This window comes from Brugia malayi (genome assembly GCF_000002995.4).
Source record: "Brugia malayi strain FR3 genome assembly, contig: Bm_v4_Chr1_scaffold_001, whole genome shotgun sequence".
NCBI lineage: Eukaryota > Metazoa > Nematoda > Chromadorea > Rhabditida > Onchocercidae > Brugia > Brugia malayi.
Genome location: NW_025062475.1, coordinates 7,723,303 through 7,944,222, shown reverse-complemented (window position 1 = coordinate 7,944,222; position 220,920 = coordinate 7,723,303). Strand labels below are relative to the sequence as shown.

Genomic DNA, 220,920 nt, shown 5'->3' with positions numbered 1-220,920 from the left:
AAGAAATAAAAAATCAATCAAGAAGCATGTGAAATAGAAGTTATATCCATGTTTTCATGTTTCTCATGTAAAAAATGTTTTATATGTTAGCTTAATGCTGACGATTTAACCTTCCGGTAGCCTTATGCATATCTGAAATGTTATAAATAATGAATGTTTTTTTATATGTTTCGTACGATATAAATTGAAAGGACTAAACAATGAGTTGGCTTGGTGAATTACTGGAACAAAATAGTTCGGATCCACGTGAACGTCTGGAACTTGGACAGCAGCTACTGTCGCAGTTACAAATTTCAAGACTTTCCTCTGATTCCACACTTCTCAATGATTTCTGCGATTTAGTGGTGCAGTGGTTATCCGGCTCTAATTATAAGGTTAGACAAGTTTACAACAGTTATCCGGCTAATTGTAAGATTTCATAATACTGCGATCTTGTTATGAATAATTGAAAGTATATAGTTTTATTAATAGCAAAATCTCCTTCTATAAATTCAATATGAGGAATTTTGCTAAAAGACCTTTGTTGTTTCAGGTAGCCTTACTTGCAGTAGAAATTATTGATGTGGCAATTGAAGTGTCCGCAGATGTAATCTCGCCGTATTTATTGGATCGGGTTAGAGCTCTAGTAGAACGTCTGGGTGATTCAAAACAAAGTGTACGTGAAGCTATGGTTCAACTTCTTGCTGCGCTCGCAAACACACCACATTGCAGTCCTCAGGTAAAGCATAGGTTTGGTTAGGGGGCAGCAACAAAATTCATATTTCTGCTTTTCTTTATTAGCATTTTCACATACGCCTGTGACAGATCTTATATTCGTAAATCGCTTACAACTTCTAATTATTCATTTCCACTTGTTTATCCGGCTCTTCAGCATGTGCTTTTGGTTGGAAATGGATCGGGAATCTCGGGAATTAATGCTTGTATCTAGCATACCATTAGCTATTTAAAAAAAAAAAAAATGTGCTGCAGTAAATTTTTTTTTTGCTTTTACTGGACAATCCACTGATTCAACAGGCAACTCCTGATGCCTGCATGCAATTATTCAACTAGAAGCAGCTCATGATAATGCCTACATCGTTATTCTATTAAATCTTTTTATGCACCAAGTTGTGTCTCTTGACTTGCCGTTTTATAATTTCCACTGAAACCAAAGTGGTTGTTATTTAAATTGTACATTCTTACGTACAGGCAAAGTAATTACCTGATTTTATTTGATCTGCCCAATTGCCTCTAATTGAATATCGATGTACTCAGTGGAAAGCAATGGCCGCATTGATAAACAAAATAATTATGGTGTAAATCCCAAAATACCTGCCTGACTCAATTGAACACTTGCCTCAATTCTTTTCAGACTGTCCTCGAAAAAATATCATTCGGATTAAATCATCGTCAGTGGTTAGTGCGCATTGGTACCATGAATGTAATCAAAGTGGTACTTGAACATCAGTAAGTTTTATTAAACTTAAGTTGAAGCATTTCATAGTCAATTTCTGCAAAAGATTTGATTAAAAATATTATTTTGCGACCGTCTCATCCCAAAAATAGTGTCAAAATTTATGCACAGATTTGTATTTTTTCTTGGATCTTCGGCCTTTATTTTCAAAATATCTAACTTCTTGTTTGATAAACTGAACTACTAATTCCATTTTGAGTAATAGTAAAAGAAAAAAAAAAAAATGTAAGATCTTCGGTCACATTCTATCAACCTTGAATGTCTTTTATTCAAATCATTCCATTTGACATAATTTTGTAGATAGGTGGCCTTTTTTTCTTTATTCGCTCTCTTTGTCTCAAAAATTTCTGTTCCAATGAAATAAAAATTTACATATTCAAAGAGGAATTCAACAATCTATAAACGTAATATATTTATAAAAACAGCATTTATATGTAGATCTATGTAATAGACGCATTTTTATAGTGACGCGTCTTTAATCAAAATTGTAAGGTGAAATTTAGGTGAACGTTAGGTGAATTTAAAAATAGAATGTAAAATTTATTTAATTGTATGAGATATGAGTGTTATTTCAGTAACGCATTAGGGCGATTAATAGAAAAGACTTTGATTGTGTCGATATCAATTTCAGATGTAACAGGATTTGCGAAATAAAGAAATCTTTTTTCAGATTTTAAATTTCAGGAGGCGATTTGTGGAACCGCAGATACATCGAATGATCCCATCTCTGTGTCACCTGATGGTTGATCCGAATATTGATGTGAGAGAAATAGCGGCAAGTACGCTAATTGTTATATTCTGGCATTTGGGTGAAAACGTTTTGTCAAGTATCCGAAAGCGACAGCTTATACCAGAACCAAAGTAAGTGCTTATGCAGAAAATTAGACAGTGCATGTTATTTATAATGCTTCAATTGCAGGACTAGATTATCAGGATGCTAAAAATTGTTATGGAAATAAACTGAACTGATTCATCTACAATCATGTAAAATTGTTAGCTTAGATAATGGCGTTGGTGCAAACATTACCATCAAAATAAAGTTGCTGTAATTTCCGAAATATTAAGATTAATGTCATGTGAGTAATTGGTATCTAATACGTAATGTTTACGACAACATCGTACGGTTGAGATATTCCATTAATTCTTTTAATCCATGTTACATTTGTTGAATAAGAAAACAGTGAGTTTGGTCCAAGAAAATCTTTCTATAGTCTCTGAAGCATCTTTGAACGGCAGAATGACATTGGCAGGATCAGGTTTAGTACTAATGGTCATTATTCTTTATAGAAATGCTGTTTTATTCTTCTGTTTGCTGCTGGTTGTTTTTCCTCTCTATTTCCATTAAAAGTTAGAATTCACTATTCTTTTAGATATTGATTTGTAAAAGACGAATTGGAAAAGAAATTTGCAAGAGTAAATTTTTTTTTAAATTTTTTTAGAGTAAACTTTTCCTGATGGTAGTATTAGAGGAGAGAAAAAGATTTCGCTAATAACTGAGTCGGTCAAAGTTTTTCTTCCAAAGACAAGTTCATTAGCTATATTTCAATTAACTAGAGGAAGAAAGCGAGATAAAAAGTGGTACTCTTTCTCAAAGGAATAGTAAGTTTATTCGCTTCCGCGGTCTAAAGGAAGGAATCACTGTTGCGCATGACATAATAACATTCTTGAAACTTTATTTTGTATTCATGTGAGCAGTGCTTCGAACTAAATATGTAAACGACACTTATGAGTTCCTTTTCTCGTGTTTAGGAATTTGGGAAAACGTATACAATATTTAATGATTTTACTTACATTACTGTAAAGTCTCCTTTTTAAATTTGACTTTCTTTGTTAGATACCGCATAAATATGGATTTTATAACAGAATTGAGTAAAATGATGTACAGTTAGTAAAAGGCTTGTTGATACCTTATTGAAATGAGATGACACAAGTGAATTGTAGTTGTCGATCCTTTCGCTTCTTAATACCTGTCCTATCAGTAGTACCCGTCAGTTTCAACATACACTGATCGACATAGCAACAGACATAACACACATTCTATAACCTTCTCTCCTACAATTAACAAATGATGACTGTCAAGTTAGTGCAGCAATATACCTAATATCGTTGAGCCAATCATAATCTGTTTGTGCGTTTTGTACTAATTTCACGTTCTTTCTCTTTCATAAATGTTAAAAATTTGAAGTGCTGGAGTGATACTGAACTGAGAGCCTGAATTAACTAAAAAGTAAGCACATCCTGAACGATTGATTTTATATAGTTTTATTCTTCATATAGAATTTAATTTAAAATTGATCAAGGAAACTCCTTCCACTATATGTATGCATATGTATGTGGAAAGAATGCATACCTTGATCAGATTAATAGTGGTATTTATCAATTAATTAGTGCAAGAGGTGGTCATTACCAATGGTAGAGAGGTCATTGTACATAAAAGATGACTGATAGCACGATAGTACAGCTGATCAGTGGTACTTGCGAAGATATTTCATTTTCAATCATTTTCACCCAATATTATCACTTAAAAAGCAATGTGTCTTGCTTATCGTCCCTCCTCTCTGTCGAATGCGTCCATTCTGCGTTTCATTTTCAGTTCCTAACTTTTTGTTGCCATTTAAAGTATTATAAATTAGATTTATTAGGATGTCTATCTAAAAGATACCAATCCATGCATAATGAGGCTTGACGTCATTTTTGTATTTTAGATGTCCAAGCACTTTCAAGAAAGAGAAGAAGTTATAAATAGAATCGTCAAATTTTTTGGAAGCTTGTTTTAAAATTTATCGATTTTCCCACTTGTATTAATAAAAATTACATGGAATGCATCCCTTTCAGCTTATCCTTTTATAAGAGGCAATTGTTGTAAGAATCACTTCATATGCTTATAATCTGAATATCCGAAGTTTAGAAAAAGACTATTTTACCTATAATGATGAGGCACCTTGTGATGCTCCAAGGTATAATTCTGATAACGATAGAAAGGAAATTTCTAATGCGGTTGAAATATATTTGCTTAATACATGTATAGCGGGCATCTCACAATAGTATATTAGGAGTGTCACTAATCGCTTCTCAATAAATGATTCACCGATTCAATGAACGAAATCAATTGTTCTTTTTTTAATAGAAACGGAGGAAGTGGGGGAGAGGAAGATGGTAAGATACATTTACATTTGCGTGATTTCTGTTGCGACCTATCAATTATTAATTACCTTCTATAGATGTATAAGAAAAGTGCTTATTTTATACAAACAAAGTTAAAAGATTGTTTCCTTTCAGTTCTGTCTGCTTACTCATTTTTCTGCTTAATTAAATTCTTACTGTGGTGTGTAAGTCAAATTAGCAAGCTTAATTGAACATTGTAGGAAATGGTATGATGGAATGTACGATCCTGAGATTCATGATAATATTTATGAACTTTTCAACTTTACTGGATATCTTGAATGACTTTTTAAGCTGTTTATTAAGATTATTATATTTTAATGCATGTATTAATTTTGAGCATCTTTCTCTTCCATCACTCTTGGTAAACGAAAAGCTTTTCTTTAACAGAACATTAGTGGTCTTATGCACACAACTGGTTTTAATTCTCAAATCAATACTGATTGCTTATAATGCCGTAGTCAGATCAGTTTACAATGGCCCAAAGTATTGAATGTGCAAGAGAATGACGAACCTTCTGCCAAATCTTAGTACTAGCAAAGAAGATTTTACTTTAGGTTCCAAATGCTGATGACACGTTTTAACGAAGCGCAAATGAATGGTAACCATGTATCGAGCAATACACCGACTACGTCGCAACGTACCGGACGATCTTCACGACGATCACATTTGCCGCAAAAGCCTCTGTTAACTCCAAGATGTAAGTTAAGATTGTATATAATGAAGGAAATGGTTTTCCAGAGTCCATCTGAAGAAGTCTAAAAAGAAACACTGGAAGAGTGGATTAAAACATTATATTCGAATTTATCGTTTGCAGCGATTAATTTCGTCAATTTCAACAGCCACGTCAGATGATCTGTTATTTGCCTTCGATTTCATTTTGTCCTCATTTATCATACGTGGACCTATTCAAAGAAGAGAAGATTCTTTTAACAATACTTGTTAAGCACTCGTCCACGCAAACATATCATAGGTCTAAAAGGGCCTCACGTCACCCTCTCCTGTTTTCCACCTTCCCCCCACGACCACTCACGCATTCTAGTTGGGTTTTCCGTGCAGGACCTTTCTAATTTTAAATTTGCGCGCCCAATTTGTGTCATGAAGGCGGTAAAATTCAATTTGCTGCATGACATATGCGTTCGGTGGGAGGTTGGTGTCACCTTCGTCTGGTGATGGTAAATTAGCTACCATTTATGAGTCTAAGAATGAATTGAACGACTTAATTAGTTTCAAAGTCATTTCCATTTGTTTGATAATCTTAAGAAAGCATCGGTATCTTCCTCTTAAATTTTTTCAGTCTGAATTGTGTTGGTGTACGGTATGATATAATGATAGCAAGAAATAATTTTTTCAAGAAATAATGTCACACACAGATTGAGAAGATTAGAAATCTTTTCCAAGCAGAATGGTATCAATACTGAAGAATAATAGAGATGAAAGGTCAAGTGGTGCCTTTTTTGTCTTTCTGCAGCACGCGTATGGTGCAGTAGACCCTCTGATATCCTACCTATCGTTCTACAGCATCCTTCACTTCCTCTCCTCTTTATCTATTCAACCATAAGAATGATTATCTTCACTGTATGGTTGTGATAGTGCCGTAATACTGCCCTCCTAAAGATCATCAAGTTATTTGTCTATTTGTATGTCTTTTCAACCGACTCATATTTCGGATCCAAGTTGCTCGGTGGGCTGTCTTGTATTAGCTCCTACTAAGTTATGGAATTGCTGATATAATCTAATTTACTACAAGTCCGCTTTTGGGAAAGATGAGAAAGACAGATCTGACTACCATCTTGCAAGCCTGTCAAAGATGTCGTTCTGCTGTGGATATGTTGAGAATGAATTTTCTAAATAAAAATTTAAATCATAGATTGTTGTCACTATCAAGAAGAATACACGAAGTCCGTATTTTACAGCTCGGACTTTTATTCACTTGTTTTGAACTTATAAGAATATGTTTAGGAAACCTCCTTTAATGACGTCTGTTATTGGTAAGATATTTTTATACCATGTTGGTAGCTTTCAATAGTTGAGATGTTTTATATGTGTTATAGTCTTTCTCAGTTTTCTTTCGGTTACTGCAGTGAAAGGGGGTTGTTTAATGGTAAGAAAATTAATTAAATAGTTTGGGTGATTAAGGATTATTGCAGATTAAGAAATCCATATATGGATGTTTGAATGTATGACGCATATTACGTCATAATTTCATAGGAGTGTATGCTAGAGTTAATTTTTGCAAATTCCAAGTTCCGTAATAGACTTCATAAAATTGTTGGTAGTGAAGGATTCCAGTCTTGTTTTTAAAATTCAAGTTGTCTTGCTTTTCCTTTTAGGATTTGATTCTTTTGAAAATTTCTTGCAATATCTGTTCTTATATGATTGCCGAAAAACAATAGCTTGTATTCTACTGTAAATTGCTATTTCCTACATATTATCTTCTGTGCGGCATTGAAAGGGGCAAAATGTTTCGTTTTTATGCAAATTTTCGGAAAAGCATGAAACCAGTTGCTACTGAAGAGGTTTTTTAAGTATTTCAAAAAGGTAGTAAGATGATAGATACATTGATGTGTATACTACAGAGAGGATCTTGTTCTTTTTATGAACCTTTTTTGGTTCATTCTAATAGCTAACGGTATTAGACTTAATTGACTTACGCGATTGCCACTTTTTAGTGATGACCTCTCTGCCTGATATAGTGACTATTGGTGTAGATATAATGTGGAATGTCCTCCAAATTTTTATTTCCATCAGGCGGTATTATGCTGCACTAATTTTTTATGAAATGGTGTTCTCAATCGATCGGTCCTAGAGTTTTCATTCGTTAGATACTAACACATTATAAATATCTGTTCCGCAATAACAGTTCTCATCATTTATTACTTCTAATATCGTTTTAGATTATTACAATCGTTTCATTAGTAGTAAGATATTACTAATAAAGTGGATTTATTGAGTTTTGCTGAGGAGCGACAAATTCTAACAAGGAGATGGAAAATTTTCATCAGTGACGTTTCGGCATTGAAGTCTAGCAGAGGCGCAGCAATTTTGTCGTTCGTTTTTGTCATTAAGCTCTGTACTCCAATACAAATCAAAATGGTCGTGATAGTGAAAGATTTGGCACAGTTAATGTAGAATTTAGTAATTATAGACTTCTAAGAATTAATACAATTTATTGTTTCATCATCGCTTGGCCCTTAGAATGTATATTCATATATAACCTTCACGTACGTGGAGATAACGTTTGTCCGTGTGTTTCTTGGTGGTTTTAAGTGCCTGGACCAGTTCGGTTGTTGGATGCGGCGATGATGAGTGTTGCATACCCTCGTTCCTAGTGTCTGACAAGGATATGTGCCCGCGAAAGTGAACTGCTTCTCTTGCTGCTTTGTTTCGACTCTTTTTCTTATCCGTGCATACATTCTTTTATTTGTTGGAAGGAAGCAGTATCCTTGTAACTGCCGGGATGGGACTATAGGGGTATACTATTTTAGTATTTTATTGTACATTGTAAGTGTATTTCATTTTGGTGGAAGACATTAAATAAAAAACCTTTGGAAATTTTTGTGTCTTGAGGAGTTAAATAACCTTAGATTTTGATGTTGAAATTTTGGATGAAATGGGTGGCATATTATTACTTTTCTTAGCAAACCGGGGCATGGTTGGCTCGCGTAAAGGACAACTGCTTGAAGAACAAGAAAATTCCACTTCAGTACCATCATGGCAACGAGCGAGCAGTGTGCCAGCCCATAAAAGACCACTTATTGTTTCTGCGAAAGGATCTAGTAAGTTTACATTAATTTCGAATTCATCTATCACTCATATAGCAGCGTCAGACCTGCGAAAACTTACTTTAGATTTTGATGTCTATCTGTTTTGTTTGAAAACATCATCTATATAACATCGCGGAAGATAAAGGACATTAGTCATTCTTTCATGAATCATATCGCAACGAATAAAATTCTTTGTTTTGCTTTTCTTTAGGCAGTGCTGGTTCTGTAAGCGATGAAGCTTTCCAACGGGCGTTCACTGAGGTCCCGAAGTGCAACGTATGTGCAGTGATTTTTCTTTATTTAGTGTTACTTAGATACATTATAGACAAAATAGCCTATATATCCGAAATGAAAAACGGTCCTGATATATCGTCTTCTTGTCTTTTAGTATAAGGAAATGAATTTCATTTCTCTACAGTTTGAAGGTTTGACTTGTAATGCTTTTCCGAAATTTATTACTATGAATATTACCTGTAGTAGCAGGTTGTCGATTAAAGCCATAGAATGTATCACTTTGATGATATTAAAATAAAATTTCTGAAAATATAGGTATTTTCATCCAAGCAACTAAAGGATCAGATCAGCGAAGCATGCGCAGTTCTTGAGAACACAGATTTAGATTGGAGTCGTCGTATGATTGCGGTGTGTGATTTCCTGTTCTATACGAAAATTTTCAGTTTCCATCGAATGTTTTGAAAATTTGGTTGAGGAAATTCTCTGTGATATATTCTCACTACCTTAATGGGAGAACTTGCGTGATTTTGTTGGTGTATTTTTAAACATTCAAATTACAGTTAAAAACATTGCGTTCGGTGATTATTGGTGGAGGCTTGGACTACTCGGACTTTTCAGAAGAAGTACGTGAAATGCAGGCGGCTTTACTCACCTCTGTTAAGGATTTGCGGTCGCAGCTCTGTCGCGAAGCATGTGTTACCATTGCGTACGTTAATTTGCTGCATTTGCAGTTCACATGGAAATGGTAGTTAAACCGTGTTTTATAAAAACCTTGCTAAAATAGTTTTTTGAAGACTATTTTTATTATATTTTATATTTTTTATTTTTTATTATGCACTTGAGATTATCTGCTTTAATTATCCGGAATAAGTTAAATGATTTAGTCGGATTATGCCTATAAAATCTTGATTAACCTATTGGTTTAAATATACAGTATATTATGTGCTTGTTTCAGTTTCTTTTGCGAAAGGTTAGGGCTTGTAATGGTTCACGTAATAGATGCACTTATGCCAACGCTTATTTCATTAATGCAGAATAGTGCCAAGGTTGTTACTTTTTGTGCTATTTATCAAAATCACTCTTTTTCTTTAATATGTTCTCACCGTTATGTGCATTTTTCTCAAGGTAATGGCAACAAGTGCGCAGCTTGCTTTACAGTACGTTGTTAAATATGTATGTAGCGCCAGATTACTTCCTCATTTGCAAACTGCAATGTCTTCGAAGTCAAAGGAGATTAGAAGGTAAATCCAGTTTTTAAATCTGAGGGATCGAAATGCAATGTATTTTTATGAGAATTTAGTTAGCAACTGAAATTAATTCTTAAAAAGTTTCAGAAGTATTTCATATTCTTTCAGGAATACGGCATCATTGTTTTTAATGGCGTTAACTCTTTGGGAGAGCAGAACAGTAGAAAAAAATATGAACATTTTTTTGGAATGTATTAAGGTAAGAAAATATTTTACAAATCCATTTACTCTATTCAGGTAGAATAATGATTGGTAAGGAGTGAAAAGTATTTTTTTCAGGCAAGTATAAATGATGCTGATCCAGAAACACGCAGAACGGGTCGCGAGCTTTTCATGCAACTAGATCAGGAATACAAAAAGCAAGCTGATATGCTTTATAAAGTCAGGCTTAACGATGATTTTATCACAGTTCAAATCTTTAAAGTTTCTGCTAGTTATTTATCCGTCATTAAATTACTAAAGAAAGTCACTTATTAAATATGAACGATGGAACTCTTAATAAATTATATCACTAATTCAGAAATAATAACATAGGTCAAAAATTTTTATGTATGTTTTATAAAGTTTTCAGGCCTTGGACCCATCAAAGCAAAGAACACTCCCTGGATTCGTATCCCAATCATCATCATCCCAGTCAATTATTTCTGAACGAGACGCTTTACCTATTTCACAACGAAATGCTGCTTATGTACTTCACAAAGGTATTGCTTATTGTCTATTTCCTATTGATCTTTATATCACAAGTTTAAAATTATTGGCTTGATTGATGCTGTAGTTAGATATATTATTAATGAGTTGTTGAAATAAAAATTTCTATGCATTTTATTGCTTTCTAGTAGTTTCTGTTTTTAAGTTTTGCATTAAAACATTGGGAAGCTTGTATGTTAATTTTATCAAACTATTTACGCACACTACTGATTTATCACGATTGAGAATTGTAGCAAGTCCCTCATATTATTCTGGACGTTCGACGTCCGATATAGATCCTGGTGCAGTAAGGCGTGTCACAAATCGAACTGTACGAACAGCTTCGAAGTGGGGTGGACCACTTCAGCAAGTAAATGGCACCCCTTCAAGTATGTATTTCAATTTCAGGACTTGGCATGTCTTTCTTTCAAGTTCCAAAAAGTCCACCGAAGTTTATACATATTGAGTATTTTAACTAAAACGTTTGTTTAGGCCTTATAATGACTTTTTTTGTGTTTACAGCCACTCAAATGAGAACAAGTGCTGCACAGCGTTTGTCTTCAGCATCGCAGAAGTTCGTTTCATCGTTACGGCGCGTACCGCCTACACCAACGAATTATGTTAGGTCGCAGCGTATGTTGTTTTTTCCATTAGTAGCAAAATCGGATAATAAGCATGATAGGTTATGAGTTGTATGATTTTTGCATAAATTATGCATAAAATGTGTAATAAATTATCATTAAAATTTATAGCTGGTAGTCGGAGCTCATCACCAGCTTCTCGTTTCCCTGCACGCATTCCTCCTCGATCACAAATGAGCAGTCGAACGGTAATATATGTTTTAGTTGTTTTATTAACTGAATCATTACGTGCTGTTTATGGGATCAATAAACATTCTAATGGGATTAATCAAAAAATAATCTCGAAGTTTTCAGAAAATCCAGATAGACGAACCGGAAGATCACGCTTCTGTCAGCAGTGATTCGTTTAGGTGTGTTTATTGCAAGATTATTTCACGAATTTTGTTTTCTTTGAATGAGAATGGAAATAAATGTATTTTTCCAACATTTCAATCCAGAAAGGTTTAGGAATCTCAACCGAATTCCCATTTTTTCAGATGTCTTATCAGCTTTGTAGAGATTTTTTATTCAGTGACGTATTACAAAATTCAATAAAATTTCTGTAATAGGTTTGAGACGATGGAACTAGCAACTGCACTTTCATGCTGTGCCTCGTCGTCTACTACAGAGAAGAAGGAAGGCTTAAAAGCACTGTTTACTATTATTTCAAGTGATAAACAAGTTAATGAGATGGATTTGAAGAAAATCGTTGAACGTTTAACTCCGCTGATCGTAGAAGCTGCTCATAAGGTAGATGATTTTAAATCTCCTGAATTATTTTGTAGAAATCGGTCAAATTTCTTCTAATAGAGAATGTTATTAAAAATAATTCTTCTGATTGTCATTTAAGGTCAACTAGAGATTAACAGTGAGGATTGGAAATGACACTTTTTTCATTACTTCCTTACTTTGTAGAAATTTTTATTCTAGCTTTTGCAACCTCTCACGGATACATTGATAGCTTTGGTACGTCGTTACCATGAGGAACTAAACGATTGGTTGAATTTATTAATACCAAAGCTAGTAAACAAATGTTCTACGGAGGTTCTACCCAGTAATCTGGAAAAATATCGGATTTTGATGGAAGCTGTACGGACGAGTTTTGATCCAGAAAAGCAGTTGTACGCTATTTGTAAATTTATCCGTGACCCAGTGCGGAATAACGTTAGTGTCAAGGTAATATATGCTTAAGGCAGATACAAAAAAATAAAAAGATAATAAAATGCAATCACTTAAATGGAGTGTAAGGGAAGGATATTCAAATAATTAGGCTAATTGTTCAGTCTATATATATATGGTTTTTTCAGAGTTACAATTTTTTAATTTTAATTTGCGAACAAAGATTTGCAGACAAAGCATGGATTGTTGATGTACTTGCATGATTTAATGCGTGGTATGGATTCAGCTCCATCGATGAACCAAAGCGAAGTTCGACAAGCAGTTAGTAAAATATTCCAGTGGGTGGACGATCCAAAAAATATTTGTTTAATGGCGGTATTATTTCGAATTTGCAAATATTGTTTTGTTTAGATTTTGCTTGTATTATATTCTGTAGATTTCCCCCACTATTTAAATAGCTGAGGTGTTGCTAATATGCATCGGAACTGAAGTAATACTTCATTGGTTATTTTGCTCACTGTTATGTAACATTAGTTTAGAATATTCCAGATGCCAAATTTTGAAGTTTCTGCTGGGAAGGCATTCAGAAGGTAAGCCGTAGTCTGTCAATGTAGTTTCGGTTAAGTTCAAAGTTCTATTTTCTTATGATATATCGCTTGTTTTACTCAAATGTTTAGCTTTTTACTTTAATGTCTCAAATTCCTTTTAATTATATCAGATCAGTGAAAAGGTCGTATGTGACATGTTCCATTTAAATGCCAGTGACTTCACTTCAATGCTTGCTACTTTTCCAAATGATTTGAAAGATCGGCTGCAAACTATTGTTCGTAAAAATAGCTTTTGTTTATCAACCGGTAATGGAATCAAGTATGTTTCAATGATTTTTCATTTTGAAAGAAGAAATTTTCTAAAAATATTCAATATCTTGTTTTTAATTTAGCTTCGTGAAATGTCTTTGCGTATATTTTTTTATCATCGGTCTCGACATATCTTGATCTGTATATCACTATAGTATTTTAGTTATTTTAAATATTTACTTTCAAATCACTGCAGTACATCAAAAATGGAGTTTAATTTACATTTTTCCTTTTAATGCCTTCAAAAATTCAACCATTTCAGCACAAACGAAGCACGTGTGGGTATATTAGAAACAACAGCGCAGGTATGCATTTTTTTTTTTCCACAAATTCTTAGTATAAATTGAAGTCTTGAGATTGCGAGTTTATGAGTTACAAAAATACTGCTTTATTGCGACGTAAAATCCTTGCAATTCATTGTAGATTAATGATTTTGTGGATCGGCGGACAGGTTTACCTATATCATCTCCTCGTGTATCACCTCAGCTGATTAATGGTTTAGCTCGCAGCCCGTATGATAGCATTCCATTACGTCGCGCAAGTCGAGAGGATCAGAGTGGAGTTCGTTTACTAATTTATTTTTGTTAATTTAGATGCGTTGTAATTTTATTGCTTTATCAATTCACCTCAAGTTTTTGACAGTTCTTACATCGTTCAAACCGCTACACTATTGTTTATTGACATCTTTTTCGCATAAATTTTTAGAGCTTTTTTTTTTTTAATTATTGAGAGCTTTTCAGTCGTTGTCTGGTTATATCTTGGATCCGCAAGGTTTCGCAGATGATCCGGAACAGCAGGAAGAGTTGATAACCAAGATAGGGGAGGAACTTTCTCTTCATAACCAAAGGTTTAGGTTTTTTTCTCAGAAAGCTTAAGTATCAAGAAGCTGCATTTTCATAATTCTGAAGAAAAAGACCGATCAAAGACTGCTAATTTTTGATGTTAATCGTTTGGTTGGTAGTAAAATTCATGCTAATCTTATCCTTATTTGAAAGACGATCTCATTTATATTTGCGATCTACAGAAGTGAAGAACGGCAAAGGGCGATGTCAGTACTTTCACAGATCACACGTGATAATTTATTTTCCCTTTGGGATAAGCATTTCAAAATGATATTTTTATTGCTCATTGAAACACTCAAGGATAGTGATGAAAATATTCGTCGGATGGCATTAAAACTTTTAAAGGAAATTTGGTACGAATGTTTTTTCTTTATGTGTTAAGAGCAGCTTTGTAGTTTCTTCATTTCTTTTCATTTTTTTTTCTCGAAATTTTCAATTTCTGATTTTTGGACTTTGTATGAAATATAAATGTTTGACTTATCAGTATATACAAATGTTGACTACTTTTGCCAAGCCATTTCAAATTTTCTAGTTATGCGCAAGCTTCTCGTTTCAACGAATTTGCGGAAATGGCGCTCATGCGTGTGCTCGATGCTTGTACGGATGAATCGAAACTTGTAAGTATCAACTTCTTAGCATTAAAACTCCTTGATAACATGCATTATATGTTAGACATATATATACTATTAAGGTAATTTCAAGCTACTTGATGTAAGAAAGCAATGTAGATGTATGGTTTCATGCTCTGCACATTATTAAGTATTTAATAGGTTTGCTAGTAATGTTTTGCTTTTATCAAAATGTTGGGTGCAAAGTGTTGATTAACTTATTCAGTAACGATAAGAAATGATAATATCTAGACAGCTACATTTGAAATATTCTAATAGGCAGAATGTGATTTCTTTACGGTTCTTTCAAAATTTATTTGATGAAATTTTTATTTAAGGTAGTGACGGCAGCAGAAGAATGTGGTGGTGTATTAGCTACACATGTTTCATCAGCAACATGTCGGCGAGTGCTCCTTGCCATTATTAAATCGGATGTTGGCGAGCCAAAAATTCATATTGCTATTAAACTGCTGACAAAAGTAATTGAATCGCTTAGTGCCACTGAGTTGGAGTTGATCCTGGATGAAGTAGCACCACCAATCGTCGACGTTAGTTTTGCGAGCACTGGTTGTCTGATTTGTATTTTTATATGTCTGTTTATACGTATTTCTACACTTGCTTCTGATCCTTACTGAGAATTATTCTGCATTTTATTTCAGTATCCGTCGTTATGTTCATCGTCTGCACATATGTATCATTTAAAAAATAGTAATAACTTCTCGTATAATTTCGCGGTATTTGTTGATATTTTCTTTTCAGACCTATAATTATGTCAGTAGTTCAATTCGTAAAGAAAGTGTTGTATGTTTGGTAGCAATGATTATGCTTGTAGGTGAAGAACATATGGCTCCTTATTTGTCAGAACTCAATAAAGGAAAAGTAAGTTTTTTCTCCTTTAAATCTCAAAATCTGTGTGCTATCAAGTATTATTGACTGATGTAAAAGTTGTTGTGGCAGAGGAAGAAGAACATTGCTTTGTGTACAAATGTTAAGCAAACATTTTTTCAGCAGAAACTGATAGACGTTTACGTGAAGCGTATGAAAGGTATATTCGAATAACAGAACTTACGGTGCAACACTTTTGGAAGCTGTTATTGTGATTTATTGAAACGTAGTCCAAAACAATTACAGATTGATATCTTAATGTTTTAAATTGTGTATAGCCAGAAAATGTCTATGGAAACACAAGCAGTAAAGCTTTTAAAAAAATTCTAGATTTGTAAATTATTTGATGGTAGGAACAAAAAATTTAAGTGGTCTGGATTTCATAACTCTCAAAAAAAGAAAAAAAAAACAAGGTGTGTTTGGTGGATATTTGAAATTTTATTCAGTGTTTTTGTATTAAATTATTTATAACCGTAATTAATAGTGCCAACCTTTCACTTCATCACCTTTTATCGTTAATTTTTGCTAGAAGCTGTGAAATTTTAAGCATAGATTCATGTTTTATTCTTTCACTGTTGCATTTGATGCTATCAGTACTACTGTTGACGTGCTCTTATCAAATTTATTTTCGTATAAGTTTCAGAAGAAACTCTTTTCTAGTTATGATTATATACTGTATTCCTCGGTTGTCATCATGCATTGTTATTCATGAAGAAAAAGGGATTTGAGATTTTTATAGAATTTGGATATTCGGTTAATTCTATGAAGTGTTTTGTTTTGTGATTCTTTATTTTATAAAATTTTATAAATTTTTTTTGTATGTTTATATTTTTTTTTATATTTTATAAATTTCGTATGTTCCAAAACAATATATTCAAGAAACATTTGATTTGATGCGTTAGATTGCCGATCAGTTAAAGGGCATGGAGGGAGACGATTTATGTTTTATTTCTTCCTCTTTAAAATATTGCGTTGGAACTTTGCACAACTTGGTGTTGTATGCTCGTCGTACTTTTCTTGAGGTTTTAGTCTTTTGTGAGAAGCGTGGTGTTCTAGAAATCTGGGTTTATTTTCTAACATATAGGAAAGGGCATGTAAAAAATCTTGTTAATTACAAGTATTTGAAACTTCTCTGCATTTTCCGCGGAGTTCATTTAAATGCCGAGTAAATTTTGAAGGAGATGGGAATTGATTGAGTCTGTGTCTGGTGGGTCTTTGTTATATGAGTGAGGGATCTTTGTTCAAGCAGCTTGTTTCGTCTGGTAGTTTTACACAAATCTCTTGTAGCTCAACAATGCCAACATTATACCATCGTTCTGGTTGACCGTACTTTGATATGAATTCATATGGTATCGGTTGTTTGTAACGTTGATGACACTGAAGATTTAAGTAGTAATTCAAGGTGCAATGGGGAAAACACAAAAAGCTGCACTATATTAAGCCATTTAAATGACTAAACGAAAACTGATCTCTTCGGTCAAAAGGCTATTTCATGATTTGGGATTAGCAAAGTGGTACTTGAATTCCGCTGGACTGGCCAACATAGATGTGGAAAAACGGTTTAATAATATCCGCTGATATAATAGTTGCTTTCAGTTCGAACCATCCTGTTATGTTTGTTCTAGCAATGGCCAAAATTTGCTCATCCACTGAAAACATAATTGTGATTGAAGTAGTGGTAAGTTTCATTTTACGAAAATTTGCGACACAAAAGAATTATTCCGCTTTTATTTAAGAAGTGTAACTAAATGTAAGTAATGAAGTAAATTTGCAGCTAAATATCATTTCATTCCCAAATGCTATTTGAAGAAAAATCTTAATATATTGGAAACTAAACTTAATATATTTTCAAAAAAAAAAAAAAAAAAAAACGAAAATATGTTGAAAATAAAAAGTTAACAATTAGTAATTAAAGAAATGATTAGTGCAGAAGGATTAATACGAAATCGATGCAAGTTTCAATCGCTAAAAACAGTACTTAATTCCTAAAATTTGAATTGCGAGAAATTCACTCATGTGAAACAAACCGAATCTGATATCTATTCCTAAAGCGACTCTTGTGTTGACCACATTTTCTTCACCACATTTCAATTGTCCTCGGACTGCTACTGTTTGCATCATTTCGAGAATTCTACCGGATTCTAATAAGACATGGAGTACTGTAAATAGTAACACTGAGTACTGAAACATTATTTCCTGAAATTGATAGAATTAATGGGTGTAGCGCATGTTTGAAAAATTAAATTGCTAATTTAAATTCAAGAGACAAAATGCAGCGAATCGGCAAACTCTTTATAGAGATTTTGAAATGAGTAAGGTCTTTGCGTGCAGAGAAGTTATCATGAAAGTTTGTGAAATGCTTTATAAGTAACTGTGGACACTCTGGAAGTCATCAATGGTATCTCGAAGCATTTTTCTTTCATAAGAATTACCCACTCATATAACGCTATTTGTATACACATCATCTTATTGGTCATCATCAAACCATTGATTTTAATTTATTAAGTTGTCTTCCTAATTAGACTAAGATCAGATTTACTTTATCTTTTGAGTTATCTGCTTCCCTTCTTTGCTATTTAATTATTATAGTTGTCAATGGTATATATGCATAGTGACCAAATTCCATAAAATTTAGTACATCAAACCAAGCTGATTAAAAAGTGAGAAGAAAGCAACCTTCGCAAATTTTTCAATTTTATTAACTGATTGTGCGCATGTGTGTTCGTGTGTCTGTGTGTCTGTAGATGTGGTGTGTATTAGTAGTAGTAGTAGTGATCAGTGTCAGTAAATTCGTTCTATGAAAGCTGCTTGGTGGGTTTGCTTATGGCATCATCAGTCATTGTTATCTCTGTGCATATGAAATGTTTAGGGTCTGAAACACGCTAATGGAATGCGTGAAGTGATCACACTCGAACTCAGGCACATCTGTCCCGAATAACATCGGGGAATTGTTGATTTCAGGGAGAAAAATATCAAAAATTTATGATTAAGTAAAAATCAGTTAGGAACAACAAAGTAAGCCTTTCCCAAAAAGATGCCTATTTTTTATTCTTGAGAACTTTTAAATTGTTTTTCAATGTTTGCTTGATTAGCACAAAATTAATTCGTTTGCAACTTTGATCACAAATGCCTTTCAACATTAGTCTAAATTAATTTTCTTAATTTAGTTAATCAATTGCACATAGAAAGTGCATATTACAGTACATTATGTGATGATTTCATGTGCCGATGCCTTGATTTGGGTTTCTTCCGTTCACTGAAAAATAAGGAATGTTTATTTTTGTAGAATTCACCCGTTTATATAAAAACCATCTTAAATAGTTGGTTCATTAAAGACAACTACATAAGCATATAGCGCTTCTGGAGTGCATTGGGACAAAAGCAATTGGTTATTAATTAGCAGACATTAAAAAAACATTTCTCAATAGCACTAAATGACATACTTAATAATTTCAGCTGACTTTTTATGTATCCGTGACTTCTTCTGTCTTCTTTTCCGTCTATGATGCTTCCTTCGTTTCCTCTTAGTCTAGAAATTTACTTTTTGGAATTTTACGATACTAATTAAAAAATACCATTAAAACATTTTCATTATAGTATGTTTTTTTTAAAACAACTAACGCTGTTACGTTGCAGCCAATTGCCTATAAGAGGAAGACCAACTCCTGCTGTTTGCTAATAGGAGAATGAACAAAACAACAATGGACAGGAACCATCTAAGATAAGGGAAGAAAATTTTCTAAAACAATAAATAGCTAGAGCCAAAATACCTGAGAAATGAAACTCCGTGAAGGTTCATTCAGATCATCTGCGTCGTCTTTCGAACTAATCTTTTCTGCAGAATGTGTATCACTAATTAACCTTGAATGGGTCTCAGATTCTTCCGAATATGCATGTTCTATTATATCTTCAATTTGTTTTACTACCTGTAATTCATGTTCTGAACATTCAAAAAGATCAAATTAGACGATATGTGGAGTAATAATGGAAACATTTAGAATAGAAAAGTTTCAAAAATTACTGGGAAATGAAAAGTTTGTTAAAAATTCTAAAGTGAATCAATAATTGAAACCAGTTTTAAATAACAAATGTATTTCTGCTTGATTTAATACTTAAACAGATCTTTCATATTGTTTTGAGCGGGAAAAGTTATGAAGTTCGAGATCACCATAGGAAATCGCTATGCCTTCCAAAAAAAAGACATATTAAATTTATTGATCATTTGGGATGAAGAGATTAACCTCTGACATGGAGTATCGATTATCGGGATTTTGCTCCCAACATTTCCCCATTATTTGAAACATGACGTCGGGACATCCTTCCGGTTTTTTCAAACGTTCACCGCATGAAATCTGTGAAAGGAAAGATGTTTAAAACATTATGTTCTCCAGTATAATTTGATTGTTGTAGCTTATTTTTAGTTAAAATAAATTTTTCTCTACATAAAAAACGAACCATCCGTTTTACTTCAATGCTTGTCATTCCTTTGTACGGTTCTTCACCATCCGAAAAAATTTCCCATAGCAGAATGCTAAATGAGAAAACATCCGTTTTGGGTGTATACTGATATGTTACCATGCTTTCCGGTGCCGTCCATTTCAGTGGTACCTTCCTGTTCCCTCTTGACATCTCATAAAAATTGCCATGCCTTGACATTCCGAAATCACTAATTTTAGCTACTCGATTCTCTGTATACAACACATTACGAGCTGCAATATCCCGATGAATGATTCTTTGAGCATGAATATATTCAAGACCACGAGCCGACCCGAGTGACATATTTTCAATTTTTTCGTCCTCATCAATATTTCCTTTCCGAGATTCCAATACATCCGACAAACAACCACCGTTCACCTATAATAAGTAACCAGAATTCATCGCTTTCGATTTTCTGTTCTGACGGTTTATCATCACTTGATCGCTTTAGAATTTAGCTACAGAATTAATTAATTCTAAAATTTTAATTAAACCAATTCAATGATGATCATTAATGGTTCACGGCAAACAGCAACTCCATGGATCTTTACAACATTTTCATGATCAAAATATCGCATTAGTCTTGCTTCATGCATCATTTCTTTTATTTTTTCTTTAGCTTGTTGTATGTTCTTCTTGTCTTTAATTGTTTTTGCCTAAAAACATGTAGTAAAATTGAAGTGAGACCAGATAATTTGCATACCACAATCATTGTGCAAGAAGTTTGCAGAGAATCTCAAACAGTTACAATTTTGACAGCCACAGGTATTTTTTTGCCGTCAATTATTGCTTCACCTGCACGAACTTCACCGAACTGTCCTTCTCCAAGCATGTCTTTTAGTATAATATTTTCATGCAAAAATTCCCATGATTGTCGTGCTATTGGTCGAATTAATTGAGATGTTTTTATCTATAAGACTGAACAAGTGATTTTACTCAGTTTATCATTAAGTTTCGTATGAAACAAAAAAGAACTTTTTTTTATAAAAAGCATAAAGTAATTTCTAAACTTTCAAAAAAAAAATCTAAGCCAGAAAAAAAGATGTTTATGACACTTAATATATTTAAAAGAAGTAATCTAAAACCTTCGAAATTCAAAACTTCTTCAAAGTTCAGTCAACATTAAGTGCTATTCACAAAATTTCCAATTCTTCTAAATCAAACTGAAGAGCATACCTCAGGATTGATTGGTTTCTTGCTAGAGACATATGCATCAATAAGTTCTTTGAGTGAATTAAATCTATTTTCTTGATTTGTTAGCCATTCAATTTTGCCATCCTTTCCTTTCAGCCTATGTATTACTACATGTCTAATCTACAATTTATTTAAAAATTAAAACTTTGTTTTAATATTGGGATCACAAAAATGATCAATTTCAACTATCATTTGAAACTCTCATTACATGCAAATAAGCTGTGGTTTTCCATTCGAATTTTTGTAAAAAAAGATGACTATATTCAACGTACTGCAGATGGCGAGTTTTGATCAGAAACGCGCAATGACAAAATAAGTTCACATGGATCACGTGGTTTCAGTTGAGTAATTCGAATTATAAAATCTCCCACCTAAAGCGTAAAGATTAGTTTGTATAAGTGAATCCAACCGTTTTTATGGCTGTTGGCTTGGCCTTCCAAGTGAAATTAAACCCGAACCATAAAACTATTGGCAAATGTAAAAAGAAAAGAAGATTAATTAATGATATATTGTAGAAGCTGAAGATTAGAAAGCATTGAAAGGAAAAACTGAATAAGTGATTGACTTAATTAGTACTAATACTTCTTTTAAGTTCAGTTGTGTGCATTTCGATCAAACCAGCAGCAACAAAAAAAAAAAAAAAAAAAATTAAAACGAATAATAAACTGCTAATTGAAATAGCAACCTGCTCTAACAAACATGGGAGATCTTCACGAGGAAGGAATCCATGATAATATGATTCATCCAACACTTTTTTTGGCAAATCGTCAAGAATAGAACTTTTGCTTTCTTCTTCAGGCTGAGTATTCGTCATCCCGCCTGTTATTAAACTAAAATTAAAAATTCTACCAGGAACTCACAAAACAAAAAGAGAAAGAAATTGTGTCGTGACGTAAACTTCAATTAGTTTTATGCAAAGCACATAACCTACAATAGCCATACCACTTAATTAGAGAAAATATTGTTTTTCAAAAGAATAATTGGTGAGGGAGCACCTTACATCTAGATAGTATAAACAAAATGACATTTCACCCTTATTCTTCTCCTTTAATTACTTCTTCGTTATGAGTCATTTTTCTGTTATGCAAAAATTTCTGAGATAAGAATGATAATGTTAGCATGAACTCATTTGGGTTGAAGCATCATACTTAGAAAAGGTTTTTACAAGATACTGCAAATTGCTCACATAAAAAATTCATCTCAAGCAAATTTACCAGAACTGTATGAATAATTCATTTCAAAAGTTCACTATAAATTTTACTATAAAAAAATTCTACTATAAAAAGTTTGTTTTATTATAATTTGTATTGTAAGAAGAAGAAGTTTGTAGGTGTCTGTGTAATTTTTATGCAAACTGCCTTACATCATTTTGACTAATAATTTAGTTCAGATTTTTTAAATAAAAGTGTTGGCAATACTGTACAGTGGAAGTTGACTATTAGTTTTTTTGCACATTTAAGTTTAATTAGGTCTAAATATCAGCAATAACCTTGTAGTTCAAAGCATTAGCAAAGTAAATGTATAATTAGTTAAACATTTCAAGGGTTTGTGAGGTAGAAGAATAATTACAGTCAAGATTATATAATATGATGGTATCAATCACAACGATAATTTTTTACTTTTTAGTTTCATTTTTAGTTCTTCTCTTGCTTAAGTTAGCATATTAGCAATGCAGTTATATTTTTTCAATCAGTTAGTCATAGAAACTCTCATACTATTCACGTGTGAAAGTGTGAAATCTCACGTCTTATTATATCATGAACTGCTTCAGATTTTGAGATGAAGATTAGAATATAGTGTTTATCATGAAATATTTCTTATTTGTCGTTGCAATCTTAAAAAGTAAATATGAGTGAATTACTCGCGTAATTTTTCCTTGTTTTGAAGCAGCAAACAACAATTTACAAAGGGAAATTTAAATTCAAATAAAATATGGTTAAATCATACAAAAATTCAAAGAAAAATTAAAATCTGAATCTAGTAAGTTTTAGCGAATGGATTGGATGGATCGAGATAAAATAGTCAAATTATATTTCTTTCTGTAAACAGAATGCTTTTTGCTCTTTAATCGATTTCTCTTTATGAAGGAGATTTAAGCGCATTTATCGGAATTCAAATAAGAGTCTGAGTAATTTTGTTTGCTTCTTTATTAGTGCTGTTCTTTCGCTTGGTCCTTAGTTCGACCATCCGTTGATAGAAATGAAACCGGCTGCTGATTTTTTGCGAAGAGTGGTTGCAGTGATCCACCTTCGGGAACTTGTTGTAGATTTTCCTTAGAAACTGGTTGTGACTCTCTTTTGGATAGTGGTTTTAATTGATGGTCGAGAACTGGTTGTAGATGCTGTTCCACCACATTTGATGCCATTACACTTTCACTTTGTTTCTTCTTAGGAACTGCTTCTGATGCTCTTTTCTGTCTCTTAGATCGTGGTAAATAAGAACGATACGTGATAGCAAGGTATACTGATAACATTTGCACTGTCCATACTAGGATGCTTGCAAAACAAACTGATATCCATACTATCTGCACTGCAAATAATATATTTTCACTGAAACGATATTAAAAGACGATAGTATCTTTCAATTATTCGATATATAGAGCATTATCGATTGGGTAATTTATATCTGAATCAAATTTCTACTTAAACAACCTCAGTTTCGCATTTTCTGAACTGGCTAGTTATACGAACGAATAAATTACCAGCATAATGGACCTTGTGACCTGCTATATTGCTGACTTGAAAGTGCTAATAAATAAGTTTGTGGGAATATAGCAATCAAAACAGCAGTAACAGCGATTATGACACGATATTGAGAATATATAAACTGTAATTTAACAAATCTTGACATAACTTTCACTAGATTTAAAAATGTCATTGGCGAAGAATAACATTTCGGATTTGTTCCAAGTTGCTATAATTTTTTGAATTTATTCTTTACGAGAAAAACAAGATGTTTTATCTTAACTTCGACGGATTCTTGAAGGTTTCTAAATGAGCGAGAGCTTATATAACCTTTAAAATTAATGGCATTAAAATCCTTTTATAAACGAGATTTAAAAAGCGAATGACATTTTAATAATATATCATTATTAATAATTTTTATCGTTACTGATGAAACATGCCGAATATCTCTTTTATAAAACTTTTCAAATGATTTGTGTCATGCTCAATTATGACTGGAGGCTTTTCCTCTTAAAGAATTATTTGAATGTCTACTATTTACCGCAGAAACCATATAGACGCTCAACAAATCTCGTCGTTTGAGAATGGCAGCGAGAATAAGTGCTAATAAAATTGACAAAACTAGGACTATTTCCAAAATAGCAAGCACAGCTGTTGGTAAATGTTTAATAAATTTTTGTATAATAAATATATTTGTACTGATGACTATGACACATGCGAAACAAGCTGCTGTCAGTGTTTTATACTGAAATTTCAATTTTGACTGTTTTCAATTTGAGATTCAAATTAGGTTTACATTAGGTTTCAGGCAGTATCAACAGATAATTAATTAAAAAGAGGTCATAATCTTCACGTTAATATATAATAATATCAGCTCCAAATACTTTGATATTTGCCAAAAAATTAACACTCAGATTCATATCGAAATTTTGTAATAAATACTGAGACAGCATTTCTGGTCTTTTCAACTGGTAATAAGAACTTCTAGGAATCATTTATGCTGTTTTTATTGGTTGAAGAAATCTATTTTACGACTCTTTCCTGTTTCAAAGATAAATGTTGATTCGAAATTTCATATAAACCTTGATCAAGTAATGTATATCTTTCAAGTTTAAAGAATTTTTTTAACAGAATTATGAAGTGTTATTGTATACCATATGCCTACTTTCGTGATTCCATCTCTTCCAAAATTTGAATGAATAAGTCATCTTGGCGCAAGCATTAAATGAGTTGTTTACTGAAAATTTCATCCATTTAAAAATGTTTCTTTATCGAAATTTAATTTAAAAGGATATTCTATTAATTGGTGGCTTACAGGCACAATGCAGAATTTTTCTATAATACTGAAATTGGTAGAAAAACTTTTTTATTCTTAATTCATTTACCGAAATTTTAAATCATTTTTTATTATTCAGACATATTGCAAACTGTTTTCTTCCCAAAAATATTATTATCGACATGTTATTTCTTCTTTCCTGTATAAGTCATCAATTCTACGATGCAAAAATTAATTTTTGAACTTTATTTCATAGTTTCATTCTCTTAAATTTTCTTACTGACCAAGTAATTTCTAATGGGCTCAACGATATCACTTTTCAGTACAGCTAACCCAACAAATAAAGAGTCTCCTTCTAAGATATGAAAAATTACAATCACACTTCATGTGTTGCCTAAAATATGTTTGTAGCAGAAAATTTTCTGAGTGAGTAGAATAGTAATTTAAGTTAGAAATTGACTTTAAAATTGTCATAAATGGTAAAGTAAGCTTACTGTAAGTTAAATGGCGACTTTAATTAATTGAGGGACGTATTTAATTTGGATAAATTTATTATGTCTTTCGGAATTTTGTTAAGTTGAGAAATTAAGATGAACAAGGCTCTTCAAGCTGGCTTTCCTGAACTGTTCCACTTCTGGTATTCCCCAAGTCAAATTCTCACTCCACCAATTTATCATAGTTTATCAGCCAACTGATCTCCTGAGGAAACTCACATCAGTTAGCAACCACACTGTATCTTGCAGACTATTTTCAATGAAGGTACTATTGAGTTTGCTAAGATTTATAGCTTCCGTTTTCTTTTCAATTTCAACGAAGCAGTTCGCAAGACTGTCACCGAACTGGTCGTATAAATAAATCACTCACCTAATCCTCCCGGAATTCTCCAATTACGTCACCGGGAAGGTTTTTAAATACCGGAAAAAGTGTGCTATTCAATTAAATTTGCGATCTTGACAGGAAAACACGCAATTCGGTCAGTAGGTACGGTAGTGTGAGACTTCGTTGATTGTCGGTGCGGCGGGATAGGTGGGATAGTTTTTAGAGGTGGGGTGGGTGTGGTGGGTTTCCGATGGGACGTTGAGTATGTTTTGGTTATTGAGTAAGTAAATTTCCATTTTTTGTACTGGACAGAATATGCCGAACAAGCAGCAACAGATTGTGGTAATCTGAGTGATGTAATCACCTATGACCTTGTGATTCGTAATTCCAAATTTCCTTTTTTCTTTCGTTCGAACTGTCAAATGAATTGTCAACGGGTTTCTGTTGTTCATTGTTCTCATCAGTCTGTTATCCCAGGATCTTCAGTTTTCTTACCTCTCTCTCACTATCCCATCTGCCAACTTTGGGAAATGGTTCCAATAGCTGCTTAGGCGTTCCAATAGCTATATTATACATGCTGTTCCTCCATCTGTTTGTTGGCCGTAAGAGTTTAAAGAATGCAAAACATTACCTAGCCTAAAAATCTGGTAGAAGGAAGCGAATGAAGGAAAGGAGGAGAACAAAAGGAAAAGGAATAGAGTAGATCATGGAAGAAGTTTAATCAGATTGTACTTCTGAAATATTCTCTTGAAATACTCCAAACTTATTAAGTACCGCAAATAACGCGGTGGAATGCAATATTCTGGAAGTTTTGCTATTTTCGTTATGTAACAAAATATTATATTTGTTGATTGGTAAACAGTGTTGTAAAGATATGTCCATGATGAATGATTTATTTTATTCTCCTTTTCCTGCTTCATGTTGAACTATTCCCTGAGACATCGTTTTTAGTATCATCCCCATTTTCGTATGTAAATATGAATAAATCGTTTTCAGAAATTGTTTGTGAAGAATTGGCTTTATTTTCAACAGGAAGATTGACAGACGGTATATTTGAAGAAGTTTTGTCTCGATCAGTGACAGGGATTGGATTTTGAGACAAAGTTTGTTCACTTATCTGAAGTAATGCTTTTTCCTAGTGAATACTTGTCTCTAAGCATATTTCATTGTGTGATCACTGTGCAAAGGCAATCACTATTGTATGTGTGTGTGACCACTACTGCAGAACAGATCCTAGGTAGCCTTTTCGTGTAGGATAAGTGCAGTGTCATTGACATAGAAGAGACTTATTGTTTGCACATAAATATTCATCAAGGTAAGGAAATTTTGTCTTTATGGTTTTTATAATAATTAGCTATCGCTTTCCAGTAGATAGCAGCGGCTGGACTGTGAAAATAATTCGTTCAGAAAATAGTGACATATCAAAAAAACAAATGGAGCATTTTGCTAATCGATCAACTCAAGCGCAACAACATGTCTACACCACAACCCCCTATAATCTATACCCTAATCAACCACCCTACATTGCAGGTTCGTTTTAACTTCTATTTTTTTTTATGATGACAGTTTAATGGCGAAGTTATAAAAGATTAAATCTTTTTTGACTAGTTTTGCTTCATTCATATTTTATATCCATCTTTAACTTACCGTTTGAGATTTCTGGAATCCAAATGATTAAAGTAGGAAAATTAAAAGTATTTTCTATCAATCATTATCGTCATTTATTATTACTGATCTATGTTGGTGAAGTGGTTTTCTATAAAAAAAGGTTGGGAAAAACATGTCGGAAATTCCTATTGTAAACCAGATTGAGAAATGTATGTAGGTAGACTCGGCTTCACATTGTTTTATATCCAATAATTTTCAAGACCGTAGATTCCAAAAAGTAATGTACAGTATTTCTTGATAGCATATTAGCAAAGATAACGTAACTTTTGTATAAGAATCGAACTTATGCTTCAGAAGTATTAGAAGTCATTCAGTAGTTAAGTTCATTGAATTACTGATGTTTGAAACATATATGTTATATATTTCTCGTAACCTATTACTGAAAATTTACGTAATGGGTATGACGTTGTGAATAAGGATACATGTGTGTACATCTTCACAATTCCATGCATTGAGTAGCATTTGAAGATTTTAGATTTTTTGCTGTTTTTTTTTTTGCTGTTTATCACTAATAGTTAATTTGAAAAATTACTTCCTAAAAACTTAACATCTGTAATCGTTTGGTTCCTCCAACACAGAGTGCTTAAAAATAAGATTGCTCTTTACTCTTTTTCATCTTATAGGTAACTTAACGGACTTTTCATGGTTTATATGTTGTTCTTATATTTTGTCGACTATACATGTTCCATTATAATCAGTTTTTATGGGAAACTTTTTATCTTAGTGGAAGTTATACCACAGTACAATTTGAAGTTAGATTCTTCACCGCAAATAAGGCTTTTTTCATGCATTAGTTATTGGCTCTAGTTTTGAACTCATATTTCCAATAATTTTTTGGTGAAAATCCCAATTAATGATGACGTACTTGGAAGACCTTTTCTACTGAAACTTTTGAAATACTGAATAAACGATTTACCACTTAAAATTTGATATCTGTGAATTATATTCGAAAAAATCTAAATGATTAATAGAATTTTCTAGCAAAGTATTTACTGATTTAACAGTTTTCACACAGTTCCTTAGTCATCGTTCAATTTTAGTCCTCTCCGGTGAAAGTCGTTGGACCATTTACCTTTTTTTGCTTTGTGCTTTTTGTTTTTGGAAAGATATTAATTATTGTAACTTTTTGTTATCATTTTTCTCTTTATATGAGATTTTTCTTGAGATACGATAATTTTCGGATGTAGTCGTTGCTGCCATGTATTTCATGAATTTTTTTCGTTTGTGTGCTTCGCCATAGTTTTTTTTTTTTTTTTTTATGCATCTTTAAGCAATTTAACAATCAGTACTTTTCGAGATGGAATTTTTATTTCTTGGTTTTGCCAAGAACGCAAATTATGTTATGAGCAGTAGTAATGGAATCAACTGTGGTAGGATATATGGTAGTAAATAAGCACCATTTCATTGAAGACTGTTTAATTCAGTCTTTCATAATCAGTCCCAAGCGATTATCTAGCTGATTACCCATATAAATAGTAAGCAAGTCCCTTATTTACGTTAACATCAGTAGGGAGAGGTTAAAGAGGAATTTTCTTTTATTTACTTTGCCAGTCGAATTTTATTAATGTGAGAAAATTCGAATTTTAAATATTTTGATTTCCATGCTGTAAAAATATTAATTATGTGGAAGCCAGATAGATAGATCGAGAAGGAATCGATAAGGATCGAATAGTGTAATGTCTTAGCATAAATGAATTTTGTTTTTTCTCCAAAAGTACTAAACTTTCTTTTTCAGCAATTTCATTTTATCCATTTATAACTTGAATTTGCACAAATACTGCATAAATTTGAAAAATACAGTAGTATTCTATAATATATCATGATGCTAAATTGATTGCAACATGGTAATCGTGAGTGAGATGAGATATACTGCAGCTTTTTGGCGGTGAAAGTTAAGGAGTCAAAATAATGGACATGTATGGATGATTGAATCAAAAGATATCAGAAAGGCTAATGCACGCCATATGCTTTATTTTAACCAGACATATTGTTTTGTATTTTCCAAAGTTAGACAGTTAAATTTATTATTAAAGTTGCTGCCCGTAACATTATTTGTATAGTTCAAGATATCCATAATTGTGTGAAATTTTTTTGTTTTTTAGGTTATCAACCTGTTCCGCAGCATCATCCCGTAACATTTCAGCAAGGCCCAAGCCATTACTCTCGTCCGTCTATTGGTACTGGCCGTAAGTGTAGACAGTTTTCTGTTTTTTAAAATTTATTTAGAGTGCTTTTTCCTTATATAGTTCTATCTTTTAAAATAGATATATGCAGCAAAAAATCTATTCATCATAAAATATTTTTCAACATAGCAACTAGTATTTCTTTATTTCTTCGTGCTTTATTGTACTTCTTCAGGTTTAGGTTATCATTTACTACTTCGCACAGTGATTTATTTTATGCTGCGTCTCTTCATTCCTAATGGAAACTAGACTGGAATGTTTACAGAGATAACAAATAATGTACAGCAACGGCAAAGTAGTCATGAAGGTGGAAACGGTATAAATCGTGGTAGTGGTGTACACCAGGGCAGTATTCCATCGGGAAGTATCACGCATCAGAGTATGCATCAATCAGGAACTGTTTCTGCTAATGGATCGCATAGCATTGCTCAAGGCATTACACCACTAGCAGCTTCGCTTACCCCGCATCATTGTTTGCCTTCGTCTCAGGTTGCAGTTTCGATATCAAGTTCCAAATTGTTTAATAACTCTAATGGAGAATAGGTAATGATTACGAAAGGAGGAATATTTTCTGTCAGTGCCTATTTCAAATGGTGACCAGTAATAACTAGTACTGTAATTTAGAATTTGCGTTCGGCATAAGTTTTACTTCTATGTGTATTTGCTCTATGAAGCACCTGTGGCTTACTCATATCAACATACACATAATGCGGGCATGCACCCGTTGTTCATACCATCATTTTTATATCACTGTTGCTTACGTTTTTTAAGCAACACAGTCATTTGGCATATTTGAGGAGTAACTTATTATAGACGTAAATCTGGTATTTTACATTGCAATCAATGTAAATTGCTTTTCAAATACATAATGGGTTATCCAATTTTTTAGTTCCAAAGTTTTTAATTTCTAGGATATGCCATTGCGAATTGTTGTTGATGCAAGATATGTGGGAGCCATAATTGGTCAGGGTGGATCGAGCATTCGTGAAATAACTAAAGAATCCAAAGCACGCTGTGTTGTTGATGTGCAAAGAGCTTCTCGTGATCTTACTAAAAATGCCGAGAAGGTTTTATTGTGCTGTTATAAAATTTTTGTTTTTTTTTTTTTTCAAATGCTCGATTTTCAAAACTTCAATAATTCTGGAAGAATCAACATAATTCCAAATATATTTCAATTATTTTTTATTGTAGGTTATATCTATTTTGGGGCAACCGGAAGGCTGTTCGAAAGCATGTATCAAAATTTTGGAAGTTGTGAGGAAGGAAATGGAAAAAGACAACAGTATTTCGCAACAGTAAGATTTTTCTTGTCTAAAATATCACCTCATAGATTTTCTGAATTCTGCTTTTCGTTAGGCGTTGTTTAGATTTTTTCATCAGGTGATTGTCTCGTGCTTTTATGTATTTGATTGCTAAATACGCAGTTTGCAGTCCTGATATTGAACTCAAAATCCGCGCTCATAATCAGCTGGTTGGGCGTTTGATTGGTAGAGGTGGCGCAACAATCAAAAAAATTATGGAAGATACTGGTGCTCATATTTATGTATCAAAGTTGGTTTTCATTTTATTTATTCTTTTTGGTGCTGAAATACAACTTTGTCGATATTCCCAAACCATATCCAAAATTTCCAAAACAGTTCATGGTATGAAAAAATGGTATACTTGTGCTTTTTTATTGTTATAAACTTTATATTGTTTTTATTTTGCACTTATGTCTTTAAACGGTAAATTTTACTCATCAGCAACTGTGGATGTCTGTAGCATCTTAATTGTATTTGTAAAACTGGTGTTGAAACTGAATTTTTTATTTTTTATTTACTTTTTTTTTTATTAACCCGAGTGGGTCTTCCTTTTGCTAGTGGTGCTATCAACCTTAGTTGAGAATAAAAGAATTTCCTTCACAGTAATTTAAGTGAGCCAACCTTGGCACGTGATACTTATGCTTTGATGCCACCCTATGCTGCCTCATCAGTGTATGGATCCGATATGTCAGTACATCTGGAACGAACGGTTACTGTGAAAGCTTCCACGATGAATGTTGTTTCTGCAGCGGAGCAAAAAATAAGTCAAAAATTGCGTTTAAGTTTTGAAGCCGATGTGAACAGTCGGGTTAGTTTCAAATTTTAAATGAGTCTTGGTGTTGTTTTAGGACAAAAATTCTTTTTTCACGCTGTAGTTAAAAATTTTAAAACATTGTAAACAGTCATTTAAAAGATTCCGCAAAAATGATATATCCTAGTTTTCCAGTAATGCAGTTATCCAGACTGCTTCTTAACCTAGTCTAATTCTTAGAAAAAATGTTTGACAATTTTTAAGACGATGCTCTTATTTTAAGCACTTAAAAACTTTCCACTTTTCCTTACAATTTTTTTTTTTATTCCAGATAATGTTTTCAAGTACAGGTGCTGCCGGAACTATGCCTTTGATGACATCTATGGGCGAAACAGGTTATCTGGGTGCTGCTGCCGGTGTCCCAGCCGCTCAGTATGTTCGCAATACGGTTGGTACAGCGGTGGCTATTACAGGCCAGCAACAAGTTCGTACTGTTCACATGTGGGTACCTAATAACATGGTTGGTGCGCTTATTGGTGCAAAGGTTAGTTTTGAGAATTTTATGCAGGGAGATCAAAAACATGACATGTGAAAATTCTTGAGAAAAAAAAAAAAGAGAACCTTAAGATATTTAGTTAAATTGTGAGCATAAATCAGGAACACTGAAGCTATATTTTAATTGGCGATATTCAGTTCGCAGTAGTTTACCCAGTAGTAACATGTTGCAGTAGCAATTGAAAAGACATGTGATTTTTCAGATTTGTCTATTACTGATTGCCAGTTTTCTTTAATGATGTCTTCAGGGTGCTCACATTCGAAGTGCAATACGGCTGACAGGTGCGCAACTTCGCATTGAAGGCGGTGGAACGAATAAAGACAAGAAGGAAAGCAGAGGAGAAGGGAATAATGAAAAAAGTGATAAGGTTCAACAGTTTTATTTTGATTTCCAGAGAACTCATTGAATTCAAGTAATATTTTAAACAGATGTTCGAGATTTTGAATGGTGCGAAAAAGTAATCAGTGTTGTGCATAGGATAATGCTGTGACTGAATTAGTAAAGAAGGAACTGGTGGAAGCAGATGAAAGGGTTAATGAATTGGATAAGAATGAAAATAACAGCGATGAAAAACAAAATGGGAAGAAGGAAGAGAATGTAGAAAAGGTCACAATGCTTATAATATTTATTTTTCCATCAGTAGAACTGATCAATAAATATAATAATTTAATGGTGAAAATAGAAAAATAGACAAAGATCGCTAGTTAAATCATCCATAAATATACTGTCCTTAAATGTAGCAGAATTTAAAATCAGTTTGTTTATTGTTTTTTCTTGAGATATCTGCAGTTGACGAATATTCCGTTATAAATCAGTCCTAGTTTCAGGTGGCATCACCAAAACTGTCGAAAGATAAAGATAAGGATGTGCATGCTGAAGAACGTCTTGTAACGATTACTGGTAACGATCCTCAACAATATAAGGTAATTTTTTGACTTTGAATAATTCTCAAAAAACTTCAATAGATTTTCTGCAGAGAATTATGCAAAGATCTAAGTGCATTATAGATGTATTTTTTTTCTGGTGTTTGAAACTACATACAATATTTGTCGGATTATAAAGGAACTTTGCATGATGTATCAAACATTTAAGACTGATTTTTAAGCGCATCGATGGTTTCTTATTCAGTGCAGTGTTTTTTCAACTGAAAAGGAATAACGTAGCGGAGTGGATTAGAAAAAGGGAGGCAAAGGAGTCATCATGTATAATGTATAATATACTTAGCCTGTCAGTTGTTTTTTTTAGGACTACTTTTAAAATCTCAGCATATTAATTGGTAAGGTTATTGTCCATATTCATTTTTTAGTTTTAATATTAAAGCTGACTTAGGATGAAATTCTAGGCACAGTTTTGGATATATCAGCGCATTGCTGAACAAAGTTGCCACTACATGGATGAAGTACGATTATGTACTGAAATTGCTGTTCCGAGCAGACTTGTTGGAAGAATTATTGGGAAGGGTGGTCAGAATGTGAGTTTCCAATCTTACGAATGTAATACACACCAAACTGATGCTGAGAACTTAGTTATCGAAGTAATTTCATTTAAATTATTTTAGGTGCGCGAGCTGCAGCGTCTGACGGGTGCACAAGTAAAAATTCCGGATGATGCAGGTGATGATGAAAACCAAAAAGCAACGATTGTACGCGTACTCGGTAATTTCCAATCGTCACAGGCCGTACAAGTAAAACTTGGTCAGCTGATCACTGATTTTTCACAGCGGCTAAATATTGGGCCTGCCAATGGGCAAAGTACTTCTAACACTCAGGGTATGTACAGATGCTCAATATAGGTAATTTTTTAATATAGTTTTTCCAATCAAATTTCGTTTAGCCTGTATTCACCTTTATATTTCCTCAAAATTGTTGGTTTAAACTTCATTTTGTCTTATTTTGTAGACATTAAGCCTCATCACATATTATGGTTTTAAACTCAATTGAATTCATTTTTCATTCATCTTTCTGGAAAATAGACTTCTAGTCATTTTAAAATAAAAAGCAAAAATGGCGAGATAGGAAAGTTAAGTTTTCCAATGAGGAAAAATTCTCATTTAATCATGTATTTCAGCTACAGGTTCTTCACCGGGTCTTCAAGAATTGCAGTGGTAAAATACTACTGAAAACTGCAAATTAAAAAAGTGTGTACCTTTACCACTTTAAAAAGCAGAAGGATTGTTTCAGGTTATTTGTCGGTGAATTGTTTTAATTTATAATGCGAAAAATTGATTTGTTATGAAAATCTTTTAGATTCACATTGGAAAAATAGTCAGATGTGTGTGTATGTATGTATGTGTAAAATAATATATATACACCTTTTGACATATCTTGTATATTTTCGCTGTGTCAATATTACACTATTTCCAGGGCAGCAAAATAATATTTGGTGAAAATTTGAGTTAGGAAGTATTCTCAGCCTTTGTTATGGGTTGAATCTTTTTTTATCATCCTGTTGTTGATTCAGTTAGAAAATAAATGAATTTCGCTAGGCTGACATGCAGGGTATGTTAAGCGAACAGTGGTAAACCTCTGACTTTTTGATTTCACCGGTCTTTTGATCAGTTGTAGTAATCAGCAGTAATGTATTCGTTTTTCCTTTTTTCCCTTTTCCTGAATTCTCATATATTTTGCTGCCTTGCATTTTTAGCTGATATAAAATGGCTTTTGTAAAGAAATTTGTTCCTCCTTTGTTATTTGTGTTTATTTAGGAAAAAATGAACATTTTTAACTTCGTGGGTATCAAGTTGGCTGCCAATTTTTGCAAAGTTGAATCTCAAACGTTAGAATCAGAAAGTGATAGCTTGATTTTATCGGTCTCTTGTTATTGTCGTGCTCAAGCACAGTTATTAAAAATCATTTTGTGAGCCTTCAGTTGTCGCTGCTTTACGCGTTGGCTGTCTGTTGTTCCACTCATTCACTATTATTAAACTCCAAGTGTCCAGAATGGTATTGTTGTTGAAATAATTGCGTTTGTTGTTTTTTATTTAAAGATTATTTCGCTACTAAATAAGAAATTGGTAGAAGAGGAAATTAGCGACTTTGAAGTTTTAGTCTTTTTACGAGAGATTTTGGAAAACGTATTCGAAACTTTTTTTTTTTTTTTCAATAAGTAAAGTGGTTTATTAATTTCATTTGTTTTGTTTTTCTTTTTGTTGTAGGGTATATTGATCTGCACGTGTATGTTTATAATGATTTGTTTTTCTTTTCTTTATCTAAAGGAACAACGTTTTTGCCTTTAAGCTACCAGATCTGTTAATTGTTCCACATTGTACCCTACAGAATATGCGTAATTCCGGAAGGTATCATTTCTAGAAACTTCTTTATTCTTTGTTGCATTGGTTAAAATTCCAAAATCGACGTTGTTCTTATTATTGCCATACACATATGACTGTCCTATATGTAATCGTGTGCAGAGCTAATAATTGTAATTTCAATTCCCAGATTTCATTTCTAGTTGAAAACATTTGGATTGAATTTCAAGAAAAGTAGTAACAGCAAAAAGTGGTAACTAAATAGATGAATAGGCAATAATATTACTACTCATTTTTTTGCTGCTGTTATTGAACTCTTGAACATCGTTTTAAATGTTTTCCATTTTAACATCGCTTAATCACCCTGTCTAATTATTTTTTACTATAATTGCTGTTCTTGAAGCTTGTCTTCAACCTACGTACCAATTGGCATTTGATATATCTAAAAATTTTTTCTCTATACACGTATATTTGGGCAATTACTACAAGGAAACGGTTCTTTCGCTATAGCTTTTCGTCACCGTTGTTATTTCTTGTTGCTGATTCTATCACAACGAATATTTCGTTGTTGATTTCTTAATATGTCAATGGTCCATCATCACTCAGAAAAATTCAGCAAGCGAAATCAGCTGACGATTTACCATTTTTGCCTCGAGTTTGAAGTGGATATGGCATTATTCTGATTTTTAAGGGAGGAGTTTTCTTCTAGTTTTAAGTATTCTTTCCTGCTATCCTGGAGAAAGTGTATTCCTCCTTTACCAAGTAGCTCACCTGATACTGGAGTTATGTCATGTTCTTTCGCGTAATTTGTTACGCTGCTTGCATTGTTTTACTGTTACTCTAGCTTGAACGTATCATTTGACTTATGGAACAGTCAGGAATTTCTGAATTTATATATCAGTTTTGTGAAGGAATATTCGAGTAATCTACTTCTAAACCTCACAGCTATCAAATGTGAGTTATTCGCATTCTGTCTGCAATTTGCATTTCGAAAAATGGATCCACGACTAAACCTGTAATCCGTCTGTTTTATCTTTTGTTACTTTAGTACTTTTGTATCGCTTCTCCTTTTCGTAAAATATGGCATAAATTTTTGTAGTCTTCTGATGCTTTTTTTTTTTCTGCTTTTTATGTTTGAATTGTTAGCTTCTGCTGCCACGAATTAAATATATTCTTGAGTGTTTGGAAAGTATTTGCAAAGCTCAAGATGCTAGGTTTAGATTGAGATTGACTTTAAGATTCTCCGTCAAATACCAAGTATTTGAAAAATAAATGTATCATTTAGTAAATGGAATACCAGTGATCTGGCATCATATGTGAATTCAGATTTAGTAATTAATATCCTTCAAATAGCGGAAAATGTTTTGAATTGTGCATGTTTGTTATGTGCTGAAACGAGAGGTGACAATCCGAAAAAAAAATGTCAGACGCTTGCAGGGTTACCAATTTTCTGGAGTGTAAACAAATTTATCATATCACTGAAATCATTTACTTTCGTTCGGAGATTGAAAGTCAAACAGCAGGAGGTCGTACACATCACTTATGAACACCAGCGCTTGATAAGAAATCTACATGATTCGTGTAGTTTAGAGCTTTATTTGTTAGCCTAGTACTACTTGCGTTGTGGTTTTTCTCGGTTTCATTGACATTAGAATATAAGAACCCAGATTTTTGATCACACGGTAAACACTGAAAAACCAAATAGATGATGTTTTTTGCGTTGTTCAAGCTATGGTCTAAAACTGCTGCGTAGCAAACTCGAGAAATTTACAATTAGACGTTAACTTTATGGTAGTTTTCGTTGATCCTGTTTTGAAATTCATTTCTTACAGTGATGTTGTATTATTGGTTCTTATTCAACCTCTACATTATTCGCATCCCATTTGTTGAAAGTGTAACTGCTGTTTCCGATTCTCAACAGTTGGATAATAATGTAATAGAACTTAATGAAACACAGGTTGCTATTGATAACCATTTGTTACCAGTTAACAAAATTGACAAATGCAAGATATGTGTGGTTTTCCTGGAAGATTTAAAATTGGTTATCAACGGAACAGCATCTCCAGTTGTCAGCCAGGTACAGTCAAATCAGATTTCGAAACAGAGAAAGCACGTTTCCAAAATTGGGGAAAGTTTCAATGAAAGATTAGGAAATGGAGTCGGGAGGTCAGTTGATTTCCCTGTCGAGAATGTTTTAGAGAAAATGTGGGAGACTTCTATCCATCTGGATGGCGTTAAAGTGATGAATCGATAAAGTTGAAGACATTTGTGTTTGCAACTTGCGTACATCAGATGCATCCTTAACTAAAAATGTTCTTACCAAGCTTGGACCCAAATCCAAAGACTAAATATGCAAATAATTTCGACAATATTTTGTATGTATCGGAATACAGGAAGAACAGTAATATAACTTTTTTTGTGCCCAACATTCAAACCACAGTGATAAGTTGTCATGCCATGCATGGCTTCCATTAATTTTACAACCTATCAGAAATTAGCTAACAAAGGAATTTAAAGTTGAAATGAAATTCAGCAACTTCAAAAACTTTGTTTTGGCATTTATAACTGCATTAAAAAAAACACTATTGAACACAGATATTTAAAACCTCAATAAAAAATCAATTAATCACCAATACGAGGTTCCGCTTCCATATATATATATATATTCAAAAAGAATTTGTAAGTGGGCAACGTAGTTCTCCATTTAATTTAAAATACATTTACGTTCCTATGAAGGAGCAATAATTGATGAAAATAAACGCTTGTACAGAAATTTATCTACTATTCTGATCAATTCTACCATCCAGTAGTAGTAACAAGTGGCATCCATGAATCCATTTTTCGATTTCACATAACCACTGAATACCCACTATTTGGCAAAGTATAAAATGCTGCTTGAATTAATGACACATCTGCTAAATCAAGTACTTATTGAATTTAAAATATAAGTTGATTAAACAAGTAATTTGATTACTCGACTCTATCCACTATTCATTTAGATGATGATGGAACGTTGTGAAGATAAAGTTGGAAATAAAATCGTTTTCGAACCTGTCTGCGAGCTTGTTTTGCGTGAACTGGTTCGTGTTCTTCAATGGATCAGTAGCAAGATTCATCCCGATAACATATGCAGTAAACTCCACATTTGCGCCCAGTGAGAGCTACAGCTCTTCACTTTTCAAAATCTCTGATTTTGAAATGCATTCGGTTTTTCTTGTTGTTATTATATCTTGGATATTGTTGATAACAGTTCAAAATATATAGATAGAATTTATGCACTAAATAAATCGGCCGTTACTTAATGAGGAAGTAAACGAATGTTATACTAGAAACGCATATTAAAGAAATAAACACCTATCTACATTCCACTGATTGCTTTTTCAAAGGCTGTCAAGACAGTCGGAAATGCTTCTCCAAAACAAATCCAACCTAATAGATTTAGCTCACCACACTTTTATTTAAATTTTCGAGTTAAAATGATGGAACAATATAATTTGCATGCAAGCCCACAATATTTTTATATTATTAGCACTTTTGTTTTCAAAGTCCTCTCATATTCTTCATAACATCACTAACATTTTTAAAATTTCCTTGTCAAGTGTTCTTTGAATTTTATATTCTCTATGACATGTGGAATTCAAACATTTCTTATAAAAACAAAGAGCACAATTTGCAGGACTGAATCGAAAAACGTTGGTGAAGAATTTTCAAGTATGGCAAATAAACAAAATTTTCGAAGACAAATAGTTGAGTATGTAAAAAATTGCAACTTAAATAGATTGCTTTATTGTAATCATGATGCACAGATCGGAAATTGATCTTTAAAATTAATAACTCAAAGTGATTAATTATTCCTGTCAATTTTTCTCGAATGATTAGCTCAAGCAAACTAAACATAAGACGAATATTTACAACTGATAAGTGATAAGTTGAGAACGTTGATGTTGTTTGTTAATTCGAAATAAAGTGAGTAAAGGACAATGACACACTGTTCAAAAAAAAAAGTGTAACTGTAATTCTCATAAAACGAATGGAAGGATATCAGTGAATCGACTGGAGTAATGAATAAAAATCTGACCAATTGCTAGCTGAGGATGAGAACATTGAATTTCGACCACCATTCTCTTACATGAGCATTTTCCTCAACAACCGAGGAAGATGCCCATGTGAATGGGGTGTTGGTGAGTTTACCGGTAAATGAGATAGCATCTGAAAGAACATCAAAGATAATGATAGAGGAAGCTGAAAGAAATTTGGCGCATAACGTAAATGGCAAATATTTTTAGAAGGATTACTCTCTTGATAATAATTGGATTGAGTTGAAATTATTTTATGGAAGAAAATTCGACCTCGCGAGGAAATAGCAAATTAAGAAATAATACAGGAAAGAAATGACCAGATATTACCATTACTGAATTCATTAACAGCGAGAAGGGCAGATTCTGCGGAATATCTCCGGTCGGCAAAGTTGGCCACATCACTGCTAACGTTCTCTTCATTCCACTCTTCAACATCAGGTAGTTCGCTAGCTGGTAACTGGAAATAACAAATCTGTATTTCTTCTTAAATGATACCCAAACTACAGATTGAGATAGACTGTCAACTTATTTGTGCATCTCTAGGAACCGGTCCAAATAAGAAAGCTTCTTTCCTTTCTTCTTTCATATATATATATATAATTTCCTTTAATGGAGATAAACAGAAAAATAAAGCTGACGAATGCTGTACGTACATTAACTTGAACACCTTTGATCGACCTCTTCTCATCCCTAGTGACCGCTATACTCTTTTCAGTGCTCAACAAAGATTTCACGCTCTTTTCTTCACGAAAACTTGTCCGATCCACCGATTGAGCACTATGTACTCCTCTCACCCGCGCGCTGGAGCTTCCGGTAAAAATGAACTTTTTTGCAGCTTCCTAAAATCTGAATTCACGATTATCTGCAGTAATTTTACTAATATAACAAAAATGAAAAGTTATAGAAAATGTACTTATTTTGTCGTAATTTTGTCAACAATCGTCATTAAATAATTTACTCACAAATTTGGTGAAAGTTAGGCTATGTATATGGATATGATGCACTGCTACGTGTTGGAACATTTGCAGAACGAGTTCCACTTCATTTGCAAATAGCAAGATGACACACATTTCAGCTTAACATTTACTATGTAAGAAAGTAAAACATGACTCAATTTATGTACTGATTCAGAATCATAAAGTGGAAGCATTTACTAATTTGATATGAATTTGTCCCTAACACTTTCTGTGTTACTTTGTTTCTTCCTTTTCTGCGGATTAAAAAAAAAAAAAAAACGAACACCAACAAGTTCCGGAATGCTACTTCTTCGTGACCTCTTGGTCGATTTACATTTAATCAGCTCCTCCTCTTCATTATCCAATAATTCACCAAGTTGTTGCGGCTGATCTTGCTGAAGATTACTTGCTGCGTTCATTTGATTTAATTGTAACATCGAGTGCATACTGTGTTGCTCATTTAGAAAAGGTCGCAGATGTGCAATCAGCGAATTATCCTTCTGAAAGTGCTTACTAAACTTCATATTAATACTCCTCCTGTAAAATTGTATATTGGTCGGAAAATATGATACACTTACACTAGATGACTTTTATTATTTATTCAGCTCAAATGGAGACGGACGAGAGTTGACATTGAAAACTTGAAGTTATTAATAAACAAAATGAAAATAGAAAAAGGCACATTCTGCTGTGCTTTGATTCGCCGTAAAGAGCCTTCTAACCAAGAACGTATTGTCTGCTTTGCTACCTCCTCCTCAATGATATACTCTAATTCCTCCCGATGCAACAGTTCCTCAAGCTGTAAAGATTTTCGTATATCGACGCTGCGATACGACAGCATACTGAAAATGTTTTCTTTTTTCCCCATAAAAACTGAAACTACTGTAATGTTAACCAAAATTGATCAATAAAAAAAGAACAAGAAACAGGTAACGAATCTTTTAGAATTTTTCAATAGGATTTGTAAGAATTGTTGAAGTAACCAACTTTAAGACATCATGAAAGGAGATGTCGTCGCCATTGTGCAATCGAACCATTTCATGACACATGTACTTAAACAACAGTCGATCTCTGTTAGGGTCAACCTCCAGTCGACCTTTCAATAAGCGTAATAGAAATTTCACCCGACGAACTGGTATTGTACGCTATAAATGTTCAGTTACTAACGAGATATAAAATATAAGTGTTGTACGGTAATGTTGAAAGAAATAACTGCATTAAATGATAAGATAAAAAGGTGTTAGAAATTCCCCATCATCAAATAACTTGCCTTTTGTTCTACATCTACTATGTTCCAGACTTGCTGGAAGTTACGGATGTCTGCATAGCTTAGAAGAGCATCTTCTTCGCTTGAATAAAACAGTGAGAAATTCTCGATAATCACAGCTATAACAAAAATTATCCGAACTGTTCCATGTCACTTTTGAACAAAAGAATAGAAAGTTAAAGTTGATACAGAAAAGTGTTAAAACAAACCAACAAGAAGATTTAGAACAATATAAGTAATGATAAGATAGAAAGAACAGAAATAAATGATTGCACCAAAGTAATTGCCACAATCAGTTTGCCAGTAACTGACACCTTTCTTCCAATAGCAAAGTGGTGGACTGCGCTTAAAAAAACATCGGAATAAAACTTTGTCTCAATGTAGATATGTCCGGAATGGCAGGAATACACGACAACAGATGTGATATACGCACTACGTACGATTCCTTTTCTTGATCCTAAAGCTCCACTTCCGAAGCACAGCAATCTCAATAAAGATGCTTCATGTACAAAACCATTTCATATAATTTTTTGACAAAAGATAAATTAACAATGTACCATGCAGTCATGCATGATATCGTTCCAATCTTCACCAGTAACACTTCGGAATAATACCACCAAGGCTTCCTTAGCATTTCGAAAATTCACATGCCTGAAAAAAAATCGTTAGCTAATTTATGAAGCTATAAATCATCAGTGGATTAGATAGCTTTTGATGAAAAATACTTCAATTCGAAGGATTAAATGTCTCACTGAATTCAGTATATTTTCGTAGTGAAGTTAAATTAATAAAAAAATTAGTATTTGTAACAACAGTTTGGGATGCAGTAGAAATTGAATAACCAAAAAAGTGAATATATAGGAGTAAATTCAAAACTGAAAAAAATAAACAATGAGCAACGAACTTGGAAACAGCTTGTCCATACTTAACCATACCAAACAGTATAACACCAGTATAAGCGTAGAATAACACCAAAAGAAACATCGCTGTGATAATAAACATACTTCGCACCATACTCATTACTACTGTTAACATCAGCATTTTCAAAGTCGTTTTTCGACCTGAAATGACAAGCAGTTCTATATTGTGGATATTTTACTTTCATTCTCAATGAAAGTCTTTTTTTATTGTGATTAATACAAAAAAGTAATAGAAAATAGAATAGTCATTCTGACCGGCTATGGTGAAGAATCTCAAAATGACCACCAAGTATCCAAAAGTATATGTAAATTCCTTCAGCTCTGTAGGTCCGCCAACAGCGCTTGCAGGTAAAGCCATAATAAAGTGAGTGAAGATCCAAAAAAGCCCAAGTACTGTTATCAGTAGATCGATCCGATTCCGCCTGGACTGCCAGAAACCACGTACTGTGAATGCAATCATCTTTAACAGAATCTGAAAATGATCCATCCCAAAATGAGAAAATAACAATTCATTGAAATTAATGATGAAGAGAGTTAACAAATTTACTGAAGAAAAGAAGATCGAACCGTATTTCTCTTGAGCGCAATTACTTTTAATGCTCGGTTCGGCTTAAACTACACAAAAGAAATTCAAAATAGCTGTTGATCGAAGTTATTGAATAATATTAGAAAAATTAAGGAATAGATTTGGAGGGACGATGAAAGCGAACAGTATGAAGGAGCGATAATACCATTTTACCTATTTCCTTCAATTTATATACAGAGATTATTTAATTATTTGAGTATTTATATGCTTTCAGCAATTCCACTTCCTGATTCCCATCAATAACATGCAGTGTTATCTCAAAAAAGTTGGAAACTAATAGATCATTTGATCGGTTCCTTTCTTATAATTCAATCAAGTACTAAGCAAAATTTTGAGAAAATGCCAAGGGACTTAAAAGGCTGCAGAACTAAAACTAATTCAAATTTTAAAACAAGAAAGAGATGACAAAGTAATTCTGTTGAAGAATTTAAGAAAAAGAAATGAAAAATGGAAAACAACCTCAAAAGTGAAAAGGATATTGGCAATAGCCGATACACCTGTCATGAAGACAAGAGCCTTGTAGCTATTCTTCTCTTCTTCAACATTCCATGGAATAAATAAAGTCACCGAATTGATTACTACTAGCACTGCGAATACCTAGAAAATGTCAAGTGAACAAGAAATAATGTAGTGTGATCTTAAAAAGATTCGGGAAAATCAAATGCTCACATTTAAGAAAAAGAAACTTTCTGAAAAGGATTTAGAATTTTTTGAAGAAAGTCTCGGTTTCCGGCTCATTACCTATAAATTAATATAAGAAAGTACCTGTTTGAACCACCTGCTCAGTGTCATTTCATACAATCTAATGCGGAGTTTAGCTGACTCCGCTGGTTTCGGTGGAACATGTAAAGGCTGTGCCATTTTCAGACGTGCTTTCAGGTCATGCCAACGTCGCTGGTCTACTGTAAGCAATGCTGTACCCTAAACATTCTCGTTAATAAGATGGTGCTGAACATGAATACAGCAAATTTTTGTAATAGTTCGTACTGAGTGTAGGAAAACTAGTAATGAAGTAATGACGAAACAAAAATTCATATGCCCCAAAAGATTCAAAAGTAAGACAAAATTGCTTCTTGGTAAATAAAGCCAGGCTGTTTGACTTATAAAGCTTAATTAGAAAGAAGCACTCTAGCTTAGAATAATCTGAGATGAGGAAAAGTTATGTGCTAAAATCATAAAAGTTTTACTCTATTTTCAGTGTAGTTGGCAATGACGACACCAACAAAGAGTGTAAGTCCGATCATACACCCAGTAAATACATATATATGAATAAAGACCACTGCCCACTGAAACATGAAACAAAGTATGATAATGGAGCACTGCTCTATAGTCTTCAAATTTTATAATGCTGAGTAAAAGGTGGAAACTTTACAGGTCCTTGTCTCATCCACAATATATCACGGATAACATTCCATCCTTTGTACGATAGAGTCTCAAACAGTGCCAGCATAGCATTGCCGATATGGTCAAAATTAAAATTTCGTGGATTTGTCCTGCAACATCTTTAATTTTTAAATAGATTGGAGACAAGAAATAAATAAAACTAATTTAATATTACCAAACTCGAGGTACCCAAATTTTCGGGTGCAGCTCATTGTCATTCTTCCCATACACTTCCATTCGTGTAACAAAGACTTTTTGTTCAAATATACCGAAACATTTTTCCTGCAACCAGATTTCGCCAGGATTATTCCACAACGGGTAGGATATTCTTATTGCAATGTATTGAAACGAACTCTTTCAGTGATTGCTGGATCATTACATGCAGCTAATTTGCCACCAGCGATCTGTACACCGAAACTGGCGAATATAAACATGAGCAAAATAAGCAAAGTAGTAACCTAAAATTTCAATCATCTGCAAGTATTCCTTCTGACATGAATAAGCAGAATGTATTTAAGAGATTGTAGTAAGAAGTACCAAGAGAATCTCTTTAAATCCTTTGCATAGCTCTACCACAACTCGCCTGATATGCGGAACAAGAGTGTAAATGCGTAATGGTCGCATGGCTCGGAAGATCATCATCATCTGTGCCAGTGAGTTAATTTCCACATAACGCGGCATCCAAATCAAGTAAATTACACTCGTCTAAAATAGCTTTACAAATAGTGAGACTCATCATAGTGAGAAGAAATACCAATTATGAAAGTAGAGAAGAAATGAGTCTCTACTTTCATAATTGGTATGCGTATAAATCAAATTGTCCTGGATAAAGCATCATCTCTCAAGTTTCAAGATAATCATTTTTCCTTTTCTGTTGACATATTATTTACTCTGTTTACTATTCTACAAAATATTGCTGGAATATTTGCATGGTATCTCATTAGCTACTTTTGATCCAAATAGTTAGAAGGTGCATCATGGAGTATATAGCAAGAGAAATTCAGTTAGTTTTGAACCGATACGATAATTATCATCAAGAGATGATACGATAATTATCATCAAGAGATGATGCGATAATACAGGTAATGCTTTCTATAAAAGAAAAAAAGCAGCTCTATAATTTAGAACAAAAGAAAAAACAGAGGATAAAAAAGACATTTTGCTTCCAAAAATCGCAAAAAAAAAGAAAAAAAAAAAAACATCGGAGAAAATGTGAAACTCTTGTGTCGTTTATATTATAATTATTGAGAAATTAAAATTATCTGCAATTATGTGAGACGGGAGAAATCATCTTCACTCTCAACACTCAATTCAATTTTTGCCATCCTAGAATTACCAAAATTGTTAAGGTAATTTAAGGTAACGAATGGATATAAAAAAAAATTTTTTTTCTTCTATTAATCCTTATTTATAAAGATTAGTAGACAACTATATATGAACTACTTGTGTATGGAAGGGTCAGGTATTTGAATTAGCAAAAATTGTGAAAAGTACTACCATGATAAGAAATAAGCTTGATGGAAGGAACATACAATGTAAATGAAAAGAGTCATCACACCACCGACATCTCGTACTACAGCATTTGGCGTAAAAATAAACCCGTTTGCAAGTACCTTGACAGCAAGTTCAAAAGTCATTGATATAACGAACATATACTCACAGATCTGAAAAAGATGTTGCTAAACTACAAAACTTAGCAGCTTCAATTCCACTTCTTCAAATTACATAATTACAACAACTACCTGTAGATAAGGGTTGTTGAAGATCAGATTCTCGCCCGTAGTTGGCCATGGACTTTCGAATAGCATTGAATAACAGGAAAGCGCCGTAAAAAACACCATTGCCCAATCAAGATATGTCAACAAGCCGATCAGCTCACTACAAACTATTTTTTGGTGTACCATTAATAATCAATTCTACTAAATGAATGAATGGAATTATAAATTAATTGGAAAAATCTACTTCTATAATTTTTTCTCCATATATCAAATCAAAATTGAGTTGAATACGCTAGAAACAAAATATTTCCTTGAGAACTTTAAAAAAAGAAATGATATTGCCCAGTATTCCCATGCAAACAAAAAATATCTCCAAATTATCGGCAAAATCATTGGCATTACTACGATGAATTTCTGCTAGTTTATAAAATTTTCAATTATATACTAAAGACGACAGCACAAGATCTATCGATCTAAGTTAAAACAAATGAAGAAACTGACTGTAGTTGCTTGTAGCGTTGCTGTATTTGTTTTCCAGTAATTGAGTCAATTTTGTCAGGCATATATTTGGCATAAACTATTTCGTGACAGATATGCCTAAGACGTGAATCCCGATCAACGAGAAAAAGCGGGCGATCAAAAAAAGGATGATTCTCGCGAATTTCCTCTTCAATCCGATTCCTCAAATCAGCACTATTATCGTTTTCAATAATGATGAAGCAGAAGTAAACGAACTCTTTTCATAATATCAAGCAAACTTAGCAAAATGAACAAATTCGAATAAAAGAAGTAATTAGGTTAATAGAGTTGATAAAGGCGGAAGAATATATGCAAGAAGAGACAGAAACGTATATTTTTTAAAGCTTTAGGTATTATTGTCACAGATAACAATATTCCTGATAAGAGATGCAATACAACCTAGTTAATTCTGCATGCTGTCGCTTTTGCTGCAATGCTTTGATATCAATTTCACCGTGTTTTAAATCATTTTTTGGTGCCGAATCTGCCAACCGCACATCACCATTTTCCTTCAGATGTTCATAAACAACTTTCAATTTTACTGGTCGATTTATGCTTCTGTTATGATATCTGTAGTGATGATTCATAGCGTTTATTACAATTTATACAGTGCTTTATTTGTAGTTACACGGTGATACTTTTATAAATAATATGAAAGAGTAAAGCAATGAGTAACCTCGAATCTCCCCAAATTCGAGTGCCACCTTGGCCGAGTTGAGCAATGAACTGATTTGAATCCAGAAAAAGGGCACGATTCCGATTTGCTTCTCTGAAAATCAGAACAATCTACTTGAGAAGTTGAGTCAGTTCATTTTTAAATGAATAACCGCAAGCTCATACTCGATAAGAATGCTAATTGTCCATTTCGATGATAGCTGACCGATTTGTCGTACAGTAACGGAGCTACGGAAGAAAGATCTCCCGACACTACGTAACAGTTGCTTCCGCTGAAGATCCGATTCTAAAATGGTAAGCAGGAAAAGTGAGATAATTTGTATATATATATATATATCCCATATTTGGTGATGGCGTTTTTTCGTTGAATGATCCATCCATCTTTGCAAGTCAAAAAAATATATACTTTAAGTGTACAAATGATTTCTTAAATTGTGGGAAGCTATTTAAAAAAGTGTTAAATAGTTCTATTGTACATCTGAAAATAATGTTACCTTCAGAATGGAAACTGTACGTCAGTGTATTGTCCTCTGCAAATTGTTTTGTGAAACTCTGTCGCACTTTTGGCAGCGGAAATTCACCGGATACTTTTCGTAATTCTACCATTTGTGGTCGAGTAGGAAATTTTTCAAAAATTTTCAAACGCCACGGAAGTGTTGTACGCATGCACGTAGTCTGCAAAAAGTTTACTTTTTTTTTAATAAACTAATTCACCTTAATTTTTCTTAGACTGCTCTTTCTCAAGATTTTCAATCCATCCATGATTCTAGGAAACAATAATTTCATTCCTGTATTTCCTCATCAAAAACTGCATATTTCGATAATAATGCCTTCACTGCACATTATACCTCTTCTCTTGCTTTGAGTTGTTTCACTTTCTTCAACTCTTCGTCCATTTCCAAATTATCGAGTATAACAGCAACGAATAACGACAAAACAATCTGAAATAACAATGTTGCCATAGCTGTAAACGCATCATGAATAGAACAAATATTCTAATGTGATTTTAACAGAAAATGAAAGCCCAAGCCATATGTTGTATCTACAAGTCTATCAAAAATTTCCAGATTAAAAAATAAAAAAGAAAAATACCAAAGTAACAAATAAATGATATCCGACGAAATATATCGCAACGAATGGGACCATTGATTCGTTTGTGGTACGTAAAATCTCCACTACTACATCTGTCCACCCTTCTTGTGTTATTATTTGAAACATTGACATGAATGCCTGGAAAGCGTCCCACACATAACCCATAACTGTATTTAAATTAAATTAGGATTATGAAAAATAGAAAGATCTACTTGTGGGAATGTTCGAAATTTATCCAAATTTGGAACATAACAGAAGAGTTGAAGAGAAACAGCAGAAGTGATAACGAGTAGTACCATCGTAAATACTACCAGACCACCCAGTTTTTTTCCTGGTCCAAATATCTATAATCGGAAATATCTGCATCAAGAAGTAAGAGCTATCAAAATTATCATGTTCACTTCCCACTTATTGGGACAGTAGCATACAGAGCTATTCGTGCATCCCTCCAAGGAACAATTATATTACATACATGCTTATCTTCCTCATGATAACATTTCAATTCTCCATTTTAACTTATACGAAATACCTTTTATGGGAAGTGGAGAAGCAAAGTACTGATTAAACAATCACTCATTTATTACTTTCTATTTGTCTAATAAGTTGTAAGCTTCCAATTCAATTTGTGTAACAACTTCAGAGGCGATAAATTGAGAGTTTATGGCACTAGTGGAGTTTTCTCTAATTTTTTCCTTTTAAAGAAAAGCTAGCAAACTTATACACGAAATTAATACAGTAACCTTATACACGAAATCCTCGAGCATTGGAGAAGCGCGAATAAGTCGAACGATACGAAAAACTTGAAAATAAGTGAAAAGATTCATTGAATACAGTGGCTTCACGATATTTAATGTGCTTCCAATGCATAAAATAAGTTCAAACTTGTGCAGTCGTATATATCCATTCCATCCCAAAGCGACCATTTTCAAAAGACATTCCACGTTGAATATTATCGTAAAGCCTACCTATGCTGTGCGCATATTATTTTAACAGTTACCTTGCCAACTGTAAGGCAGAAATGGAAATAGACTAACTAGTAACGTTCTTTCAGTCTTTTACAGTTTTTTACACGTTATTCATTAGAATTGGTGGCCATAAAAATGTCACTGGTGAGAATAATGAATGTGGAACCTCAATATAGTAGTAAAAAAGCTTGCGTGGTTCATCACTTGCGTCATGTTTATAAACAAAAGATGCATTGATGACAGCGTTCAACACCACCATCACCATCATACAAGTTTGAAACACTGCTGAACGAACTAACTGAAAACATCGACTAATCACTATAACATGTAGCTGTGTTATTACTACAACTAAGTTGTTTATCAAAATAACTATGGATTCCTTCTCTAATAAAACATTTAATGCCACAACTAATCGTCGATTAATGCAATCGATTAAACATATCAGTTATTACCATAATTTTTCACTTCGTCAACAGTCAATGACAAATTGCAACTAACCCAATACAACGGTTTGGGAGCACTGTCAGGATTTATCTTTTCTGCATCCACTGCCATCAGTCGCCATCCATCTTCTGTTTTTTCCAGTTTCTTTAAAAAAAATTGCTGCATACTATTTTTTTTTTCTTTTGATATCAGCATCATCTTACCAATGACTCGTACAAGTTAGTTTACCTGAGCGAAACTATCCTCAATAGTGATTTCACGTGTCTGCCACATTTCACTGAACTGCACCCGTATTTCCGCAAATGTCTCCGTTATTACGGCGATAAACACATTCTAAATAAACTGTTTGCTATATTCTTTGTAAGTAAATGTAAATATCGGCCAATTAATCAGCTCTATGTATTCCGTAAAAAGAGATGAAGGCAAACCTTAACAAGCCAAGCGAGTAAAAATATCAATGTGATGAAGTAAAAAAAAGCGATATAGGAGGGAAATGTGTCTAAACAGTCGTATAGAACGTATACCCATCCTTCCTGTGATGCTGCCATGTATACGGTGAATAAGCTAGAACCTGAAATCTATCAAACAGATCAATGAACTCACTTTCTTTGAGAAAGAAAAGGCATCTGGAAATCTTGACTATAACTGTTTAGCTTAATTAGATTTTGATTTCAACAATACAACTTTCTAATCATGAAAACTCACCAAAGTCATTAAACATGCCATAGAAACCTTCAGCATGAGCGCTCATATCCAACTTCAAACATTCCATATTGGTTGGGCATTCGTAACCACCAGCCCCCTTTTGCGAACACATCGTATCTGGTATAGCCAAGTCGGCGATAGTCACATTAGAAATATTGGTACCCGGAAGGACACAATGATAGTCCATTCGACCGAATAACTGTACTCCCATGATTGCGTAGAATGTCATGAAGAACATGAAGAATATTGTTACATTCTGAATCTGCTGTGAAGAACGTCTGAAGTAGAAGTTGGGAATTCCAGTGGAATCTGATCAAGAAAGGGACCGTCAAATTATCACTCATTAGTTTTCTTCTGATTATTAAGCAATCTTTTCTGAACAGATATTTAAAAGAGTAAGACTATTAGATAATTACTTGATGATCTGTTGGATGCGATTCTTCGGGAGCTTAAAACGTACGATGGACCGTACGAAGCGTATCATAATAAATGGCCTTGGAGCCCTTATAACACCATACCATGGATGATAATGCCATTTCAAGTGTGGAAACCAGAGACAGATAAGTTCGTAAGCGTTCAACAATACTGATGTAATGTGCAAAGTGAGTAAAAAAAAGTCAAATTGACACCAGCGATCTCGAAGATAGCTCCCTTCATACTAAAGAATAAAATTAATGTATATTTCACTCACTCAGTAAACATTACATTTCTGCCATTCAACTTCCGTGGCGCTATAATCCTTTCTGACTAAATGACGAATTAATTCGAATAATTTGAATGAATTGCTTCTCTATTCTTTAATCTCAGATTTACATAAATTAGACATCACTGTACAAGATGGATTTGACATGGAATCAACTAACCGTGATAAGACCATTAGTGACAATTTTGACAATAGCTTCGATAAGAAATACGATAGTAACAATGGCATCCGCAAGAAACACAATGTAATAGAGCGGCGGAAAAAAAGAAAAAGTATGAGGAGTGTTCAAACATACTGACATCATTGATATTAAGCATGCAAGTTTGGGAATATCTTCAAAAATACTGCTGCGCAGAATGTCTGCAATGAATGAAAAGATCATTTAGTAGTGGGCATTTCTCAATGTTATATATCTGTCATCATTAATAGCCACTAGTACGAACTGAGTTCATGAAAGATAATTTGACCTTCATAAACGATACTTAATTCTCACAACGAGTCGAGTCTCATTATAATTATAATTCAGTGACCATTATTTACTTATCTTTTGGCCAATAGTTAATGATTAATAATGGATGACCATGAAAAAAATGTGTTAAAGAATGTGTTCAAGTTGATGAATTCACACAATTGGGATTCAATAACACTCTTCATAGATAAGTAGTGTGCTTAAACGAATAATGGGGAAGATACGAGTTAATAAACAGTTTGATACTTAAAGTAGGGTTAAATTTGAAATGTGAACTATTCGTTTTTCTCATTCCTTCAAAAGTTTTTCATGTCCCTGTGTCTTCATCAATAGATTTGGGATATGATGTCAACTTTTAACTGATGTATTTAATTTCATTTCCAATGAGAAATAGATCGGAACTGAGACATTCACTGAATATTACAAGTTAAAAAAATCGAAGGAAGAGATACAGGACGAGAAGCAATGTGGCTAACTCACAAATTCAGTTACTGTCATTTCCTTTAGCTAGCATAGATCAAACTAAGGCCTTTATTGTCTTCCTAATCTATTAATTCAGGTATAAAAATCATGCTTTCCATCGAACACAATCAATATCAAGATATTCTACTCTCTTTTCTTCATCAAAACAGAAATGACAGGTTATACAGCGAGATGAACACTTATCATGCTTGCAGATAACTAATAATTGTTTTGTTCATTTCTGTTTGCAATACTGCATACGAAGTGAGCTCAGTTTCTGAGAATAATGTCAATGTTAAACCATTTCCAGATGAAATTGGGAGTTTTAGGCCACGGATCCATCTTGCATTTATCCATGTTACTTTCACCAATCACATTCACTGTTCCATTGTATCATTAGAAAAAAAATCTTGGGATAACTTTTAATTGATCTCTGCAGATCTCTTTTAGATTTATCATGGTAGAAGAATTAATGTGGTAAACTGATTAACTTACATATTGATTAACTGAACACTTAAGTTCTATATCCAAACATTTCTTATACGGATGAAAAATATACTGTAACTAGGTAACAATGTGACCTAATATTTGGGACTACGTACCACTGGTATGTTGCTTGCTTGCGGAGGAATCCATGTTTAGCATTTCTGAGAGCACAGCAACTGAATCATTTGCACCTCGCTCAGTCCCTATTGATATTTGCTGCTGCTGCACTTGTTGTTGTTGTTGCAGTTGTTGTTGTTGTTGCTGTTGTTGTTGTTGAATAACTATTGATGATTTACGACAGGTCAACATGACACCCGTCATAGAATTACGTCGCAAGCTAAAACAATTCGTTGTAAAGGATAATTGTGAAGATCCAACATCACTCAGATCGGTTAGTCTTCCCTAGTTAATTCACAGAGTACATACCGTGCAAGCTAGTAATCACATTTTTCAAGCATGCTAAAATAACAATCTAAAGAGAGGACTCAATTATGAGATTGGTTAACATCAGTATAAAATGAACGGAGAATGATGATTTAGGACATTTAATTGATTTTAGCTGATGAGATAGACCAACGATGTAATAAATGGGAAGATGGAAATAGTTAATTTAGCATCTGTTCTGATTTCTCAAATTTTCTATTCATTTAAAGCTGTGCAGTAAATTGAGGTACCATTATCTTGTAGTGAATTTGCAAAGAGATAAAATAAATCAAATATTTTTGCACATTTCGATTAAATATAAGCTTTTAGATGTCCTATAATCTGCAACACTAAAACTTGTTTACTTCAGAATTATTATTCCACTACCGAATTAAACGATGTTTCACGGCACATCTTTGAATCTTGCCCCAGCTTCATTATACTGTTATTCTATTCCACTTATCATTATAAAATATGAGGAAAAAGATGGGAATGTTACTTGAAATAGTTGATCCAGGCCTGGTTGAAACAGCACAAAATACTGGAGGGAAATGAAAGAATTAGAGATATCTCTCATGAATTTTAGAGACTTCAATGTGTCTGTATGTGAGCAGTTCGAATGAATTTGTGGGAAGGCCAAGTGTGCCATCTTTGACAACATAGACTAACCCATCTGGTAATGATAACTAGGCAAGATAATGTAGTGGGATTCACAAAGAGGAAAAGAGAAGATAACATCCAAGGCGAAGTAAGACAGAGAGATACACGTCAAAGGTAGGTAAGCTTGTAGCACAGGATATAAGTGGATGAAATCGAATGATTTAACAGTAATCTGAAATAGATGGATTCCTATATTACTGGAGCGAAAATAGATGGAGGCAGTGCTACAGTGAGTACAACTGGAAAAGAGAATGCCTAAGTTTGAAATGCCAGGAAGAGTAGTAGTAGAATATTCAAATGAGTACCTGTTAGAAAGCCGTTGAGGGGACAAGAGGAATGTCAACGAAAGAACAACTTCCCATACCAACTATTTGCGAGCTTTGCGCTAGTCTTATCTAGAGCGGGAATGGAAATGGATGAATTAGATGGGAAATAGGGAAGAAGAGTTGGAAAAGATGAGCAGAAGAGTGCTGTGAAGACCTAATTGAACGGAAGAACCAGAAAATTTAGTGGGAATCCTTGGCTTGCGTACAGAGGGATCTGATCAAAATGAACTAAACGCACATCGTGACAAGCTAAGAAGGGGAAGGGGAAATATTTGAAGAAAGCTATGTCACTCTTACATTCGTCAGAGCGAAAGTCGATTCCAGGAAACAAAACATTTTGAATTGTTAATGTACCGCAAACATGCAACGCTGAAAATGAAATCACCACAGTGCAATTAAAGGAATCGATTTTAGAATTTGCAAAAGTTAAACATCTCTGCTAGAGAATGAAGAATGAGGATGTCTTAAGAGTAGATACGTTATTACATAGCTTCTGCATAACAAAATCTAAAAGTTTATTCAGCTCACTGCATCCATCTTTTACTTCTCAAGGCAGCTTTTTCTTTTGGCTTGACTGCATTGTGGCATATGTGCTCATTAAAATTCAAAACTATCACCTGGATGACTTTTTTGAAATAATGATAAACCATAATTATATCAGTAGCGATAATTAAGCAATTTGCATTATAATTTGATATCTTATGTGTAAAATAAACTGTCGAACTTTCAACTATCATTAAATGAAGTTCTATAGCGAACTGATATACCATTAAAAAATCCAACCAGTATCCGATTGAAAAAAGTACATAATACTTCCTTATTGATGCCTATTATGACCAAACGAAATGTTTTTTGTAAAAGAAACAGGCGTGCCGGATCATTATCTGATTAATAACTCCCCATCCCAGAACAATTTATATATTTGAAAATTGTTGAAAATGAATTGAATATATAAGAGACTCTCCATATTCTTTTAAACAACTTTTGAACCTTATTTTCAATTCATTTTACTAATCATTTCAGTTACTGCTGCTTCGCTCCTTCCCAGTTCTCATCCAGCTTCTTCGGTACTTCATGAAACATCTCTTTCTCAGTTTGTTTCAAAAAAATTAAATAGGTCTGTTTCAAATTCAAAAAATCTATTTCGGAAAATCCAAAAACTGGCACACTTAACAAAAGCAAAAACATCAATAATGATAACTAATAAAATAAGCCGACAAGTTCACAAAGATAACATTATCTGGGAGAATATAATGCATCCTTTCCTAGCAATGAAGCCTAGGAACGATAAATGCTTCTTTTGGCAAAGAAGCCTGAATGGAAACATTGTTATTTTATTAGATGTATTACAATGGTTGGTAAATTGAATACAAGTCTCTTCTAGCAGGAAGACTTATAATTCTGAGTGAAATAAAAGAAAAGAGACTTTCAGGAAGGAAGATGAAGGAGGAAAGTAGTGGTTTTAAAGTATTTAATTAATTAGTGTATGACAGTAGGTGATTAGGACTGCTGATTAACAAACAGATGGGTCTTTATAGAGTTGTTATGCGACATATTTAATGAAATTCACACTTTACTGATACTTCCTTTGAAAATGAAGAGAAGAAAAAGAGAAAGAAGTAAAAGAATAAAGATTTCGGGGACACTACCTCTTCTAAATTAATTGCAGTTTTAAGCATGCTTTAAAATACGCATTCAAAAAACACTGTCTTTCAAAGTGTGCTTAAAAATACATTTAATTTAATAACTCTGTAAAACAATGCAAAATTTTAATTTGCACTCAAAATGGTGCTTGCATGTGCATTTGGTTGTGTTAAAGAAGTTTTTGTTTGAAGAGAGATAGAGTGAAATGAATAGATTGACGCGAGTTGAAGATCAGTGAAGCGAAATTTGACGGATATCAATTCTATGACAAGTTGACATGTTATCTTAACATGAAGTCAAATAATGGTACTATTGAGAACCTTCAGAAACTAATCAAATTGTTAAAAAAAAAAAAAAAAAAGGAAAAAAACTTTCTTTTTTATTCCTCTCGTTTGATCAAAAGTAAAAAAAAAAAAAAAAAAAAAAAAAACAGGTGGAAAATTGCAGAGAATATAAAGTTGATGAGAAACGAGTACAACTGCTATTTCCATTGGTAATGAAGAAATTAAAATTATTATCATCATTTTTGTTGATAGAAAATCAAATTGAAGTGTGTATTAACCAAATAAATGTATCATAGCAGCTCAAGAAATCAATCTGGATTTGGGACTACTTATTGAGCTTTTTAATTATTAGTGTATACTATCCAAGTACACTAAAACTCTCCAAACATTATGAACATTCCATTCTACAGCTCTACTCTGCTCTGCAAAATTTCAATTTTCCGAAATAATGACTATAATTTGAAAATAAAAAGAAAACACATGCTAACTCATTTCTTCTTCCTACTGTGAGAAAACAAAAAAACAAGCATTTGGCTAACTTGTTACGTAGTTTCATCGGACATTAGAGTTGTTTAGAATACACAAATCATCCTTATTAACAGTCTTGTAGCCTAGAGCTATCATTCCTCTATTACTCAGTGGTAGTTTTTCCTAAAAGTAAAAAGTAAAGTAAAAAGGTCTAAGTATGGTTCAGTATCGAAATGACGAATAGATCTAGTTATTTTTTCCCATAATCTAGTGTCTGCAATGTCATATAGAATAGTTTGTAAAATAAGTCATTTCAAGCACTACTTAAAGCAGGAGAGAAAAAGGGTAATGAGTGCTTTTAATATAAATCTGAATATTCAATAGCTGTATGATTTATGTCAGTACTAAAATGTTTGTATTTGATGCATCAAGTGACAAAAATATCGTTTCCACGAAATTTGCTATCGCTGAATCAGACGACGTTCAATCTCAAATTCAACAACAAAATTTTTGTGTTTAAATTTCTTCCGATATTTAAATCCTCGAAAGCAATACATGAAACCAATCAATTATAATATGCTGATATCATTCTTATGACAAGAACAGTTATTATTGTATGAGAGTATAATTCTTATGAATAGTCGCAGGATAATATCTGCAAGGACCTCATGGTTAACCTGACGACGATTAAGTACAACGAAAAGGCTTTGATGACAACTGTCATATTTCGTAAACAGGCAAAAGTTCTTCACATCATATCAGGTTGGTTTAATCTTTCATTTTCTAACTCCACCCAACTGATATAATTCTCTTTATATTGTGTTACTTGCTGAATGATTTGCTGGATTTCTTCGAGCTGCAGAAGAAACTTCTACTGCAGCTTTTAAGCACGTGTCTTCTATTGTAATATTTAATAAGCATTAAATAAACTTCTTAATGATATAAACGCTTCACTTGTTGTCATGGGCGCATGTCTATCTAGGGATGGAAAGATAAAAGGTCATTTAAAAAAAAAAGTTTACCAAGTAGGTATTGTAATATTTTGATGAAGTGAGGTGATATGCAAATTAGATGAGATATTATCATTTTGTTTTGTTAAGTTTAATTCCAGATATAAAACGAAAAATGATTGTTTGGATAGTAAGATGCAGCTACTATCTAAGATATCCATCCGAAAATATCATCTATTCATAATGTTTGATAACAGAAGATGACTTAGTGCAGTATCGTAGTACGACTGTTTCTTCACGGTGCTCTATTATAGTTGTTCTGGACTGTAATGATGAAGAGTCTGCTAAGTATTCCTAGCAATTTGGAACAATTAGTTCAACTGTCTATGTTTTTCTACTTACTTTTCTTTGCTCAAGTATGAGGAATACCTGCAATTATTTCCACAGATATTAAAATTTTCTTCATTTGTTTAAACAAAACGGTTTTTGACATTATCAGTTAAGCTAATAATCTTGAACCAAAAACACCACTAAAAGAATTTTTTTATTAAAGATAAAGTCGAGTTCATGTTAGTTAACTTTTATTAAAATTATTCTAGATCGATATCCATCCTAGTCTTTAATCTTCAAGCAAAAATACTTCGCTCCCAGAGCGCTTTCCTTCGACAGTTAGTTTTAATCCTCAAAGAATGATCAACTCTGCATTCGTTTTAATATTACTCAATAATATCAGTACAACTGATGGCGTCAATATAATGATACAGGAGCTGATATAAAAAAATATAACATAATGATAAAAGCTGTGTCAGTAGTGCATTTCTATAACTATATAATTACCAGATAACATTCAATATAGGTACTCGTGATATTCAATTCTGGCTTATAATTTGCCTTGCCGGTATTCTGAGGTATATATATATATACATCGGTTAGCAAAAGCATCATTACTGAAGATTTGTCGTTCAATATATCTATTCTTGAAAAGAAATTCTCGAAAAAATTTCCGACACGAACTAAGATGATAGATCTTATGATGTGAATGAACTAACTGCCACCATGGAAAAGGGGAAAATGTCAAAATCAGAAATACTGTTCTCAGGAATCACGAAGGACTACTACCATACCAGTTTTCCGTATATCTTATCAGATACTGCTAGTTGCATACTTGGATCTACCTGGCCAATTTGCAGCCTTTACCATCACTGTTTACATTGTTTTCATGAACATCTTGGGAAATGAAGCACTGAACCGTCTATATTATCTGCTTCTATGCATTATTTTATAACTGAAAAGCTTGCGACGAATACACTACTGACTATGACTCCAACGACGTTCATACTTCCCAAGTCAAATAGACTGAAGAATAACCGGCTTGGCTCTAATCATTCTTAGGCCTCATTTCCCTAGTTAAATGTGATCACAATGGCAGGTTGGTATTTTACGGCTGTAAGAAAGGTAGTTGACATGACAGTTTTAGGCAGTAAGGCTATGGGATGTCTGGGTGGAGATTGGTGGCATTGAGGTTGTTTCGGTAGTATTTTTTTATCATTTACAGTTCTGACAGATTTCACATAAATGTTTATATAGATTTCAGGAAGCGAAATGTTTTCGGGGTTAATTCAGCGACTATATTATTTCCGATTCTTGAGAATTAATACTACCCGATACCAGAATTTAGCAACAGGAGAAACAAGGATCGTGCCTGTTTCCATGCTTCCTGATGATTATACTTTTGCAAATGCTAGTGATGCCAATGTATCTCGATATCGTAATAAAGTCATAAGTCGTGCATTGGAAGTTTATCTTAATGATGTTAGAAAGCAGAATAAAATCATGGCCCGAGAAAAGGCAGAATTCGAGCTTGGGAAACGATATTTGGCCAATATGTTGGGACTGGAACCGAATAACATTACTCAGGATGATATTGACAAGTAAACCTAAATGGCTGTTTATTTGCACTGATAGAGTATATTGAAACATCTGATTAAATTTAAAGAGCACTTTATATAGAGACTGTATTATTTAGGGCGCTGGAGTATCTTTTTCCATCTGGTCTAACAAACAAATTAGCTTTACCGGTAATGAAACCACCCGAAGAAATTTTACCAATGTTGCATCAAATTGCATTTGATGACGAAGGCCGCCCAAAAGATTTACTATTTTTCACACTTGCGCCGAAATTTTATCGACTTCTCTCGGTAGGTTTGTTTTCGTCCTCGAAAACACTGTGATGCGAGGAGTCGTACAGCGAATATCCTCTATTTTAGGTTGTTGGTGCGAAGACAGAAGCATTGTTAGGCTATCAGCAGAAACAAGAAGATGATTCGAAAACGCATAAAATGTGTATATTGCATTTAATTTTAGTGTCAAGCTGTGCGTCCTATATTCTTACATATCATTCTTATTCATTCATAACGTTTGTTCTACTTCCAGGGAATTGTTGGGCACGGAATGGATCAGTCAACAAATGCTTTGTAGTAAAATGAAAGAGAAAATTACGGATGAAATGGTCATTTTTTTTTAAATTTTAAAATTGTAGGATTAGATGCATATAATTTATTATTGCTTACAAATTGTTTTAAAAGCAAGGCTAATAATTGATAATTGAGGAAGAAGCTTTAATGATGTTTGAGGAATTTTCGTGTCCATAGTTGTGTGCATTTTAGTATGCACATCTGATTATTTCATTGGATTACATGGTTTCGCTTCCTGGTGCTCATAAGGAATGGGACTTCATTTTCGAATACAGAAAGTCTGTGGCTGTTGGAGCTAAAGACGTTATTTTTGGTGCAAAAGTAGGTTCAAAATATAGGTTTAGTAGAGGAGAATGAGCTTATAGACAGTGTGGATTACGAATGTCAGAACAATAACCCAGCTAGATTGAAGACTGATTCACTGAGTAAAATTGTTTAATTCTCAAGAAGAGACAGCATATGGTTTGAAATTTATGATTTGAAAAAAATTCAGATAACAGCTGTTTAATAAGAAAAAATAAGTTTTCTTATTTAGGTACCACCAATTCAGTTAGTAGAAGGTACTAATCAACGAATGGCGAAAGTAGAAGTTCGTTTGAAAGCATCGTTTGCTGAAGTTGAAGTACGAGATAAAGGAAGTGGAGAATATACCGTAGACGGATATAGCCTTGATGTATTTCGTTCTTTACAAGCTAGGTAATATATTTATTCATAATCTTCACTTGCTGCAGAGCATGGAAGAAGGAAATCTCCTGAAGTTCGTCTTGTTATTTCCTCAAAAAGCACTTAGGTGGCTAAAAGAGCTTTTTACCAAACAACATGAAATTAGTTTCTGTTTTTAGGGAAATATTCCTAGCACCGCTGATAGTGACGGATTTACTGGGAAAGCTGGACATCACAGGTAAAATTACGGATGGTCCAGGTGGTACCTCTGTCATACCGAGGATCATACGATATGGCACTTCCTTATGTATTGCTGCTCTATTTCCCGAGCATTTCGACAAGCTTCGTCTTGGTATCTTTTTTCATCATCAATGGTTGGTAAATAATCTCCATACCACTGAATGGAGAGTCTTTAATGTTGTTTTGCTCATTAAGTAATGCAAGTATACTTGCGAATTGATTCAGTAAATTGAAAGTCTAGCTTATAGCTGGTCTACTGACATCTGATCCAAGAAGACGTGAACGGTACAAGATCAATCAAAAAGGCGCTCGAGCGAAATGGATTTGGTATCTTTCTATTTTTGTAGCTTTATCATCACATTCTCTTTGCATATGTTTGTACTTATCCGCCAAAACGGACATGGCTTTCAATGCATAACTTCCAACTTCCAAGAGTCTACTTTGTCCTTTGATGTTCATCCGTACCTTGATGATGTAGCTATAGCATCCCAGCACATCACACTCGTCGTAATGGGGGATAATGATCTGTAAGCCTTGCTCTTCTAATTCTTTAAAGTTGTTTTTATACATATTGATTAAAACTCTTCCGCAGTTTTTATCGATAACATATTTTAATCGATAGTGTAAGCCCTAAAGTATTTTGTTAATTTTCGGTAGGTAGAGTAATTGCTGGATTTTTGGGCTTGCTTGTGGGACTATTTGACAGCTCCAAGCTTATTGCTTTTGAATGAAGTGTCATTAGACTTGATGTTCTCAAAAATATGTGTAAGGAGTGGCAAAATTCCTACTTTAGTATAATATTTAATAAGAGCATTGCTCGTGCATTAATTTTGTGATTTATTTTTATCACGTCATTTATTTAAGTTAATAATGTTTATCGGAATGAATAAGTTCTGTCTCATATTCATTTGGCTGTTGTGCTGTTACCGAATTCATCAAAATTAATAATTTTCCTTGAATGATCTATTGCGTGGAACAAGTCAAGATCATTTTTCCTAAAATTGATATTTCGGTAGAAAAAACTTGACATTTTAACGAAATTTCCGTTTACCTACGAATGAGATGGAAATTGTCTAACCACTTCTTCTAATCAATATAAAAATGCACAATCTCTATAAATTTTTTTGTAACTGATGCAAGTCGGTTGTTTCATGTTTCTGTGCGAAGACTGCATTCATATTCAAATAAAAATTTGCTGAATTCAACTGCTAATTCATTTATCATGTCAGCAGTTATTGGTTCATGCTAATTGCTAATTGTTTCAGGAAAAAGCGGTAGCCAAATGGTCACGTTCTCGAATATGTGGTCGCAAGTAAGGATAGTTGGAACAATCTCTGCTAAAACTCTCCAGAGTTCTCCTTGCAGAAAACTGTGATTAAAGAGCAGATAAATGAGAGGCTATGAGAGAGATTACTTCTGATTAGGTGGGTTAAAAAAAGTGGGGACAGATGATAACCAAATAAAAATTTGTAAAATGAGAACAAAGGCTAGGATGTCCGTAATATTAATAGTAAGTAGCATATGGTTGGAACATTCTGAATAGTTCTCTGCTCTGGCCGACTAAAGAAACAAAAGGAAGACAGCTGACTAGCAGCCACTCTTCCTTTTCTATTTGGACGTGTATGTATGTGTATGTGTGTATATATATATATATGTATGTATGTGTACTGTAGTGGGTGATGGCTTGTGGACGATGCCCTGTGGTGACATCTCGTGCAAGGCACCAACCGCTCGAGGAGTAGTCTAACACTGATTTTTCGTCTCTCGCTATTCCAAGGCACCACTGAACTGTTGCTGTAGCTGCACGCCTTCTTGAGCGAATACAGCTGCATTTAAGTTGGACGACGACGAATCGAACCGATCAGCGCACGTCTCCCCTTGAAATTGAGTGCATATCCCTTTTCCTAATCATCTCCACCTCTTCCATCTAGCCTTTTTGTTGCAGTAACTGGAAACGAATGGTACCTCCTGGTACCAATGCATTATGTAGTTGGTATGTATCTCTATTCCCGTCATTATGTATGTGCCTGTGAATTTCTTTGTTGTGACGTATAAATGTGGGTGTACGTTGTTTAATGCATCCATGCGCTAACTCTTCAATGCTGCGTTCAGTATTTCCATAGAAGCTGTGGAAAATGGGAATTGTTATTGTTTTTTTTTTTTGCAGTACATTTGTAGACTGGTTGGTCTTTTGATAAATTGTGGACAGAGGGATGGGCGAGGAGATGGGTCATGTTAGGTGCTTTATCCCCTCAGTTCGTATGATTTGTTTTTTGACTTCTCGTCTATCCATTCATTTTCGGATCCTTTGCTGTTTTATTTCTCGTACAGGTCTGTGATTTGACTCGAAGTTAGGTGGCATACTTTTGGATTAGGCTTCTCTTGTAAATCATGAATGTGTTTATTGTTTGCGTTACTGTCAGGTGTCCTTCAGACATGTGCATATCGAAACAACCATGAGGGAGTATGTTGTACAGGAGATATTTACAGCGGGTTGTTTAACCTCATCCCTCTTCAGCTTATCACCGCTGTTCTAAATAGTTTACCAATAACACCTTGCTGCTGGATCTTTCCATATATATTTTGTTTGGTGTGATTATTCACGTGCTTTTCTTCTGTAATGATAAAATGATCAGATGCAACCAACTGTAATTTGATTACATTTCGTGGAACAGTTATTGTGAATCTTGAGAGTAGTCGTGAAAGACAAACTTACAAAATAGAACAAATTTTGTGTGGTATGTGAAATGTATAGTTTTATACGATCCATCACAATGTACAGGATCATGCAGTGGTCAAGTTTCGCTACGTTGTGAGCTGAGCAAGGTATTGGTAGTTTTAACATTTCCTCCAATCGATTTCATCATCACGTAACTTGGATTACATCACTGTAATATAATATTCAAGCTGACTCTCATGCTTATTTCTTTGTTGCCAGTGGAATGACCTTCTCACTGATAACAAATTATTGGACAGGCAAGATTCTGTGATATTATGCATTCATTTATATCTGTTAAGTTGGAATAAATAAAGATCGGTGAACCCGGTAAAGATATCAATTAACATTCCAATTGGTAAATAGTTTCATGTGGATTACTGTTTCTTTTTTCTCGCAGTATAGAATGCTCAGTGGATACTCCATAAAGTTTAAACGCAAGACTATAGGTCATCAATACTTACCTTCCCTAATTTCTTTTGATGTTTTGGAGGTTAACTATTATCTATTTCTTCATGAAGCTTTAGATGCTGATAGCCTTGAAATTGCATGAATTGAATATAGAATGCAGAGTGTTTTGTTTTGTTGAAGGTCATGGTTCAGCACAATGTACATCGTGCTGTCTTTCCTGCAACAATCATCCGATCAAAAGGGACACTTCAAGCACGGCGGTGTCCAATACTGTGTGTCAACAGCGATGCATGTCCCTACCGGCTGTATTTCCTTGCTTCTCTCATATATTACATGTTTTTTCGGAAGTGATATGCTTCCAACAAATGATATTAATTTGCTAGCAAAAATGAGACTGAAGAAAACTGGAAAAGAAATGAATGACAATATTTCGGCACTTTTTGGGCTCTGAAGATGATGATTGGTTAACAACAAGCAATTTTGTGATAGTTTATTTAATTAAGTTAAATATGTTCACTCAAAATTGTGAGTTTCTCATACACGTCGTCTTCGAGTCAGTTAGGTTATTGTCATGATCTTAATACGAACTTTCGTATTTTCGAAAGTAATGAAAAGTATTTGAAATTGATTTTATACAAAAATTGTCTCAGTTACATGCAGATAGATCAGCATTCGGTGTATTGGATGGGAAACATATTTCTGGTTCATTTCTCCATCATTTCCTCAACGATGTTATGACGTTCAACTTTTCTTGTTTTTTTTTTTTTTTTTTTTTTACCTATCAGTCTGCATTGCTATCGTTGAACAAAACTTTCGCTTTCTTTCCGTCTCTTAGAATTATTGAAAAGTGTTTCGGCATGAAGTGGTCATCTGTCAAATGGTCAACATACGTCGAATGTAAAAGTCACTAAATTACTACTTAACTATGATACTATTCTGCTGGATCATTTAATTTTAGTAGTATGGTATATTCTATCCTTAATTCTATTCTTGATGTTCGTAAACCTCACTCTCCCACTAATTTACTTTCCTGAGTTCGACTTACATAAAAATTAATAAACAATCTCGAGCTTGCTTTTAACAAAGCTGATATTCACCAATTATAGTTGTTGTTAGTAGCAAATGATGAAAGCATTTTTTGGCCGTAAAAAATATTTCATTATATATCATTGACTTTATTTACACAACATTTTTGTCGTAGACTGCAGAAGTATTTGAACTGTCGATAAGTGAAATTGCACTAGACTTTTATCATTTCTTGTTATCCTTAACTTCTTTTATGGCTTCTGCAAAAAAAGCAAGTGAAATTTTATATACAATCATGCCCAAAATGCAGCAGCAAATATAGCCATTTAATTATTATAAATATAGCTTTTTTACTGCAAAATGTGCTTTTACCGATGAAAGCTTGACCCAAACTTGAGGATATTCAGCGCTTCATATTTGTTGTTTCCAATCTGATTGTTAGTATTTGTGCTCCATCTTATGCTTTATTTGATCTTCGAGCATATCCCAATTGATTCATTGCTTAAAAGTAAGTGATAAGGTATGCATAAATCATCGTGAAGCTTCGATCATGTATCTACAACTATTAGATTGATAGTAGGGAAATAGTCTAGCTTGGTCTATTGCGATTGATGCCTGCATAGAGAGAAAAGTAAATAGCTATTCTCAAACTCTAAACAAGGAGATTAGAAACTTTTTTGCGATCTTCTGAAAAGGTTTTACAAAGAGATATTCAGCTACCACTTTTATTCCTTAAGTCTTTCTGAAATATCTCAGATCTGGTTCATGCTGCAGTCAATGTTGTAAACTAGACGTTATCGAGTGGATAATCCTCTGTTTCTAGAATAATAACTGTTTCTACTGCACCTGATATTGCTTATCTAGAATATGCTTCAAATTATTGGCTTCGTAAGTAGACCAAGGTCATATGTCTAATGATTGTTCTTTAAAGTGAAGTAATAAGATTAGAAGGTTAAAATTGAAATGGAATGTTTTTGTTTTTTTAATTGCTCTCAACTTCCTTTCAGATGAATTCGAAGATCCCTTTTTTTTTTTTTTTTTATACTCTTCGATTTTATCATCTCTTCAGTAAGAAAATATACTACTCGAACTGGATATCGATTACCATTTTTTAATTTTATAAAGGGCAATTTTGGGCTGCCATTGATCTTCACATTTATGGTTATATCTGTTTTATCAATTTATCAGTGAAAATTTGAAATAATTGATAAATGCTTACTATATATTTTTACTATTCATGTCACCGATCGGTTAAACAGTTAACAAGCAGTATATGCTAAGAAGCGTAGGAAACCCCATAGCACTATTTATGTCATTATTGTCTCAGAAACAACAGCTGTTTTCATCTCCGAGCAGTGACAATTTTACTGAAGTTTTTGGATGGTTTTTTTTATAGGGGATTAGCAATCACTGACTAAAGAGAGGATACTCTGCTCGCATTTCTGGCTGATAATCATAGTACAAGATGTAATAATAATAATAGTAACGAAAGTGGTAATAAGGAGTTATTTTGTCTTGGGGAGAGGGAATTTATGTAAGAAAAAAGGATAAGTGACCGTAATGACCGATATTGTGCCAGCCAGGGACGGACATGGGTCATGCCCCTCTCTGTACTACCCTGTACCATAACATACCATATTCCTATCACACCATAATACCGCTCGTAGCAGCAGAATCAACAAGACAGGAAATTGTTGCTATCGTCTCACAGCTCATTATGTGCGACGAGCATAAAGAAACACGACGATCCAACAATCCACTTCCTCTTCCTGCACACCTTAGGACCTGTGCTGAGCTCAAAGCTCAAAAGGTCCTTGGGCGGTTCATTCGTATGCTTTGTTGGCCTTCGTTAGCACATTTGTAATACGTTATTTTCACCACAAGCCATTTAGAAATCTCGAAAAGAGAAAAGGGAACTCAGTGTTGCCTGGAAAGGAGTATCATCTAAGGCACATCAGTTCAGCAGTTATTCGTGAAGACGAGTGTCATGGCCGTGGGTTGCTTCAATCAACCGTCGATGCTTCCTGGAGAGGACAAGATCTCTCTTTGGAGTACTGGCAGTTCACCCTCATCACCGAATAGCTCAAGTTTATTCCATTCCTGCTGGTCACCCATTCCCAATGCACCCGAATCTTTGCCGTCACCCTGGCATTCTGTTTACAATTGGATCAGTGGCACAGGACAGGCAAGTCTTACTCGTATATATTTTCCCAGTGGTAACTGAAAAAATTCCTAAGCTGTATTATATGCCGTGAATCCACGGGATTAATCTCGAATATTTTTCCCTAACTAAAAAAAGTTGACTTTTCAAGAAATAGGATATCGAATATTGTTAAGAACATTACTTATGCGAACTCTATCTGATCCTTGTCCAATTTCCTATACTGTTAATATAAAAATTGCTGGAAAGAGATGACAACGGTTGGGTTAATGACGACATCGTTGGTAGACTGTCCAAGTAACCGCCAATATTGCTAAGTTCATTCATTTGTGGACGAAATTTTCTTTTTGATTGCCACCATAGTTACAGATGTTATTTGCGCAAGTGTAGATATCATCACATTTTTACGATCAAAAATAATTTCAGACATCGTACTTTGAAGAAATATGACCCATCAGATTAGGTTAATTGCAGGTCGAAGTGTAAATGACCAAATATGCTACTTCGCACCGTTTGTTATAAGTATCATTTAAGTTCCACTGCGTAATCAGATGTTCTTTTTTTTTTTTTTAACTTTTCTATAGCATACATAAAGTCGTAATAACCCAAGAATATTAACCTACATATAATATATACATTTATTTAAAAATAAACATGAAATTACCTGAAGAATAAAGGGAATTATTTTCCATCTTTTTTTCCATTTTGATTTTCTTCTGTTTTTACAAATTCAATATCAATATCTGTAAATACTTTCATTTAAGTTTCAGAGAAGTGGAGTTATTTCGGAATTAAAATCGAAAAAATTACTCCTTAAGTAGATTTCGCAAGTTTATTTGAAAGGAGGCTCTAAAAAAGTTACCTGTTAGAGTTAACTTTGATTGGTTTCTTATTTTATATATGAAAGAGATACTGATTAAGACTTTTTTAAGTTGGTTAGGCAAAATAAGAGACCTTTCACTGGAGTTCCCTGTAATAATCCATGTGACTTTCAGGATGGTGCCAGCAGTGATCGTACAGAGAGTTTGCATTCAGAATCGTATCTCCAGACTTCCCCAATGCAGTCACAAAAATCATCCACACGCTTCTATTATGGAAATATCTGGAGGAAATCGACGGAAGAACCAAGTCGGACGACCGAAACAATTCCCACATTTTCGTGTCGTCCTCAGCCAACTTCATCATCATCATTTCTGTTAGAACAGAGCGTACCTCAAACAGTATCATGTACTCCACCACCACCTCAACCGTATCCTACCGGTGGTATGGTACCTTCATCAGCACAAACTGCTGCTTTTTTTAGTGGTGAGAAGGAATACGATCTTGTTCAGGTACTACTTAGCATTTCGATCGTTCTTTGCGAAATGATTTTACCTTCTTATTTTTCAAATCTTCGTAATCTGCACAAACTCTTATTTATTGTGTTTCAGGCGCTCTTGAAACTGAATATAGAGAGTTGTATTGGGTCAAGATCCGGAATCGGAACATTAAATCAGAATCCACCAAATATTACAGCATTACATACAAGGTCACAAAATGTAAAACCGGAAAAGGAATCACTTCCAGTGAGAGCTCCTGCAAAGTTCCCCGCTATATGTGATATAGGAACCAATCAGCGTGCACAAAATACACTACCACTCGAACTGCAGTCAAGCCAGTTACATTCCCTTCACCAGCAGCAATTGGATCTATTAAATTGTTGGTCATCGACGACACCCATCCAGAAAGTGTCTGCCGGTAAGCATTCCAAGTATATCATACAAAGCTGATCATAAATTTATATCTACTCTACTGGCGGCAATTCTTCGGAAAATGAAATCTTTCCACTTGATGAAGTGTGTCACTATATTCTTCTTCTATGCAAGTTATATAGGAGAAGAGCGAGAGAGAGAAAAAAAAAGGCTATTTTAGAGAGAGTTGAACTGCATGTCATCTTTCGTTTAAGATAAGTTTAATTTCAGTAATGCCTCGTCCCGTAGTAGGCCAGAATGCAGTAATGAAAACGGGATCATCGGTAATAGATGATGGAGAGCTGAGTCCTGTTGTGGTGGAACTGTTACGACAACAGGTACTGTACGAACAGTTATGTGGTGTTTACTTATGCGGACAATTACCGCTGCCACCAGTATTTAAGTTCTACACTCCACCGGTAAGTGACACTTCATATTCCACTTTATTTCTTTGAATGCTCCAGTGAGAAATGTATAATGCTGTTTATAGCTGAGGCCATACCATTGCGGTTCAACATCTGCACTGGAGTTGCATCTTCGTTTGGAGGAGTGTACGGAACAGTATCGTCAGCTGGAAAAAGAACGTAAGAAGACAGAAGCGGAGTTGGCCCGACATAACCTGGGTAAAAGGATATCCTCAACCAACAACATGCCCATTCCTCGTCTCGTCCAGGTGCCCTCCAGAATCGATCGTCTCATTGTCGATTTCTTCAGGTTTCTTTATCTTAGTTTGAGAATTCGAAACGGTAAGAGCCTTCGGCTTATCGTTATGTTCTTTTATGACTCCAACAATATTTTTTATTTTTTGTAGAGAACATGCCCGCGTTGTAACGTTATTGACAAAAATGGAACAGCTTCGGGAAGCGCCACTACCACATGCAGTTCACCTTGTATTACGCGAACTACACGATGCGATTAAAGTTCTGCAGCAATGTCGAATTAATGAAAGGCAGACCATATTGCAGCATCTTCGGGGTGAAATGATTCGATTTAATGAAGATCTGGGTAGGTGTTCATTAATTAATAGTTGACACCAATTTGATTTATATGTTTGTTCTTGAAATTGGTTGCAGAGACGAGTACGTTGACGGCAGCCCTGACAAACATATGCAGAGCAGTGGTGAGGGCTCGAGCAGCAAACTGGTGTTCTTTGATGTGGACTATTGGTGTGGATGCTGACAGTGAGCAGCATATCGGTCGGATCCTCAGTGCTGATTTCCAGATAGCTCCTCCGGAAATCAAGCATCGTCCTGTTTAGACCTCGGAAGGGTTGTGTAGACTTGCCTTATCAGGTATTACTATCAGGCTTGATCCAACAGAACAGTACTATCCCATCTTCCATTTGCATAGAAAATACTGTACTTAAGCATTCTAGCACTCACTCGTTTTAGTTATTTTTGGCTGGCTCCATTGCTTCTTCTCTTCTTTCTGTTTATATCTTGTATGATTCATGCTTGTATTCAGACATGTATTCGGATGATGGTCTATTACAGTTAATTATTCTTCCTAGTTTTGATATTGTTCTATAGCGATTAGCTCCCTTAGCACCATTCCTTTTTATCCTGGTAACAGAGTTGATGTTGTGCTACACTTTCTAAGTGTCTTTTCATGAACTTTATCTTCTCAGGTATCTGTATTTTGCTTCAAAATTAGTTCGTTGTGGAATTCATATGTACACAATGTTTACACAACATCAAACCCGATTAGTCATTATCAAAAGGATTTACTCAAATGATTCACCTTGAATAGACAGAGTACCGCATGCACTTTCATCACTCAGTAAAGCAGTATTGTCTATAGTTGCACATTTCGTTATGGTAACTAATAACATCGTAATCATATGATAGGAGACATTTTGTGCTCTTTAGATTTTAATCATTTAGAATAATACTAATGCTTTTTTCCCACGAGCGATAACACTCAAAAACTAATAGGAATAATGTCACCTTATCAAATGAAATGCTCATCTTTAATGAGAATTTGAAGTGGAAATAGTCTGGACTCAAGCAGCTCGGGGACTTCTGACTTGTAAGGGAAACTGTCAAAATAAAGCAGCACTTCGTATTCGCTCGCTGGGATAAATGTTAAATTAGCTGGCATAGTTCCATTTACTTTCTCAACTACATTTGTTGTACATCTTTAAAATAATTTTGGAAAGCTTGCTTCTTTGGTACCAACCTCATCTAGAATAATGCAGTTCTTCCATCTGTTCTTTTATGTAGCTGTTGTGTATTTCTGTTTCCACTTTTTCGCTGTAACAATCATAACCCGTTTGGCACATTTATGAACATAATGATGGGTCAGTTGTATTCTTCCTGATGTTTCTATACAGCTATCTTCGTCAACTAATTCCTTGATATCTCCCTGAATTATAATTCAAGAGCGCGCCAATTCAATTACCTGAAATTACTGAACCAACAAACTGGAGCATTTATATCTTACCTCCTTCATAGCTGGTGGCAGTACATTTTAGCTGTAAAAAGATGTTTCGAGAGACTGCTGTGAAAAATTATGACTATTTCAAAAAATAGTAGTAGCTGACTTCACAAGCAACTTTGCACTTCTTCGATACATTCCTCCAGAAGCATACTACATTTTAACGCTCACTTATATCGGACTACAAGATACGATCTAATCGTCGTATGATCCGCTTCCTTGTGACCGCCTCCCCCTACTTTATAATTGTGCTACTGTAAAACCCCAGTTCACCTGATATTTATTTAACCGAATTATTGGACTAACATATTATTTGAATGTAGAGAGGCCGAAACTTCAAAATCGCTATATAATTATTGTCCATATATGAAGGCTTTGTCGGCTCAATTTCTTGTTTTAAATCATGACTCCCCTTGAAAGCAAAATCAATTATGCCACATGTTAAGAATCCAAAAGTTAAAATTTTTTAATACATTCCTTAATTTTGAAAACCATGGACAGACATAATTCAGGTCACATCAGGACGGCAATTATACAATCAATTATAATTGAACAAAAAACATTCCGTGGATGGACTACGCCGATGGATCCTCCTTGACTTTCGTTTTCTTCTCTTTCTCACGTTTGTCTGGGCTATCATCACTTCGGTGACGCCTAGAAAAGATATTTTTATACTACGTCAAACAAATACATTCAAAAAATGAATAAATAGCAACAATTTGTTTTGGGAAGAGCAGGGTCCAAAGATTATACAAAAATTGGGACCAAACTAAGAGACTAAGCAAGGCATATGATACATTATTTTCTTCCTTGTAATAGAGAACAAAGAAATAGTGCCTTCTTTATGCTTCAATGTCATTGTCAATTAATGCTTGATGAAGCGTAGCAATGAAATAAATAAAATCTCCCATACTTAGTCAACTCTATATTCTAAATCCTCGAAAAATTAAGAAACACAAAATAAACCTTCTTTTCCTATCCCTATCCTTGCCTTTATCTTTGTCCCGATCACTCCTCTCCGAATCATCTTTTTTCCTTTCACTTCCTTCTCTTTTATCGTCATCTTTTTCTTCTGTAAGTTCTTCCTTTGCCCGAATTCCCGACTCATCTTTCTTATTTCTTCGTTTCTCTTTATCTTTATCGCGATCTTCTTTTCTCCGTGAATTGCGTGAACCTAATGTAAAACCGAATCAATGATATTTCAAATAAATATACTTCGGAGTGAATAACAAAGGATAAGTAGAGAGCTTCATAAATCACAAGTCTCAAAAAGACATATTGTTTGTCATCGTTACTCTAAGTGTGCGGCAAATGATATGAAAACATCAATTTAAGCGAATACTCCAAAACATTCCAAACAACGCCACAGCAGATAAGCAAAGGCAGGCAAATGTACTCTGCGAAGCTCAAAGTTAGGTAAAATTCTTTCGAATGTACATCCCCAGTAACTCACAAAGGATTAAGAGTTATATAAAACTAACTTTCATAAGGCGAACTGCTTCGTGAACGATGTCGTCTGGAGCGCGATTCTCTGTCACGATCTTTATCTCGATATCTTTCTGAGTCCCGATCCCTATCTCGGTCATCGCGATGTCGTCTTGAAGCCCTGTCAATAATCAAGTTGTCATTTTGTGTAATTGGCAATCATTTGAAAAATTATTGAAAAGTTATAAATTCTTTCTTACCTGCAGCTTATGGAAAATTAGAATATCAATGAAAAGAATATAGCGACAAACCATACCGTGGGGAGTACGACCTGGATCGCCTTCGATACCTTCGTCGACTGCTATTGTAATCATCTTCTCCACTATAAAAAAATAAGTAATTTCAGTAATAATTTTCAACAAGCTTTCAGCAAGATAACTTTCTCAGAAAATTGGGTAATAATTTGGAAGTGACAAAGAAAAATTATCTGACAATGTCTACCGCACGGAAGTCCATGAGTATGAAACTTGTTAATATATAACTAGACAAACGCAAGATATTACAGACTTAGTTCAACAAATCTATTCAAAATTGAACTTAAAAACACTAAGGGAAAGCATACCTGTCACCTGAATCACGATCTCTTTCACGTTCACGACAACGATCACGATCGGATCGATCTTTGTCATCATCTTTGAGTTCTCGACGATCCAGACCAGGAGGTGGGAAAGTTGGTCTAGACATTAGTGGAAGAGGTCGCGAAAGTGGAGTTGTTGGAGCGCCAGAAATGCATTACATTTAATTCTAATTGTGCCACTTTCAAAATTTAAACTTAAACTAAAGATATTACAACATAAAGTTACCGAATCGTGGCGGTGGAAAGTTGAGTGATGGTTGTGAAAAGTTAGGTGGAGGTACGCTGAAACCTGGTGGAGGTACGTTTGTATTTGGTAATCCAAGTCTTACGGGTGGTGGTGCGCCAATTCCCGGTGGTGGCAACATTGGATTAAATCTAAATTGATAACGTGTAGATATTGCTCTCAGTAAAAGAGCTCTGAATTTTGATAACAGTAAAAAACCAAATAAGAACAACTCTAAAAGAATAATATAAAGCGAATACCCAGGCGGTGGTACGGAAGTGTCAACCGTTGGAATATGTCGTGCATTCATATCACTGAAACTTGGCGGTGGCGTAGAGGAACCAGGTGGCGCTGGTTCATCCACTCCTGGTGGACCATCATTAGCCGGGACCGATATCTTGGAAAGAGCTGAGACTGTTGGTATCGGCACGTTACTGAAAATAAAGCATATTAGGAATAAAATGCGAGATGGAAATAAACTAAAAGCATCATAATAGAAGAGTTAGGAATTAACCTTTTATTAGCAGTATTTGTGATATCAATAACCGGTGGTGGTTTAGAGAAATCCGGTGGAGCTTTAGTAAAGTCGGGAGTTCCAGATGTGGTAACATTTGTTAAGGATGAAACCGAATTATCTGGAGCCAGGGGTACTACAACTCCATCGCTAGTGCCATCCAGAACACTAACTGTCTATAAGAAATGGAATAAATAAAAACAAATAATGAATATGTTTCATCGAAACAATGGATATTGTTTCGATGAAATTATGGAGACTAATCGTAGGAATTTATCTATGAAACAATTAATAATGGAAAGGGAAGTATCTATAAAACAATTAATAAGGAAATAAATGGGGACCACCCCATTTATTTGCAGAACAGATAGAGCAAGTGCTCTTAATCTGTCAGATTGACAACAAAATTAAAAACCAAAGCATTATTTACATTATTTCTGCTTACCAGTTAATTATATAGAAAATTTATTCTTTTTGAATATTTATAAAAAAACTTACAGAAACAGACAAAGATGTTCCGGAAGTTCCACCAGAACCAACTGTTCTAGGTGCTGTACCAGTTAATATAGTGCGCATTATGGGCTGCTGATTCTAAATATACGAGATTTAAATATACTCTGACATATTTCGTTTTATAATTTGGTTTATTCCAAAAAGATCTTTAAACTCACTGCTTCCAATTTGAAACCGCTGAGATCCATTGATGATTTTTCCTGTCCCAGAATCGGAATTGTTTGCAACTGCCGACCACCTAAACAAAAACAATTATATTATACCAAAAAAAAGTTATGTTTCTGTAAATCTCCTTTATATACCAAAAAAAGTTAATTAATTAATTAGTACTCGTCCTAATTAATGGGCAAAAAGATAAGCAATATCATCAAAAGGCGCTTTCAAAACCTGTTAAAGTAGTATTTTGTGAAATTGGAGGAACAAGAGTGATGCTCGAGAAAAGGGCCTTGTTAACAGCTGCTTGTGTACCATATTCAGATCTTAATTTCCTTTGTCTCTCGCAATACATATTCCACGTCTCTGCAAACTGCATTCACTGCTTTTTTATAAAAATGTACTTTACATCTGACTGAAAAATATTTCCAAAGCTCAACCTTCACAGAATCCGTAATTGAAGTAATCCGTAATGTCAGCACCAGGTTTTCGCCAAGGTCTCTCCTCCATCTGTGCCAAGTCTAAGTCATATATTGGTTCTCCATTGATTGTTGGAGTTCCATCGATATCAAGTTTACCAACACTACTTCCGGCTGCTTTCTGAATTTACTACCCTATGTTCCAACATAGTTCATACAGAGAGCAGTTGTATTATAATACTAATTAAAGTGTTCGTTCATTTTTCTTCCAACGCTAATCTTTTACTTCAATTCCACTCTTCATTAAAAAATGTTTAACGATTTACCGCAGTAGGAAATGGAACGTTTTGCTTAATTTGTCCAATAGTGACAACCACTTCTTCGTCATCACTGTCGTCATCATCACCCAATAATTCTGCCTCTTCCACAATCTTAATCCCTTCATTTAATCAATAAATACAAAACCAATGTTCTAAAAAACTTATTAAAAAACATCTTAAGCTTGCTTGAAAGCGAAACCTAAAAAAGCATTGTAGAAACTGTAAGGAAAAGGACCTGCGTGGTTGTCACATCAGATTTAACGTTGTGCTCACTATCACCATTCACAGGCACGCTTATATCGCTGCTTCCTATCTGACTATCTTCTTCATCGTGTGGAGGCAAGGGCTCTTCGTAATGTTCGTCCAAATCGAGAAGAGGTTCCCCAGACATAATTTACCTAAACAAACTCTTAAAATGGAACGACTCCAGCTGAAATACAAAAGCACTGATGCTCAAATTTTAACTAACATCCAATTACTGGAGCAGATCATAAAGAAAAATGCGGGCTAGTTAACTACTACTCGATCTGAAAACTTGAGTATAAAATTCATTTTTGTTACAGCAACGTACTGTCTCTGGCTAATTTCTAATAATTTAGAAACATCAATGCAAAAGAAATCAGAAATTAAAACGATTCAAATCTATGCCGTATTATTTCCTACATAACGAATAAATGAAATCCATTTTTTCCATCCTTCAGGAAATCCTGATGAAATACAACAAAAAACATTTATAAAAAGCAATGTAGAAAAAGGTAAGAGCAAAGAATGAAACCCAGTCTTTCAGAGTTCTGAATATTTTCAAAAATTCATTACTATTAATTTACTATTAAAAGTAAAGAAAAACATAGTGTATCTATTATGTCTGAAGTCAAAACATATGCTCAGAAAATTTTCCAAAAGCATAAAGTGTATAGGGATAAAGTAGATAAAAAGTTATGTAGATAAAAATCCATCAAAACAAATTACATTATTCTATTACGTTGAACAAACTATTTTAAAAAATTAAGAATAATAACAAGCAATATACTGTGGCGTTAAGATAAGAATAAATCAATTACAAAGTTTGGAACAACTAGTGGGCTAGAGAGTGACAGTACAGCAAACAATGCTTGTTCAGAATAATTTCAATTCATAAAAGCGTTTCTGATAACGGATAAAAACCGGAAGAGTATGGAAATCATTAATGTTTGCGTAATATTGGAACAGTTGAGATCTAGAGAATAGTATGAAAATGATATAAACTATAAACCGGAAGCTTTTGCTTTAATTAAAGATTAGAAAAAAAAAATGGAACACAATCTGTCAACAGGAAGTCATGAAACGATTTGGATAAAACGTAAGACCTTCGATTGTATCATCACGACAAAGCTTCGCCTGAGCCTCCGCCGCAAGTAATCTTAAAAATATTCTGATGAGTTTACAAATGGCTAAGCAAAAACTTTCGCACAAGTTTTTAGTGAAATAAATATTTGTGCATAATTCCTTGAAATCACTTTACATGCAAAATTTTCTGCACACGCGACATTAATTATATGTGTCGGAAATCAGCAGATATTTACAGCAACACTTCTGATTCTGCTGATTATCAATTATAAGCTCATGAAAAGAAAGATTTGTCTGAACAACCAAACCTTTAGGTCTATAACATCTCAAACACAGCAAAAAATATCTTACCTCTCCTTTGCAAGGATGACTGTAATACTAAGACATTTAGCGAGCTTAGTAGCATTACAAGTACCCATAGTCGCTACTAACTCCGCAGTGCTTTCAATCGTGGTTTCTACACTCATCTCTTTCAGCTGTACAACCATGACACCACTTTCAAAACGATTCAAACTGAATAAAAATTTTTAACCTTTTGAACTATCTTTCCCTCTAAATGAACTTAAGAATTTCTATCCACTGTATAACAGATTTTATATTACTAATATCCATATTTGCAGAAATGAAGTACCAGAGTACTTTAATAACTTAGAACAAAAACATAGGCTCCAGCATTTTTCTTCAGTTTTGTTTCGGAATCAACTACGATTGTTTTTATCGGAACTTAATCAAAAACTGTTGCAGATGAATAAATAGATGAAACTGTAATAACTTACGATATGGGTAAATTTATTTGCTCCAACATCTGACATGCATTCAAAATGTCTTCTGGTGACAAGAGTTCTAAACCACGAGCTCTGTTAATACGACAATATACGTCTGATAAAGTCATCATACCACCGCATTCCTGGACACGTATACACCATATCATAATGTAATAAGAGTATTTTAAACACCAAAAACTTTAATGATTTACCTTAAGCGGGGTACATAACACCACAGCCAACTCTTCCGCAAGTTTTTTGTAATACTCAGCGCTGCTACCAAATGCTGACTTCGTTACTGGGTCACTAACGCCCAAACTAAGCAAGTAGGTTTTGAAGCGTACAGTCTGCAATTGAAGATATCATTTACATACATTGACTGGAAGAAAAAACAGATGGCTCACTCACTTCATCGTCAGTTATCTCTCCTTTCTTTGCTCGCAATTTATCGGTAATGGCTTTCGAAAGGGATACCATTTCTCGTGCATATTCCATTAATCGATTCATATCTTCAAAAGCCTAAAAATCCAATTTGAAGTGATAAACTTATCATAACTAATTCGTACCGCTTTCATAATATAATAAATAAAAAATAACACCTGGCTTATACTTTCATGGGTACGGTGATGGTTTTCAGCAAATCTTTTTTCGATGCCTGAAATACCTACTGCTCGAGGTACCACAGTACTACAGTTCCGTAACTGAAATAAAATATTAGCTATAATTTCTTAATTCTTTCAAAACCCAGATGAGAATTCTTCCTTAATTAAATACTATTGAGTTTTCAACTCAAATTTTTGGGCTCATATTCTACTTTGTTATAGATTAATTTTATGAATTCCACAAACATTAACACATACAGTGACAGAGCTTGATGTTGCGCAGCCAGAAAGAGATCGTTCCCATGTATTCATTCCTATCGCTTCCTTGTATTTCTCAAAGAACTGTAAATGAAAATGACCACATAAAATTAAAAAGAAAAATACCAGCAAATACGTTTAAGCATAATATCATAGGGCAACTTTTAGTTTAAAGGAAGTCTGGAACGAAATTTTAGACCCTAATGACACGAGGAGTTATAAAAAATGACAACTGCTCTCCATCAAATCTATTACTCCTATGAAAGGACAAGGCACACTGGACGCTGTTCCCGAAAGTGACTTATTTGCTAGCCGTGCGTAGGGAACCCTTCTAAATACAAACCAGATAGATATTCACCTCGTCTTCTCCCCCATTTCGAAAAACAAGGCGAATATAATTAAAAGAAGAAGAAGTGAAAGGGCCTCGTTGTTGTCCGAGTGGTTTAGGATGCAGAGAAAGGATGATTTTGCCACCTCGACGGAACATCGATTTATGGTGCTTCTCAATACCTGCTACCAATGAATGATGTAAAATCAGTCGATGATCCTGTAAAAAAAAATTAAAAGAAAAAAAAAAACCTGAATGGAATTTGCAAATTATTGCCTAATAAGAGTAAATCTGTGAATGAAAAGTATAGTATTCACAACACAGAAACCCCAAAAAATAATTCTGACTATGACGACCTTACAATTTCCTTAAGCATATGCTTTCGCACAAAATATCACAGTCAAAGGAGATTACTATGTACAACTATTGGTTGGTTTAACAAAATGATGCAGAAAGAACAGAAAAAGAATATAAAATTGCTCACCGGATCATTGGAATCAGCCCAGATAATACGATGCAACGTTAGAGAAGCAGTCCCCTGTTCATATGCTGTCTGAAACTGTTCACGATTTTATAACTCCTTATTTTTCAGAGAAAACTAGAAAATATTGCAGGTTGATTTGGTAATACCTGTTTCACATCTCCATCATATATGCCCACGTGACCGCTCTGGATGATTATATCTTCCATATATTCTCCAGGTTGGTACCACGTCAGCCTGTCCATTATGTCTGTGACGGACAAACAACGAAAAAAAGCACATACCAAGCAACAACTTGCACTACACGCACAGATAACTTATATAACGTGGCCCCTAAATGAAAAAGTCGTGATACAATTGCGTTCTTTTGTTAAATTTACATGTGAGACTGAAACTGTAATGGGGATGTAGTTTGTCGAGGTGCTTCTCATATGTTTGTTTAGTAAGAAGTGAAGTAAGAATTGGAACTTATTTGAAACTGCCACATGGCAGGAACGAAAGCATATTGAATTACGTGGCATATCACATCACATCTTTAGTGCTTTCTGGGATTAGTACTTATACTTAGATAAGACTTCTATACTACGTCACGCATTTGTAGATATTTGAGGTTTGATTGTGATCAGTCCTCACCATGATGGTATGCGGGAAGCTAAAATTAGTCATCCTTCTTCCTCTTTCCCCGAAAAGACAATTCCTGAAGTCTCATGGCGATTGGAACCTGAACTTTCGCAAATCACTGAGAAGTCGAGATTTATAGTTCCCGAAAAGTTACACGAACTAGAAATTGGCAGATAAAGTTGATCGTCATCCCTATTGTTCTTCCCGTTAATTGAATAGCAAACCTGTCTAATTCCATTTCCAGATGGAAAGAGGTCACGATTTTAATTTTATTTCAAGAAAAAGTTTTTCCCTTACATCTTTAGTGTGTATCGAAACATGGCTAGTAGCATACCTTGAACTACTTTGTGACTTAATAACTTCGAAAACGGGAAAACGCAGTTTATTTCTGCTTAACTACCCTTCTCGAATTTTTGAAAAATTCCTATCCCCATTTCTTAAAAACAACGCGCGTTTGCGTGCTGATCCTTCTAAACAGTGTCAAACAATTTTCGGAATGACGCCAGCTCAAAAGTTAAACGACGAGTCATATTTCTCTATATCTCCAATACTAGTGACCAAATATTTCCATCTCCAGTTACTTCATTTATGTCATCATCGCTCCTTACCTTTCCATAGCCATTCACGTTGTTTTCTTGTGCATACCAAACATGCATCTTTTGTTCAAAAACAAAACAATAGGAAGTTTTTTAAAAAAGACAAACATTTGCAACACGTAAGTTTATACGTGCATCTTTCAGTGATTTTATCTGGATAATTTATTCTCAACATAACACTCGCAGTGCACTATGTACACTAGGTGTATATAAATACTTCACAAGTTATTTGCATGAAATTAAATCAAAGAGAGAAATTCAATCACATAACGCTCCTCTTTATGACATCTGGAATCTTCCCTTTATGATCTTCAAGTAGTGGTCTAGCCTCATATGTTGTAATGCATATCTGAAAGAACCACTATACGCTTCTATATTTCACATCAACATAAACATAATAATTGCTGAGTGTTAGCCGATGAACCTTCTTCAGCAAGTGAATTTGGTGTTCATGAAGAAAAATCAAGATGACTTGTTCAAGACAAAATGAAAATCAATGTTCCATTGCCTACCTGTTGCCTTATGTCCGTAATATACTCGCCACGCAAACCAATATAGTAAATCCGAGTTTTGCTTTCGCCAAAATTAGTTGGGAAATGTAAGCTGAGATGCGTTATATTTGAGAATTTTGAGGCTTTTATGGGATAATCTATTTGTGCATTCATGTCCTGCTTCAGTGGAAATTCTTGATCAGACTCTAAAGTCGTTGCTTCAAATGACATCTAAAAATTATGATATGATCAAAAATGATGTATTCAATCCTAACAAATAACAATCGAACATCAACTCAAACCAAACAAACCCTTTCTCTCTAATCGTACTCAAAATAAGCTTACTGATGGTCGATCTTTGTAAAGACGTATGTATGATGGATGAGTACCATCCAAGTCGCCAGACAGCACAAGACCAGTTATTTTCACATGTCCTTTGAATGGTACATTAAACAACAGCTCTTCATCAAGGTCGCTTGCTACATAAATGGTCCTAAAAGTTCTTTAAAAAAACATCAGTTGTTTCTTTATCAATAGTTTTATTACAATGTATATACTAATACCTACATTCACTACAGTAAACGTACGACTCCATGACTTCTAAAAACAATATGCCAGAAGCCTACCTGTCCAATCGATCCTCCCATTTCTTGAAAATCTTTGCGCCAGAACCTTCAACTGCTTCATTCAGTACTATTACCTGCAACATATCTTTTAATATTACTTAAAACAAGACAAAGCAATGAAATAAACGGTTTTATCTAAAAGGAAATGTTAAAATAACAATCGAATATAACGAAACATAAATACTCTTTACCACAACCTTTTGGAGATCAATGTGAGAGTTGATTGTATAACGCATCCCCTCGTTTTTTCGCTCAAAATTAACTGCTTCATTTTCACAATGAAAGTTAGAACCCATAATGCTATAAAAATCTACCTCATAAACTCTATTCTTCAGAACTGACCAAATGATGACTAAAATATTAAAAAAAAATAAAACTGTAGATAATGTTCAGTATGAAATACATACACAGAATACAAACAAAGCAAAAAAATTTTGATTCCACAGTTCCACATATATAGATAGTTTTGAGAATCAACCGCCACAATTAGAAAACCAATGAGATTCTATAAGAAATAGTCAACAACATGTGCACTAGTCACTTAATGAATTTTGGCCTATTACATATGAAAAAACAAAATGAGGAATACATACAGAGACAATAATAATGAGCTAAATACATATTAATAAATAGCACATAATAAAAATTGTGCAATATGTCCCAACAGAGATAGGAAGTTGCTTGTATACCAACAATTATTATCAGCTTAACCTTACACGAAATCAAACAAAATAATTCTTAGAAGAATACAGAAACGAAGCCATGGAATGTTTGCTTCTTGGAAGAACAGTTAAAAGAAATAAAAAGATCCGTTACGTACATTCTGATATGTGAAGCACCGAAATGTTCCTTACAATTATCAAATGTTTTGGAAAAAACAACCGTACCTGTAAAAGAACTTAGCAGATATGGTCTCTTCTGCCATAAATCTTCTAAAGAATTTCCACTTAAAACTATATTCTAAAGTTCTTTGTAAAATATCCTACATACAAAAAGGATAAGTTAGATATCAAGATATGACGACTGGAGTGTGGTATTCCTTGATTAACAACTTCTCAGCCGAAAAACTTTTCCGATGTGTGATTCTTAAATCAGGTTGCAGTTTGTCCTCGTAGATTCGACTGAGTGCCTATAAAATCGGTAAACAATAGTCCATAATTGAGAAACAATTTGAATACATTTTCTAAAATGTTTCTGGCTCAATTGGCTCATTCAATTAAAAGCCATTATTCATCACGATGTCCGATCCGCTAGCACAGCGTGTTTTCCGATATAATTCAATAGAATTGCTATTATTTAATATGTACCAAAATACTGTTCCTAAAGACTGATAAAAGCACGTTGCGGATAGTGAAGCAAATTTAAACCTCTAACTTCCTCGCCCGTTCTTTATATAATGGTTGCAGTGGTAATTGCAGATCGTTAGCCATGGCCAGTGTCCTTAATTCGTAATAATACTTTGCATAAACAGAACTTGGGACATTAATATTGAACTCTAAGCATTCCAAAAACTGCCTCTCCAGTTCGTTCCTGCAAGAATATCTCAGTTCTAGGTATATATATATAATTGTTCTAAAGATTACTTATAGTAAGAAAACTTACATATCATCAACATTAGTGTCTTTCAAAATCTGACAATAATCAACATTCCAAACAGCCTGATCATCCCACACTTTTGATGCAAGCATAATAGCTCCTAATACTACTCGTCGCCAATTTGATGGGCATAAATCCATTTCAGCGTAATTCAGCAATCGTTCCACATATACCTGGAAATAAATTAGATGAAACAAATTCAGTTCAATAACTGTTTATGCTTAAACAAAGGAAGTGGAATTACGAACAAAGCACATACCAAAGTGATTATTGCGCATTCTGCCGTTAACTGGGCAGCATGGAAAAGAGTCCTGATAAAACGATATATCTGCCGATGATCTGGATCTCTCGACATCATTTCGATTGGAATCGGATCTCTCTAAAATTACTTTGCCTTAAGAAGACCCAAAGCAGAGGGTACTGACCACTTGAGAAAATGTGTCCCTGCGTACTTTAGTTTTTTTCATGCTTGTAATAGGGACATCAGAGTGTACTGTTAGTTTGGATGAAGTCCTTCAGCTGAAACATAGCGAAGCTTTTTTTTTTTTTTTTTTTTTTTCACAGCAAAAGCAAAAAGATACCTAAGACGATTTGATGAGATTAAAATAATCTCTCAACCTACTGAGATATGAAGCAACGCCAAACCAAACTTTTACATCATATTTTCAACTAGTTCACATATTTTTAGAATTGAGGACAAGCTTATGTAATCTCACAGAAAATAAGAACGAATGCTTAACTGTGATTGGATGAAGCCGCTCTTCAAAAATTTCCATTAGCCTCTCATGAGCACGATTTTTTCGATTTACAATATGATAATAAATAGCCAACGAAATGCATTTGATCGTATTTTTCAAATTTGGCTGTGAAATGGTAGAATCGTCAAGAAATATCGTCGAACAACTATTCGACTTTTGTAACGGTGACATAATAGTAGTCAAGCTCTGTGTATCCAGAACATAGAACGAACGACGGTTATCCTTCACTAAATTCTTCAGATTACAATGAAACATAATTTCAGAACCGAAAGACTTCCACTCACCAGCAAATTCCAGCCAGTTTTTGAAATGTTCATTATAATGCTCCAGCTGCCAAATGATAATTATTTAAATTTCTAAATCATACTAGTATGTTTCATATGAAACAGATTATATGAAGTTTTATTTTTGTATTCGATGAATAGGAAAACCAGCTAAGAAAACAACTATGAATAGAAAGTAGAATCAGATAAGTCATTCAACGGTAATTAATGCCAGTTACATAAAATATATTGGCATTAAAACCAACTCAATAAAAACGAAAAAACACTCAAAGCTCCAAGAATTAAAACTACTTGAAGAAATTGGCACAGAACTTAATAAGTAACAAATATAACAATATTATGAACTAACACTTCATTTCACTTCTGCTTCGTTCCATAAATATTGGTTTAACCATCGGTTGCGTTGACGGGTCCTCACCAATCTCTTAAAATGCGCTTTATTACTACAGTACTTTTTTCATAAAAAAACTGAGAGTGCGACTTGTTCAGAAGTTAATTTTAAAGAGAATTTCACTTACCATCAGGCAGCTCCCTTTCACTAATATGAGGAAGAAAATTAGTTGAAGTGTCCTCGATCGGAAATGTTTGATTCACATACTAAATGACTATTTTTATTACCCACATTCATAAGCAAATTTGACGACTGTCGTTATAAGATTCTCAATTTCAAACACAAAATCTGAATCACAACATCATCGAGAGATTTGATACAGAAAATACAGAACATAGTTTTGGGACTTGAACATAACTTGTGTTAAGAGAATTCTTACAGAAATAAGCGATCGAAGTACGTAACATTTACATTTAGTCACATCGCAAATACATTACGATATTTTTGACAAATTGAAGAAATTAACCTCGTGATTAGCCTGATGCCTTACATCGTACATCACCTCTTTGCTTCTTGCAGCAGACGAAGAGTCTTGCAAGCAGCATAACGCGTTCCCCATCAGACTCGCGATTTACTGGAATTGAACGGGCCGATTCATTTTTCCCGTCATATCTCTCTTACCACTTTTAAGAAATGTTAGCTATATTCTTCTCTACAAATGATATTCACGTAAAAGTATGAAATGGGAGATTCCTTCTCCCAAACTACGAACACGCTAAAGATTTCTTGTGTCCGTCAATTAAATAGTTAACGATGTTACGTAAATTTTATCTGAAAGGTATAATTTAGTGGCAAAATACGATGATGCAATCTTTTACATGAAAACAGCAGTATCGCTACTCAAACCCAAATATTAGCAGCTCAAACTACAAACTTATTGCTATTATATGATACGATACTGAACAAAACGAAAGCAAGTTTTCATTGTTACCCCCTGTTTCAATAAATTACGGTGACGCAATTTAGAATGAGATTAAAAAGCAGCATGTGAAAATAAGTTTGTATGTGGCACGATGACGTCGTCTGCTGGACGTTAATTCTACATGGGTTATAAGGCAGAGATGCTTGTTAATGAATGGTAACTTTGGGAATATACCGTGTCAAACCAATGCTCGATCATAATCGCGGAATTTAAGATTGCTGAGCATTGATTGGTTGGCTTATTATTAAGTGAAATAGTAATAACGCTCCACTCTCGTGAAATGACTGCTTGTCAATAAGAGGTTCAAGTTATTCCACCTATAAAAATCGAACTGCTAGTGGGTGGGTCGTTTTACCATCGTCACATGCTCCTTAACAGGATGTCTTCTTTGCTTTTTTCCTTATTGACAGATCGTTCGTTGTTCTAGTATCCCTGTTCTCTTCCTTTTTCACATTGATTGGAGAACACTATTAATGCACTGTAATATGGTTTGAGAAAAAGTAGATTTATCAAATGCATCTTTATAATATGCAATGTATTGCAAATATATCGTTATATACGACGTGATTTTAATAATTTTTATTTGTGGTGAAGTTTTTGAGGTTTACTACTCGTTAATTTTCTTAGACCCAAAATGATGAGTGATGGGAAGGACGTACCTAAAGATGGCCGAAACCATCGCACAGTTGAAGAGGGTATGATGGTTGTAGAAGCAGAAGGCGAGATGCATGATGACCACTGGGTATTAGATGATCGCATGAAGAGAATGATTATGGACTTACAAAGACACTGGTTGACAGATTATCAGCAATCCAGAGAGAAATTATTGGTTGAAATGACTGAACGGGTCTGTTTTAACTTCATTTCTTGTAATAGAGTGTGTTCTGCTGTAGACTATAGACTATAAGAGGATGCTACTTCGAAGAGGAAGAATTCAATTCTTTTCATTTGTTATCTCACTAAGGGTGTTTAGAAGTGGTTGCGTTTGCAATACGATAAGGGATTATTCTGCCAGGTAACTTGTAAGCAAAATGTTATGTTTGCTAGAACTTAATGTGCATCTGATGGGACTTGTCATTTACTTTATACTAATTGAGCATTTTTTTTTTGCTTGGAAACTTAACAGATTATTTTATCTTCATATAAAAGATTGACAAATGACAGACTAGGAACAAACAGTTGGTGAAGAATACCTGTTAAATGTGCGTTTTTCAGCTTCATCAGGAATTTCTTTCTGATCAACAAAAGATTAGGACTGAACTCCTTACGCAATTCAAGGATGAGCTAGATACTACGAGGTTAATGATTATCTGAACTTGAATCTTTCGTTATTCTCACTAAATTTGTTCGGCATTTTCTGTGGTAACTAATTTTTCGCTGCAGAGCTGAATTAGAGGAGAAGTATCGCGAATCTTTGAAAGTTGAATTGGGGAAAATGGCTGAAAAACATAGGAAAGAAATATCAAGTGTCAAGAAAAAACAGTGGTAACTTTTTTCTGGCCGTATTTTATTGATAAGTCGGACTGTCAAAATGATTTACTAATATTCTTTTCACTCACAGATTGAATGATAGAAATAGAAATTCAGACATGTCGTGCTACGATATATTCAGCTATAATAAAACTTCGTCAAACCAGGAGAAACTGAAACCTTTATACTATTTAGTTTTTTGGATAGGATTACTTGATAGAATATCATTGTTGAAATTGAAGGTGTTGGCAGTGCGAAGCTGAAGCAATTTATCATTGCTGTTGGAACACAGCTTATTGCAGTGTGGAATGTCAGCAGAGCCACTGGGCGACTCATCGGAAGTTTTGTCGACGTAAGAAGCAGAATGCCAATACTCACCAGCAGCAGCAACAGCAGCAGCAGAAGAGTAGCAACTAATTAGTCTGAAGTAGCATTTTGAAGACAGGATTCTATTTCTTTGTTTATGCCTAAGTGGTTTGAGGATCTCAAGGAAATGCTTGACTTGTAGATGTTGTTTTTTCTTGTCAACATTTAGTGTTTAAACTCTGCTCTGTTTTTTTTTTTTTTTTTTTCTATTAAATGTCTCGGAAATAGGAATGAGATTTTGCTACTTGCTTGATTTATTTGGGTGCTAATTCAAGGTTTAATTTTCGCTGCATTATGACTTGTCTCTTAAGAGTCAGTCTAAAGGATAGAGGTTAATAAGAAGAACGATCCGGTATTTTTTTACAATTCGTAGTTAGTTTCCTGTGGGCCAATTATAAGCGTTATGCATTGTACAGGTTACTAATTATCTGTTGTACAGTAAGCTTTATGTTGTATTTTGAGTAACTCTTATTAGGCTTCTCTAATTATTAAAACTTATGTGAGAATCACTATGAAAACTTTCATTTTAGTTATATTCTGCTTATTAATTGCAGTACTGAGAACAAAGTTATTCGTTAATGTATTTCTGTGGTTATCTATCTAAGTCTTGATAACCTACCCTTATATTCATAATAAAGTTGAAGATCATTATTGTGGTCTCGCTACCACTCGGTATTATTCAAGTGGTACTACCACTACCATCAAATTCACTAATGGGTTTGTGACTATGTATAAATTTGTAAGCGTGTATGAGAAATAGGGAAAAAGTTTGTTTTTGTGAAGCTTCTCCATTCTACTGGAGAGACTTGTGGATACTACTTTTTTCTTGCTGTTAATACTTAAACTCTCCTCCGTTTTGTAAAAAACTATCAACCTTATTGACGATTAAATTTTTAATGAACCTGACCTAATGGACTTTTGGGTTGCATTCGTGATGTGGAAAGAAGTTGTCGGTGTTATTTTCTGTTTGTAGTATTTTCAGGAAATATTGCATGAGACAAATTGCTCACGGAGACAAGACTACAGTTAATGATCCTAGGTGTATTGGTACTTCGAATCCAAAAAATGAAGCACTAAAGCCATGGAAAGTGACTGTGCCACTGCGACCACTTAATCAAGGTGTGGTGGATTTGGATTTAACCAAACTCTTTGGGTTAATATGTTTCGGCTGCATGTTTATTGGGTCATAAATGATAATATCTTACAATAAAGATATCTTACAAATTAGAATGTGCTTAGTAGAGTACCAATTTCGTGGAAAACTGTTACAGTCCTATCACATTGTCCCATATATCTGATGATATGTGCTTGTTAAGTCTTTGTTTTTTACTGGTTTATGCATTTTCGATATTACAGAAATATGTTGGGATTCAATTCATGCAAAGTTTTTGAAAAGTTCTGGTCAGCATTCGACTGTATCTGAAAAAGAGAACAGCATAGATACACAGGTATTTTCTACTGATACAGAGTTGTGTGCAACTGTGAAATTTGGGGTTCACTAGAAACCTCTGATGCTTCGTTTCCTCGCTGACGCTATTGTAGATATAAATGGACGCAAGAGAAAGTTCATTTCGTTGCATCCTAGCTGTAATTAGAAGATTATTTTTTCGTGATTTGTTTTTTTGTTTACAACTTACTTTTATTTAAGAATGTAACGCGAACATTACATAAGAAAATGAAGCATAGTACAACTGTTAGCAATGATTTGTCATGTTATGGATTTACGCGTGATAATGACTTGAAAAAAACTTTGTCTTATATGGAGGAGAAATTTACCAGTACGTCCGAAGAACTTCAAGCAGCAGAAGAAGAGTTAGCAGAGCTAAGAGTTGCTTTGAGCAATGCTAATCGAACGATCAAGATTTTACGTATGAAAAATGCGGTATTTTTAGTTGTTTGCTAATACCAAGGAATGATTTTTTTTTATTTTTTTATTTTTTTTTTTATAGAATTTATAGAATTCTATTTTTATAGAATCTAAGATTTTCTATCCTAGGACAGACATTTTTTATATCATTGTTTTTGTTCAAAGATTAACTTTGATTCAATCATTGTAGGAACAGGCGGATAAAATCAAATTTTTGACTGCGGAGAAGCAAAAAAATAACTCATCACTGAAAAAGCATAATGTAAGTCCGATTTCTTGAATTTTTATCTGCCCATAATCTGATCAAGATTTATTAAATAACTTCATTATTGAAATTCTTGAAGAAAAGAGGTTTTAAAAAAAATAAATAAATGAAGATGCAGTTATGAATCACCCTTATTCCTTATTCTTCTTGCTAGATTAATTGTCAATTCAAATTTGAAAAGCATCTCATCACCGTTTGTGAAACATAGAGTGATATGTTTGACAAGAAAAATGGTCGATATTACTATTGCATTTAGATTTATGAGGTCATCTAGAGCTGCTTTGCGCTCTCTATTACTCGATACAAACCTTTGACTCGGAAGAGTAGAATCACTGAAAAATTACAAGCATTTAGAGGATATGAAAAATATTTATGAAGTGATTTATGATAGCAGAAGATAACATGCATTTTAGAACGAAGTATTCTTTGTGAAACATGGTCCAAACAGAGATCTTCAAAAACTGGTTAATGAACTTAAGGAGGAGAAAATGGCATTGAATTTGGCTTTAGAAAATAGTAAAGCAGAAGGATCAAAATTTGTACTGGAAAATAATCGCTTAAAAATTATTATTGAGGTAAATTATTACTGTTGTAATTGTAATTTTATGCACCGTATCTATTGGGTATTTCTTGTAGATCGATTATAGGAAGAACGTAAAGAATGGGACCAAATGCAGAAGGATCTGCTGGTTGCCGTAAAAGTAGCAAATGATTTTAAAATGGATGCACAGAAGGAGATGTTCAAGTTATCAGAAAAGATAACAGAACTACAAAGAAGACGACAAAGTGCAGCATTTACTGCTCAGCAAAGATCGTCAGCGGTCATATACGAAAAGAATTTTCAAAGCTGGGAAGATAAAGCTTGGCAGAGATTGATGCTTGGTTGTGAGCGTGGTTTGTGTTTCTCTTCATTCATTGCGTTTCTTTTTATTGTTACTTTCTAGAAAATTGTTTCCACATGTTTTCAGGGTCACGACGTAATACTCTTCTTCGGTGGTGTCAAGAAGCAGTTGCTAAATTTCCACATGTTGAGATCACCAACTTTAGCAGCAGTTGGGCGGATGGCAGAGCTCTGTGTTGCTTGTTGGCTTCTTTTTATCCTAACAAACTGAGCATCGATGTTAGTTTTCCTTTATGATTTCTTATAAATTAACTTATATATATATATATATATATATATATATATATATATATATATATATATATATATATAGACTTTTCAGTAGAAATTATGTAAAACGTCTTATATAATTAACCAAGATTAATTCAACTCATCAAGTACCTGATGTATAGGTGTGTTTTGTTTTAGGAAATTTTTACCCTGGGAGCGGAGGAATGCTTAACACTGGCTCTTAATGTTGGTGCTGGTATAGGTGTAGAAGTGAAGATAAAAGTGGCTGATTTTAGAAAAGAGGATCGTCCAGAGTGGTCTCTTATTATGAAGTATATTCTCAATTTATACTATGTTATTTCGGATGGATCTCATTGTTGAACTTTTTTTCTGTCATTTCTTTTCTTGTTTAGTAGTCACCCATAATTCCCATTACTATATTTTGCTCTGTCTTTTTCATACTGTGATTCTATTAAGTACTTCTGTATAAAGAGTACCAGAGATTACCTTAGTCATTCAGTACTAACTTTAAGCAAAATATATCGTATTCAGTGCTTCCAAATCGGGAAAATATTTGAATCGAAGCTTGAGAATGCTTGTTTTATTCTTTTATGAGACATATTGAACACATCATTTCGGCTTGCGCGGGTCGAAGTATGGAACATTTTTTTCTAACCTGCTCACAATTTACAATATGGACTTATGGTATTTTATACTTGTTTCCTGTTGTGAGCATGACAGGACATAATATAGTCAGAGTTTTTCGAAAAATATATGCTTTCTTTATGAAATAAAGATTTTCAACTAGGTCGGAATTATTTTTTTTTTTTATGATGCTCTTATGTCCGTTCTTTCACATAAGTATCTGTAATTATAATTCCGTTTACTTGATAAAAATTATTCACTCTTGTGACTCAAACAAATTTAGAACAAAATCGCAAAAAATTAGTGTATTGGCGGCAACTAAAATTCTGTCCAGTAAAAAGGTCAAGGAAAATATGAGCTTTGTTGAGGAAAAATTGCTTTCGTTGCGAAATTAATCACTTTGACTGTAAAAGTTCTTTGTTTCTACAACTAAAGGAAAACTAATCGGTTTCGATTTCTTTGACCGATGGATGGATTATTATTGACCCTGCCGATTCTTGATAAAATTGAAATTATTAGGTAGAGAGACAACTGCCCTCTTTTTACTACTATGTACTAGAAAAACTTAAGAGATATTTTACCGCGGTTAGTTTCTCCAGTGACATTGTATAGATTGCTGAGTGCTCATAACTCTGTCTTCTCCATATATGTCTTTAATCTATCTCGACTGAAGAATGCTTGGATTTGCCTTATTGCCCGGAGAAATAGTGCTTCGAGGACGGTCACTAATTTACACATATTTTTTGGAAATTTTTGATTGATCAAAATGTGGCAGTTGAGAGATATGTAATATACATATATGTATATATACGTGATGTGTTGAAAAATGGGTGACATTCCCGGTTTACTATTTATAATTTCAGACAGAATGGCGCTTCCTGGGTTGAGAAGCAATTTAGCTGTTTTACATGCTGCAACAAAGCACGATTTGAACAAAATCTTTAAAAAAACTTTCAAACTTGATTTCCCAGAGAACTCAAAAAGAAATCGCATGAAAGAAAAGAGCGAACAGAGAACTCACATTTATCTGATCACTTCTTTACTATGGCTCCCTATCACATTGCTGTTTGCACTGAATAATTCTGAATTGTATAGGAACGATCCATCAAACAACAATAGCTCTGCTGGTGGGATGATGACCCAAATCTGGATTCCGTCTTTTCTCTCTCCCTTTATTTCGATTTATATTTTCCCACAATTACTCCCTCCCCCTTCGCATGACCTATGTTGGTATATATTATATCTTGTCGTAAATAGTTATAAAGCGACAGGCGTTCTTAAGTATCTCCTAGTTTTTCAAAATAATATCCCACGAAGAATATTATTTCAAAAGTTTTTGAGTTCATTCCATATTTATGTAATTTAAACCTTACGATGAAATCCTATTATTCTTGATGGGGATGCTATTCCCTCAATACAGTAAGAGAAAACTCCCACTCTTCCTAACAATCATCTTCAATACGTATAGTTCTAATTAAGTATTAATTTGCGAACTGTAATCTTAAATGAGTGGATAATTACAATGAATAAATAATTCCTTATTTCCACTTCCCAAGTCACACTTTTCTCGGGTTAAATGATACCCTAATTGTTTTGCTTCAATCATGCAACAAAAAGAATAAAAACAAGAAGTTGAACAATAAATTAAAAGAAACTTCCCTCCAGATTTGTCTTTCCAATATTTTTCGGAGACTCGAACATGAACAAGTTACACGGACAGAAGACAAATCTCGTTAAATTATTCATTTCACCATTTTAACAACTTATGCTCATAGTTATATCATCATTGCAGAATGTTTGCATTGAATAATTTTGAACTGTACAGGGACAACTTATCTGGTCTTCACACCGACTACAAATACCGGTAATTCCTTTTACTACTTTGTATATCTAAAACTGCTGTCTAACCACTGTGCTTTTGCAAACGTTTGCAAAGTTTTCTCTAAACATTATTTTGTTACGTCACTTTCAAGTGTCCTGCCTGGTATGTCTCTAATTCTGCCCTTACTTTTCAGCTTTACCTAAAAGACAAAGCAGTAAGAGAAAACTTGTAAACAATCATAGAGGATGTAACTCTGCTCCTCTTTACTTACAGATATGCATTGCCATTCGAAAAGGTGCTTGATCCAGTTGAGAAAACGATATACTTCCAAAAAAATTGGAGTCAAACGATCACTGTTTCCATAGGTTATTTCTTCGTAGTCAAGCTGATCCAATATTTCATGAAATATCGGTCTGCCTTTAATCTACGCTGGCCTTTATTCACTTGGAATCTTTCACTGGCTCTCTTCAACATTCTCGGTTTCATTCGATTTGCTGAAGCAAGTTGTTATTTGTTTTCCACTCAACTATTTCTTCATCCTTTGTACCTTTGCACCTTTCCACACCTGATCATATTACCTACTGTCGTTGCCTGCTGGTGCTGGTCACAAATCGCTTATTCATCTGACAGTCTATACTATCACTTCTCTCATTCCACTTTCAGGATATGATCCACACACTACTATACCAGGGAATCTATCCATCCTTGTGCTATTCGGTAAATCCCACTGATGTCGCGGCTTACTGGTCTTATTTATTTTTCTTGTCAAAAATCGTGGAGCTCGGTGATACTCTATTTATTGTCCTCAGAAAGAAACGTCTCATTTTTTTGCACTATTACCATCATACTTCAGTACTTATTTATTCCGCCCATTCAGGTAGGTTATCATGCCACATTGTTATCCTCCTGCAAGTTTTTCATAATTTAAGGATTGATTTAATACCAGAATAAGTTACGAATATGGAAGAGAGCTTCCCTTACAGTTTTTGCATTGTAGGTGCCGAAAATACGGGCTCCGGAAAAGCATTTATAATGATGAATTTTCTGGCGCATTCCGCCATGTATACATACTTTGCAGTTGCATCGTATGGAATACGACTGCCCAAGTAAGAATTTACCAGATCTGAGCAGTGTTTCTGTTGGAGTGCTTGATAGGCCCTTTTTTTCATTGGATCCTCATTTTGCGTTATTTCTCTTATCAGTCTATATTCTAATAACTTGAACTTTATTTGCTATCTCCTAATAAGTTGAGCTTTATGATTTCACACACTTCATAACGATCATTTTAGAACAGTATCTATGATACTAACTACAATCCAGACAGTCCAGATGTTCGCAGGAATCAGCGTCCTGGCTTATGTTTATAAAATCAAAACTGGAACTAATTTGCCGTAAGTCCCCACCACGTATGTCTACACCACCTTGGATTGGAATTTCTCCTTCCCATAGTATTTCCCGCACCTCTTTCCTTGCATTTCAGCTTCGGTTGTATAAGTTGCTGCTCCGCGAATAATAATATTCATGGGATATATAACCAAAGCAAATATCCATTGACTAAGTTAACTGAAGGTACTGATCAATATTAACTCAAGAGGACGTTATTGAAAATGGAATTTGTTTCAGGTGCCAACAATCAATGCAAAATCTTCTTTTCGGTACTCTGCTTTATGTCACTTTTGCGGTACTTTTTATCCAGTATTTCATCTCCAGTTATTTCCGCAAATCGGATAAAAAGATGAAGTAATCTTCAGCTTCTTTTCAGACACTTTTTATATTACAAAATGAAACCACTACAAAACCACTGCACTCCAGAGAAATGTTTAAATAAAAATTGCTGTTTGGTTTAATAATTTTTACAGTTTTACAACATAAAACACCACGATGGTAATTTTCCTTATTTTGAACTTTTAAAAATCAAGCAGTAGAATAAAGAGATATGTATGAATTTCATTAGTAAATCAATGATAAGTAAGAGAAAGAATCCCACAGTACGAGCATTTTATGGAATTCATGATCAATGATTTCCTTTTTTCTCTTTAAAAAGCACTCCAGTTGCTAACGTGAACAACATGTGATATGGTAAAACAGTATAACAGTTCAACTGCAGTCTGTTCCGCAAATAAGAAAAGAAATCTAACAATATCCACATAATAACTTTTAAAAGCAGGATGGTGACGACACAAGTTAAAAAGCGCTAGCCAGTGGTACGATAACAATACAGCTTTCATTAACAGATAACTTAAGCACAATTAATTACAGTCTGAAGTGTATAAATGACAGCTGTAATAGCTGAAGAAGAACTGACACAAAAAGTGTATAAATGACAGCTGTAATAGCTGAAGAAGAACTTCTCAAAAAATCCAGTTTCAACAAGACAAAGAGGAATGTCGCATTTAAACTCCATAAGACATTGTTAATTGCATGCAATCCAAGAACTATGAATTCTGAGCTCAAACAACCAAAAACAATTGCTCCGCATCGATGACTTGCTTTATTCTATATAAATGCTCTCAGTTCATTGTAAAGAATTATGGAGAGAGAAAAAATCAAACATGAAAATGTAAGAATATAACATAAAGCCAATACGTTAGGTAAAGATTCCTCCTCTTAATAACATCGAGATTCAGAAGAAACCATATAAACTAAGAAAATAATTTATAATAAAGGTTTTATCGAAACATCCTGAAAGATTTATAGTAACATCCCTTCAGCTAACTTCGAACTTTCCAGCCTAAACTGGCAGCGTGACGATCCACTGCTTTCCGAACATTCATTGCTGTAAGTCGACACACTGGCGACTCCGTCCAGCACTCTTGCATTATTTGTAATACACCTCTCATCACCTGTACTTTCGAAATTGTGATAATATCGTAAAGTCCCCACCACAAATAATACCTTTTGAACTTCATAAAACGCAATGTTTGAGTCATTTAGCATTAAAAAAGTACTTATTTAATGTGAAAACTCATCAACCTCAGCTGTAATACCCAAAGAAATATATATTATAAAAAAGCCTCATCCGGAAATTATAGAAAAGGGAAAACAGAAAATTACAAACCTTATCATCTATCCAATGCTCTTGAACAGTAGGTCGTCGCTTCTGTATACAAACACACAATTTCATCTCCTCCATTGTTGGATCTCGACCTACACAGTCAAAGTACGGTAGTTCAAACGATCTTGATTCTTCTGCAAAATTAATGATTTTAAATGGAATAGTCCAACTTTTTCTGTAAAACCATTGACTTTAGATGAATAAATAAGACATATACGATTCCACACAAGGGACTTTATGAATACATAGCCTTACCCTGGCTTCCGCATCTCCACATGATTTCCCAAATCATAAGACCCATCGCATACATATCAGCAGTTTTATAGGTTTCAAAATGATTTATAGAGAAATTGTCTTCTAGTATCTCTGGTGCCAGATAACGCTACAACGATAGTAACAAATTAATGACAAATAAAAAATACCTCTCCAATAACATTAAAAATAATTAGTATGTAGATTTTTTTTCGTGTGTGTATTCTTTATGATGACGAGTTTTTAGAAACAATTAAAATAATGATTTAATATAATTCTGAAGCAGTAAACATGACTTTTTTGTCCTATTTGCCATATGTTGTATTATTCTTCTATAATATTTTACAAAAGACGCAAAACACTCATGCAGAAAAATAATATTACAGTAAAAAAACAAGAAATATTTCTGTTAGAACTGCTGAATGTTGCAATTGTCATTTTTAAAGAACCTGAGAAAAAGTTGATCAACAGTGAGAATGAAATTAATTGGTTAAAACACACTCAAGATAGCACACCAAGATGAAGATTTCGGAAATGAAATTCAGGCTACACTTAAACTGTAAAAAATATGAACTTGTTTTTGCAAGGTATATTTGATTATTTACAGGATGAAACTTACGACAGTGCCACACTTGCTATTATCAGGAACATTTATCTCACCATTCATGTATCTCACTGCCAAACCAAGGTCAGCAATCACACAAGTTAAATCTGACTTTACCAAGATGTTTTTCGACTTCAAATCACGATGAGCAATTGCTGGCTTCCCTGTAATCATCAAGAAATATTTTTGTTAAAATTCTGTTAGATGTTATATGCGTATTACAGATATTACTTTAAGAAAAAAAGAAACTTCCCGCGTGGACCAGGAATTTCGTTGTGCAAAAAAGACAAGCCAACTGCAATACTGCGAATCATTTGCAGCATCACTGATTCACTGACAGGATTCGCAGACAGATAGTCATAAAGAGAACCATGTTCGTGATATTCAGTTATCAACCACAGCTGGGTACTCGTTCCAGTATCTGTAAATTATATATCATTCAGATATCAATGGAAAAAAATCAAACATTTTTCGCAAAATTTTTAATGATGGTGTAAATACATGCCAGAATCATAAAAATCTTCAAGGAACTTCAAAAAAAAAAAAAAACATTTTGTTTAAACAAGTATTGATTTTTATCGTAACACTCAGAAAATAGCAAGCCAGCAGATATCCAACTCGTATGACATATTGTATTTCTCTAGAGATATTTTGCATATTATATTGTCATAATTATTAGAAAAAATAGTCCTTATAGATTCTTCAGAAGTCACATATTTGCTAAACAAAATATCTCTAGAGAAATACAAAATATCTTTCGAGTTTTTTAAACCAGTCTGAAGCCTATTAAAAATAATTCAGAAGAGGCAAAAATATGTCTTTTGCAGAATCTGATAATTATAATGCAGATTCCGCATCAGTTAAGCGTACTGAATGTTGGAATGATATTTCATAATTAACTTGAAATATATAAATTATGCAATAAGTAAAGAAAGAAACCAATACTACAAAGATTCAGTACCTTTATTGTCAGATGCGATAAAGCGAAGCAAATTCGGGTGTCGAAGAAGATTTGTTTGGAAAATTTCGACTTCTCGATTCCATGACCTTTCGTCACGTGAACTAAATATCTTCACAGCAACCTCGTCACCTTTCCAATAACCCAACCAGACCTATAAGGATGGGATCACTAAAATGTATTAACGTATAGCGTATTAAATCAAAAAAAAAAGAAAAAAAGTATGGTATCTTCTTTAAGATATCTTTTGTTCAAAATGACAGAAAAATCACTTCTCCAAAGCGTCCTTGTCCAATTTCTTTCTGTAATTCAATCTGACGAGCGATAGTACGTTGAGCAAGTAATGGAAATCCTGGAAATTTGTAAATGGAATAATAATTTTAATAGTATTATTACAGTTTTTTAAACCAATTAAGTTATTAGGTTATTTTGCCCTATCTTTTTTTTTTTTTTTTTTGCTCGTAATAAATTACGTAATAAATTTGCTTTACTCTTTTCTTCATAAATTTTTTCAGTTTCATTCGCAGCATCTCATTCGAAGATAGACTTAATCAACTAATTAGTAACAAAAAAAAAGTGTACCTGAACCAGAACCCGTAGTGGCAGAATCATCTAAATTATACAGTAAATCGCTCAAGTGTCCTAAAGCATCCGTTGAGTTCATTAGTAGTTTTTCTTCACCAGTACTTGAAACAATACTATTATCGGACGAAGTGAAAATAATAAAACAGTTTCCTTTCCGCAATCGATGCTGTGCTATACTAATTTCATTGATGCATTGGAAAGAAGTGATTAGTAACTAGTGTTATGATTTCCTTTAATTGAAGAAGACAAGAAAATGAGAAGAACCAGTGTTTCCCTTGATTAATAAGCTTGAATTTGAAAACATATAACCAAAGATGATTGCTTACACTTCAGAGTGCTCCTCGCCAGACCTATGATGTGTCCAGTAAAATAACCACCGCTTTAATGGCTTGTTGATCCAAGCAAAAACTAAGAATATAGAAAACACAAAAACGGCAATTCCTATTAAAAAGATAACCACAGAGTGAATGAATGATATATTGTTGTCCTGAAACTGCAGAAATAAAAAAGATAAAGGAGGAAAAACATAACAGTGCTAACAAATATGGTAGTCTACTCGTTTCCAAAGAAACGTTTTCTATCCTTACAACTTGCCACGAGTACTCTTGTAAAAACAATGCATGCATATTTTCATGTCTTTTATAAATGTATAAACAGTTAACAATATAATTTAGAATTGCTTTACACCGTGTTACTGCCCTATTAATCAGAATGATAAGTGGGTCTTACTGTCCTATTAATCAGAATGATAAGTGGGTCTTACTGTCTTAGTAATCGAAATGATAAGAAAATAATGTTAATAAAAAAATGTAACTTTTGTATCTTACCAAAATGTAGTCATTCACTGGATTCAAATTCAAAGCTCCATTGCAGAACGAGTAGTTCTGGCAACACTGCATTATACTTCCATCGTTCATCGGTTGTTTAGCTCGGCAGTGCAAATCAGGACTAGCATCTTTGCTTAGACAACTGAAACTGTCCTTTATTTGACTATAATAGTTCACTTTTTTTTGTTGGTAACTCCCAAGAACACGAAATCATGTTCACGATTTGCATAGAACAACATTTTTTCCATTCATTTTTCAGTGAATTGCTATAGAAATCATTAGTCGCAAAAAAGAAGCTTACTTTCATTAATATAAAAAAGCACATCAGTACCAACCTTAAGATAACCGATCGATCGGGTAGTAAACGCTTGTGGCATATTCCACTAGTGGACCGACAAAGTCCTGTGTAATTATTTCCCAAGAAACGAGTAATTTCTTCACCGCAACCAGAATATGAGCAATTGCAAATCAATTCCTCAGATAAATTTATCGGTTCCTTCAGATCTAAAATCTACATAAGAATCAAAAAAACACGAATTACAGATTTGCCGCAATGTGATGGTTGTGATGAACATTATCTTGAACACACCTCTTTACTAGTCGACAAAAAAATTCTTATTCGTAAAGTTCTTGACCAAAAAGCAATGCCATTTGCAGCATAGTTCAAAACTGAAAGTTAGGAATGACAGCACTAACTTGCTTGAAATCGTTCCATAAACTTCAGGATAACATATCCAGGATCACTGTTATCCTTAATAGCTCTTGTAACAATTACAAAAAGAAAGAAAACGAAGGATGATAATGTCTGCATTGTTTCCTTTTGAATTACTACTGCTCAATCAACCATATCGAGGAATCGTTTGCAAAATTAATTCACACTGCATTCATGAAACAATATCAATATCAGTTTGGAAGTATATTTTTTGATCACTCTGAGTATGCCGAAGAGAACAGGCTGGAATAAGTAAATGAAGAAAGTGACTGATTAACCTTTAGTTGTTTGTACTAACGCTGATATTTAGATTTAATCAACACTGTCAAATACCTAATGAAATTTAAAATTATTAATTGGCAGCTAACGTCCTTAATGGTTACTTTGGATAATATGCAACAACTCTGCCGAAAGTTTTAACAACGTAATTAATAAGTCAGGAATTATACTCTTTTTTTTTTCTCTCTGATACACATCTCAAATGATACCACAATCTCAATAAATACGAAGATGAAAGAATGACAATTAAACGTTCAAAACTGAGGAGAACGTTCAAATTAATTAGTCCAACTTCAGAGATGTTTCGACAACTTCCCTGCCACAGTTCACACCAATCCCATCCTTTCTTTTTATCATCTCATAACCACTAGCAGAGATAACCTGTCCATTCATCCTTTACTTTTCCTCATATGTCTATGTCTGACAGATTGAAAGCTTACAGAAATTTTGCTCGTTAATTCCCATTTAGTGATAGCTTCTTTGATAATGACTCAAAAACTTATACTGAGGATAAGTGAAAATTAAAGAGTAGCATTACACTATAACACAATAAAACACAAACAGATGACTGGCGCACATACACACGGACGTGGTTTACAACGTAAAGGTTTGTATTCACATTGCAAATGGATGTCGAGAGGATGTCACAGTAAGCAGTGGACTAATGATATATTTAGTCTTTGAATTAGTTTAGTATTAAGGGTCATCACAGTCAATGATTTGTAGGCCGCCATAGCTGCGTGAGGAATCATTAGATGGTCAATGTCGTCGATAGCTACTGATGAAGATATCGTAGATAGATGGATTGAAATTGACGATTCAATCAGTGTTCCCGAGCAAACCCTCGATGAGATTCTTGCCGATGTAAGCATTAAACAATGTAATCTTTATTTTCTCTTTCCTCTACAAATTGATTTGGACTGACTGATATATCGCATATTATTTTTATAGAAAATCTTGGATTTGGATGAGGAGATACTGTGTGGACTGGATGATGAGGAGTCACTATTCACATCGCCGCGACAGTCGAGCCCGACATCATCTATTCCTTCCTATACGTTGGACTCGCCCCTTCATATCAGAGAATTAGGTGGCCCTTCGTTATTATATTAAAGGATGACATTGCGCCGGAGAAAAAAGTGAAAAACGATAGTTTAACAGAAAAGGCATAAGCATGAGTTACCAATCTGTTTCTTGTGACTCGTAAGTCAGTATCACTGCACCGACGATCACTTATTCAATAATGACAGATTTTTACTTTCTATCAAAACTACTTGATCAGGCTGAACTTTAACCTTAATAGCTTAACTACAATGCGGCATTTATGTCTCCAAAAGTACCATCATGTTTGGATATGCCCTAATCCTTCTATATGTGCTGACAGATTGTATCAAACATAGAAGAGCTTAATTTTAGATCACTGTAATCTACTCCTTTAATTAGGTAGCAGCATTGATTTCTCACACATTCTCTTTAATGTTGACGTTGTTGTCAGTAAGTGTTACAGAATCCATGACATATCAGTTGAAGACACGGAGCGATAGTTTTGGAGGTCGTGCTAGAGCCTTGGCCGTTTCTAATGCTAACGTTGCAGTCGGAACGAGTCGTGGATTAGTACTGATCTTTGACTGTGAAAATCAAAGGTTACTACAACGTTTTCTTTTCGTTTCTTCATTTTTGATACAGATATTCACAGAGACATGCTATTTTTGATTTACAGACTAGTTCAATCAATGACAACAGACGGTTGCCCAGTATCGTGTCTTGACTTCAACAAAGCTAGTACACTTTTGGCCATTGGTTATGGTTCCGGTCTAATACGTATATTTAATGTTACTATGGGTAAAGTAATAGACAACGTCAGTGACGTAGTGCAACCTGGTCAAGGCGTACTGCAAATTCTTTTTTGTGAAAGGTGTAGTTTTTATTTATTCATAGTATTTTGTTGTTCTTTCCTTTTTTAAATACACTTTTACTTATTGGTTGGGATCAGAACGGTTTTATAAGTCTCAGCTATAATAAAGACTTGAAAGAGGAATTTTATTACGTTTATGGTTACAGATTGCTTTATGGGTTATTAATATCTTATAAATAAACAGGTAGTAGATATAGATGTTTTTATTTGAAACAACCATTAATTTTGTTCATGATTATTATTTTTTTCTGCTCTTATCTTTACTGCTTCAGTGACAAAAGACTTGCTTGTCTTGATAGTGGAGGTTCGGTTTATGAACTAACATTACCAACAACAGTTCGATCACGGAAAACTCGCTGTGTTTTCTCCGGTTCTCATGGAGAGGTCACTATTTGAAAAAAATTTAATCAGTTACATTCTCTGATTACGAAAATGTGATTTTCAAAATGTGATTCTAGGTCGTATATTTGAAATTGTTGGACAGCGATGTCTTAGCTCTCTTATCACTCAAGAAATTGTTTCTAGTAAGCTTGAAGAAGATGTGTTTGATATATGCTATTTCATTCATTGGACCAGCCAATCGCCCACCTTTAATTGATTGTCAGACAGTAAATGTCAAGGTAGGCTTATTGCATGTGTCATTTACATTGGTTGCTACGCTGGTCTACGCTCGTTTCAAATATTCATTATTATGCTTATTTAATGTGGCATATCCAAGTTATGGGGTTGGAACGTACAGCAGAAGTCCGAAAAAAAGTTGAAACATGCTGTATTTCCGAATTTCTAAGCGTGCCTTACTTTAACCTTGCAGAAAACATCAGAAAGTAAGAACACTGCTTTCTGTCTGGCACGTGGTTCGAGAGTTGATTTCTATTACTTAAATTATGAATTTTCAAGTTTGCGAGTTCTGCATTATGGGTAAGTTCCTGCACTCTTTCTTGAGTTATTGCGTAAACTCCGCAAAGAATTTACAAAGTCCTCCGAAAAACTTGTGTTTTTGTTCGTATTTTTTGTTTCATCTTTGTACGTCTGATTTTCAAGATCAACTTTTGCTTTTGAGAAAGTATATTGAATATTGTATCGAGCTGCAATATGGCTGATATCTTTAATTGAATATATCTGTTTATTTGAATTTCAGATTTTCTAAGTTCTACTTTGGGTAGGGAAGGTTTTTATTCTTTTATGATTTTGTTCCACTTTTATCAACAGATTTATTTCTGTCCATCGCCGCTTTCCGTTTTTGGCCATTATTTTCTAGAGAATTATCGTTGGATTTTGACATGATAAATCTAAAGTGGATAGAGTCATGTTACTTGATCGCCGTGGATGATGTTGAAAGGGTTCATATGATCGAGACTATGCAAGGAGATATTGCAATGGAAAATATTCGCGATATACAACTAGCATATGCTACTGCTGATTTCAAGGTACGATGTATGAATAAAATAGGGCAGAAGGTTAGACGAAGAATAACACTAAAGAATTCTTTTGCAGGGCTTATCTACTGGAGGTAATGTAAGTGCTGCCTTGGATTATTTGGCTGATTGCGTGTGTTACCAATCTATTTGTCGCGTTGAAAAAATGATATTTCTTCTCGGCCAGTCTTCTATTTATATGATCTCCATAAGAGACCGAATAATGCAATTGGAAAACTTAGTTAACCGGTTATTTTTATTGTGAAATTATTGTAGTATTAAAATTTTATAAATATGAACTTATTGAGTCACATTATTTTCAATATTTCAAAAGATAAAGAAAGCAGAATTTTAGAGGACAAATGGTGTCAGCGATTCTTTTTGCTCTTGATATTGTTATGGGCAGAGTCGTTAATAAAAGGGAAGGACTAAATTTGAGACATGTCGTTTCTTCGCGAATTCCTAGTCTTATTCAGTCGTTGCTAGCTTTGACCATATCTGGTCCAGCCAATGGAAAAGTGACACAACTTGTTGATCACTATAAAGTGAGTAAAGTTGCTGTTATAAGTATAGAAGCGGAAGTAAGTATTCAGTAAGAGTTTTACCACAATTTGGTTTGTTAAAATAGCTTTATTAAAATTTATGTAGAAAGATATATACAGTGTATGTGATCCACAGCGATCAAGATCGTAATCTTATAATTTTTATCCTTCCTCATAAACGAGAAAAACCTTATCTTATTTCGGTAACTTACAGAAACATATCCAGCTCCTCATACGGGCATGTGTTGCTACCAGTCAATTTGATTTACTCTATAATACAGTGTACAGTTGCTTAGAAAGAGACACCCTTTCCAAGGCAATATTTTTCGACCTCATCGATGAAGTTGTATTGGATGGGCGATTGGAAAACCCACCTCCTGCATTAGTTCGTCTTTCATTCTATTTATTAGTTTACCGTCGTATAAAGTTTACCTTCTCTTTGTTATTTTTTGACTGGCAGTATAGCTTAGATTTACTGTGATTTATTGCAAGTTTCCTGGAACCACATCTGTCTTTAGTAGCGGAAGTATTAGAAAACGTGTTTTACTGATGACTGAAAATAATTCCGATGATGAAAGTGCTTATTTTAGGTTTCGGATTATTTTCATCATTTGATATCAGAAGGAAATTTAAACCAATTTGAAGCAGCGGTAGTGCGTATTCCAGTTGAGAAACAGGATATTCATTTTGTGATGACTACTTGCAGAAAAAATAGACTTTATGACGGCGTCATATATGTTTACAATAAGGCAATGTCAGATTATATAGGGCCACTTGAGGTAAGCATGCTTGTTTTAATAATTACTCATTTATGTTCCAAAATTTTTTGTCAATTTAAATCCTGGTGTAAAAATTTTCAGTTTCCTAAACGAAAGTCTAAATGCTACATGAATAAAATCTTTATCAGTGAATATTACAGGAGATATTTGATAATTTAGCAGAGCTTACCGATTGTGAAATGCTATCAGACTGCGAAATAGCGCTAGGAAATAAGTTATTATTGTATATTCAGTGTTGCCTGTCGGCCAGAGCTTACCCAATTGGATCTTTGCCGGAAAAAGTTGCTGCAACTCTTCCCTTGCAAGTGTATCGCTGCCTGATTTCCTACAAAGGCAAGAATGGCACATCAGGTAATTTCTTATCTCACTTATCATTGCCGTTCATTCGCTAAGTAATTTGCAGATCTGTTTTTTTCAACAGTATATTTTTCAGCTTCAATTACATATCCATATTTACAACTGCTTATTAAGTTTGACGCTGTTCAGTTCTTTAATGTTATATTTACATGTTCAGACAGTGATATTTTTAATTCAGAGTAAGTTTATTTCTACTTAACGCCCAAAAACGAGTGATAAATGACTCAGAAGAATATTCAGTCTATTGTAACTCTTTTGATTCTGGTCTTTGGTCTCTTATCCACTACTATAGTACACTTTCTCGCTAGTTTATCAGCTTCCTTTTAAAAAACCTTTGTTTTGTGGACTGCCGTACCTTATTGATCAGCATAGAATAAAGTTTTTTTTTTCTAAGTATATTGCAAAAAATGCGCACAATTATGCTGTGGAACTGTTATGTGGAACTACCCGCTATTACTAATCTCAGCTGGAGTGAGATATTCCAATTAAATTTCATGAAAACCGAACATTTTAGATGCCCACCAATTTACTGCATCTCATTTCTCATCAATTTGAATTAAAATTCCATAGTTTTAGAGACGGGAGATTACAGAGAATTACAGAAGTGGTGTATCAAATAATTAAGTCGATGGATCAAAGTGCAGTACTCTTTATCAATTATTTCACTCTTGTTGCTTATCTGTTGCAGAAAAAAGCAATTTTTCCAGCGCTTGGCACCATCAATGAGGTAAAGCTTGGCTGAGAGTTTTTTCGTTACAGCTACGACTGATACAGACTCGAAAATTTATTTCTAAACGTTGTACCTTCCAAATGCATTTGTATTACAGTTGATTGAGATGGTATTATCATTTGGTGAGTCTGTTGAGCGGGTAGCAGACGCTGAGAGATGTGTTGTGGAGGTAATGAAAATTGTGAATGGTCTTGATGAGATGAAGATATTGCGACAAGCCAGAAAACTACCTCAGTATGTCCATTTTAGTTTTGAACCAGTTGTCTTCATTTTCTTAGGAACATTTTACATCTTATATATTATCGGAATGAAACTTTATAATTGAAATTTGTTGACTTATCAACCAAAGGAATCGAATGTAGTTTCACTCTGATGGAAATAATGCCAACTGCAAAAATTCCTTTTCAATATCGGCTATTACATTCATCATTGTGAATCGGAGCAATACACCTGCAAATCGACGAATGTAATTGGACCGCAATACAGAACCTCGCTTAAACTTTGAGGTGGATAGAAATATCGTAAACGATTCGTAATTTGGTTTTTATTTGTTAGTATTGGAGGCAAATAGTATGTAACGCTAACCTGATTCATATTTAAGATTACTTCTTCAATGATATTGGATTATATTTGTTCTTGAACTTCAAAAAAACTTCAATGAACGTAAGAGAATTCGTCCGGGTGTCATTGTCTATAAATAAGGAAGAAAGAAAAACGTGAGAATCTCTGATAAATGACTGATCAATAGATGAAAGAAGCTATTGCGACTTGTAATATATCCCTCAGAGCAATTTCATGTCTTCACAGATGCATCAAGTTGGCGTATTATAAGGGCATATACACACATAGCTATGACTTTCAAGGAATTAAAATGTGATGCTTGCTAAATGTCGAATCGCAGCAATTATACTCCGATTAGAGTTATTAACAACACTTTAAAAAAAAAAATAAGTGTGCACTAGTCCAGAACCGTTTCGATTACAACCAAACTTAAGTAGAAGGAATAAAAAAGGCGAAATTCTGTTTCGTTGAATTCTAAGTAAGTATAATCTTGTTGATATTACAACAGTGAAACTCTCTCTCTCTCTCTCTGACAAAACTTGAGAATTACGAAATATGGTGGGAAGACCACCATGGATGGAACAGAACCAACTGGCCACAATGGGAATATGACTTCGATGGAAGCTTTGCAAATGATGAAAAAAATGCAGTTCTTGTCGTAAAGGTCAAAAAGCAAATCGTAAAAAGAAGTTTCAAACTTATAGATGCTAGTCACAACTTTTTCTTCTTTGGTTTCATTTGAGTATTTTTAGCTTGCAGGTCTGCTCATATATTTATGTAAACAGACGGGAATTCGTCAGTTTAATGGAGTGTTATCTAAATAGCTCAACGAATGCAGTATGTTTTTTTTTTTCTTTCAATTACTGTTTCCTACTGAAACTTCAATGAATGCATCTTCATGAATTTGAAGTAACTTAATTATACATATTTCCATGCCCTCGTATTTCCTCTGGTCAGAACATTATTGTTAGAACTACAAGGCGATGAATTATCAAATTTTTATTCGTTTGTATGGAATTCCTTAAAGGTATTTTAACTTCAGTTTCTGCAAGTTTTATGTGTGAGGTATTGGTGTTGGGATGATAAATCTCTAAAGAGATTTGGTTTACTACTTGCTGTAATTTCTTACGCTAGGCGAGTATTTATTTTCTTTCATTTCATCGCTCACTTTTCATAAGTTTAAAATTGTCGGTATCTTGTTTTTTTTGTTTTGTTAATGGTTCATTTCCATTCATTTTTTTTTTCTGGATTTTTTTCTATTTATAGAGATTCGCAAAAATCGATTACAATCAGACAGCCGAAATTATTCTTGATCACTTTATGGATTGGCTATCCAAGGAAACATTGGAAGACAGTGATGCATTAATACTTTATTATTGCTTCTTAGCAAGGTTTATTTTGTTCTTGTTGAATGTGTCTAAAATGTTTTTTAATTGGAATAATTTTGTCTTTTAAAAGCTTCCTTGTTGTGATCTATAAAAACAGTTGTAGTTGATGAGGTCTTCTGAGTAATCTGTTTTAGGCGTGATCGTGGATATCGGACTTTAACTGATTCTGAGGAACGTGATGAACAGCTTTTGATTCTTGCTGTAAAGGAAGCTGTAGTACATAATTTATTTGAAAATCTAGACACGGTAATCAAAATTCTTTCTACACTTCAGCACCATAAATTTTGTCTGTCTCAGTAATCAATATCGAATCAAATATGTCTGGTTTCAGCAATTAAGTGAGTTTCTGCGGTATTGGCTAACGATAGCATCGAGAACAGATCGATGCTTGAATTATACAGTGAAAAATGGATTTATTTTGTCAAGTGTGTTACTTTTGGAAGCTAGGAAACTTCTGGAAGGAGCTTTTGAACTGCTTGAATATGAACTTGAAAAAAGATGGATGAAAGATGCAATGCTTTCATGTAAATTTTCAGTCTTATATAAAAATCCTTGAGTTGTAAAATTGAAAAAGAAGATAAACAAAACTGATTTCTCTTCAGCGAAATATATTTACGAAGCAATTCGTTTGGCTAATATTTATCATGAAGAGGCTCGACAAGGAAGCTGGTTGTTCAAAATACTGAGTAGAATCCTTTCGCTTCCAGAATCAGAACTTCAGGAGGAGCCAGGTGGGATATAATATATTTTGTTCCAAAATAAGCTCATTTTGAATAATCTATATGCCAAATCATAACTGCACTATTCGTAGTACCGTTGGATTATCCTGTTTATGGTATTTACAAATCATTTAAAGATTCCACTGCAAATATCATTTTGAAGTTGTGATGTCATTAATACTTGTGTCATGTTTTCTCAAGATAATATATGCAACACATAATTTATTGCTCTATATCACATAGAGTTTATAGTGCTCAGTAAATCGACTTCAACATTGATTATAAGTAACTTTGTAGCCGATTCATGTTTTCTTACCAGATTATGAATGATATGGTAGAAGTTTTTGAAATAAAACAATGTAATATTAGGTCTTAAAGGTGTGATGGTGATATTAAACAACGTAATCACTGCAATTATGGAAAGTGGAAGCAGTGATGCAGAACGTTTGGTTGATGCTTTATTTACCCACCCAGTATTTCGGTACCATCTATTTTTTTTTTTTTTTTCTTACACAAAAGATTTCACATCTCCTTGACTGATTCTGTAGGCGGTAATATTTTTGTCTCAAAGGCTAAGCTATGCATGTCTAAATTCAAATAAACTTGTAACGTGAAACCACGATCAGCTCATTATAACAAAGAAAATATTGTTGAAATTCTTCGAAGAACGAGGTCTCATTATTTTAATGAGAGAAAATTGCAGATGTTCAACATATGCAAATTTTCGTTCACTAATAACGTTCATGTTCTCATCATGTCGCTACGAGGATGTATTCTTGAAAGAAACCATACGATGTATCGAGGGAGAAACTATACAAATGTATATCTGTTTACCTTTATTTCGCATAATGTTTAAACTATTGTGAAAGTCGACTATATTTGATATTAACAGTTATCAAGTATGGTTAATAGAGTAGTTAGTTGATATAAATTTGAACTGTCAGGATTTCATTTCAATTTCAACACATCATGATGTTTTCATAGATTTCGGATACGAATAGAGATAAGTTTCATCACTCAGTTAGATTCTGATAAACAGATTCGTAGGTTAAACGATTTAATAAAGCAAGCGACACGTCGTACTGCTGGCTTAATCAAATCGACTATGTGCATTAGTTGTGGGTGCTCACCAAGAAAATCATCATATCTATATAGGCATGTTTTTTAATGTCTTTTTTAGCACTATATGTCTCTGTGCTTTTCTGGCTTTTGTACTAATTTCAGATCAAAATTTATTTCCCATTTTAGTTGTGGCCACATGGTTCATATGGATTGTGATTCCGAGAACAGTTCGCATTATTGTTTGTGTCAGATAAATGCCTTCAATTGTTGTAATATTACAAACAATTTGATTTGCGGATCCAGTCAAGTGACTCGAAAACCAGCGAGAGTTGATATCTTTTCAGAAGAGTCTCTGAAACTACTACTGGGACCACACAGACTGGAATCTTAGGTTTTGCATTTTATATATTTTTTTATGATTTTAAAAGTATTGTGTTTTAATACTGACGGAAGTAGTTTTCACTTAAATCAGCACATATATATTTGCTTACGTAATAGCACATTTGTGAATACATCTGAATTATTCGTTCTCAATGAACTTCCTCACAAAATATTTTAAAAGTGTTTCAGAGACTAAAACAAGCCTAGAAATCATGTGTACGTATGGCCTTCTGACTTCTATATCTTTGGGTCTAGTTTAACCTAGCAATTTTTATATTTATTAATAGGATGTTGCTGAAGGAAAAAACCAAAAAGTCTATTTTATCCCTCTGAATAATATAGGATCTGTAATTGGGAATTGATATTCATGCAAATTTATAAGTCAGTGCTGGCCAATTTATTTTCCTGGTTCAAACCTTGACCATATAGTATAAAGTAGTGCATTTTATTTTTATTGTTTAAGCAATTTACGAATGTCTAAATCACAAAAAGGCAGTTGCATTACAGCAAATTTATAATATATAGCTACAACTAAAGCTACAAGAATTTTCGAAAGTCAGAAAAACCAAAAAGTGCCTTGAAATATACTTTTGATCGGAAAATAATTTGAAAACTTCATCCTTTTTGTTTCTTATTGTCGTGAAGTGAATAATGTCATGAAAATCTTATTCGCTAGTAACCGCAATAAAATCAATACCACGAATGTGTTTATAAGTTCATAGTATTTGCCTATGAATACAAATAGAATCAACGAAAATTAAAGAAAAGGAGGGTTCGCTATGGCGATTGCTCATCGACGGTCGTATTTGGTTCTTATTGAAACTATGCACATAAGTGATCTTGAACATTCTATGTTTCTTAGTGGAATTTATTCCACTAAGAAACATAGAATGAATTTCATCTAAGAAAAATTGAATGAATGAAAGGCTTGGAAACGTCGGAACAATGTTAGTATCTATTTATTGTTTTCGCACTTTTACTGTGGAATCTCATAACGAAGAACACTAGATTGAATGAATCGAAATAATATTTCCATTCCACTTAGTTGGAAAATTATAAATGTAATATGATGTAGTGATGGCGTGAGGACTTCAGATGTTCCACTTCCCGTATGGTTTTGCATTAAATACATTTTACCGCACTTCTCCAGTCTTCTTTTGTTATAGCGTTTTCCAAATGATCATTGAGATGTTTTTTACTTCTGCTATACTCATTTGTCGATTCAAGTTTATGCATATGAATTCTTTAAGAAATAAATTTCAATAAAATAAAGTAACGTTATCAACGAATGCAAATGGTACATTTGGTTGTCATTATTGTTATTACCTCACTATTTTGGTTTCTGTTTAAGTAACTACATTACTGAACATATGTAAATATTGGAAGTGAAAGCGAATTTAAGTTGGTTTTTTTAAATTAAATTTTTATGCTTCAAATGAGTTCTTTGCTTGTAAGTCTCAGCAAGAAAATGATTCAAATAAATTTATGACAATAAAGATTGATCTACAACATCCTTAACAATGAAAAGCACATTAACTTAACCATTTCTGTAAGCATTTTTGTGTTTAACTATCACCTCAGACATTAATAACATCATCTTTCTCAATACGTGCACGTTTCTTAGCCGATCTTTTCTGATCATTTCGTACTCGTTCCTCGTTCTCAGCCTCCTCGCCCAGTTCCTCTACTCGCTGTCGTAATTTTTCGGCATCTATACGGAAATCTCGAACACCAATCGAATTGTTCCTAACCTGTACATCTAGTCGATGATCGTGCAAGGCTGAGCACAGCAACAAGAGATTAGCCTTAAACAGATGATTGCAGTGACTTTCGAAGGATTAGATCAACAAATTAGTTCTTCCTGCTTTCAGCAATCCACTTTATATTAGTCGTCTCCATACTATCTTCAATCACAATTTTTGTGTCTGAACAAGGATTCTAAGTAGAATTGATTTAGCAGTATATGGTGATAACACTCAGTGCCAAATCTGCATGCATCACTGCTAATAACCTTCGCAATGAATACAGCTGCTATGAAAACGATTTTTTTCACTATCTTTAACAGTACATATAGTAAAATGCATGTCAAAGATATTCAGCTGGTCCGTGCAAAGTTTACTGTCAGATTTTTTTTTGATAGGTATCAGATTAACAAACCTGATAAAGTTCTCTTGATCGTACATAAGCAACATAAAGCGTTTCATCCTTGTGCGACTTCGATACTTTTCGGTTATGAGTAAGAGACGGTTCCTTTAATAAAATTCAAAGGTGCAAATCCGCTCGAATTTAAGCTATAGTTTATATCGTCAGAGAAAGAAAACGAAATCATGATAATAACATACATCAAGCGGATTCAGTGTTCCTACATTTTCGTCAGCGTTCTCCATAATTCGCAGGATACTGCCATGAGCAAGCGATGCTAATTTGGCTACAGCCATCCACTCAGAAATGTCACTATATTTGTGTGTCTTCAGCATCTTCAATATTCCTTATTTGTTTAACTTTACTTTTCTTCGTGAAAACACTAAAAGAGACCTTTCGAAAACGAAGACTTCCTTCGCTAGCATTATTACTTCCAAAGATTTTTAAAAATAACTTTTGAAAGTATCACCACTTTTAATCAGCTTTCAAATATCATTTTTAAAAAATTTCTTTTTTGAATAAAAAAAAAAAAGAAATTTTTTCTATTGCTATGGAAAAAAGGTTCTTCGCACACGACCATTATATAGGGTATGATGTAATGAGAGAAGAAATATCATTCAAACTGTTAGTGCTTTAGAAAATTGAAACCAACCAATTTAACAACTACATTGAGCACTTCGTATTGCGCAGTTAACAATGCACAAATCGGCTCTTTGGCCACTGCATAATCAATGTGTACTGAGAGCAATAGAAGAACTACATCAGCTAATTTACTGCACAAATCGATTACTTTGACGAGACCAACATCCACTAAAAAACGAAGCTATGAAAAAGATATAATGAAACATCTTGGAAAGTTTCTAAATAACCATTTAGCTGAAATTTAATGAAAAATGCTAACTTGAGGATATGGAAATCTGAGACATCATTTCGGCAGTCAAACGTGCATCTGATAGAGAGGCTGAGCAGGCTGCAGCCAGCATTTCTGCACTTGTTTCCACTGTTAAATCGTTTATAGATGCCAATAAATGAATGCTTTCCTACCAAAATGTATAAAAAATTTTTAATAAGGTAAGAGAAATTATTATAAACCTGAATAATTGCTGTTTCTTAATCAATGAAAACCATAATTTATTAAAAACTCAGAACATACTTTTTCCTTATTGCTCAGGACAGTTATTATTTGAGTGGCGGCACTTCGCAAAAAATTCATATAATTATTATTACAGCTACCAGCTCGTTCGATATACACATAAAGATACCAAATCTCTTTTAGTATGGTTTTATCACCTGAAGCAAAATATCACAAACTTCAAAATATTTGACTGCAATGTTTTAACGAAATTTGACTTTGACCCCAAAATTAAATTTTGCCAAAACTTCACCAATACATGAATTAAAGAAAACTGTTTGAAAAGTATTAGTTAAAGTACTTTAAGAATGCCTGAATTTCCAATATCTTGTGCTTTTGGGCATTTAATTGCTAGTGAATCCAAAAAAATGGATGATGGATTATTCTCAAAACACCTGTACATACTGAGTGAGGTATCCATAAAGGCTTACCTATTTCATTTTTCTCCAATATATTGCGAATAAGCTTTGCACATTTCAGTTGCGCCTTTTCATTTGATACTTGCTTGAACAATGTACGGCAGACTGCAATTAGTGCAAATGCTTGGTGTGTAAAATCTGACACCATCTTCCGTTCCTCGAAGTCCTTATAAGTCTCAAGTAATCGCGGCATCAGATGTAACAAGATGAATCGAATCATCAAAGATGCAGCATTTTCGTGTTCTTTTTGCTCTTCATCTGATTTCTCTAAGATATGCCCTGAACAATATGTAAAAATAAGCACTGTTCAGTGACGCATCTGAATGACGTTTCAGTTGAAAATTGACTGTTAGCTACCTTAGTTATTATTCGATGATTACCGGTTAGATAGATTTATAATCAGTCAATTTGCTGGAAAACAACTTAGTAATTCGAAATTTTAATCATCTCGAAAAATGAAACATAATTCCTGAACAAGCGAAAGTCAACTTCGTTCCACTTATCATAATTATGAAAATGATGGTAGTATAAAATTTATTGAATAACTACTACTTACACATTTCTACAAGGAAACCATCACAACGAAAACCGTATTTTGAGATCATCAAAGAAATTACATTGGAGAATGACACAACGGCTTTTGTACATTTGTTATTCCATAATTCAAACGAAGCTGATTCATGAACAAAACTTCCACCTACGTATACAAGAAGCATAGTCCTGTAAATATGGTAATATGAACCAATCAATTCCATACTTTTGAAAACAGTTCAAAAAAAAAAAAAGTTATAGACAAATAAACCTTGAAAAAGAAGAAAGTGCGATAAAAGGCACGCGAATATTACTCTTGTATATGTCAATGGAAATGCGCTGCGCCCAATCTAACGCCCATACAAACATATTTTCACGAAGAAGTTGCAAGCATTCTTCGTTTATATCGATATCTTCTTCATTAATCTTTCTAAATAAATTTGTTCAAGGAACGGAATCTTACAAGTGAACAAATTTATTTAACTATTTTTCTTGAATGATAAATCTCAATTTATCTCACAACACATGAAAAAAACACAAAAATACAACTTTTATGTCATATGTTGCTACATAAGAATGTCATCAGTCATATCAGCATCACATATTGCTATGGACAAATATGAAGCAGCTCGAAGATCCACTAATATCACCTGTCAAATATTTCAGCGCATTTCGTAGCACTGACTTACAACACCATTTATGAGTACTTGCATCAATTCAAAAAAAGCTTACGACGTTGACCATCTAATTTATCACTTGAATAAGCTTTTAGTTATTGATTGTATGGTATTCATAGACTAACATGCACTGGCATCTTAATGTGCTTCAGACTGACAAATATTGCCTTCTCTCATAACTTATTATCATGTTTAATCTTTGAGAAGGATAAAACTAGAAAAAACTGATAAGATCATAAACTCACTTTAGAAATTATGCTATCAATTATTGTTAGCAAATTACGAAAAATAGAAACTTGAAGCTAACTGAATAAATCGTGAAATTATGCTTGTTATGGACTGCAAATAGGGTGTAGTAGACGAATAAGAAACAGTGATTTTCTCTCCCTTGCTCTCTTTCTTTTTTGCCGATTTTTCTTTCAGAATTTCGTTTATCTCCTCACGTCTGCGCAACAATGCCAGCACTTTTTCCGCTTCTTCCCTCCTATAAAAAAACAATAAATGAAGTAAATGCTTTTACTTGCATTCTACAACTGATAATTAAGCATCTATACCTGGTAAGCACAGAGCTTATATTCCACATATGTTCGATAAGAGCATCGTAGAGGGAAACCATCAGTGAGGCGAAGCTTAGATTCGTTCGACCAGCAACAGAAAATGAAAAATCCGATAGCTTATCCAACTACAAAGAAAAAGCTTCTGCGCTATTTAAGATAGAAACCACAGACTTCATTCTTGTTCACAATAATCGAGAGTAATAATAAAAGTTTAAATTTCAAAATTAAAAACTACGGCATAATAATATCAACCTGTAGATCGTGCACATCCTGCTCTATAGCAAATTCAGTAAGTTTATCCAATTCGGATATGGCTTGGCATACTTTTGCATCTTTGCCGCATACAACTTGAGTCGATGTGTTTCGTAAACCATATATCGATATACGCGTCAGTAAGCTTACAGCCTGTAATTATACAAAATACCAAAACATTATCTATATAACTAAAGAAGAATTAAAACCGCATGAGTTATATAATTATGAATATGCATAATGACCTGGACTAAATCAGACAAAGGTTCCAGTAAGATAGTAGAAGATTTCGAAGATTCAATGTAGGTAGAACGAGATATTTGCTTTAGAGTTGCAAGATGTGTTACCAGAAGATCCAAAGTCGGATACACCAAATTCTGATTAGCAGATGCTGCTTCAACAATACCTCTGAAAATATAAATATGGTTTCAGGAAAGACAGAGAAAGCTTGTGACACTGTATGCTCACATAACTTTACTGGAATAAACTGGTCAATTGAAGTAACATATCACATTGCATATTAAGCGCACTTCAGATCTAACTAAGTCTAACAGATCTAATATATATATATATCAATGAAGTTGCGCTAATAACACAAAAACATGCCTGTATAACATGCTTTTAATGTTTGCAGGCTGCGAAAAGGTTCGCTTCAAGATTCCAATAATTTCTAATGAAAGCTCAGTATTCGTGTTTTTCGTTTCAACACCCATGCTTTGTAGAGCCTAAAATAAAATTTCCAACACAAGCAAAAAAAATTGCAATTTATATTATGTGCGAGCTTTCCTAGAACATACCTGAGTGGAAAAAGTAGCGAAAGATTGACTGTAATAATCACTTTTTACAGCCGAACGCATTGTCGATGATCGTAGGAGAAGAAGCAGTATTGGTAAGACTGTAGCAACCGTTGAATCACATAATACATGTTTTTTCATCCGATTGAGTATAATGGCAATTAACTGCGGTCGTAATATAATAACTGGTAGTAAAGCGCGAACCAGTGAAATAGCAATAGTCTAAAAATAAAATGAAAAAATAAATTTGTTACTACTGTTAATTCTTTTCATATCTCTAGAAATAAAATAAAGCTTTAAAAAAATAAGTAATGCCTTTTCTAGAAGATGAACTTTGAAAAAACACTGGCAAAAAAATCACCTCTTTCAAATCGCATATACTGTCCATCCAGGATCGCAATGATTTCCAGGAATTCAATACATGCACTGTCTGTTTCGATACAATATCAACAATCGTATCTGAAACTGTGATAACCGCAAATGATAGTAATATTTGACTATATAAAAGATTATGGATCTCGAAACAAATGGCACTACACAACGCACAACGATTACTTCCATCTAGATCAAATAATAGTAATACTGAAGGGTCATTTAAATTACTCACACAAAGACAATTACTATCCTACAAAAATTAGAAAAAAACTGAAATACCAATCAAAATAAGTGCAGAGTTTTGTTTAACGCATGTGAACAATATTGTAAGGATTCTTTCTAGTAACTGGCCAATGGATGTTACATTTATACTTGCTAATGAGATCAGTATTGACTTCCCCAGTGATATAGTTCCTGCATTTTCCACAATTCTAAAGCAAGCAATAAACAGCTTTGGTAAAAGAGACGCACAATGGCTAGGATAAATTGAAACTAACAGAACACTTCCGCATCTCATCCATTTTTCAAAAAAAAAAAACTGTTAAAGCCTAAATGTTAACTGGAAATATAAATTCCCAAAAAAGAAGCATGAAAAGACACTTCTTACCGTAAGACGGGAAAACAACATATGAATTGGAACTATCATTCAGTAAAACGATCTCTTTTCTCTTTATCAATTCATTCGCAAGAGAGCAATCATCATGGTTGAACAATGAATTCTTTCACTTGCATGTCTATTATCAAGCGTTTCAATGTAAAACTTTTTATTGCTCTCCTGCTTCATATTTCTGAGGAAAAAAGACTTGCAGAAACGTACAACAAAGTCCGATATCAGTAAATGAAGCAAAAAACGAAAATGAGCTCTCAGAACTATACTTAAAATAAGTTGAACTTGCACATCTATTAAAACATTCTTTACCTGCCATCAGAAAATTTAATTTCAGTATTGCATTTATCTAGCAGCAGCATGAGAGCAACTTGTTCAAGTGTATTGCCGATAACAGAATACCACTTGGTATCACTAACTGCAGCTTCTACAATTGCATCTAAATTGCCTTTCAAAATTCCCACATCACAGTCACCCATAACGTCACGAATCCAAGCACTTCTTTTCAACCGATCACAATATTTCTGTAGTTTGACGACATTCTGCTTCAGCTCTGCCATACTTACCAAACGATATCGTGTTATACTGCATAGCGAAAGTAAGCATATGAGCGCGAATTTACTGCATGACACAAGCTGCCGATTACGCTAAAATCTCATATATAATTTTAAAAGAAAAATATGCATGTAAAAGATAGCTTTTTTCATTTTTCACTGAGTCACCCATGCACTGTTAATAGTATTAAGGCACCGAAAGCTAGATTTATAAAGGAATTTGAATGTTTCCAAAATATTTAACCTTTAATCGAGCAAGGAATAATTTTGAAATGGTGACGCTAGAGTTGAACAGTTCGTGAAGTTGAACCGATAACATGTACAAATCCTCGAATGGAAAATCTGCTTTCGCCAAAAGATGATCACATATCTCAATATTTACAAAGTCTATACAAAGTGCATTGCTTTGTATATTACCAGTTTTTATAATTACTAAATTATGATTGGAATACGAGATGACTCAAAATTGTGTAACATTTCTTTTTCATTTTCAAACAAAATCAAAACGTAGAAAAAACTCGTTACAAAAAAATTACTTGTTCTCCTTTCCAGTTAATCACCTCGGGAAGCACGACAATCAATTTCAAACAGATTTCTGGTGTTGTTTCAATATGCATCATTTCTTCCACAAATAAAATGAGGATGTCATACAAGGAACATTTTCTGCAACATCATATTAAATATGTAATAACATGCATTCTAAAATTAACACCGTTAGAGAATAAACATAAATAAACTAGGTCCATCAAATATGCAATAACATGTATTTTACCTTAACACAACGACGAGCTCTTTAAATGAATTGCAGCTTACAATATCAATTAGTAGTTTCAGCAAAAAGCATACACGATACTCCACACAACCAACAGTATTCTCCTCCCATTCAATAAACTTGTTCTCCGACTTCACTACACACTGAAGAAATATGCTTGTGGCACTTAACCAACTGAAACATCAGTACTCCACTTGAATATTTTATTTCCATTTTTCATGAGTTTTGTCTCGTTTAACAGTTTCTAATGTTATAGTGTGTTTAGAGTTGCGAGAAATATGAAAAAGAACCTTTTTTTCAACATGAATCCGCTCATGAAATTCTCCACAATGTATGCACCAAAAACTTTTATATCATTTCCACTCATTTTATATATCTGAAAAAACTGTTGTAATGATAATATCATTAACGCTCTCCGTTTAATAAATATCATTTAAATATCAGAAAAAAAAACTAAAATTTTTTTCATTGTATCTATTAATTACAAAGTTGTAACCCTTAGCATAGCTTAGAATAACATCAGATATTATGGTCAAATGACCACGGGACCTATAAAAACTATGTAATTTTTTTCTCGTTTCTAAATTTTATTCCTCACTACTCAGCCCGTGTTGGATATCTGTCTTCCATTATTTGATAATACATAAACCTGTTCTTCAAGCACATTGTGTAGTATTATAATGGATTCATATCCAAGATTATCAACTTTCACTACTTCCATAATTAGTAATAGCATTGGTAAAACGTGATCTGTTTCGGCGCTCACATGACTTATGGCAGCATACCAGCTTTTAACAAAATTCGAAAATAGCATTCCTCCATCCTTTCCGCACTGCTGCTTCACAAAATTCGTGAAATTGTGCTGAAAAAAAAATTTTTTTTAAATCCAATCAACAGGCTCCAGGATATCGCCGCCTTTCTCATCGTCTTCTCTCTATTCTTCTCCCTACTTCTCCCAAATAAAAATAAAACGGTTCTAGATAATCTTCCACAATTACTGTCGGAAAACCGAAAAGTTTTTATTACACACTAAGTGTTTAGAATAATGCTAATGATTCATTACTATAAACCAATTCGTTATTCCTTTGCTATATTTCATTTTTTGAAACAGTGAATCCTTTGTCTAAATCTCAAATAGTAAATGTACATCTGTCTTCGTTGTAAATGTTAATCTCTAAGCCAGCTCACTTCTTACATCCATAAAAATCTTCTCTAATGAGTTAATGAAAGAGAAAGCATCGGTGGCAGTCTTCTCTTCCTTCTCTTCAATAGTACTATTTATTCCTTTGCTGTTTCAATTACTCGACTATATATTTGTTGTATCGAATCACATTTATAAATAAAATAAACCATATATAGGTCGGTCTCGCTTGCAGATAAGAAACAAAAGTTCTACAAACTTAAAGTAAGTCAAGTGAAATTAACTAACCTAAATTATCTACTCTTCTGACTAAAAAGTTAATTCAAATTCACGACAATTACCATCAGCTAAAAAAAAGATATTCTAAAACAAATCACCTACCCAACGATGCTCCTCTGACAATTGTGATAGAATCTTGATTATCTGTTGAGCATACTTTTCATTATTTTGAGGGCATCCACTCGCAACATATTTGTCAACCTGAGCACAGAATTGTGTGCAGAAATTTTCATGAGTTCGAATGCATAGGGAACTCTGTGTAGAACTCGTCACATTCGTAGTATCCATGATCCGAAATTAAAAAAAATCAATGAAGGATGAAGATGTGCTCTTTCGGTCCGTACAGAACAGCAAATAACCAAAAACTGTATAGAAACAAGAAAAAAATTATCAACTCGTAACAGTCATTTTAATAATATTATTAAATACTTTAATTTTATCACTATTAAAACACTGATAACTGCTTAATTCAACTAGGCACCAACTAACTTTTCATGTGAAACAGTGACTATTTGATTCACTATTTTACAGGTACGGGAGGAATAATAGCAGATGACACTCGTAGATAATCCCTTCAACCTGTTCATTCAAACAAAAGCTCATATTTCATTTATCGGTATTCTACTGATTGCACGACTTCAACCCCTTCGAGTCCTGATTAAAACACTACACTGAACAATCCTCAGCACTATCCCTTACCGTTCTCACATCTTAACAGATCGAGACAGAAAAGCCCACCCTGTATGCACGAGCCACTCCACCACAATTAACTGCAATGCAAAATGCACTTTTCAAACCTTCCCGCAATTTCCCGTTCGAATTTTCGAGAAGAGCAATGGTAGGATTATGCGCTGCCACGAAAGAATACACACGTAGGCATGACAAGACGAGATAGTGTGCTAGAAGCGGAGACTGCAACACACGTGGTTGGCTATTAGCATTCTGACGACTAGGCCTCCTTGCGAACTGGCCCTTCCTCCAGGGTATTCCCGAGACTTGCTGGGAGTTGTTTTCGCAGCGTCCTTAGAGGGATTACTCGTGACTTCTAGTAGTCTGTGGGTATTCCGGGATGTGAGTAAGAATGATATGCAGTGTCGGAGATGCTCGTCGTTCCTTATTATAGCGTAATCTGATCAGTCCTATCAATTATTTTATTTTTCATGCATTTGCAGACTTGTATGGGTCATCAACAGTTCGATACTACTTCGAAGAGCAAATCACCAGGAACTGAAACTGATATTGCTGTCCAGGTTGAAAGAATGAATTTGAATGGCTTGCGACGAGTAACGCAGGTAGAAAGGTTATCTTGTCATTGATAAATCTTTTCGATCCATTAATACCTCGTTAGCAATCAATTAAGGCTTTTTTCGGACTGTTTTTTGAGTTACTTTTACACTGTTTAATTACCAACAGCTTTAGCCGTTATGATTTCAAAGTGATGTTTTTCCTGGAAAGCACCACGTATCTTTTTCAGGAGCATCAACAATTATTGGAACAAACAAGACGTCATCTACGTGACCACATATCATCACGTATGGGTGAATTACTCCTTTTAGGTCATACTATGCTCAATGAATACTGCGAGTTATGTGCGGTGAGTTTGATACATAGGCAAATAGTAGGAAGTGCTTCTTTCGTTTATGGAATACAGTCATAAAATAAATTGCAGTTGATGCATCCTGGGGTTCTGTTAAGTTTTCACTCTCAAGTTCTATTTTTAGGCTTATATTTTCGGTTGGCAAGCGTTATTGATAAATAGACGTGAAACAATATGCTTCTATGCAGTTTTCATTGCCGTACATGATTTACGTTTTAAAAGAGATCCTAAATATTAATGTTACTGTTATGTGTTTAGCAGAATTCCAGAGTTTGTAGGGTATTTTAATGGAGGATCGCCAAGGAGTTCGCTGTTGTGTTGCTTGTGATTTAGTGAATACAGAGCTTGCAGGAGGACAGAACAACAGAACTACAGTTTCAAATAACGGTACATTCCACATACTTCTTTTTTTCTAAGATCCTTCTCATTAACTAGAAGGAAGTAAATGCGTGAGATATTTTCGGAGTTCTAAACAGTAAATCCTTGGGTCGATTTCAGATGACCAAAATGATATTGCAACCGAGCGCAGCAATATGAGTCAAAGTAGTAGTAATGAAGTTTTTCAACCACCCGCGCAGTTTCCTTCAACGGATTCTCCCGCAGAATCTTTTGTAAGCTAATAATTTGATTTTGTTTTTCTACAAAAAATCTAACAGATGCTCCGATTTTCGATGTAGTTCCTTCATCATTGGTTGTCCTATATGATTTGGATGTTCTACGTCCACTTGTATCTGTTCTCTTTCCCTAAACAGTCGTTTTTTTTAGCACTCGCCAGTTGAAAGAAGTTTCTCGATGCGAACTGTTCGCAGTGAACGACTCACTGTAGATGTTGGCACATCACCAGTATGTTTTCTTTACTAGATCATTTACTACAGTTTGTTGACTATTATAAAAAAATGTGTACATGGAACTCTTTGTCTATTCCAGCATGCTGATTTGCTGGGATCTGGAAATGTTCAGGTTGCGATACAGGCAGTCGACGATAAACTAAAATGGTGTGCAGAACGATTGAAAAGCTGCGAAAATGTGGAGGAAGTAATGAAACTATATGAAGCTATTGATTGTGGCATTGAAATACTAAAACATTTCATGGGCGCTTCGCATTGACTCCGTACAGATTTTTCCCTATTTAAAAGTAAGAATGACGCTAAGGTGTTCACCCGGTTGATATGCAATTTCGCTTAGGTTGTATTTATATATTTATATTGCATCCATCCAAATTTTCATGCCTTTCCTCTAAATAATATATGGAAATAGTGCATGTTTTATATAAATTTGAAGTTCAGTAAAAACGTTCTTATGCAACCTGAAATTATTCTTATTAATTTGTTGGAATCATTGAATTGTAGTTGGGACCGTCCGCATATTAATCATTGTATTATTCACTACAAGGATAGTATGGTTCTTAGTTTGGTGAGTTAGCAGCGTGGCGCAGTGGAAGCGTGCTGGGCCCATAACCCAGAGGTCGGTGGATCGAAACCACTCGCTGCTAGTTCTCCGACTTTTGCTTGTTATAGTTCTTGCTCTTGTTATGTGATAGAGTTTCGGGAATGTTCATAGTAACATGTGTCACTTACTTTAAGATAATCGAAAATCGTAGCAAAACACTGCACATTTTTAAAACATAGCGTGTTTATAGGATGCTCAGTAAGCAGAAAATGAGTGTGTTTCTATTGGGTTTGTATTGAAGTTGTTGTGTTCATTCCGACTTTAAATTTCAGTGCTATTGTATTTTTGGGTCGTACTCATTTGCGTTCCTGCAGTTCCAAAATCCGAACATTTTTCCTCGTTTATTTTTTTCTGACGTTGTTTAGCCTCCTGAACGCCATGTTAACAGTTAATGAGAACTGATAAGTTGATAAAATGATAAGGAAAGTGAGAAGCGAAAAGGGATTTGGTTAAGTATGTTCAGTAATTTTAGAAAGTTCACAGCATTACATGATTCATTCTAAAAAGATTTCAGAAAGAATCTTTCCAAATAGAATGATAATGTTGCGATAGATGAGAAAACAGTAACAAGATAAACAATACATTTACTAAATTATACTACGCATCCGAATTACGCATTTCTAACATTAAAAGGTGTAACTTACTTCCAGATACCGTTTCTCAGCTAATTTATACTCGTACTCTCGCTTAGCACGGTTTTCCGACAGAATAATAAGAATAGCAACCATTGGTGTAAGGATAAGTCCAACGATAGACGGATATGTCCACCAATAATTTCTCTGTAGATGTCAGTTCATTTTATATTCAAACTTTAGCGGAAGTTTCCTATATTCAAACTATGGTTTATGAAATTAACATTCTAATCTGTACTGTTCATCGATAATAGTAAACAGAAACGTAGTTTTACACTAGGAACTATCAGAAAGGAGAAGCATACGCGAATGAAGCCCGCAATATCAGTTCTCTTGAGTGAATCGCAGTTGACGCCTTCGTAACCATCAACGCAATCGCACCGGAAACCACGCACAAAATTACTGTCTGGTGTACAAGTACCCATCATACAAATTTGTAAACCTTCAATACTATAAGCTTAGAATTATGTATCAAAAGTAAAGATGACTAAGAAAACATGAAGTATTTCCCTCAAAACTCATCAATGTTCTTAACAATAATAGACTCCAAAACAACGATGAACTCCTAACTTTCAGTACTTTTTTCTAGTAAAGTGGCAATCAGAAGTTAATTACCACAACTTGTAGGCTTCTCCTGGTTCATTATCTCACCTTGCATTATGCACGGAGATAACTTTTGTTCGCAAAATGTACCACTGAAACCAAGACGGCAGCGGCATCTGAAACACCCACTAAAAATTATTCCTTTAGTTTGGTTTTGACGTGACATTAATAGAAGCAACGTTTGCCATATAAAATTCGTTCATCATTTAAGAATACAGTAAAAATAACCTCCTTACATATAATTAAATTCGTTTTCTGGATCGACAGTGCATTCTGCTCCGTTCTGACATTTGTTTCGATCACATGCATCTGCTTCTTTCTCACAAAATGGGGATAGTAGACCGTGTGGGCATAGACACCTGTTTTGGTCGAACAGAATTATACGAATGTACTTATAGTAGGAAAGCAAGTCTGAGGAGTTTCAAAGGTACAGTGGAGACTAAAAATAAAATTATAAAAAAAATGTGGAAATGTGGACCTGAATCCTCGACGTTTCTCTTCGTCGGAACAAAGCTGTAAATTATTCAGATCAGACGTCTCGCAGGAGTAGCAAAGACCATCGTTCTTGCATACGTGATTGGTACATATACCAAAATCGGTTTTTATGCACTTGACCGCTGAAATTAAATACAGCCAATGGTTGTTTTCTTCGGTTTTTTTTTTTTTATTTAGAATTACATGAAGGAAAAAGGAAGGGAAAGCTACACTAAAATAATTTCAGAAAGATGGTAGAAGTAATATTTTACTGCATTGTTTCGAACAAATCATGCAGATGTAACAAGAACTGTTATTTCGGTAATACAACTTGCAAATATACTGTTGTTGGATCCAGTGAAGTCGGGATCCTGGTTTATCGCACATAGGCAAGTATATCCCAGAGAATACTTTTCACGCTGTTCGATCGGTACCGAAACACATAAACTACCAGGTGAACAGGCATTGTTGTAGCATGGTTCTTCAATATCACATTTTTCTCCGGTCCAACCACCATAACAGCTTCAATTTATATGGCGCTTTATGCGTCTTTGCAGAGCTGGGATGAACCAACTCATAGAATCATTTCAGATGGCAATAAGACTCCGGTGAAATGCTGTGCTAAGAATCATTAAGTTTAAAAAAATGAGAAGAAACATGGAAATCGTACTCACATACGTAGTCGTGCATTGTCTTACCGACACAGGTACCGTGCTCGCCACACTTTTCTTCTGCAAAATATTTGTGTAATGCTACAAAAAAACTTCTAAACTTTTAGTTCTAATCTTACCGGGCGTACGTGGATCATATGTAGTTGCATCGCATGGTGAGTTTACATGTCTTTCACAAAGAATCCCTTCATCTAAACCAACGCATTGACAAACCGGAATTATATAAGATGTTCTGTTATCGTCGTCTGAAACATATTTGTATATGAGAAGATATTGACTGTTAGTTTCTCGAGATGAAAGTGAAGGATAATAAATATCGAAAAAAGGCATTAAGTAGAAAATGCACTTTTTTAGCGTATCAAATAAGAATCTCATAGTTCACAGATCAATTATTCCAACCTTCCTGGAAAGATGGAATAATTGAGAAAATTATTTTCTCCTCTCTTTTTTTGAACAAATTTATTACCAAGACGTCCTTCGGCATTGCACAGACCTCCATTGAGACAAAATCGTGCTGCGGATTCGCATGGCTTGCCGCAAGCTTTAAGAATCTGAATGAATTAGTAGATCAATACTGTTATAGTGTGTATAAATAGTACATACATGTATCTAACTCATATAAGTCACACAAGAATGTGTTTACATGTCTTTCAAGAAATCCTTTATCTTGACGGACCGAAATTACCTATCATATTGTAATATACACTTGCCATACCTCTTCCATATATCCCAACGTCGTATTCTGAGTATATTTGTCCAAGCAATCAATTGCATAATTCTTCGCGTTCTTTCGGCATGGGAAACATTCATCATGGATCCTTTCATTATCGACAACCGTTAATCGTTCGCACTGTTCACCTGAAGTGATCATAGGTACAGTTAACGACGTGTTCATCTCACAAATACCTGACGCATTACACTAATAAAATATAAAGGTTGATGCATCTGTAGGTAAAGTATATGTGTATATTCATTACCTTCAAAATTGATAGCAACTCCATAAATATTACGTGGCGGACAATTACACCTGGCCTTATAGGTCAATTCTCCATCAGTATTGTTCATAACAGGTTCATTCATACAGACACCACCGTTGAAACAGCTATAGTCTTTACATGGTAACACGATTTCACACTGCAATTAAAGGCTGTTTGATTGTGGTGTAAACAGACACTGCATTTGACAAGGAATAATCTCGACAGATAAATTGTTAATTCGGAAATTTCTGGGTTTAGAATCCTTGAAGAAATAATACCATCAAGAATCATTTGATGAAATGAAGAAAAGAAAGATTGAAAAGATGGCTTGCTGGAAGTGTTACATACTCTTTTTCCAGTATGATGTTCTTGGCACTGGCAATCACATTCTGCGGTACCATCCGTAGAATTCATCAATTTGCCTACTCCTTTATGTAAACAATAATCTTGCTCACATTCGCGCAACTCTTCCGAATATTCGCACAATGAACCCGTGAAACCCTGCCGACACCAACACCTAAGTATTGAAAGATTTATTCGAGGTGATTCATGGAATTCATTCAGGAGAAAACAACACGATTCCCGAGGTCGAAAATACATATAATAAACGTACTCATATCGAACCCATTGTATCACTTTTGTATCAGTAAAATTTTGCATATCTTCGTTCTTTTCCATAGTAGTCACAATCTGACGCTTTTGTTGGATACTGTAAGCATACTGAGCATGCTGTTAAAAACAATCTTTCGTTCACTTTCAAAGTATTGGCATCCTTTTATCTTGCTCACAAGGGAGGACGAATAAAGTTATCACTAGAAAGACAGATTTTATCAGCTAATATCTAATTAGGTTTTCCAGCAGTATGACTATTACCTGTAGCACGTCGCATCGTTTTGACACAAATTTTCCTTGCAACTTGTTTGGTTCGCCAAAAATTCGCAGGTTTTTCCATAATAAGTTGGAAGGCACTGACAGTAGTAGCTAAACTGATATAATTTAAGTAACATAACCATAAACTATTCCTCTCAGAAATCCATTACATGTCACGTGAGCTTATCATAAGCTAATAATGCAGATAAGTCAAAAAATACACTAAGCCTAAACTTTATATGAATAATTTGCAGGTAATTTGCACTTATAAATAATGCAACTCAACTAAAACATGTGTAAGATGCAACAGTATTCAACAGGATTACATCAGAATATATAAACGACGGTTTCAGATTTTGTCTCTCCTATTTTGTGGAAATTTGATAATTTGAACTAGAGAAATAGAAGTTTGCCATGAAAGTTGACTGTTAAGCCATCACCGGACTAGCTATTCATTTTCAGTTTAATTTCTCATAATGCTGTATCGCTGCTAATCAAATTTCAAAATTCCGAATTTAAAATCAACCATATAGCTTTATTATGTCATCTTTGTCTTTTCGATAGTAGAATATTAATGAAATTCATCGACGTCTTTTGTACTTAATTTGCTATGAAGAGTAAACACTTTAAGCAACGAAAATCTCTAAATCTTTGGTATTTTGTGAGAATACAATAAATCCAGTCAGCTCTAAAATCTATTTCATATATGAACTCTATACTTTAGTTTAGGCTTTATAATGAACTACAGATATTCATGAATGTAAGAAAAGACAAAATCGATGGATTTTGGAAAAAAAAATCTTACGCTCCTTTTTTTGATACGCATGTACCACCATTTTGACAAAGCTGTGTGATTTTGCATGGATCAAAATTTGTCTCTAAATCGCCTGTTTGTTGCCGTCGATATTTTGCATCCGGTATATAAGGTATTTTCGGGAGAGTGTGAAATCGTCTCATCAGTGACACGCTACGATCTAACTCTGTAACCAATTTTGGATTTGTTAATGTGTTTAAAAATTCATTTCCAAATATAATCATCTAATTTTTAAAATAGCTGGCTATTATCAGAAATTTACGTACTTCCTTCAGATGGCTTTTTTCTTCGTTTTGCTTGAAATTCGAATCTAGTAGATATGAAATGAATTACAATACCTAAAAAAATTTTTTGGGAGCTGATTCTTGAGGGCGTTTTGATATCTTCTTGTAATGATCATCCATATTTATCATTCGGTCCCAAAAAGTATAAATGACGAAAAAATAATGATGTACTGAGATGATCCAACACTTACAAGAGAGAGGAAAAATAAGTCAAAAAAATGAGTTCAAAACTGAATCGTTTTGTGCTTTCTGCGTAAGCATATTAGCTAACATTAATATTTGGATGAAAAAAAAGAAAAGTTGCATAACGAACAATGAAAGGCTGCACTTTTTCGAAATTACCGAAACATAGAGACAAAAGGAAACGGAAAAATTAAATTACATAGCAGAAGAAGTCGGAACAGACTGATCTCGGTCATCCTTCGTTCCGTAACTGGAAAATTCCGGAAATTTTTGTCAGAAATATGGATCTGGAAAAATATGGAAATATGGATTCAAAATATTATTCTTCTAATTTTCCACAACTTGCTGAACAATTTAACGACTATATTCAATTAACATCCAGTAATTACCACAGTTATTATATATCTTCACGGACAATCAATTATGCGAATAATGGACAAATCAGAAAGTTCTTTTGACTTTCCGATAAATCTCACTGTATGCTTAAACCGATCACTGAAGCTAATCGAACAAGTCTTCAATTTATGAATTGTAATAAAGCGAGCACAGATCTCAACATAGCTTTGATTGTTCAATTCTTTTTTAATACTACTACTGGATCATCTATGATATATTTTGTAATTATATAATTATTCATCCACCCATTAAGACAATTCAATTTCTTTCCTCTCTATTTCCACAGATTTATGACTGTTGCATTGTGGGGCCGACATTCTTGGACGTCATCTGATTTTATGCTGTGAGTTGAGTTTGAGTGCATGTTGGGGTGGCTAGCTGTGCTGGAAGGTGATTTGTGGTTAACTGTGTTCAACTGAGCATTTCAGACGAAAGTCGCCTAGAGCATGCCATTCAACGAAAAGATGCATCCCAGAAATCCATACAAGGATAAGCCACCGGATTTTAGTTTGCTTGCTGATAAATTCGTTGAGTTTCGATCACACTGCTATATTGGTTCGAATGGAAAGGTAAGATTTATCATAATAGCATAACATTATTTTATTAGCATATATAGCATTATCATTAGCGTACTTTTGAAGTCACTGGAAATCTTATATTATTGATATTATTGCGGTTTGTAAGTGCATTTCATCCATAGCTTTTTTCATTGATCATTCCTGGTTACTGCATAATTTTTTGTAAGCATTTGGTCCTTGTTATGAACTGCGAAGACTATCACTTTCAGCTCAAAATGAATTTCCGCGACACGAATGCTGTACGGATTTTAGCTCGAACTCTGCTACTTAGTGATTTTGGACTAGATGTTGATATACCTACTGATTGTCTCGCACCACGTATACCACAACGCCTTAATTATATTCTTGTCATTGATGATTTATTGAAAACAAATGGCATTGCCGAGGATGTTGTCGGCATTGATATTGGTAAATATTTTTTAAACAGTCCGAAAAGAGTTTAATGTTCTAACTATGACGTTTTGTATTGATTGTTTTTGATAAACATGAGGTTAGACTATGAAAATTAGTGCATGACTTTGAGGAGGCATCTGAAAGACTTCTGGCTGACTTTTCGAAGCACCAGTTATTCCCTATCATATATTCTAGAGAACTATTTTCTATCTTCCCAGAATTTTTCACTGTATTATTCTATCTTAGCTTTTCAATCAAAAAATTGTAGGCAGTATATAAATAGGAGCAGTTGTGGGTTTTCCGATATTCCTTATCATCAAGTCATGCTTGTCACTTTATTTCCATCCTATTGTAATTGATTTCAGCAGTGTCATTCCAAAACAAAGTTAATCATGTTTATTTACAGCTTTTGCAAAAGAAATTTGTGATAGTTTATTGTTTACTAAATTCGATTGAATCTTGTCATTTATTTTGTTAAAAATTTAGGGACGGGTGCATCGTGTGTATATGCATTATTGGGTGCGAAACAGTTTGGCTGGAGATTTCTGGCAACCGATGCAGATCCTTTCGCGGTTGAGGTATGCAATATCATAAAAGCAGTTTGCAAATTCAGGTACATTGATTTGATGATGGATTTTTTATTCTTCTTAGATTGCAAATCGAAATGTGCAGAAAAATGGCATGAGCGAGCGAATTGAAGTTGTGCGAGTACCAGCGGGCTGTATGATTAAGGTAGTAGTTTTATTTAGTTTAATATTTTGTATCGAAATTGCGCATGACTTGAAAGTTGGACTTTTCAGGATGTTATTCGTTCTCATCCAGAAGTCGAATTCACATTCTGCATGTGCAATCCTCCGTTTTATGAATATGATGAGTTTGAAGAGGCATGTGCTTTTTGCTTACATTAAGTTCTTAGCGAATTTTGGTGAATGAATAAGACTTTTTTTTTGCAGAAGTTCAGATACTTGGGAAATAATGTGTTGATAAATGTCGGTAGTGAATCGAATTGCACCGATCGTCCTGCACCTCACTCAGCTACTGTTGCTCGAAGTAACGAATTAGCCGTTACGGTATAGGTTTGCATGCTATTTAGAAAAATTTCGTTTAATTATGTGAAGAGCTTGGTTCAGTTGTGCTTAGCAAAATTATATTGAAATTGATTCACTACCATTATATCTTTAATCTTCAGCGCAATGCTTTCACTTCTTGCAGAAAACTGGAAACTCAAACTGAGGGTTGAAGACTGAAAAATCATAATAAACGATTATTTTAATTTTTAATACTGTGGTTAAAAAGCATCACTGTTGAAATAGATTGTGTTTCAGGGTGGCGAAGTTGCATTTGTTTCTCGTCTAATTGAAGATAGCTTCGTTTTGCAAAACACCGTGAAGTAAGTTATCATCACTGTATCTTCCAATGTATTTTTTTTTTGCTAGCGTTTTCAAACAGTGCTTTTTTTATAGGTTGTATACATCAATGGTTGGTAAGAAATCAAGTCTTGTTGAGCTACGAAAGAAATTAGGACGTTGTTTGAATGTTCGTTCAACAGTGACTACATTATATCAAGGGAAAACGCATCGCTGGGTGCTTGCTTGGACTTTCGAAGCCCGAATAAAACTGGATAAAGTTAGATTTGCTCAGATCCTTCTTGATTATATAGTAGTGCATTTTCAGGCTTGTAATATTCTATGAATTTTTAGTTAGCGAAATGTTCACCACCATTGGAGCTTTATTTGCCACAAGTTTTAGAAGGCAAAGAAAGTTCATTTGCTTGGATAAGAAAAATACTTGGTTTGCTGGAGGTATGTTCTCTTATTTTGAGTTCATATTTGGCTTCCTTTATTTAGGAATCGTTGCACTAAGGGGATGAAATCGTAGAGTTATTATAGATAAATAGAATCAAGTTATGACATCATTTGTTATTGACTGGAATATTGAAAAGAAATAAGATGATTCCAGTGTTTTTGTAGGTATCTTGTGAAAAACAAGATAGCAATAGCTTTTTATGTGAAGCTGTCAAGAATACTTGGTCACAGCAACGGCAAAAACGCCGTGCAGAAAAAATGTCGGGTGTTTGTCCATCTTTGAATAAACGATATTGTCCCGGTCGAATTGATGTTGGTTGCACAGTTAATTTGGGTAACGGTGATGGCAGAGACAGTTATTGCAATGCTGGAAATTTCATAGATTGCATAGTATTTAACGGATGTGGAAAAAATAAAAATACACGTGATGTATCCATACAAGTTAGTTTCAAGCCTTTCACATCGATTGTTTATTTTTGCAATGTTTATTCTTAACAAATATAAGTTTTTAATTTTCAGACTTACATGCCACTGGATAATAAATTTCAACCATTAATTCGTTTTCGCTTAGTGATATATCCTTCCGAACATTGCTTGAAATTATACTGGTTGGAGGGATCGCGTCACTGTTTGCATCAAATATGGCAATTTTGCAGAAATCAGCTTGCCAAACTAGAAAATTCAATCCAGCCTTCTTCGTCCTAAATTTCCGCCTTAGACTTTCATGTTTGGTCGTTGAAAAAAATACTGACTGTGCAACATATTTCTGATTATCTCACTTGACCATATTTTTGTGGTCACAATCAAAAAGCTGAAATCGGAAAAATAATTTTCTCCTCTGCCTTGAATGTTGCCTAAACACTCTTTTTTCATAAAGCTAAACATGTGTACACTGTCTTTCATAAATTTGTTATATAAATTTTGCTAGTTTGGTATGTTTTGTTGACTTTGTATTATCTATGGACTGTTATTTGGTATTCATGGGAGCAATTGGATGCCATTTTGCTTTTTCTAATTATTATGTATGACTTTAAAATCTTGATTTAAACATTTAACGATTTACTGTTTATTTGGTTCATTTAGAATGTTGATTATTTCTGAACTATCTAATGATAAGGAAGAAGAAGTGCAAAGATATCATCGTTTGTTGTAAAGCTGTTGTTTTGCTTATGATTATATACTCCTATTAATGAGGTGGAAATATTTTGCGTATTGTACGGGTTTTGTTTTTATATGGTGCCATTTTTCTAGAAAAAAATTGTTCAACCATTGTTTACTTTATCGATTCGGGTAAATAATTTTTCATTTTTTTGTAATATTGCTGTGGTTCTCGAGTAGTTTTAAAGTTGTCGACCAAGTACTTATGTGTGTTTGGTGAATGTTTCCTCATTTCCTGAAGAAGTCCCTCACAGAGATTAATGGCTCTGCTAATTAAATTATTCAAGTTTGAAGTTCCTCTGTACTTTCTAATGCGCTGTATTATTAGCTCAACGAAACAATGCGATGGAAAGTATATGAAATTGAAATTTGACTACTTTGATATCACGCAGGCAGTGAACAGTAGATCTTTCTGTACTTGCATGCTAGTCATTAGCATTAAGTTATAATATTACCGAAAAAGAAAGATTCACTTGTGATATGGAAAACGTAAGCATAACTTAACTATGGTTGCTAATGACTTGTGGTTTTTTGCTATAGTTTTCTGGCAGCCAAAAGATTACAACGATAGGTATTTCTTGTCCAAGAAAGTTGTCGTTGTTTGTAACATATTGTATCATCTCCAATTACAATAAATGCAGTCGATATCGGTATAGCTCTACTGCCAATACAGAGTTGCAGTGACGTTTGAAATAATCGAGTTGGAGAATAAACATTTCTAATGATAGATGTTGTTTGTCTTAGATGTAGTAAAGTATTTGATAGACTTGCGAGCACGGAGTATTCCACTGCACTCTTTCTGACACATCATATGTTAACTTTGATATGAACCAATGAAACGCTTGCTAGCATAGATTGCTGCTATACATGCACTGCTGTGGCACTCTCATCTCATTCTCTTTTGCATTATATGTTGTCTCTTTTTTCAACCACTATATTTCTAAAACTGTGCTGTACTTCCTTCCATCTCGCTTTGACAGTTGATGGGCTTTAATGTTACTAAATGATGATCAAAAAGGTGAAACAGTTGTTTCACGTAAATGGTGTAAATGATTCGTTTTATATTTCTTTTTCATTCCATGTTCTAACCTTTAACAAGATTATTAATGTTTGAGTTTTTCAAGAATTTCCTATTATTCAATTTTCCGTTCATTATACAGTGCTTCAAAAATGGATTTGGTTGAAAAATTACGAAATTGCCAAATAAATTTGGATGTATGGTTTGGAAAAGCTTATATGGTGTATTATTGTTAACTCCATTATATCTTTACAGGAGAGCTGGAGATGAGCAAAAATAGAACGAGACCGTATCCAATTCGATTATATTTGCTCATTCGAACATTTATCGTGAAAATCTGCTGAACAATGGAAGATCTCGGTGAGCTGATCATTCTAATTTTTTGGAAGCTTTGTGCTCAAAATTTCGTCTGGTGATTTAAAAAAAAAATGTCTTCTAGAGCAAAGTCCGTAAACTGTTTCCGTTTTGCACAGTTTCTTAATTTTAAATTCCTTCGAAATCATGTTTGCGCATTATGAGTCGTTTGTTATATAATTCAGTTTCACAGTTCCTTAATACCTTAGTATAGTCAACTATTTCTTATATATACTCGATTGCTTTTTTAAATTGTTCCATTATTATCGATTAGATGCCAGTGCAAACTTTTATGCATTACTTCACATATATTTCATATATTATCTTCATGAATGGACTCAATCTCTGCTTCGCGTAAATGAATTATATAGCTTTTGTCCCTCCGTTTTTCGCGCTTACAATCCGTAGATAGGATTATTAGCGGGAAAACTTTGCTTATGATTTTTAGAACTCAATTAGCTGTGTTGACTTATCCTCGACAGTGATGAAATAATTTGTAGTGCCAAAATCCATAGTGCGTACACATTTAGTAGTTTTTCATTATCGATTTCAAGACATTTCATAAATATGTCATTTCTACTATTAATGATTTCCTTCATATTCATTACTGAATAAATTTACCTTGACATTTATTTTCAACTCTTCAAAATTTGCCACAAATATTTTCAACATTTTTAAACATTATCTAAAGATCTAGCGTATTTTGTATATTGCATTTTAAAAACCAAGGAGTGGATCCTTTTCCTACTTTTAATGGTCGATAGAAATATATCATCTGTTTTGTCCTGAATTAAGTAAACTTTCCTCATTATTCTTTCATTAACTTCTGTTAATATGCATCGTCTTATCTATTTGCTTCACTTCTTAATTCAAAAATTAATGATCCATTTCTCTTCTAGTGAATGTTGCATTAAACAGTCATTATTAAAAGATTATTAAGGATATGTTATCTAGAAATTTTACAATTCTGTTTCCAATCTCATTTCATTATACGGTGTCTTGTGTACCAACCATTCTGTTGAAGCTATTGCTGTAGGACATTATTTCATGGAATATAGTAAACCTACCACTACTTTTGATTAACATTTAACGTCCATCTATCCCACTTCCCCACTAACATAAAAAACCAAAAGACATTTTTTTCGAGTTAGTGATCAATAAACCTTTGTATTATCTTTCTCCTATCTCTTTTCCATTTCCTTACAGCTGTAATAATTCATCCTGTTAGTACTAGTGCAACCTTTTCTACAGCATTCATTCCTTACATCTTTACGGAACTAAGTGTTCCCGTTCCACCTCTAATAGAACTTCGTCTGCATCAATAGAATGTAAACAGTTCCTTATATTCTGAAGAAATATCCAGATAAATATAACTTTATATTACCAGCAAGTTCTGTTTCAAGTGTTATTACTGATGTCGACGTCAGCAAGCAATAATGGCCGTCATTCTGTTACTTGGGCAGACGTTGCCAATTATGCAAACGGTTCTTTTTGTTATCAGTTATTTAAGTGATACAATTCTTTCAAACAAAAATATTACATTTACACTACGTAGTAGCATTTACGAGAGAGTAGGAAATTAAGGTAGTAAAGATATGTCAACTGTTATGTTTACATATGAGAGGATGTCATGAAATATGAAGAAAAAGAACAATGGAAAGGTTAAAGTAACCTTTCCTAAGAAAGTGACGATTGTTCTTATTTGTGATTTCTTTCGTAATTACACGCATACACAAAGTTTGCAGCAGTTGTTGGTTTTTAAAAGTTTCATCAATTCGTTATATGTCGCGAAGATAATGTGAGTTTTGATAGTACAATGAATGAAACGAAGTGGGGGGTAGTTTTAGTTCTATGGACATCCCATTTGTCATTGGTTTTATTGCTTGTCAAAATCTATTGCTTTTATTCTCTTTGATCATTTCTCATAAAACTTTTATTTTGCATGTAATATAGAGACCTGAAGAAGTGGTTCCGAGCTATTAATTTTTTCTCTATTATAGAACATAGGGTTATAACCAATTATTGTGAAATAAGATTCTGTTCTTAATGCATAAGTGAGGATCTTAATGAGCTTTCTAAAACCTTCTTTTGATTGAGGTATCACTTTTGGAACTGTTATTAATTATTCACTGTCGCTGTCATATTTTTTTCCATAAGTATACAATATGAGACTCATACAAATGTGCTAATTTTGCAGTTAAAATTATATATTGTATTCGTATTTCTCTTTCACTTAATTTGTTGTAACTCTCTGTTTTCATTTGTTCATTCAATGTTAATAGATCTACATGAGTTAAATTTTTTGCATGCCTAGAAACGTAACGTAATTTTGTCCAGTTTTTACTATATCTCTTCAATTGATAAGGCTTATTTGTTTATCTCTATATTTCCTGGGATTCCTTACATTTCTTCATTTTTGAAAGTGACATGAATTGCTTACCTTTAGAACAAACTAGTGATTATTTAGAATCATTGATTGGTATTTGCATATATATTTAGCAGTATTACCTTTATTTGATCTTTAAATTTCTATAAAACATCATACACACAAGATATATTTTTACCATGACGTCCTAATCCAGAAGTAGTTTGCCTTTGTTTAATTGTAGAGTTTAGGTACACCAGCACATTGCGTTATTACAGTCGTGTACACCTGAAGTAACAGTTGAAAGGCATTGTCAGCAGAAAATAATTTTTTTTTTTTTTCAGAAAAAAAAAATAATTAGAAGAAAATAATTTTATAAATATATTCAAATTCTACTTTCAGTTCGTGTGTCCTAAAGCTTGTCTCTTATCTCCTGTGCTGCCATTTTACAATTTTCGTGTTTTGGAACATTTGATTTCCTTCCTTTATCAGAAATGTCTATCTTAATAAATTCGAAAATTTTTCTAAAAAGTAGGAAGTTGAATTTGAAAAAAAAAATTTGCATACACTGTGCATTATATTTAGAGCCCATCTACTTTGTCTCCGATTTATCTTGTACTATAAAAAGTGTTTTTTTTTTTTTTTTCTTTAATGTTTTATCTTTTTTTTACTAAATCATTTGATTTTGCGTGTAATTTTTTCACATATATTTCAGAAGCTTTGCTTTCTGATCTGCAGCACACAACGGAAGTGTTGAAGCGAGCTAAATTAAACGATCGTTGCATATCCAGTGCATCGGATTTAGAACCCATCTATCAGGAACAAACTAGAAGGTATGCTATAAAGTATGATTCGGTGATTCAACCAATTTCTCAATCCTGTTAAATATTGAAATAGTAAACAGCAGTAGGTGGACGTTTATTTCTATTGAAATTGATTTTACTTTCAATTTGTTCGTTGAATTGTTGATTTATCTATAAAATCATTCGATGTAACAATTTAAATTTAGTTATGGCAGTTCTTTTCATGGCCTAGACAGTATCGAACAAATGCTGGATGATTATTCACAAAAAAGGAAAAGTCCTGAAGGTACTCTTCTCACAATCTTTTACAATAATTAAAAAATCTGGTCATTCAGTTTATCACCTGCTGGGAGAATAGTACCCGACCGATATAGTTTAAATAAATCTTGCATTCCAAGTTTGGTTGTTTCGCATCATACATGTTTGTAGAATAATTAGTAATATTAATACTTGTTTCGTAGAGGCGTTGTGAGAATAAGAAACTGTATAGTTCAGAGCAGAAGATTTGATGCTTCTTCCTATATGTGACCATGTGCAGTTTTATTAAGACTTTCTAGTGATTTAAGCACTTCTTTTATTTTTACAGACGAATGGTATGCAAATTCTTTAACAAGCCAAGCGGAAAGGCCTACAGTGCAGAGTTTGTTTAGGGAGCTTGAGCATGACAGGTAAGCGAGCTAATTCATATAATTCATTTCCAGAATTAAGCAGAAGATAATTGAGTGAAAAAAGATTGATTTATGTGCAGTTCTGTTTCTGAAATTCTCTTGTCTAAAAAACCCATAATTACTTGCATTGATGAATAGCTATAAATTAAAACTATTTCATTTTGTATGTGGTACTTCCGACATATTTATAAAGTTGGTAACTACTTCGGTGAAAAATCCCATTGGTTGTTAGACAGAGAACTCTTATTATTATTTTGATTGATAAAAAGTAGCAAAGTTGGAGTTCATATGATGCAACGTTTAAAAAATTTTTCAAATTTGTTTCAGTTGCAACAGAAGTGTCGGTGGTCTTTTATCACAGTCATCTGGTATTGTTCAGGTATATGCTATTCTTTCAATGTCGTTGGATTTCTTTTTTGTGATCTACCACTTCATTTAGATTTAAATGAAGAAATAGGTTATCAGAAATGCATTTTCTTTGTAGTGTATTCAACAGGAAAAAGGTTGATGATTATTTTTCTGTCATACTGTACTTTCCTACCGTATGTTCATTGAAAAAAACACGAGTGGAAGCTTACATCATATAATTCAGAATAATCTCTCAAGTTTTCTCTTTCACAATAAATCTCGAAAAAGGTTGAATTGATATAGTGAGCGCTTGCAGAACTTCTTCGCTCATATATAAACTAGCTTGCTCTCTAAATGCTTTATACAAGAAGTGTTCTGATTGTTTACTTCATCCTCTCCACTAGCAGTTCACACTTTCTAATTTATGATTCACCTTTCCCTTTTGATAAAGACCTCGTGCATAACGTTATTGGGACTATCATATTCCATCGTTCAGGTGTATTGCTCTTCATTTAACATAACTTTATTGGACTATGAAACCCTTCCGACTAAGCAAGTACATTGCTTTGTCATTTTTCTTTGATCTTCTAAAAAATAAATTATTATTCGCTGTTCTTTGTCCTCATACCCTTCTTAATAAAATGCAGTTTGATATATTTTTGAAGAATTAACTTTTGGTTAATTAAACTCATGAATGTGATTACTGTTGTCATTTGCAGCAAAACTCGTTCACGAGCGATCCTTTGCAATTGGATTCGATGTTGGGAACACTGCAAAAAGATATGTCAAAGCATGGCATCAACACGATTCCTAAAGGCGATTGCGCTTCGTGTGGCAAAGCGATCGTTGGACAGGTTTTTTTTGTTTTTCACATTTTTTAAAATATATTGTCTTCTTAAGCATATTGTACTTGAAGGTGCAATTTTATTTTTAATTTCAATACTTTTTTATTTTTAATTTCCATGCATTCTTGTCGATTTTTAGAGTACTCACTGTTACTTTTAATTAAAATCTTTATGATTAAATCAGATTAGGATATGAAATTAAAATTATTATATCTATATATTTAGCAAGAATTTGAGCATAACGATGACAGTTATTTGGAAATGCTGTAAATTCTCGTTTCATAAACTCTTTGATGGAATTATCTGATATTTTTAATATTCTTTTCTAATCGAGATATGTGCTTCTGTCCGATAAAGTGTTCAGTACTAACTACAGTTAAAGTACCAAAACTTCCCATGTTGTTTTGATTATATTTTGCTGTTGTAAGAAATGAAGTTAAATTTAATTCAGACTAATTTCAGAATTCTTCAAAATATGAGCAAAAGATCCATTTTCATTATAAATTAAAAGAAGATTGTCAAATCTCACTTTAAATTTATGAAGTTTTGAACTTTTGCTTGTTATTATTAGAACATCTAATAATGGAACGTGAATATTTAATCACAGGTAGTCATAGCACTGGGCAAAATGTGGCATCCTGGACACTACGTCTGCTGCCAATGTGGTGAAGAACTTGGGCATCGGAATTTCTTCGAGCGAGGCGGTAAAGCATATTGTGAGAATGATTATCACGATATGTTCTCTCCTCGATGTGCGTATTGCAATGGGCCAATCAAAGATGTTGGTTGTCAAATCTTTTAACTCTGATATCAAATGATAACTACCTGCAACTAAGTCAACTAATCCTCTTTTTTGTAGCGATGCGTGACAGCACTTGGTAAAACATTTCACGCAGAACATTTTGTATGTGCAGAATGTGGCCGGCAGTTTGGTGAAGAAGGATTCCACGAAAAAGTAAGAATTTTTAGTGAAAAAAACTGCTTGCTCTTCACATCTATATCTAGTATCGATATTTAAAGTTTTGGATTGAATATATGCAATTAGAAAGATTTTACTAACCATTATCTTTCTTAATTTATAATCATATATCAAATACTTTACTGTGTTTTGGTTTACCACATTATTCTTTAATTTGTCGTTGGTTATCTTGGTGTATATTAACGGCGATTTTGTTTTCATTTGCGAATAATGTGTATTGTGTTTCAAATTCTCAAGTTATGTTACTCTTGTTTCAGTCTTTCTTCAGAGATTTAAAAAGATTTTAAGTGTTCTGCAATGATTTTCACAAAAAAGATCTGCAAAATCGTACCCAATACCGAGACACTTTGTAGAACGGACAACCTTATTGCAAGACGGATTTCTTTCGAATGTTTGCGCCGAAATGCAATGGTTGTAAGAATCCGATCAAAATGCATTTTATAACAGCACTGGGTACACACTGGCATCCTGAATGCTTTATTTGTCAGGTAATCTTTGTAGAAACTTAAAATTAACAAGCTTTGGAGTGTGAAGGCTTTTGGAATTTTGCTTCTTTTATTTTTGTTGTTTCTTAGCATTTGTGAATAATAAAGCTTTTGATTCAACAAAAATCATAGTGCGGTGTTATTTTTAAACATTTTCCTTCACTGAAATATGGTAGCTTTATCATCTTTTGATTAGGAAACAAAGATACTTACTGAGTATCAGTTAATTTTTTGTGGGTCTTGGTGCGTCCACTGCGATTATGCATATGTGGGCAGTAGTAGATTCAAGTCCTTCATAGTAGAATTGTCATTCTAGGGGATTGAAATGTCATCCATCTTTGATTTCTTTTTCCTTTTTTGTCCCTTAATGCTGCTATCGTTAGAACTCTAGTTAATGAATTCACGAAAATAGTGGAATATCAGAATTTCGAGTTGCAGTACCAGAAGAAGGAGCAGTAATCGAAAATACAGTATCACTGGGAATGTATTTAGAGAGTTTGTGAGCCTGAATCGTTCACGTTGAATTTCTAACTCAAATGAAGGGAAAGTAATCTATCTATTCCGTAGTAGTAGGAATATTGATGAGTGATTTTAGGAGTGTGGAAAGGCTTTCGAAACAGGATCATTTTATGAGCACGGTAATGTGCCACTGTGCGAAATGCACTATCACGAGAAGCGCGGTAGTTTGTGCGCTACCTGCCAAAAGCCTATTAATGGCCGATGTGTCTCCGCTGTAGGGCAGAAATTTCATCCAGAACATTTCTGCTGTTCCTACTGCCGTAAGCAGCTAAACAAGGGAACATTCAAGGAAGTGGATCGAAAGCCATTCTGCCACAAATGCTATCAAACTACCCATCCTTAATTTTTTTTGCACAGATATTCGGGATATTTTCCACGTCTTAGTTTTTGTGCGATTATGTCGCCATGCACACTTTACAGCTTGTTTGAAGCTGTCTACCATATTTATACTTCCAGGCCAGCGATCATGTGAAATGGCATTCATGCTCTCCACATTTCTCACGATTCCTTATCTGGTGGTATCATCTCATCCCCTAAAATTCCTTGAAATAGTGTACCGAATAATATAGTTTTATCTATAGCATCCCCTTCCCCTATTACTGATTTTTTTAATGATTAATGATCTTTTGCAGTTAATGACTTTTTTTGTGCTGTTTTCATATCACCGCTTGAATATGCATAACCTTTAATTTCTATGCATTCAGATTATTTTCATGCCTCTTGTTGAATACTTATGCAACACTGCTTGACTCTTCCCAACTTTTAATATTATTCATTTCCGTCCAGAATGACATGTTTGAATTTCATAGCATCAAGTTTTTTTAATACTTCTAAAGCTGGAGATAATGAAAGAAATCGCCAAAAAAAACTTTACGCGCTTCAGTCTGCGTAAAGTTTTTTTATTGTTTTAACGTTATAAAATATAATGGAAAATGAGGAGAGGCACAAAGAATTACTGGACTTGATGGGAGTGAATGTTGCAGTGATTCATGATAGTGGTTCCTGTTGTGTCTTAATAATCAGGTTTAATTTTTTTTATTCTCTTATTATTTAACTCAATGTCTTCAGCATGCCTGCATTGTTATTTAACTACATAATGATAAGAGTGCAGTCTGCATATTGTTTGTTCTGTCCATTTCAGTTGTAAAATTGCGTAGTTCTCAAAACATTTGTTGATTTTCAAATAACTCAACTATTTGCTAGTGAGAAGTAATGTTAGCCTGAAATGAAATGAGAAAACTTAATGTGAGTTTTTCGCCTTCTAGGGGAATGAATACTTTATAAGACGATGTCCGATGCACGTCATATATTCCGAGGAGGAAGAGAAATGATTCAGGTCTCGAATCACGCTACATCATGCATCCTTATGGATATCAGTTAGTTCAAAAATAGATATATAAATTGCTCGCATATGATACTGATTGGGGTTCCTTGCTGATCTTTTTGACATTTTTTTTCTTCATATATATATATATATATATATATATTCTTTAACTTCAATAAAACATTCAAAAGTAGAGTTAAAACTAGCCCGCAACATATGATGCAGTTAAAATGTACCAATTTTCCAATTTAATAAAATACTAGGGTATAAAGAATTTGCTTCCTTAGTTTGCCTAATCGCCTAATAATTGAGAAAGAGCTATACATATTGATACTAGTCTAATAATTGAGAAAAGGTTAATCTTAGGAAGGCTTATGTTGACGTTTAACACCGAGATTAGTGAACTAGTTATGAGGAGGTTTCAACTCAATATATTATTTGACTATCTTTTATGTATTTTAAATTGTACGGTTCCCGTATAAATAGTAAAGGAACAATTACATGTGTTGAGGGATACTTTATTAAAATATGCTTTACCTGAGCAGAAATTAACGTGGGACCCGTTCAGTAACAGCAGAGAAAAAAGAACCATGTGAGGAGAACTTTCAAGTGACAATCAGTTAAACAAAGAATTTCTCCTTGAAGTTAACCAATTTATATCATCAGCTCTTCAACTGAAATAGTGTCCGATGAGGATCATTTGGTCAATTTTTGTGATGACGAACATAAATGGATGATTGGCAATGAATTTGATGTGTCCACCTTGCCACAGAACAGTTAACTCGTCGCTTATTATTTCATGAGTGCTGTTTATCGGGTACGAACCTTTCTCATTAATCTGCAGTAAGAGGAATAAATAGTTGCGTAAACATAAGATTTGCATCCAATCATTCATGCGATGAATGTAATTTAATGAAATTAACACCTCAAATTGTGTCTTTTGAATGAGCGTCGAGACATGCATTTTCTGAAGTGAAATAGCCGGAAAATCAGCTCGACTGGTAAATGCTTCCACTATTCCAAGATTTGCCAATGGCAAATTCAATTCAAAATGATTTTCTATCGAAAATCGAGGTATTTCAACCTTAAATAGTATTAACATAAGTTCCGGACGTTTTATCCGAAAAGAACACATTAATAATAATTTCAAAGCCATTTCAAGGTACAGTTTCTCTATGCTTACATTAATTACTTGGATAATATTCTGATTCCAAAAGTCGATAATGCGATATAAATGTGCTTGGCTTTCCCTTTATGGACACAGATTTTTCCTATTATCTATCTTGTAGACCATCTCCTGAGCAAATTATGTTCAATTATCCGAAATAGTTTTTCACTTCTTGAAAATCCATTTGGGCCATAGCTATATTGTGGAAAGTCCAAATCGAACTTTGCATAAATGCTATAAATATATTAGAGCAAATGCCCAATATCAATTTTAATTTGTAAAACTTAATTAAATGTCTACCTCAATATCCACTATTTTACATCTTGCAATCAAAAACAGGAGACGACGCCCAGTCAATTCGCGCACAACACTTCTTAACGCAAATTTCTCTCGTGGTAAAAATATGTAAAGGAAAAGGTTTGAATCTACTTGATAAGGAAGACCGAGAACCTGTACATCAGCATCTTCGGTGTATTTAAATTTATCAAATGCCCACATGGACATCATTTCCACCTGCAACAGTACATGAGTAAAATCTTAGACCAAGAGTAATGCTTTATTTTTGACCTTTACTTTTTGACTTTCAGTTATATTCATCTTTACAAGTCTTTTACGTCGGAGTGGAAGCTATAAATTTATTGATACTTTCAAAAAAGATCGACGCAATTCATCTTTAACTTTACCTTTTATCTCGAGTTGTTACTAAAAACAATGAGTGAATGGTCGGTAGGGAAATAAGTACCTACCTGAGTGACAGTGTGTTCATTTACATAGAAATCCTTCGCAGTTGTCCTTCTCTCATCAAATGGATAATGCCAAGCAGCATTCAAATAAAAGCTATCGACGAGCATGAAATGCCAATCTGCATTATAAACATTTCTTGTAAAGATTTTAAACTCTGATTTCGTTTGGTTTGCAATCCACTGATTGATAAACTGAAAAGAGCTGATAAATCAGTTGAGCTATCTAGATGTTAAGGTCACCTAAAATAGTCAAGGGATAATTAATTGTAAAAAACACGTAACTTCCACAATTATTACCTTGGTACTATCTGATAAACTCATCTGCTATACAGCTTTATATTCTAAACATCTCGTCGTCCATTTCACAAAGAGAAAATTTTCTTTTTCACAATTAGACTTACAAAAACCAACTGTGGCAGTGGCCGATCTGTTTTTGCAATCAAATTGCAGTACATCAGCCATATAATCCCGTGCGATGTCTATCATAGCATTGCTTAAAGTACCACGACCACATAGATGTAGAACTACCAAGAGACCAGGTGCAACTATCGTACCATTATTTCCTGGTAGTAATCTGTTGGCTAGTAATGAATAATACTTCTGTACCGTATTATAACTGAAACCTGAAAAACAGCATAAATAAGGGCCTAAAAAAAATCAATTCTACAGTTTACCAATTTCCCTTTTCAATTCCCTTTCAGATAATTCCCTGTTCAAACACTTGATTGCATTTTGACTATAGTGAGGAAATGAAGAATACCTTTCGCGAAAACATCGTTTATCTGCAACTTAGTAATACCACTTGCAGCAGCACTGGTGAGTGATAACGTTATCGCCAGTGATAGTGGTGACAGCACTGCATTAAGTTCTTCATCAGCGGCATTTGATAAAAGTCGAAGTGAGAAATTTGCATGTATCGACTGTATCGTATCCCTTGCATACCTGTATATATAATATATATATTGTACACTTCATTTAATTAAGAAGATTAAAGATCGTTTACGGATGATTCTTGCTTATAATTATAACTATGCTAAATGGCTAGGAAGCTTACTTGTCCAAATAGTAATTTAATTCATAAGCTGTTGTCGTAGGCCAAAACAAAGTGCACAGTGCGATAGAAGCGAACAAGATAAAAGAAAGCAGTTGACGTGATAACACACTCTGATAACAATGACTGCGCATAACAAAAGCTAAGGATGATGTCAGTTGCGCTTGTAAAGACTATATTCTAAGAGGTGGAAAGTGTTGTGAACAGCGATATCAGTGGAATGAATGAATGCCAATGTGAATATTGCACTTGTACACTCGTAAACAAGTCTCTTCTTCAGATGTGTTTCTCACTTCCAACCAAAAATAAAAAATGGCAGCGTTAGGTTATAGGATTGTGCATTCCACTCCATCGGTGCTAATCTCTTCCTATCCCTGCACTCTAACTTCTCGGCTAATGTTTACAAGACGCTCAATTCTGGTCAAATATTATTATCAAATATTGACCTCAACTGTCCTCTTCACTCCGCTCTCATCGCTTCACAATTAGCTTCGCACTGATTTATAAATTAATAAAATGTCCAGACACTTCGAAATTCTCTCTCTCAGAGCTGCTCTTTCCTCTTTCTTCTCTTGCGGCATTCCTCCTCGACATCCTTGTTCTTCGTATATTCCTCTCACAATTAAAACTGCTTACGTACAGTATATGTCGACGTTGTCATTTTGCTAGTTCTTCAGCTCTCTACCTCAATTTGTTTGTAAAAATCTACATGAAACCATTAAGGTTAAAAGTACACATTTCAAATTTACAATTTTAGAATGTCTGACGTAAGACAAAAAATACTTTCTTCGAAATAATTAATATTAATATTAATAATAATAATAATAACAACGGTAATAATAATAATAATAATAATAACGGTAATAATAACAATAATAATAAACATGTTAACTTTACTCAAGTACTTTAGTTGGCCTTATCATTTCTATGAATCCAAATTTCTTGCATTCCTATATTTCAGATTTAAATGACAGACTGATTGATTATAAATACTGCATATACCATCTGAGATTGATTCATCATTCAGCATAATCCATAATTCGTCAAGCATCAATTTTCTTTGAGCAGAAATATCTTTCAAGCTTTCACGTCTCACAGCAATTTCATTAGGTCGTTCCAAATGATAGAATGCAAGTGCACCACCAATGGCATACAACAATGACAAAATAATGAGACCGATGTGAGGCAAAATTATTCGCGCATATTTTTTCCAACCAACCATCTGAATTTGAATTTAATCCAATCTCTTACAGTGATATTAGCTTTCTGAATATTTCGCAAAGTTCGGAAATAAGAATGAACTGATAAAGTGTCCAACATAGCTTGTTATTTATAGTGACACATGTTTTTGATGTTACTAAGCTTAATAGAAGGTTTACTCTTAATAGAAGGTTTACTCTGGAGTATTTGTTGCCAGTACCTGTACTCCAGACGATGAACCATTTGGTAGACTCTTTTACAACCACATTTGATTGCATTTTCACACATCTAAGGTCCAAAAGTAGCAAAATATTGCATCGCAAGTATTCCTAGCGAGCATAGGTTAATTAATTTATGCAAGAAAAAAATTACTTTTCAAAGACCGCTTGTAATAAGAGATAAAAATATGAAAACAATCTACAGATAAAGCTTTTTCTATGTGGGAAAAGAATGCGATATCAGTAGTGAATATCAGTAAAGAAGACAAGATTCGATTTTCTTTCTAGACTGCTCCATTGGTTCAATTTTGAAAATATTTCTCTTCAATATTTATTTTCATCTATGACTGCAAGCATTTTATTATAAAATATCAACTATTTTACATTTGGAAGAGCAAAACAGACTAATAAAAGCCTTAGGAAATATCCTTATATGACACAATGCTGCTGCCATAATATGATGTGATGGTGTTTGAAGTTTTGAGAAGTATCAAGTGGCAAATTTTGATAATTATCTCAGCATAGTGCAAGTAAAGGGAAGAAGAATAAGAATCGTTGTTAGGAGAGTAAAAAAGGAAGAGAGTGAGTGTATGTTGTGGAGCATCAAGGGATGATCTATTTACTAGAAATGGTAGTAGGTATCTTGTTATGTGAAAGGAACAGTGAAACCATTGATTGAGGCCTATCTCGCATGCATTCCTGAAGTCACCAGCCGAATACTACTCCCTTTTCACTCACAGGGCCAGGGCGGCTTTTTCAGCAGCGCTATGAATCTATCTCATCAATGATTAACAAGTGCGCCTCGCATTACATTCTCCACAATTTTAATTCGTCCCTATTATTGATCAGGATGAAGTAATTTATGAAAATAATCGCACAAAACGTCTTGAATAGTTCACAAGAAGGTTAAGTTTTAACATTGAGGGTGACGACAGTATGACCAATGCTATACAATTTACGATCATGGAAGTTTATGGAAGATAAGACTTTTAATGAAATCTTTTAGCTGATTTATCAGACATAGATATCTAATAATCTCATTTGTCAAAAGGTATTTTTGGAAAAATAAAGGAAAAATAAATTAGAAGAAAGTTGAAGCGCAGGAATATTATAAGATGAAAAAACTAAAGTTAAATTAATAGGCAATGAAGAGAAGAAAAAGGAGGATATATCTATTAATATAGTCCAGCTGGAAAGCTTTCACTTGAGCTTTACGAAAATAGCAATGAATAATGAATAAGTTTATACAAACATCAGCCATCACTTGAGGAAAACCGTATTGCAAATGAAATTACCGAGATGAACCAAAATTTCCGGCAATATTCGAAAACACATTTATTTCAAAAACTTTTTTCGCTTTTATAGAAATCTATCCGGAAAGGTGAATTAAAACAGGCCAGATAAAACAAACAAATATGAAATATGCCATAATCAATTAAAAATACTCAATAATGCCAGAAGGGTTCCAACTCTTTTTCATATGTCAAATCTATTAATGGAATGTTTTACCAACAAAAACTTCGTCAATTAGAAAATCAGAATCAGAAGAAGAAGAAAAAAAAAGAAGAAAGAAGACGGCTAACAAACTGATACATTATTTGAGAAAAATGCAATGATCTTCGGGGATAAGTTTGGGGAATTTCATGTGTTTTCTGAATGTTTCTTGACAACAAATTCAGAATCACTTTGCTTCTAATTGCCTGTCCACAGATAAGAAATCATTTCGTTTCGATCTACACAAAAGGGATGATAATCTGATGAAACAAACAAATCAAACAAATAAATCCATGTAAATAAACCTTTGCTTATCAAGAGAATCCTTACAAACCTTATTGATGCCAACTAAATGATTAATTTCCCATTGATCGCTTTTTTCGCTACTGTCATCATCATCATCATCATGTAGATTTGGTAATTCCTGTAGCAGTAATGTTGTTGTGACGGATTTCTTTTTCACTTCCATCTGTCCCTGCAAACTTACTTACTTATTGATTATTCACACAGACAACTTATTGTATTAGTCTGCGTGTCATCGACGAACAAGGAATTCATTTTACAAATATCATCACTGGTTTGCCTGATTTCATCTCTTTAGCTTTATCCCTCCTAGTTTATGCTAATCAATCAACCATGTTGTAACCAATGGAATGTCAATTACACTGACACATTACCAAAAGTTCGTCTCAACGATGCAAGCATATCTAAAAGGCTTCTAGATCTTTGTCATCACTTATAAGGGATCCACATAGAGTGGTAGGATGTGTCGAAGAGGGCTAAGAATGTTGAAACTACAGCACTTGCAATTATCTAGTCTGCAAAGCAATCATGGTGCTTATTAAATGCTGAGAGGAAAATTTTTAGTTACGGACTTGCCATATTTTGAAATAATTAATCGTTAACGTTTAATGTGCCGAATGCATAGTTTCATAAATTAATAAAAAACAAATATGAGAAAAAAAAAAAAATCTTATATTTGAGAAGTTGATAGCATTTTCGCAGGTTTTGAGAGAATAAAATAGGAAGACTAAGTTAGAGAGTAGAGTAGAATAATGAGAGCAATATGCAGCATAATGCTTCTTAATACAAACTAACCACTGCAGATGGCGGATTTTCAATTTTCTTCAAATTTCTCTTCTCAATTTTACTTATCACACAGACAATTCAATTTCTTCCAAAGAGCTATTTTTAATTTATTTTGGCTTTGGTCTCATCTGTGCTACTTTTCTGCTATTTTTATATTCTATTCTTGTTTCTCCGTTTCAGCTTCTTCAAAATTGTAATCAACAATTTTCAATCAAATATTCTAGTAATTTATCATTGCTTCTACATATTAAATATTAAAATGACAATAGGAGAAATCGTAACTGCAATGAATAGATTTGAGCGGTTGTTTCTAGCGCTCCTGTTATTGCCCAATATTGTAAAAGGTGACGCTGATTGAATTTATATTTTAAAAGCGCTTATCGAGAAGAGATAATCATCATCTGAGTTTGATAAATTCATTTAGAAGCACTGATTAGAAGGCTGAGACAACACAACGCAACGTATGAATTTCGTTTCTTTTCACTCAATAATACTCATTGAACGAGTTGCGTAAGAAACGATGGATTGTTTTGGGAAACTGACTGGAAGAATGACTCTAACACAAGTGTTTTGAAGAAAAGTTAAATAGTTGCAACAATCAAATTGGATTAATCAGAAACGCAAAGATTACTTCAATTCAATTTTAGGAGACATTTCGATAGTGTTTTCTATCTTTCATTCAGCTTATATTTAATTAAATTACATGACAGGCCGCTTAAACTTATTTAATGATAGCTTCAGTGTTACATTCTGGTTCAACCACAACGATAATATCTGCGACAACAAAATCAATGCATATATCATTATCTGAGGATGAAACTCAAAATACGAACCGAAACAGAGGTGCAATTTAATGATAAATTCAATTCTTGTTATTTTATATTTGAGTTGAAGAAGTGATACTTCGTTCTGGTTGCTAACTTAATGATATAATTAATGTAAATAGAAAAGTTATTTAAAATTTTACAATAATTTTTAAACTGTTCTAATAATTACAAAAAAAGTTATTATTTTGGAAATTGCAAAGCAATTGATAATGGATTCAGGAAGTAGGAAGAGGCACATCCACTTTCAACATTCCTTCTAAACCATCCAAACAGGTTCTCTCTGTTTCCGTGAACTAAATCGTATTTAGGTATGTATATCCGCTGTGCATCATCTTTTGAGCATTCCATATCCCACTATCATATCTTTATACACATCCTCTTTCTCAAAATTTATCAAAAATTTCAATGCTTTTTATAATTATAATAAACATAATGAAATAAAAAATCCTACATAATATCCTAGATTGAGTTTAAACAATGAGCAGCACATCAACACCAATTTTTACCCTTATCAAAAGAAAGTAACATAAAATGCTCAAGACCAGTTTTCTCTTTCGTTTTTTTTTGCACGTAATTAGATTTTTATATCCAATTGTTTTTATGTTGTTTCGATCGTTTACAATATCGATATCAAACAATAATCCTAACTTCGGTTTTAAAGGTTATTAAAGACAGTAACAGTTGATAATGCGATATTAATTGTCCACATAAGGATCGCTTTTTTTATTTCTCTTGTCCCTGAAGAAGACTGTAAATGAAGGAAATTTATTGAGATAAATCAACTTTAGCGTTGTTTAACAAATGATTTTCGTTGGATGAAAAAAAAATTTTTTTTTTTCAAGCCAAAATGACGTTATTACTTCTAATCAGTGATGCAAATCAGTTAAATCAAACCTGTTTCAGCTTAGTTATTAGTGTTATCTTGCTTGAGTAAAATCTCATTTCAAATAATCTACTCCAATGCTTTTTTTTCTTATAATTCGTTAATCTTTTCTACTTCAAAAATGGCCAAGCTGCAGGTGCCTTTTATGTTCATAACCCTATATTGCTAGAAACATTCCATTATTTATTTGCAGCAACACAGCTTTGGTTCTTGCTAACATCGTTGATAGCATCGTTATACGTAACTGCCGTTCTTTTATTTACTTGTTGTTGTAGTCGAATTGCTACTACACGATTGTTTGCATTATATTGTCTAGCAAACATTATCATACAACAATGTTTAAATCATTATTGATATGGCAAGTGAAATATATGTACATTGTAAAAATTGAATTGGATTCAAATAAATAATAAATATTTCAACGAAAAAAAAATTTCAATTTCTAGAATCATCGATAGCTATGCATGTAGAAGATATTATTGATGAGTTAAAAGATAGAAAAAAGCTAAGAATTAAGAGGAAGATAGCAGTTTTTATACATTTCTATCAAATTAATTGGCATTCTATAATGTTCGTGAGATTACCATTAATACTGATAATTAATTAGCTTCTGCTCAGAGCCACTACATATCCAAATGTGGAAAGGAATACTAGAGAAGCTTTTTGGAATCTTTTTCTTAACAATTTGTGTCTACTGATAGCAGATTGTAGTAAATTAATATTTTCAGGATCCTGTGTGTTTCATCAGTCAGTATAACAGTAGCAAGCGAATCAGTTAGATTTGCTTCAAAATTTCTTCAGCAAGGTTGAATTTTTCACTCAACATAATATCGTTACAGTAAACAAATACTAAAATAATGACTAAATTGCAACTTCTTACATCTATTTGCCTGTTTAATGTATTAATATTAGCTAATGCAGTGATATTTCGGGAGTTCCATTATCTGGATGCGCTCAACATTTCTCACAGTTGTGTGAGTGTGAGAAGACATCAATATAGAGGATTAATGGAAAATAATAAGTAAAATCAATATTCGAATATAGGTGATCCGGAACCTTCATCAGATTATATCACTCGGATTTATTCGATGCGATTTTGTCCATATTGTGACAGAGCTATCATCGCTGCATACAAAAAAGGCATCCAGTTAGTCTCTTGAAATTTAAAAATATGAAATGAATTTATTAATATTATTTGCAAACTAAAATTCACAACCCATTATTAAAATTTGTTTCAGATTTGAAGTTCTGAATATTAATCTTCAAAATAAACCCGACTGGTTCCTTTCAAAGCATCCTGAAGGGACTGTACCGCTTCTAGAACATGATGGCAAGGTTCCTTATGTAATTGAATATTTATATTTATTAAAAATAATACTAAAAACCTACTCACTTCATTTCTAGATTATTCCACCTTTTGACTAACAAATAATGTTATTAATGTATTTGTAGAGTATAATTCATTATTTTTTTTAGCCATATTCTTGGAAGCTATGCGAAAAGCATATTGTGATCAGAGTTAAATGGGACTTATCGGCTACTTTTTATAAAAGTTATAACTATGAAATTGCAGCTAGTACCCGACTCCCGAGTGATTATAGAATATTTGGATGATGCATTTCCGGAAACAAGCATTTTGCCTAGAGAACCATATCTTCGAGCAAAGCAACGATATGATGCAAATAAACTAGACTCGGTACATTAACTAATTTTTACAACCACGCACCCACGATACTCTTTATGATAGATAATATTTATTACAGGTTTGCAGTACAATACAAAAAGTGTCATATTTGACACAGCTATCTGGCAATATCACAACTCTTGCAACGGAACTTGCCGTGGCTGAGAAATTGCTAGAAACTTCTTTCTATTCAGGTTCCGTTCTTCCCTGGTTCCTTACTTTTTTCATCCATTTACTTTTGTCCTTTTCTTATGAGCCTTCTTAAATATTTTGGTTTAAAATTTCACTTCATCTCTCCTTCGTTCACTTATTTATGATTTAAATTGACTTTTAATGTAGGCACAACACCTGGCTTACCAGACATTGTCTTGTATCCGTTCATTCACCGATTGCATGTCATCCGACAATTCGTTAGAGACAGTTTCCTTGATGATTATTTCCCGAATCACTTTCCAAAACTTGTAAAATGGTTCATTAGGATGCGAACTATGCCAGAGGTAACCGTTAATTAAAACTATAGGATGAACTAACAATTTAAAAGAACTGAAAATTTTGGAGTAATAGGATGCACAGGATAATAAAGTATCTTGCAAGCTTTAGCTTGTTAACATCACAATTTTTTTGAACATTTCAAAAATGGAATTTGGTAAAGACGCAATTATTATCTTTCATTGCAGACCCAAGTAGTTCGAGAACCAGAACACCACTTGAAGGCATTCCTGATCAGCAAAGCAAAACAAAATGCTACTGATTTCGATATCCATCTCTCTGGTTCTAACATACCAATTAATCGGAAATTTCTCAACGATTCAACCGTTCAATGGCACAACAATTAAATCTAAACATTAAATGCAGAAAACCAAAACAAAGAGTAACTAATGTAAAGAGTATCATTGCGGACGGAGAAGCTAATTATTTCTATCTCCATCTTCTCTTTTTCATTTTTTTAATATGCGAAATATTTGGTGCATCCATTGAACACTTATTTATATCAGGAACTGAAATCATAAATAATAAAGGTATGACAACAAGATTGCCATCAAAACCTTTAATGTATGATCAGTAGCTAAAATCGAATTCCATATTTGTATATATTTTGCCTTTGTCCACAAAGAAGCGTACTTGATACGAGATTTTAATCAGCGCTGGAGTTGGTGAAGTGCCAAACTTGGAAGCAAAACAAGTATTGGAAAAAATATTCTACTCCTTACTTTCTCAGGAATGAAGATTAAAACAAATAGCTAAAGAAGTACCATGATCGTATAATCCAAAAGATTGAAAACTTTCATTGTAAATACAAGCAAGTAATGAATATATTAAAATCGATTATGAAGGAAGGGAAGAATACAAAAAGTGCACTCAACCTCCCCATTCCTGTAAAAGATGTTTTTCAATTTAGCAGCAAATAAAATCATTTTACAAAACAACTTTTTTCTTTCTTGAAGAGATGGTCATCATTATCACTATCATCGTTATCCTAACTGTTCGAATGAGATGAATATTTACTCTTCGAATTCCTCAGAATTTCTCTTATTTTTGAATTATAGCCAGTCTCATCATCGACTATTTTTTGATCTGAAAATAAATGACATTTACTATTCATGAACTTGGAAAACGTACTTAATAAACGTTACTCAAGACTAGATCTTTTATCAAGAAATTCAGTAGCCTACCTTCCAAACTCATCCTATCCAAAAATTTTCGTTTTCAATCGCTTTAAAAACGTCTCATTGTTATACCTCTCTTCTTCTCCGTTTTGACTTCTCTTTCCTTCATCATTATCATCCACTATTGTCGCCCCATTTTCACCTTTTTTTCTTTCATTGTCTAAAAGAAGAGAAGTCAAAACGGAGAGGTAATTTTTCATTACTTAAAAAATACGGCTTCGCCATCCATAATCAATTAAGCAGGGAAGGAATAATCATTTGGTGGCTTGTCACAGCAGATTTAAAAAATCGAATAATTAAACACAGTTATAAGAAATTAAATGACACAGAGTTACCTCATTAAAAAAAATGGTAGGGAGAGCTTACCTTCAATAGTACTGCTTACTCCTTGTATCGTACCTGGAGTGTCAGTTTCCAGCTCAGCCCAAGCTTGTATCAGTGCTTTTTGTTTGTCTGTTAAAAGCCTGAAAAAAAAATTTTATTAAGTGAAATCTCAATAAATAATCCATCGATTTCTTATAAATCACTGCGAAGCTCACCTGCAAAAGCTCAATACAAATCTCGTCAGATATTTAAGCAACTCACTACCAACTGTTTTCAATCATTTCATTTATAACTACCTTAAAAATAAACAGTGATTTCAAGATATTGCTAATGTTTTGTAAAACTAAAAATCACTTACTTTGGTACTTTCACCTTGATATTTATATACTGGTCTCCATATCCTGCATAATTCAACTTTTTTATTCCTTTACCCGTTAAACGCATTTTTGTATGTGATGCAGTTCCCGATGGTATTTGTATATATGTGTCTTCCTTTATCCCAGGTACCTATACAATTTAACCATGATAAAATACAGTACGTATATATATACCAAAAGTAGTTAAACAAAACTCGGTGGCAATCGAAAATGGCTGAATCTGAATATCTCAATCCAGCCCCAGTACGAATGCAGGATTCAACAAGTAAAAGCACACTAAGGAAAGCGTCGAAATTAAACTTGTTCTCTAAAATTAACTCATGGTCTTGGAATAAAATGGGATTCTCCTTTTCTTTTTTCATGTACCCAATTCTAACCATTCACAATATTATTTTGTTATTGAACCACAGCAGTTGGCATGTTTTTCTATTTCCTCAAGATCATGAAAAATATAATCACTCACTCTCAACTTGTTCCAAAACTAGGGCCTACTACATAATTCATGAAATCAACCAAATGCAATGGGAATTTTTTGCCACTCTTTGAATCATGTCATACTACATTACTTATTTTTTATGTTTCACAACTCCGTTTCTCTTTTTTCTTTCTCTTAACTTCTCTCAAATAATAGCCTTCAGTATATTTTGCAAAAAGGAAAAAATGAAGTACTTTGACGGTGCCTCCAAGAATCGCTTGTGCAACAGATATTTCAACATCACAATGAATGTCATACTTATCACGACGGAAACGTGATGACGGAGCCACTTTGAACGTAATAAAAACAGTTGACTGAAAAAAAAAAAATCATGAATATAAGTAATGACATAATGCACGAGTTTATTCATAAGATGTTTTTCGACAAAAATCTTCAAAACGGACCTTCCCTACAGGCATCCGAACAGTTTCACCATCATTTATTCCAGCTGGTACATTAACAGTTACAGCACGCCGTTGAACTGTTCGACCATGTCCTTCGCATTGTAAACATGGATTTTTATTGTAAGAACCCGTCCCCCGACAACGCCCACAAGTGGACTGCATATAAAATCCACCCATCTGTTGCGTGACGTAACCTGTCCCATTACAATATGGACAAGAAACCTGTAAATAAGGGACGTGTATTTTGCACTAAGTGATCAGTCCGTAGTTCTAAAAAAATTACAACTACCGTTTACATGAATGTTTACTAGAATGAACCACATTGATTTCCCACCTCAAATCACACCAATTTCGTCAAGGAATGGTCGTCAATACCAAAAGTAAACTTAACTTGAAAAAAAGAATATAAATGGTAACAAATAAGGCAAAACCTTTTTATAACCCGGTTGAACTCCTTTTCCAAAACATGCTGGACAATCGTCCACAGCATTTATATTCAAAGATTTCTGAGCTCCGCGAGCTGCATCTTCGAATGATATGTTCAAAACATGCTGCTCTGATGATTCAAAGCCATCTGCCGAATCAGCAAAATCGCTGAAACTACTTGTGAAATTGGAAAATGGACTTCGCCCCCCTGAAAATGCAATCACATAGCCTCAATTAATTATTAGTAACCAACAACAATTAATAGGAAAGAAGATTACGCAATCAAGCTTCTAGATTCCACCAAAATCAGAATGACTTAATGTCTGATTGAGATATCCTGCATAAATGGCGCCCATACTTTACAAATCCTTACCGAACATTTTCTTAAATAATTCTTCTGGATCGATTGTTGATTGGTATTGCCAGCCACCTGCATCGTAACTTGCTGCCCCAGCAGTCTGACGCTGTTGGAATGGATCTGCGCCAAACTGATCGTACTGAGCACGTTTCTGATCATCACTAAGCACCTCAAAAGACTTCAGATCCAAACTGGACCGAAATAAAATCTATTCAACAATCTCAAATATAACTTTTGACTTCCTTAGCCTAGACACGATTTGTAACTACTGGAGCATGCAAAATGATTCTTTACACTAACCTCATAAGCTTCAGACACCTCTTGAAATCGAGCATTAGCATCTTTGCTTTTATTTACATCCGGATGGTACTGTTTGGCTAGCTGAAAAAATGCAACAATTCCCTTTCTCAAAAACACTTCTATTTGATAACATACTGCAGTACTGCCAAGAATACACAAATCTGAAACATTAGTAAACATCGTAAACCTTGTAGTATGCTTTTTTGATATCCTTTGTCGAGGCTCCCTTCTTCAAGCCCAAAATCTCATAATAGTCCCTTTTGTACCTAATACTACTCGTGTGAATTCCAACTGTTTGCTTCCTCAAAATATTCCATTGCCCATCTGAAAATCAATAATTAAACAAATATTCTAATCTATATCCAAATTAGTAGTATGTATGTTAAAATTTATAAATCATTCACTTGTGACCATCGCTGCACAATGAACAGGTGCATGATGATGGATTAAGCAATGAGTGACTAGTCGGCACAGACTTCGACCTGCAGGAAGCATCGAGCTGTCAGGTCCTGCACACCTATGATACCTGCAAATGTAATGAAGAATTGAAAACAGAATCCGGATTTGCACATACTATAGTATTTCACTGCCAACATTTCCAGACTTTCTATAAGATGACAATTTGCACAATGCGGGTTTGTCATCTCAATCACAAAAGATTTGGAGATAAGAGTACACAATCTTTTAGATCTTTATATTAGTCGTTATTCTTCATCAATTTCAACCTCTAGATTCATCACTTCGTTACCCAGACCCATGTAACTACTAGCGCAAGTGGAGTAACGAAAAGAAGAAGAGTTCCCTAAGCACTCGGCCGAAATGTTTCTATTAGCTTAAGCGCCGGAAAGTACCGAGATCTAAAAGCCACTGCGGGACCTTATTTGTCTCCTGCAGTTGAACTGCACACCTTACAACTTCCTTCTCGTTTTAAAGACATCAAAATAGTAAGGGAGGAAGAGAAGAGAGTTCCCAGTCCCTTCTAACACCTTTTCTCGCAATTTCTAACTCTTCCGTCTCACCAAATAGAACTCTTTCATCTGCTATCACGATTGCTAGCCAAAACTGTTAGCAACCTGTTTTCTTCATTACAACTTCAGTACTATCTCTTCAAATCTCTCTCTCCCTCTCTTCCTCCCTAAGTTAATTTGCTATTATTGTTACAAGAAATACAGGACAATAGTTCCGGTATGGTTCAGAGAATTCTGAAAAGACAACGGACAATATTATAACGTGCCAAGATTATTCTTTAAGTGAATCTTTCGGATTTGAAATATGATACGAACACGATTTATTTGCTCTCCCATAATGGATACTTTTTTAAATAGTCGAATACAAATATTATTTTAGGAAGGTGATAGATTGAATCTTGCAACTGGCGTGACTTGAAATTGCGTACGGCAATATTATGCTCAGATTTCCTGTATTTTGTAAAATAATGATATTTGCTGCCAAACTTTTACAGGAATGGGGAGGTTGAGTGCACTTTTTGTATTCTTCCCTTCCTTCATAATCGATTTTAATATATTCATTACTTGCTTGTATTTACAATGAAAGTTTTCAATCTTTTGGATTATACGATCATGGTACTTCTTTAGCTATTTGTTTTAATCTTCATTCCTGAGAAAGTAAGGAGTAGAATATTTTTTCCAATACTTGTTTTGCTTCCAAGTTTGGCACTTCACCAACTCCAGCGCTGATTAAAATCTCGTATCAAGTACGCTTCTTTGTGGACAAAGGCAAAATATATACAAATATGGAATTCGATTTTAGCTACTGATCATACATTAAAGGTTTTGATGGCAATCTTGTTGTCATACCTTTATTATTTATGATTTCAGTTCCTGATATAAATAAGTGTTCAATGGATGCACCAAATATTTCGCATATTAAAAAAATGAAAAAGAGAAGATGGAGATAGAAATAATTAGCTTCTCCGTCCGCAATGATACTCTTTACATTAGTTACTCTTTGTTTTGGTTTTCTGCATTTAATGTTTAGATTTAATTGTTGTGCCATTGAACGGTTGAATCGTTGAGAAATTTCCGATTAATTGGTATGTTAGAACCAGAGAGATGGATATCGAAATCAGTAGCATTTTGTTTTGCTTTGCTGATCAGGAATGCCTTCAAGTGGTGTTCTGGTTCTCGAACTACTTGGGTCTGCAATGAAAGATAATAATTGCGTCTTTACCAAATTCCATTTTTGAAATGTTCAAAAAAATTGTGATGTTAACAAGCTAAAGCTTGCAAGATACTTTATTATCCTGTGCATCCTATTACTCCAAAATTTTCAGTTCTTTTAAATTGTTAGTTCATCCTATAGTTTTAATTAACGGTTACCTCTGGCATAGTTCGCATCCTAATGAACCATTTTACAAGTTTTGGAAAGTGATTCGGGAAATAATCATCAAGGAAACTGTCTCTAACGAATTGTCGGATGACATGCAATCGGTGAATGAACGGATACAAGACAATGTCTGGTAAGCCAGGTGTTGTGCCTACATTAAAAGTCAATTTAAATCATAAATAAGTGAACGAAGGAGAGATGAAGTGAAATTTTAAACCAAAATATTTAAGAAGGCTCATAAGAAAAGGACAAAAGTAAATGGATGAAAAAAGTAAGGAACCAGGGAAGAACGGAACCTGAATAGAAAGAAGTTTCTAGCAATTTCTCAGCCACGGCAAGTTCCGTTGCAAGAGTTGTGATATTGCCAGATAGCTGTGTCAAATATGACACTTTTTGTATTGTACTGCAAACCTGTAATAAATATTATCTATCATAAAGAGTATCGTGGGTGCGTGGTTGTAAAAATTAGTTAATGTACCGAGTCTAGTTTATTTGCATCATATCGTTGCTTTGCTCGAAGATATGGTTCTCTAGGCAAAATGCTTGTTTCCGGAAATGCATCATCCAAATATTCTATAATCACTCGGGAGTCGGGTACTAGCTGCAATTTCATAGTTATAACTTTTATAAAAAGTAGCCGATAAGTCCCATTTAACTCTGATCACAATATGCTTTTCGCATAGCTTCCAAGAATATGGCTAAAAAAAATAATGAATTATACTCTACAAATACATTAATAACATTATTTGTTAGTCAAAAGGTGGAATAATCTAGAAATGAAGTGAGTAGGTTTTTAGTATTATTTTTAATAAATATAAATATTCAATTACATAAGGAACCTTGCCATCATGTTCTAGAAGCGGTACAGTCCCTTCAGGATGCTTTGAAAGGAACCAGTCGGGTTTATTTTGAAGATTAATATTCAGAACTTCAAATCTGAAACAAATTTTAATAATGGGTTGTGAATTTTAGTTTGCAAATAATATTAATAAATTCATTTCATATTTTTAAATTTCAAGAGACTAACTGGATGCCTTTTTTGTATGCAGCGATGATAGCTCTGTCACAATATGGACAAAATCGCATCGAATAAATCCGAGTGATATAATCTGATGAAGGTTCCGGATCACCTATATTCGAATATTGATTTTACTTATTATTTTCCATTAATCCTCTATATTGATGTCTTCTCACACTCACACAACTGTGAGAAATGTTGAGCGCATCCAGATAATGGAACTCCCGAAATATCACTGCATTAGCTAATATTAATACATTAAACAGGCAAATAGATGTAAGAAGTTGCAATTTAGTCATTATTTTAGTATTTGTTTACTGTAACGATATTATGTTGAGTGAAAAATTCAACCTTGCTGAAGAAATTTTGAAGCAAATCTAACTGATTCGCTTGCTACTGTTATACTGACTGATGAAACACACAGGATCCTGAAAATATTAATTTACTACAATCTGCTATCAGTAGACACAAATTGTTAAGAAAAAGATTCCAAAAAGCTTCTCTAGTATTCCTTTCCACATTTGGATATGTAGTGGCTCTGAGCAGAAGCTAATTAATTATCAGTATTAATGGTAATCTCACGAACATTATAGAATGCCAATTAATTTGATAGAAATGTATAAAAACTGCTATCTTCCTCTTAATTCTTAGCTTTTTTCTATCTTTTAACTCATCAATAATATCTTCTACATGCATAGCTATCGATGATTCTAGAAATTGAAATTTTTTTTTCGTTGAAATATTTATTATTTATTTGAATCCAATTCAATTTTTACAATGTACATATATTTCACTTGCCATATCAATAATGATTTAAACATTGTTGTATGATAATGTTTGCTAGACAATATAATGCAAACAATCGTGTAGTAGCAATTCGACTACAACAACAAGTAAATAAAAGAACGGCAGTTACGTATAACGATGCTATCAACGATGTTAGCAAGAACCAAAGCTGTGTTGCTGCAAATAAATAATGGAATGTTTCTAGCAATATAGGGTTATGAACATAAAAGGCACCTGCAGCTTGGCCATTTTTGAAGTAGAAAAGATTAACGAATTATAAGAAAAAAAAGCATTGGAGTAGATTATTTGAAATGAGATTTTACTCAAGCAAGATAACACTAATAACTAAGCTGAAACAGGTTTGATTTAACTGATTTGCATCACTGATTAGAAGTAATAACGTCATTTTGGCTTGAAAAAAAAAAATTTTTTTTTCATCCAACGAAAATCATTTGTTAAACAACGCTAAAGTTGATTTATCTCAATAAATTTCCTTCATTTACAGTCTTCTTCAGGGACAAGAGAAATAAAAAAAGCGATCCTTATGTGGACAATTAATATCGCATTATCAACTGTTACTGTCTTTAATAACCTTTAAAACCGAAGTTAGGATTATTGTTTGATATCGATATTGTAAACGATCGAAACAACATAAAAACAATTGGATATAAAAATCTAATTACGTGCAAAAAAAAACGAAAGAGAAAACTGGTCTTGAGCATTTTATGTTACTTTCTTTTGATAAGGGTAAAAATTGGTGTTGATGTGCTGCTCATTGTTTAAACTCAATCTAGGATATTATGTAGGATTTTTTATTTCATTATGTTTATTATAATTATAAAAAGCATTGAAATTTTTGATAAATTTTGAGAAAGAGGATGTGTATAAAGATATGATAGTGGGATATGGAATGCTCAAAAGATGATGCACAGCGGATATACATACCTAAATACGATTTAGTTCACGGAAACAGAGAGAACCTGTTTGGATGGTTTAGAAGGAATGTTGAAAGTGGATGTGCCTCTTCCTACTTCCTGAATCCATTATCAATTGCTTTGCAATTTCCAAAATAATAACTTTTTTTGTAATTATTAGAACAGTTTAAAAATTATTGTAAAATTTTAAATAACTTTTCTATTTACATTAATTATATCATTAAGTTAGCAACCAGAACGAAGTATCACTTCTTCAACTCAAATATAAAATAACAAGAATTGAATTTATCATTAAATTGCACCTCTGTTTCGGTTCGTATTTTGAGTTTCATCCTCAGATAATGATATATGCATTGATTTTGTTGTCGCAGATATTATCGTTGTGGTTGAACCAGAATGTAACACTGAAGCTATCATTAAATAAGTTTAAGCGGCCTGTCATGTAATTTAATTAAATATAAGCTGAATGAAAGATAGAAAACACTATCGAAATGTCTCCTAAAATTGAATTGAAGTAATCTTTGCGTTTCTGATTAATCCAATTTGATTGTTGCAACTATTTAACTTTTCTTCAAAACACTTGTGTTAGAGTCATTCTTCCAGTCAGTTTCCCAAAACAATCCATCGTTTCTTACGCAACTCGTTCAATGAGTATTATTGAGTGAAAAGAAACGAAATTCATACGTTGCGTTGTGTTGTCTCAGCCTTCTAATCAGTGCTTCTAAATGAATTTATCAAACTCAGATGATGATTATCTCTTCTCGATAAGCGCTTTTAAAATATAAATTCAATCAGCGTCACCTTTTACAATATTGGGCAATAACAGGAGCGCTAGAAACAACCGCTCAAATCTATTCATTGCAGTTACGATTTCTCCTATTGTCATTTTAATATTTAATATGTAGAAGCAATGATAAATTACTAGAATATTTGATTGAAAATTGTTGATTACAATTTTGAAGAAGCTGAAACGGAGAAACAAGAATAGAATATAAAAATAGCAGAAAAGTAGCACAGATGAGACCAAAGCCAAAATAAATTAAAAATAGCTCTTTGGAAGAAATTGAATTGTCTGTGTGATAAGTAAAATTGAGAAGAGAAATTTGAAGAAAATTGAAAATCCGCCATCTGCAGTGGTTAGTTTGTATTAAGAAGCATTATGCTGCATATTGCTCTCATTATTCTACTCTACTCTCTAACTTAGTCTTCCTATTTTATTCTCTCAAAACCTGCGAAAATGCTATCAACTTCTCAAATATAAGATTTTTTTTTTTTTCTCATATTTGTTTTTTATTAATTTATGAAACTATGCATTCGGCACATTAAACGTTAACGATTAATTATTTCAAAATATGGCAAGTCCGTAACTAAAAATTTTCCTCTCAGCATTTAATAAGCACCATGATTGCTTTGCAGACTAGATAATTGCAAGTGCTGTAGTTTCAACATTCTTAGCCCTCTTCGACACATCCTACCACTCTATGTGGATCCCTTATAAGTGATGACAAAGATCTAGAAGCCTTTTAGATATGCTTGCATCGTTGAGACGAACTTTTGGTAATGTGTCAGTGTAATTGACATTCCATTGGTTACAACATGGTTGATTGATTAGCATAAACTAGGAGGGATAAAGCTAAAGAGATGAAATCAGGCAAACCAGTGATGATATTTGTAAAATGAATTCCTTGTTCGTCGATGACACGCAGACTAATACAATAAGTTGTCTGTGTGAATAATCAATAAGTAAGTAAGTTTGCAGGGACAGATGGAAGTGAAAAAGAAATCCGTCACAACAACATTACTGCTACAGGAATTACCAAATCTACATGATGATGATGATGATGACAGTAGCGAAAAAAGCGATCAATGGGAAATTAATCATTTAGTTGGCATCAATAAGGTTTGTAAGGATTCTCTTGATAAGCAAAGGTTTATTTACATGGATTTATTTGTTTGATTTGTTTGTTTCATCAGATTATCATCCCTTTTGTGTAGATCGAAACGAAATGATTTCTTATCTGTGGACAGGCAATTAGAAGCAAAGTGATTCTGAATTTGTTGTCAAGAAACATTCAGAAAACACATGAAATTCCCCAAACTTATCCCCGAAGATCATTGCATTTTTCTCAAATAATGTATCAGTTTGTTAGCCGTCTTCTTTCTTCTTTTTTTTTCTTCTTCTTCTGATTCTGATTTTCTAATTGACGAAGTTTTTGTTGGTAAAACATTCCATTAATAGATTTGACATATGAAAAAGAGTTGGAACCCTTCTGGCATTATTGAGTATTTTTAATTGATTATGGCATATTTCATATTTGTTTGTTTTATCTGGCCTGTTTTAATTCACCTTTCCGGATAGATTTCTATAAAAGCGAAAAAAGTTTTTGAAATAAATGTGTTTTCGAATATTGCCGGAAATTTTGGTTCATCTCGGTAATTTCATTTGCAATACGGTTTTCCTCAAGTGATGGCTGATGTTTGTATAAACTTATTCATTATTCATTGCTATTTTCGTAAAGCTCAAGTGAAAGCTTTCCAGCTGGACTATATTAATAGATATATCCTCCTTTTTCTTCTCTTCATTGCCTATTAATTTAACTTTAGTTTTTTCATCTTATAATATTCCTGCGCTTCAACTTTCTTCTAATTTATTTTTCCTTTATTTTTCCAAAAATACCTTTTGACAAATGAGATTATTAGATATCTATGTCTGATAAATCAGCTAAAAGATTTCATTAAAAGTCTTATCTTCCATAAACTTCCATGATCGTAAATTGTATAGCATTGGTCATACTGTCGTCACCCTCAATGTTAAAACTTAACCTTCTTGTGAACTATTCAAGACGTTTTGTGCGATTATTTTCATAAATTACTTCATCCTGATCAATAATAGGGACGAATTAAAATTGTGGAGAATGTAATGCGAGGCGCACTTGTTAATCATTGATGAGATAGATTCATAGCGCTGCTGAAAAAGCCGCCCTGGCCCTGTGAGTGAAAAGGGAGTAGTATTCGGCTGGTGACTTCAGGAATGCATGCGAGATAGGCCTCAATCAATGGTTTCACTGTTCCTTTCACATAACAAGATACCTACTACCATTTCTAGTAAATAGATCATCCCTTGATGCTCCACAACATACACTCACTCTCTTCCTTTTTTACTCTCCTAACAACGATTCTTATTCTTCTTCCCTTTACTTGCACTATGCTGAGATAATTATCAAAATTTGCCACTTGATACTTCTCAAAACTTCAAACACCATCACATCATATTATGGCAGCAGCATTGTGTCATATAAGGATATTTCCTAAGGCTTTTATTAGTCTGTTTTGCTCTTCCAAATGTAAAATAGTTGATATTTTATAATAAAATGCTTGCAGTCATAGATGAAAATAAATATTGAAGAGAAATATTTTCAAAATTGAACCAATGGAGCAGTCTAGAAAGAAAATCGAATCTTGTCTTCTTTACTGATATTCACTACTGATATCGCATTCTTTTCCCACATAGAAAAAGCTTTATCTGTAGATTGTTTTCATATTTTTATCTCTTATTACAAGCGGTCTTTGAAAAGTAATTTTTTTCTTGCATAAATTAATTAACCTATGCTCGCTAGGAATACTTGCGATGCAATATTTTGCTACTTTTGGACCTTAGATGTGTGAAAATGCAATCAAATGTGGTTGTAAAAGAGTCTACCAAATGGTTCATCGTCTGGAGTACAGGTACTGGCAACAAATACTCCAGAGTAAACCTTCTATTAAGAGTAAACCTTCTATTAAGCTTAGTAACATCAAAAACATGTGTCACTATAAATAACAAGCTATGTTGGACACTTTATCAGTTCATTCTTATTTCCGAACTTTGCGAAATATTCAGAAAGCTAATATCACTGTAAGAGATTGGATTAAATTCAAATTCAGATGGTTGGTTGGAAAAAATATGCGCGAATAATTTTGCCTCACATCGGTCTCATTATTTTGTCATTGTTGTATGCCATTGGTGGTGCACTTGCATTCTATCATTTGGAACGACCTAATGAAATTGCTGTGAGACGTGAAAGCTTGAAAGATATTTCTGCTCAAAGAAAATTGATGCTTGACGAATTATGGATTATGCTGAATGATGAATCAATCTCAGATGGTATATGCAGTATTTATAATCAATCAGTCTGTCATTTAAATCTGAAATATAGGAATGCAAGAAATTTGGATTCATAGAAATGATAAGGCCAACTAAAGTACTTGAGTAAAGTTAATATCTCTCACTCGTATCCATTGGTCAATTATTTATATTCAATATTAACTTGGTATTATTCAATAATTATACAATATATGAGTGTTATCTATTTTCCAACTGTATTATAACTGATTAATTCTTTACAGAGGAAATTGAGCGTATAGCTATCCATCACGTGGACAATGTGACACGAGTTTTGTTTGAAGCTTTTGACACGCATTACATCACTGCCTCGCATCTACGAAGTAGCACTGCGACAACTTTAACTGATGATTTTGTGGAAGAAGAGGAATATAACTGGACCTTCACAACAGCTCTCTTCTTCACAGCTACTCTTTTGACAACAATTGGTAAGATTTCATAGATATTGGTTTTCTAAACTTGAATTAATTAATTTAGCTAAGCTCATTAAATGTCGCATTTACTTCAGGATACGGCAATTTGGTACCGGTAACATTCCAAGGACGCATGTTTTGCATTGTTTATGCTCTATTCGGTGTACCGCTTATACTCATCACTGTTGCTGATATCGGCAAATTCCTCAGTGAAAATATTATATGGCTGTATGCAAAGTATGTACGCACGCTGAAATGACCTAAAGGGCGGGGTGGATCTCTTCAATTCCGAAGGAGTGGACAGTGACTTGTAGAGAGGTAAATCCCGAAGATGGCTCCCTCCTTTATATCCTAATATATAGTGTAGGTATGAATATATGCAGATATGCAGAAGCGAAAAAAAGATGCAAAGAGAAGAAAACTGTATGTATCACATCAGTGGTCGGTGAAATAAGTGGTACTGTGAAGGATCAGCTACTACAGGTGGGTTTTACCGTTTAGTAAAAAACATAATTGAATCGGGTTTCATTTTGCAACAGTTGTAGTTCGGACTGGAACAATATGTCTCGATACCGATCTTGCTAATTGTTGGAACGCTACTTGGTTACATAACAATTGGTGCTGTCTTGCTTGCTTTGTGGGAACATTGGGATTTCTTTTCTGGTTTCTACTTTTCATTTATTACTATGACTACGGTTAGTTTATTACTTTGATTGCTGAATTGCTACTTAATTTTGTACCTTCCTATATTGCATCAAACTTTTTAATTTTTTTTTCAAGCGGAAGAATTAAAAGATAAAAACAGTAAGGTGACATGTTTTTGAAATTTTAAGAAATACTTTGATTTCGGAAAATCGGTCATTTCAATTATGAGAATTCCATTCAATTCCGACATTTCTTAATCATATAAATTCTGCGTCGTTTCTCCTCTACTCCTATTCAGTCATTTGTTTAAGTCTTGTTAAGTCAAATTTGCTTTCAGGTTGGGTTTGGCGATATCGTACCAGTTAAGCAAGAATACTTTTTATTCGATCTTTTCTACATTGTTGTTGGGCTAGCCATAACGTTTGTTTGTCTAGTTATTTTCATTTCCATTTCTAACGAATATTTGATAGCTCTTTGATTCAAAATGAACTTCTATAGGACGATGTGCGTTGATCTGGTTGGAATTCAGTATATTCGCAAGATTCATTATTTTGGACGAGCCATTAAAGATGCTCGTTATGCTCTAGTGAATGTTGGTGGAAGAATGGTACATGTTCCGGATTTAATGCGATATGCATCTGTTTTACATCAGGTATATATTTCTGAATCGAAGGAAGCATTATTCTCAGTCATTCGTATTAGATAGTCAGGCTTTTGTACAGTGCTAATGCTTCCTGAATCTTGGTGGGCATCACTGTATTTGATGTGATGCGATGACATACTAAATTAGTCAAGCACAGCTCTCAAATGAATTGACTTGACCTATCTAATTCTTCTCTCCTCACACTCGACAAAACCGATATTTAATGCAAAGCAGGATATTTGAGTGATAGTAATAGTTGCTGTTAAGTTGTTTTATGTCGTATGGACTGATTTTTCTTATTTTCAGAAATATGGTCAGAAAAGACAGGGACACCAGATACGGCTAAAAGGGGCTTATACTCCAGAAGATTTACCTCTCATTCGATACATCGACTATGGTTCATTAGCTAGTGAAGACAGTCGAATGCACTTTTTCACTAACATATTTAATAAACCTAATGAACTTAGTACGGTTTGATAGAGAATAGATAGGCTGCTATCCATCCACATCAAAATTCCAATTTTATTTCTGGAAATATCAGAGAAAAAATTCAAAACTTTGCTAAACTGTAGAGAACGAATGTTACATTTTACTTGTCGAGTTAAAAAAAGAAGAAATATATTCTTACTAGACAATCGTCAGAATGCTAGATGAACACTCGATTGAATAAGCATGTTTCCTCAAAGATTCAAACACGATACCAAAGTGTTGTGCATCTGTTAAGTCTATCAAGTGCAATCGGTTCTGGCCATGATTTATGGATTTATCTGGCCAAGATAATAGACTAGGTTGGTACAAAGGTAATCACAGTTTTCGTTCCACTAAATTTGTTGTTCCTAATTGTAATATATTTAATAAATTTGGCTATATCGTTGTTCTAATGCAATTCTTGTTTCATAGTCTTTGCTAATCGCTCGTATGTGATTTGAATTAGGAGAATGATACTATATAAAAGGAATAGAAGAGTTCAAAATGAACCATAAAGCAGTGGAAGCAAAGTAATTAGTGATATTATCAGCTCATTTGATCTGCCAAACATTGTATAATGTAGTGTTTCATGAAGTGTTTGGAAGAAACACTCAAAAAAAGAGATAAACAAGCAGTGGAACTCCAGGAGTAATTGAGAGCAATTAGCAAAAGTGATTGTTTTGCTAATTGCAGGTGCATCTTAAAAGCTTAACATCAGACATCTCACAATAGTTTGACTTTTAAAAGAAATTAGAAAGATCAAAAAGCTAAAGTCAATATCTGATTATTAAATGGAACTTTCCGTTACCGAACATAATAAAGATGGAGTTATGATATAAAGTGCAATGGATTTATATCGCCATTTATACTGACTTATGCGATTTATACCGCGAAAGCCATGACGGCTGATTCTAGTAGTGCTTGAACGCTTTGATGACACTACAACTTTCTGAATCTTTGTGAAGTATTGTCAAAAAATTGATGGGATATATGAGAAATAACAATATCTTCAGCCACAGATAGGATCCAGTTCTAACAACTAGCGTTATAGAAATCAAACAAATTGGCCTAGGCTATCAGTTATATCATGCCAATAGAAAACTACCATTTATTGAATCATCTCGACAAAGTTTTGCTAGGAAAATTTCTTCGCCTTCAGCGGTGACTTTCTACGCCATAGAGAAAATTATTTTTTTGATAACAATTTCTTGGTTACTATATTATCAGTTGTTGTTTGATTAATGATATATTTGGACCTGCTTATAATTTAAAACTTATAATGCTGCAATCATTTGTTATAGGAATTTTAACTTAACAGAAGCAAAGTATTACTATTTTGTCAGTCGTAATTGTGGAGAATATTTATTACTTATGTTTTCTAAGAGAACTTAATAAATATGAATAATAATTTGCAACATTACTTTTTCGTTCATTTCTCTAAATTGAGTGCTTTTCAAAGGACTCGTTCGGTTCATCTTTTCCTGCATTTCTCCAACAGATTATTTTTTCAATAATTTAATTTGGTGAAATTTACAAAGCATCACGACTATTCCGCTAGTTTATTGGTTCACAATCACAAATTTCAATCTAACTCAATTACACATTCAAACTGTACACATTTCACTGTAAAGCGAAGTTAACTCTTGATATCACGTGAAAGATAATTGCAATTTAATTAACTTCCAGGGAACGAATAAATTTCTTACTTAAAAGATGACTATGGAATGTCTATTATTTTAAAATCTTCATTCCAATACACAACAAGTCCTTCATCTACTTCGTGAGTTTTTTTATGCAATCGCAAAAACAGAGATGAAGTTAGACGAGCTGATATTACACCATAGTGAAAACAGCCGCTCCATCTGGATTCATCTCACTGTGTACAGCGAAATCAAGCAGCACCACTCGGCAAGACACTCCTGCTTTTTTTTCTCTTGCACTATTTTCTAATTTCCTAATTATATTTTCTCCCTTATCAGTAAATATCGCACTACTAACAAACTTGACAATACACTGATCATGCAAGTCCCTTGGTCAGTGTCAAATCAAACTTATCTTTTTCAATAAAAGTGGTAATTATAACTTCCTAATTTATTGTCCCTCAAAATCATAAATCAAGGCAATAAATAATTCTGATTACAGCATTTTTACATATGTAACACTATGTCTAAAATTTCTACCCAGTTACTTCTTTCTCCTGAATAAAATAACTTTCAGTCGTCAACACCGGTTGCTAAGCTTATTGCCATTTAAATAATTATCAGGGAACAATTCGACTTGTTTATCGTTTGAACTGCTACGTTTTGCTGAAAATGATGAAAACTGAAAAAATGAAATGCACTTCATACGGAATATCTAAAAAGGAATAAGAAATGATGTATAACAAAGCAAAAGATTCTCTAAGATAGGCTAACTGTAATCTAGGAAATATCATGTTCCAACAGACTTCAAAATATGCTTCCCTATTCAACTATTATATCATGATAATTGAGTGGGAAAGCACACCAATTAAATAAATTGATGGAAAAAAGACCAAATGGAGAATTGTTTTCAGAAGACGGAATTCAAAAGTACTTTGAGGTATGGTACCTCCAACATCAAAGAAAGTCAATGAACCAGGTCTCTTGGTTTTTCCTTCTCAACAATCCCCACTCTACTACATATTTTACTTTGCTGATAGTGACTCCTTATTAGAAGTAAAACTGGAAGTGAAACAGTAAAAGATAGGTTTTTTAAATCACGGAAACATTAAGCTTAAAAAAAAAACTAATCGTAAGTAATAGAAAAAATTTTTAAAAATGACAGTGTTAAAAATCTTTATCTAACTTAATGTCTCCGCTACTTAGATTTGCTTTCACACGGACAAAATATTACATTTTTTCAGTCATGACAGAGTAGGTCAACATAAACTTGTTTAAATTCCATAATATTTCAAGAATTTGTCATTGTACACTTCTCTCGACTACGATGATATTACAGACAAGGAAAAAAAAAAAAGGGAAATAGAGCTTGAAAGAGAAATAACACAACTAAAATTACGAATACGGGAGCGTGACCGAACAATATTTGATCTGGAAGAACAGATCCGAGGCAAAGATGCAATTATCGTTGACAGGTGTCAGCTGATCGAACGTCTTGAGCAGTTCCATTTTGAACGATCCTCACCTGATCAGGTAAGGACTATCTTAAATTCATTTCTAAAGACAAACTAAAATGTGATTTCTAAATTAATGAGTAATTCTAACTGCTTCCTCGACACTAATTTATCGATACAAGTGCTTTATTTTATGTCAGAAATTTAATGGCTAAAAATGTATAACATTGATGAATAATTGTAGGATTCTTTGGAGGAAAAATCAGAAAGTACCGTTAAGTATGTGAATGTGAATGAAAATGATGCTTTGAAAACGGAACAGGAAGCACAGTTACTGGAGGAATTAGAAGAAGAACGAAAATTCAAAGTGAAGCTTATGGAGCAAAATGCACTTTTATTACAGCAATGGGATGAAGCATTAGCGTACGTTGAGCAGGTATATGTCTGAAACAATTACAGTTAATTAGTGGTAGTGCCGAGTACAAAACTATTCTTTCAATCCTTGTATCATCAAATTTGAACTATCAAAAATCTTTTTGTAACAGTAATCCGTTACTGATCCTTATATACAACTTCCATCAGGTACAAAAGATGCTCCAAGCCGAGCTGAAGCGGACCAGCACACTTATTGACGAAAATGCGACCATGAGGAAGCGTATCAATGAAACATTAGTTATTTCTAAAAATGGTATACAATTCGTAGCACTCCTACTTGTACTATCCAGTCTTTATCTATATTCATGGAGTTAATTCAGTAACAAAAAAGTTACTCTTAATAGATATTTTCCCACTTTTCTCCGTTAAAAACAGGCAAAAGCGTCAGTGTCCTGGCCTTGTCACACCATTCCACATATTTCGATGAATGGATTTCACTGTTTACAGCAACTTCTGTCGGGAAGTTTGAGCTATAGCAGACGCTAATACTCTAAGCACTGAAATCAGAAATTACTCTTTTATATAATCTCTATTACTGCATATGCACTCGTTATTCAAATATAATAAAGTGACTTCCTCTACATTCTTATATATATACATATATATCCATTGCAAAATTTTGAACAGTTTTGTATTCTTAAGGTGGAAATGTAGCAGCAATTCTACCACTCAGTGAAAACGAACTTAACAATTGAGTAGTGCCATATCCTTTTGACTTTGGTGATAACGTTATCATGTAATGGAACTTGAATAATTATGCTGCTCATGCCTTTGTCAGACATGCTGCTCTTATCTAGTCAATATTCTTCTTCTGTTTACTTTGCACAATTGTGTTTATATTTGCGTCATTCTGCAAACATTCTTCAAAATACTCTCATTCTCTTCTATAAATCCCCTATGTACGTACTACAAAGGTCCTTCAATTCTTTTTTATACTTAATGAACCATGACCTGATCCACCAATTAAAACTACTGTCATTCATATAGCTCTGTCAAGAACAATGACGATGTCATCTGACAGTCTCAATCTTTGTAACTACTACAATGATGGTTGGAAATTAGCCGTTTCAAGTGAATAGAATATGTGACTGATAAAGCGTTTATAACATACCGCATAAGAATAATCTATATACACCGGTGAGGCCTTTGCGAATCAATGACGAGGGATGCTACGATAGATGCTATAGCAGTTTCCCACCTACCTAATAACTAATCTACCATTAAATTTCTGGCAAACAATCAGGATGGGAAACTTTTTGCATACAAAAATGTCAGGAATATCCCCAAGAAACCGTCTAACCGAAAGCAAACACCATCGACAAAAGTCTGAACCAAATTGTACTGCTGATGGCAGGAAAAAAATTGGATTAAAAAGTGTTAGAGCAATATATCATTATTTAATGACGTATAGATTATGACAATGTTGAAAACAAAAATCAACCCAAAATTTATTCTTGTTTTTATGAATATAGAATAATTTTCGAAGTATAGTCATAAAAAAAGTGTATGTTTCTAGAATTGATAAGTGAGCAATCTATTGCAGAGAACAACAAAGTAAGCTCACTCTAAAATAACTCTGATAAGCACTGAGTCACCCGAATATAAAATATAGATTGCATTCAAGTGACGTCATTAATAGTTTACAATAGTTTATGGGATAACTGGATCTACTGAACAGAAAGCATAATCTGAAGTTAAATAACAATATTGATTATATCGATTACTTTCAGTAAGCAAATTAATCGTTGATTTAATTTGAACAAAGTATTAAAAACTTTCTTCCCAAAACTTAAAAATCTCTAGTGAATAAAACTTCAGATTATTTCGAACTTCTCGGTGATCAAGTGACTCTCCGTTGAATACTGTATAATCTCGTCTACATCCATCTTTTGTACTGAATCTACCTAAATTAACAAAAAATAAGCAAAACAAGACTAATGCTTACTAATATCATCGCAAAATATGAAGTGTTATTCAAATTCTGATAACCTACAGCAATACCATGTACTCAAAGACTGCTTCCAATTTCCTTTAGACACCATAAAAAACATTTACAAACAAAATAAATCTTACCAACAAACACAACTTTGGCATCAGGATTAACGCTTAAGGAAAGAAGAAAAAATCAGAAACTCACAGCCATATCACAAAATAAATCTGTGCTTGTGAAGCGTACAGTTACTGGAAAGAAATGATCAGCCTGACCATTTGGAGTGCTAAATTCCAAAGAACCAGTTTTATTCGATTCATCAACAACAGGCAAGCTCCATACAAGTTGCGATCTTGATCTTACATATTCGTAAGTACCTTCACATTCCGATATTACCGGAACAGCTGCCGGTCTGAAAAATGCATGCAAAAGTTTCTAGTATACTTCTAATTATCATAAATTTTAATACAGAACAAAAAACATTTTTGAAAAAACACACGGTAAAGGAATGACGATAACGACGCTATTCAGTGTCATATTTTCAGCCTGAAGTGTATATTCGATGTTCACTACACAGCCATCAAGATTTTCATTTGGCCAACAGTTGACTGGAATTCAGAATTTCCTTTAGAAAAAGCTTTTTGATCTAAAAAATTCCAATTTGTTTTGAATATATAAAGATTAAATTTTTGGCAAGCATAACATAGCGTATGAAATCAGAATATTCATTTTTTACTAAACAACAGTTGATATTGTTTGCAGGACGCAGCAATAAAAAAATTTATGGACTGTAAAACAGTGATAACGACAGTACACTGTGTGAACTCATTGTAGAAATTTAAACAAACTTGAAATGGGGAGCAGTTCTTCGCTATTCAGAAGCAATCGCCACTTTAGTACACCAATATCCATATTTACTGGAAAAGGCTTCTGCACTGATTTTAATTTTAACAATGACTTTTGCAACCATTCCTTTTTATCGAGATTCGGATGTACCTCAACATATAGTCTGCATTATTACTGAAAAATAAAATATTATACGTGTATTCATATTCCATTCTTACCTGTAACTGCGCGCCGTGTTTGTCATTGTTACTCATTTGAACACAAATAGTAGCAAACTGCGGACCGTTTATTAAAAGTGAAGCACTACCCAATACCTTCAAAAAAAGAAATATAATCATGAATGATGCGAATAAAAAATGACTTTGTATAGTTACACTACACGAAACAATTGAGAATTTTAATTCAGCTAGCAGTGTTGTCATATTCCTAATCAGTTATCGATACGCTCATTTAAACTTGAAGAAATTCAAGTAATCGATAAAACCTTGTACCAATGAAACAGATCACACAACAGAAATATAAAATATAAGATCCATGTTTCATGTTTTTCGACTAAAATTCAGTGTCCTTCCCAAAAATTTTCTAAATACAAAAATGGTATACCTCTCCACTCTCAAGACCACCATCTCGTGATACTGAGGCCGACAGTTTTTCTTCAATTTTAATATGAACAGGAGCGTGTGAAGCAATAGATGGATCGATTTCCGATGCATTTCGATCACTTGCATCAGTAATGTCTGATACACGCAAAGGAGTATCGACTATTTGCCCTTGAATAAAATATGCAGTAAATGGTAAAGTGTAATGACTTAACCCTTTATTGCATTGCAATGTTTGATTATGGATGAAAAGTCTTCTAATATACTAATTTAATTCTTAACAAAAATTGAAACAGGAACATTCAGTTGTGAGCAAGGAAAGCACGCAACTATGACAGATTAGTTAAATGAAAAGTACATGATAATCTTAAAAAATTACTTCATCGCAACCGTCAAATGTCGAACTTTTTATATGGAGTCCTATATATGACTGGACTTATGTCTTTCAATATTCCAAAATTATTGAAGTTCATTAATGGTACTTCTGCAAATCTATATATATGACCGACCTTCTCTCCTCAGCTGTTTTAAAAATTGGTCATCATCAGCATTTTTGGAGCCAAGCTTCAATGCTTTGCCACTGCCACGTATAGTTGCTAGTGCCTTTGGTTTTACAGCGAGCCGAACAGGCGTATCATCGATAACTGCTGTTAAAGGTACCGATGAAGAGCTGATAGCTGTTGCGGTGCTTCCCATACCTAAATCATCCACAGATTAAGAATAAGCCATGCAAGTATTTTTAAATAAAACAATGCATCATTAGAATAAAATACTTCTTCCTGATTTTCGCTGTTCTGCCTTCAATTTCTTCAATTCCATGGCTTTCTGCGTCATCAATTCGTTAGCAGCTCTCTCCTGAGCCTAAAAAAGAATGAAACATAGAATGACAAATTACACTTACCATCTAATCTTATTAACATGAACCTATGTCACTCAAAAAAACTTACAATCTTTATCTGGTTGAACACTCGTTCTTCATGAGAATCCATTTCCGTAAACGTGCGTATTTGTGCCAGGTTGACATTTTCACGATATCCAAGGGCGACAATTTCATCAAAAGCAAATATTAGGTCGAATAAATTTATCTGTATTTCTTTTTCGTCATTCGAACGACAATATTCCGGAATCTGAAATGTAATTTGAAAAACTAAAGTCATGAAATACGAGAAACAAATAGATGTAGTAATATGTTACAGGTATATTTCTAATGAACTTAAGTTCTTAAAAAATAAAAGATTAACTAGAGTTCCAATCCTCTGGTTTTATTAAGTAACCCCTTGACAAATAAGAAGTCACAGGCAGTAAATTACTATTTTTTGTCACGTATTATTTTTAATAGGTTTGTGAAGGTAATTTTGTGAAGATAATTTTGAAAAAAAACACGTGATTATTTATAAATGTATTTATTTTTAAAAATAATTGAAGTAATTCTCATCACTGTTTATTCACTTTCCGAAATTACCTTCACAAACTTACTAATTAATAAGAATAGCCTCGTCATCATTAAAAAAACGACAACTAACCACTCTTGAAAAAAGTCGAAGAGTTTCTAAATCCTCTAAAATATTCGAAGCTTTAGTGGTGATCAGAACAACGTGTACGCTGTCCAGTGGATGGAAAACATAACGAACACTGTCCGTTTCAATGAAAGTGTGTTGACGTTGTGCTAAAATAAATAATTCTTTACAATTCGTTTTAAACACAGTTTAAAGTTTCAAGCTTAATTATTACATATAATTATTAGAAATGAAAACAGCTACTCTTTGATTAAGTGGACTTACATCTGTCCGAAGCAATTAACTTAGGAAAAGCATCCAACAATCCTTCTAACCGAGCTTTTGTCATGTCCGAAATGAAAACTCTTGCCAAAAGCGCTAAAAAAGTAGCATATCTAACAAGCGAAAAACAAAATCAAATTGAATGTACTGCCGAAAGCTCATCTATATCTTAGATTAATGAACATTCACTTACTGATCAAATCAGTAAGACTTTATTACACGGGTCTAATTCACTGAAAACATTCGAAACATTCTACACAAATATTTTGATAGAAATGGAAGCATACGTTTCCCCGTCTTTGTTATAATTGCTGCTCCAATGAGAACCATCTTCGTATCTGAAATACTTATGAATTATCATCTCTTCTATTGTTCTCTCATCTTATTATGCTTAAGCTTGATACATATAAGAAATTATTGAAATCATTCAGAAAAGATCTTTTCTTTCTAAGATAATTTAGGTTTAGCGTTTAGTGCAATCCGCAAAACTTTGCAGCTCAATGAATTAAGACCCAACTCCATGATCGAATAGGTTGAAGTTATTCCTCTAGAAAGGAAGTAGAATATCTCAGTGAATCGGGACGTGTAAGGATGGCATACATTCAGATCACTTTTTTTAGCTCACACCATGATTAGCCGAATGTTTTCTAGACACGAAAACTTCAGATTCCAAATAAAAATGAATCAGTATTACTCGCCAACTTTAAATATTCCTCGTGATGTTACCGATTTATGCAATCTGTTTTTTATTTTCCTTGACTTCTATTAATATTTCAATACTGTAGTGTACAGTTCCCACCAACATTCCCTTTCATAATTTTTTTCTTTCAATTGAAGGATAATAATTATTATAACAGAAAAGAACATCACTCGTCCCCGTGCATTCAACCAGACTTCTACCCACTCACCACGCGCCACAACCCATGCCCTCTTCATGTGTAAGTGAAATGAATGACGGAAACGTCGTTCCAATTAGTGCACCCACAGTGCAAATCACGTTTCATTAAAAAGTATCACTTTTATACAGGTAAAGAACTGCAACTCCACGACACAGCTCAATCTCCTGCAATGCGTAATTCAAATACTTAAGATAAGGACTTACAGACACCAGTACAACACTCGAATCCAACTAACTTTAGGCTTGAAAACATCCTAGACCAGATATAGTACGCTAAAAATCACAGTTGTAAATACCATGTTCTGATAAGTGATAGAAGTGCAGAAGAGATCACCTACAGAGAATAGAATTTTACTCCTAACGAAAACTGCATCCATTATTTGGATCCGAACATATACATTTTCTCCTGTCTTCATTACATTTCATAGAATTATTTTGAAGCTCAGATTTTGAATAATGGCATTATTCAAGTGTAATTCAAAATACGTGCACGTCATCGTTTATTGAATAAATGAATGAATGAGATTACTAATTCATATAAATCTGAATTTCTCTCCGGAAAACCCGTCACGAACACTACTTAAGAATTACAATTGATTGAGGCAAGCAACCACCGCCTCACAAATAATTCAGTGTTCTTCCAAGTATTTTCACAACTCAAAGCAATACAACAAATAGAAACTCGATTAAAACATCGAGAAATAACGTGAAAGAACCGACATATTTAACCATTAGCAAAATTGATCAATCGTCTTATGACAGTTCGATAAGCGGCTAGTTCTTCTTCATAAAGCTGTTCCAGTTTGGCGATTTTCTGCTCCATACTCATCTGACTGGCCACAACCGCTGAATATTCATATTCATCCAAAACACTTGATAGCTTCCTCCAGTCACGCTCGCTTCGCTGCAAATGAAATGGATCTGAGATTTAAAAAATAAAAACTTCGCATGCTAGGACTAGAAAAAATTGGAACTTTTCAGATGAACAAAAAAGAAGAGTTTTGGACGAGCAGTAAAAAAATTCTTTATATTGTCTACAGCTCATATGTCTTTCCCATCTTAGATCAAATAGAAAATCGAAATGACAACACTCGAAATGAGGAAAAATACAGTTAAAAGAAGGAAAGCTCGTTTTATACAGATGCGTCTACCTATTGGTTGTTAGATACAGGTATATTTCAAATGAAATAAAAACTAGCTTTAAAAGGTTTTTCAAGTCTTTTCTTTACATCCAACCGGTATTCTTCCATAGCTTCTTCATCTCGGACACCGATATGATGCAGACGTAGTATTTCATACACGCGTCGTGCCTGTTTCTGGAATAGTTAAAGTTCAGCGAATAGTGATATTTTGATTCCCGACTTTTACAGAACTTATTTTATGAAAAAAAGCTACACAGTTCCTCTTTCTGTGCACATAATGACTTTATACATAAGTGGAACTTGATCATAAAAAAGTACCGATAAGAGAAATCTTACTGGATTTATTCAATTATAGAAAATCTTACTGGATTTATTTTAAACCGTAATAAGGCAGCGTTTCTCATCTCTTCGGTGAAGCCCTTTTTAAGATTATCTGCATGGAATTCCTTCAAAGTTGAGCAGTTAGAGCAGTTTACATAATCTCGAGTTGTTATAAAAGATTCTGCAGGAACTTCCGCTGAAAAACAGTTTTGAGATGAAAAATTTAAAAACTGCCGGAAGTATTTAATTGGGGCGTCCATCAACAATAAGTGGTAAAAAACAAACTAAATGTTCTGTAACACTTACTATTAAGTAATCTGTCCAATTACATCTTGCATAAATGGTGTCTCTCTCCCATTTCAATATGATGAAAAAGCACTACTATAGACATACAAAATTCCCAGCTCCGAAAATAGCGAATATACTAAAACGAGAGCGACTCAAATCAATTCAATATTACATAATTAGTAGAACTTTTAACCCCAGAAAAATGTCAAATGCTAAAACTAATACTAACCTGTAATGTCTGTAACCTTCGGATCTTGGATTAAGTCATTATATATTGCTTTCAAAAATCTAGCACCAATACCAGCGCCGTGATAATGTGGCAACAGTAAAATCTGCGCAATCCTAGGTCGAATTTTATCTGGATAATTATAAAACCTAACAAGTGATGCATAGCCTGCAAGTGCAACACGGGAAGTACCGTCATCTCTTTTAAATGATTCATACCTGGAACAAAAAGATTAGCATCTGAAACAGGAACTTGAAAAAAACATGTTGGTAAAAACATCAGCATTTGGTATTAGCAGAGGTTAAGCAACATATACATCATTCTGTATTTACGATTACAAAGATCATCAGCCCATCGTATTCAAAGTCAAGATGGTATTGACATCCCTTAAGAACTGGAAATACATGCAATAATCTAGTAAATGTCGAAAAGTATGATAAAGTGATATAAAACTAACAAGAAATAATGCTGCCATCGTGGATCACTATTATCTGTGTATTGTGCAGCTTCAATGTACCATAAGGCAAGAGTCTGAACCCGAGCTAAATATGCATCGAATTCAGGTGAACTTTCGTTTATCATCCAGACCTGCAGCTCTCGACTACCTGAACTGGCGGAATTTATATGAATAAGCAGTTGCTTTTCAGCATAAAATTATACCGAAATCAATTACTGTCATACTTCACACCAGAGGAAACTTCAAAATTAAGGGAAAACCATAATTTTCGACCACTACTTATTTCCGAAATATTGCAAAATCCTAGACAGTAAATTAAAATCACCCAGACATAAAGTGTTACAAAAAACAAGATCTCCAAAAGCTTAATTTTCAAAAAAGAACTCAGGAACATAAATCTGAACGTATACCGCCTAATACATCTAATATATTATTATGTATCAACAGTCTTGCAAATGGAGATAACTTACTAACGATAAATTTGGAAAGAAGCTGTCCATAAGGTAAAAATTTTCTCTGATCATCCAAACGAGATTTGAAAATGGCACTTGTCTGGCATAACATTTCCATCTGTTCAGCTGGTAGCTGTTCGCTTAATTTTTGAATTATATTATCAGCCTAAAAAGAAAAAGAAGTCCCATAACATATAAATCTGGGATATTTAAATGAGTCAGAAAACAGACGAACTTTGAACTCCGCAGTGAACGATGTTATGTCGGCTGTATAACTAATCTCTGGGTAGATATACATAGATGCGTCGGTATAATGTATAACAACGTTTAGATCTTTGTAACCAAATATTGTTTCGCTAAAACATATTTCATAGGTTATACTTACAGGCTGTTAGCTTCACATGAAAATATAAACAAGCACTGTCAGATAGGAAAATTGCTACTTGCAAGTGTCATCGAGATTATGTTGAGATAATGACTGCATGAATATTAAAAATCAGAGCAAAATATGCAACGAATTACTTCTCTCCAAAGTGCTGGTAGACGTATTCGGGATGATGCCTTTGCGCTAAAGCCACTTCGCTCATATCGGATACTGCAAGGTGACCATCGGTAATGACAGCAATGAAAAATATGAAAAATATAGAAGTGAGGTGCGATGCTCACCAAAGGTTAGCGACACTGCCTGGGCGCCATCCACCAGAAAGTCAGCATATTTCTCCTTTATGTTTGACATAGTTATCTTGAGATTTACTGCATAGCTTACTCCTGCAACTCATAGTCACTGAAAGCAACGTTGGAATAACAACAAGGAAGCATACCAACTTCACCGAGGTGTCCCCGAGATTCCACCAAACCACTGGTTGCCCTACCGAGAGACTGCCGCATTCCTGGCCAAATAATTCAAGGCTAAAAAAATTACTGGAATACGGTAGTTATCGCTGTAAGACTCGCAGTGCACAGATTCAAAAGTGAGAGGGGCGAGGTGCGTGCCGCCCAACGTGTGTGCGAGCGGTGTGCGCACGATGCGAGGCGTCCTCTTCCTCTCTCCTCTATATGTTCGTTCATCATGCTCATTATTTCTCAATCCTTTCGCAACACCCTCCCTCTCTATCACACTCTTTGTATTCTATTCTCTTTCATAAGTGCAGATGTGTACACATACAGGGTCGCGTCGCGTCGTCATTAGCATCAATGAGAGGTTCGGAGTGGCGGTGCGGCAGGGTTAGGTGGGTGGTTCGTCTCTTCCGCACGAGAGGTTTCTACCTATATCACTGTTCCTGATCCAGAGTGATTCTCCGGAACTCTTTTTCCAGTAGTTTTCAATCCTGGTTCATCTTACGTGAATTTCGCGTTTACATATCATCCCTTTATATCACTTATATTAATTATATGCTTTTAATGAATCTGTCAGTTGCGCATATCTGTATGGTTTCTCATGACGGTGCACGTACTTCAATGGGACTTCTCTGTAGTCACTAATGAATATCATTTGTGCATCAGATTTGTATGAATAGCGATAGACATCGTTGCATAGTTGCTCTATTCGCTACATTTAGCCATACTGCTTGGAAGCTTCTTCAATTCATGCATATATTTCCTAAGCATATTTGACGAGTATTGGCTTTGTGATTTATTGTTGTGGTAAACTACGGCAAACTTTTGGACCGTAATGTGAAATTCATGGGAGTTAATATGGGAATAATGAAGGAATCTATATTTAGTTCGGTAAATATGGGTACGAAAGTTCTAGCCAATGTATTTTGTTTCAGAAATCTGAAAATAAGATTTTTTAGAACTTGAGTCTGTGGAAAACCTGTCCTAATTTTTGATTGGCGCTGAAGGATGTTTACTAGATAATGAAATAAAATTAGGACATAGTGGAAATTAAATAAATTACAAAAGATTTCTCTGATATCGAGGATATGAGTGTAGCTCAATTTTGTTATGTTCACGTTCAGTTCCCACTGACTAGAAAAATTTTCGATGAATTAAAAGCAGTTTTGTGCGCTAAGCTGTTCTTACAAACATGATCGTCCAATTTGCTAAATTTCTTAGAATTGTTCTGACATTTCAGGACATACGAATTTAGTTTGGAGGCCGTCAGGATAAGCGGAAGAATTTGTGTTATGTCGAGGCGGTGGTGGGTGCAAGGAGAATTCAATGGGACTCGGAACTGTGATTGATTTATCAGCAACGCCGGTCAATAGTGAACAGTTCATTGTAATCTTTTTGGTTCTTTTTATATTGTGACCAAGATTAGTGTTGTAACTTGATTGGGCAGATATGTATTTTATTATTTTGTTTTCTAGGAGATCGAAATTCTTTTTCATAAAGATAAGTTCGGTAAAATTAAGGAAAGCACAGCGTGTTTAAATGGAATATATAGGTATTTTGCCCTATTGGAAGCTAGGAGGAATTTCTATAGTAACTCAAAATGAAGTTTTAGATGCGTAGTATCAAAAATGATTGTAATGATGAGGCTGCTGGTATGAGTAGTGATCAAATCACAACAACTTTGCGACGTCCTTTGCTGCTTCTGGATCATAGTATGTCACCACCAGAAGTAAAAGATGCTCTTTCTTCTGAACACTCAAACTTGAGGCATGGAATGCAGTTGTCTGAAACTCACGAAGATGTGCCTTCCGATCCATTTGTATTTTCAGCTCATCAGTTAAAGAAAATTGAGGTCAGTTCATATTTATTTCGAATTATTTCAGTAATACAAAAAGATTTTTTTGAACTTGATCAAGTAACCGAAGTATAAGGTCGTCATAATTCAGAAAATCGTTCCTTGTCTTGTTTCTCTCTATATTTCAACACTTATAAAAAAAAAAAAAAAAAACTATGAAACAGTAACAATGTTATAAAAATTGCAAATCTCATGCATTTAAATCAACCGAAGAATATTGTGGAAAGTGAATCCCTCAATGTTCTGTAATATTTGGTTTAGAAACGAACAGAACTGACGTGTTATAATTTTCTAGGTTTCTTCAACAGTTGTTACGAACACAGTATTGACCACAAAACAGCCGTTGGAGAGTCGTTGCTTTGACTCCAGCAATTGTCCTCATGATCCTGAACCGTCTACCTCAAAAGATCTGTCACCAAAAGATACTGGTAGTGAACAAAAGAATGAAGCATTGAGCTTAGTAAATGGAAAATGTAATCTGCAAACATCAGTTGGTATGGGAAATTCGAGTCAGATTTCTGCTAATAATTTAAAAGAACCTGACAAGGTATGTTGCCAATAGCTTTCTCACATAAAAGGAAATATTTCTATGATGTCCTTAGTATATGGTAGTTTTATATAAAAGAAATAACTGTTGCACTGTTTCTCACTTATCATTTTCAAAGGTTTGTAGTAATGTGAAATAAGTTCTGAGTACTGTCAAGTTCAGCAGAAAATTTATCTTGGAGTAATAATCTGAAAGAAGATGTAGACTGAGAGAATAAGTGGCCTGAACTACTGTTGGTTTGGTTGATTAGGGTGATTAGTCAATAAAAAAATTAGTGCTGCAAATAAAAACTAGTACTGCACCGTTCTGCTTTCTTTAAAATGCAATGATTGAATAAACACTCCGAAGTTTTTCACATTTTATCGAATAAATAAGGTAAAAGCTTTATTATTTTATCAAGAATTGGTAAACATGTTTACAAGAACTGGAGAACAGTAAAAGCTCGATTACCTTAAGTGCGTAGTTTGTTTATGCTTTTTTTCAGGATATCCCAATGCAATATTCTACTTGTACACCCTATGGGAACAGAAATCAACATGTCGAAAGCACGGATGTGCCTCGAAAGATCTCATCCAATGTTCATAAACAACAGCTATTTTCTGAGGTTGATGTTCATCAAGGAATATCTCGACGGTCGCTAATAAACACAGCTCCTTTATCACCAAATCATTACGGTTCTATTTTGGCTCAAACATCACTGACATTTCGAATTAATAGACGTTCAGAGCTCTACAATTCACGCAAAACTTCGATGCTTACCAATGCCACTGAGATACTGGCGCGTCCAGAGCGGGAAATTTCCAGGAACGTAGAGAACATGCAACAAAAGAAGCAAAAAATTCAGGTATTTGCTAAAGTGGTTAGTAAATGTAAAAATATAGAGACAAAATTGCAAACTGGACTTTTTTTCATGCAAACATTGAAGAAATCTTTTGATTTTTTGCTTTAATAATAAAATCTTGATGGCCTTACTTAGGAAGAACGAATAACGACTGCACATTTTGCGTCGTCTTCATCATTACCAGCTGTGAGTGCAGGCGAAGATCATTTGCAAATTCCTAATGAGCAAATTTTGAATAAAGCTCTTGATTTATTACGAAAACCGGTGCAGGACGATGTAAATGAATCGAGAACTGCAACAAAACGAAGTTATCCCAAAAAAATCAGCTCTAGGTAAATTATTTCCATAAGAACATATGAGCTGTTCCTTTTTAGGTATTTTTTGTCAATTTTGCAGTGTGCAAAAAGGTTTTCTAGCGATTCACCATGCCACAAAACATAAAATAGGACTTAATATTTCTTACTTGAAGCAGTGTAGTCGCGGAGGATTCAATTTTCTTTAGTTTTTGATATATCCTGCTTTCTACTTCATTTTTCTGTTTCATAGTTTTTAATAACTTGATAATTATTACTGTTAGGGGAAGCAATATGACTGGAATGTAAAATAATATAAGTATAAATCAAATTTAATAATTGACTTCATTTTGTAGGATTCGGATAAGATAAAGTTTTAAGTTTACTCTTACGATTTGTCTTTGAAAGTTACTCTGGTATATATTGTTAAATGTATTTGATTACATCTTTGTGTTCTTTCTACATTTTATAGTTTTTCAAATTTTTAGTACTGTTATGGACTATAAAGATGGTTTAAATAGAAAAGTATTGCAAGAGAAAATTGGAAAATTACGTGACAAAAACGGACTTGCGTTAAGCGTACCACATGTACGTTTTTTACTTTTTTTTTTTTTTTGTTTTTGTTTTGTTTTGTTTTAACTTGTTGGATTCAGTGTCTTTACAAAGAATTTTTCTAAATAGTTTTGAAATGCTCATTATACATTAGTAGTAATTAGTCCAAGAATTTTCACATTGGTTTTTTTTTTTTCAGCTTGAGCGTGCTCATCTCAGTCAGTTGGTTAATTTACTACAGCGTTTCAAGAATCACTTTGCGATTAATGATTTTCTGGCAAAAGAAGTTTCGGATCATGTTTTCGGTGATAGTTCGGCTATTATTACTCAAAAACTAGCTAAGGATGCTCATAATTCGTACATTTTTTTTTCTTTTTTTGTATGTTAAGGTATTTTGTTTCTTTCCCCATTGAAAGCCTATTTTCCTGCAAAAAAAATACTTCATTAGGGAGAGGTGGCCTTTATCTTTTATATTCATGCAAGAACAGTGATGTTTTCCATGTGGCAAGGCATTAGTTTAAAGTCCATTAACAAAAACTATGTAATGTTAGAAAGGTAGAGGATTCCATAACTGGTAGTTTCGTTTATCTTGAATATTTGTTTGCTTTGTATTTTAGCCTATCTGGGGAATCAGACAGACGGCTGATGAAATATGTTATGGATATTGATGCAACAGATTCTGAAGATAGTAATGGCGAAAACGAGGAACAAATGCCATCAACATCTAGTGCTTATCCACCATGCGGGTACTTACTTATTATATTTGTTTGATATACTTTTTTTTTTTTTTTATTTTTATTTCAATGGAGATGACCTGTTCAGGAGCTTATCGTCTCCTGCATATTTTGATGAGCGAGTTCGTTTGGGTGCGCTGGATGCAAAAGCTCTTTGTATGGAAGAGGACTGTGAAGAAAAACTAAGTGTTGTTTATCGCCAGGTTCATTTTCATTTTATTACATCGTGTGTACATGTCGCGGTATTGCGTATTTGCAGTTTCTAAGATAACTGAAGTTAATCCATGATTTTTAGTGCTGTTTGGTAATAGCATATGGTATATTTATGTGGTAAGTACGCTTTGTAAGAGATAGTTAACAGATTTGTCTTGTTTGGTTGAAGCACAAACACATAACCCGATGTAATAAATGGAGATCTTTTATCTTGGTTTATCCTGAAACATTTGAAATAAAAATTTTGACTATGATATGAGCTATAATATCATTTGTGATAGAGATTTCTAGGTAACCTTGCAAAAATTCTCCATTTTATAGTCCATAAATGATTTGGTTAGCCTTTGAAGTTTGGTTATCTGTTATGTCATCGTAATTCGAGGTTTGTAAAACTGTACTTCATTCCAGCTGAATAATATTCGAAGACGAAAGAAGAAAGTATATTCATGGAATGATGAAGCTTTGACTGAATGTTGTGCAAGATGCTTACCATTTGATGGTAAAAGACGACGTTTTCTAAAAAGGAAGAAGTTCGTCTTCAGTTCTTGCACTGAAATATATTCATTGAAAAAAAAAAGAAAAAAAAGTCACGTCTGGATGCATTATGCTGTTGTGCGTAACCTTTATGTATAATATCTTTAGGATGGACAGGATAGGGAAAAACGGTCTCATTGAACATGAAATTCCTATATTATTGGATATTGGCGAACGCGTAAGGTCATACGCTGCTGTGGATAATCGAGTTTTTCCTCCACTTCCTTTGCTTGCAGGTCTTTCTAATGATTGTCATTAAAACTCGCAGTATTGGAAACAGGAAATTTGAAAGATATATACAACAGATATAACTCTTTCAAAATTGAAACATATGTGATGTTAAGTATTATTTGACCAGTGATGTATGTAAATATAGCTCTCTTTTGTAATTTGCTTTTTATTATCACATTATATTATAAGAAGAATCTTAATCCATTGATCATGTATTCCTCAACATAGCAAAGAAACATTGTGGATCGTAAAGAATTTTAAATAATTTGTTAGTTAATATTTGAAATACGAATTTTATTTTTACAGCGATACCCATAGAACGAGGTGCTGAAGTCTACTGCCATCGAAGATCGACTCGACCGTTAATACATTTGCGTAAAAGGTATGAGTTTTTATATTTGTGTACATATGTGTTATAGTATTTTTTATAACTGTAAAAATTTTCAGATTTGATCGCTCTACATGGACTACATTTTTGGAGGAACGAAAGATGGTGGTAAAGGAAGCAGTTATAGTGGATGATAGACAGACACGAAGGAAACGAGAGAGAAGTGAGAGTGAAGAAAGTTATGATGATGACGAGGAGTACCAACCGCCTACAAATTATTCCCATCGAAGTTCATATGTAATTGTTGAATTATTTTTATCTTTCGTTCTTAAAATTCACTCACACATATTTGTATGAATGTATATTATAATAGTTTATGTAATAGAAATTAGCTATGCGTGAAAAGTACAAAACTCGCCGAAGTATCTTTGAAGTTTCGAGTTATTGACTCTCCTTGAGTTTTAATGAGCATTATGCGAGATTAAGTGGCTGTTTGTCCATAGCACGAACTAAATAAACACTCTAGGTTCTTGACTTTGGGCATTACTTCCTTTCTATTTTTATTTTTCAAGTTAGCCTTATTTAATCTAAATGCTTGGTTAATTAATACCAATGTTTCTAGTCCAAACGACCGTCAACGTTGAAACGTACTGGTCAAAACCTTGTGGGAAGATCGTTTGATCGAAAGAGGAATGGAGACTTCCGGAACCGTAAATTTACTAACCATCGACTTCGGCTGCTTCGTACAAATGACATTGAAGATGGTCTTGTCGAACCAATGCCCGGCCTCCCTCAGAAAATTGATTATAAAGAAATTTGTATACCACAGTAAGTATTTCTTTTTTTCTTTTGAGATCTTCATTTTTTCTTTCCTGTGTTTTTGTTTTAACTTAGTTAAGGATCATCGTATTTGCGAATGAATTTTTTTCTGTTGAAAGAGTGATATAGGTTATAACTGTAATATAATCTATTTTTGGTTTAAATGAAGTGACGGTTTAAATGACTGTGCTCTTTTAGTTGGGAACGAAAGCCATTGAAATTGGTATCCGAGGAAAGTTCAGGATGCACGCATCTGGCAGAATGCTCATGTATAGCAAACATATCGAGGCGGCATCTGCCATACGAATTAAATGAACGAAAACGTTTCCAACAGTACAGGTTTATTTTATGTTTACAATTATTTATAATAGACCTTAAATTATCCTTAACATTAATCTGTTTTACTTTTGCTCAGTTTTGTTCTTCGAATGATAACCGACAGTGTTTTTCTATTAACTACAATCTTTTTTAGGGATTATGTAGCCGCAAAATCAGCATCAACAGCCTCTAAGTTGTCAGGATCTAGTCATTCCAAACTTCGAGCGGCAAGCACTGCTCCATCTGCTACTGGTTCGGCAGAAAGTCTGAGTTTACTAGAAAGTGTTCACTCAGTATCTGCTGCACCAAGTCCTGCAGCTATGTATTATGCTTTTGATGACGATCAACTGAGTTCGAATAACGGTGAATCAATATCTGTACCCGACTATGACCGACCGTCTATGGCTTCACCGTATTCACCGAGAATTTTCTCTGTCCCCATGGTATTTGTATTTCTTTTATGACAGAAATTATTCAAGACTGAAAATTCATTAGCTTTATTTGCTTCCTCGGGTATACTTTTAGATTTAATGTCACAGCTTTTTTTTTTATTTCACAACTTCTGCTTTGAAATATCAGAACTAATGAATGAAGAGAATGATTTCTATGAATACAAATACAATTTTCGCGTGATTTTGAAAAATTTCTTGTTAGATCTGTTCAGGTACATGTGTTCAGACAAGCAAATTGTCTATAATTGCATAGTTTTGGAAGTTAAGTTGCCGAGGTAATACTCGATAAAGCTGGTTTATTATTATACTGAGCGTATAACATTTCAGAAACCGTTGATAGAGGTTGAGACAGAAAATATATGATTACATTTCAGCTTTCTGGTTTCCATTCGATGAAAAATGAAAACAAGTAATTATGTTACCGGTTTCAACCAGTTTTTGGTAGTAATGAATCTCTCCAATCAGGAAGGATTATGATGTCACAACGACAGCGATTCTGATGTTAACATTTTTTTTCCGGGACAATTCAGGACCGTATCAGAGCTTTTTCCGACATGAAATTCTTGATAAAAGATAAAACAGGCCATTTGTTATTTTCTAGAAAGCAATAACTGTAGCGTTAATGGAAGGTCGTGCTTAAGACAAAGTACTGTTACTCAATATGTTCGATTACCGCTGTCATAGTATTACCCTCTATTTATTGATAAACAATCTGGTTTAAAGGCGTTTGTGTATAGCATGAATCTGTGTTTATTCTGCACTGTAAGCTTTTTTTTTTCCTTTTTTCAAGACGTGTATCTTCTTTGTTTTATGGCATTTCTTTCTTAAATGTCCAAGTTTTCCCGGTATCTTAGCTTTTTGTTGAGTATTTGCTTGATTTTATTTGTTACAATGTCGGTGAACTTTTTATACATATGAATAACATCTGATTATGCATATAAGCCGTATGCAAACTCTAAATATTCTTATGGGAAAGGGAAGTTATTCACGTAATTTTAAGTCTGAATGTGTATTTTTGCTTCATTCCCTCTTGACTTTGTTGCTTCTTATTTCAAAATAACTGAGAGATATATTTCTTTTGTTTTATTAACCTCATCGTTTCCTGCTCCAGTCCTAGTGATTGGATTGGATAGTTGAACTTTATCCTTTTATCCTTTGCACCTGCTGTTTGTTCATGAATAATTTCCGAACTTATTGTAGGTTATAGGGTTTCTATTGTAAAAGTTGTTTTCTGGTTTTTTGTAGTTTTGCATTTTTGAAGATGTGGTATTTTAAAGCAGACATAGAATAATAACAATATCTCACCTATATATTTTATTATTGAAGGAGGGGGGAAATTTTTACAGACTTTTTTGTTTTGTTATTTTACTGTTTCCTCTTGTACAGTGCGCATCTCACATACATAAGTCTAAATCATACTATCGAACATATAAACAAGCATTTTATGACATTTGTATTCTTTTTCGTTGTTTTTTATACTTTAATCAAATAAAGTGATATTCGTCTTCCATAATGAAGGCAAAGGAAAGGAAAGCTCTGCGTAGATGTAGAGAGGTAAGGCGTTCAAGTTCCATACATTTCCATTGTCACTGGCGACGTTGGACCTATTTCCGAGTCTAAAAAACGGAGAAGGCGGGTTATTGTGAGATTTATTCGTTTGTTGCTAGTAACTGGTAGGAACAGCTGAGCAGTAGTGCAAAGTCAAGGTATCCTGATGATTCGGGAGATATGACTCAGAATATTGTGACGCATACACCTGAACAACTGTTAAACAAGATTCTTTTCTGGCTCTTTCTTTAGTCTAATAGTTGCTCGTTGCGAAAGAACAGAAATCCAGGAAGAAATGCAAGTAAACGGAGTTGTGCCGCCGTATGCCTGTTACGCTTATTAATTGATGATACCTTTGCGACATGTTCATAGTCTGTTATAAAGAAGAGAAATCAAGTTCTACCACGTCTTTTGGGAAATCATAAATGTATGAATTCCTTGTAAATGAAGAACGTAAGTAGTTCGTGCTAAATGCAATCTTGCCATAATCGATGAAATTATCATTTTAGTGAGATGAACTGAAACTAGAAAAACATATTTTTCAATTAATTTTCACGTAGACTGAGGAACACTAATATTCACTGTACAAAGTCGCTTAGAACTTCGTTCCTACTTCTTCTACACATATCTGTTTAAAGAACGAGATATGGTAATGAGTTTGCTACTGATAAGCTAAATTTTGATTAGCATAACAGAAGGAAAGGGAAATAAGAGCGATGAGGCAAATACATGTGACAGACAGGAGACGAAGAAGTGAACTTTTCAAAGTACCTACTTGACATCAAAAAATGATCAGTGTGGAGCAGTAAGTACGTCATCGTCACACTCTTCCGTCTTTTTCCGAGGTCTCTCTGTGCACTGCTGCAGTGGGTGATGCTTCAGGACAGCTAGACGACGAGCTAGCCAACATTTAATTACCACCACTACACTCGGCATTCAGCTGCAGTTGCACATCAATAACACCAGCAATGCAGTTGTTATGTATATATATGTGTGTATGTGTGTATGTATGTATGTATGCATATATATATATATGAGCGGATGACATACCTGCATGTTATGTTGCTGTTGTCTAATTGACGAAGTCCATAGATCCTTGTTTTCTTGAGTGACCTTTCCTCTTTTTCTGTCCATTTCCTAATGTCTGTGGCTCTATGCCTTTTGCTAACTGTTTAATGTGATGGAGCACTCCCCGCTGTCCTTTCTTTACGAGAGACATCTTAGGATGAAAGATCAGATTAATCATTTAATATACCAATCAGTGATCGTGGATAGATTGTCGCTATGTGACGGTGTTTACGCGATGACCAATACGTATCACATTATTCTTCCTTCCATCCTTTTTTTTTAAATTATTATCGATCACATATCAACCACTGACATGTTCTTTTCAGCATCTTTACAAGATATTCCAATAACTGCGATGGATATTGCTTTCATAATTCTTTATAAATTTATGGATTCTTTATAATTTATGGATAATTATGCTTATGCTGAACTGCTTTTTGTGTAAAGTAAGAGAATGGAAGATTCTTCATTGCATCCATTTTCAGAAATGAGAGTGTTGACAACGAATTTGCTGTTATTTGCTGTTGGCCTGATTGTTATTGCGTGAGCTATTCGCTTGTTACATCTGAAACTACTAGGACAACATTTCTACAAACCTTCTAGCGGAATAGTATTCTTTAATGTTAGCCTAAGTAATTCAAATCAGCGCTAATTCAATCATTTGATTGATTGAGCAAATAATTTGATAGAAATTCTCTTGCTTTCTCTTTATCTTTGTTTAAAGAAGCATGTAGTTGCATGACCTGGGAATTAGTTGCTGACCAAGGGGTTTCGTTGAGTATACTCGTAGTTGTCTATTCGGAACATAAAATTAACTATATTGATACCCTGTTCTAAATTGGTCACACTTCCAAGATCTAACCTTATCCATATCGATTACGATGTTTTCAGAGATCGACCGATGCGATGCTATCAATGTAATTCAGCGAACGATGCAAACTGTGATTCGAGTGATGCTAAAGATCTGAATCAATATACCAAGTTATGTCCATTACTGAAGGATGGTACCTATGCCGGTAATAAACCTATTGCATGCCGTAAAATTGTTCAAGTATGCTGTATTAATTTACATATTTATTCTTACCACTCTCCATCCCCAGTTTATATACTTCTCCGAAAGTTGCTGCTTAAGTTCTTAAGACGTTCAGACGTGGAAAATGATCCATATCTGCCGAAATTCTTACTAACTATAACTGGCCACATCACGATCGACAGCTTGGTTTGGGTCGAAACAGTTTTTTCGCAGTTACATTAATCTAAGAATTTTAGAGCGTAGAAGAGTTACCAGCGCAAATAATTAGAGAGTGTGCATATACGGGTGATAAGCAGTTAGACGGAATACGCAAACAGGGCAATAAAGCTGTCAAATTGTTGTATTACCATTGCGAAAATGTAAACGGAGTAAGTTTGAATCCCATGAAATTTTTACTCGAATAAGGGAAGACCAAATTTTCTACGTATCTCATTTATATATCTTTGCTCACTTATTTTCAAGAACATGAATGCTTGCGAATGAACGAGCAACATCAGTTCAAGATTATTAATTCTCAAACATTTTTGTGTTCTGTTCTCGTTAAGGCCTCAAGAAAGTTAATAACTCTAATACATCCACGACTACAAAAGTGTCCTTGTTAAATATATTACTACTCACATACGTACATTATGTACTGCGTAAATTCTCGTTCCTGAATTAATATATTACAGGATATACCTTGCAATGGTACACAACAGATAACGACACGATATCTCTCCTTGATCCTCCTGTTTGTAATTATAATTGCTATAGTGCATCCTAAATATCAGTAGAAAGTTATTAGTTATTTGTATACATTTGTGTCATTCCAAAAGTGTTTCCTATCCTTCTACTTTCATCTGTGCAGAATGTGAACGTCCTTACAATCAGCAGTTTACTGTCGTTTTTCAGGTTACTCAAGATCAGTGTAGAAGAAAGTAGTTTGATTTTGGAAAATTCCTCAAATTTCACGATAGTTATGTAATTTTTTACCCTCGATATTACTGCTGACAAAGCACTAAATATATGGATAGGTAAACAGATAGATTTGCATTACTTCTAAAAAATGCATATTTAAATATCTATTAGATGTCTAGTGAAGGATGTTAGAATGCCTTGTGTATTGTGCTGACTTGTTTATATTTAAATTTTCCAAATACTTCCAATCTGTTGCGTATATTGCTATATTCTAGGAAAATTTCTTCCTGCCGTTTGAGTGTTATGCTTTTGTAATGCAATAAAATATAGATTTCCAGTGGTCCCGAGAACAATCCCGACTGTTGTTCAGTGTTTTGAACTGTGTGACAGTCGTAAACCGAATGGCTAAGTTTGGTTTAATTTCAATCAGATCGTCAGTGTTGAAGGAAACAGTATATTTGCAAATGGGTGAGAGTGAATAGTGTTCTGCGGATACATCTCAGACCCTCTTATTATTGTCATGCTAACTGGTTTACATAAAGGTGGCGTGTTTTGCAATACAAGTCTTTTTGTTACTTTGTTAATGAAAACTAATCTATAACAGATGGTTAACTGTACTATTTTTTTTCGTTATCCGGAAAATATCAACAACTATCTAGAAGTTGCATTCTTGATAGAATATAAGGTGAAAGCAGATAATGGCTCTCTTTTTGAATGTGTTCTCCTTTATTGAATCATTTAATTCTTTTAAACTACATATATCCAAATAATGTTCACATAATACTGAGAAAAATTGAGAGGATTGTGCCAGTCATCAGAATATTCTGTTCACCTCGCTTTGTTAATTATGTTGTTTATGGTGCAGGATGCGTTAGTTGCATTTTGGCAGATTCTGTGAAAAGAGTTTGAAAATTCTCAGTGCGGCTCTTTTTTCAATAGTTGATGTCGTTCCAGTTGGTTATCTTCCGAGAGATATTTTTTTAACATGTTTTGTCTTTATTGCATTTCACCAGAGGATTACATTATAAACAGATATAGTGCATAAACTGAGGTAGTTGAGGAGACATCCATTACTTATCTGTATGTGTCATTTCAAAACTCATTTGTTCCAATTTTCGCCTAAAATTTTACACAGCTGTAGATGTGTAGTAATATTGCTACGTCTTCAAAGCATAAGCTGACCCATCAAGCACCAAACAAAATTCATAAATGCGAGAATTTATAGAATGAGTTAGATAATTGAAAACATTTGATGTTGGCTTTCATCAATTCACTCTTTAACTGAACACCGAAACTACTGCTATTGTGTAGTTTGATTTCAATGTTGAAGTTTCATTATCTCTATTATTTGGAAATTTACAGGTAGTGTTACTTTGAAATAAGGAAGGGATATCATTTTTGGGTATTACTATCTTACTTCCATGTGAAGCCATTAAAAGTCATGATTATTAAAAAAATAAAATGTAAGAAAGGAATTAAAAGTATTGATAGCTTAAGAAAGAAATTAAAAGCATTGATAGCTTAATAAGTATTGAAGAATGCATCTTTGATTAATATATAAGACTTCTTCAATGGCTGTTCAGATATTGAAATTTAAAAATGAAGGAAGACTTATTGGTGAAAAATGAAATTCATATAAGAATAAATGACAGAAGACAAATCGGTATTTTGTTAACGGATGATGATATTTATCACGGTAAACAATAAATGAAGTAATGAATGATTCAGTGGATAGAGAAGGGTCAGAACGGGTTCAATGTATGCCAGTGAATTTCCTAGCGAAGAGTGAAATTCGAAATTCTTTACTTTCCACTCCGTTTTCATGTACCCTACATCTATTGTTTCTTCAATTTTTTCTCTGGAATTTTTATTCCTTTCTCATAACTGTCCTGAAAAAAAAGTTATCGAAAGATGACTGTCGTTGATGCACTGTGTACTGCACTTTCATTGATAGGAACTTATCAACCTTATTTTTTTCATTACCAATAATGCACATAACCAAGAAAGATTTTTTAAATTTTGGATTAATTTTTTTTTTTTATTTTTCAATATTTTTTTATTTGTTATTGCTATCTAAAACTATCAGCTAGATCCTCTTCTTTTAGGAATAGGGAAAAGAAATAAAAAATACCTGGAGAAGGTAGTTATCGTTTTACTAGTTAGTATGTCTTATCGTCTTCATCTGAGGCACATTTCATCCTTCTGTATCTAATGCTCATTAAATTTTAAATTTAATGGAACTTCAGAAGTGATACATGTGGTCATTCCTGCTGATATCCTTCTGCATTCAGGAAATCAGTTCATTCGAAAATGAGTTGTTCCCAAGTAATTCTTGCAATTTTTGAAATGAAGAAAATTGTTAAAAAGACGATCACAAGTGAAGAATTGATAGAAGATTTTGAGAAATTATTATTAATATCTTATATGTGAAAAGAATATTACAGGGGATTGTGACTGTCGTGACTGGAACGGTGGATGCAGGAGAAATGGTGAGAAGTGGCTCGACGATGATACTTGGGTCTACAGATGTAATGGAAAGGACGGGTATAAAAAGTTTTGCTAGCCTATACACATACAAAGATGGGAATGAAAGAAATGATTAGTACATTTCTTTTCAAGGAATTTAGCTTCCTCATGAAGTGCTGTCAATAATGATTTGCAGTTATCAATCAGAATTTCTGGGTTGTCAAAGTAGCGATCGATCCGGGAAGGTATTAATTCAGGCTGGTGACAATAAAACTATTGATGGCTTTTGGTTTAGCTGTAGTCATAATACGTTCAGGCTTAAATATGAAGAAGGTAAGGATGAACTTTACGTAGAAAATCCGAAGACTTAATGATTTCATCTATAAGAATCATTCATAATTTCTTCGTTCTGAATAGTAAGAATTTCCATCTAATTTTAGAACCTCGATGTGTGGTTAATAATACGCAATATCATACAGGTGATCTGTTCCGAGAGAATTATTTCCAGTGGCTCTGTTTGGAAAACGGTCGATGGATTACAGGTAAAGTTGTTATTCGTCATGTTTTCAAATGAACTGGATAAATATTAAAGACGTGTCTCTGTATATAATAAACAATTACAGGTTGTTATTATCAAAATGAAACGAAACATTGGATTCTGTTGAAAATTGGTCAGACCGGTTACAGTGACCTCGTGAAACATGTTTGTGATCAGTATGATGACTATCCAGGAAGGGTGCAATACTACGCTGAAGTAATTTTCTCAGTTATGGTTGCTAATTTCTGTTCATTATTTTAGTATCATCAGTGCTTTATCATCATTTTGAAGCAACTGGATGACCTGCACAAGCTGCACGTCCTTGCACTGCTTTGGAAGTTACCAAAACATTCCCTCCCTAATATTACTAATATTTAATGTTATATGTTGGATGCCTAATTTTTTTATTTATTTGCAGGTGCGAAAAGATGTGTCCGTCAAGCATCCTTCGAACAAAGGCAAAAATACGAATTTGCCACAACTGGTCGATAATCGTTTAAAAGACGCGCCAGTTCGTTGGCTTCACACAAATGCAGCCAATTTCATAATCAGTAATGAAGGCTTCAAATCAAAAATCCGTTATCTGCCCGATTCCAAACAAATGTAGATAATAATGCAGTTTATAAACATTTTGAACTCGATTAAATTTTTGTTTTATTTGACTAGGTTTTAATTTATACAAATCAATAATTGTTAAAATCTTCGTATCAGTAATGTCTACTTCAACAAGTACTGCAAAGTATGACCGAACAATCTAAGTGGTTATCATTCACAGATCATTCCAACATGCAGTTTAATTTTCAAAAGATTATTTCTGCTTCCTCCCTTGTATAGTAGAAATGAGGTAGAACAGTTCGAATTACCTACCAATGGACTCGACCCAGAGTGCAACGTTCACTAGTGTCGCCATGTCATCATCCAACGCCATTATCTTTCCTGTATCTTTCTACATCATCAGGAAATGTTGAACTTTATGCTTCTTTTTGTACTTCACTTCATTGCATGCAGCCGCCTTAATTTTTTTTCGCATTTTATACTGGACAAGTTGAGTACTGAGGAAATGATTTGGAAAATAAAGTGGAGTTGTGATATGTGCAACCTGCTATTGTTATTATTCGAATTGCAGTAAATAATAATAATGATATTATATTATCAATCTGAAAATTTGATGGCTTTTTTCATGCTTCCCTTATTCTTCTTTTCAGTTCTTACCATGAGTATTTTTCAATTCCATTACTCTGCAGTTTACAGCATAATCCAGGAAGATATATAAGTGCAAAGATTTGAGTTGAGGTTGCCACACGAAAAAATATCTGTTACATTACCATTACATTAGCATGCCTTAAATACGAGAAGTCAGACGTATCAAAAATAATTTGTAACTTTTCTGTTTAACTCACAGTGAACTGCAAAGGAGAAGTCAAATCAAATATCAACAATGTTATAAGTGAGCAATAATTCAACATTCCTCATTGTTTACACCTCAGTACACTTTCCTCTTGTTATGCTACCCTCTTCCATTTCTGTTATTTTTCTGTTTCATCATTTCCCATTTAAATTGCTATTCGAAAACAAATCTTTTCGCTATTTTCTATAAAGCAACTCATGTACATCGATCATTTTTGATTTCAAACTTTCTTACTCTTTTAATTCGCAAATATACCGAATGTCACTTTTAACATCAACCCTATTTAATGATATTGACTATCAGTGGAAATTATCGTATTAAAAATGTAAGAAAAAGTTACAAGTTTTTGAATTAATAGATAAAATGTAAATGCCTTATCATTGCTGTAAGATTCATACGATATAATTCGTTTATTACTTTTTTAATTCCTCTCTTTTCTCATTGATATTTCTGAATGGGATATTATTACGCACATGTTTCTTTGTGGTTAATATGTAAACATACTTTTAAGACTCAACTCTACACCAGAAAAACAAGTAGGATCACCACTATAGATAAGCTAATATTTATGTGATTCGTTCATCTGATGTCTCATTCTGCTCTGCCCAGCGTAAGGTGAGCGAACTGAGGTTTGAGTGGAGGAAGAACTGAATTAAGTAGATTGATCAACATTGGAGATGGTAAAAAGTGACATGAAAATAGATGAAGGGTTACAGGGCTGATAAAAGTTGCGGTAACGGCTGATTACACAGAATAAGAAATATGACACATACGCTTGTATTAGTCATCGTTATCCTATTGCTTCAGTTTGAGAGGTTTTGAGATGAGATTGTTCATGCCATATAATAGTATTATCAATCAATGATTAGTTAATTAGTCAGTTAGAGTTTTATGAAGTTGAAATTTATACAATTCAATGATTTCACCTACTTCTCTTACTGGATTTAACTGATAATATTCCGACAACTGATAATATTCCACAAATTGAATCCATAAGGCATAAAACGTGGAATGAGCGAGATGGTAGTATGTTTACTTCCTGATTCACTGATTTTTCCAGTCACAACTTTTTAAATTACTTGTTTTTTGTTTTATATTCCTTGATACATCATAACTGTCGGGAGTTTAGGTGATCCAGTGATCTCCTACTTTGAAGTAAACCTTTTTATGGAGTCAAAATGACAGTCGTTCCAATATAATAAATTGAACATGCTCTGATTCTTAAATTGCTTTGCATTTCGCTGATTTACGAACGGTTTGTTGGCGCATCTTTACTTAAGTAACTAATAAATGCGTTAAAAGACAGTAATTAAAGTGGCTTCGGCATAACATTAGATCCACTAAAATGCTTTCATTCTTCCTGATAGGAAAGCGAAACGAAACCCAGTCATTATCATCAGTCCTAACTTATTAGCAGTTGTGAAAAAAGCCGCTGCAAAGAAATGAAACTGTTGAAGTAGTCCAAAGAGAAAAAGTAGTCTTTCTGTGCCACTGTATCACAATCCTAATTGGCGTATGTCACTTATCTTGGCATTCTCATTTTCGAGATAGGATCAGGATTCATTAAGTTGGACATTTTCTACAAATGAAGCAGAGTGTTAAGCGAAATAAGCAATTGCTGATGAGAAGCTGTAATACACAACGATTTCCCATTTCGTAAAATTATCAAGGAGAAATGAAATGCAGTTCTTCCGCCGTTGCTATATTTTTGCAAATTTTGTTTATTTTGTCTCTAAATATACAATTATGCAGTTGTCCGGTAAGCTGCTTGAAACCAAATCCACAACTGCCCTGGAAAGCTAGTGATAAGAATGCATAGAAGGCTATCACACCACTCAAGATAGTTATATCATGATATTACAGACAGATGGTTTCCCGAGTTAAAGAGAAGTGAGGAGAGAAGTGTTATCATCATTACGATTACCAACAGGAAGAGTCAAATCGAGCATGAACCAGGTCTGTGGGATTTTATTTCGATTAGAACTACTATGAGCATATTCCTAGTGATAAGACAGTGACTCACCCGTTGATCGGTGGTCAGTGCGACTGAAAGACCTTCTCTGACCTCTCATTCGATTCACACAGCTAGAGAGGAGATGACAGAGTAATGCAGTTGCTTTCCTGAATTCGATCTGAATTCGATCTTACCAACGAGTCGTCTTATCGGCATGGGACAAAAATTCTTCGCTGATCAGTGGAAGCAGGTATTTCACATATTCAAGAAATTTCTCTCGGTTAGCGACAGAGGGGTATTTTCCTGATCTGGGCCTCGAACTTGACAAATCTTAGAACATTCTTATAATCTATCTCGAAATGGACTGAATGCTGGAAACGGACTTCCATCGATTCATTTGCCTTCATCTCTTCTACTGCGGTGTACTATTGAAGCATAACACACTCCGATGATATGCTTATCAAATCAACTGATACTTTTCCACTTTTCTTTAGCCAATATGCTGCTTACGCACAATAGTGACTTTATTCGTATGCTTTTCACATGTTCAAGTCTGGAAAATGTTTCATGAAAACAACTTCCACTGATGTTTCAACGAACGGTTGGTATAGTGGATATGTACTCCACTCTCTACAAATCATTGTTTTAACAGGAACTTTTCATCACCTGGGCCATAATATATACATTCTGGAAAAAGTGAATTTGATGAGATGATATATCAAATTAGAAAAAGAGTGTAGCACAGGTTCTTTCGAATAGGTCGTATAAAGGAGAAGATACTTTTTTCTGAACGTTTGAGCATATCAACTATGGCTTACGGCTTTGCTATCTGCTAGATCACTAAGGGAAGTCTTCAGTTGGAGCATTAACTAGGACATCATGTTATTGTTTATTCAAAAATTTTTTTGTGCAAAGGTGAACAAATGAATTCACTCCTACAGCACTGCACCTGTAAAATCTGTGCATGCAAGAAAAACTGAGCAGAAATCTGTTTGTATGGATGGCAACTATTTCTCAGGTAGTAATATTTTCTTTCCTTTCCTGTCACCGTTTACAACAGAGATCAGTGATAGAATTTAGCTCTGTTCAGTGTTGTAGAATCTCCACAGCAATAATAGACTATTTGCTTCCTCGGTAGCTTCTTCCTTCTATATTTCATCCATTTATTCATGCTGATAGTTTCAGGAAATAACGGAAATACACAATTAAAAATGCGTTCATGTTAACGTGGATACATATGAAGTTGTTGTGTCCTATTTATATAGTTAACTTGTGCATTGTATTGCATTATACAGATGACAGTAATCAAATTCCGCTCTTTTCCATTCTGAGTCACAGTAAAGAAATTTAGAGAACATTAATGGTCAAAAAAGGGATGGTAATAAAAATTCATTACCTGAAAATTATGCTGTTAGAATGAACTTGTGGAACCATTAGTTGTGACTATTAACTTAATGTAATTTAGGAAACCTTTGAGTTGGAATATTCACGTAAACAGCTTCAAGCGGAAAAATTATGCAGCATTGAAAAAGTGAAGTTGAAAGTGTTACCAAGGAATATCCTAAAATCAGTGTTATCATTCTTTCCTATACTTCACTGGCTTCCAAGATACAATTGGAAAAGAGATTTGAATGGCGATATTATCGGAGGTCTAACTGTTGGAATTATGCAAGTCCCACAAGGTTAGACCTAACTTTTATTCAGTAGTCATCTAAATTTACTATTTTAGTTTGATTTCTTGGTGTCTCTTTAAAAGCCAGAAAAGTGGTCAAGATGTTCTGTATTTCGTTCTATACAAATAGTTCTATATTCTATATTATAATCGTTATACATTTGATGTAAATAAGTAAAAAAATATGATCAAGAGTAAGAACTCTAATATGAATACATGCGTGACAAATTCGGGTGTTTGGCGTACGCAAATTTGTTCAGGAATGGCGTACGCAAATTTGGCTAGTCTTCCGCCAGTTTACGGAATGTATACGTCGTTCTTCACTTCAACTTTTTATGCATTCTTTGGAACATCGAGACACATTTCAATTGGTGAGGGATACAGTATTCCTGCTTCTGTCATTTCGTTAAATCACTATCATTTAATCACAAGAATATGAGGATATAAATATAATCTTTTAAAAATAAAAAAGATCTGGAAGCAGCAGGAAGTATTCGTTGTTGCAAATAGAAAAGCGATATGGGTTTAGTTCAAGTCCTTTTCTTCTGCATTTAAGCTTTTTGCCTTAAGCTTTAAGATTCTTCGTACTTTTGCATGCAGAAATTTCATTTTATGCCGAAATGGAAGAAAACCTAAATTATTTAGGAGTGTATGAAATTCTTTGGAGTCATTTTCACTGTCGGAGATTCTGGTGCTATCTAGAAAAATGATAAGTCTCAATATTTTCTTTCGTTTTTCTTAATTTCTGAATAATTGGTAGCTTTTTCTTACTTCTTAATAATTAATGACATCATTTATTCTGTAATCATTCGAGAAATCGAGAAAAGTGTAGTTCTTAATGAAAGGTAAGATAAGCTATATAATATAGAGATAAAGAAAAATTAATAAGATAAAGAAAGACAACCCTTCACACAATATCAGCACGAATACATCAAAATCACAAGGAAATTAAAAAAGGTAAATGTGATTACTTTTTCTATCATTGTGCCGTGCAAACGTGATTCCTGCAGTTAAGTTGTCAGTCCCAGTTCCTTCAACGGCATCGTAGCTGAGTTGATAAGTATATTTTTTGATTAAAAAAAATTTACAGGTGTTTTTGCCGTGGCAAGTTTGATGGTAGGAGCAGTGCGATTACGTTTTGTACCTGATCCAGATGTGATTTTTGAAGTGATAAATGGTTCCAATATGGAAGTCGTAAAACCAGTAGTAGGTCCAGTAAACTTTGGTTATGAAGTTTCCCCGGTTACCCTTACAAGTGCGCTCGCTATGGCTGTTGGACTATTTCAAGTAAGCAGCCAGTGAATCCAAGAAAACAAAACGCTGTTCGATTAAATAGAGTTGACTGGTCATCGAGCCCACTAAATAGAACAACTGATGACTGGAGTGATAAATCTTCTTCGGATGACCTATTTGGAATGAATGCCCATGATAGAGGTGGAAAGCTTAAGCAGTTAGGAGACTGGCTATTAAATAGTATGATCGACATACATCAAATTTACAGAGTGCTGATAGCACTCTCGAATAAAAGTTTCTAGAGATGGTTTGAAAGGGAATCTTGCTTCACATCTCATTAAAAACCAACTATCGATTCACGTGTGAGAATCTGCGAGATATTTTGCAGGTGTCGTTCCTGGTCCAAAAAACGTTCATCTGAGAATCTAATTTGAATAACTCTATATGGCTTAACCCTTTAGAATATTTGTATGCTAGAAACTACTTTTTTTTTTTGAGATTTCCATGCTATGCAACATCTTATAACTCATGTAAACTTCTGGTCACCGTTTGAGAGAGTTAAAACAATCAGAAATAAATAGTCTTTTATTTAACAGTAGAAAGAAATTGAAGTATGGCAAATATTTCTTTTCTCGATTAAAGGGACTGTAGTGACATATTTCAAAAATCGATGTTTTAGAGAGAAATAAATATAAGAACGGTTTTGAAATGTAGTATACATGCTTAATAAGTAATAGCAGATTTTCAGCTAGTAATGGCGATGATGGGTTTGGCATTCCTTACTACTTACATGTCAGATGCTCTTATTTCCGGTTTCACTACGGGATCAGCTTTTCATGTTTTTACAGCACAACTTAACAAAATCATTGGTGTAAAATTACCGCGTTATTCTGGTTTCAGCATGTTATTCTTTGTAAGTCTTAAGAAACTCACCCAATTTTTGTTTTACTAAGTTGCAAATCCTCGCTTCTTTTTCCGTTTCACGAACTTCGATTAATGCATGTATTTTTGATTAAAAGTAGGAAGTAATATCGATATTTGTGCATGTTCCCTGTTTGCTTCCTTAACATCTTTTCATTTTTATAGTTGGACAATATTCTTTTGACTCGCTTTTCTTATCTTTTAATTAGTGTCGTTTCGTTTTCACTTGTTAATCATCAAAATATATTAAAAGAAGATAGTTATAGATGATGCGTGATCTGATGTTGGCTTTGCCACAGACGAATTATTGGACTCTTTGTATATCAATATTGTCCATTATATTTTTATTTGTTGGCCATGGGTATGTAAATCCATGGTTTAAAAAGCGGTCATCTGTACCATTGCCTATTGAGCTTATTTTAGTAAGTTGTCAGAGAATTTCTAACTACCGCTAAATTTAATCCCATCATAAAAGCTGTTCTACGTTCAAAAATTGTTAGGAAAATATTAAATAGTAGCACAGATAGTATGATATAGGCGCATATATCTCTGACGATGTCACTCTGAACTATTTCGATTATGCTTTTAGGTTATTTTGGTAACGATATTTTCGGTATATATGGATCTGAAGAGCAACTATGGTGTAAAAGTTGTTGATTATATCCCTCAAGGGTTAGCATTTTCAAAGATCAATAAAGCAAAATCATTCTGTCTTCCATTTTTGCTGACGAAATCTAAGATGATCTATTCTATCTGACATACATTAATTTCACCACAGAGATTCACTTTTCGTATTGAACTAGAGACGTGCTCTATAAAAGTTTATAATTTGACCTTTTTTGATTACAGAATTCCGACACCATCACTACCGAACTTTGATTTAATACCATATCTTTTGAATGATGCATTCGCGATAGCAATCATTTCATATATGTTTGTTGTATCGATGGCTAAATTATTCGCAAAGAAGAGGCGTTATAAAATTGATCCTACACAGGTTTATCTTGATGATTCAAATACAATTTATAAATGAACCATTGTGTTTGTAAGGTGACTTTATCATTCGAATATAGAAAGCCAATTTAGATAAGTGTTAAAGATTCAGAATTAGTATAGAATTGTAAGTGTTGAACTCTGCTTCTTCTGAGTAGCCTTTTCCAGGTAATAATCTGTTTTTATGCTAGGATTTATATGCAGTTGGTTTGATGCATACATTATCATCTTTTTTCCCGATCTTTCCTGCCGGTGGTTCACTTTCACGGTCAGCTGTATGTGAGCAGTCTGGTGCTAATACTCAGGTCGTTTTCAGTTTTCTATGTTCTAAATATGCTCTGTTTTCGTTCTTATTGTAAATCGTTTCAGTTGAATATCTTGTTCTCGAATACATTACTCTTAACTGTTATTGTTTTTATTGGACCGTTTCTTGAACCTCTTCCTATGGTTAGTTTTCATTCTTTTGGTTCATTCTTTAGTATGGTTAATTTTCATTTTTTTGGTTTTATTTTTCCTAAACTTTTGTGGATCCTATCTATAATTGGATTCGTCTATCAAGGGTGTCAATGTAGGATGCGTAAGTAGTGAAAATAGGTCTTCGTTGCCGTATTCAGTAAAGCAGCAAAAATTCCTAATAGACAGTCATCGATCAATTAACAACTTGGATTAAAATTGTAGTGCGTACTGGCTTGCATCGTAATTGTAAGTCTGAGAAGTCTTTTCATGCAATTCGGTGAATTGTCGAAATTATGGCGAATCTCAAAATTTGATTTCGTTAGTGCTTATATCTTCCTTTTTCATAACTGTTACTTTAGCTGTTATATGCAGTAAGATTGGTTTTGTTTTTCAGATATTGTTTTTTTTTTTTTTTTTTTTCAGAACTAATTATCAATTTAATCACTTTAGGCAGTGTGGTTGGTGAGCTGTATAGCAACAGTATCTTTCGATGTAATGACCGGCCTTATGATATCAGTTCTTTTTACACTCATCTCTGTGGTCCTTAGAGAACAGCGGTTTGCAGTTTTATTTAGAAGTGATGATCAGTAAACTATAAAAAGCAATTAAATTCATGTAACAAATTATTTTCTTTTTAGACCTAATATATTCATAATGGGTAGGACGACGATACATCGTGAAATCTATAGACCTCTGATTTATTATCGTGGTTTAAAGCCGGTGAATGAAAATATTGAAATTATTCGTTTCGAAGCAGCTCTCAATTTTATCACAGTATCGAGCTTTCTTAGTAAAATGAGCGAGGTTTTGCGAAGTGACTCAAGAGAAGATTGTGAATTGCAAAGTATAAAAAATGTTAGTTTTCTGATACTATTTATAGAAAATAGTGTTTATAACTTAATGCATATGGTGAAATTAGCATGCAAACAATATAGCCAGCTCTGCTATATATATATATATATAAACAAAATCACTGATATATATCAGCACTCAGTGCATTGAAAACTCGCCTCATTTTACATTATTTAATATGACGCTTTCGCATGGAAAATATTTTTAGTTGTTGTGAAAGACAATGATAATTTTCCTACCTCGAGTGATTTTGTTTTGAAACTTTTTCACAGTCATATTAGGCCCATTTTTTCAATTTGGCAATATTTCGATTTAGAAAAGTCTTATCAATACTCAAGATTTAGCATATTTGAAACCAAAATGTGACACCTAGGATCTATCTTTTTAAACTTTTACTTCATTTGATTTGCTCATTTGTCATTTAGTTAAATTTCAGAATGAAATGATAGTTTCGAAAACAGTCGCAGAACCGAATTACGAAGAATTGTTGCAAAAAGAAATGGTGATGACGAGTAATATCAAACGTCAACCTTCGTATGAAGTGGTTTCTCCAGCAGTTATTATCATCGATTGTGGAGCTATATCAAACATAGATACAATGGGTGTTGAAGCTATCAAAGAGGTTTACAACACAAATCTTTTTCAGTTTAAAATTTGCTATTTTACTATTAAAGACGTGAGCTATGTTTTTCTAATTAAGAAATTAAAAATAGAGAAAAATAAGCGGTGATGTTGAAAACGTATCAACCTCTGCTCTTAAAATATACTATAAATTTGTGCGATGTTACCAGTTCAATGTTACATATTCAACTAAATATTGATCACTTTCTTTCTTGCTCCCTTATATATGAAATATATAAAATGAATTCAAAATCTTGTCATGATTTCTTACTTATTTCTAGACTTACTTACAAGGAAGAGATTTGAATAAAACAGTTCTATTCGCAAATGTATCAGGTTCACATTTTCTATAATAATGTTAGGATAAATCGTTGAGTTGAGAATTCATCAAAGCAATCTGCTTGTTTAATATATTGAGCCAAAATAGGCAGTTTAGACATTCCTTGATAGCTAGGAGGTCATGAAAAGACATTACGATGCTGTTTTACAAATTATCGAAATGTATAAATGAGCCACTGATAAGTTACTTTCTCTTCTGAGCATACATAATTTTAAATTATTGAACCGCATTATATTTCAATGATTAACGTTCAAATTGGTCATCGGTGTATATGGTAGGGTAGATTTTACAAGTGTAAGGTAGAGTTAAAATTCGAGTTAAGTTAAAAATGCAAAATTTTGGGTCATTTTGAAATTCATCTTATTTCAGAGGCGATACTGGATACATTCGAGCGGATTGGTTTCTACTGTTCAGTGCCTAAAGCTTCCTTTTATCCATCTGTGGAAGAAGCTGTTCGCACCGCTAATGATAATGTAATTTAGTAGAAAATTCTACAATTTAATTAAATCAGTTGTATCCTTATCAACTAAAGTCTGTGATAAATTTTATTACACATAGAGAGAAATCGTCGACATACACAGTTTTAATATGCTTCCAAAAAGAGCAAAATAAGACGAACATTATGGAACCCGAACTCATCAAATTATCATGAACATTTAGAAGTATCTTACCTGCCTATCAGCGCCGCTATCACTGCCCGCTACACAAACTGCATAAATTTTCTGGTGATGTGAATATATAGGAGCTAGGATGAAACAGTTATCTTCATTGTTTGATCAGCTCAATTCAGAGAATAATTGGCTCGCAGTGCCTATAAGCGGTTGTCTCATTCTTAACTGCTTATTTACCACAACAACTTAGTGTGCATTTGATATCGGTAATAGCAGTGGGGGAAACTGTATTCATGTGCTCATAAGTTTCATCTTTCGTTTGTTGACTAACTTATTCCGACCCAAATTGGCTTCATTGAGTTTTAAAGTGATTTATATTTTTAATTAAAGTGAAATTTAACTACAAGTAACTTGTGTCACTTCTTAGATTCGAATTAAATACTCTTTCAAAAATTAATGAATTAACAGCAGTTGAGAATAAGAATTGGATGCAGCTCGTTCTTGCTAAATATAACCCAAGAATCCCGCCATTCCATTTTTACAATTTGTCTCGATGGAAAGGGATATATGTTTACTTATCTGTCAAATGCGGAAAAACCTTTTACTAATTTTTTTCAGCGAAGCAACAAGAAATAAGCGCTAAAATGGCGGCATTCGATGTTGATAACATGATTAGCCGTCTGTTAAATGTGGGTATGGCTGGTGGACGACTTACAACCCAGGCAGGACTTAGGATCTATATACTTATCTCAGTCCCTAACTTCTTTAAGTTAATTATTATAAGGAGCATTACAATTGAGAAAGGAAGGGAGGAGATAATGTTTTTTGGACTGAAATTTAAGCTTGGATGGGTTAGTCATGTTTGAGTATACGTTTGATTACTTAATAACTATTTGTGCCACTATCTGTCTCACTACTGAAACAACTGGTCTGAATGTATCAAGTCTACTAATAAAACTTGAAAAAAATGCTACAGGAAGATGCCAGAAGTCATATATCAGAAGCAAACCTAACCACTTTCATCACTCGGATAGATGGACGTTCTAAAACTACTGATACCACCAAGACCATTCAGTATCACTCGAAGTGCTTAATGCAAAATTGCTCCAACACTCACTTATTTGACGAAAGATTCAAAAGAATTATAGGTCGCTGAAGAAGAACTGCACCGAGTATGCCAAAAAGCGAAAGAAGTATTCATAAGTCAAAGCAGTCTCATCGAAGTCGATCCACCCCTCGTCGTCTGTGGTGATATTCATGGCCAAGTAGTAAATCATGTCCCATTTCAATTAATAATTCTAGGAAACTCTCTTTTCTTGTTAGAGAAAAGAAACATATCAGATTGCTAGAGAAACATATCAGAATAACATATATCATTCTTTAGGCCATGCTTTCAGGTAATTTGACATCGTCAAATGTCAAATACACTTTCCATTAAATGTAATATTTGTTATAGTATTCGGATCTGCTCCGTATTTATGATAGACATGGTTTTCCTCCGGAGTCTAACTACCTATTTTTGGGTGATTTCGTCGATCGTGGGAAACAGAATATCGAAACGATATGTCTCCAATTTTGTTATAAAATCAAATATCCCGAAAATTTTTTTATGCTTAGGGGTATGCTATTTCAAATAGTCAAAATATAAGCCAAGTTTGCCAAAGAAGGATAAGCTCAGATATGTTAGTGTGGCTTATTACTTCACCTCTTCTTTCTTTAAAGATAGATGATAAGGATTATACTTTAAAATCTGCTCTTTTTAAATTCATTGATATAATTTATACTGCGATGGATAGTTTTAAAAAAGAATTTCTAATTGACTTAATGCAGGAAATCATGAGACACCAGCTATCAATCGTGTGTATGGATTTTTCGAAGAGTGCAATCGCAGATATCACTCGACTCGCTTGTGGAACGCTTTCCAAGTAGTTTAGTAGGCCTTGTTGTGAAAAAAAGAGGGAAAATTATAAAGAACTTTTGTAAGACCATGACCCACTTTCAGGATACATTCAACTGGATGCCTCTTTGTGGTTATATTGGTGGACGGATTCTATGTATGCATGGTGGCTTGTCACCTCATTTGAACAATTTGGATCAGCTTCGAAATTTACCACGACCAATTGATCCACCCAACCCATCTATGGAAATCGATCTACTTTGGTGATTATCAGGCATATATATGGTTATACGCAATATTGAGATGAATTTGAGATATTTACAGGTCAGATCCGGATCAGTGGGTAAAAGGCTGGCAAGCGAACACTCGTGGTGCGTCCTATACATTTGGGCAAGATGTTGTTGTGGACGTCTGCCAGAAGTTGGACTTAGATTTGATTGCACGGGCTCATCAAGTAGTACAGGATGGCTATGAATTCTTTGCCAATCGACGTCTTGTTACCATTTTTTCAGCACCACACTACTGTGGACAGTTTGACAATGCCGGTGGTACGATGTCCATTTCAGAAGACATGAACTGCTCTTTCCAGGTACATAAATACTACTTTATTTCCTATCGGATGAATATATGGAAGATTGAATTCATTCAGTTCTGACCAGCATTTTAGGTATTTCGACCCGCTAGCAAGGCTGTAAGAATGGCAATGAAAGCTGCTGGCACTCTCTAAGCAAATATGAATATCCCACAAAACGGCGGAAATTGTTCAATTAATAATAAAACTGACCCGGATTAGTTATAACGAATTCTGTACCAGCCTCCTATTTTCTGTACTTACCCGTTAGTTCAACATCCCCTCTGATACCTGAAAGTAGAAATGACATATATATCATCATTGCTGACGTAGATATAAAACAGCTCAAACACAAACATATTCGTAGAAACAAGATTGATCCTTATTTTTAGCGTTAACAACTATTCAACTTAATAGTTTCGCAAGAAATCAAAAGCTAAACACCGAAGAAATAATTTGATGAGTTCAAAGTAATCGCATCCAATGAGTTCATAATGATCGGTTTATTACCACCTGGAAGATGAACAAACGTAGATCGTTTGTGAATGAGTAAGCTTCTAACCATCTGTTTCGTAAGTACAGTAATTATAATCAATTCTTAATCAAAACAATGTTGTAAAGCTAATAACCTCTTAACAAAATATAAGAATATAAGATTCCAATATGAAAAAGAGAAGCAAAAACATCGAGCAAAATATTAAAAAATAAGAAAGTGTTTTGAGAACACACGATACAAGAGGTATATTTCTGTACATTCTGGACGCCAACGCGATCCAGAAATTGAGGTAGATACGGCTGAATCGGCTACGCATGCGATAAAAAGACGAGGTATAAATATTCAAAGGTCCAACAGTAGAGGTATAATGTTAAGAAAGAACCAATACAATCAGATCAGAGACACATTAACATTTTAAACACACAAAAAATTTTACAGCCCTCAAACTTCAAAGACATTTCGAAGTTGCGATAAATACCTCCATTACTACTTAGCATTACAATACAACATTTCACAGTGTGGATTTTCCTCTAACTTTTCAAAATTTTCTTATAAATTTTCAAAAGTCCAACGTAATGAGTAGCAGTTGGTCTTAACGACAAAGCCTCAAAATGCTTCTGATATAATTATGGGAACTAACTGACTCCGTTACATTAATGAATGGAAGATAAATGGAATTCCGTGCGTTACTTCAGAAGCGACTTTTTCAAGTGAAGATCAATCATCCTTATTGTCAATAAGCCTATCAGAAAAGGCGAATTTATAAAGAACGTAATCTTAAAGTAAAACACGATCTACAAATCACTGCTCATCAAAAGTTCGGCTAAAAGACTAGCTATGCGCTACATCCTCACGATTCATCGCATTGCTGATCAGCAAATAAAAACGTCCACAGCGTAGAAACTTTTAGATGATTCGCTAACTCTATACAACTAGCCAACAAGGTGCCATCTGAAAGCAAACATTATCGGTGTTTTTTCTAAATAGGAAACGGCAGATGCACTACTTTAAGACTTCGTATAGCAAATCTTCTGATCATGTGATATTTATCATGTGATATTTACAGGAATACTAAGAGTTAGTTCATAATTTATGCAAATGATTAACGCATACAAAAACTCGTACAAGTCAATTCAGGTCTTAGATGTACTCCACATGTTATCTAATTGAGGTAACATTTGGCTAATTAAAAGCCATTAGCGTTCACTTAATGTAATGGTCGGTATTTGAAAGGACAGCAAAATGTGAAGAAAGATGAGTAATTTCGATCTCTTCTTATCTTGCGAAAGTATCCACTGATAAAGCGCATCTGCAGTGCAAATAAAGTACATTCTTTCTTACAAAAATGCAATTAAACATTGTAATGTGCTGTCCTTACCTGCACTTCAGATAGCTCTCGTAATACATGTGATAATCTTTTTCACTTTTTTTGGCAGGTGCGCACATCAAATGTCACATTATTCTGGAATTAAAAAATTGAATGGAATTCATCGAATAGATATGCATATGCCTTTCCTTACATGTGTGACTTAGTCAAAAGATCAGGACTTGGCTACCATCATTAGCCTTAAAGATACTAGAAACCAGAAGTAAATGAACTGTCGAGACGACTGTCCTCTTTCCAGTACATGTTGCATCTCGAGGATGGACACTTAAATAGGAAATATCACCGCACAAAAAAAACATATTCTCCACTCGGCCAAATGATAAAAGCAATCACACACATCCATCCCATCGGTATAAACAAACATGTTTACAACTAAATACATCGATAAACGCAACGCGACACCAACGCGTCCTCTCTCTCCCTCTCCTCCTTCCTTGTTATATACTCCAAAACAGCTCAATCCAAAGGAGGAGACGGAGAGAAAGAAGGAGACATTTACGGTGACACATCATGCTGTGCAAAGAAGATAACCTAGCATGGTAAGGATGACCCGCGATGACCTAATCAATGTGTTATACTTCCGAGCAGCAAGTTTTAATGATGATCATCAGTTAGTAACAGAAGTCACTGTAAAACAATAACCGGTTGGAGAAGAGAACTACTTCAAGAGAGAATTGGAAAGATGATCAATTCGACGCAAAAAAGATATGCGACGCAAATTGATGTTAAAGATTTTGCGATTTTATATAGTTTGAGAGAAGAGGGGAAGAATCAGGGGATGGATTAAGGTATCCCTCACTCTTTCCCATTATTGCCGGTGAAAACTTGTCCTGATAACGAGTGATTTATGGAAGTGCAGCAATCGGCTGATCATAGGAATCGTGGCAGATCATTTTCTTATCCAGCATTATATATCCTTGAAGGAATCAATCTGTTTAAAGATTCTTTTACAAGTCATTCCAAATTCCCCAAACACTGTGAGTATTCAATGCACTTCAGAATATATTATCAGTTTGCAAATATGAAAATAGTACGTAACGTTTTTGAGTTTTTGTGGAGAATAACTTGAAATTTGTGTAGTAATCAGCCTGTCTCAAGTTTTCAATTTCTTAGTTCGATGATAGATGGTTGAGATTCTTTGAAGTACTGATGATGTCATAAACTAGTGCACATCACTTTGGTCAAAAGGAAATCTCGATTAAACTTTCATATGCTTCTTTATGTAGATGATTGACAGAAAAGAAGGATTTTGTAAGCATAAAATTACTCTGGTGCAAAAAGAAGTAAACTGGGAAATTTGGGGAAGTGAAATCAAAGCGTTGAAAGGAACAGCAAATAAATTCGAAGTAAAACTTACTGTAATATTTTCTCAAATCCTGTAATTTTTTGCAGTTTCTCGATACAATTTTCCTAAATTGTTATTTCCCATTATGAAGTAGCTTTTAGACAAAATAACGCCAGATATGATAATCATGAATGCTTAAAGAGCGAGATATGATAGTCACAATAAGTTAAAAAATAATCATGATTGTACAAGAGTGAGTGCTAATCATGATTGTACAAGAGTGAGTGATAATCATAATTGTACAAGAGTGAGTGCTAATCATGATTGTACAAGAGTGAGTGCTAATCATGATTGTACAAGAGTGAGTGCTAATCATGATTGTACAAGAGTGAGTGCTAATCATGATTGTACAAGAGTGAGTGCTAATCATGATTGTACAAGAGTGAGTGCTAATCATAATTGTACAAGAGTGAGTGCTAATCATGATTGTACAAGAGTGAGTGCTAATCATGATTGTACAAGAGTGAGTGCTAATCATGATTGTACAAGAGTGAGTGCTAATCATGATTGTACAAGAGTGAGTGCTAATCATGATTGTACAAGAGTGAGTGCTAATCATGATTGTACAAGAGTGAGTGCTAATCATGATTGTACAAGAGTGAGTGCTAATCATGATTGTACAAGAGTGAGTGCTAATCATAATTGTACAAGAGTGAGTGATAATCATGATTGTACAAGAGTGAGTGCTAATCATGATTGTACAAGAGTGAGTGCTAATCATGATTGTACAAGAGTGAGTGCTAATCATGATTGTACAAGAGTGAGTGCTAATCATGATTGTACAAGAGTGAGTGCTAATCATGATTGTACAAGAGTGAGTGCTAATCATAATTGTACAAGAGTGAGTGATAATCATGATTGTACAAGAGTGAGTGCTAATCATGATTGTACAAGAGTGAGTGCTAATCATGATTGTACAAGAGTGAGTGCTAATCATGATTGTACAAGAGTGAGTGCTAATCATAATTGTACAAGGGTGAGTGATAATCATGATTGTACAAGAGTGAGTGCTAATCATGATTGTACAAGAGTGAGTGCTAATCATGATTGTACAAGAGTGAGTGCTAATCATAATTGTACAAGAGTGAGTGATAATCATGATTGTACAAGAGTGAGTGCTAATCATGATTGTACAAGAGTGAGTGCTAATCATGATTGTACAAGAGTGAGTGCTAATCATGATTGTACAAGAGTGAGTGCTAATCATGATTGTACAAGAGTGAGTGCTAATCATGATTGTACAAGAGTGAGTGCTAATCATGATTGTACAAGAGTGAGTGCTAATCATGATTGTACAAGAGTGAGTGCTAATCATAATTGTACAAGAGTGAGTGATAATCATGATTGTACAAGAGTGAGTGCTAATCATGATTGTACAAGAGTGAGTGCTAATCATGATTGTACAAGAGTGAGTGCTAATCATGATTGTACAAGAGTGAGTGCTAATCATAATTGTACAAGAGTGAGTGATAATCATGATTGTACAAGAGTGAGTGATAATCATGATTGTACAAGAGTGAGTGCTAATCATGATTGTACAAGAGTGAGTGCTAATCATGATTGTACAAGAGTGAGTGCTAATCATAATTGTACAAGAGTGAGTGCTAATCATGATTGTACAAGAGTGAGTGCTAATCATAATTGTACAAGAGTGAGTGATAATCATGATTGTACAAGAGTGAGTGCTAATCATGATTGTACAAGAGTGAGTGCTAATCATGATTGTACAAGAGTGAGTGCTAATCATGATTGTACAAGAGTGAGTGCTAATCATAATTGTACAAGAGTGAGTGATAATCATGATTGTACAAGAGTGAGTGCTAATCATAATTGTACAAGAGTGAGTGCTAATCATGATTGTACAAGAGTGAGTGCTAATCATGATTGTACAAGAGTGAGTGCTAATCATAATTGTACAAGAGTGAGTGCTAATCATGATTGTACAAGAGTGAGTGCTAATCATGATTGTACAAGAGTGAGTGCTAATCATGATTGTACAAGAGTGAGTGCTAATCATGATTGTACAAGAGTGAGTGCTAATCATGATTGTACAAGAGTGAGTGCTAATCATGATTGTACAAGAGTGAGTGCTAATCATGATTGTACAAGAGTGAGTGATAATCATGAATGGTGAGAATACTGTTGTTAGCTCCTTGCGGAGTATGACAACGTCTACGTGCGAATTAAGCAATTTGCTGATGGAATGTTCTAGAAACGTTCAGTGCTGGGTAGTAAAAGGAAGTGAGTTTAGGAATTAGCAATAGAGATGTATGATACTTAGTGAAGTAAGAGATTCTGTTTTGGAGAATTCGCGGATTGGCGGGAAGCATGAGAGTTTTATAACAGACTCCGCTTTGGTGGGTACAAGCTGACTATTCGCTTCTTACCATCAATTAACCCTTGTAATTTTGTTCCCATATCATAACGGTTTCGAGTCAAGGTTGGGAACATCGAAATTCCAGTTATTTTTAAAGCTTGAGATGAGTGTTTTGAAGTGCGAAATAGGTCGAAAATACGTGTTGTATTAAAAAAAAAAAAGCTGAATCAAATTGTCCTCTGACGTCAAGGATGATTTTAATCTTCTGTCATCGATGTTATTTATAGAGTTATGTTTCAGCTATTGATTCAGTCAAATAATATGCAAATGATGGAGCAGATTGTTCCACGTCAGGATGATCAAATTAAACTTAATGATTATGAGGTTTCTTCTGTTCGTAAAATTATGTCACAGCATAAACACGTTTTGCTGAATGTAAAGCATAATTTATTTGTCATAAATCCATTAAAATACATTTTAGATGAACTTTTATCAGGATATCGAGTTGCTGCAAGGTCACGGAATTGTATGTTTTGCACAAAAATTTGACCACATATGCTTGTAACATTATTACTTTTTATCTCTTCTGTTTGTTAACTCTCCTTCATTGAGTTTCTATAACATTCTGCAGATAAACAAAACTGTGTAAATGTTCAGTGATGCTAACTACATTTTTTAAACAACAACCGACACTTCTGATGTGCATATCAGGGTTATATATTCTGTGCATGATTTTTTTGCGGTTTTAATGAATTCAATTGAATAGATGAATTTAATTAGTAGATTTGAAAAGAAAATAATTGGAATAATTTAATTGGTAAGTCCAATTCTATAAGTCAAACATCTGATTTCTTTGAAGAACGTTGCTGATATCAAGAAGCTGTTAGGTGTCGGGATTTGCACGATCAAAGGTATTATGATGACCACGAGAAAGCGGTTGTGTGATGTTAAAGGTCTTTCTGAAGCAAAAGTCGACAAAATCAAGGAAGTCGCCTGCAAACTATTAGTGAGCAATTATTTTAAATTCATGTTTACTTTCTTTTGCACAGTATGAAAAACATGTTGTGGTGGGTTTTAGAACAATGGTTTTATTACGGCTTTGGAGGTGACAGAACGACGGAAGCTCTGTTATCGTATTAGTACAGGAAGCCGGGATCTGGACAAACTTCTGGGCGGTGGTATTGAAAGTCAGGCTATAACCGAAGTTTTCGGCGAATTTCGTACTGGGAAAACACAACTCTCTCACACTTTGTGTGGTATACTTTTTAGCAGTAGTGCATTTCTTTCACAACTCTTCCCAGCATCGAATTGAATAAAAATTTTGTACAGATTAAAGGCTAACTAAACTATAACAAAAGTCTGGAGATTTTAATGATGCAGAGAATAATTCGCATTCCAAACTTGGGATTGGTATTTTGATGAAGGGCACTGGAAATCTTTTATAGAAAATAGGTTATTATGTTTCAGTTTTCAACAGAACTGAAGGTAAATTTAATATTTCTAGTTATGTGCCAAATAGCAAGTGAGACAAGTAATTTCAAAGGTGGGAAAGTTATCTACATCGATACCGAGAATACATTCCGGTTAGTTAGAGTGCATTTCGAACATCGCACACATTTCCTGTCTTCAAAATTTTTGAATGTGCATAACTGACCGAAGTTTTTAAGACCGGACCGTTTGCGTCAGATTAACGAACGTTTCAAAATGGATCAAGAAGCGATGTTAGACAACATTTTGTATGCACGAGCGTACACTTCTGATCATCAAATGGAATTGCTGGATTTTGTCGCTGCAAAATTTCATGAGGTTTGATTTCTAAGTCAAAATGTTCATATTACAACTTTTATATTAACTCAGTGGTGAGTAGTCCGCTCATTTTTGCCATACAAAACCTAGAGAAAAACACACTAAACATTATGAAATATTTTTATTATCAAATTTCATGTTTTTTGAAACAGTAGTTGCCATCACGTCAATTTCTAATAATGCTTCAGGAACTGGGTATTTTTAAGCTATTAATTGTTGATTCAATTATGGCTTTATTTCGAGTCGATTACAGCGGTAGAGGTGAGCTTGCAGAACGACAGCAAAAACTTGCGCAAATGTTGTCACGTTTGCAGGTGAAAGAATTCATCCTGTCTTATTCTGCGCAGTATTTTGCTTCATAACTTGAATCTTTATGACTTTATGCATATTTTGAGAGTTATAACTTTTTAGAAAATCGCAGAAGAGTACAATGTCGCAGTTTTTATTACAAATCAGATGACTGCAGACCCTGGCGCTGGGATGACATTTCAGGCAGATCCAAAAAAACCAGTTGGTGGACATATCCTGGCTCATGCCTCTACAACTCGTATCATGCTTAAAAAGGTACCAGTTTTAATAGTCTCTGATTTTACACAGTATAAGTAAACTCGGAATAAATTTCCTGGTTTTTGATAGTGTTTGCTTAATTTTATCAAGATATATCGCTTATGAATATAGTTTTCGTCCATGTTAATACTTAGTTGCACTTTCTTCTTGTCATATTTAGAACTTTCTTTAGTCACGCTTTATCTATGATATAGTTAGAAATTAATTTTCATATATGTTCTCTAGACCCAGCATTTAAATCTTTGTCTCCGAATGCTGTTGCGACAATTTATAATGAAGACATTTTCTCATCAACAAATTTCATCCAAATTTTAGGGACGAGGAGAAACAAGAATTGCAAAGATTTACGACTCACCAGATTTACCCGAAAATGAAGCTACTTTCGCCATTGCTACAATAGGCATTACCGATGCAAAGGAGTAAGATGAGCACATTTAACGTACTTAGAATTCCCGAATATGTTACTTATGATTTTTGACATTATATGTAATATACTTATCAAGATGTATATATTTAACAAATTTTATTTGTTGAAATAAGTTACGCCATGCACAGAGAGTCAACTATTTGACTACAGTGTCCCTGTATCTATAAATTAGTTTTGGAAAAGTTGTCTTTTACCTGTACTGCTACACTTTCAAAACCATTCAAAGAATAACGTAAGTGGGGCGCACATAGGTGGTGCTTTCCCAAGTGAGCCAATTAGTTCCCCCTCTTTCACTCAGATTATATAGCTTGAACCATATGATCTTCCTCTGTCACTGTGCAGTTAGCTTCAAAATTTCAGAATAATGTGTAACCAGTCAGCTATAACATTACTGCACAAAACGAGGCAGTCCAGTGGTTCAGTCAGCATGCAAAACAATTTCTAGGTTTTAATGTGGTTATTGATTACATAGAACAAACAGAATGAAAATGAAATACGAGGAAGGTTGCATCCAAAAAGTTTACTGGTATAATTGTCGAAAACAATGATTTTTAGAAAACAACTGAATTATTCAAACTGATATTGAAGAGAAATGCTATTTGAGCAGAGTGCACTGTTTCCCTAATTATATAGAATCGGTGGAAATAAGTTAAAAAGGAAATATTTCGCGATTAGCATGCAGATTAAAAACTTGAAATGAACTATCGACTTTTGTTTACACACAAAGATAACGAGACCTTCCATAATTCCTCAACTGATTAAAAAGATTTAAATTTAAATGAGATTGGAAAATAAGAAGGCTTTAAAAGCATTTAATTACGTATGTTTGAGCTCAATGGTTTAGAATAAAATTACAGACAGAAGAGGCCACAAACTAAGACATTCATTTACAATAAAACAGAAACAACTTGAAGAAAGCCAAGAAATTAGAGCAAGCAGTGCTTGAGCAATGTCGA

At 33.9% G+C, this 220,920-nt stretch overlaps 39 protein-coding genes and 1 non-coding gene across 72 annotated transcripts; 23 read left to right on the top strand and 17 right to left on the bottom strand.

Moving 5' to 3' along the window:
• Positions 1-200: 200 nt before the first annotated feature.
• Positions 201-15,655, top strand: Bm2056 (Uncharacterized protein; the record flags this gene model as incomplete). Of its 2 annotated transcripts, XM_043077048.1 has the most annotated exons (30): positions 201-374; positions 533-718; positions 1,352-1,446; positions 2,138-2,314; positions 5,173-5,315; positions 8,257-8,394; positions 8,594-8,658; positions 8,932-9,024; positions 9,177-9,322; positions 9,572-9,662; positions 9,742-9,857; positions 9,972-10,062; positions 10,143-10,244; positions 10,435-10,564; positions 10,805-10,939; positions 11,073-11,183; positions 11,303-11,379; positions 11,486-11,541; positions 11,740-11,920; positions 12,101-12,346; positions 12,521-12,664; positions 13,008-13,156; positions 13,409-13,451; positions 13,570-13,707; positions 13,887-13,993; positions 14,171-14,341; positions 14,521-14,605; positions 14,935-15,144; positions 15,356-15,475; positions 15,605-15,655. In XM_043077048.1, 30 exons carry the CDS (start codon positions 201-203, stop codon positions 15,653-15,655), a joined length of 3,771 nt encoding a protein of 1,256 aa, XP_042932982.1. The 2 variants fall into 2 exon arrangements, with proteins under 2 accessions (XP_042932982.1, XP_001900461.2); XM_001900426.2 differs by lacking the exons at positions 201-374; positions 533-718; positions 1,352-1,446 and having other exon boundaries at positions 2,169-2,314.
• A 1,044-nt stretch (positions 15,656-16,699) lies between these two features.
• On the bottom strand, positions 16,700-17,671 carry Bm10852 (Uncharacterized protein; the record flags this gene model as incomplete). The annotated part of the gene is made up of 3 exons (XM_001900425.2): positions 16,700-16,858; positions 17,000-17,130; positions 17,509-17,671. 3 exons carry the CDS (start codon positions 17,669-17,671, stop codon positions 16,700-16,702), a joined length of 453 nt encoding a protein of 150 aa, XP_001900460.1.
• Positions 17,672-18,676: 1,005 nt separating this feature from the next.
• Bm7313 (Uncharacterized protein) lies at positions 18,677-21,965 on the bottom strand (the record flags this gene model as incomplete). Its single annotated transcript, XM_001900424.1, has 10 exons — positions 18,677-18,737; positions 18,925-19,010; positions 19,252-19,407; positions 19,723-19,833; positions 19,937-20,335; positions 20,452-20,613; positions 20,706-20,867; positions 21,134-21,271; positions 21,424-21,522; positions 21,837-21,965. 10 exons carry the CDS (start codon positions 21,963-21,965, stop codon positions 18,677-18,679), a joined length of 1,503 nt encoding a protein of 500 aa, XP_001900459.1.
• Positions 21,966-23,300: 1,335 nt separating this feature from the next.
• Bm10853 (Uncharacterized protein) lies at positions 23,301-26,506 on the bottom strand (the record flags this gene model as incomplete). The annotated part of the gene is made up of 4 exons (XM_001900423.2): positions 23,301-23,700; positions 23,853-23,977; positions 24,377-24,580; positions 26,426-26,506. The coding sequence occupies 4 exons, from the start codon at positions 26,504-26,506 to the stop codon at positions 23,301-23,303; spliced, it is 810 nt and encodes a 269-aa protein (XP_001900458.2).
• An 857-nt stretch (positions 26,507-27,363) lies between these two features.
• Bma-imph-1 (Uncharacterized protein) lies at positions 27,364-34,497 on the top strand (the record flags this gene model as incomplete). Its single annotated transcript, XM_043077047.1, has 14 exons — positions 27,364-27,460; positions 29,701-29,784; positions 30,047-30,270; positions 30,693-30,848; positions 30,973-31,076; positions 31,213-31,332; positions 31,695-31,890; positions 32,165-32,377; positions 32,637-32,756; positions 32,867-32,995; positions 33,217-33,312; positions 33,732-33,860; positions 33,948-34,158; positions 34,457-34,497. 14 exons carry the CDS (start codon positions 27,364-27,366, stop codon positions 34,495-34,497), a joined length of 1,920 nt encoding a protein of 639 aa, XP_042932981.1.
• Positions 34,498-37,470: 2,973 nt separating this feature from the next.
• Bm10854 (Uncharacterized protein) lies at positions 37,471-37,890 on the top strand (the record flags this gene model as incomplete). Its single annotated transcript, XM_001900421.2, has 1 exon — positions 37,471-37,890. One exon carries the CDS (start codon positions 37,471-37,473, stop codon positions 37,888-37,890), a length of 420 nt encoding a protein of 139 aa, XP_001900456.2.
• Positions 37,891-39,720: 1,830 nt separating this feature from the next.
• On the bottom strand, positions 39,721-53,386 carry Bm2434 (Uncharacterized protein; the record flags this gene model as incomplete). Its single annotated transcript, XM_043077046.1, has 37 exons — positions 39,721-39,845; positions 40,043-40,172; positions 40,369-40,554; positions 40,956-41,171; positions 41,354-41,513; positions 41,659-41,816; positions 41,954-42,057; positions 42,148-42,283; positions 42,496-42,589; positions 42,843-42,999; positions 43,114-43,330; positions 43,904-44,041; positions 44,210-44,365; positions 44,632-44,730; positions 44,817-44,937; positions 45,003-45,109; positions 45,181-45,285; positions 45,365-45,532; positions 46,360-46,491; positions 46,570-46,705; positions 47,047-47,226; positions 47,464-47,634; positions 47,741-47,833; positions 47,905-48,025; positions 48,234-48,414; positions 48,588-48,680; positions 48,832-48,969; positions 49,044-49,175; positions 49,572-49,796; positions 49,963-50,094; positions 50,295-50,384; positions 50,469-50,573; positions 50,669-50,811; positions 50,946-51,223; positions 51,362-51,603; positions 51,809-52,008; positions 53,182-53,386. 37 exons carry the CDS (start codon positions 53,384-53,386, stop codon positions 39,721-39,723), a joined length of 5,574 nt encoding a protein of 1,857 aa, XP_042932980.1.
• Positions 53,387-59,422: 6,036 nt separating this feature from the next.
• Positions 59,423-62,475, top strand: Bma-mrps-9 (Uncharacterized protein; the record flags this gene model as incomplete). 7 transcript variants are annotated; one of them, XM_043077040.1, is made up of 9 exons in its annotated part: positions 59,423-59,751; positions 59,847-60,018; positions 60,088-60,161; positions 60,254-60,329; positions 60,487-60,615; positions 60,830-60,990; positions 61,137-61,309; positions 61,446-61,524; positions 62,463-62,475. In XM_043077040.1, the coding sequence occupies 9 exons, from the start codon at positions 59,423-59,425 to the stop codon at positions 62,473-62,475; spliced, it is 1,206 nt and encodes a 401-aa protein (XP_042932974.1). The 7 variants fall into 7 exon arrangements, with proteins under 7 accessions (XP_042932974.1, XP_001900454.1, XP_042932975.1 ...); XM_043077041.1 differs by having other exon boundaries at positions 59,531-59,751; XM_043077043.1 differs by having other exon boundaries at positions 59,654-59,751.
• Positions 62,476-64,139: 1,664 nt separating this feature from the next.
• Bm7783 (Uncharacterized protein) lies at positions 64,140-64,775 on the top strand (the record flags this gene model as incomplete). Its single annotated transcript, XM_043077039.1, has 2 exons — positions 64,140-64,183; positions 64,505-64,775. The coding sequence occupies 2 exons, from the start codon at positions 64,140-64,142 to the stop codon at positions 64,773-64,775; spliced, it is 315 nt and encodes a 104-aa protein (XP_042932973.1).
• A 2,562-nt stretch (positions 64,776-67,337) lies between these two features.
• On the top strand, positions 67,338-70,499 carry Bm6447 (Uncharacterized protein; the record flags this gene model as incomplete). Of its 2 annotated transcripts, XM_043077038.1 has the most annotated exons (7): positions 67,338-67,535; positions 68,507-68,842; positions 68,942-69,248; positions 69,473-69,660; positions 69,732-69,955; positions 70,053-70,246; positions 70,315-70,499. In XM_043077038.1, the coding sequence occupies 7 exons, from the start codon at positions 67,338-67,340 to the stop codon at positions 70,497-70,499; spliced, it is 1,632 nt and encodes a 543-aa protein (XP_042932972.1). The 2 variants fall into 2 exon arrangements, with proteins under 2 accessions (XP_042932972.1, XP_001900452.2); XM_001900417.2 differs by lacking the exon at positions 67,338-67,535 and having other exon boundaries at positions 68,570-68,842.
• Positions 70,500-72,252: 1,753 nt separating this feature from the next.
• Positions 72,253-76,272, bottom strand: Bma-fipp-1 (Uncharacterized protein; the record flags this gene model as incomplete). The annotated part of the gene is made up of 14 exons (XM_001900415.2): positions 72,253-72,331; positions 72,644-72,851; positions 73,159-73,283; positions 73,419-73,484; positions 73,725-73,838; positions 73,953-74,114; positions 74,223-74,396; positions 74,477-74,652; positions 74,975-75,067; positions 75,148-75,227; positions 75,377-75,508; positions 75,583-75,742; positions 75,888-75,992; positions 76,117-76,272. 14 exons carry the CDS (start codon positions 76,270-76,272, stop codon positions 72,253-72,255), a joined length of 1,830 nt encoding a protein of 609 aa, XP_001900450.2.
• Positions 76,273-77,186: 914 nt separating this feature from the next.
• Bma-vps-36 (Uncharacterized protein) lies at positions 77,187-79,885 on the bottom strand (the record flags this gene model as incomplete). The annotated part of the gene is made up of 10 exons (XM_001900414.2): positions 77,187-77,280; positions 77,559-77,720; positions 77,984-78,114; positions 78,184-78,318; positions 78,380-78,490; positions 78,571-78,672; positions 78,832-78,915; positions 79,190-79,378; positions 79,644-79,712; positions 79,790-79,885. 10 exons carry the CDS (start codon positions 79,883-79,885, stop codon positions 77,187-77,189), a joined length of 1,173 nt encoding a protein of 390 aa, XP_001900449.1.
• Positions 79,886-81,119: 1,234 nt separating this feature from the next.
• Positions 81,120-82,270, bottom strand: Bm7457 (Uncharacterized protein; the record flags this gene model as incomplete). The annotated part of the gene is made up of 5 exons (XM_001900413.2): positions 81,120-81,206; positions 81,370-81,579; positions 81,694-81,841; positions 81,975-82,048; positions 82,172-82,270. The coding sequence occupies 5 exons, from the start codon at positions 82,268-82,270 to the stop codon at positions 81,120-81,122; spliced, it is 618 nt and encodes a 205-aa protein (XP_001900448.1).
• A 713-nt stretch (positions 82,271-82,983) lies between these two features.
• Bma-cyy-1 (Uncharacterized protein) lies at positions 82,984-85,562 on the bottom strand (the record flags this gene model as incomplete). Its single annotated transcript, XM_001900412.1, has 8 exons — positions 82,984-83,103; positions 83,342-83,504; positions 83,577-83,743; positions 83,830-83,949; positions 84,311-84,555; positions 84,962-85,036; positions 85,131-85,209; positions 85,470-85,562. 8 exons carry the CDS (start codon positions 85,560-85,562, stop codon positions 82,984-82,986), a joined length of 1,062 nt encoding a protein of 353 aa, XP_001900447.1.
• A 997-nt stretch (positions 85,563-86,559) lies between these two features.
• On the top strand, positions 86,560-87,812 carry Bm3546 (Uncharacterized protein; the record flags this gene model as incomplete). The annotated part of the gene is made up of 4 exons (XM_001900411.1): positions 86,560-86,772; positions 87,141-87,223; positions 87,309-87,410; positions 87,638-87,812. The coding sequence occupies 4 exons, from the start codon at positions 86,560-86,562 to the stop codon at positions 87,810-87,812; spliced, it is 573 nt and encodes a 190-aa protein (XP_001900446.1).
• A 941-nt stretch (positions 87,813-88,753) lies between these two features.
• On the top strand, positions 88,754-91,385 carry Bm3627 (Uncharacterized protein; the record flags this gene model as incomplete). Its single annotated transcript, XM_001900409.2, has 8 exons — positions 88,754-88,880; positions 89,118-89,209; positions 89,410-89,643; positions 89,819-89,890; positions 90,307-90,468; positions 90,541-90,787; positions 90,862-91,013; positions 91,203-91,385. The coding sequence occupies 8 exons, from the start codon at positions 88,754-88,756 to the stop codon at positions 91,383-91,385; spliced, it is 1,269 nt and encodes a 422-aa protein (XP_001900444.2).
• Positions 91,386-93,442: 2,057 nt separating this feature from the next.
• Bma-elo-4 (Uncharacterized protein) lies at positions 93,443-95,215 on the top strand (the record flags this gene model as incomplete). The annotated part of the gene is made up of 6 exons (XM_043077037.1): positions 93,443-93,513; positions 93,745-94,054; positions 94,135-94,348; positions 94,469-94,577; positions 94,761-94,862; positions 95,095-95,215. The coding sequence occupies 6 exons, from the start codon at positions 93,443-93,445 to the stop codon at positions 95,213-95,215; spliced, it is 927 nt and encodes a 308-aa protein (XP_042932971.1).
• Positions 95,216-96,182: 967 nt separating this feature from the next.
• Positions 96,183-100,563, bottom strand: Bma-daf-1 (Uncharacterized protein; the record flags this gene model as incomplete). Of its 4 annotated transcripts, none has more annotated exons than XM_043077033.1 (12): positions 96,183-96,314; positions 96,530-96,660; positions 96,782-96,908; positions 97,398-97,546; positions 97,645-97,803; positions 98,344-98,494; positions 98,613-98,692; positions 98,923-99,026; positions 99,252-99,418; positions 99,753-99,894; positions 100,088-100,256; positions 100,449-100,563. In XM_043077033.1, 12 exons carry the CDS (start codon positions 100,561-100,563, stop codon positions 96,183-96,185), a joined length of 1,626 nt encoding a protein of 541 aa, XP_042932967.1. The 4 variants fall into 4 exon arrangements, with proteins under 4 accessions (XP_042932967.1, XP_042932968.1, XP_042932970.1 ...); XM_043077034.1 differs by having other exon boundaries at positions 99,252-99,412; XM_043077035.1 differs by lacking the exons at positions 96,183-96,314; positions 96,530-96,660; positions 96,782-96,908 and having other exon boundaries at positions 97,522-97,546; positions 97,632-97,803; positions 99,252-99,412.
• A 942-nt stretch (positions 100,564-101,505) lies between these two features.
• Positions 101,506-110,602, top strand: Bma-vps-8 (Uncharacterized protein; the record flags this gene model as incomplete). The annotated part of the gene is made up of 25 exons (XM_043077032.1): positions 101,506-101,607; positions 101,695-101,833; positions 102,251-102,386; positions 102,464-102,658; positions 102,931-103,042; positions 103,117-103,278; positions 103,470-103,576; positions 103,917-104,085; positions 104,153-104,322; positions 104,429-104,618; positions 104,830-105,000; positions 105,206-105,394; positions 105,535-105,745; positions 105,828-105,930; positions 106,328-106,478; positions 106,579-106,715; positions 108,000-108,069; positions 108,309-108,433; positions 108,565-108,676; positions 108,762-108,954; positions 109,033-109,161; positions 109,528-109,630; positions 109,853-109,969; positions 110,197-110,304; positions 110,398-110,602. The coding sequence occupies 25 exons, from the start codon at positions 101,506-101,508 to the stop codon at positions 110,600-110,602; spliced, it is 3,606 nt and encodes a 1,201-aa protein (XP_042932966.1).
• Positions 110,603-112,169: 1,567 nt separating this feature from the next.
• Positions 112,170-121,112, bottom strand: Bma-fnci-1 (Uncharacterized protein; the record flags this gene model as incomplete). The annotated part of the gene is made up of 24 exons (XM_001900405.2): positions 112,170-112,397; positions 112,750-112,842; positions 112,935-113,069; positions 113,387-113,544; positions 113,636-113,774; positions 113,888-114,024; positions 114,298-114,564; positions 114,842-115,005; positions 115,088-115,246; positions 115,801-115,977; positions 116,048-116,175; positions 116,303-116,455; positions 116,548-116,710; positions 116,918-117,027; positions 117,100-117,318; positions 117,458-117,555; positions 117,751-117,902; positions 118,391-118,725; positions 118,877-119,002; positions 119,169-119,295; positions 119,405-119,578; positions 119,695-119,780; positions 120,054-120,266; positions 120,927-121,112. The coding sequence occupies 24 exons, from the start codon at positions 121,110-121,112 to the stop codon at positions 112,170-112,172; spliced, it is 3,927 nt and encodes a 1,308-aa protein (XP_001900440.2).
• Positions 121,113-121,702: 590 nt separating this feature from the next.
• Bm6443 (Uncharacterized protein) lies at positions 121,703-123,528 on the top strand (the record flags this gene model as incomplete). Its single annotated transcript, XM_043077031.1, has 7 exons — positions 121,703-121,750; positions 121,997-122,116; positions 122,299-122,418; positions 122,700-122,808; positions 122,920-123,032; positions 123,187-123,264; positions 123,349-123,528. 7 exons carry the CDS (start codon positions 121,703-121,705, stop codon positions 123,526-123,528), a joined length of 768 nt encoding a protein of 255 aa, XP_042932965.1.
• A 313-nt stretch (positions 123,529-123,841) lies between these two features.
• Positions 123,842-123,913, top strand: Bm14636. The gene has a single exon. It is a non-coding gene; the product is annotated as a tRNA-Met (tRNA).
• Positions 123,914-124,131: 218 nt separating this feature from the next.
• Positions 124,132-129,054, bottom strand: Bma-spe-9 (Uncharacterized protein; the record flags this gene model as incomplete). 4 transcript variants are annotated; one of them, XM_043077028.1, is made up of 16 exons in its annotated part: positions 124,132-124,239; positions 124,515-124,649; positions 124,808-124,944; positions 125,118-125,221; positions 125,342-125,464; positions 125,584-125,722; positions 125,923-126,101; positions 126,250-126,310; positions 126,370-126,495; positions 126,717-126,801; positions 126,966-127,108; positions 127,228-127,384; positions 127,576-127,744; positions 127,841-127,936; positions 128,101-128,208; positions 128,903-129,054. In XM_043077028.1, 16 exons carry the CDS (start codon positions 129,052-129,054, stop codon positions 124,132-124,134), a joined length of 2,022 nt encoding a protein of 673 aa, XP_042932962.1. The 4 variants fall into 4 exon arrangements, with proteins under 4 accessions (XP_042932962.1, XP_042932961.1, XP_042932964.1 ...); XM_043077027.1 differs by having other exon boundaries at positions 125,154-125,221; XM_043077030.1 differs by lacking the exons at positions 127,841-127,936; positions 128,101-128,208; positions 128,903-129,054 and having other exon boundaries at positions 127,576-127,641.
• Positions 129,055-130,220: 1,166 nt separating this feature from the next.
• Bma-mett-10 (Uncharacterized protein) lies at positions 130,221-133,255 on the top strand (the record flags this gene model as incomplete). The annotated part of the gene is made up of 11 exons (XM_043077026.1): positions 130,221-130,343; positions 130,562-130,760; positions 131,232-131,323; positions 131,397-131,477; positions 131,546-131,629; positions 131,699-131,815; positions 132,071-132,135; positions 132,209-132,371; positions 132,446-132,547; positions 132,716-132,991; positions 133,070-133,255. The coding sequence occupies 11 exons, from the start codon at positions 130,221-130,223 to the stop codon at positions 133,253-133,255; spliced, it is 1,488 nt and encodes a 495-aa protein (XP_042932960.1).
• Positions 133,256-135,073: 1,818 nt separating this feature from the next.
• Bma-pxl-1 (Uncharacterized protein) lies at positions 135,074-143,423 on the top strand (the record flags this gene model as incomplete). 8 transcript variants are annotated; one of them, XM_043077019.1, is made up of 10 exons in its annotated part: positions 135,074-135,086; positions 138,161-138,278; positions 138,455-138,534; positions 138,835-138,916; positions 139,244-139,295; positions 139,984-140,118; positions 140,717-140,890; positions 140,969-141,064; positions 141,442-141,576; positions 143,358-143,423. In XM_043077019.1, the coding sequence occupies 10 exons, from the start codon at positions 135,074-135,076 to the stop codon at positions 143,421-143,423; spliced, it is 951 nt and encodes a 316-aa protein (XP_042932953.1). The 8 variants fall into 8 exon arrangements, with proteins under 8 accessions (XP_042932953.1, XP_042932957.1, XP_042932954.1 ...); XM_043077023.1 differs by lacking the exon at positions 143,358-143,423 and adding an exon at positions 142,169-142,435; XM_043077020.1 differs by lacking the exon at positions 135,074-135,086 and adding an exon at positions 136,495-136,564.
• Positions 143,424-144,086: 663 nt separating this feature from the next.
• On the bottom strand, positions 144,087-149,759 carry Bm10856 (Uncharacterized protein; the record flags this gene model as incomplete). Of its 3 annotated transcripts, XM_001900399.2 has the most annotated exons (9): positions 144,087-144,254; positions 144,342-144,500; positions 144,885-145,097; positions 145,331-145,519; positions 145,739-145,950; positions 146,088-146,269; positions 146,382-146,551; positions 147,355-147,600; positions 149,625-149,759. In XM_001900399.2, the coding sequence occupies 9 exons, from the start codon at positions 149,757-149,759 to the stop codon at positions 144,087-144,089; spliced, it is 1,674 nt and encodes a 557-aa protein (XP_001900434.2). The 3 variants fall into 3 exon arrangements, with proteins under 3 accessions (XP_001900434.2, XP_042932951.1, XP_042932952.1); XM_043077017.1 differs by lacking the exon at positions 149,625-149,759 and having other exon boundaries at positions 145,331-145,446; positions 145,729-145,950; positions 146,382-146,520; positions 147,381-147,600; XM_043077018.1 differs by lacking the exons at positions 146,088-146,269; positions 146,382-146,551; positions 147,355-147,600; positions 149,625-149,759 and having other exon boundaries at positions 145,331-145,446; positions 145,729-145,813.
• Positions 149,760-152,424: 2,665 nt separating this feature from the next.
• Positions 152,425-154,609, top strand: Bm10857 (Uncharacterized protein; the record flags this gene model as incomplete). Its single annotated transcript, XM_043077016.1, has 8 exons — positions 152,425-152,447; positions 152,818-152,894; positions 153,134-153,236; positions 153,328-153,424; positions 153,663-153,785; positions 153,853-153,967; positions 154,113-154,270; positions 154,451-154,609. The coding sequence occupies 8 exons, from the start codon at positions 152,425-152,427 to the stop codon at positions 154,607-154,609; spliced, it is 855 nt and encodes a 284-aa protein (XP_042932950.1).
• Positions 154,610-155,329: 720 nt separating this feature from the next.
• Bma-dnj-10 (Uncharacterized protein) lies at positions 155,330-158,599 on the bottom strand (the record flags this gene model as incomplete). Its single annotated transcript, XM_001900397.2, has 11 exons — positions 155,330-155,348; positions 155,513-155,600; positions 155,807-155,904; positions 156,123-156,271; positions 156,811-156,930; positions 157,021-157,242; positions 157,452-157,654; positions 157,820-157,973; positions 158,105-158,185; positions 158,292-158,428; positions 158,509-158,599. 11 exons carry the CDS (start codon positions 158,597-158,599, stop codon positions 155,330-155,332), a joined length of 1,362 nt encoding a protein of 453 aa, XP_001900432.2.
• Positions 158,600-160,104: 1,505 nt separating this feature from the next.
• Bm17385 (Uncharacterized protein) lies at positions 160,105-162,289 on the bottom strand (the record flags this gene model as incomplete). Its single annotated transcript, XM_001900396.2, has 8 exons — positions 160,105-160,263; positions 160,444-160,601; positions 160,747-160,861; positions 160,929-161,051; positions 161,290-161,386; positions 161,478-161,580; positions 161,820-161,896; positions 162,267-162,289. 8 exons carry the CDS (start codon positions 162,287-162,289, stop codon positions 160,105-160,107), a joined length of 855 nt encoding a protein of 284 aa, XP_001900431.1.
• A 2,665-nt stretch (positions 162,290-164,954) lies between these two features.
• Bma-twk-40 (Uncharacterized protein) lies at positions 164,955-169,529 on the top strand (the record flags this gene model as incomplete). Of its 2 annotated transcripts, XM_043077015.1 has the most annotated exons (9): positions 164,955-165,089; positions 167,114-167,333; positions 167,576-167,779; positions 167,860-168,001; positions 168,148-168,247; positions 168,310-168,459; positions 168,747-168,829; positions 168,908-169,061; positions 169,359-169,529. In XM_043077015.1, the coding sequence occupies 9 exons, from the start codon at positions 164,955-164,957 to the stop codon at positions 169,527-169,529; spliced, it is 1,359 nt and encodes a 452-aa protein (XP_042932949.1). The 2 variants fall into 2 exon arrangements, with proteins under 2 accessions (XP_042932949.1, XP_001900430.2); XM_001900395.2 differs by lacking the exon at positions 164,955-165,089.
• Positions 169,530-172,102: 2,573 nt separating this feature from the next.
• Bm10858 (Uncharacterized protein) lies at positions 172,103-173,364 on the top strand (the record flags this gene model as incomplete). Its single annotated transcript, XM_043077014.1, has 4 exons — positions 172,103-172,139; positions 172,500-172,693; positions 172,859-173,050; positions 173,197-173,364. 4 exons carry the CDS (start codon positions 172,103-172,105, stop codon positions 173,362-173,364), a joined length of 591 nt encoding a protein of 196 aa, XP_042932948.1.
• Positions 173,365-174,863: 1,499 nt separating this feature from the next.
• Bma-copd-1 (Uncharacterized protein) lies at positions 174,864-178,532 on the bottom strand (the record flags this gene model as incomplete). Of its 2 annotated transcripts, XM_001900393.2 has the most annotated exons (12): positions 174,864-174,953; positions 175,187-175,391; positions 175,479-175,587; positions 175,828-175,975; positions 176,044-176,139; positions 176,429-176,595; positions 176,934-177,122; positions 177,198-177,285; positions 177,372-177,551; positions 177,948-178,090; positions 178,206-178,298; positions 178,490-178,532. In XM_001900393.2, the coding sequence occupies 12 exons, from the start codon at positions 178,530-178,532 to the stop codon at positions 174,864-174,866; spliced, it is 1,551 nt and encodes a 516-aa protein (XP_001900428.1). The 2 variants fall into 2 exon arrangements, with proteins under 2 accessions (XP_001900428.1, XP_042932947.1); XM_043077013.1 differs by lacking the exon at positions 178,490-178,532 and having other exon boundaries at positions 178,206-178,269.
• Positions 178,533-179,824: 1,292 nt separating this feature from the next.
• Positions 179,825-182,722, bottom strand: Bma-hat-1 (Uncharacterized protein; the record flags this gene model as incomplete). 2 transcript variants are annotated; one of them, XM_043077011.1, is made up of 9 exons in its annotated part: positions 179,825-180,004; positions 180,300-180,416; positions 180,608-180,759; positions 181,081-181,295; positions 181,535-181,682; positions 182,005-182,152; positions 182,222-182,342; positions 182,509-182,581; positions 182,653-182,722. In XM_043077011.1, the coding sequence occupies 9 exons, from the start codon at positions 182,720-182,722 to the stop codon at positions 179,825-179,827; spliced, it is 1,224 nt and encodes a 407-aa protein (XP_042932945.1). The 2 variants fall into 2 exon arrangements, with proteins under 2 accessions (XP_042932945.1, XP_042932946.1); XM_043077012.1 differs by lacking the exon at positions 182,653-182,722 and having other exon boundaries at positions 182,509-182,573.
• Positions 182,723-184,149: 1,427 nt separating this feature from the next.
• Positions 184,150-190,953, top strand: Bm10859 (Uncharacterized protein; the record flags this gene model as incomplete). Its single annotated transcript, XM_043077010.1, has 17 exons — positions 184,150-184,209; positions 184,436-184,675; positions 184,974-185,225; positions 185,710-186,069; positions 186,202-186,398; positions 186,848-186,947; positions 187,111-187,268; positions 187,529-187,657; positions 187,734-187,848; positions 188,267-188,388; positions 188,501-188,628; positions 188,930-189,005; positions 189,071-189,248; positions 189,574-189,779; positions 189,969-190,109; positions 190,243-190,531; positions 190,915-190,953. The coding sequence occupies 17 exons, from the start codon at positions 184,150-184,152 to the stop codon at positions 190,951-190,953; spliced, it is 2,790 nt and encodes a 929-aa protein (XP_042932944.1).
• A 1,560-nt stretch (positions 190,954-192,513) lies between these two features.
• Bm2228 (Uncharacterized protein) lies at positions 192,514-194,962 on the top strand (the record flags this gene model as incomplete). Of its 2 annotated transcripts, XM_043077009.1 has the most annotated exons (5): positions 192,514-192,541; positions 193,642-193,699; positions 194,048-194,207; positions 194,426-194,557; positions 194,861-194,962. In XM_043077009.1, 5 exons carry the CDS (start codon positions 192,514-192,516, stop codon positions 194,960-194,962), a joined length of 480 nt encoding a protein of 159 aa, XP_042932943.1. The 2 variants fall into 2 exon arrangements, with proteins under 2 accessions (XP_042932943.1, XP_001900425.2); XM_001900390.2 differs by lacking the exon at positions 192,514-192,541 and having other exon boundaries at positions 193,644-193,699.
• A 2,379-nt stretch (positions 194,963-197,341) lies between these two features.
• Positions 197,342-198,697, top strand: Bm6607 (Uncharacterized protein; the record flags this gene model as incomplete). The annotated part of the gene is made up of 6 exons (XM_001900389.1): positions 197,342-197,411; positions 197,531-197,630; positions 197,749-197,885; positions 197,993-198,094; positions 198,176-198,306; positions 198,509-198,697. The coding sequence occupies 6 exons, from the start codon at positions 197,342-197,344 to the stop codon at positions 198,695-198,697; spliced, it is 729 nt and encodes a 242-aa protein (XP_001900424.1).
• Positions 198,698-200,420: 1,723 nt separating this feature from the next.
• Positions 200,421-200,540, bottom strand: Bm13173 (Uncharacterized protein; the record flags this gene model as incomplete). The annotated part of the gene is made up of 1 exon (XM_043077008.1): positions 200,421-200,540. A coding segment is annotated over one exon (120 nt), but the record flags the coding sequence as incomplete, so codon positions are not given.
• A 905-nt stretch (positions 200,541-201,445) lies between these two features.
• On the top strand, positions 201,446-209,022 carry Bma-sulp-8 (Uncharacterized protein; the record flags this gene model as incomplete). Of its 4 annotated transcripts, none has more annotated exons than XM_043077004.1 (16): positions 201,446-201,454; positions 202,918-203,134; positions 203,385-203,495; positions 204,215-204,411; positions 205,106-205,270; positions 205,545-205,700; positions 205,868-205,950; positions 206,128-206,275; positions 206,463-206,576; positions 206,641-206,718; positions 206,950-207,045; positions 207,178-207,284; positions 207,366-207,582; positions 208,016-208,201; positions 208,482-208,536; positions 208,910-209,022. In XM_043077004.1, the coding sequence occupies 16 exons, from the start codon at positions 201,446-201,448 to the stop codon at positions 209,020-209,022; spliced, it is 2,052 nt and encodes a 683-aa protein (XP_042932938.1). The 4 variants fall into 4 exon arrangements, with proteins under 4 accessions (XP_042932938.1, XP_042932939.1, XP_042932940.1 ...); XM_043077006.1 differs by lacking the exon at positions 201,446-201,454 and adding an exon at positions 201,667-201,702; XM_043077005.1 differs by lacking the exon at positions 206,950-207,045.
• Positions 209,023-209,795: 773 nt separating this feature from the next.
• Bm5508 (Uncharacterized protein) lies at positions 209,796-211,775 on the top strand (the record flags this gene model as incomplete). Its single annotated transcript, XM_043077003.1, has 7 exons — positions 209,796-209,873; positions 210,300-210,416; positions 210,608-210,770; positions 210,982-211,076; positions 211,154-211,311; positions 211,373-211,637; positions 211,716-211,775. 7 exons carry the CDS (start codon positions 209,796-209,798, stop codon positions 211,773-211,775), a joined length of 936 nt encoding a protein of 311 aa, XP_042932937.1.
• Positions 211,776-217,455: 5,680 nt separating this feature from the next.
• Positions 217,456-219,960, top strand: Bma-rad-51 (Uncharacterized protein; the record flags this gene model as incomplete). Of its 3 annotated transcripts, none has more annotated exons than XM_043077000.1 (9): positions 217,456-217,548; positions 217,646-217,690; positions 218,024-218,170; positions 218,243-218,420; positions 218,669-218,747; positions 218,832-218,970; positions 219,159-219,284; positions 219,382-219,534; positions 219,853-219,960. In XM_043077000.1, 9 exons carry the CDS (start codon positions 217,456-217,458, stop codon positions 219,958-219,960), a joined length of 1,068 nt encoding a protein of 355 aa, XP_042932934.1. The 3 variants fall into 3 exon arrangements, with proteins under 3 accessions (XP_042932934.1, XP_042932935.1, XP_042932936.1); XM_043077001.1 differs by having other exon boundaries at positions 217,486-217,548; XM_043077002.1 differs by lacking the exon at positions 217,456-217,548.
• Positions 219,961-220,920: the final 960 nt, after the last annotated feature.